The sequence below is a fragment of the Danio rerio genome, chromosome 19 (genome assembly GCF_052040795.2).
Source record: "Danio rerio strain M-AB ecotype USA chromosome 19, GRCz13ab, whole genome shotgun sequence".
Lineage (NCBI taxonomy): Eukaryota > Metazoa > Chordata > Actinopteri > Cypriniformes > Danionidae > Danio > Danio rerio.
This window is the reverse complement of record NC_141039.2, coordinates 21,965,001-22,202,999: the sequence shown is the minus strand read 5'-3', so window position 1 is coordinate 22,202,999 and position 237,999 is coordinate 21,965,001. Positions and strand designations below refer to the sequence as shown.

The 237,999-nt window shown below is 34.9% G+C and overlaps 6 protein-coding genes and 2 long non-coding RNA genes across 40 annotated transcripts; 4 read left to right on the top strand and 4 right to left on the bottom strand.

The window, feature by feature from the left end:
- The first annotated feature begins 232 nt into the window (after window positions 1-232).
- On the top strand, window positions 233-46,135 carry pals2b (protein associated with LIN7 2, MAGUK p55 family member b). Of its 20 annotated transcripts, XR_015945179.1 has the most exons (16): window positions 237-332; window positions 6,709-6,785; window positions 6,892-6,925; window positions 21,044-21,162; window positions 22,615-22,767; window positions 23,616-23,768; window positions 26,457-26,684; window positions 31,499-31,630; window positions 31,715-31,811; window positions 32,129-32,197; window positions 34,492-34,653; window positions 34,740-34,942; window positions 40,726-40,854; window positions 43,928-44,390; window positions 44,866-45,361; window positions 45,414-46,135. XR_015945179.1 is itself a non-coding variant. In XM_087294145.2 (14 exons), the coding sequence occupies exons 3-14, from the start codon at window positions 6,916-6,918 to the stop codon at window positions 44,102-44,104; spliced, it is 1,632 nt and encodes a 543-aa protein (XP_087150271.2). In that variant the 5' UTR covers window positions 237-332; window positions 6,709-6,785; window positions 6,892-6,915; the 3' UTR covers window positions 44,105-46,135.
- On the bottom strand, window positions 46,130-67,063 carry gsdmea (gasdermin Ea). Of its 8 annotated transcripts, none has more exons than XR_015516711.2 (12): window positions 66,916-67,063; window positions 65,399-65,615; window positions 63,125-63,317; window positions 59,873-60,035; window positions 59,663-59,783; window positions 57,525-57,653; window positions 57,257-57,384; window positions 50,878-51,196; window positions 50,722-50,795; window positions 50,038-50,615; window positions 46,313-46,676; window positions 46,130-46,248 (listed from the first exon to the last, which is right to left on the bottom strand). XR_015516711.2 is itself a non-coding variant. In XM_088651503.1 (10 exons), the coding sequence occupies exons 2-10, from the start codon at window positions 65,640-65,642 to the stop codon at window positions 50,391-50,393; spliced, it is 1,596 nt and encodes a 531-aa protein (XP_088507629.1). In that variant the 5' UTR covers window positions 65,643-66,050; window positions 66,306-67,063; the 3' UTR covers window positions 46,130-50,390. The 8 variants fall into 8 exon arrangements, 2 of the variants coding, with proteins under 2 accessions (XP_088507629.1, XP_087151789.2); XR_015516713.2 differs by having other exon boundaries at window positions 46,313-46,670; window positions 50,100-50,615; XR_015945358.1 differs by having other exon boundaries at window positions 46,313-50,615; window positions 50,878-56,261; window positions 56,324-57,384.
- A 5,202-nt stretch (window positions 67,064-72,265) lies between these two features.
- Window positions 72,266-177,262, bottom strand: osbpl3a (oxysterol binding protein-like 3a). 4 transcript variants are annotated; one of them, XM_087294366.2, is made up of 23 exons: window positions 176,585-176,733; window positions 176,439-176,504; window positions 159,136-159,264; window positions 155,693-155,809; window positions 155,534-155,587; window positions 153,107-153,220; window positions 152,896-153,024; window positions 150,645-150,738; window positions 150,409-150,512; window positions 150,010-150,093; window positions 149,765-149,915; window positions 146,542-146,627; window positions 146,336-146,467; window positions 142,293-142,386; window positions 141,969-142,213; window positions 138,590-138,727; window positions 138,441-138,504; window positions 138,279-138,357; window positions 138,038-138,188; window positions 135,213-135,357; window positions 133,362-133,488; window positions 133,134-133,256; window positions 131,849-133,036 (listed from the first exon to the last, which is right to left on the bottom strand). In XM_087294366.2, exons 3-23 carry the CDS (start codon window positions 159,247-159,249, stop codon window positions 132,940-132,942), a joined length of 2,442 nt encoding a protein of 813 aa, XP_087150492.2. In that variant the 5' UTR covers window positions 159,250-159,264; window positions 176,439-176,504; window positions 176,585-176,733; the 3' UTR covers window positions 131,849-132,939.
- On the top strand, window positions 87,420-104,631 carry LOC148679795 (protein PALS2-like). Its single transcript, XM_088651507.1, has 8 exons — window positions 87,420-87,646; window positions 92,355-92,486; window positions 92,571-92,667; window positions 92,982-93,050; window positions 95,335-95,496; window positions 95,583-95,785; window positions 100,977-101,105; window positions 104,163-104,631. The coding sequence occupies exons 1-8, from the start codon at window positions 87,434-87,436 to the stop codon at window positions 104,337-104,339; spliced, it is 1,182 nt and encodes a 393-aa protein (XP_088507633.1). The 5' UTR covers window positions 87,420-87,433; the 3' UTR covers window positions 104,340-104,631.
- LOC148679794 (gasdermin-E-like) lies at window positions 108,800-126,263 on the bottom strand. 3 transcript variants are annotated; one of them, XM_088651504.1, is made up of 10 exons: window positions 125,500-126,263; window positions 124,626-125,267; window positions 123,308-123,500; window positions 120,106-120,268; window positions 119,896-120,016; window positions 117,763-117,891; window positions 117,495-117,622; window positions 111,111-111,429; window positions 110,955-111,028; window positions 108,800-110,848 (listed from the first exon to the last, which is right to left on the bottom strand). In XM_088651504.1, exons 2-10 carry the CDS (start codon window positions 124,867-124,869, stop codon window positions 110,624-110,626), a joined length of 1,596 nt encoding a protein of 531 aa, XP_088507630.1. In that variant the 5' UTR covers window positions 124,870-125,267; window positions 125,500-126,263; the 3' UTR covers window positions 108,800-110,623. The 3 variants fall into 3 exon arrangements, with proteins under 3 accessions (XP_088507630.1, XP_088507631.1, XP_088507632.1); XM_088651505.1 differs by having other exon boundaries at window positions 124,626-124,842; window positions 126,116-126,263; XM_088651506.1 differs by having other exon boundaries at window positions 124,626-124,839; window positions 126,116-126,263.
- On the top strand, window positions 171,496-174,532 carry LOC148679793 (uncharacterized). The gene is made up of 3 exons (XR_015945360.1): window positions 171,496-172,304; window positions 172,690-173,134; window positions 173,629-174,532. It is a non-coding gene; the product is annotated as an uncharacterized LOC148679793 (long non-coding RNA).
- Window positions 176,859-192,541, top strand: LOC147832540 (uncharacterized). 2 transcript variants are annotated; one of them, XR_015516728.2, is made up of 4 exons: window positions 176,859-176,894; window positions 177,109-177,197; window positions 191,469-191,573; window positions 191,810-191,965. It is a non-coding gene; the product is annotated as an uncharacterized LOC147832540 (long non-coding RNA). The 2 variants fall into 2 exon arrangements; XR_015516727.2 differs by lacking the exons at window positions 176,859-176,894; window positions 177,109-177,197 and adding an exon at window positions 184,933-184,985 and having other exon boundaries at window positions 191,810-192,541.
- Window positions 185,956-188,926, bottom strand: npvf (neuropeptide VF precursor). The gene is given in 3 exon segments (NM_001082949.1): window positions 185,956-186,634; window positions 186,794-187,170; window positions 188,773-188,926. Coding segments are annotated over 3 exon segments (597 nt in total). The 5' UTR covers window positions 188,908-188,926; the 3' UTR covers window positions 185,956-186,549.
- Window positions 192,542-237,999: the final 45,458 nt, after the last annotated feature.

Genomic DNA, 237,999 nt, shown 5'->3' with positions numbered 1-237,999 from the left:
GAGAGATTTTAATCAATTGAGTAATGCTATTTTTAATATAACAAATAATGTGTTTATACAAAAAGATTAACGTTATGTGTTCGGATCTCACCCACACGCATCCCTCGACCTTCTCAGTCCATTGTTAAAAAGTATTAATCTGCCACGAGAGGGCGAGGCGTAAACCCAGCGCGCGTTCTGATTGGTCCTACCCACACCAACGTCACTCAAAAGGCGAGGCTTATCGTTTGATTGGCATTGTGTGTGTCCGAATAGTTAGCCACGGGACCCACGACTACCGAAAGCTTTGAATATCTGACCGGGACGACTGGAGCGGACTCGGGACAACCCAGGTGAGCGCAGAGATCGTATCATTTGCAAAGTGAGATTCGGAGCAAGTTATGTTTCATTGAAAAGTACAAATGTTGGTGCTGGGGAAGTCCACTTTTGGGTTGAAATGACTTTGCTTTCGGAAGTCCAGCCCCCAGCTGTCCATTTTTAGTGTGCGTGAATTGTATGTGCACGCGCAATGCGTGCGAGTGTTTGGATGGCACCAGGTTCGGTCACTGATGTAGGATCAGTGACTTATGAAAGAGTCTGTCCTCATCTGTCCAGTGTTGTTCGGGTGATACAGGTTAATGCTTGGGCTTTGAATGAATAACAAAAATGGCCGCGCTTGTGAAAATATTTTCAAAACACATTGTTTGCAAATACATATTATAGGTATTAATTTGCCAGTAATAGAGTTTAGTTCGCCTTGCTATGCTGATATTGATTTGATTCCAATGGTCGAACCGTGTTGAGCGTCTTTCGCTGCAGTTTTTATAAAGCGGAGCTTAAAACAAAATGTCCTTTGGAAATTTAAACATGATTAAAATGGCACATGTCGTGCAACTTGTTCATTAACAAGTCATAATCGAATACATCAGCGATTGTTTACTCAGTTTTGTCCGTGTATATGAAACAACTGTCGAAAGTGGATGTCCTTGCGCATTAATTCTTTCGGCCCCAAGAGTGTGTTTGTAAAGGCAGCTGACAGTTGAAAATTGTTATAGCCTACAGTGCAGTACATAAACATGCTGCAAACAATTAATTGCTTATGTATAGGGTCTGTTGAATACTATGGCTTAAAAATATCTCGTTTAGGTCTATTCCGTGTCCTCCCATTCGAACCCTGGACATCTGCCTGTGTAAACATTTCTTTAGGAGGTGACCGGGGAATCCCTTTACGTCATTACGCAAAATACTTGGGGTTCCGAAAGGGCGGGGCTTCAGTTACCTGCTTATTTGAGGACACTTTAGGTTGGAACTTTATTCATTTATATTAAATTGACCTGTTTAATAAAATACATATTTTCGAAGTAAATTATATTATTATCTCCATAAATTCCATTCACTGGACCCTGACAAATGATTGTTTGTAGCAGAATTGAGTGTTTTAACTTTTAATTTTTTTTATTTATTTTAAACACTCAAAGTCAGCAGTAAATTACAAATTTAATTGTACATCCACAAATGAATACATACCATTAAAAATCCTCCTAAACGTTTATATATATATATATATATATATATATATATATATATATATATATATATATATATATATATATATATATAGACCCAATATCAAATCTGTCAACAATTGCAAAAAACAAACAACAACAAAAAAATCTGACATTTGATTAAATGCTTAAAATTCTCTCTTTTTTTTTTTTTACTTCGATTTTAAGTTTTAGTTGATTTACCTTACACTATATGCCCTTACACGCTATATTTACCCCTAAACCAATGGAAAAAAATGAGGCCTAAATAACACAAATAAAAATGATAGAAGGTCATTTTTAATTGAATGATCTTTGACTAAACATGATGATGCCATGGTTATGAGAATTGTTATTGCTATTTCATTATTTGTTTTGCTGTAACACTTGGCACAATCAATGTAATCCTCTTATTTGCAGGGCACTTCATCATGCAAACTGACCTACATACTCATGCCAGTGTGTGTGCGCGTGTGAGTGTTTCGATGTGTGTTTGCAGGGCAATGTTCTGTGCTCTTTGTTGAAAGAGATGAGTGAGTGTGCGCTCCATCAAGTTCACTAATTATCAAGCATTTCTTGAGATGGTACCAGCGCAGACTGTGGGAATGGCCTGTTTCCAGTCCGTCTTTTTACAGAGACATTCATGATAGCTGGTGCATTCACAATTAAATTGATGCTTGTTTGATATAAATTTGGTTGTGCTTTATGATGTTTTTTGGATGCTCAGAATATTTCAGACACACTTTGACCTTAGTTTATGTTAACAAAATTGAAGAAATGCACAGAGATGCACTGAAGCTTGCAAAAATGCACAGTCCCTTGAGAATCCAACCTTAACATGTATGTTGGTCACACTATTTTTATCGGTCATGTAAAATTCATAGCACTCTCTCCAGCTTGAAGTGCAAGTGTCCACGAATGTTCTTTGTCTTCTCACTTGTCTAGGAGTCAAATTCTGACAAGAAATGATTTTTCACAGAGAGTATTGGAGTTTTTTTTCCTTAAAAAAAAATTCTATTTCAGTCATATTAGCCTACCGGTACTTCAGAGTTGCATGCTTGATTTAATTTGTTCTTTATATAACACACCATCAGGTAAATAAATATTCAGATTCTTTATTGTACGCTGATGATACTGTGCTTTTTATGTCTGGATCAAGCACAGACACAATTAACAGTAAATTTAATACAGATCTTCATCAGTTAATTCAATGTCTGCATAACAATCATTTGACTAATAACGTTAAGAAAACAGCATGTATGTACTTTTACTCACCTAGGTGAAAATGATCCATTTCCAATCCCATCACTTTCTCAAATCAACGACTTTCCATTGTATCTACATATTGATATTTGGAAATCATTCTGGACTCTTACCTTACTCATTGTGCCTATGTTTAAAATCTGAAACAAAAGCTATTTGTTTATGTGAAAATGAGGACAAATGTGTCTTTTTCTGTTTCAGAAACTTATCTTCATGCCATAATTTTGCTAAAAAATAGCTAGACTGTATAAAAGTGCTGATAAAATCCACAATAGACTTTTTGGATGGACAAATCATTGTTTTGCACTATCACTGGGGCCAGACCGAATCTGCAGATATTTTTTGCCATTTCTGCTGAGAATATTATAACAAAGATTTATGCAAAATGATTTTAGGAGTATCATAACTAAAAAAACTTAATATATAAAATAAAAAATGATCATGTTTTTTTTTTACTTTTATTTAATGTTTACAATGCAAATCCAATTAGAGAGTCATACACTCATATAATATATATTTATTATAAGACACAAAATTTTACTTTACAAATCATATTGTAAATAAATCACATGAACGTTTTAATATTACAATTATTATATCGCAATAATATTAGTGAAATGAATTTAAAAACTGAATAAATATAAATTTACACACATTTACACAAGTAAACACATAGACTCAACAATGGGCTAAAATCTTCAGAAATCTGCACATTTCACAGATTCTATGTGGGCCTAACTGTCACTCTCTAATGGATTATCATTTCAAAATTACATTATGAACACAGGGATTGTACTGTACTATCAAACTTTAAATAGTGCTGCTACCTCAACAGCCCTTTGTGCTTTGGTACTAAAACCTGCCAGGACTGATCGTTTCACCAGATCTGCCCCAAATTGATGTTTTCCGTTACCAGCTTTTAAAAACTGTTAAGGACAGAGATCTTTTTTTATGTATTCACAAAGCCTGGAATGAGATCCCATAACATCTAAAAACAATACCAACACAGAGACTTTAAAAAAAATCCCATGCTCATTATTTGATGGTCAACTATAACTGTAGCCACTAAGATAGTAGCCTGTCTCTCTTCATATTGTATGTCTGTTGATTGTTTGCATTGTTCTCATGTGTTGATGGATGAGATGTTAAGGGTGTCTGTATGTGTATATGTTCTGCACAGCAGGAACCTGCTGAAAAACAGCATTTATGCTGAGTCAGGCCTGACTATCTTTTTATCCTTTCCTGTTTAAAAAAAAATCAACTAAAAAAATAAATAATTAAAGTTTACTCACAAGGTTGCAGCTGGAAAGGCATCCGCTGCGTAAAACATATGCAGGATATGTTGGCGGTTCATTCCACTGTGGCAACCCCAGATTAATAACGGGACTAAGCAACAACGAAAATGAATAAATGAGTATAAAATGTTGCAAATTTCTTTCAGTATAGGCTAATATATATTAGCGTATACTCATCCTAAATATATAGTCTGGGTTTGAGCCCAAGTATTAGTTAATTTCACTTTTAAAATTGAGTTTTTTTGCCCAGCATTCTACATTCGATGTCAAGTGTAAAGTGAATTAATTCATTTTGCCAATTTTTTTGGGATATTTTGCGCCACTGCCTTGTCCAAGTGTAAAGTGAAAGATTTTAAAATAAATCACATACATTAAGATGTTAAGATATTGGTAAATATTTATACCCCCTAATTGTGCTGGTTAAGGACTTGGACTAACCTAGATACAGTGTTCAGCAAAAATGAGTACACCCCATTTTGTAAAAATGGATATTTGTATCCATTTCTCTGTGAATATATGCTAAGCTTATTGGTGCAATTAAACAAAACAAATTTATTACAAAGATGTATTTATTAAAATACTATTTTAATTACAACCTACAAGATTTTAAATAAATTTGCTTCTCTTGATTTTTACTCTTTTTTTTTTCTTTTTCTTTTTTTAAAATTGTATTTCATATTTTTCTGTAACATATAGATTTGGATGTACTAATTTTTAGATTGTTGTATGTATTTTGTTAGATATTTGGCTTCAGTACTTAATGATCTAACGTATGATTGTATACTCACAAAAATAATATTGTATAGCTTCCTATTAAAATATGTTGTGATTTGTGAGAGGTTTACTCGTATATGCAAAACACTGATTGTCAAATTCAAGGTTTTCATTATCCTTGCTTATTTACAATTAGTATGTCTGCTCCAAAGCTGAACCATTTTGAAGCATTTTATATCTAGGGGTGTAATAAAAATTCAGCAAATAATATCAAACATACATTTAATTTCAGCATACCAAACATGCGTTCTTCTATTCATTTATTAATCAGACCAAAAATAGAACATTATTTGGTAAATATTCATTATGTCCCTAAAGGTATGTTGTGATTTGAAATGGTTCACCTTTGGATATATATATATTATTTTATTTATATATATTATATATATAATTTATTTCAGCTAAGAGCTAACACAGAGTTCATCAAACTTGAACTTTATAAATGTTTGACTGCAGGTTAAACATAAAACGTGGTTAACTTTAATAAACAGATTATTGAGCTGTAGCTGTTAAAATCTAAAATACAATTTCAGTTCAATTAACAAACATGAAACAGACATAAAATGTAAAGGGGCCTTTATTTTGAAATCTCTGCACTTTACCATTGCTGTCTGCTTTTAAATCCAAACAAAAAATACAATATAAACATATAATATAAACAAGTAAATAGTGTCACAATCCAGTAAATAAAACATTTAACGCAACAAATGCATTCTAAATATGTACTGAAACTATGAGCTTGAAGAACATTGAAATGTGCATCGCTGATATTTATGTAATGAAATCATTGCCTATTGAAGATTAATAGATAATAGATTTACTTAATTTTCCCTCAGAAATGTACATAAACCTCTAAATTTACATACTAATATACAAATACAACACAGATTATTGTCTATTTATGTACGTATGTAAATGTGTGTAAAATATTTATAAATTTTTTTTATAAGTTGAGAAATATAATTGAGGAATGCACAAATGTTTGGATGATTTATATATTATTTGTACAATACTATTTGTCTTTTAGTGAATGTATGTGATTAATGGATCTTAAAGCTTCTGGCTTTGTTTACAAACAAGTGGATTTGAATTCTAAAGTTTAAAATCATTCAGAATAATTTAGCAGATTTTGTTATTATTATTATTGTCGTTTGTGTTGTTGTTATCATTATTAGTATTAGTAGTAGTAGTAGTAGTAGTAGTAGTACTTTTACAAAATTCTGTACAAAAATAGCAAATTTAGTCTCTTAGATTAAGTCTTAAACATACCACATAACCAATAAATAATCATAATTTCGATCACACTTTACAATAAGGTTGATTAGTTAATGTTAATTAATGCATTTACTAACATGAACAAACAATGAACAGTACATTTTCTACTGTATATGTTCATGTTAGTTAACGTTAGTTAATGGAAATACAGTTCATTGTTAGTTCATGTTAACTCATGATGCATTAACTAATGTTACATGGACTTGGATATTAATAATGCATTAGTAAATGTTCAATTATGATTAATAAATGCTGTACATGTGTTGTTCATGATTAGTTCACATTAGTAAATGCATTAACTAATGAACCTTATTGTAAAGTGTTACCATAATTTCTTCATAGAGAATAATTTAAAGATTTTGGTGTGCATGATGCTAAATCAAAGTGAATTTCCTGTAGTATAACACAACAATCCAACTAAATGCCTCTTGACCTCAAATGACAGTTCACACAATGACTCCGCTGTGTCAGGATCAGGGCTGTGACAGTCTCTGTCGCGACCCAAGAGGAGAGCTGTGTGTAAATGTGTGTGTGTTTGTGATGATGATTAATGTTAAATGGTCTTTCTCTCTCTAAAGATTCAACACTGGTCTGGAACAGTGGACGAGAAGTTTGTAGCAGCTCGTGGAGGGAACAGGAACAGCATCGGCCACAAGTGAGTTTGATGTGTAATTGTGGTTGAAAGAATGTGTGTGTTTATCATCCCAGTGTCACTTTAAGTATGAAGAACTTTGTTAGTGAATGTGACATTGTCTTCACAGCTGGAATCTCACTGATCGACAGCCATGATCACAGGTAGAGGACTGAGCGTACTTATCTGGCCTGCAACTTAATAGAGTAGAACAAGCTCTTATTTTTTAAGCCAGTAGTTAAACTGCTGTAAAATATCTTGGGGGTATTATGATATTATGCGATCTCTAAAAATATTTACTAGCCAGGTAACTAACAGCTCTTAGTAATATCATTGTGCCTGTTAAAGTCATATACAGCAGCAAAATCTCTGCATTTTTACACTGCAATGAGAGTATAGTTTCACCTATGACCTAGAAAACAGCAACCTTTCATTTTTCTGTCCTGGTAAACTACAGAATAGTGAAGATTTAAATAAGAAAGTTATCAATACTTTTTAGAACAAATTTTGGTGATTCAACAAATTTATTTCCTTGGCAAATTTCTTTATTTTTTGTTTAGTTCTTTTAAATTTGTAAACCATTAAGTTAACATGAGCATTTTGAGTTGGGACAACATGAAGAAATTGTGTTGGTCCAAGTACCTACTTAGGACAATTGTATTTCCCAGTATGCTTTCTGTGGGATTAAATTAAAAGAGGAAAATGTTGACAATAAAAGTATCTTAGGTGTTTATAGTTAACAGAAAGACTTGTTAAAGTTTGATCTTTACGTCAATTTGAAGATTTAGAAGATTTTCATGTAATGCTTTGAGTTTTGAGATTACCACCTTTTTTATCAAGCAATTTTAAAAATGCAGATAGCTGCTCTGCTCATGGAGCAGTAACTGTCCAAAAATGAGTTCTCAGTCTCAATCAACTGTATTTGTAATCTGCTTAAAAATGGCTCTTTTAGTTTATTTAGGATAATTTTATATAAAACTAAGAGACTTTGAAATATACAACAGATGATAGACATACATGATTTTATCAGTCTGTTGAGTTAAAGTTAAATAAAAGTATAAATATTCAAACTTTTATTTGATAAAATCATGTTGGACCAACTCAATTGCTTTTATTTGTGTAAATAGTTTTTTTTAGTTGGTGCTAAACAAGTTGGAAACAACTAACAGGGGTGGAAATCCTGCCCTCAATTAAATTGAGTTCATCCAATGAGTTATTTTTTGAGTGTAGATTTTCTTTAATGTATTCAATTCATGTACGCTGTTAAAAAAAATTGTAATTTTACGTTTTGATTTTGGGCAGCTGGGGTGCCAGAAAAAAGTAAAATAACAGCCGTAGAATATTGGACATTAAATTACAGAATTTTTTTTTTACAGTGTAGTTATTTTAGTACATATAAATAAAAGAAAAATGCTTAAGTAAAAAGCTTTTTAAAAATATTTGATTTCTGTAATGTTTACTCATAAACCCCCCGAATATGAGTACAAAATGCATTAATGTTGGTTACCATTACTTGTTGGTCAGATAAGTCATCACAGTCTTTCTCTAAAGATTACAATCTAGACATTTTCTGTTTGTATTGCTAACATTTACTAAATATACTTACATTTATTGGAAAATCAAAGACTTAATTTTAGTTTGAATTATGTTGGTCTGTTGGGACAAGGTAGGCTCAAAATGCTGCTTTATGGTATTTTGCTATTGGTTTACACAATGGTACTCCAGATTTACAAAGGCTCTTAGCATGTAAGCTAATACCTTACAAAGATAATGGGCTTTTGCTATGACTCCAGATTCTACCTGAAAGCCCATTATGATTTGCATTTTAATAGGCTGTCGCTGTTCATGGTTAATTTATTAACTCATTGTCTCTCGGTTTACTAAATTTGAAATTAATTTTTCATATTTATGTGTGAAATTAACCAACATTGCTTTAAAATTAAACAAAAAGTTCCCTGAGGTATCTTAAATAATGTTTTGAAGCTCTTTGGGGAAGGGGTTCATCAGAATAAACAGTAAAAATTAGTCCAAGGCAATAAAAATGTAGAAACAAATATTGAAAAGACTTTATTTACATGGCTTATGCTTAAAAACTACACAAATAGCTGCCTTATTATAGGGTCATGGTAATATTGCTATTTGTTGCTATAAATGACTAATGCTAAAACTGTAGATGGCAGTTAATTTAGCCTGTAAACTAACAGCCACTTTACTCTTTTAAATGCATCATTTATAGCACATGTGCAGTCAACATATGGACTCTTACTGGAAGTATCTCATGCCTCAGGCATTTTTCGTCACCTTTTTTATCCCCGCCTCTACAGTGAGTCATTTTCACACCTGATGAATGAACCTACCTTTTTAGCCTTGCTCCAACAAGCTCATAATGGATTCTCTAATCTACGCCGGTTGTATTGAGATTAAAATCCGGCCCAGATTTACAGAAGGGGCAGTGGGGGAGGAATAGAGGGGGTTGTGGGGGAGGGGTGGCTGGATTAGGGACAGATCGGATCCTCTTACGGCACAGCTGTGCAAGAGAGTGACTGGCATTGCTGGGTACTTCTATAAACTGAGCTCAGATTGGGCTATGCTGCTGTTAATCAGAGACAGTACTTATTTTAGGAGCAGCTGTTTGGATGAGCTAGAAGTATTAAAACTCTTCTGAATGTGCCGTTTTCCAAATCAGGACAGTCTATGCTGTATACATTTTGTGTATTGTGGACAGATTCATTAAACTGTTCATTTAATTTATTTAATATTATTAATACAAACATTTTGTATGAATTTCAATGTAAACTCTAAAAAGTAAACCTGCAAAGTAACAGAAAAAGTACTGTAGCTTATTACCAGGTTTTTTAACTGTAATTTACATGACTTACCTAGACAATACATCCCTTCAAACTATTAAAATGTAATTCAATTCAATTCCTCTTATTTCTTTAGCTCTTTTACAATGTAGATTGTGTCAAAGCAGCTTAACATAGAAGTTCTGAGATTGAACTCTGAGATTCAGTTTTCAGAATTGAAGTTCAGTTTAGTTCAAGTCCAAAAACTGAAGAGCAAATCCACTGATGCGCAGCTCCACGAACCTCATTACATTTAAAATTTGACAAAATTTACTTTTGTTAAGCTTGAGCGATTAAATTTCCACTCTCATATATATATATATATATATATATATATATATATATATATATATATATATATATATATATATATATATATATATATATATATTTATATATATATATATATATATATATTTATAAATAAATAAATATATATATATATATATATATATATATATATATATATATATATATATATATATATATATATATATATATGCTTTCATAAAACATATGGAGGAGACACTGTCATTTAACATGTTGACTACAGTTTTTAGGAACTTTAACTGAATGGTTTTAATAATTGTGGGACTTTTGTGGAACTTTTATTTTTATTTATTTATTTTATTGCAAGTCTCTACTAGCCCAGCTTCCAGCTAACTCTATCAAACCTCTTCAGCTGCTTCAGAACGCAGCAGCATGAGTGGTCTTCAATAAACCTAAAAGAGCACATGTCACTCCGCTACTCATCCATTTGCACTGGCTGCCAGTTGCTGCTCGCTTCAAATTCAAAGCTCTGATGTTTGCTTACAAAGCGACTTCTGCGCTCCTTATCTGCTCTCACTTCTGCAGATTTATCTGTCTTCTAGAAACTTCCGTGAATTAACATCGCCTCGTGGTTCCATCCCAAAGAGGGAAGAAATAACTTTCCCGAACTCCCGCTTTCAATCTGCCCAGTTGGTGGAATGAACTCCCTAACTGCATCAGAACGGCAGAGTCACTCGCTGTCTTCAAGAAACGACTAAAAACTCAATTATTAAGTCCCCACTTTCCTTCCTAATCTGCAATTGCCTCTCTGGCTCCACCGTTATATGTACTACAAAAAAATTACTGATGTTTTGCTTTTTACACTTTACATACCTAAACTTGCCTACAGCACTTATTTATTGTTGCTCTTATAGTTGTGTAAATTGCTTCCATGTCTTCATTTGTAAGTCGCTTTGGATAAAAGCGTCTGCTAAATGACTAAATGTAAATGTAAATTTGAAAACTGAATTTCTAGATTCAACTCCAAAAAGCATATAAATAAGAAAGCTAAATAAGCTAAATAAGAAAATAATTGTTATTAACAAAATAATACCATATATCTTAATCTGAAATCAATATATTTTGAAAAATTTGGAGTCAATGAAGTGGGTTTCTATTAGAGAATTTTTTTTAGGACAACAATATTTCCAGCAGAAAAGATATCCAAATATGCCATTTTAAATTTTAAAGAGATCTGTTTTTGAAACAAATGAAAACAGTAGAAGTCAATTATTCATTTAAATTATTTAGCCTGACATGTTTACTGCTCCAAAATATTTGTAATGTTTCTCAAAATAAAATATATTGTGCTTAAAGGAGAAAAAAGTGTTTGTTTTATACTCAGACATTTAAAAAGAATATATTTTAGAGCAGTAATCACAATACCGTGAAATCGTGATATTTTTTACCCAAGGTTATCATATCGGCAGAATCTTATACCGGCCCATACCTATTTAATAGTTACTCTTAATTTATTACAAAAATGTAAAATATTTCAGTGTAATTCATATTTGTATTATCAATATTAAAACAGTTATAGTACAGTTAATACATAGTTATTTAAAACTGTAGTAACATAGTATTATCTTTTTTGTATTTCAGACCAAATAACTTTGGTAAACATAAAAGACTTTTTAAAAAACATTTACAAATGTTTGATCAGTTATGTTCATACATTTGAGATATTGATAAAGATTAGAAAATGATTGCTAAAATAACCAGTTTGTTTGGAGTTTTTGTTTTAGTTTGAAAGTCATGAACTAAAGGTTATGGTGTGTCATCACTGTCAGGGTAAAACTAAGTGATCTGCTGTTACATTCAGAAAGCTAATGCATTCGAACCCAGTTGACTTTATCAGCACTTAAACAGAAGCCTCCTAGATGATTCAAATATAACACATTAAATGATCAATAAATGCATTCAAAGCTTTTTGTATTTGAAATGTGGGTGATCTGTGGTCTCTAACATGCAAACATGACTATTCAGTCAATATACTGTCCTACTATACGGACTTGGCTCATTGGAAATATTAGCTTTAAAATACACATATACATAAAATACGTTGCTCGTGGTTTCATTGTACATTGCTGGTGACAAAAAGGTGTTGTCTAAATTTTTGTACACGTCAACAAGAAGGTGGGGCTTGTTTTACAAATCACCTAGACCATTGAATGTCTCATCTTAACCCTCCCTCAAACCCAACCAATTGTGTTTTTAAAAGCAAATGTAAGAAAAAAGTGCACTTGAGAACACATAGTTTTACCATGATTTTTTTCATTGCTTTTATTTCTTTTGTGGTACAAATGGATTCAAACTTCAGCATAAAAAGTGAGCTATCGTGAGCTACTCTGGAAAAGTTGTTCATATAGAAACCGTACTTTACCAGTCAGTGGAAACGGGCCATTTGATACTTAAAAAAAATAATAATAAAAACTTAATTCTGATTGATAAAAGTATTTTGTTTTTACATTTATTTCACAAATATATATCACAAATAGTTTTGTGGTCCACGAAAGAAAGAAAGAAAGACACCAAATTGAGAAACCGTAACTGAAATTAAAAAACATTATAAACTATCCCTTTAAAAGCTATTCATAAAGAAAATCATATAATTACAAGTTTACTCGTGTATTTGGGGAAAGCCAAGCTAGAATTTACTTGCAGTACGTTTATAACCAGGACTAGGACAAAGAGCCCTAGACTTGCTGAAAAATCAGCGGGAGACATGTTCTATGAGGGTGGGTGTATCTTGCATTAGCCCCTGGTCCCAGAGCTTATATAAGGACACTTATGTAAGATCCACTGAGGGGTTTAACTGGGCGATGGGCTGTCTCTCATGTGAGGGGGCGGAGTCTGAAACCACAGGGGAGGATTGTGGGATTAGATGTTTGGAGCGAGCACTGTGTGTGTGTTTAAGTGAAGCGCTAGTAAGAGGATCTGTGTATGAATGTGTGTGTATGTGTCCACATCTGTGTTTGGCAGACGTCTGGATTGCTTTCTCTCCTCTCTTTGTGTGGATGTCTCTTGGCCTCTTTTTTTTGCTCTTCTGGCTTCTGCCAACTTTTCATAGTCATAGTAGTCTACGTTTTTATTTTTGTTTTCATTGGCAAGTCAACATTTGCGCAGTTCAGTAGAGCAGAGGTCAGATTTGAGAGCAGGAATGATTCTCACTGTGGATGAAACATTCTCAAATGGAGCAGGTTTGAACTCGGATGCCGGGGGCTTTGGAGAAACAGGGGAGGGGGTGTCCGAACTTGATGAGGGCGCAGATCCTTCTGGAGGTTAGACATCTTTGTGTTGTCTTTTTTATATTCTTTGTAATCATGGTGAAATATGAATGGAATGTCTTAGAGGTGGGGTGTGAAATATTTTGACCTAGCCAAAAAAAAAAAAAAAACGTGCTAGTTGCCAGGTTGTGAAAAAATGTGCGCATAAGTTTGTGGATAGCATGTAGCATCGAAATGTGTTGCATGACTATTTCATGTAATTATTTGTTGCATTAGAGGAAAGTTTTGCATTAGAGCATTTTTTGGAAAATTTTTGAAAAATGCAAGTTTCCCGTCAACAGAGAAACATTCATTTGTTGTTGTTTTTTTTTAAATAGTCTCATATTTAGATCCAGAATTTAGCATTGATACATAATACACAATTCTAAAAGAAACAACAATAACAAGAATAGTAAGTTTTGCTATCATAATTGCTAAGCATGCTCCGTTCGATTGGCCGGACATCGGTATCAACCGATCTTATGAACCGATTACAGGTGTTTGTTTTCGAGTTTACAAGCAGAGGTAGAGGCACGTGCACTCCTGTATATTATACATCAGCAGTGCTACAACATGCGAGGAGGTAAATGACGTATTTTGTGGCGTGAGCAATCACTGCGTTTGACTCACAGCAGCTAAATAAAATATATATAGATTATTGCTGTGACTTGTGCGAGTGATGATCTCTGTTCCAACCATTCATATTCAGTGTTTTGAGTTGTTGTGACATGAATGTTGACTTGGATATTTAATAATATAACTACTATAATATACTTATTGCAATAAACAGTATCCAGGGCATCCAGAAAGTATTGAAAGCGCTTCACTTTTTCCACATTTTTTTAAGTAACAGCCTTATTCCAAAACGGACTCAATTAATTTATTTCCTCAATTCCACACACAATACCCCATAATGACATTTTGGAAATTTTTTTCTTGAAATTTTTGCAAATTTAAAAAAAAATTAAAAACCTGAAAAAGATTGTACATACAGTTGAACTCAGAATTATTAGCCCCCTTTAAATTTTTTTCTTCTTTTTAAAATATTTTCCAAATGATGTTTAACAGAGCAAGGAAATTTTCACAGTACATCTGATAATACTTTTTCTTCTAAAGAAAGTCTTATTTGTTTTATTTGGCCAAGAATAAAAGCAGTTATAAATTTTTTAATCACCATTTTAGGGACAAAATTATTAGCCCCTTAAAGCTATATTTTTTCTCGATAATCTACAAAAAAAAACCACTGTTATACAAAAACTTGCCTAATTACCCTAACCTGTCTAGTTAACCTAATTAACCTAGTTAAGCCTTTAAATGTCACTTTAAGCTGTATAGAAGTGTCTTAAAAAATATCTAGTAAAATATTATTTACAGTCATCATGACAAAGATAAAATAAATCAGTTATTAGAAATGAGTTAAAACTATTATGTTTAGAAATGTGCAGAATTTTTTTCTCTCCGTTAAACAGAAATTGGGGAAAAAATAAACAAGCAGTCTAGTAATTCACGGGGGCTAATAATTCTGACTTCAACTGTATGTATTCACAGCCTTTGCTCAACACTTAGTTGATGCACCTTTGGCAGCAATTACAGTCTGAATTCTTTTTGAATATGATGCCACAAGCATGGGACACCTGTCTTTGGGAATTTTTACCCATTCCTCTTTGCAGTACCTCTCAAGCTCTACCAGGTTGGATGAGAAGTGATGCTTTACAGCCATATTCAGATCTCTCCCAAAATGTTCAATAGAATTTAAGTCTGGGCTTTGACTGAGCCACGCAAGGACATTAACCAAATGGCTGTGAAGCCACTCCATTGATATTTTGCCAGTGTGCTTTGGGTCATTGTCCTTTCTTTACAGTTTCTCCTCTCTCCACAAAAGAACGATGGAGCTTAAACAGAGTGACCATCGTATTATTGATCACATCCCTGACTAAGGCCCTTCTACCCCGATCACTCCACTTAGATGGCCAGCCAGCTCTAGGAAGAGTCCAGGTGGTTTCAAACATCTTCCACTTACAGTTGATAAAGGCCACTTTTAGAGCAGCAGAAAATTTTCTGTAACCTTCCCCAGCCTAGTGCCTTGAGACAATCCTGTGTCTGAGGTCTACAGACAATTCCTTTGTCTTCATGCTTGGTTTGTGTTTTGACATGCACTGTCGACCCCGGGACCTTATATAGACAGGTGTATGCCTTTTCAAATCATGTTTAATCAACTGAATTTAGTACAGGTGAACTCCAATTTAGCTGCTGAAACATCTCAAGAATGATCAGTGGAAACAGCATGTACCTGAGCTCAATGTAGAGCTTCATGACAAAGGCTGACAATACTGGTGTACATGTGATTTTTCAGGTTTTTTATTTGTAATAAATTTGCAACAATATCAAAAAAAACTTTTTACATGGTCATTATGGGGTATTGTGTGTAAAATTTAGATTAAATAAATGAATGTAATACATTTTAGAATAAGGCTGTAACATTTTTTTTAATACATTTTGAAACATTTACTTTTAGTAAAGAAGCAATATATTTATAGATGTGCATTTTAACATCTTATGTATCAAATATGCACTCCGAACTTCTTCAGTGAGACATGTTGAATTCTTCTTCCATGGTTTGTAATGTTTCTAAATTGCATTGTCAATAATTTTTCCTACCAATTTTGTCAGTTTATCTATTTTTTTCTGTAAAGCTCGTTCTGACCATGACATCTCCACACTAAATGGTTATAAGAGACATGTTTAAGAGATTATATGCAACATCCTTTATTTAATCTTATAGGTAAGGCGAGATCTTATCATACTTGAAGTGAAAATGTGCATTATAAAGCTTGAAATATCAGAATCGGTACTCAATATCGGCCGATCACCATGACAAGGAATCAGTAATCTGTACCGGCTGCAAAAATCCTGATCGGAGCATACCTAATAATTGCTTTATAATATATATTTTTATGAGCTATTCCTTAAAGGACCATAGAAATATATATTTTTAAATTTTGCCTCATTAGAGATGTTTTTTCTCTTTAACATCCATTAAATGTATGCAAAATTATTGTTACAGCACATAATAAGTGAAATAATTTGAAGTAAACAATATAATATTGTGATATATTTATTGGTGTATGTTTTACTATAAAAACAATTCTGTTGTTATTGTTATTAGTTTTGAAATTTAATACCAAATACTAAACAAAATTGTTTTAAAGAATTGTTTATGTGGTATGTAATACATTTAAAGAGTTTGCATTTTCTGAATTAATATTTCATAAATAGCATTTCAATTTTTATCTAAAAATTTGTTTATATTCTATTATTTGTTTTATTAGAAAACATGTTGTTTTGAAGCCAGCGTGTGTTACTCAGAAGCATTTTAGCTGCGACTGTTTGCTTGGAATGTACATTAAATTGAATCTTTGGGCGTGTAATCACAGTACATCCCCAAACTGCAATTTAACTGTCAAACAGAGTCCTAATGTCTCTAATTAGCTCTTTAAAACAAACCAAATGGAGATGCTGCTTGCAAAATTTGACAGATATGAAAGGGGGTTTTAACTAAACCGTGTGTGCTTGTGTGTTTGCAGACACATATGGTAAAATGAATTGGGTGTTCTCATTTTTTAGTGTATGCTGTCTTTCATTTTCTCCTCAATTGTTTATAGTGCTGTCAGTTCATCCATTATGTACTCTAGTATTCAGCCAAATAAGGGCCCCGGGGTGCATTTTGCTGAAATATTTGATATAGAATATAAACAGTAGCACAGTGTTAAAGCTTGCTGATGGTTGTTTCAGGACTACAGCAGTGTCTGACCTGAATTAAATGAGTGGAATTGAACAAGTGATCTGATGTTAAATATTGATCTGTTGGTCTCGACTGCTTCCTGATGAAGAGGAAATGTGCAAGCACACGTTCTCTCTGTGCTGTTCTACTGTCACAGATGGATTACACTACTGCAGGCTAAGACCTGTGTTGTCACATGATTCACTGAGTATTTGGGCTCAGACGTGTGTGTGTGTGTGTGTGTGTGTGTGTGTGTGTGTGTGTGTGTGTGTGTGTGTGTGTGTGTGTGTGTGTGTGTGTGTGTGTGTGTGTGTGTGTGTGTGTGTGTGTGTGTGTGTGTGTGTGTGTGTGTGTGTGGAAGGAGAATTGTCAATGACTGTGTTAGACAGTGTTGTTACCATCTGTGTGACTACACAAAGCTTTTGAAATGTTTTAAACAAATAAAAAATAAGTAGATAAATATTTATGTATGTTCAAAGGGCATCTATTTTACCCTCTTTACAATGCAAGATAAGCATTTGGTGTCCCCAGAATATGACTGTTATATGCCCATTCATAAATCCAGGTTTATTTCATGTATTTGTGGTGGAGTTTATTCAAACCTTTCTGAAGTAATGAGTCTCACACAAATGCCATTTGCAGCATACACACACACACACACACACACACACACACACACACACACACACACACACACACATATTAGCATTTACTGACGGCTGTGGTAATTATATTGGTTAAGAATTACATAGTAATTTATAAATTACAAACATGCTCTATTTTAAAAACATTTTAAACTCCTAAAACATTTATATAAATCACAGAGAGTTGTAACAAATATTTGAATCCTAGTTTATTTGAAAAAAATATTCTGTAGACTTGTATACGTGTTATTATAGAAACATGGCACCTGTCAATCAATTAGGTGGGTGGGGAAAACTTCACATCTACATCACATTGTGGCAGGCTTCAAAATTACTGAATTTGGGTCCTATTTTAATGTCAGGAAATTTTTAAAAAAGACACTAGTTGGGTTTATATCACTTCAACATGACAGTGGACACACTATACCTACAGTTTTGTTCAAACAGCTTGCAAAAGTTGATTTTCATCATAGGTGTTCTTAAAATAAATTTAATAATTAGATTTTTTCATTTCAAATATTTAATTATAAAAGTATCAGTTTTAAATTGAAAAAGTTTAATTTTGACCTACAATTCATATGACTAAAAAGTACTATTTTCTATTTTTGATGAAACGTTAATTTCCCAACTAAAGTTAAAACAATAGTACTGCTTCTGTTTTTTTTTTTTTTTTTTTTTTTTTTTTGATCCAGTAAACGCATCTGTTTTACCAATTCATCGCTTTAGGATTATAAGGTACTATCTTTCTTCTGATAGATTTTAAGATATTGAGCTTCAAAGATTTTTCATACCATATAGCAAACAATATGTGTGTTACAGTTCTCTTTTATACTTTATCATGACAGAGACCCTAAATGTACTCTAAATGCAAATTCTCGAAATTCTCTTACATTTGCAAGTTGAGGTAAAACAAACAAGGCAAATGCAAACAGAATTTTTTTATTCTGAAAAGTCATTTTCTGCTTCGAATTATACGGTTCTATCTAGCAGATCGTTAACTGAAGCTTTACTTTTCAAGAAATACAATTATAAAAATTGGTGTTGTATCAATATGTTGATGCTCGAGAAAGTTGCTTACTTATTTTTGCTGTCTATAAGATTTATTTAATGTTTTAGGATAAATATTTTTAATACAAAAAAAGTATGTAATTATTAGTCAATGAGACCCATTGCCTCTAAAATGATATCATAGGTAGAATATATTTTGAAAAGATGAATGCATCTGCTGCGGCAATCAGTTCTCTCTACAGTCACCTGAAAACTGCACAACTTTGGGTGAGCAACCCCATATTGGCCAAACTTCTTGTGCAGAGCTGCTGTCTAGGCACTGGAGGCTGAGGTATGCTGGAAGTCCATTGAGTTCAGGCTGGCCCACGAGATCAATGCAAAGATTTGTCTCTCACTAGGGTCTTTTAGGAATGAGTCTCATGCTCTTCACTCCTCCATGACTACCACAGCATCTGCTCAGGGTATGGCCTGGTCCAGGACTATGGAGACCTCTAGAAGTCCTCTATGATTGGCATCATCTCTTTGTATGTGTTGTCCTTGAGGTCCTCGATGGTTGGCATCATCTCTACACAGGTCTTAGATCACATCGATGGCACTGCACAATCTCGGGATGAGTATCCACAGGTGGATATAAACTCACCAGCCATTTTATTAGGTACACCTTACTAGTACCGGGTTAGACCCCCTTTTGCCTTCAGAACTGCCTTAATTCTTCATGGCATAGATTCAACAAGGTACTGGAAAAACTCCTCAGAGATTTTGTTTTATATTTACAGCATCAGCAGTAGCTCCAGATTTGTTCCACCACATCCTAAAGGTGCTCTATTGGATTGAGAGCCATTTGAGTACAGTGAACTCCTTGTCATGTTCAAGAAACCAGTTTGAGATGATTTACACTTAAACATGACATGGCGCATTATCCTGCTGGAAGTAGCCATCAGAAAATGAGTACACTGTGGTCATAAAGGAATAGACATGCTCAGCAACAGTACTCAGGTGGGCTGTGGCGTTGACACAATGTTCAATTGGTACTAATAGGCCAAAAGTTTGCCAGGAAAATATGCATAATATGAAATCGAGACTCATCAGTCCAGGCAACATTTTTTCCAATCTTCTATTGTCCAATTTTGGTTAGCCTGTGTGAATTGTTTCCTGTTCTTAGCTGACAGGAGTGGCACCCAGTGTGGTCTTCTGCTGCCCATCTGCCTCAAGGTTCGACGTGTTGTGCAATCAGAGATGCTCTTCTGCATACCTCGCTTGTTGTTGAGTGGTTATTTGAGTAAATGTTGCCTTTCTATCAGCTGGAACCAGTCTGGCCATTCTCCTCTGACCTCTGGCATCAACAGGGCATTTGTGCCCACAGAACTGCCGCTCACTAGATATTTTCTCTTTTTTGGACCATTCTCTGTAAACCATAGAGATGGTTGTGCATGAAAATCCAAGTAGATCAGCAGTTTCTGAAATACTCAGACCAGCCCATCTGGCACCAACAACCATGACACATTGAAAGTCAATTAAATCCCCTTTCTTCACCATTCTGATGCTCGGTTTGAACTGCAGCAGATCATCTTTACCATGTCTACATGACTAAATGCAGTAATGAGTTGCTGCTAAGTCATTGGCTAATTAGAAATTTGCGTTAACGAGCAATGGGACGGGTGTTCCTAGTAAAGTTGCCGGTGAGTGTATGTCTATGAGCTGAACAGTGTGATCTGTTTTAAGGCACGTCTCATGTTGCTTTCATAGCCTAGGTGGAATTAGCCAAAAGCTAACTGTGAGGTGAAATGATCTATATAGTACCAACACCAACACAAATGCCATAGCAGACCGAACACAGATTTGTATCAGACCGAATTACATTCAATGGTGTGAACTGAAAGAGGCAACTCACTGCTATGTGATAATATCTGTTGAACATAGTGTACAGTGCACTGTGTAACACCAGCTATTTAATTTGGTAGGTGTACGTGGTTTACAATGTGTCAGTGTATGTCAGTTTTGTCGGGTTAGTCAAAAAATCAGTTCAGCTGCACACTGGAAAGCGCGACAATAATTAATTTTACGCCACTGGTAACAGCCAATTTTACTTATCAATCACATGGGGAAGCCATGAGAGAAACTAGCATAGTGTTACTTTATAAGTGATAGTATTGTTAACTTCTGTGTAAACATACACACAACTGAATACTATAGTAGTTTACTTCTAGGAAATGACCTCAGCAGATCAAATGAACACTAAAGACAAAAGAATAGCTAAACATGTACAATAAGGAGATGGTAGTATTGTGGAAGGCGGTGTTGCATTTCAGCAATCCAATAATGTGATGCGAAGCTTACTTAATCCTGCAGGGTAATCTTTTGCATTTTTTACTCAGCATGTCGATGGAGTGTGTGTTGTGTCGTAACTTTTTTCTCTGTGTTTGTTCAGCTATGCAGCAGGTGTTGGATAACCTGGGCGAGTTGCCCTCCACCACCGGGGCTAAAGACATTGACCTCATCTTTCTCAAAGGCATCATGGAGAGTCCCATTGTCCGCTCGCTGGCCAAGGTAAAGCACAAACAGGTTTCACTCTTCCAGATTTAATTGCTAATGAGGTAAACACATGTCATTTGTGGGTGAGACCAGTGGTGTAATGTATCAAAAAACTCAAGGTTCGAATTACATTACGATTTTTGAGTCACAGATCATTTTTTGGATTCGCAAAAAAGGGGAGATAAATGTCATTTGCTTGCCATTTATACAAAACTATTACTGCAAAAACCATTGGTTTTACCAAACAGAACTTAGAACCTGTAATTTTAATAAAAACAAAAATCAAGAAAGAACTAGCTGAAAAAAAGGAAAATATTCATTACGAAAAATGTTCTTTGCTACTGTTGCTGATAATGCTAAATATAGAAATCTAACATCTTGTAGAACATATCATATTTATTTTCAATGAATGATTGAACAATTCACATATATAAAACTTCATGTTTCATTATAGGTAGATTATTTTTGAAAACCTATTCAGTGACATAATTTTAATGGTTGTTTGTCGCCACCTATTGCTTACACAATGTAATTGCTACAACAATCACCATGTTAAGTTCCTTCAAATGGTGATTTTAATCTTTACCATAAACATCAGTGTTTATATCTGAACTATAAACTGTTATCCCAGTACTTCTGTGTTATTTAATTGTTTGTAACTAACTGAAAAAGTGCAAAAACTGAATCTCTTTCGATCAAATGCAGATTTGAATACAGCACTTTGAAGGATTACTAAACAAATAAAAATCATTATCATCATTATTATTCATGTTGCCAGGGTTTGTATTGAGATCACAATCTTATAATGTTTAATTGTGCAGAATCTGCAAGTCACGTGTTGACCGGGATTCGTTACACCCCTATTTGAGACTGATTTAAAGGAATAGTTCCCCCAAAAGGAAAATTACCTCACTGTATTCTCTCTGTCATGTGTTTTTTTCAAAACCTTGCTTCTGTTAAACACAAAAAAAGTTATTCTGAAGGATGCCGGTTGATCGTACTTATTGACTACTTATTCACTTCCACGAACATGCTTCACTTGTTGATTCCAATGCTAATGAGGTGAACACATGTCATTTGTGACTGATTAAAGGAATAGTTCACCCAAAAGAACACAAATAAGTTATTCTAAAGGATGCCGGTTGATGGTGCTCACAGGATTTCAAAAACCATGGAAGTCAATGGGTTGTATCAACAAACATCCTTCAACACAAGAAAGAAACTTTTATTTGAAAGGTAAGTGAATGATTCCAGAGATGTCATTTTTGGGTGAACTATCACTTTAAGATTGAATTATATGAACAATTATTGGGTATTAAACTTGTGTCACTCACTATGGACACAAAGAAAGTCACGTAGTCTCTTTCATGTTATGCTGATTTGTGTTTAACTCAGAGAGGTGCTACTAGGCAGAATTATAAATCTGCCCTCATGTTTGCGCTGATGAAATGAGATGTTTGTGTTCAGGCTCATGAGCGTTTGGAGGATGTGAAGCTGGAAGCAGTGCAGGAGAATAACGTTGAGCTTGTGACTGACATTCTGGGTGACATCAGTGGTCTGAGTGTGCGAGATGACAGCGCTGCTGAGCTCTCCAAAATCCTGCAGGAGCCCCATTTTCAGGTGCAATGTTTTCTTGTACCCTTGTCTTGTCTCATCTTATCCCATTACATATTGTTTCATCCCATCTCATTTAATTTCATCTTGTCTCATCTCATCAATTGTCTTCTCATCTAGTTTCATCTGTATTCTTCTCATCTCATCTGATCTGATCTCGTCTCATGTCATCGTTCGTTTCATCTCATCCCCTCAATCTCCTCATTTGATCTCCAACTTTCTTTTCCTGTCTCATCTTGTACCTCTTCTTTTTTTATCTCATGTCAATATTTATCTCCTCGTTTCAATGCATTTGTATGTTGCTTTCTGGTCTCATTGCCATGAAGGTATTTCTTGGATGCTGACATGGCAATAACAATAAACAACCTTCAGGTTCTTCTCATCTCATATAGCTCCATTGAATCTCGCAGTAAATTCTTTACTTGTCTCATCTTGACTTTATCATGCCTTCTCTTGACACTTCTTATCTTGTATCCTCTAGTCTCATTTGATCTCATCTTATAAATTCTCATTCTTCTTGTTTAATCACACAACTTATCTTTCTCATTTTACTACGTCTTGTCTCATATTTTGTCTGTTTCTCTCATTTCATGTCCTTTCATATCTTCTCCTTTAGTCTCACTGTGAACGTCCTCATCTGGACTTGTCTGATAATGTCATTAGACGTTTTTCATTTTAACTCATACCACCTCATACCTTCTTTTTACATCCTCATACAGTCTTCTTGCCTTATTTTGAACTTTTGATCTACTCTCAACCTTCCATGATTGTGCCTTTTAAATTTTGTTGTATTTCATTCTTCAACACATTTTTGTTTCTACAGTATTTTATTCTCCTCATCTGCTTTTTTACAGTCTCTTTTGGAGGCCCATGACATGGTGGCGTCAAAATGCTATGAAGCCCCGGCCCCTCCTGAACTGACCAATGATGCGGCAGTAAACAATGCTCTAATGCAGGCTGATGCGGTCAGGATGATTGGGATTCGCAAGAAAGCTGGAGAACCTCTGGTGGGTTTGTGTCAGTCAATATCCAGTCTGAATATCCACGGATTTAAATGTGTTATTTGCCACAATGAGCCACGTTTTGATAAATAACCTGTTGTATTATCAAATAAGCTATGCATGAGATACAATGATAATTTTATGAACATATGATTCCACATTTATACAGTCACAGCAGAACATTTATGTAATAGGGGCCACTATGAAAAGAAAACACCACAGGTCATTTTGGCAGATTTTTAAAACAGTACATTGGCACTATTGTCTTTACTGTGTCATATAGCAACAACACCATAATTTATATAATTAAATAAAAAGTTATATTTAGTCTTGTGCAATCATTATATGTAGTCATATAAGAATGCAATAAAATAACTTATCATGTTGTACAGTATAGGTGTATGTTTCTGTTCATACTGTATGTAAAACATTTTTATGGATACAAACAGTTGAAGTCAGAATTATTAGCCCCCTGTTTATTTTTTTCCTCTATTTCTGTTTAAAGGTGAGCAGATTTTTTTCAACACATTTCTAAACATAATAGTTTTAATAACTCATTTCTAATAAATGATTTATTTGATCTTTGCCATGATGACAGTACATACTATTTTACTAGATATTTTTAAGACACTAGTATTGAGCTTGAAGTGATATTTAAAGGCTTAACTAGGTTAATTAGGTTAACTAGTCAGGTTAGGGTAATTAGGCAAATTATTATATAATGATGGTTTGGGCGAGGTAGTGGCGCAGTAGGTAATGCTGTCGCCTCACAGCAAGAAGGTCGCTGGGTCGCTGGTTAGAACCTCAGCTGAGGAGTTTGCATGTTCTCCATGCCTTCGTGTGGGTTTTCTCCGGGTGCTCCAGTTTCCCCCACAGTCCAAAGACATGCTGCAGGTGAATTGAAGAGGCTAAATTGTCCATAGTGTATGAGGGTGACAGGCCCAGACGACAGGAATGTGTAAAAAAAAGTCGTTATTATATGGACAAGTCTAAAATGGCTTGTTCCAAAGAGCCGACCCCGCAACCATACGGGACTAAGGCCAAAGAAGAAGAAGATTGCATAACGATGGTTTGTTCTGCAAATTGTTGAAACAATTATAGCTTAAAGCGGCTAATAATTTTGACCTTAAAATGGTGTTTTAAAAAAATGCTTTTATTCTAAAAATATTATCAGACATACTATGAAAATTTTCTTGCTTTGTTAAACATCGTTTGGGACATATATTGGGACGTATAAAAGAACAAAAAATTCAAAGGAGGGCTAATAATTCTGACTTCAATTGTATCTCAGAATACAAACTTGTTTTTGCTCTGTTTCTGTGTTTAAGTGTTTGTGTATGCAGCCAATTTTATCTTAAAACTTGTGGCCCATTTAGCTTAACCAATCCCTCTTACATAAAATTACCCTTTTTACCCCAAAATCATGATTTCTTATTAAATTAAATGTTTATATTTGAAAGACGAGATGTAATGATTCACTTGACTCTCAATGCGATACAATTCATGATATTAATCTCACGATACACGGGTTTATTATGATTTTTTTAACAAGTTTATTTGAGATAGATTTGCGGAGAATAAGTTAAACAAAATTAAGACACCCTTTTTTTTTCTCAAATGCAAAAAAACATTTGTTTGTTTTTTACTAATTAAAATATTTTGCATTGACTGAATTACAATTTTAAAACAAAATCCCAATAAAAAGTAAATAATACGAAATACTAAAAGAAGACTCTTTAATATAAACAAACTAAAACTTTGTGCTGCTAAATTACAAATGTAAAATTAATTTCAAACAAAAAATGAACAATACATGTTAAAGAAGGCTCTTTAATACAAACAAACTAAAACTGTGACTGTGCTGGGATTTGACATATTTATTACTGAAAATACTATGAAATATTCCTTGCTTGGTTAAACATAGTTTGGGAAAACATTTGAAAAGGTAAAAGCAAAGAAACAGGAGGGCTAATAATTTAACTGTACTGATTTAACTGTACAAGATCTAATGGTAATTTTATAAACACATGATTTCATATTTAAACAAAGTATAAGGTTTCTTTTCATGTGAAAAGTGCACTTGTTTTAAAATTATGGGAGTTGGAATACTTTCACAGTAAAACATTTAGGTGAAATGGGCCAATATAAAAACAAATATCACAGAACATTTTGGCAGATCTTTTACAGTAAATTGACATCATTGTCTTTTACATTTTTTTATGGATGCATATCTCTGAATATAAACATATTTTCGCTCAGTTTCTGTGTATAAGTGTTTGTGTGTGCAGCCCATTTTAACTTAAAATTGTGGCCCATTTTAGCTTAACCAGCCCTTTCTACACACAATGACCTTCTACACACAATGACAAAACATCATGATTAATAAATAAATTTAGTTTCTATTTGAAAGAGGATGCCAAAATATTGTTAATAATAAGCCTTTGGTTTGATTGTAAGTTTAATTATATATGCTTCTAAAATGTTTATTAGTGATAAATTAATTTTAATATGTCAGACTGACTTACCTTTCAAATTCTCTGACAAGTAACTTTATGACTGCCCAACTGCAAGTGTTGAAGTAGCTATGCAAGGTTGTTGTGATTGGCATTACTTAAACCTAAAGAGTTATGATGCTACAACCAGTTTTTTGGGCCATTTTTAATATTCTGCCCATATTTATTTGTCGTATCTCAGGGTGTGACCTTCCGAATGGACAAGGGTGACCTAGTGATTGCTCGCATCCTCCACGGAGGGCTGATTGACAGGCAGGGGCTTCTGCACGTGGGTGACATCATTAAGGAAGTGAACGGGAAGGACGTTGGCACTAATCCCACTGAGCTACAGGAGATGCTCAAAGAATGTAGTGGAGGAATAACACTCAAAATATTACCCAGTTACAGAGACGCTCCAGCACCACCACAGGTACGCATAAAATAATAACCATACATGCAACTGGTTGTAAGATTCTTTTAATGTTTGATAGAAGTCTTGTTTGCTCACCAATGTATTAGGTAAAATATGAATGAGTTATTAATGAGTATATCTGAGCAACTGTGACCCTGGACCACAAAACCAGTGTGAGCGTCACTTTAAGCTAAATATAGCTAAATATACAAGCTTTCCATAAATAATAATAATAATAATAATAATGACGATGATGATGATAATAATAATAATAATATTAATAATAACAATTGTAATAACAATGATGATGATGATGGTGATAATAATAATAATAATTATAATAATAATTATAATTATAATGATAAGAACAACAACAACAATAATAATAATAATAAAATAATAATGATATTAATAATATTGATGATGATGATGATAATAATAATAATAATAATAATAAGAACAATAATAATAATAATAATAATAAAATAATAATATTGATGATGATAATAATAATGTTGACAATAATAATAATAATGATGATGATGATGATGATGATGATGATGATGATAATAATAACAATAATAATAATAATAGTAATATTAACGTTGATGATAATAATAATAATAATAATGATGATGATGATGATGATAATAATAATAATAATCATGATGATGATGATAATAATAATAATTATAATAATAATAATAATAATGTTGATAATAATAATAATAATAATAATAATAATAATAATAATAATAATAATAATAATAATGTTGATAATAATTATAATGATAATAATAATAATATTAATAATAATGATGATGATGATGATAATAATAATGATGATGATGATGATGATGATGATGATGATAATGCAATTTTCTAAAACCCAAAGCGCTACAACAACAAAGAAATCAAACATGCAACAAAATACAAGGATTCAACACAGAAAAACAAAATATAAAACACATTAAGATTTGTTTATAGATAGGACAATATTTGGCCCAGATACATCTATACGAAATCAGCTATATATGGGCAAGGTAAATAAATAAATTGAAGAATAAATGGATGAATGAATGAATGAATGAATGAATGAATGAATGAAATAGTCTAAATGAAGTGCTTAGTAATGCACGTTGCTAATGAAAAATTTTGATATATTTACAGTAAATAAACAAAATAATTTTATGGAGCATGATCTTAACTTGGTATTCTACTGCTTTTCATAAAAGAAAATCTAGAATGACCAATAAAATGTATTTTTGAATGGGTCAAAAATAGATCAATATACAGTGCTCAGTATAGTTGACTATACCCCATTTAAAAGACCCACCCTCCACTGACAGATTTTGCCCCATACATGAGCTCATTTGTTCTATTTTGACTGCTATTCCATCATAAATTGTGACAATAACTCAGTGAAGAAGGCTTTAATTTGAGACCAAGTGGAATCCTCTGTTGGGTTATGAAAGTAAAGTCCTCTTTCACTACTGACCTACTGTATTGTTGTTAAAAAGAGAAAACATTTTACAAGTAACTTTTATTCCAAATCTTGGACCTTCTTTACAAAACAAAAAAGAATCAATAAAAAGGTGTGAAGCACCAATTGCAGCCTATATTAAATACTAATCTGGCTGTTGTTATCCATTCAATTTCAATGTAACTTTTTTTACAAGAGCAAAATCCCAAAAAATTGTGAAACTCTAAATTATTATTGCTTATTTGTTTATTCAAATAACCAAATTCTAACTGAGGAAAGTTGAATGTGCTGACCAGACTGTTATTTGCCTCATAAATTACAAATAAGCTACAGTTTTTAATAAAAAAAAATGTATGAAACCCATTTTTCTTTTAATGATAAATCATGTAATAAATTAGTATTTTAAAGTATGTTTTTTCTACATTTTGAAGGAAATGTTTTGGTACATCAAAATGTTTGGTTCTGGTGACCATCAGACAAGCTATTTAAACAAAAACAGTGCTTAAAATGTCATTAAACTGCAGTATTTAAACCTCTTAATTAAATAGAAAATGAGGTAAATAACCTCAAAAAGGTCCACATTTTGAGAAAAAAACAACCACCGATTTCACCAGACTGGCTACGAGGCGGACCTGGTATGGGTATGGTTCTTGTGGTCAGTTTAATGGCTCATTTCAAAATATCCACCCACCAAATTCCCTCCAAACCCACTTATTAAACACATTTATATTATATTTTAAATAGAACTGCATAGGGAGTGATCTACATTTTCATACCATTTATGCAGTTCATATATATATATATATTTAAGACATATTGTGTGCATGCCGAAGCATTAGACCTCGATATTCAGCTTGCATTTGGCCATTTGTGAAATCCCATGATGCTTTGTTGTAAAAAAAGATCCCTGAGAGCCATATTAATAACACTCCACATGCTATCTAGGGCAAGACATGCACACACGCAAAAATCTCATTACATGGCTCCTGGTGATTTCTCCGTATCTCACATCTCACCCTCTGTGCACATAATGTATTTAAGGGGCTTTAGAAAGGAATTCTGTTAATAGCATTAATATTTTTGTTATGATTTAATACGTAAAAACATGTGACACTGGGACCTAAAACAATACTTCTTGTCATCGTCCAAAAAAGCAATGGGTAAGTTTATGTAAATATTATATCATCCCCTCATCCTCGGTGCTTAAAATCCTGGAGATTTGCAATGGAAATTCAGTCAGTATGCTTAATATCTAGTCTAATTTGAGTTTATGTAAAGTTAAGGATATCTGAATCCAAACTGCCCTTACGAAAACAAAACAAAACCAAAAAAACATGATCCCAGATGGGATTTATTAGCAACCGCCCCCCCCCCAAAAGTAAATAAATATCTTCTTTTTTTCTTTGAATGAAGGAAACAGACTTTTAGCATCGGTCCCACTTTATATTAAGTGGCCTTAACTAATATGTACTTACACAGGAATTAATAGTTTGTTACAATGTACTTATTGTATAAATACATGTATTTACTGTGTACTTATGCTTGATTAAATACATGTATGTAATTACATCTGTAATTAACTTTTGTAATTACATTTGTAAATACACTGTTGACCATCCCTTACACCTTAACCCTCCCTTAAACCTACCCATGCCACCAAACCTGTCCATAACCCAACCTCTATCCCAACTCAAAAGCACCACAAGTGTTCTCAAATACATTATAAACACAGTAAGTACATTGTATTTATTTTTTGATGCAAGTACATAGTAGTTAAGGACACTTAATGTAAAGTGGGACCCATTTAAGTTTAAAAACTAATCCTAATGAGTACTGTGAACTTAATCCATTTAAGTGCACAAAGCAATTTGAGCACAGTAAAACCCAATAAATGAAGAGAACTCAAACCAACTGAGAACTGTAAAACCCAAAACCGTTTGAGGAAACCGATTGCTACAAACCATTTGAGTTAAAAAAAAACGAATCTGAGTTCTGTGAACTTACTCCATTTAAGTTGAAGTTATGAGGTATTTAATTAACTCATTACCTTCAACACTGAGTTCAAGCTCTTTTCAAATGAGTCAAATTAACTTTCAGTAAATTTTGAGTAAACTACATTCATTTCATTGGATAAACTTGACTGTTGGGTTTTACAGTGCATGAACCCTTAGTAGAAATGAATTATTTGTTCATTTTGTTTTTCTGTTTTTACCTACTGAAATGATGAAGTCCTCTTATTCTCTGTGTCAGTAAAAGAAGGAAATACATAAAGCATCAATTATGGATCATTTTATGTTGTACTAATGCTAAAAAATGTAAAACTGGAATACAGTATGTAATTGCATTACTAACATTAAAATTATGAAACTAAAATTATCAATTTGTTTCAAATTAAGTCACTTAAATGAAAACGATTAGAACTATTGTGTTAGCTCTGGGAATTACCAGCAACACTTTTCCAAGTGTTTGCTTTTTAATATACCTGGAATTTCTACTGAGCTGGGTAAAACTGCATTTGCTTATTGTGCACCTTGGGCATGGAATAAGTTGCAAAAAGACTTGAAACTAAATAAAATTGTGTCTTTCTGTAAATTTAAAAGCATCATAAAGAGAGCTGTATTGGAAGCATGCGATTTTTTTTTTTTTTTTTTTTTTTTTTTTGAGTGGACTGATGAAATGTTGTTATGTGGGGTTTATGTATTTTAAAATGTTTTACTGTCAGGGTGTCTGCGGAGTCTTAAAAACTATACAAAATTGATAAATCAATTTAGAGAAATTTAAGGCCCTTATAAAGTATTAAAAAGTCTTAAATGCTATTTACAAGATATTAAATTCGGTATTAGTATGCTAAAGTATACCTGAATTTAATCTTTGAATATTGGGATGCTGTGTAGTTCATGAAATAAAAAAAAATCCTGCTAGATTTGACGACACGCTGCTTTGTTTACTGCAGTAACCAGGGAAACACAGGTATTCCTGCTAGATTAACATTTTTATTCAGTATATATAGTTTTTATTTCTAGGATTTGTTTCTCGTAATCAGTATAGTAAAATACTGCAAGTTAAAATATCACCAATGTTACTGGTTGAAACCTGAAGTGGTGATGAGGTCTTAAAATGTATGCAAAGAGTTTTACAAAAGGTCTTAAAAGGTATTGAATTTTAATCTCTGCTTCCTGTATATACCCTTGAGACTTGCTGGTTAAATAATGGTAAAACTAAAATTAAAAATAGAAATTTTCTCATAAATGTGATTATTTGATAATTGGAGGTGTGCATTATTAGTGATCATATACTTATCATTGCTGTCTAGTGTTTGGTCTAATCTCACCTGTTTTATTTCTCCCAGGTGTATGTGAAGCCGCATTTTGACTACAATCCAGCCAGCGATAATCTAATTCCATGCAGAGAAGCAGGACTTGCTTTCAAACGGGGGGATATTCTGCAGATTGTCAACCGAGAAGATCCCAACTGGTGGCAGGTCTGATTATTGAGCATGGCTTTTACTGACTCATTTGTGTTGGGTTTGGTTTTATTTTACTAACTATATTCTTTTAACTGACAGGCATGTCATTTAGCAGAAGGAGGCACTGGGCTGATTCCCAGTCAGTTTCTAGAGGAAAAGAGGAAAGCATTTGTTCCTAGAGACCTGGATGGAGCAGGTAATGCTCGTCAACACACTGCGGTCACCAAAACAGAAAAGATTTTTGATATATGATATGCCATGTAATTTTATGATTTGCAGAATTAACAAGTTAATTGGTGAAAACTATGGTATTTATTTTTTGTGACGCACTATAGTTCATGTATGTATGTTTAAACCATAGATTCCATAAGCTTTTATTTGGCTTTAATAATTCACATGAACAGTGGCTACAAGTCTACAGAAAATACAACCATAGTACCATCTAGTGGACACATGTAGCATTACATTACACAAAAAACTTTTTGCTCACTCAACTTTTTTCTCTTTTTGTAGGAATCTTATGTGGAACAATGACTGGTAAAAAGAAGAAAAAGATGATGTACCTTACTGCCAAAAATGCAGGTGAGCAGATAGAAAACACTCTAATATTAAGTATTATTATTATTATTATTATTATTATGGTAATAGTAATAAAATAAATAATGACTGGAGTAATCATTTAATTTGAAGCTACATACAATAAGAAAGCAGTTGTTTCAACTTTTAATAAATATTTTTCTATTTATGTATTTATATTTCTGTTTAAGGGAGAAAAGGTTTTTCAACTCATTTCTAAACATAATCTTTTTAATAGCTCATTTCTAATAACTGATTTATTTTATCTTTGTCATGATGACAGTAAATATTATTTTACTAGATCTTCTTCAAGACGCTTCTTTACAGCTTAAAGTGACATTTAAAGGCTTAACTGGGTTAATTAGATTAACTAGGCAGGTTAAGGTAATTAGGCAAGTTATTGTATACTGATGGTTTGTTCTGTAGACTATCGGAAAAAAGTTAGCTTAAAACGGACTAATAATTTTTACCTTGAAATGGTTTTTAAAAAATTAAAAACTGCTTTTATTCTAGCCGAAATAAAACAAAGACTTTCTACAGAAGAAAAAATATTATCAGATATGCTCAGAGATACAATAATTCTAACTTTAACTGTATATGTACAGTGTGTGTATTTTTTAATTTTTTTGTATTTTATCATTAATTCTTTTATTCATTCATTTTCTTGTCGGCTTAGTCCCTTTATTAATCCTCGGTCGCCACAGCGGAATGAACCGCCAACTTATCCAGCAAGTTTTTACGCAGCAGATGCCCTTCCAGCCGCAACCCATCTCTGGGAAACATCCACACACACATTCACACATATCACTCATACACTACGGACAATTTAGCCTACCCAATTCACCTGTACCACATGTCTTTGGATTGTGGGAGAAACCCACGTGAAGGCAGGGAGAACATGCAAACTCCACACAGAAACGCCAACTGAGCCGAGGTTCAAACCAGCGACCCAGCGACCTTCTTGCTGTGAGGCGACAGCACTACCTACTGCACCACTGCCTCGCCCTATATTAATAACATTTAAAGTTTATTTGCTGTCATTTATAAGTTAAATTACAAGTTTGCCTTTGTTAAATTAAAAATAGGCTTTCATTTCCTTTTTCTTTTTAGTGCAATTTAAAAAAGCATAATATTTTTTCTTACTTTTAAACAGTGGTACATCATGATTTTTCACAGAAATAACATTCATAAAAATAAGAAATGTCACTTAGGCACCAAATTAGAATGAATAAGTGATAACTGATAGAAGCTCAGGTTTACCATCCTCACAGCAATAAAAAATACATTTTAAAATATATTACAAATAGAAAAAGAGTATTTTCAGATTGTAATAATATGTTACTATCAATGTTTTTGCTATATTATCAAATAAAATCAACTGTGGTGAGCTATTAGAGGACCTTTTTTGAAATTAAAAAATCTAAATGCCATGTTTTAGAGCATATAGAGAGAGTCTGTGTCTGTGAGTGCATAATATATACATAGTAGGATATTATTATTTTTTGTTTAATATATCTGGTTATCTGCAAGGTCTTAAAGTCTTAAAATGTCTTGTAGCTCAAAAGCTAAATTTTAGGCCTTAAAAAGTCTTAAATCTACTGAAATGTTGTTGTAGGTCTTTAATCTTTTTTAAACAGGTCTTAATATGTCTTGTTCATGTATAGCTACCCAATCTAGCCAATAACATACAATCACCAACAATCCCAATTTCAATAAAACTTTTATCCTTTTATTTAAAAATGGCATTTAATCACTGTCCTTACTGTAACTTTTGCTTAAAATTTCTCCATTTATTTACTGCTGAGGATTTTGACCTGACCTTTATTTTTTATTATTAAATTATTATTATTATTATTATTTTTATTATCATTATTATTATTATTATTATTATTATTATTATTATTATTGTAGACTGAAGTAATTGACAGCAATGTTTTGTTCTATTTTTGGTAAGGGTTATAGGGTTTGTAAATGAATATATTTGAAAATTAATTTTAAAAATTATTCAAACAAAATTCTTTTTCTTCTTAATATTGTGTTATTAAATTTATAAAATTTTAATTCAATTATGAGTGTGTATGGATGTTCCCCAGAACTAGATTGCAGCTGAAAGGACATTCGTTGTGTAAAACATATGCTGGATAAGTTAAAGGTTCATTCCGCTGTGGCGACCCCTGATTAATATAGGGTCTAAGCTGAAGGAAAATAAATAAATAAATGAATGAAGGAACGAATATGCACCCTTTAACCCATTCTAAATAAATCTATTGTGTCTGCTCTCGTATCTGGTTATACCGCAGAGTTTGACCGTCACGAGCTTCAGATTTATGAAGAGGTAGCTCGTATGCCACCGTTTCAGAGGAAAACCCTCATTCTGATTGGAGCGCAGGGAGTGGGCCGCCGCAGCCTGAAAAACAGACTAGTTGTACTGCATCCCACCCGCTTTGGCACCACTGTACCACGTGAGTAGCTCAAAATACACAAAGAAAATATAAAAAAACAGAGCAAAATAACCCTTAATCTTGTTTGTATTGTCTCAATATCTCAGACACATCTCGACGGCCGCGCAATGACGAGCGAGATGGTCAGTCGTACAGATTTGTGACCCGTCTTGAGATGGAAACTGACATCAAATTGGGACGGTACCTGGAACACGGAGAGTACGACGGAAACCTCTATGGTACTAAAATTGACTCCATCCATGAGGTGGTGAACACTGGACGCACATGTATCCTGGACGTCAACCCTCAGGTGAAAATCTCTTAAAATCAGACATTCAGCTGAGAAAATATTAGATAATATAATGAATAGTTCTTAGTAGGGTGACGCGGTGGCGCAGTAGGTAGTGCTGTCACCTCACAGCAAGAAGGTGATTCGAGACTTGGCTGGGTCAGTTGGTATTTCTGTGTGGAGTTAGTATGTTCTCCCCGCGTTCCCGTGGGTTTTCTCCGGGTGCTACGGTTTGCACCACAGACATACGGTACAGGTGAATTGGGTAGGCTAAATTGTCTGTAGTGTATGAGTGTGTGTGGATGTTTCCTAGAGATGGGTTGCAGCTGGAAGGGCAACTGCTGCGTAAAACATGTGCTGGATAAGTTGGTGGTTCATTCCGCAGTGGCGACCCCTGATTGATAAAGGTACTTAGCCAAAAAGAAAATGAATAAGTGAAGTTTATTCATAAACTAATTTCGAGAGGAGCACGTGATTATGATTGAACACGGCTGGTTCTGGATTAGCATGCATGATCCACCAATCAGGCCATTCCTAACCACTATAAAGAGCCAGGGTTTTCTCACTACAGTCATCTTCGATTTGAAGAATCCCCCCTTCCACCCCTACCTTTTCACCTTTCCCTCCATAGGGCAGCACGGTGGCCCAGTGACTAGCACTGTCGCCTCACAGCAAGAACGTCACCAGTTCTAGTCCTTCAACAGGCCGGTGGTCGTTTCTGTGTGTAGTTTGCATGTTCTACCCGTGCTTGCGTGGGTTTTCCCCGGGTCTTCCGGTTTCCTCCCACATTCCAAAAACATGCACAACAAGTAAATTGATAAATCTAAATTTGCAATTCAGGTAATCTTATAACGCAGCATATCTTGTAATAGCATTAAATTTTTAGTCATCAGCTCTTATCAAGGGGGAGTTGTCGAGATCTACCTGAGCTCAAGGCTCCCCTCTCTTCCTCCAAACGGGAGGGAGCCCAGGGCTCAAAAACCTTCGAGCTCAGGGCTCTCTCCCTGGACAGCATGCCAAACTTGCTTATAATCAATCATCAGCTAAGTGTGAACTCTTGAAATGAATGAGTTGTTAGTAGTTTCAGGTCTGAAAAACTTTTATTCATCGAGGATGCATTAAAGCACATGTGTCAAGGCAAGTTTTTGGAGGGCCGCAGCTCTGCACAGTTTAGTTTTAACCCCATTTAAACACACCAGATCAAACTAATAGAGTCCTTCGGGCTAGTTTAAAACATACAGGTAATGCAAAGTTCAGATTTTAGCCCAGATTTAGATTCGCCAGGTTTTGAGAAATCGCAGACAGTTATCGAATCACAGGCAAATCGGTGCTCGTTAACTTTAGTGACAATCACACAGTGTAAACTATCAAAGACACGATCTGAGAGAATCGCCAATGAGTTGCAGACTCCAATCAGATATTTTTCATGCTAAATATCTGGAGCTGTTGGTGATTCAAAATCATGCCATGCGAAATGTGTTCTGATTAAAAATGAAATCTGTGATTACCTACAGTCAATGAGAGAGCAGCATCCACTAGTATGGGTATCTGCAGGTCAGCAGGAGGCTAGGGAAGAAGTTAAGGGCTTCTTTTTTGTATGTTTGGACCCAAGAAATGAAGGAAAAATTGATGGAAATTTGACAGGAGCAGTGTGTTTGACGTGTCATCTGAGACATACCACAACCGGGTGGAAAAAAAGAAAAAAGTTTGATTGAAATTGCCTTTAAAGCCCAGGTGAGTAAAATAAGTATTTTCTACCCTACTAAATGCTTCTTTCTCATTATGTAGTTAATAACAGAGATATACTAGGCCTTCGTGACATTCCGTTGTTTCCATGTCACTTTTTGCGGTTGTGAGACATAGTTTGCAGACCGAGACAAAGTTGTCTTGGCGATTCTTCCTATGAGGTCATGCAGTATGAACCTCCTGTCGCCGATCAATCTTGCAGTGTAAACACAGCAGCATCGGAATGCTGCCCCAGATAGTCATGCAGTGTGAAAACATCTGTGACACGACTACTTTGAAAATCATGCAGTCTGAACTTGGCTTAAGTGTGTTGAAGCAGGGTTGGAACAAAACTGTGCAAAACTGCAGCCCTCGAGGACCTGGCTTTGACACCTGTGCTTTAAAGTGATAAAAAAGTGACAAAGACATTTACAGTTTTTCTAAGTGACTTTGGTGCATTTCTCACAACACTATTTGCATTTGCACAACAGTTAATGCTTTTCTTAAAACAATTAGTACAAACTGTAAAACCTAGCTAATATCCTGCAAAAGCCTGTCACTAGCTTAAAATGGAGAGCTCATTCCTAAAAAGCAAGTATTCATGTCAATGAAATGTCAGTGTGATCAAGACGAAAAGTCCTGACACTGTTTATGAACAAGATAGTGAAATGACTTTGTCATGTTTTCATCATGACGTTTTTTTCGAATGCAAAAAGTCCACTGAAAATGCTCAAAACAGCATTATATACTGTTTGCACAGATATTTGAAAACTACTGTAAAGTTAGACATACAAGACACAGAATATGTGTTTCACTTTTTTACTGCATTTGCTCTTTGCAATTCTAATTTATTCACAGTATTGTGCAAAAGAATAAATACACCCTTATTTACAACAAACATAAACTCCCTTTGGGAAGAACTGTGCACAACTGTAAACAATAATTCAGCACATATTGGAACTGAACCTACAACATACATAGGTCTGTAAATCATTCATCAAACTGTTCAATTTAGAAGACATTTTTAGGAAAAAAAGATTTATTTATATTTTATAAAATTTGCTAGACAGATTTTGACAACTGGTTCATCATTTTTGTATGTAATGACTCAAGTAATGAAATGAGGACTATTAGTTTTACATGGAATGATTATTCAGCATTCACAAGTTTAGTTAATTTTGACTGACATGACAGAAGCAAATGATAATGTTATGAAACAGCAGAGAGTTGCATGAAAGCATTTGATGCATGTCCAAAAGCATTTGCAATTTGTTGGAAAGAATGAGAAACTGCTACTATGATGTGCACAAATGACTAATTGTTTTGAGAAATGCATTAACTGTTGTGCAAATGTAAATAGTGTTGTGAGAAATGCACCAAAGCAACTGAGAAAAACAAACTGTAGCACATTATGAAAAGTTTTGTTTGCTACACAACTGAAAACGTGCTAGATATAATAGAGTTTTTCACTCAGAGGTGTAGTATTATAAAGTACTGGAATTTTTTCTAACTGGCGAATGACAAAATCTAGTGGGTTGTCTACTGTCATCTTTAAGGTGTGCGCCTTCATGTTTCAGGAGGTGTGGCTTTGGATGACAGGGGTGGGACTGTGTTTCAAAGATATCATACTAACTGGTTATCATTTTGGCAGATTTATGCAGCACAGCTGTTTGTAGCAATAAAAATAGCAATAAATGTTTGTTGAACACTGAAGGTGCTTAACATGAAATAGATGGATGGATGAATGGATGGATGTGGAAACAATGAAGAGAGAGAACACACTGTGCATTTTAGCTTAGCATTAGTATTGGCTTCTAGTTAGCCAATATTGTCTTAAATTGTGCAAATAACTTCATCTGTTATATGACAAGGTTTTGGCTTTGGATTGAATTCCCTCTTCATTTTGGAAAAAAACATTTATGTGTTGTGAAAAGTGGCAGTTTTGGACATAAGATAATCAAAACCAAAACCAAAAATACAACAAAGCACCTAATGTATCACCATAATAACAAAGGTTCTCTTTGGACTATTTAATGTTGATGCATCCAGCCCGTAAGATGTGTTTAATGCTTTTTGTGTATTATATGTCATGTAATGTTGTGTTATCCTACATAAAATGCATAAAACATGTTTTAACCATCACATGATAGAACTAGATAGCACTTGCACTCCAATACAGATATATTTAAAAAAACAGGAAGTGAGCACATGGTGGTGGAAACAGGTTTTTTACAGAGTGGGGAAACTATGATGTAGGCCACTTTATAGGCTGATCATGAATTAGCAATACACTGGTTTCCTCTTTTGTGCTTTCTTTGATAGTTACGATAACACATGACTGCTACTGTGATAGAGAGACACCTGTGTGCCACCTCACTCTGCACAAACTTGTTGTAGTACAAAATAAAAACGGCAAGTTCTAGTTTTTAAATTGTCAGTTTACTCAGATGTTGCCACAAATGTTTGTAATAATCCAAACTTATTCATATCATTTGCGGCATCTATTCGTCTGTTCGTTCATTCATTCATTCATTCATTCATTCATTCATTTATTCATTCATTTGTTCGTTCGTTCATTTATTTGTTCATTTATTCATCCATTCATTTATTCAGTCATTCACTTATTTATTCATTTAAACATTCATTTATTTATTAATTCATTTATTGTAACATTAGTTTATTTACTCATTTAATCATTCGTTAATTAACTCATTTATTCATTAATTCATTCATCCTTTTTATTCATTCATTCATTCCTTTATTAATTTACTTATTCATTTATTCAGTCATTTATTCTTTCATTCATGTATTCATTCATTCAGTCATTAATTTATTCTTTCATTCATTCATTCATTCATCCATTTATTAATTCATTTAATCATTCATTCATTATTTGGGTAATTCTTTTATTTGTTTAATAATTTACTCATTTATTCATTTATTAATTTATCCGTAATTGATTCATTCATTTAGTCATTCATCTATTTGTTCATTTATTTATTTATGTATTCATCTATTTATTTATTCATTCAGTCATTCATTTATTTATTAATTTAAAATTCATTTATTTATTGATTCATTTTAAGATTAGTTTATTAACTCATTCATTCATTCATTCATTCACCCATTCATTCATTTATTAATTAATTCATTCATTTGTTAATTTATTCTTTCATATATTCACATATTCATCCATTCATTCAATCATTAATCCATTCATTCATTCATTCATTCATTTTTTAAGCATTCATTCATTATATGGGTAATTTATTCGTTCATTTGATCAATTACTCATTCATTCATTTATTCATTCATCCAATTTTACATTCATTTATTTGTTCATTTATTCATTTAAACATTTATTTATTCATTCATTTATTTATTCATGTGAACATTCATTTGTTTATTTATTTTAACATTTCTCACTTACGTAAAACTTTTTATTGAGCATCAAATTAATCTCTCCACATTGTGGCTACCATTGAAGGTCAGAAGAGTATAACCAATTTTAACCGCTAATTGAGTAAATAAACACAACCTTTACATAAACACACCACAAACTAGGTCAGTTTATCAGTCAACATCACATGAACACTTAGGGACTCCACATGAGAAGCAGTGTTGAAGTTCTTCCATGAGTTCACAAAATGATAAATACAAAAATTTTGTTTGACATATTAAAGCCTTGTTTCCCAGTACTGTGTTGCAGCTCAAAAGGCATTCGCTGTGTAAAACATATGCTGCATAAGTTGGTGGTTCATTCCACTGTGGCGACCCCTTTGAATAAAGGGACTAACCCGAAGGAAAATGAATGTATAGTAAAGCCTTTCATTATGATCATGAGTTACCTTAAACACATTTACCTGTAAGTTTTAAACGAGCCTGAAGGACTCCATTAGTTTAATCAAGTGTGTTTAATGAGGGTTAAAGCTAAACTGCGCAGAGCTGTGGCCCTCCAGGTACTGAGTTTGGCACCTGTGCTATTGTGTGTAATGATCAAAATCCATTCTGTGCATGGAAATGCCTTTTTTTATTTGTGCTTCCTACAAGTCAACTCTTTGTACATGCTCTCTCCTCAGGCTCTGAAGCTGTTAAAAACAGCAGAGTTCATGCCGTATGTCGTGTTCATTGCAGCGCCAGAGTTCGACACGCTGAAGGATATGCACAAAGCTGTGGTGGATGCAGGACTGACCACCAAACAACTCGCAGTGAGTTATTCTGAAACTTCCTCCAGGTCTGCTGTTTTAAAGCTAAACTAGATCTTGAAATGATTTGCATTGGTGTTGGGTTATGGGTTAAAACCAGCCACACAACATATGCTATTTGTGGTGGCAGCACATCCTGATACCATTTCCTACTTGGTGAGATGTGTTACAAACCTGCTTCAACATTTATGCCTGCCGTGGTTTCTAATGAGTCACATACTACTAGGCTACTTCACTAGAATAACATGGTTTTAAACAACCTATGTATGACACAACATTTACTTTAAGGAGAAGAACCACCAAAATGTCTATATTGCAACAGAAACCAAACTGTTAAACATATTCTTGTTGAATGCCCCATTTCTAATGTTATCAGACAACAATATTTATCTGGAGACTTTAAAGGAAATATTTTTAAATGTGAAGCCATCTAAAATTGTACAAATTTTATCAAAAGGAAACCTTAAAAACTGTTTTAGATTTTTATCTTATATATTATCATTATTGTTATTTATGTATTTTACCTTGGACATTATTTATTGCTGTTGATTACTAATGTTAAAATATTTTTATAATTATAGAAAATTGGTATTTATAAAACGTGATAAACTTGATCTATTTTCTTTTTGCCATGACATAGCCATAGAAGCTGAAATGGCAATAAAATTAAAACTCTCTCTCTCTCTCTCTCTCTCTCTCTCTCTCTCTCTCTCTCTCTCTCTCTCTCTCTCTCTCTCTCTCTCTCTCTCTCCCTATGTATGACACAATGTAGCTTTTCCTTTTTGCTACTTTAATTTGCTGCTAAATTTAAAATCAAGTAACAACAATTTAATACATAAGTATGCTAATAGTTGACAATTAACCTGATATAGGAGTGTTGTGAGAACTTCAAAAACTCTTACCAAAAATAGAGGGGTGTGTGACTTCTTACATTTTTTAGTAAAGGCTACCATGTGCTTGATCTGAGAGAATTATTTTATTGCAGTGCTACATTTGTTGCAGTTTTGTACATTGACAAAGATAACAAACAAATAAAAAAAGTAAAAAGAGAATTAAAATGTACCCCTGGGGTATTCATAATTTTGGCCTTGATTGGATGTACAGGTCTATTACCATACACAATATTGTATGTGTAGATAAACAAACTTGCCAATTTAAATATAAATCAAATATGTTGTTAAACAAATGAGCGTATGTGTGTATAAATAGTGTTGACTGGCGTTCAAAACAGCCTATCATAATGGTCAGACCAATTATTTTGATTTAAGTTGTTTGGGTACTATGCCTTCTACAAACTATATTATTACATTAAACATACACTCACCGGCCACTTTATTAGGTTCACTCTACTAGTACCAGGTTGGACCCCCTTTTGCCTTCAGAACTGCCTTAATACGTCATGGCATCGATTGAACCAGGTACTCAAAATATTCCTCAGAGATTTTGGTCCATATTAACATGATAGCATCACACAGTTGCTGCAGATTTGTCAGCTGCACATCCATAATGCGAATCTCCCATTCCACCACATCCCAAAGATTCTCCATTTGATTGAGATCCGGTGACTGTGGAGGCCATTTGAGTAAAGTGAACTCATTTTCATGTCAAGGAAAGCAGTTTGAGATGATTTGAGATGACATGGTCAGCAACAATACTCAGATAGGTTGTGGCATTGAACCGATGCTCAATTGGTACGTATGGGCTCAAAGTGTGCTATGAAAATATCCTCCACACCATTACACCACCACCACAAGCCATTGATACAAGTCAGGATGAAGCCATGCTTTCATGTTGGTGATGCCAAGTTCTGACTCTACCCTCAGAATGGTGCAGCAGAAATCGAGACTTACAAGACCAGGAAACGTTTTTCCAATCTTCTATTGTCCAATTTTGGTGAGCCTATGTGAATTGTAGCCTCAGTTTCCTGTTCTTAGCTGGCAGGAGTGGCACCCAGTGTGGTCTTCTGCTGCCTTAGCCCATCTACCTCAAGGTTGGACGTGTTGTGCATTCAGAGATGCTCTCCTGCAAACCTCTTTTATAACGAGTGGATATTTGAGTTACTGTTGCCTTTCTATCAGCTTAAACCAGTCTGGCCATTCTCCTCTGACCTCTGGCATCAGCAAGGCATTCGCACACACAGAACTGCTGCTCACAGGACATTTTCTCTTTTTCAGACCATTCTCAGTAAATTCTATGAGATGATTGTGTGTGAAAATCCCAGTAGATCAGCAGTTTCTGAAATACTCAGACCAGGCCATCTGGCACCAACAATCATGCCACATTTAAAGTCGCTTAAATCACATTTCTTCCCCCTTCTGATGCTTGGTTTGAACTGCAACAGATCGTCTTGACCATATCTACATGCCTAAAGAGTCTCTGCCATGTGATTGACTGATAAGAAATGTGCTTTAAAAAACAGCTTGACAGATGTACCTAATAAATTGACCGTTGAGTGTATATTTAATTGAAAAGCAAGTTCACCCCAAAATAAAAATTCTGTCATCATCCATCCATCCATCCATCCATCCATCCATCCATCCGTCCTCCACTAGTGCCAAACCTGTTTGAGTTTCTTTTTTCCGAAGATATGATATACTGGGAAAAATACTTTTGTGTGCACATACTGCTTATTTGTAAGATAAACCAAAGTTTTTTTTTTTTTACTACGGATATGGCTTCTTTTAAGTGACTGAGTGTAGTTAAGTGACTAAACTTCAGTGAATGGAGCATTTGGTTCGATATTTTATTGGTCGAAGTCTTGCTCCGTGCAGATACAGTGGGCTTTATTTGAAGTGGATCAAAAGTTTTCCAAATTGTCCTAAGAATGAGTGTTGTTCAATAGTTTGTGCAAGGTGATGATCCACTTCAAACGTTGACTACTGTATATGTGCCCTAGTAAAGTCACATGCCACTTTAAATCCAAGCTTTGTATTACTATTACTTACTCAGAAAACATGGAGACAATTTTCTGAAAGTGACAAAATCCAATGTTTTATTTATAAAGATCCCACTGAATGTTTTTGTTCTGCATCAAAATCACCTGATGCAAGTAATAATTGAGTTCTGTCTGTGACAGGATGTGGACCTGAAGAAGACAGTGGATGAAAGCGCTCGTATCCTGCGGGCTTACAGACACTACTTTGACCTCATCATTGTCAATGACAACTTAGACTGTGCGTTCGAGAAGCTGCAGTCATCTGTGGAGGAACTGTGTACTGAACCACAGTGGGTTCCAGTGAGCTGGGTTTACTGAGGGCACCTTCAGAACATCACTATACGAGTGTGTGTGTGTGTGTGTGTGCGTGTGTGTGTGCGTGTGTGTGCGTGTGATTGATATCTAAGATGACTGATGTGAGCCAGAATGAAGATATGCATTTGGATTGACCAACAAAAAGAGCTTCTTCCCACAAAAGCACAGTTTGCCCCAACCTCTCTTTTTTGTGAACACGATGCAAGATGTTTTTCTACTTAAACTCAAAGGGAAGAGTACTTATTTATTTTAGTATTTGTATGTTTTTAATAAAACTTACTGTTTTGGAGTCCAAACGATGAGAACCTTGGCTATCCAGAAGCCACATTTTTTATTTATTATTGTAGTTGTTTTTTACACGTGTTCCTACTCTTTCGTTTTTGTAGTTCCTGAATGTACTGTGATGTTTTGATTTATACTCAAATGAAGGACTTACCTGACAAGAGTTTACCAGGCCAAGGGCTCATGTAGAACTTTCTAGATCCTCAAACCGTGAACCACAAAACTGTTTACACCCAGCAAGCACTTTTTGTTTTTAAAAGATGTCTAATAGACGTCTAAACACAGTCGCCTTTGCTAGAACAAGGCTAAACTTGGGCTGTCAATGAAAATCAAATAGAAATCTAATAATAGGCCAAAACTAGACCAGTCGTTAAATAAACAGACATGAATGACTACACATAAAAAGTCTGTCTAATCGGTCTATTTGACGACTGGTCTAGTTTTGGACTATTCATAGACGTCTATTCGATTTTTATTGACAGTCCAAGTTTAGCCAAGGTGTCTGCAATTAGATGTTTATTAGACCAAAGTCCCTTTAAGGCAAGTCATTTCACTCGGCGGCCATTTTTAAAGCACCTCTCGGTCAGTATCCTTGGGCATTCTGTTTGAATGGGGAAACGTCAAATTCTTTATAACTGCTTGTCAAGCTTACGAGTGAATTTCATATTGCAAATCACCAATAAAATAACACAACTGTCTCTTTAACTGTCGAACTGCCATATAGCGATCGATGATTGCCTCCTGTACTAGAAGGCGGGCTTTATTCGCCATATAGCGATCGATGATTGGCTCCTGTACTAGAAGGCAGGATTTATTCACCATTTAGCGATCGATGATTGGCTCATGTACTAGAAGGCAGGATTTATTCGCCATTTAGTGATCGATGATTGGCTCCTGTACTAGAAGGCAGGATTTATTCGCCATTTAGCGATCGATGATTGGCTCCTGTACTAGAAGGCAGGATTTATTCGCCATTTAGTGATCGATGATTGGCTCCTGTACTAGAAGGCAGGATTTATTCGCCATTTAGTGATCGATGATTGGCTCCTTTACTAGAAGACATGCTTTATTTACTATATAGTGATCAATGATTGGCTCATTAACTACAAGGCAGGCTTTATTCGCCATTTAGTGATCGATAATTGGCTCCTGTACTAGAAGGCGGGCTTTATTCACTATATAGTGATAGATGATTGACTACTGTACTAGGGCGGGCTTTATTCGCCATATAGCAATTGATGATTGGCTCCTGTACTAGAAGTCGGGCTTTATTTGTCATATTGACCATTACACTTTTCCCCATTCAAAAAGACATGTCTTGTGTATTCTATAGTCTTTGATTAAAGGTCTATTAAACACAAAATTGTTTGCTGGGCATGCATCCTGATCTCCTAACCATTTATTTGCTTGTTTTAATATCCAAGAGATCTCTCTCTCTTATGCAAAAGTCCATATCAGTGTGCGCAGATTGTTTTGTTTAAGGTGTTTTGTAACATGTCATTCGCCCATTTTTGTCTGATGTTCAACGTTGGGCCGAACATTGTGTCTGTATCTTCTGATCTTGATGTTGTCATCTTTAGAGTCTTTTAAGGACAGTCCTGTTGGTTTTTTAGTTGTTTTCTCGCTGTTTCTTCTTTACTGAACGCCTCTAAGATTGTGTCCCAGAATGTCATGACCTACTGCCAAATGTATTTTTGTCTCCATGTCAACAAAACCTCTACAACAAGGCAATAAACAGACAGACCATTGTTACATTCTTCCACTTCTCCTTTTAATAATAAATGTGCAAGAATCTAAACAGAAGCTCTTTATGTGCAGAAAAATACACAAGCACACATAATACTTTAAATTATAGTTTGTTTGCTCTAATAATAAAGCGTGATTCTATTTACATAATGTATAATCTGTAAAAAGTTTGCTATGAAATACAAAAGAAGTTTTGTCAAAACATCTGATAAACTATAGGATTTAATACTGCTATATCTCAGTAACTATGGAGGAAAAGTACAATACAATAAACTTTTGTTGTCACAAAGGTTTTAATTATAATTTTACTACATTTCTCTCAAAAAAATAAAACTAAAGATTTACAAGTTAAAAAGTACACAGTTATGTTCGTAAATATTAGGACATTGACACAATTATAACATTTTTGTTCTATACACCAACAAGATGGATTTGAAATGAAAGAAACAAGACTCAACTGCAGACTGTCAGCTTTAGTTTGAGGGTATTTACATCCAAATCAGGTAAATGCTGTAGAAATTACAACAGTTTGCATATGTGCCTCCCACTTGTTCAGGGTCCAAAAGTAATTGGACAATTGGCTTCTAAGCTGTGCCATGGCCAGGTGTGTGTTATTCCCTCCATATTTCAATTACAATGAGCATATAAAAGGTTCAGAGTTCAAGGGCTCTATTTTGACGGTCCAGGAGCAAAACGGAAAGGTTGCAAATACATTTAGGGCATGTCAGAATCCACTTTTGCTATTTTAAAGACGGGAAAATTTCGCTGTGGCGCATGGTCTAAAAGGGTTGAGTTTATTTTCTTAATGAGTTATAGGTGTGCTTTGAGAATAAACCAATCAGAGTCTCATCTCCCATTCCCTTTAAGAGTCAGTTGCGTCGCGCCATAAGTGCATTTGCTATTTACATGACGTAAAGTATGTGTAAAAACTGAGCATTTCACTTGCAAGAAAACAGTTAAACAGAGCATCTTTAGGGCGAGAATGAGAGATAAGGCATCTCATAATTCACTTTCGCTCTCGCGTATAGGGAAACCTTGTATGCACAGACATCAGTTAGCCTATAAATAATTAATTTAGTTTGTTAAGTGCAAAGATTTGTTTCAAAACTATTTCTAAATTCAGTTCTAATTTCCAGCAAACGAATAAATGAACAATAATAACGAAGTGAGGTCCAAATATATATCCAGTTATATCCAAACACTGTTGCTGTGCCCCATATGGTCTAAAACCTGCAGGTGGACAAATCTAAGCTTGTTTTTAATAGAACAAATATAAATATGGATATAATAAATAATACTGCTAATAATAATAATAACAACATTGTACAAAAGCAAATTGAATAAACTGAAAACGCCCCCCCCACCCCCGAGATGAAGAAGGATTGAAGGCAGTGGTTTTTAAATTTATGTAGGCTAGAAAATAATATGTTTTGTAATATTTTAATCCTTTATATTCATATCCTATTGTTACGTCCCTTCCCCTTTTTGGTCTAGGGTTGGGGAAGGAAAATAACAAAGAAAATTTAAATTTCGAATTTGAAAAAAAAAAGACCAAATTAATAAATTGTGTATAAATTAAATAAACAAATATTGAGGGAACACTTCAATCCTGCCTCAGAAATGTGAAACAACCACAAGAGTAAACTTAAATTATTTTATTATTTGGTTCTTAATCAATAAACAATAAAGGAAGAATAAATCTTCAGGAGAAGGATTAACCAAAACAACAAATAAAACAGGTCTAGCTCAGGAGGAGTACTAAATAACCTAATTTCAGGTAAAAGAAAAGAAATGAAACAACAAAGGCTTTCCTCAACTCCCTTACTATGAATAAACACAGTCAAACAATTACAAAAATAAAAAAAATGGCACCCTTTCCCTACAGCTTCAATTTTTTAAATCAAAAAGTCAGACAAAGAAACAATTACCTTTTTACATACCACAAACACAAAAGAATATATGTATTTAAATAACAACTAAGAAAACAGACACACTGTCTGTAAAATTCCACAACGCAAAAACAAACAAGTTTCCCAACACACAGAAGTCAATTTGAACTCAATAGCCCATTAAACTCCTTTTTATAACCAACCAGATTAACACCCACAACGTATGACCACAACAATCACGAGTCTGAAGCAGGGGAGAAATTAACCTCTCCGTGGTCTGAGACGCACTGCTCTTTTGTGGCAGCGCATTACTGCAGCACGCTCCAATGATGAGCACCACCTGGGCCCTATCAGCTCTACCTAGTGAGCAGGCAGAGACACACAGTGAAAGTAAAAGAGAAAACACACAACATAACCACTCCCAATGGGCAGTAAACACATAAATAAACAACAATAATAATAATAGATACATCCAAAGGATGTAACACCTATATATATCCTTATTATATCCTATATATATCCTGAATATTTTAATTATTTTTCAAATGTAAAGATATTAGCGTATTGCTCTACATCTTGTGTGTATTAAGCAGTGTGTAAGCAAAGCGCACTCTGCGCCAGACTTTAGACCACCTTTGTTTTGGTCTAAAGAACAGACTATTACAGTTTCTCCAAATAGCAACGCGCCAAAACACGCCTGCTTTTTTTAGAACAGAACGACTATGGGCGCACATATGAGCGCAAATGCATTTGCTATTTAAACAGCTTGGCGCAAAATGTCAAAACGATTCTTGCGCCGAACTGAAACTAGCAAATAACAATTGCGTCGCTCCTTGCGCCACATTGCGCCGGGTGTATGATAGGGCCCCAAGTGTGCTATTTGCATTTGGAATCTGCTAGTGTCAACTCTCAAGATGAGATCCAAAGAACTGTCACTATCAGTCAAGCAAGCCATCGTTAGACTGTAATAACATAACAAACTGATCAGAGAGATGGCAAAAACATTAGGCGTGGCCAAAACAACTGTTGAGGACATTCTTAAAAAGAAAGAACTCACCAGTGAGCTCAGCAACACCAAAAAAACCCCAGAGGACCACTGAAACAGCTGTGGTGGACGACCAAAGATTTTTTTCCCTGATGATGAAAACACCCTTCACAACAATTGGCCTGATCAAGAACACTCTCCAGAAGGTAGGTGAATGTCTGTCAAAGTCAACAATCTAGAGAAGACTATACCAGAGTAAATTCAGAGGGTTCACCACAAGATGTAAACCATTGGTGAGCCCAAAAACAGAAAGGCCAGATTAGAGTTCTAAAAAAGCCTTCACAGTGCTGGAACAACATTCTATGGACAGATAATATCAAGATCCACTTGTACCCGAGTGATGGGAAGAGAAGAGTATGGAGAAGGAAAGGAACTTCTCATGATCCTAAGCAGTGAAGCATGGTGGTGGTAGTGTCATGGCGTGGGCATGTATGGCTGTTAATGGAACTGGTTCTCTTGTATTTATTGATGTTGTGACTGCTGACAAAAGCAGCAGGATGAATTCTGAAGTGTTTCAGGCAATATTTTCTGCTCATGTTCAGCGAAATACTTCAGAACTCATTGGTCAGCGCTTGACAGTGCAGATGGAGAATGACCCAAAGCATACTGTAAAGCAACCAAAGAGTTTTTAAGGGAAAGAAGTGAAATGTTATGCCATGACCAAGTCAATCACCTGACCTGAATCTGATTAAGCATGCATTTCAATAGCTAAAGACAAAACTGAAGGAAAAATGCCCCAAGAACAACCAGGAACTAGAGACTGCTGCAATGGAGGCCTGGCAGAGCACCACCCGTTATAAAACCCAGCGTCTGGTGATGTATATAAGTTCCAGACTTCAGGCTGTAATTGAATCCAATGGATTTGCAACCAAGTATTAAAAAGTGAAAGTCTGATTTATGATTATTATTCTGTCCAATTACTTTTGGACCCTTAACAAGTGGGAGGCACATATGCAAACGGTTGTAATTCCTACAGCGTTCACCTGATTTGGATGTAAATACTCAAATTAGAGCTGACAATCTGCAGTTAAAGCACATGTTGTTCTTTTATTTCAAATCCATTGTGTTGACATATAGAGCCAAAAATTATAGAATTGTGTCAATGTCCAAATATTTCTGGACCTAATTGTATATGCTGGTGAAATAAAGTATATAAATTTCAGCATAAATATGATTAAAAATGTAGCTTGTTTAATATATCTCAGCTTTTGAATAACTTTTATGCATGTAGCTTTCAAACTGAATTATGTACTATATGCACTTCTTAGGTTATTAGGAAAACTCTGGAGCATCCCAATTTATGCCATCTGTAAAAGTACTGCCGCTCTCACACGGCACTAAGAGATGCAAGGCCATGAATGGCAATGCAGAGTACAAGAGGAAGGAATCCCACACTACATGTCACTTCTGAGGTCAGCGAGTCATTCTCTTTCTTTAGTAAAACATTGCAAGACTTAAAAAGTTCTTCCTTTCTGTGGAATTCATCCTCATTTTGCAGGGAAACAGGAACTGTGTTCTTGCAGAGTGGCATGATGGAAGTCAGATGAATGACCTAGGTGTACAGAAAATAATTCCAATCTTATAATAATTTTTCCCTTCATTCTCTGTGAGTCTGAAAAACAATTACAACAAACGTAAACAACGAGACTCATACTCACTAAATCCTGTAGACTGCTGAGATGTTCAGAAGTGCAGAAGGGTTCTAGCAATTTTAGTCCTGCATCTGTCAGTTCTGAATTGAAATACAAAGAGAATTAAGTAAATTAAGAGTTTATGTACATGAGAAAAATGTCTCTAAATGAACGCATACTAACCCTCAAGAGCGCAGAGCAGCATTTGCATGGCATACATAAGCTCCATACTTGGCTTGCTTGCTGCTTTTGAACATCCATTCTGATTGGATTTAGCAGAGTGACCACCATTCTGATCAGACGCCATGACAGGATGGCTGTGATTGGCTGTTGATTTCTGACATCCATTAGTAATGGACAATGATGTCGATGTGGGATGTTGATTATTTTCATGCGATTCCCACTTAAGTAAGTGCAAAAATTCACGAATAATCTGGCTCTGTTTTTCAGACAGCTCTTTGGTTAAGAAACATGGAGCTTCGTCACTGCTCAGGGTTTCGAGCTGAAAGACAAATGCAATGAGATCAGATACATTTATTAAAAGAAAAAATCATCTATAGATCTTTTTCTTCGTTGCTGCATGGAGGCCGCCCAAAGACTATAGAATACACAAGAGATGTCACACATAAACATTTGAATGGGGAAAAGTATAACTGTCAATATGGCGAATGAATCCCCACCTTCTAGTACAAGAGCCAATCAGCAATCTGATATATGGTTAAAAAAAAAAAAAGCCTGCCTTCTAGTACAGTTGCCAATCAGTAATTGATATAGAATGACAATTCTCCGGGGGAGGGGCTCGTACCAGATGTGAGTTTTTGCTGATTTTGTGTGATACAAATATTTAGAAATTAAACTAAGTAGACAGTTGTTGTTTAATTGTATTGGTTATTTGTAATATGAAATGTAATCGTAAACTTGGCAAGTAGTTTTGGAGAATTTGATGTTTCCCCATTCAAACAGAATGCCTGAGCATACTGCCAGAGAGACGTTTCAAAGATGGCGTGATGGAGTGAAATAACTTGCTTTAAAGGGACTTTGGGCCACCATAGTGACCAGCGTTTTTCGGTAGGGTGCTGAAATTTTCCATTTACAGCGTATACAACTGGTTAATCTTGATCAGAAAATGGTTGTCAATACCTCTTTGAGTGGAGTGTTTTTTGTGGTTCACAACGTTGATTTTGAAAAGTGTGTGTTAAAGCCGGTATACTTCAGATGCAATTCAAGCGCGAGAGAAAAACATTCTCCTAATTCAGTTTCCACTGTCGGATCAGATGCTGACATACAGCACCAGTGTCCCCGACCTGTCAGCTGTTATACTGTGCTCAGCAGCTCTTCTATGCACACAAACAGGCAATAGATCACTGCATTATAGAGCAAACCATATTACTGGCATGAAACTTTACAGGTATGTAACGAAGCCGTGTAATTTCCAAAAAATAAAAGTACAGTAATGATACTCTGCTGGCTGATTTGCATGTTGATTCTATTCGGGAGCCATTTATGTTTCATTTCGTTTTTTTTTTTGTAGCATGTAGTATTTACTACAGTATTAGTTTTTCTGTCATTTCAAAGTGCCACTTTATTTTCACTTTGTGCCAGTCTTTCAATCAATGTGTTAGTGAGACAGCACGTGTGTGTGTCAAACATTTTGGTCAATTAATGCTCCGTTTAAATGACACAAGATGCAATCTAATGGTAAGGGTAATGGCTTGGAAATGTTGCTTTTATTCCTATCCTGATAATGTCTGAGGTTCAGGCACACTCTCACAGTTCAAAACTAGATTAAAGACCTATCTTTTTTGTAAAGCATACACTCAGTGCATCACATAGCAGTAGGATGCATGAATGTGCTTCAAGCATCTTTTTATATATACACTATGAAAAACAACGCCGCTAATTATTCTCTTTATTCCCTATTTCCAACTGAGCATACTCATCCCGAGGCCCCCAGAGACTATGCAGCGCCACTGATGTGATCCAAGACCCTCAATATGGACTCTCAGTATTGAATATTAAACCACACTGAACTGAGCTAAGCTAAACTGAACTTAAACTCTGAAAAGTGAACTCAAACTCTTTCAATTTACAATAATATTCTATGTGTAGCTGCTTTGACACGATCTACAGTACATTGTAAAAGCGCTATACAAATGTGAACTGAATTGAATATAAGATCGTATTATTGAAATTATCAGTCCAGGAGGTGATCCACAGCAGTATTACTTCAAAGACGTTAAACGCAAGTAAAATAGATTAAGACTACAGTTTCAAAGCTGTTTGAATGTGACTCCTCATATGCATCAAGCTGTCGACCGGATATTCTAAGCACCCTTCTTACTAATGGGCAATTTTGCATTCCAGGAAAAATGTCTATACAATGGACTTTCTCTACTCTTGAAGTGTAAATGTGGCAGTAACTTGGAAAGTGCTGAATTGCTTCTTTGCACATTCTGAGGAACACAAGTTGAGCACATGCAAGCAAAACCAGCTGTTACCGAGTTTGAAGAAGAATCAAGCCTCATTTCTAGAATTGTGTAATGGGCAAGTGATAGGCAAGGAAAGTTTATTCATATAGCACATTTTATACACGATGGTAATTCAAAGTGCTTTCCATAAACAAGAATAAAAGAAACAAGTATAGGAAATAAAAATAACAAAGAATAAAAATAAAAACTGTGTTAAAAGGGTTTTAAAGGGCAACTATGATTGTAAGCTGTTTGGACAGAACTGTGTGTAGGTATAATGTGTTCACAATCATATTGGGGTGATATAAAGACAAGAAGTCTCCTTTTTTATTTACTGATGTTGAAATGGGATCCAAATCTTTCCCATTTTGAGGCCCACCACAACGTGATGTAGGAGTGTGGTTTCCCCGCCCACCAATTTGATTGACAGCCACATATAAACATGTCTCCATAGTAAAGCATATAATCATATCAACAATACAGGACGTGCGCAAAGTAACTAAGATTAAAATATCTGTTCAGCTTTTTGTGATCATCAACCATCATCAAATGTGATCAAGAATGAGTTTAAAACGTTTTTAAAACAATGTATGTTTGTAATGAGTAACAGTGATTCACCATAGCCGCATGTCAGTACAATTATAAAAGAAGATGCTTTAATCACAGATTGTGGACATTAAATCAGGTTTATTTTGCACATTAACATAATGGACATCCAAACAGCAGTGGATATTATTGCGTATCCTGACACAATTGCCGTGCAAAAAGAGTGCAAATTTAAACGTGCACGCTGTGTTGTGTGTGCAAGAAATTTGTAATGACATTGTGTGTCTCGTTGCAAAAAGGCTTGAATTAACTCCACAACAAATACATCAAATAATCATTGGGAAAGTTCTTACTGTAGTATTTCTCACAAACATTCCATGAGATCTGCTTCCTTCATGTCTGTCACTGTGCTGTTTATCTGACGCAGCCGGAAATTGAGGCAGACTCTGATACTGTGTTCATATCGGACGCGGTACGGATAAATCGCCATATTCGCGCATAAATAGAAGCATGAACATTTTGAGTATTCAATTCATTTGCGCATCAAATTCACTTCACAACAGACAGGACTTCGTGTCATGGGTGGGGCTTCTGTCTGCCCAGTGACTCTAGCTACGTTGCTAAAGGGCTAACATGAATTTTATTGAGAGAATAGCTGTGCTTTATGTGCTTTAGAAAGGCTGCAAAACAGCTTTGATTTGTTTGGAGCCGTGCCTGAGTCCCACAGATTCATTCTGAAATGCACCCAACTATGTAAGTTCATCAACTCCTGAAACTATACCTGCATGATGGAGGCTTTCAGTTGTGCACCAACTGAGCCAAGCCCAGTTTGATGAACTGTTGTCTGGTATCGGCAGAAGGATTTTCCCCTGGGATACCAACAACAGGCACTACGTTATAATCACTCCCCTACAAGAGAAAGCTCCTGATTGGTTAATGCAGCACGAATGTTCGCTGAAGTTCAGATTTTCTAACTCAAGTCAATCGCACAAAATACTCAACTCGAGCCGCTTCATTCGAGCGAATGTTGTCATTCGCACCGCCTCATTCGCGTGTATTGCGCCACAGGATGTCTATTTTTGTCTTTGCATTGGCTTAACATGTAAATCCCTTGCCCTTGGCGCTTCTTCTGTGTCTGGTGTGAATGCAGCATTATACACACGTGGGAACAGTAGGCGGGGAGAACTAGCATTAAAGGCACAGGCAAAAAAAAAAAAACAGCTACATTGTGTTCAGAGCAGAAAATTCTAATATTTTGAAAGAACAAATAATAATCTGATGTGTGTTTTGAGATGAAACTTTACAGACACACTCTGGAGACACAAAAGACTCAAATTAATTTTGTGCATATGCTAAATGACAATGGTTTTGTCTACCCACATGAATTCCTAAACTTTTGGTCTACATGGTCTGAAGATGATCTGAGTTTGGTGAAGATTGGACCAACGGTCTAGGAGGAGTTAAAAAAGAATGGTTTGAACAAAATCAAAATGGCAGACAGTATGGCAGATTATGACATAAATGGTATCTGTGTTGTTGGCATGACCCAAGAAATAATTTGATCCCAATTTCATCAAAAAAGTATACAGGGAAATTAGTTAGTAAGTTATTATCAAATTTGTATATTTCATTAATAATGGCTAATGAAGGTCTTATAACTCTTGACCCATATGTGGCGCTGTCACCAATTTTTTTTTATGTGTTGTCAGTGAGTGGCAACAGTGACAAACCTCAAATTTGGTGTCATTATCTTTAACTATCACAGAGATACAGCCTCAAATGTAGTTTGGCATTATACCATCACATGTGTTGGTGCAGGAAACAAAAATTGTTACACCTATCAACACAACACAACACAAAAAAAAGTCAAAATTGGTGCAAATCAGTCAGACGATGTAGAAGGAGTCCAAAAAAGTATGTTTTTGACTTAAGGCTGGATAGTGAACAGAAAGTTCAGTTAATTAAAGCATAATTGGTATCAATATTCTCATCACAACCAAATAAATGTATCAAGACAAATTTCATAACAACAGGCAGAATTAGTCAAAAGTTATTCGCATTTTTAGAAATATCGATACAACGTTTGACCAAAAGGTGGTGCTGTGATGAAACGTTTTGAGCACTTTCAAGGCACAGTACCAAACCAAGTATCAACTTTCATAACTAATCACCAATGTGTCCGTAAAATATAGCAATTTTTGACATTATTCAAAATAGCCAATGGCCAAAATGGCTGACCTGGGAAAATCATTCAACATCATGCTCTGCTGGATGTGAGAAGACTAATTTTATGAATTTTTGACAAAGGGTTGAGAAGTTATAAGTAAAAAAAAAGCAATTTTTTTGAATCTCTACACCACTAGGGGGAAGTGTGCTGAAACGCTGCAGCTCACTTCAGACCATGGTTGTGACACACACCAAGTAAATACGTCAATGGGTTACGGAGATAAAATCTGAAGCCAAATTTTGCAAGCTTTACATTAAATTTGTTTGCAAGTTAATCGAAAATCGTTTGTTTAATCAACTTGAATTCCAGAATTTTTTGTCAGCTGACTGTATTTTGCACTGTCATTTTACTTGCACTGTCTGTATTTTGTACTGTCTGGAGCCAGCACCTAAGCTTTTCACTCATCATAGCACACGTGCTGCTGATGATGTGACAATAAAAGCGATTTGATTTTGATTTTGTAGATCATGTGATTCAGTTTTGATGAAAATTGGATAAACGGATGAATTAGTTCAAAAGAGTTTTGCAAAAAATGTGAAGTAGCGAAAAATTGTCATGACGGAAAATGATGTCATAGGGTGTCATAGGGTGTCATAGGAAAGACTTTTGATTGTAGCCCATTCCTTTCGAAAGTGATAAAGATAAACACAAGTGAAGATTTTGATAAGTGGTGGCACTAGAGAGTCTGAGTGAGAAAGTCCAAATTTGTTGTAATTGAAGATCAGACTGTTCTCTATCAGTGTGCCAAAGTTTGCGCAAATGCCGCAAATGGTTCATAGGAATGCCATAGACACCCAGAGCAGAAGCAGAAGAATAATAAGAACCAGAGCCTTCTGTGCTTGGCCCCAATAAGTAGTCCTACCTACAGTACTTGTCCATTGCTATTGCACATGCTAGTTTGTAGCAAACATAATGCTCAATGCTGTTAAAAACATGTATTGCAATTTGTTTAACATCTCAACCGATGAATCGTATATTGTATATTTTAATTGACTTTCGACCTGGTCATATGAATTATTACCTATCTCTAGTCACAAATGAAGGGTGTTGTTATGCATAAAGCATTGTGAAGAAACACTGTATTCATTATAGAGTGCAGTCTCTAATACTTTTGTTTATATAATTTACTGTAAACTTGTGATCTATGTAATAAAAAAAATCACCCATTTATGCAATTTTACAATATCCCTGATAGCACTGATAGCTCCAAACAGACCTTCATATGTTGTCATCTTGAAATTATGTATGTTACGACATGACGGTAACTCAGTATTAGTACAGGATTTAGCAGACGTTCCTTTTTAAATACAGCATTACTCACTGTGTCCACCAAAGCTGACAAGATAGTTCGGTCCAGCATAATCTTCCTCAACAGGACCAAGATGGAGAAACGGAGTTCAACAGACAGGTCTGCCAGTGCACAAAAGCATGTCTGTACATCTGCAAGTGCTGCAAATAGACCACAAATTATTCTCATTAATTCAGAATATCTTAATAAAGACTAACTTGCAAAAGGGAAACAGAAAAAGTTGACTCCCACTTCTGCTTCCTCACACAATGATGCAAGACAAAGAAGAACTGAAACAAACCTTTCTTCTGGGTATGAAGTGGGAAACCTTCCTGCATCAGTGGAAACTGTCCATCCACTTCAGAGGGAACAGGAGAGGGAATCTCAGACGTCTCATCAGTGCCTAATCCTCTTGGGAAAAGGCACAACTCTAAACTCACACAAAATTCAAATAAAAAAAGATATGTTTTGTCATTATTTATTTATTTATTCATTTATTTATTTATTTATTTGTGTGATTGTTTCTTTTCAGTAAATGACGTTTAGTAAGAATAGCAAATGTTTTTATCTGCTGTGACAAAAAAATAGGGGTTACTTTTATTTTATCTCTTCTGAAGTTTAATCACTGGCATTGTGATTTTCTCTCTATTTTTAATTTATTTAAAGCAACTGTCATTTTATGCTGTAGATGAAAACATTTTTATTTAGAATTTAGAAAAACCATGTCATAAGTAGTTTGCGGAACAAAATTACATTTTACTCAAACACATAACTATAAACTGCAAATCCTGACAGTTTCATTTTTTATTGTAATCTTTCCCATTTCCACAAACAAATAAAGCAGCAAAAACAGTTTCAGCATTATAACTACAAATGTTAATATAAATAATATAAATAGAAAATATTGAGCGCCAATTTATTAGGGATGAAAATTTTGGCTGGAAACTGAAAATGCCATTTTCGACTAATATTATTTGGCGACAAAAATACAAGCCAAAAAACAAACAAACAAAAAAAAAAGAGGCTGCGCTTGAGTCAGTGCTTCAGTGTTCAGCACACAGGTTTCATTCTCCCTCCAGCCATTGTTACCTTGTGGTGTGAAGCAGCTTTCAACTATGCAGAAAGCACTGCGCTATAAAACCCATTAATTCCGATGGCTTTTTCATTCAAGCGCTGTTTGTTGCTGCTCTATCCGAAGTAAGAGCAATTAAACACACTAGCTATGTTTCCATCCAAAAATGCTGATTAAATTTTTGCGCAAAACAGGAATATCGCATAAAAGAAATGCAAATAAAGCAGAATTTCCATCCAACCAGTAAAAGAGAACAAAATCGTCACTTCCTGATTAACTGGTGGCAAATATGAACAGTATGATTTGCTGCGAGAATCTTCTCTTTATTTATTAAATGATTTACATTTCAGCAGACAAATACCGACACGTTATGAACATGTGGTGGCATTTGAAGCCCTGAGACGCAGAGTGCAAACGTTCTTGACAGTTCTGGAGGGAATTAGTGATATAATAAAACTAATACTCCAATGGTCAATGTCTTTTAGAATGACCAAAACAACATTTCAGATGTTTTACAATGTGCTCAGTCTGCTGGTTTGTCCTTTCACAGTCACCTATATATTTAGAATCACATGATATAACAAAATCACATTACTTTTTTATGCCCATACTGGAATTTGTTAGGTAAAAGTGTTTCCATTACAGTTTATGCGCATCTTTACTTATCAAATAAAAAGTTTATCTTACTCAATTATCCAGATAAAACATTATTATTATTTATTAATATAATTATTAATCATTATTTTTAAAATTCATGTGCATCTTGGTGATTCAATCAACCAATGTTTAGAATGCACAGAATGCACATAAAAATAGATGGAAGGAAACATAGCTACTGTCTGCAATTTTTCAAATGTGCAGTTAGTTAAAGCTCAATAATCCACTTTTTGGATATTCACTCAAGTACATGTATTACTATGTATGAACTGCACATGCTCACAGGTACAGCAAAGTCCACTCAAATACTGCACTGACAGACAGACGGTATTTTTTAGTATACTTGTTCCTGCTGCTTGCAATAGCGCTAATGTGCTGTTATGGAAACGCTAGTAAAGTGATGCCATTTAGTAAAATTTTTCTTTCTATAAAACTTGGCTTGTGTTTTTTTTATTATTAATAATTTTATTAGTAATTGAGAAATTTAATTGATTTTACAAAATGACTTTATATAATTTTATAAAATAATAAATAATTATAGCAAAACAGTTTTGGTTTTTCAGCCAAATGCTCTTCAAAGCATCTCTACAAATTAGCATAAACATACATTTTCAAAAATCTATAAAAACAAATTTAATATTAACTGATACATTATAATAAATAAAGTGAATTGTAGTGTTCTTCAACCACATGGAGGAAATGTTACTGACCGAAACAACCTTCTGTATCGATGCTTATTTCCATTACACTGTAGGCCAACACAGTGTCCGGTGGGATGTCTAATTTAGTTTCAGAACCATGGTGTTGTTTACCACTGCCTTCAATGGACATCTGAAACACCACAATAACACAAGGATATTTATTAATGCAATAATCGAATCCCATTCAGATGAAAAGAGCTGAGCACGTTTTTTGCAAACCTTATTCCAAAACACTGTAAACACAGTTTGGCATCCGCTTTTCTCCTCTTCGTTCCAAATTATTTTGCCGTTACAGGTGGTGAAGATTCGCTCTTTAAGGATGGCAAAGGTCTTGTTCTTATTTTTGGACTGCTTGATCAAAGAGTGTTTTAGGTCCAGTTTTCTGCAGGGGTCAAAAAGAATAAATGAAATTAAATGAAATTAAATGAAATTAAATGAAATTAAATGAAATGAAATGAAATTAAATTAAATTAAATTAAATTAAATTAAATTAAATTAAATTAAATTAAATTAAATTAAATTAAATTAAACTTCATATAAATATAAATTTATATGCAAATACAGTTAGGTTCATAAATATTTGGACATTGACACAATTCTAACATTTTTGGCTTTATACACTAAAACTATTAATTTACATCAAAATCAGGTGAACGCTGTAGAAATTACAACAGTTTGCATATGTGCCTCCCACTTGTGAGGGGTCCAAAAGTAATTGGACAATTGGCTTCTAAACTGTTCCGTGGCCAAGTGAGCCAATAAATGAGGTCCAGAGTTCATTTTAAGTGTACTACTTGCATTTGGAATTTGTTACTGTCAACCCAAAATGAGATCCACAGAAGTGTCACTATCAGTCAAGCAAGCCATCATTAGGCTGAAAAAACAAAACAATCCTACCAAAGAAATAACAAAAACATAGACGTGGCCAAAACAACTGTTTAAAACATTCTTAAAAAGAAAGAACGCACTGGTGAGCTCAGCAATACCAAAAGACCCAGAAGACCACTGAAACAACTGTGGTGGACGACAAAAGAATTATTTTCTTGGTGAATATAAACACCCTTGACAACAGTTGGCCAGATCACTCTCCAGGAGGTAGGTGAATGTTTGTCAAAATCAACAATCAAGAGATGACTTCACCAGAGTAAATTCAGAGGGTTCACCACAAGATGTAAACTATTGCTGAGCCCAAAAACAGGAAGGCCAGATTATATATCTAAAAAAGCCTTCACAGTACTAGAACAACATCCTATAGACAGATGAGATCAAGATCCACTTGTACCCGAGTGATTGAAGAGTATGGAGAAGAGGGAAGAGACGAGTATGGAGAAGGAAAGGAACTGCTCATGATCCTAAGCAGTGAAGCATGGTGGTGGTAGTGTCATGGCGTGGTCAAGTGTGGCTGTGAGTGGAACTGGTTCTCTTGTATTTATTGATGTTGTGACTGCTGAAAAAAGCAGCAGGATGAATTCTGAAGTGTTTCAGGCAATATTTTCTGCTCATATTAAGCCAAATACTTCACAGTGCAGATGGAGAATGACCCAAAGCATACTTCAAAAGCAACCAAAGAGTTTTTGAAGGGAAAGAAGTTAAATGTTATGTAATGACCAAGTCAATCACCTGATTTGAATCTGATTAAGTTTGCATTTCACTTACTAAAGACAAAACTTAAAGGAAAATGCCCCAAGAACAAGCAGAAACTGACGACAGTTGAGGATTTGCTACCACGTATTAAAAATTGAAAGTTTGATTTATGATTATTATTCTGTCCAATTAAATTTGGACACTTAAGTGGGAGGCAAATAATGCCAACTGTTGTAATTCCTAGAGCATTCACCTAATTTGCATGTAAATACCCTCAAAGTAAAGCTGACAGTCTTAAGTAAAAGCACATCTTGTTTGTTTTTATTTTAAATCCATTGTCCAAAAAGTTAGAATTGTGTCAATGTCTAAATATTTATGGACCACCTAACTGTATATACCTTGTTGATGCTCCAACCTACTCAAGTTTTATAACAGTTAAAGTTGAAAAATATATATATATTCAGGTAAATAGTTTTAAAATAATTTAGGGCTGCTATTTAACAGCTTATGGTGATAATACAGTCAAAAATTAAAGTAAATTTTGCGTACCCTCAGGTCATTTAAGGTGTAGATGCTTTTTTTTTTTTTTACATCAGTACAGCATTAAACCATTTAGCTGAAACTTTGGTGATTCTTAAAATGCATAAACTAGTACATGTGATGTACACTTTCATTAATGTGCTCAGCACTGTTTGCAAAAGCAGTAAAATAATGGTATACTATGTTTACTTTCTTTTACATTACTTTAAATGTATCATCAGGAGCCACAGCTACTCATTTTGGTTTGGCCTGTATGTTTTTTTTTTTGTTTGTTTTTTGTTTTTTATCAAAGCAATGTGTATATTATGAATCACCCAAGGACAACTAAACATATTTTTAATGTCACAAAAAAAAAGGAAAGCAATAGTTCACCCAAAACTGCTAATTTCCTCGCCACTCACACTTAGGGGTTTCTAAACTTACATGAATGTCTTTCTCCTGATGAACACAAGACAAGATATTCTGAAGAATGTTGGGCCAAAGCAGCCATTGACATTCATAGTAGAAAAAAATACTATGTTTTTTTTTTTTTTGCAACATTCTTCCTTTGTGTTCAAACAGAAACAACAGAATTTACCATTTTTGTGTGACTCGAGGGTGAGTAGAGTAACAAGAATTTTTTTCACTTTAAATTTCGTCATCATATACGCACCCTTGTGTTGTTCTAAATCTTTTTTATTATCTAAGAAGATATTTTTTGAAATAATAATAATAATTTGTTTTCTAATACCGTTTACAATAAATGGGCAGACATGGCAGACAAGCGTTACAATATTATATTTGTGCAAATACATTAGTTTAGTCAGTACTGAAGCCAAATCTGGAGCTCATCTAACACAATAACTTACAATAATGATTCAAAAATTAGTAGTGCAAATGTATATGTTAAGGAAAAATATTAAATACATTTTCCAAAAATAGCCAAAATCTAGAGAAACAAAACAATATATATAATTTTGTTGGAAAATTGTAGTTTGTACATTTTTTGCAATATTTTGCATGAATTTAAATGTATAAATTTTCCATTTCTAAAGATGTTGTGTGACTAAAATATTATTTTAATAAATATCTCTGTTTAATAAATCTGTTTTGTTCAAATAAAAATAAAAATAAAATAAAAAAATAAAATAAATAAAAATATCCATTTTCAAAATGGGTTGCACTCATTTATACTGAGGACTGTATATAAATTCATGAATTCAAATCATTTTTGGATGAACTTGGCCTTTAACAGATAACATAAGTTTAAAGTTTAAAATCTGAATAAAAAAATTATCTTTTGATTTTCTCATTAGTTGGCAATTAATGTTTATTATTGTGGGTTAACATATCATAGTGTTTTCTAACCTTCCTCTGGTGTCGTTCAGAAGTTTTGGAATATCCAAATATTCCTTCTGGAGTCTCCCAGGACTTAAATAAAGATTTGAGATGCTTCGTCCATTCAAATTTAAGGTAACATCAGGACCGCTCACATCTACAGATCCACCAAGTACATTTCTTTTTTTTTCCATGTACTTTCCAAACTCTTCCTTCTTATACTCTGATGTAAACAAAGGGAAAAAGAGAGAGATTCATTTCAGCATGGACATAAGCATGATAATATCATTTAGGCACAAAGTTGCCTCATTATGCTATTTTGAAAGGACTCCTACAGCATATTTACATTAAAAAAAAGAACATAACCATGAATTTTCTCATAATATACACCCCCTTTCCTGACTTTTTCAAACTAGAGGTGTGAAAACTGCTGAAACAGGGGGGTTTCATAGCCCTTTAAGGACACAATTTGTAAAGCAAAGCAACATTCTCAACTTGGGGTTTCGAGAAAAAAAATTGCCTATGGTTGATAAAAGATTCTTGTCTGAAAAGTCATAGGCTGTAAACTGCTGCAGAGAAATTGGTTAAAGAGCTTCGAAAAATAGGTTTATTCAAGGATAAATTAGTTTGAGTATTAAGTATAATAAGTTTAATGAGTATTATAAGTATTTTTATAGTATTATGTTGATTAAGATATATATCCAGGATGTATTTTGTGAGTGTAATGTTTTTAAGAAATAAATATATCTTAAAAGTAGTAAAGCAACAGGATTAGATAATATTCCAGCGCAGTTTCACAAAGACTCAGTTAAATGTATTACTAGTGTTATAAAGCTTTCAGTTTGATAAGGTAAGGTTTCTGATGAGCTAAAACAAGCACAAATTATTCTTCTTTTTAAGAAAGGTTGTATGTTTGATGTTTCTAATAATAGGCTGGTATCGATTTTGAGTGCATTGACAAAAGTGATGGAAAAGATTTTTCATTAGCAGATTGAAGACCATCTTTTTAAATATAATACATATTGTACCATTTCAATCTGGTTTTGGGAAAAATTCCTCTACTGAGTCAACAATTCTATACATAAAGAAAAAAAATGTTAAGGTTAAGGCAATGGGTTTTAGTAATAGGGATAGGGTTACACCAGCTGTTCGTAAGTTTTTTTTTAAAAAATAGAACATAAAGTCCACACTAGGGGCTCAGAACCTACTAGCTAATTTGTAACGAAATTCGTTCTCACTTCGGTTGCACCACATGATCTTAAGGCAAACCGTAGTTAGTAGGTCATAAACTCTATGTGAAGTCATGCATAGTCACATTGAATGGCATAATATCAAATAAAACGAACTTAAATCGTTAAACTGCTTTAAAATTCTGCAACTAATGTATCTATATGTAACTGTCCTATGAAAATTACATTAAAAAAATAATTTTTATAGTACATTAAATTACAGTCAGTCACTAATGGCAGACGACGCACATACCTGCACCACGAGCCGTAAATACTCATGTTCTCAAAACATTAAACTTGATTAACACAAAGCACTCCTTGAAAATAGTGAAACTCTTCTTTCACAACTGAAAAAAATGATGAGATTTAGGAGGAAAATAAGGCTGTGAGTAGAGGGGGATCATTTTTCATCGTCTTTTTTATTGTTATACATGGGGAAAGGCTACCATAAATATTAAATTAGAACATAGCATTACGTTTAAACTAAGTTCAGTGGTGCAACACTAAAATATTTAGTAGTGCGTAAATTGGGGGGGGGGGGGGGGGGGGGGGGGTTGGGGTGCTCCATGAAAGATTTGTTTTAGGACAAGTGTAGAGAACATTACAATAGTCCAAGTGTGAGGAGATAAAGGCATGGACAAACATCTCCATCTCTTCCTTTGAAACAATATTTCTGATTTTTGCAATGTTCATCAGATGGAGAACGCATGCACTTAAGATGGCTATTGAAACAGAGCTCTATTAATAATGAAGCCCAGATTTCTAATGTCACAACAACTTGAAGAAGACAAGCCCAACAAAAATGGTCAAATCATTGTGGCGATGCTAACAAAAATGAACAAAAACCAAACAATCAATGCAATATCTGATTGTCAGCACAAGTGACGTCTCTTAATCATAATCATACAAGAAAAGGGGTATTGATTTAATTTTTACTATACAAGGTCAAGCATGCATCCACATCCGTTGGAAATTAATGCAAAGTGGATTTACTTTCACATCACAGAGACAGCGTCTTCTCCACATAACCCAGACTACAGTGTTAGAGTGTGACTGCATGAAAAACGCACTTTACCTGGTTTAAGCTGTGTTTTTTTCTCCTTCAGCAGGTTATTGAGTGTAAATTCTGTTGGTCTGTATTTGATTCGCTGCCAAAACCAACGTTTCTTGCTTTTTAGTACCACTGCAAGCAGCTGGAGGTTTTTCGAGTCATTGAGGCTGGATGCTGGAATCAGAACACCTGAAGTATCTATGTGTCGGACAAACTTCTTTGTTGCTATTTCAAACATCTTCTGCACAACCACATAAAAAGACAGCATTATATCACAGTGGCAAATTGATCAACATCTTTATGTATTCACTTTTGCAAGCAGTGTTCTCAGTTATGTAGTGAATTGCTAAATCATTTTTTTCCACAGTGATTGCCAAATATGTTCATTTAGATTGACCATCCTCTATTTGATGTAACTGAACATTTATCATTAAATATGAAAATAAACACCATATTTCAGTACTGCCCGTGATACACCAAATTTAGGTTATTTTAACATAAACTGTGCATAAAAATATTTTGAAAGATGCCAAAAACATGACAGTACCAAAAGGGGAAATAAATAACAGATAATGAACAGCCGAACATGAAGCGCAAGGATTAGCTGGGATTAGCTGAGATTAGCAAAAAGTAAAACAAATCAAACCTAACAACGAATCAAGATGTCAGTGCAGAGCTAAAAAATGAAATTCAACGGTGTCTGTGTACCACCGATGGTGGTTTGTTAGTGTTACAAACCTGATTCATAATGCAAACAGAATACAATAACATAAATCCTTTAGGGGAGAAAATAGGGGAAAGTTTAAAAAGGGGGATTCCCGTCAATGTAACGTCCCTAACAACGACCTGGTAAACTTATAGTGAGTGACAGTTGTGTTTAATAAATAGCATTATTGAATGGTGAACAACAGATGTCAAACAACTGAAACACCTTATTTCAGGATTATCTCAAACTATATTGATATTCTGGCATATTTACCTATCTTCATGTCATTTCAAACACCTATAGTTTTTTCCACAACGCATAGTTTAAACAATAAAATAGCCTATCTATTTTTGAGCATTAAAGAGAAAGTTCACCCAAAATTATATTCACCCTTGACTAATTTCAATGCAGTTTGAGTTTTTTTTTCTCGTTCTGTTGAGCACAAAAGAAGATGTTTTGAAGTATGTTGGAAACAAGTAAGCATGATTTTCCCTACTCTGGATGTCGATGGTTTACCATTCATCAAAATATCTATAACAGAACAACAACTAGTTGGAAAAAGTCAAGGGTGAGTAAAAAATGACCAACTTTCTATTTTTGGATGAACTGTCCGTTTAAATTATAATTCACATATAATAACTTCAATAATTATGATTACAATAAATAAGACTGACATCTTCCCAGCTTTGCTTAACAATAACTGAAACAAAACGAGGATGATTAAATGAAAACAGAACTTTACTTCTGAGGTGCAATAAGAGTATATTGACGCAGATAAATGGACGATGTTTTCCAGAAGCACTAACAGTATGTGTACATAACGTTAGTAGCCTACCTTCTGCTTTTGGCCAGAAATTCTGTCTTCGGTGTCGCGCTGTAGAACCGCAGCCAAAATAAGAGAAACAGCGGTGGATTATGAAGAAACGCTTCAATATAGTCTTAACTACAGCTCCTCACAGTACCCCGCCTGTCACTAAAGTGCTAAAACGCAGCACGTTCACTCACACTTGAACGTCTACTTGATTCCTGAAAAAGTCCCCTTAACGTGACGTGAGTGTATAGCCTAGTCACTGAACTGACTGACAGGAGGAAGCGCTATACTCAACTTCGGGACATTCTAAAAGGTTAAACGTGAAAACGATTAACGTGGCTTAGTGTAATCACCAACAAGAGAAACCCACATTTCCGTCAAACGTTACTTGTAATTGACATTAACTGTAAAAAGAACAATTCCTAATTCCATAGACAAAGTAAACTATATATCACGTTAAGCGTTTCTCCTCCGCAGTCCATTAAACGTAAAAAGGCTTAACGTGGCTTATGTAGGCTACCTTAAAAACAAGTTTTTATCCCATTGAAGTCCAAGTTTAATGTGGTTTATTATTAGTTAAAAAACATTGACCGCTTGGTTAGCAGGTTTATGTTTTCGACAATGTAAGATAACTTAAAGAGATTGATCAGAGGAGATTTCATTTGTAGTCTGCATGGTGTAAATGAACAGCTTTGGTTATCATAATACTAACCTTTATTGTGCAGTATATGGCACAACGGAAGGGAAGTAAAACCTGCCCGCATTAAATACAACTGAACACAAGCATATGCTTTCACTATTGTAGTGCATGTGGTCGTCGTGTAGGGGAGTAACTTTTTTGTTGGTATTCTTGTGAGATGTGATAGACTGGACTTTCAAGCATAGTTTTCTCCTAACTAACCAACATATTTCTTATTTTATTTCACCCCTTTGGAGAGAAAAATAAATAAATAAATGCAATCAGGTATGTAATTTGAAAAAATAAGTAAATAAATAAATCAATGGGTGGGAGGATCATCTCATTTATTGTCATTTCTACCAAGTCAAGTAAATTTAATAAAACCTTCAAACTCCTCGGGTAATTATCATAATGAATACAGGCATTTGCGACATTTAAATGCATGTCATGCTCTCAATCTATAAACATGACAAAAGAATAAAAATAGACTAGTTTAAAAACTGATGCTTTTATCTGACAATTCTGACTTGCAAATTAGTTTTATTTACTGTTGTAAATACCATGATTTTTTGACCATATAGAAAGTGTACTGTATGTGTATAAAATAGTATTTATTACATTTAGTATTGTTAACACGTTGCAGAATACTGAGATGTGATGTACCGTATACTTTAGTTTTTACTATACAATGAATTGTGGTGAACTATGTTTGTAGAAAGCATAGTACAGTTATGGGTATCACTATAGGTGTTGTATTACCACAGCAGCTATAGAATTACCATAAACAATTAATTACTTTTATAGTTTTTCTAAAAGTAATAGTTACAAAGCCAGGTCCAGGACTTTGACTTCAAGCCTTCTCATGGTCCACAACAATATTCAAACAAATGCAGTCAATAATTTTCTTTATGTTTGTTGTGCAAACTTTGTAAATTATAAAATGAAAAACAGCATAAAGAGAAAAAATAAAAATTAATACATAAAAATTAAAGCTCTATTTACATCCAGGGTGAGAACCCATGTCATAATATAATTCCTTCCAGAATAATCTTAACTGACCATCTTCATTACATTTAAATGTCACACAGTACAATATGAATATGTATAACCATATGTACACACATTAGTAAATATTTATCTATCAGGCCAACATCTTCTATTTGTTTATAACAAAGTCAGGTCTTCTTACTAAAATATATTTAACCCATTTCCTCCATTTTCCCAGGAATATATCCTTCAAGTTGACAACAAAAGTGATTTTTTTTCCCATTGTGTAGATCTCAAGCATCTATCCAATTACATAGGGTTGGTCGCTTTTTTGCTGGCAGCCATGAGAGCATGCATAATTTATTGTCTGTTGTTACTGTATCTGGATCCACACAGCCAAAATATAACAATTTACTTTCTAGAGGTATATCTATTTCAAATATAAGTTCAAGAGCCTCTTGTATTTCTTTACAATATTCTAGAATATACATTTCCAAAATATATAATAATGGTTTGCTTTTTTTGCATCAGCAGTTACGGCAACGTTTTGGAGACTTGTTGGTATATTTGGCTGTTAGCACTGGTGTTTTGAAATATCTAATAATGTTTTTTCCAACAGTATTGTTTCCAGTTTAATGAACTTGTTGATTTCCATTGAAATTCCCATATATTTGTCCACTCTTCATCAGTAAAGGTTATTCCACTTTCTGTCTCTCATTTTTCTTTTAAGTAATTTAGGGAATGTGTTTTTATACTTCTCAGACTCTTATATATCAGTGAGGCTATTTTGTACTTTATACCTAATGTGTGTGTTTTTTTATTAGATCTATCAATGGATTCTGATTGTCTTTAATTTTTTTTATTCTCTGATCATAATAATTTTGCACCTGTAGATACCTATAAAAATCTTGATTTTCAAGTAGAAAATTCTCCTTTAATTGCTGAAAGCTTAAAATTTCTCCTTTTTTAACGATGGTACTAAAGGAGGAGATTCCCTTGTTTGCCCATAATTTAAATCTGTTACCTAATCTGTTTGGTGTAAAATCTGAATTATAAGCAATTCTTTTTTAAATTGTACAATATTTCAGCAAGCTTAATTCTTTTATCACTTATGTTCAGACATTTAAAGTTTTTGTTCCATAGGTCTTCTATTTGTTCTATATATATTTTTGTATGTTTTCTCTATTAATATGGCTTAAACAGGGGTATTTTTAAATATAAAGTTTTCTATATTTTTCTATGGGCATGATAGTGTGGGTCACACCAGTTTATTACAGTCCTAATTTGTGCTGCTATATAATAATCTTTTAGAGAGGGGACAGCCCATCCTCCTTTGTCTTTTGACACCTGCAGTGTTTTAAAGCAGTTATATGGCCGTTATAGGGTCGAAGTTCATTTTTGGGGATTCTGTGTCTTAAGTTAGATGAATAAATAAAAATTTAAATTATGTCCTATGCTATTTTAGTGAGTATATGTTTTTAATATTTTTAAGGGGATTATAATTATATGTGATTATTTCAGTTATTAAGTCAAAAAAATTTTTTAAACTTTTCAATGTGAACATCTAATTTAAACCAAAAAAATATTTCAAAATTACTAGTAATACAGCTGTGGAGAATCTTAAAATATATCATTTTATTTAGCTATAATTTGTCTTTGTTTTTTAAAACTTTATTTTACCAGCTTTGAGTGAGGGGAAAAGCCCAAATGAAGACTGCATGACTTTCAACCAAAATAACTCTGAGTAAGATCTTAGCTTAAGTGGGAATTTACATTCTTATGAGTAGGGAACCTGTGGTCAGGCTACCCACTTGAACAAACCTTTTTCTTTTTTTTAATTGTGTAAAGTGCGTTCTATTATTTAGCTTTTTTTGGTGAGGCTGGAACTCGGATTCATAATTTAGTTTAGAGAGTCAAACATGGAGTACATAGCAATGGCAATTTGTCAAGATAGCACCAATAACTTTCATAGTGTTTGTTCGTCTTTACGAAAGGTCCTCCACTACAAAAAAAATAAAATAAATCCCTGAATGAAAATGATCACTATTAAAAAGTCGTCCTAATGTTAAATAATCCCACCAACCATTCAGTAATAAACATGCTTCGAAACCTTTATTTTTCTTTATTTTGTTGAACACTAAAGAATATATTTTTTGAAAAAATGTGAAAACCAGTAACCACTGACTTTCATAGGAAGAACAAATACTATGAAACAAAGAGTCATTGGTTACGGGTTCCTAGCATTCTTCAAAATATCTTCTTGTGGGTTCAGCAGAAAAAATAAAGGCAAACTGGTTTGAAACAAATGAACTGTGAGTAAATGATGACAGAATTTAGATTTTTTTGATGAACTATATCTTAAAGAATTCTTCTCAGAAATGTTTTTTGTCAAGCATGTTAACAAATAGGGGGCGATGCAGTGGTGTAGTAGGTAGGGCTGTCGCCTCACAGCAAGAAGGTCGCTGGTTCAAGCCTCGGCTGGGTCAGTTAGCATTTCTGTGTGGAGTTTGCATGTTCTCCCTGTGGGTTTCCTCCGGGTGCTCCGGTTTCCCCCACAGTCCAAAGACATGCAGTACAGGTGAATTGGGTAGGCTAAATTGTTCACAGTGTACGTGTGAAAATGAGTGTGTATGGATGTTTCCCAGAGATGGGTTGCAGCTGGAAGGTCATCCGCTGTGTAAAACATATGCTGGATAAGTTGGCGGTTCATTCCGCTGTGGCGACCCCAGATTAATAAAGGGAGTAAGCCGAAAAGAAAATGAATGTTAACAAATACCCGCATTTTAGTCTATTAAACTAAAAAACATACAGTAATAACATGTCATTCGATTCAAACAATAAGTGACTATTCAAAAGCCTTCGTATAATTAAAAAAACAAGGAAACATTCTTTGAATTGTGCACATTATTTATTGCTCAAACCCAACATATGGTCAGTCGTATACTGATGTAACCTGTCCTTAATCTTCTGAAAGCAACAGTGCCCATCTGTGTAAAGTTCAAGTGTGTACCCAACTAAAGAAAGTAATGTTGTGTTTATCATATTTCAAAAAACACCACAACCAGAAACAGGACCGCAGTTATCAAGTGTAACAGGAACAGCACGTGAGCGCATATAGACTGTCGCTTTCCACATACATACACAAAAAATGTGCAATCTTTTTTTGATATGTTTGACAATTTCTTTTCATATATTATTACATTTTCTATTATCATCGTCCCTTTAAGGAAAAATAAATCTATTTTCAAATATATTCATGGATCCTATATTCCATAATTACGACTGAGTGAATTGTTGGAGTCAACAACTGAGTCAAAACTTTGGTGTTCAAACATTTATATACAAACTTACCTAATGTGAATGTCATATAAAATTCAGTCCAACATTGCACTCAAAATCAATTATTTTTTAACATGTATATAAATAAGGAATTATATTTTGCATAAACTCTATTTTAAGACCAAGATTCACTTTTATGACAATTATGCGCCTTAAATTCTCATTCCTGTAATAATTTGACTTTATAAAATATTTTGTGCTGATTAAATAAAATTGAAGGGCAGCACAACACACACTACCACATTGAAATTTAAATGCCTAATGCTTTTAACATGACAGAAATGAGATATTATTAATATTACTAATTATTAATATTTATATTATTTAGATTCAGTAAAGGCAATTTCTTTAACGTAATTTTTTTGATTATTGGATAGAAACAAGAATAACAGAAAGACTTTGAATGGAAACACTAATTACATCCAGGCACTTATGAAAGTTATTGGTCAGTGCATTTGCAAGGCAGTTTGTCAAGACATAAATGTGTTTCTAAAGATATTTTCTATATAATGCCATAAATGTTTACATTTAACAAAGATAAATACCAATACAAAAACATCAACATATGCACAGTACACATAAAGCCCACACTGTTAACAAGATTGCACTAGATAATATATACAAAAAAAGCATGGACTGTTGGTCACCAGAGTACAGGGAATTCTAATTTGCTGAATCCAGGATCCTTCCTGAGCTCCCAATATGTGCCATTGCTCACCCATGTGTCGTCTTTAGCACGCCTGATTGAATTAACAAAACTGCATTACAGACAGAAACTCGTGATGAAAACTTGAATGCAAAAACAACCACGTCTGTGTTCAAAACACAGTCACTTACTTGAAAAATCGGGGGGAGTGGGTCATGTTATTTTCTTGCAGGACTCTCCTCCTCTCTCTCTGAAGGACTTCAATTCTTTCTTTCTGTTCTTCTGCTCCGGCAACATCACCCTCTTCAAGTAATCTAATCAAAAGTGGGCCAATAAACAGCCGATGGCATGCAAAATTGGCTTTTAGAAGAGGTTACTTGGGGAAAACATACTTGAAATGGTTTGAAATGTGTGTGTACCTTTGGTCCGGCCTAAAACGGGTGTCTGTTGGGGGCAACAGTGGCTTTAAACCATCCTCCAATTCATTTAATTGAATTGCAAACTGGGTGAATCCATAGTACTGCTCATGGTTCTCAGGCATAGGATCTATATTGAGATACATGAACAAAAACAGTGCTGTATTAGCGCCCCCTGAGGTCAACATTCGCAAGTTAGGTATTGAATATGAGCAAGTGTTTTTAGCCACAGATGAACTTAAAGTTAAAAAGTGAATTTTCAGATTCACTAATTTCCTTTTACTGCATCAAAAGTATTGTTTAATAAAAATGTAGTCAGTTAAACAGACTTAAATTCATTATTTGTTCAAGAGTCACACAAGATGAAGTCATGTTTTTAAACTAATTTCGAGAGGGGAATGTAATATGATTGATCTCAACTGGTCTCTCATTCGTAGTCCGCATTATTCCAATCAGATTGATCAAGGCCTACAATAAATAGACTGATTTTACCCTACTTCCTTATCTTCATTTTGGAAGAATCCCCCTTTCCACCCCATCTCCTCCTGTTCCTTTTTTACTAGGTGGAGCTTTCGAGACCTACCTGATCTCCTACCCCCTTATATGCTAACACACCTGGCAGGATCCCTCCTGAGCTCACTTATTTCCAAGCTCAAGGTTCTTTCCCGGGACAGCATGCCAAACCTGCAAATTCTCTCCAAAAAAAAAAAAAAAAAAAAAAAAAAAACTGCCTAGAGTGCTATGGCAGGATCTACAAAGTCAAAAGTGTGCAAGTGCCGAATCTTCTGAAATACATCAGAGTACATTTTTTGATAATGCTTTAAATAAAACAGGCAAACAACTTTGTAATCTTAACTCTTTGATGCAAACAATTACATCAGTATGATTAGTCTAGGTTGGTCTCTAGAGCATCCGATGTCACTGGTGTAATTAGAAAGTTCAGTGCATCATTGGTCAACTGCTAAATTTAAACTATGGCTAAACAACAGCTAAACTAAGGCTAAATTGTTCCCTCACACCCAAAATAACACTTTTTGTAACTAATTCTTAGTGTGATAGGTTAACTCTCGCACTGGTTACGTACTGAGTGCTTCTTTTCCAAAAATTGCTTCTTCTGTTACACCATTTTTGAAACTTGAACCATGCCTAAACATGAGAGTCCAACGGTAAATAACTCTAAAGGTGTGCGTTAATGCCATTTCATTCATTTAAAGTTCTACTGAAAACATCATTTCGATCTTCAATGGCCTGATGGGAAATAACTACGTTTTCAGTTTTAGATGAACAATCCCTTTAACATTGGCCAGAGATGGGAGACGAGATAAACTAACAGACATACTGTTCTACAAGCAGCACAGAGAACACTAGCAATGACTGATCATTGATGTGCTATACATGGGCTTCATTCAGTTTACTTGTTGATTTTGTCCTATGTGTGGCTTATTGTTAAATTGAAAATAACTAAATGGTAAAACCTCACTGTTCCTGATGCATGGAACTGTTGATAAATATCCTAAAATACTGAATGGCAGTGCAAACCCTCTGTCTTCAGAAAAGTCCAGATGGTACTTTATTTTTTTAGATTTTCTTTACACTGCTTGACCACTACCAGTGGAGCTTCTTTGTTTACAGTGCTAACCAAGAAAATGCTGATGTTCTATAAGTGCCCAACACATGCAGAGATTGAATTTGCAATCAATTTGTATTTACTTTATTTAAAAAAAGATAAAATCAAATGAAATTGAAATAATTCACATATATATATATATATATATATATATATATATATATATATATATATATATATATATATATATATATATATATATATATATCATTTGAATTCTTCTACATATACATAACATTTGCTTAAAAAATGACAATCATAATCAGCCATAATGTTTAGACCATTTAAATACAGTTAAACAGTTACTGAAACTCACTTGCTCTCCAGATGCACGTTGCTGAAGGCGGTTTGCCCAGATACAAGGCCTCGTTCCACTTGCCAAACAAGGAGTGAATGATACGCCCCTCCAAATCAGTAACCAGACCCTCTACCTCATTAGCATTCAGACCCCCAGACCTTGACTGAATATAAAGATGGTATGAAAGTTAATCATCTGTTTAAAAACAGGATATATACACAAACCATTCATAAAATGAATGCAGAACATGTGGCAAGACAAACACAGACGCAAACACACACAAGTGGAATTAATTCCCCACAATAGTTCTCTATTTTAACTGAATTTGATGATATAATATTGATGCTTCAATCTAAACTACCTGTTTTTAATATGCGGTTTTCAAGTAATACCTGAATAAATCTTCACTAAATATTAGTACCATGCAGCCCAGTTAATTCACAGAACAAAAGGCAGGCTTAGTGCCATATTTCATTTGATTTTTTTAAGTGCAAAGACATAACACTGTAGGAGTTCAAGTGAGGCCATTAGAGAATACATTTTGGACCTGGCTAATTAATTGTACTATATTTTACATCTTACTTGACAAGGAAATTTAAAGTTAATATTATAAAATGAAGGCAATAAAATATATCAAATTATTATCAAATGATATTTTCCTGCTAATGTGTGTCAGTTAAAGAGGCATCCAAGTAAGAAAATCCACAAAAACTCTGACACCTTTTGCTTTTGTTGTAGATCATAACACACATAACTGTCATAACAATCATAAATGCATGCGATTATGCATGGATAACATGGAGACTAATGGTATCATATTCAAAAACTTGCATGTCAAATCCCATTTTTAAAAGTTAGAATGTTCAAAGAAAATCGAAAACATTTCTTCAGAAATCAAAGAAAACATTGTTGTATAAACATAAATATGAATAAAGGATAAAACGTTTTCAAACAAAATGAAAATTGAATTTTGAAAGTCCACTGAAACCATATTTGTTCAAGTTAAACAATATTTGGTAACACTCATAAATAAATCTAATTGAAACAAACATTTAAGAGGGCATTTTTTATGCTTTGAGGTACACAGGAAGACACTGCCACCTAGTGGTAGTTCCTGGCAACAGCCTTGTTTTGATAATTTGACTTCCATGGCGTTTCTCATTGACATATCTCATAACAGTTTCACACTGGAAGCACAAGCACAGCAAAAGGTTGTGTACTGATTAAACATTCTCATCCACTGTGTCACCTATTTCCGGTGTTCACCCCATAATCAGGCATGTGATTTGATTTAATGCTAGGCAAAATGCTCAGCTGTGATGCAACAATGTTCCTCTCTCACAATTTATTTCAATTTATAAATTATATTTTAAACAGAGAAAGTTGCATGTGAGTATGGAATACACCAGTGTACAGTACTTGTGAACACGCACCCTATACTGACACTTAGGAGAAAAACTTAATCATAATTGTTCTTTTATTTGAGCACAAATGTATTCTCGTGGATTTATAATACAGGATGATTTAAAAAGAATACCACATTTTTAAAAAAAAAATTGAAAACTCTACAAGGAAGATTTGTCATCAATTTAAGGAAGCTCTGAAGTTTCACACCGAGGAACTAAAAGAAGGATTAACTGTTATACCAGAGATGCTACAGAGAGTGTGGAACGAGTTCGAGTGGCAGGCTGAAGTCACTCGAGTGTCTGGAGGGGGTCATATTAAAGATCTATGAACTTGTTTTTTACTGAAAAAAGTTAAGTACACTTCACATTGATTAATTACCCAAGGTTCCATCATGTTTCTTTAATTGAATACAGATTTTCAAAGTTGTGGTATTCCTTTTGAATCCACCTGTATAAAAATACTGAAGACACATGGACAACTTTGACTAGAATTTTTTGGTACCTTCAAGACTGTCGTTTATGGAAGATCAGAGAGTTCTGATTTTACCACAAAAACCTTAATTTGTGTTCAGAAAATGAAAGGAGATCTCAGAGGTTTAGAACAATATGAGGATTAAGTACTTGTTAATAGAATTTTACTTTTTCACTACTAAAACTGTATGGACAAAATATCCTGGCAATAACGTTTTCATGCATTTTAGTATAATTAGTATTTTATTTGACTAAGAACACTGCCCCGGGGCTTTAATTCAGCATTAATTGTGCAGCACAAATATACACTGCCAATTCGACTCGGCCCTGTTACAAACTACTGCACCATCTTTGCATGCATTGTAAAGAATGTTGTCTGTTAACATGGATGGCACTATAAACATAAGGTGCTAAAATATCCAGTGGGAAACAGGTCTAATACATTACATACCTGGTCAAAAAAGTCACCACTCCCCGCCACTATAGTGCATATTATCTATATTTTTACTTATCTTGCTCCTCGAGACAATGCATTTTGAACAAATGCATTAGATTTACATTTCTGTAAATAATACCATCTTTTAAATGGAGTAGTTTTTCCTACTATGAGAGTCAATGATTACAGGATTTCAACATTCTTCAAAGTATCTTCATTTGCATTCAACAGAAAATATGAAACTCATGAAGGTAAGGCAGCACTAAATGGTGAGAGAATGTTTGTTTTTGTGTGTACTATCACTTTAACTGTTATATTTTAACAAAATTTAGTTTAAAAATATGGCTAAAGTTATTTTAACTTTATGTAGATTATAAAAAGATTGCATTAGTTGTACTAGTAAATTTTGTCCTTATGAAATCTTTTGAAACAGATATGTGAAATTAAGAAAATCGCGTCAATGTGGTATGACTTGGTTCTTTGAGTTTTGCATGTCCTAATGGTCTCACCTTAAGAAATGTGATTTTGCAATGACTGACATCTCCAGTAGTGTTCGAGTGTTTAATTGACATTTCCCCATAGTGCTCGATCCAGCGCTGACCACTCAGAATGTTATGAATGCATGAAGTGACCTTACTCCACTCATAACGATCCCCAAAACTGAGAATGAGCAAGTGATAGTGTGAGACAACACATGATGTAATGGAAGCGAAATGGGAAGCAGAGTAATTCAAAATAGAATGAACTTACCCTGGCAACTCTAAATGAGTGACTCCCATGGGAACAATCTCCATCGATTTTCCCCAAAACTTATTCTTCCAGCGCATATCTAATGAAGAAAAGCAGAAAAATGCACATCCAAATCCTGCTAAATGCTTAAAGATTTGCCACTGACAAAATGCGCATCACTTACCTTGCCAAAACGTGTAGCTTTTAGACTCGCAGTGGCAAGCAGACACAGGTGGATGGTGACTGACCTAAAGCACACAATGTAACAGTGCATGTAAGTGCATAGCCTTTTGTTTAGATATAGAATTTTTTATTTTTTTTTTATGTGCACTTACTTGTTCAGCAATGAAGCGGAAGCCCTTATCTGCCCGCATACACTCGAATGTTTCTCCCAATATAGGATTAAATGGTTTTCCTCCTGCTCTAGTGAACGAGCATGCATAGGCAGAAATAGCAAATGCTGCTATATAAACCTGCAAACCCACAAGAGGAGGATATATGGTTAAACATAGGACTGTATAGTGATGGTTAATAATCACAATTATTATTATAAGGCTCTCTGGAATTCTTGACTCTGATTGGCCAATCATGACATTCAAGGACTATCATTCTTAGATAACAAACGTAACACTAAAACCTGGGTTTAACCAGGTACTACAAATCATCTTGAATGTTACATCGCTGTTTTTTACCGTTTCACGCCATCTTGTGACTAAACAATAATATTAGTACTAAGTAGACGAATGTAGGCTGCCTTCTGTATTTTATTCTGTCTGCAAGCATTTGGTTTAATTAAAGATCTAGTAAACAGTTACAGTTCAGACCAATACTGTGTCTAATAATTAAATTTTGTGGAAAATAAAGCTGTGTGAGAGCATAAATTTGACTGGGTAACCAAATGTTTTGTTGTACTTCTATGTGCAATGACAAATAAAGTCTATTCTATTCAAATAGCTTGGATGTACATCCATTTGGTTGTTTGTGCAGAATAAAATCAGCCTTATACAACAGCAGCTGATAAGTATGTTAAGCTTTATTATTGAATTTATTTTGCAAAAACATTATCAAGATGGTTTTTAGCACAGAGGTTGTACAAAGGCTTTGCTTTAGCAAACACAACCCCAATTTATACAGTCAAGATTCTTGTTTGTAAATATATTTTGCAGTTAAGTACAGTTCAGTAAAATTAATGGCTTAAATAAATTTTCTAATCATTCACATTAAAGTGTACTTTCACACTGTTTTGTCTGTTAAACACATTAGTATATCTTTCAAAGAATGTTACAAACTACTATCAGTGGACTTTCACATTGAGAGAAAAAAAAAAACTACTATGTAAAATGTTATCACTCAAAGCAAAATTGTAAAATTTCTATGACTTTTACTGACTAAAAAGCTGCATTTCCACGACTAATTAGCACTAAGCAGACAAAAGAGAAAATAGATTTTAAACACTACAGCAAAGCAGACCTGGAAATGCCTTATTTAATTGAAGAGATGTTATATATGAAAAGTTATTCATTTTGATTTGATTATAACTATAACACAACAATAATTAATACTTTAAATGATTCTTTTACATCAATTAAAAACTTTAAATACTCAAGTACTATTTATATATACAAATCATAAAACATACCCTGACTTTCAATGTCTGGACTAGCCCTAAAAAATTCCATGCATTTCAAGAAACTCCATGACCTGTGGTCAATGTAAGTCAATGGCTACTGATGTTCAACAGTCTTCACAACATCATCTTTTGTGTTTACCAGAAAAAAATATCAACCCAGTTTGAAACTACTGGAAGGTAGTAAATGATGACAGAATTTTCAGTTTTGGATGAACTGTTTCTTTAAGCACTAAATCTGTTTTATATTTTACAAAAATTTCATTTAGTCTTTTACATAAGAAAGTCAGTCATGTTTGGAGGTATAGGTATCAACTTTTTTTTTTTTAAAGATGGGGGGCTATTATGGGTTTTTTATGATCCTACATGTACTATGTAACACAGCTCTAAGTGAAGTGAAATATCCAGCTAAAGTTTAAATCTGAAAGTGCATGTTTAAAACTATTGATTAATCTATAATAGAGTTGACAAGTAGTGGTCAGTGTGACATTGATACAGAACTCAAGCCCCGCCCATTTGTTGACCGCGCAGACCTGGGAATAATGAACCCTCCCATCCCTGCGCAAACACTGCGCAGAAAAAGAAGACATACACTGTAGCAGATCATGGTTGAATCATGTCAGGAAGAAGCTGTGCTCTGAAGTGTGAAGCCTCCTTTCCACTGCACACGACAAACGACCAGCAACAGACCGGAAGTCATTCATTTCCAATGGAGAGCAGTCCAGGAGCTGCGTTGAGTTCCGATCATCTCTGTATGCGGAAAATTCGGATCCGATTTGAGCTGCGGATCCGTTGAAATATTTGAACTCCTGCGACTAGACCGTATGCGACCTGCCGACCGGATATGATGTATTCCAGTGTTGTCCAAGCAGATCCGTGCGCGCGAGATGAGAAATAGTTTATTTGGTTATTTTTTGAATTATAAAAAGTCTATATGTAAAAAAAAAAAAAAAAAAAAAAAAAAACTTCTGTTTTTCATAAATGTAAGTAAGAAAGCAATAAAAATATATATTTTTTAATATCTCCACATTCCCTCCAATATTTTAGCGGTCTATGAGTTTCTAGTATTCATTCATCCATTAAACTATGTAAACACACAGAGAATAAAGGCTCTTGCTTTTGCCCTCCTTTTTTCCGGACACCGAATCAGCTTCCCTCCCCCAGGGTGCAGGACAACACTGAAAATACTGTGCGGCTGCCACAAGGGGGCGTATTCCGACAGTCGTGTCCAAATGTCGTGTGCAGTGGAAAGGCGACTTGAGGGAAAGTTATTTTCTTTACCCAAAGATGAGGCTGTGAAGAGTTAGTGGTTGAAGTTTATTTTTGCAAAAATACCTCAGCATTATAGCCCAAGCCTTGTGCTGTGTTCCAGTCAAGTGCTTCAGCAATCTACACGCTTTCAATGGGGGATTAATTTGCCGTTTGTTAAAGGAAGAATCAGAAAAGACTGTTGATGTATAGGACTTTGTCAGAGCTTGACAGGAACTTTACAGTACACAGTTCATGGATCAGTTTCTTCCTCCATTTTACAAGTGTAAGTAACTTAAGTGCGATTAAAATGATTTAATTGTGTTTTGTTACTCGTACTATATCTGGTTAACTCATTATATTGTCATTTCGCGTTTAAAACCAAGTTTTAAATTAGGCTGAGTTCATTTTGTTTACAGATTTAAATGTGTTTGTGTGCTCACGATTCACTGCCGTTTGTCGTTGGTATGGCCACCGTCAGCTGTTCCTATACACATGTGGTGGTCAAGTTTTAAAATAGATCAGCTTATGCCACTTTGTGGATTAACAGTGAATGTGTGTCATAGTTAAGAATAGGGCAATATGCTGGTGTTATACTGCATTGCACTCACACATACACTCTGCACTCTGACTGCTTCAACAATGTTGATAAGCCGTGGTGGGCATTTCTCTCTGTCTCACGCTGAACACCGCTGACCAATCGCAACAGACATTGCATTGCCAATGCATATTACTACTTATAAAATACATTTTGATATATCCATTGCAAAAACTTACATAAGTTTTGGCATTTAAAAGAAAATTTGAATACAGTGCATTGCTGGCCATTCCATTCCTACATATATACAGATGGATCTAAAGATTGATCTCACCATGCGCATATGTGGGTCGTGTGTGTTTGCAGCAGTGTCCAGCAGGTGGCAGTATTCAACTTCCTCACACAGTCTCTGCAGAGTGTTCATGGGTTCATTGAGTTGAACAGGCATGGCCACTTTTGACAGGTCTTTACCGATGTTACTGCGCAAGATACTCCACAGATTCACACTCTCGTTCATGCGTGCACTTGGTAAACGTGCTCGCCGCATCACTACGCTCTCATTGCCATTACCTGAAGACACTAAAACACACAACCGATTAATTAAAAAACAAAGCTTCAAACAGGTTAACTCAAAAGTGTGTGCTTCCCAGTTTCTCACCAAAAATCTCCCTCATGTTGCCATTCTCATTCCTTCAAAACTCTACTGATGTACTGTCGCTTACATCACTGACGTAAGAATCATCATCAGACACCTGGTCATGAATAAAAAAAATAAATAAATGTTCAAAATGGTCATGATGAAATTCACATTTACAGTGTACTGTGTATATATATATACACAGTGTACATATATATCGTTTAAAGACGATTTCCATACATTTTAAGACCTCATCGCCACTTTTTAGGTTTTAACCAGTAACACTGGGGGCACTTGAACTTGTATATTTACTAAATGTTTGTTGTAAAAAAATTTGAAAAAAAAAAGGAAAAAAAATTGGCCAAATTGCCCAATTACAACACCGATTTCTGTTTTAGAGAATTTTAGAGAAAATGCTTGAATGTTAGAATTTCAGAAAACAGAAAAAAATCTAATGAGTATATGACAAAAATGTTTTTTTTTTTTTGCCTTTAATCACAGGCTGAACCATCCGACTTAACTTAGAAGTAGAGGCAACTTTAGTCATGATTCACACCAAGGCTCAACCTACATTAGTGTGTGCAGTTAATGATTTAATATAGATTGGATAATTTAAAAATATTAAGTAAATCTACAGTTTTTAAATTGTTACACAAAAAAATACCCGCACAAAACTAAAACATGAGACATGCTGAATACAAACACTAATTCAATGTCTTCTGGCAGGTGGCACCTACAGCAAAACTTGAATAACAGTGCTTTGTGGGCTACCAGCTAAAAATCAAATCTAGCACGAGTTTATCATTTCATAATCTACACAGCGTTTCAATATTTGCTGATTAGATTTAAACTTTAGCATAGATTTAAACATTGTATAATCACCTTAAATTTCTGTAAATTGATTGATGAACTTTTAATACTTTACAAGACCTCATGGACACCCTGATTTAACCTATATATTTTTATTTTATTGTGCATTTTTAATGTGCATTTCATGCATTTTCTCAGTGTCCCATTATGATAGTTTAAAGTTTAAAGGTTCCTAAATTTGTTTTATGCTGAGTTCACACTACACGATTTTAGCACTGACTTTCACTCACCAACAAGTTGTGAAATCTCTGACAAATGTCTGAAATCTGAAGCAAATACACAAGCAGCAATCACGCAGTGTGAATAATCAAAGACGCAATCGAAGAAAATTGCAGACATGTCACAAAAGCCTGTGAAATATTTGGCATGCTAAAATATCTGGAGCGGTTGACGATTCAAAAACACACTGTATGAAATAAGTTGACCTATACAAAGGATCTAAACCCAAAGAGAAAGCGAGATACAGAGCATCAGAGAGTATGGGGAGGGGTTATAGACAACATAATCAGAGTAAACGATTACATTAAACAGTAACATTTGTCTCGCGACTGTCATCACTGGATAGCTTGCATCGGAATTTGTAGAGCTGCACTTCGGTGAATTCACTCTACAGTGTTTGAACTTACAACAGTGAAATTGAAACCACACTAAACTAAATTAAACTGAACTCTAACTCTGAAATCTGGACTTTACTAGAACCATGTTAAGCTGCTTTGACACAGTCTACATTGTGAAAAGTGCTATATAAATAAAAAATAAATTGAATTAAATCAACAAAGAAGAAAAATTTGCTTGACTAACCACAGCACATCACAAAATCGTTTTTTAACCTCCAATTTTTCCCTTTCGTTGCAAAATGCACATTCCTGTCCCCTGCATCTCCACAATCATCTCCTCTTACATAATCTTTTTTCTTTTTCACCCTTTCACAGAAAATCCACGCACAGGCCATGTGAATGGCAAATTATTTAAAACAGTTATTGCGGGGTACCATTTCCAGTCTTGCACGTGGTGTTATTTTCTTATCACTTTTCAAGAGTGTTTACAAGACATACCGAGTTGTTGGTGATTGGGTCTAGTGTTCCAATGTGTTCAAAAGTTCAAACCTTTTGTGAGTGACTAGTATATTACTTGCATCACGTTGGAAACTAGTAGTTTAACGTATAACAAATCTCACGGTTTGGATCATGCAATGGTTTTTGAGTCATGGCTCGGACCATTTTTCAGATCAGCAAAAAAAGGGAGGAGGTAAACGTTATTTGCTTTCTATTTACATAAAAATATTACTGGTTTTAACGAACAGAAGTTACAACCTGTAATTTTAATAAAAATAAAAATCAAAAAAAGAACCAGATGAAAATAAGGAAAATATTCAATACAAAAAAATGATCTTCGCTACTGTTGCTAATAATGCTAAATATAGAAATCTAACATCTTGTAGAACATATCACATTTATTTTTAATGAATGATTGAACAATTCACACATAAAACTTGTTTCATTATAGTTGGATCTTTTTTGAAAACCTATTCAGTGACATAATTTTGATGGTTGTTGCCACCAATTGGTTACACAATGTAATTGCTACAACATGCACCAGCATTAGGTTATATTAAACGGTGACTTTAATCTTTACCATAAACATTAGTGTTAATATATGAACTATAAACTGTTATCCCATGCAGCGCTTCAAAAGATGAATAAACATGCAAATCATTATCATTTATTATTTACGTTGCACAGGTTTGAATTGAGATCACAACCTTTTAATGTTTATTTGTGCATCTTTGAACTGAATGCATTAAAGGGCACATAGTTTACCCCTTTTTATGATTTAATATTAATATTATGGTTCTTCTGAGTGTGTCAGTTTAGATTCAGTTCAAAACACAGTTGAGATTTTTTTATTATAATGTGTTCAAAAGTGTCATGTTGGGGGTGTGTACACTGCTTGCTGTTTTAGGGGTGTGTTGATTCATATGAAAATTAGTTTAAAATTCCCGCCCCAACGTAACAATGGGGCGGAGTCAAGAGCTCCCCCGCTCTGTGTTTGGCAACAAACAGGCAAATAGAGAGAAGCAGCATGAGAGAATCAGAATTCAGCCATCCATGTACGCCTCGGACACAGACCAAGCAGAGTACACAATCATTTGTGTCTTTGTATAGTTTTACAGCCAACTGTGTGCAAGTTCCGAGCTTGTACACCTAGACTAAACTACACACACTGAATTAACTTTGACTGAGGCACCGGACTCCTACGTCAAGGTCGATCTAAAAAACGCTCCAATTGGTCCATCGCTTTTATCTTTTTTTAAATTGAAAAAAAAATAGACTGGCTGTGTTTATATCACCCCAATATGGCGGTCTGTACACTATACCTACACATATGTCTGTCCAAACAGCTTGAAAAGTAGATGTTTCACCATAGGTGCCTTTTAATGCAGGCTTAACAAACAGTGACAGAAAACACCTTTAATTAATAGCCTAAGAAAGCATTTAGGTATGTCCCACAACAACTTTTCCCATCATCGTTATATTTTACAGGGAAGCCAAAATGCTTTCATAAACGTGATTTGAATGACGCAAAAGGCAATAAATTACATAAATAATTTATGTAAATTTAATACGTAAATAAAATAATTTTATTTACAATAAAAATAACTTATCATGTAGTACAGTATAGGTGTATGTTTCTGTTCATACTGTATGCAAAACATTTTTATGGATACAAACAGTTGGCATTTCTGTGAGGAGTTTGCATGTTCTCCCTGCCTTCGTGTGGGTTTTCTCCGGGTGCTCCAGTTTCCCCCACAGTCTAAAGACATGCTGCAGGTGAATTGGGTAGGCTAAATTGTCCATAGTGTATGAGGGTGACAGGCCCAGACGACAGGAATGTGTAAAAAAAAGTCGTTATCATATGGACAAGTCTAAAATGGCTTGTTCCAAAGAGCCGACCCCGCAACCATACGGGACTAAGGCCAAAGAAGAAGAAGATTGCATAACGATGGTTTGTTCTGCAAATTGTTGAAACAATTATAGCTTAAAGGGGCTAATAATTTTGACCTTAAAATGGTGTTTTAAAAAAATGAAAAACTGCTTTTATTCTAAAAATATTATCAGACATACTATGAAAATTTTCTTGCTCTGTTAAACATCGTTTGGGACATATATTGGGACGTATAAAAGAACAAAAATTCAAAGGAGGGCTAATAATTCTGACTTCAATTGTATCTCAGAATACAAACTTGTTTTTGCTCTGTTTCTGTGTTTAAGTGTTTGTGTATGCAGCCAATTTTATCTTAAAACTTGTGGCCCATTTAGCTTAACCAATCCCTCCTACATAAAATTACCCTTTTTACCCCAAAATCATGATTTCTTATTAAATTAAATGTTTATATTGGAAAGACGAGATGTAATGATTCACTTGACTCTCGATGCGATACAATTCATGATATTAATCTCACGATACACGGGTTTATTATGATTTTTTAACAAATTTATTTGAGATGGATTTGCGGAGAATAGGTTAAACAAAATTAAGACACCCTTTCTTTTTTTTTCTCAAATGCAAAAAAACATTTGTTTGTTTTTTACTAATTAAAATATTTTGCAATGACTGAATTACAATTTTAAAACAAAATCCCATTAAAAAGTAAATAATACGAAATACTAAAAGAAGACTCTTTAATATAAACAAACTAAAACTTTGTGCCGCTAAATTACAAATGTAAAATTAATTTCAAACAAAAAATGAACAATACATGTTAAAGAAGGCTCTTTAATACAAACAAACTAAAACTGTGACTGTGCTGGGATTTGACATATTTATAACATTTGAAAAGGTAAGAGCAAAGAAACAGGAGGGCTAATAATTTAACTGTACTGATTTAACTGTACAAGATCTAATGGTAATTTTATAAACACATGATTTCATATTTAAACAAAGTATAAGGTTTCTTTTCATGTGAAAAGTGCACTTGTTTTAAAATTATGGGAGTTGGAATACATTCACAGCAAAACATTTAGGTGAAATGGGCCAATATAAAAACAAATATCACAGAACATTTTGGCAGATCTTTTACAGTAAATTGACATCATTGTCTTTTACATTTTTTTATGGATGCATATCTCTGAATATAAACATATTTTCGCTCAGTTTCTGTGTATAAGTGTTTGTGTGTGCAGCCCATTTTAACTTAAAATTGTGGCCCATTTTAGCTTAACCAGCCCTTTCTACACACAATGACAAAACATCATGATTAATAAATAAATTTAGTTTCTATTTGAAAGAGGATGCCAAAATATTGTTAATAATAAGCCTTTGGTTTGATTGTAAGTTTAATTATATATGCTTCTAAAATGTTTATTAGTGATAAATTAATTTTAATATGTCAGACTGACTTACCTTTCAAATTCTCTGACAAGTAACTTTATGACTGCCCAACTGCAAGTGTTGAAGTAGCTATGCAAGGTTGTTGTGATTGGCATTACTTAAACCTAAAGAGTTATGATGCTACAACCAGTTTTTTGGGCCATTTTTAATATTCTGCCTATTTTCATTTGTTGTATCTCAGGGTGTGACCTTCCGAATGGACAAGGGTGACCTAGTGATTGCTCGCATCCTCCACGGAGGGCTGATTGACAGGCAGGGGCTTCTGCACGTGGGTGACATCATTAAGGAAGTGAACGGGAAGGACGTTGGCACTAATCCCACTGAGCTACAGGAGATGCTCAAAGAATGTAGTGGAGGAATAACACTCAAAATATTACCCAGTTACAGAGACGCTCCAGCACCACCACAGGTACGCATAAAATAATAACCATACATGCAACTGGTTGTAAGATTCTTTTAATGTTTGATAGAAGTCTTGTTGGCTCACCAATGTATTAGGTAAAATATGAATGAGTTATTAATGAGTATATCTGAGCAACTGTGACCCTGGACCACAAAACCAGTGTGAGCGTCACTTTAAGCTAAATATAGCTAAATATATAAGCTTTCCATAAATAATAATAATAATAATAATAATAATAATAATAATAATGACGGTGATGATGATAATAATAATAATAATATTAATAATAACAATTGTAATAACAATGATGATGATGATGATGATAATAATAATAATAATTGTAATAATAATTATAATAATAATGATAAGAACAACAACAATAATAATAATAATAATAAAATAATAATGATATTAATAATATTGATGATGATGATGATGATGATGATGATGATAATAATAATAATAATAATAAGAAGAAGAAGAACAATAATAATAATAAAATAATAATATTGATGATGATGATGATGATAATAATAATGTTGATAATAATAATAATAATAATGATGATGATGATGATGATGATGATGATAATAATAATAACAATAATAATAATAATAATAATAATAATAATAATAATCATGATGATGATGATAATAATAATAATAATAATAATGTTGATAATAATAATAATAATAATAATAATAATAATAATAATAATGTCGATAATAATTATAATAATAATAATGATAATAATAATAATATTAATAATAATGATGATGATGATGATGATGATAATAATAATAATAATCATGATGATGATGATGATAATAATAATAATAATAATAATAATAATAATAATAATAATAATAATAATAATAATAATAATGTTGATAATAATAATAAATAATAATAATGTTGATAATAATGATAATAATAATAATATTAATAATAATGATGATGATGATGATGATGATGATGATGATGATGATGATAATGCAATTTTCTAAAACCCAAAGCGCTACAACAACAAAGAAATCAAACATGCAACAAAATACAAGGATTCAACACAGAAAAACAAAATATAAAACACATTAAGATTTGTTTATAGATAGGACAATATTTGGCCCAGATACATCTATACGAAATCAGCTACATATGGGCAAGGTAAATAAATAAATTGAAGAATAAATGGATGAATGAATGAATGAATGAATGAATGAATGAATGAATGAATGAATGAATAAATGAAATAGTCTAAATGAAGTGCTTAGTAATGCACATTGCTAATGAAAAATTTTGATATATTTACAGTAAATAAACAAAATAATTTTATGGAGCATGATCTTAACTTGGTATTCTACTGCTTTTCATAAAAGAAAATCTAGAATGACTAATAAAATGTATTTTTGAATGGGTCAGTATAGTTGACTACACCCCATTTAAAAGACCCACCCTCCACTGACAGATTTTGCCCCATACATGAGCTCATTTGTTCTATTTTGACTGCTATTCCATCATAAATTGTGACAATAACTTAGTGAAGAAGGCTTTAATTTGAGACCAAGTGGAATCCTCTGTTGGGTTATGAAAGTAAAGTCCTCTTTCACTACTGACCTACTGTATTGATGTTAAAAAGAGAAAACATTTTACAAGTAACTTTTATTCCAAATCTTGGACCTTCTTTACAAAACAAAAAAGAATCAATAAAAAGGTGTGAAGCACCAATTGCAGCCTATATTAAATACTAATCTGGCTGTTGTTATCCATTCAATTTCAATGTAACTTTTTTTACAATAGCAAAACCCCAAAAAAATTGTGAAGCTCTAAATTATTATTGCTTATTTGTTTATTCAAATAACCAAATTCTAACTGAGGAAAGTTGAATGTGCTGACCAGACTGTTATTTGCCTTATAAATTACAAATAAGCTACAGTTTTTAATAAAAAAAATGTATGAAACCCATTTTTCTTTTAATGATAAATCATGTAATAAATTAGTATTTTAAAGTATGTTTTTTCTTCATTTTGAAGGAAATGTTTTGGTACATCAAAAAGTTTGGATCTGATGACCATCAGACAAGCTATTTAAACAAAAACAGTGCTTAAAATGTCATTAAACTGCAGTATTTAAACCTCATAATTAAATAGAAAATGAGGTAAATAACCTCAAAAAGGTCCACATTTTGAGAAAAAAACAACCACCGATTTCACCAGACTGGCTACGAGGCGGACCTGGTATGGGTATGGTTCTTGTGGTCAGTATAATGGCTCATTTCAAAATATCCACCCACCAAATTCCCTCCAAACCCACTTATTAAACACATTTATATTATATTTTAAATAGAACTGCATAGGGAGTGATCTACATTTTCATACCATTTATGCAGTTCATATATATATATATATATATATATATATATATATATATAAATATATATATATATATATATATATATATATATATATATTTAAGACATATTGTGTGCATGCCGAAGCATTAGACCTCGATATTCAGCTTGCATTTGGCCATTTGTGAAATCCCATGATGCTTTGTTGTAAAAAAAGATCCCTGAGAGCCATATTAATAACACTCCACATGCTATCTAGGGCAAGACATGCACACACGCAAAAATCTCATTACATGGCTCCTGGTGATTTCTCCGTATCTCACATCTCACCCTCTGTGCACATAATGTATTTAAGGGGCTTTAGAAAGGAATTCTGTTAATAGCATTAATATTTTTGTTATGATTTAATACGTAAAAACATGGGACACTGGGACCTAAAACAATACTTCTTGTCATCGTCCAAAAAAGCAATGGGTAAGTTTATGTAAATATTATATCATCCCCTCATCCTCGGTGCTTAAAATCCTGGAGATTTGCAATGGAAATTCAGTCAGTATGCTTAATATCTAGTCTAATTTGAGTTTATGTAAAGTTAAGGATATCTGAATCCAAACTGCCCTTACGAAAACAAAACAAAACCAAAAAAACATGATCCCAGATGGGATTTATTAGCAACCGCCCCCCCAAAAGTAAATAAATATCTTCTTTTTTTCTTTGAATGAAGGAAACAGACTTTTAGCATCCATGTGATGCAGTCACACTAAACTCAATAATTTAAGGTACCCCAGTCCTTTGAGGAAACCGATTGCAATAAACCATTTAAGTTTAAAAACTAATCCTAATGAGTACTGTGAACTTAATCCATTTAAGTGCACAAAGCAATTTGAGCACAGTAAAACCCAATAAATGAAGAGAACTCAAACCAACTGAGAACTGTAAAACCCAAAACCGTTTGAGGAAACCGATTGCTACAAACCATTTGAGTTAAAAAAAAAAAACGAATCTGAGTTCTGTGAACTTACTCCATTTAAGTTGAAGTTATGAGGTATTTAATTAACTCATTACCTTCAACACTGAGTTCAAGCTCTTTTCAAATGAGTCAAATTAACTTTCAGTAAATTTTGAGTAAACTACATTCATTTCATTGGATAAACTTGACTGTTGGGTTTTACAGTGCATGAACCCTTAGTAGAAATGAATTATTTGTTCATTTTGTTTTTCTGTTTTTACCTACTGAAATGATGAAGTCCTCTTATTCTCTGTGTCAGTAAAAGAAGGAAATACATAAAGCATCAATTATGGATCATTTTATGTTGTACTAATGCTAAAAAATGTAAAACTGGAATACAGTATGTAATTGCATTACTAACATTAAAATTATGAAACTAAAATTATCAATTTGTTTCAAATTAAGTCACTTAAATGAAAACGATTAGAACTATTGTGTTAGCTCTGGGAATTACCAGCAACACTTTTCCAAGTGTTTGCTTTTTAATATACCTGGAATTTCTACTGAGCTGGGTAAAACTGCATTTGCTTATTGTGCACCTTGGGCATGGAATAAGTTGCAAAAAGACTTCAAACTAAATAAAATTGTGTCTTTCTGTAAATTTAAAAGCATCATAAAGAGAGCTGTATTGGAAGCATGCGATTGTTTTTTTTTTTTTTTTTTTTTTTTTTTTGAGTGGACTGAAATGTTGTTATGTGGGGTTTATGTATTTTAAGATGTTTTACTGTCAGGGTGTCTGCGGAGTCTTAAAAACTATACAAAAATGATAAATCAATTTAGAGAAATTTAAGGCCCTTATAAAGTATTAAAAAGTCTTAAATGCTATTTACAAGATATTAAATTCGGTATTAGTATGCTAAAGTATACCTGAATTTAATCTTTGAATATTGGGATGCTGTGTACTTCATGAAATAAAAAAAATCCTGCTAGATTTGACGACACACTGCTTTGTTTACTGCAGTAACCAGGGAAACACAGGTATTCCTGCTAGATTAACATTTTCATTCAGTATATATAGTTTTTATTTTAGGATTTGTTTCTCGCAATCAGTATTTAGTAAAATACTGCAAGTTAAAATATCACCAATGTTACTGGTTGAAACCTGAAGTGGTGATGAGGTCTTAAAATGTATGCAAAGAGTTTTACAAAAGGTCTTAAAAGGTATTGAATTTTAATCTCTGCTTCCTGTATATACCCTTGAGACTTGCTGGTTAAATAATGGTAAAACAAAAATTAAAAATAGAAATTTTCTCATAAATGTGATTATTTGATAATTGGAGGTGTGCATTATTAGTGATCATATACTTATCATTGCTGTCTAGTGTTTGGTCTAATCTCACCTGTTTTATTTCTCCCAGGTGTATGTGAAGCCGCATTTTGACTACAATCCAGCCAGCGATAATCTAATTCCATGCAGAGAAGCAGGACTTGCTTTCAAACGGGGGGATATTCTGCAGATTGTCAACCGCGAAGATCCCAACTGGTGGCAGGTCTGATAATTGAGCATGGCATTTACTGACTCATTTGTGTTGGGTTTGGTTTTATTTTACTAACTATATTCTTTTAACTGACAGGCATGTCATTTAGCAGAAGGAGGCACTGGGCTGATTCCCAGTCAGTTTCTAGAGGAAAAGAGGAAAGCATTTGTTCCTAGAGACCTGGATGGAGCAGGTAATGCTCGTCAACACACTGCGATCACCAAAACAGAAAAGATTTTTGATATATGATATGCCATGTAATTTTATGATTTGCAGAATTAACAAGTAAATTGGTGAAAACTATGGTATTTATTTTTTGTGACGCACTATAGTTCATGTATGTATGTTTAAACCATAGATTCCATAAGCTTTTATTTGGCTTTAATAATTCACATGAACAGTGGCTACAAGTCTACAGAAAATACAACCAAAGTACCATCTAGTGGACACATGTAGCATTACATTACACAAACTTTTTGCTCACTCAACTTTTTTCTCTTTTTGTAGGAATCTTATGTGGAACAATGACTGGTAAAAAGAAGAAAAAGATGATGTACCTTACTGCCAAAAATGCAGGTGAGCAGATAGAAAACACTCTAATATTAAGTATTATTATTATTATTATTATTATTATTATTATTATTATGGTAATAGTAATAAAATAATGACTGGAGTAATCATTTTAATTTGAAGCTACATACAATAAGAAAGCAGTTGTTTAAAATTTTAATAAATATTTTTCTATTTATGTATTTATATTTCTGTTTAAGGGAGAGAAGGTTTTTCAACTCATTTCTAAACATAATCTTTTTAATAGCTCATTTCTAACAACTGATTTATTTTATCTTTGTCATGATGACAGTAAATATTATTTTACTAGATCTTCTTCAAAACGATTCTTTACAGCTTAAAGTGACATTTAAAGGCTTAACTGGGTTAATTAGGTTAACTAGGCAGGTTAAGGTAATTAGGCAAGTTATTGTATACTGATGGTTTGTTCTGTAGACTATCGGAAAAAAGTTAGCTTAAACGGACTAATAATTTTTACCTTGAAATGGTTTTTAAAAAATTTAAAACTGCTTTTATTCTAGCCGAAATAAAACAAAGACTTTCTACAGAAGAAAAAATATTATCAGATATGCTCAGAGAAACAATAATTCTAACTTTAACTGTATATGTACAGTGTGTGTATTTTTTTTTTTTTTTGTATTTTATCATTAATTCTTTCATTCATTCATTTTCTTGTCGGCTTAGTCCCTTTATTAATCCTCGGTCGCCACAGCGGAATGAACCGCCAACTTATCCAGCAAGTTTTTACGCAGCGGATGCCCTTCCACCCGCAACCCATCTCTGGGAAACATCCACACACACATTCACACAATCACTCATACAGTACGGACAATTTAGCCTACCCAATTCACCTGTACCGCATGTCTTTGGATTGTGGGAGAAACCCACGTGAAGGCAGGGAGAACATGCAAACTCCACACAGAAACGCCAACTGAGCCGAGGTTCGAACCAGCGACCCAGCGACTTTCTTGCTGTGAGGCGACAGCACTACCTACTGCACCACTGCCTCGCCCTATATTAATAACATTTAAAGTTTATTTGCTGTCATTTATAAGTTAAACTACAAGTTTGCCTTTGTTAAATAAAAATAGGCTTTCATTTCCTTTTTCTTTTTAGTGCAATTTAAAAAAACATGATATTTTTTCTTACTTTTAAACAGTTGTACATCATGATTTTTCACAGAAATAACATTCATAAAACTAAGAAATGTCACTTAGGCACCAAATTAGAATGAATAAGTGATAACTGATAGAAGCTCATGTTTACCATCCTCACAGCAATAAAAAATATATTTTAAAATATATTACAAATAGAAAAAGAGTATTTTCAGATTGTAATAATATGTTACTATCAATGTTTTTGCTATATTATCAAATAAAATCAACTGTGGTGAGCTATTAGAGGACCTTTTTTTTAAATTAAAAAATCTAAATGCCATGTTTTAGAGCATATAGAGAGAGTCTGTGTCTGTGAGTGCATAATATATACATGGTAGGATATTATTATTTTTTTGTTTAATATATCTGGGTATCTGCAAGGTTTTAAAGTCTTAAAATGTCTTGTAGCTCAAAAGCTAAATTTTAGGCCTTAAAAAGTCTTAAATCTACTGAAATGTTGTTGTAGGTCTTTAATCTTTTTTAAACAGGTCTTAATATGTCTTGTTCATGTATAGCTACCCAATCTAGCCAATAACATACAATCACCAACAATCCCAATTTCAATAAAACTTTTATCCTTTTATTTAAAAATGGCATTTAATCACTGTCCTTACTGTAACTTTTGCTTAAAATTTCTCCATTTATTTACTGCTGAGGATTTTGACCTGACCTTTATTTTTTATTATTAAATTATTATTATTATCATTATTATTATTATTATTTTTTTTATTATTGTTATTGTAGACTGAAGTAATTGACAGCAATGTTTTGTTCTATTTTTGGTAAGGGTTATAGGGTTTGTAAATGAATATATTTGAAAATTAATTTTAAAAATTATTCAAACAAAATTTTTTTTCTTATTATTATTGTATTATTAAATTTATAAAATTTTAATTTAATTACGAGTGTGTATGGATGTTCCCCAGAACTAGATTGCAGCTGAAAGGACATTCGTTGTGTAAAACATATGCTGGATAAGTTAAAGGTTCATTCCGCTGTGGCGACCCCTGATTAATATAGGGTCTAAGCTGAAGGAAAATAAATAAATGAATGAATGAAGGAACGAATATGCACCCTTTAACCCATTCTAAATAAATCTATTGTGTCTGCTCTCGTATCTGGTTATACCGCAGAGTTTGACCGTCACGAGCTTCAGATTTATGAAGAGGTAGCTCGTATGCCACCGTTTCAGAGGAAAACCCTCATTCTGATTGGAGCGCAGGGAGTGGGCCGCCGCAGCCTGAAAAACAGACTAGTTGTACTGCATCCCACCCGCTTTGGCACCACTGTACCACGTGAGTAGCTCAAAATACACAAAGAAAATATCAAAAAACAGAGCAAAATAACCCTTAATCTTGTTTGTATTGTCTCAATATCTCAGACACATCTCGACGGCCGCGCAATGACGAGCGAGATGGTCAGTCGTACAGATTTGTGACCCGTCTTGAGATGGAAACTGACATCAAGTTGGGACGGTACCTGGAACACGGAGAGTATGACGGAAACCTCTATGGTACTAAAATTGACTCCATCCATGAGGTGGTGAACACTGGACGCACATGTATCCTGGACGTCAACCCTCAGGTGAAAATCTCTTAAAATCAGACATTCAGCTGAGAAAATATTAGATAATATAATGAATAGTTCTTAGTAGGGTGACACGGTGGCGCAGTAGGTAGTGCTGTCACCTCACAGCAAGAAGGTGATTCGAGACTCGGCTGGGTCAGTTGGTATTTCTGTGTGGAGTTAGTATGTTCTCCCCGCGTTCCTGTGGGTTTTCTCCGGGTGCTACGGTTTGCACCACAGACATACGGTACAGGTGAATTGGGTAGGCTAAATTGTCTGTAGTGTATGAGTGTGTGTGGATGTTTCCCAGAGATGGGTTGCAGCTGGAAGGGCAACTGCTGCGTAAAAGATGTGCTGGATAAGTTGGTGGTTCATTCCGCAGTGGCGACCCCTGATTGATAAAGGTACTTGGCCAAAAAGAAAATTAATAAATGAATGAGTTGTTGGTAGTTTCAGGTCTGAAAAACTTTTATTCATCGAGGATGCATTAAAGCACATGTGTCAAGGCAAGTTTTTGGAGGGCCGCAGCTCTGCACAGTTTAGTTTTAACCCCATTTAAACACACCAGATCAAACTAATAGAGTCCTTCGGGCTAGTTTAAAACATACAGGTAATGCAAAGTTCAGATTTTAGCCCAGATTTAGATTCGCCAGGTTTTGAGAAATCGCAGACAGTTATCGAATCACAGGCAAATCGGTGCTCGTTAACGTTAGTAGCAATCACACAGTGTAAACTATCAAAGACACGATCTGAGAGAATCGCCAATGAGTTGCAGACTCCAATCAGATATTTTTCATGCTAAATATCTGGAGCTGTTGGTGCCATGTAAAATGTGTTCTGATTAAAAATGAAATCTGTGATTACCTACAGTCAATGAGAGAGCAGCATCCACTAGTATGGGTATCTGCAGGTCAGCAGGAGGCTAGGGAAGAAGTTAAGGGCTTCTTTTTTGTATGTTTGGACCCAAGAAATGAAGGAAAAATTGGTGGAAATTTGACAGGAGCAGTGTGTTTGACGTGTCATCTGACGTGACATATCACAACCTGGTGGAAAAAAGAAAAAAGTTTGATTGAAATTGCCTTTAAAGCCCAGGTGAGTAAAATAAGTATTTTCTACCCTACTAAATGCTTCTTTCTCATTATGTAGTTAATAACAGAGATATACTAGGCCTTCGTGACATTCCGTTGTTTCCATGTCACTTTTTGCGGTTGTGAGACATAGTTTGCAGACCGAGACAAAGTTGTCTTGGCGATTCTTCCTATGAGGTCATGCAGTATGAACCTCCTGTCGCCGATCAATCTTGCAGTGTAAACACAGCAGCATCGGAATGCTGCCCCAGATAGTCATGCAGTGTGAAAACATCTGTGACACGACTACTTTGAAAATCATGCAGTCTGAACTTGGCTTAAGTGTGTTGAAGCAGGGTTGGAACTAAACTGTGCAAAACTGCAGCCCTCGAGGACCTGGCTTTGACACCTGTGCTTTAAAGTGATAAAAAGTGACAAAGACATTTACAGTTTTTCTAAGTGACTTTGGTGCATTTCTCACAACACTATTTGCAATTGCACAACAGTTAATGCTTTTCTTAAAACAATTAGTACAAACTGTAAAACCTAGCAAATATCCTGCAAAAGCCTGTCACTAGCTTAAAATGGAGAGCTCATTCCTAAAAAGCAAGTATTCATGTCAATGAAATGTCAGTGTGATCAAGACGAAAAGTCCTGACACTGTTTATGAACAAGATAGTCAAATGACTTTGTCATGTTTTCATCATGACGTTTTTTTCGAATGCAAAAAGTCCACTGAAAATGCTCAAAACAGCATTATATACTGTTTGCACAGATATTTAAAAACTACTGTAAAGTTAGACATACAAGACACAGAATATGTGTTTCACTTTTTTACTGCATTTGCTCTTTGCAATTCTAATTTATTCACAGTATTGTGCAAAAGAATAAATACACCCTTATTTACAACAAACATAAACTCCCTTTGGGAAGAACTGTGCACAACTGTAAACAATAATTCAGCACATATTGGAACTGAACCTACAACATACATAGGTCTGTAGATCATTCATCAAACTGTTCAATTTAGAAGACATTTTCAGGAAAAAAAGATTTATTTATATTTTATAAAATTTGCTAGACAGATTTTGACAACTGGTTCATCATTTTTGTATGTAATGACTCAAGTAATGAAATGAGGACTATTAGTTTTACATGGAATGATTATTCAGCATTCACAAGTTTAGTTAATTTTGACTGACATGACAGAAGCAAATGATAATGTTATGAAACAGCAGAGAGTTGCATGAAAGCATTTGATGCATGTCCAAAAGCATTTGCAATTTGTTGGAAAGAATGAGAAACTGCTACTATGATGTGCACAAATGACTAATTGTTTTGAGAAATGCATTAACTGTTGTGCAAATGTAAATAGTGTTGTGAGAAATGCACCAAAGCAACTGAGAAAAACAAAATGTAGCACATTATGAAAAGTTTTGTTTGCTACACAACTGAAAACGTGCTAGATATAATAGAGTTTTTCACTCAGAGGTGTAGTATTATAAAGTACTGGAATTTTTTCTAACTGGCGAATGACATAATCTAGTGGGTTGTCTACTGTCATCTTTAAGGTGTGCGCCTTCATGTTTCAGGAGGTGTGGCTTTGGATGACAGGGGTGGGACTGTGTTTCAAAGATATCATACTAACTGGTTATCATTTTGGCAGATTTATGCAGCACAGCTGTTTGTAGCAATAAAAATAGCAATAAATGTTTGTTGAACACTGAAGGTGCTTAACATGAAATAGATGGATGGATGAATGGATGGATAGATGTGGAAACAATGAAGAGAGAGAACACACTGTGCATTTTAGCTTAGCATTAGTATTGGCTTCTAGTTAGCCAATATTGTCTTAAATTGTGCAAATAACTTCATCTGTTATATGACAAGGTTTTGGCTTTGGATTGAATTCCCTCTTCATTTTGGAAAAAAACATTTATGTGTTGTGAAAAGTGGCAGTTTTGGACATAAGATAATCAAAACCAAAACCAAAAATACAACAAAGCACCTAATGTATCACCATAATAACAAAGGTTCTCTTTGGACTATTTAATGTTGATGCATCCAGCCCGTAAGATGTGTTTAATGCTTTTTGTGTATTATATGTCATGTAATGTTGTGTTATCCTACATAAAATGCATAAAACATGTTTTAACCATCACATGATAGAACTAGATAGCACTTGCACTCCAATACAGATATATTTAAAAAAACAGGAAGTGAGCACATGGTGGTGGAAACAGGTTTTTTACAGAGTGGGGAAACTATGATGTAGGCCACTTTATAGGCTGATCATGAATTAGCAATACACTGGTTTCCTCTTTTGTGCTTTCTTTGATAGTTACGATAACACATGACTGCTACTGTGATAGAGAGACACCTGTGTGCCACCTCACTCTGCACAAACTTGTTGTAGTACAAAATAAAAACGGCAAGTTCTAGTTTTTAAATTGTCAGTTTACTCAGATGTTGCCACAAATGTTTGTAATAATCCAAACTTATTCATATCATTTGCGGCATCTATTCGTCTGTTCGTTCATTCATTCATTCATTCATTCATTTATTCATTCATTTGTTCGTTCGTTCATTTATTTGTTCATTTATTCATCCATTCATTTATTCAGTCATTCACTTATTTATTCATTTAAACATTCATTTATTTATTAATTCATTTATTATAACATTAGTTTATTTACTCATTTAATCATTCGTTAATTAACTCATTTATTCATTAATTCATTCATCCTTTTTATTCATTCATTCATTCCTTTATTAATTTACTTATTCATTTATTCAGTCATTTATTCTTTCATTCATGTATTCATTCATTCAGTCATTAATTTATTCTTTCATTCATTCATTCATTCATTCATCCATTTATTAATTCATTTAATCATTCATTCATTATTTGGGTAATTCATTTATTTGTTTAATAATTTACTCATTTATTCATTTATTAATTTATCCGTAATTGATTCATTCATTTAGTCATTCATCTATTTGTTCATTTATTTATTTATGTATTCATCTATTTATTTATTCATTCAGTCATTCATTTATTTATTAATTTAAAATTCATTTATTTATTGATTCATTTTAAGATTAGTTTATTAACTCATTCATTCATTCACCCATTCATTCATTCATTCATTCATTCATTCATTCATACATTCATTTTTTCATTTATTCATTCATTTATTAATTAATTCATTCATTTGTTAATTTATTCTTTCATATATTCACATATTCATCCATTCATTCAATCATTAATCCATTCATTCATTCATTCATTCATTTTTTAAGCATTCATTCATTATATGGGTAATTTATTCGTTTATTTGATCAATTACTCATTCATTCATTTATTCATTCATCCAATTTTACATTCATTTATTTGTTCATTTATTCATTTAAACATTTATTTATTTATTCATTTATTTATTCATGTGAACATTCATTTGTTTATTTATTTATTTTAACATTTCTCACTTACGTAAAACTTTTTATTGAGCATCAAATTAATCTCTCCACATTGTGGCTACCATTGAAGGTCAGAAGAGTATAACCAATTTTAACCACTAATTGAGTAAATAAACACAACCTTTACATAAACACACCACAAACTAGGTCAGTTTATCAGTCAACATCACATGAACACTTAGGGACTCCACATGAGAAGCAGTGTTGAAGTTCTTCCATGAGTTCACAAAATGATAAATACAAAAATTTTGTTTGACATATTAAAGCCTTGTTTCCCAGTACTGTGTTGCAGCTCAAAAGGCATTCGCTGTGTAAAACATATGCTGCATAAGTTGGTGGTTCATTCCACTGTGGCGACCCCTTTGAATAAAGGGACTAACCCGAAGGAAAATGAATGTATAGTAAAGCCTTTCATTATGATCATGAGTTACCTTAAACACATTTACCTGTAAGTTTTAAACGAGCCTGAAGGACTCCATTAGTTTAATCAAGTGTGTTTAATGAGGGTTAAAGCTAAACTGCGCAGAGCTGTAGCCCTCCAGGTACTGAGTTTGGCACCTGTGCTATTGTGTGTAATGATCAAAATCCATTCTGTGCATGGAAATGCCTTTTTTTATTTGTGCTTCCTACAAGTCAACTCTTTGTACATGCTCTCTCCTCAGGCTCTGAAGCTGTTAAAAACAGCAGAGTTCATGCCGTATGTCGTGTTCATTGCAGCGCCAGAGTTCGACACGCTGAAGGATATGCACAAAGCTGTGGTGGATGCAGGACTGACCACCAAACAACTCGCAGTGAGTTATTCTGAAACTTCCTCCAGGTCTGCTGTTTTAAAGCTAAACTAGATCTTGAAATGATTTGCATTGGTGTTGGGTTATGGGTTAAAACCAGCCACACAACATATGCTATTTGTGGTGGCAGCACATCCTGATACCATTTCCTACTTGGTGAGATGTGTTACAAACCTGCTTCAACATTTATGCCTGCCGTGGTTTCTAATGAGTCACATACTACTAGGCTACTTCACTAGAATAACATGGTTTTAAACAACCTATGTATGACACAACATTTACTTTAAGGAGAAGAACCACCAAAATGTCTATATTGCAACAGAAACCAAACTGTTAAACATATTCTTGTTGAATGCCCCATTTCTAATGTTATCAGACAACAATATTTATCTGGAGACTTTAAAGGAAATATTTTTAAATGTGAAGCCATCTAAAATTGTACAAATTTTATCAAAAGGAAACCTTAAAAACTGTTTTAGATTTTTATCTTATATATTATCATTATTGTTATTTATGTATTTTACCTTGGACATTATTTATTGCTGTTGATTACTAATGTTAAAATATTTTTATAATTATAGAAAATTGGTATTTATAAAACGTGATAAACTTGATCTATTTTCTTTTTGCCATGACATAGCCATAGAAGCTGAAATGGCAATAAAATTAAAACTCTCTCTCTCTCTCTCTCTCTCTCTCTCTCTCTCTCTCTCTCTCTCTCTCTCTCTCTCTCTCTCTCCCTATGTATGACACAATGTAGCTTTTCCTTTTTGCTACTTTAATTTGCTGCTAAATTTAAAATCAAGTAACAACAATTTAATACATAAGTATGCTAATAGTTGACAATTAACCTGATATAGGAGTGTTGTGAGAACTTCAAAAACTCTTACCAAAAATAGAGGGGTGTGTGACTTCTTACATTTTTTAGTAAAGGCTACCATGTGCTTGATCTGAGAGAATTATTTTATTGCAGTGCTACATTTGTTGCAGTTTTGTACATTGACAAAGATAACAAACAAATAAAAAAAGTAAAAAGAGAATTAAAATGTACCCCTGGGGTATTCATAATTTTGGCCTTGATTGGATGTACAGGTCTATTACCATACACAATATTGTATGTGTAGATAAACAAACTTGCCAATTTAAATATAAATCAAATATGTTGTTAAACAAATGAGCGTATGTGTGTATAAATAGTGTTGACTGGCGTTCAAAACAGCCTATCATAATGGTCAGACCAATTATTTTGATTTAAGTTGTTTGGGTACTATGCCTTCTACAAACTATATTATTACATTAAACATACACTCACCGGCCACTTTATTAGGTTCACTCTACTAGTACCAGGTTGGACCCCCTTTTGCCTTCAGAACTGCCTTAATACGTCATGGCATCGATTGAACCAGGTACTCAAAATATTCCTCAGAGATTTTGGTCCATATTAACATGATAGCATCACACAGTTGCTGCAGATTTGTCAGCTGCACATCCATAATGCGAATCTCCCATTCCACCACATCCCAAAGATTCTCCATTTGATTGAGATCCGGTGACTGTGGAGGCCATTTGAGTAAAGTGAACTCATTTTCATGTCAAGGAAAGCTGTTTGAGATGATTTGAGATGACATGGTCAGCAACAATACTCAGATAGGTTGTGGCATTGAACCGATGCTCAATTGGTACGTATGGGCTCAAAGTGTGCTATGAAAATATCCTCCACACCATTACACCACCACCACAAGCCATTGATACAAGTCAGGATGAAGCCATGCTTTCATGTTGGTGATGCCAAGTTCTGACTCTACCCTCAGAATGGTGCAGCAGAAATCGAGACTTACAAGACCAGGAAACGTTTTTCCAATCTTCTATTGTCCAATTTTGGTGAGCCTATGTGAATTGTAGCCTCAGTTTCCTGTTCTTAGCTGGCAGGAGTGGCACCCAGTGTGGTCTTCTGCTGCCTTAGCCCATCTACCTCAAGGTTGGACGTGTTGTGCATTCAGAGATGCTCTCCTGCAAACCTCTTTTATAACGAGTGGATATTTGAGTTACTGTTGCCTTTCTATCAGCTTAAACCAGTCTGGCCATTCTCCTCTGACCTCTGGCATCAGCAAGGCATTCGCACACACAGAACTGCTGCTCACAGGACATTTTCTCTTTTTCAGACCATTCTCAGTAAATTCTATGAGATGATTGTGTGTGAAAATCCCAGTAGATCAGCAGTTTCTGAAATACTCAGACCAGCCCATCTGGCACCAACAATCATGCCACATTTAAAGTCGCTTAAATCACATTTCTTCCCCCTTCTGATGCTTGGTTTGAACTGCAACGGATCGTCTTGACCATATCTACATGCCTAAAGAGTCTCTGCCATGTGATTGACTGATAAGAAATGTGCTTTAAAAAACAGCTTGACAGATGTACCTAATAAATTGACCGTTGAGTGTATATTTAATTGAAAAGCAAGTTCACCCCAAAATAAAAATTCTGTCATCATCCATCCATCCATCCATCCATCCATCCATCCGTCCTCCACTAGTGCCAAACCTGTTTGAGTTTCTTTTTTCCGAAGATATGATATACTGGGAAAAATACTTTTGTGTGCACATACTGCTTATTTGTAAGATAAACCAAAGTTTTTTTTTTTTTACTACGGATATGGCTTCTTTTAAGTGACTGAGTGTAGTTAAGTGACTAAACTTCAGTGAATGGAGCATTTGGTTCGATATTTTATTGGTCGAAGTCTTGCTCCGTGCAGATACAGTGGGCTTTATTTGAAGTGGATCAAAAGTTTTCCAAATTGTCCTAAGAATGAGTGTTGTTCAATAGTTTGTGCAAGGTGATGATCCACTTCAAACGTTGACTACTGTATATGTGCCCTAGTAAAGTCACATGCCACTTTAAATCCAAGCTTTGTATTACTATTACTTACTCAGAAAACATGGAGACAATTTTCTGAAAGTGACAAAATCCAATGTTTTATTTATAAAGATCCCACTGAATGTTTTTGTTCTGCATCAAAATCACCTAATGCAAGTAATAATTGAGTTCTGTCTGTGACAGGATGTGGACCTGAAGAAGACAGTGGATGAAAGCGCTCGTATCCTGCGGGCTTACAGACACTACTTTGACCTCATCATTGTCAATGACAACTTAGACTGTGCGTTCGAGAAGCTGCAGTCATCTGTGGAGGAACTGTGTACTGAACCACAGTGGGTTCCAGTGAGCTGGGTTTACTGAGGGCACCTTCAGAACATCACTATACGAGTGTGTGTGTGTGTGTGTGCGTGTGTGTGTGCGTGTGTGTGCGTGTGATTGATATCTAAGATGACTGATGTGAGCCAGAATGAAGATATGCATTTGGATTGACCAACAAAAAGAGCTTCTTCCCACAAAAGCACAGTTTGCCCCAACCTCTCTTTTTTGTGAACACGATGCAAGATGTTTTTTCTACTTAAACTCAAAGGGAAGAGTACTTATTTATTTTAGTATTTGTATGTTTTTAATAAAACTTACTGTTTTGGAGTCCAAACGATGAGAACCTTGGCTATCCAGAAGCCACATTTTTTATTTATTATTGTAGTTGTTTTTTACACGTGTTCCTACTCTTTCGTTTTTGTAGTTCCTGAATGTACTGTGATGTTTTGATTTATACTCAAATGAAGGACTTACCTGACAAGAGTTTACCAGGCCAAGGGCTCATGTAGAACTTTCTAGATCCTCAAACCGTGAACCACAAAACTGTTTACACCCAGCAAGCACTTTTTGTTTTTAAAAGATGTCTAATAGACGTCTAAACACAGTCGCCTTTGCTAGAACAAGGCTAAACTTGGGCTGTCAATGAAAATCAAATAGAAATCTAATAATAGGCCAAAACTAGACCAGTCGTTAAATAAACAGACATGAATGACTACACATAAAAAGTCTGTCTAATCGGTCTATTTGACGACTGGTCTAGTTTTGGACTATTCATAGACGTCTATTCGATTTTTATTGACAGTCCAAGTTTAGCCAAGGTGTCTGCAATTAGATGTTTATTAGACCAAAGTCCCTTTAAGGCAAGTCATTTCACTCGGCGGCCATTTTTAAAGCACCTCTCGGTCAGTATCCTTGGGCATTCTGTTTGAATGGGGAAACGTCAAATTCTTTATAACTGCTTGTCAAGCTTACGAGTGAATTTCATATTGCAAATCACCAATAAAATAACACAACTGTCTCTTTAACTGTCGAACTGCCATATAGCGATCGATGATTGCCTCCTGTACTAGAAGGCGGGCTTTATTCGCCATATAGCGATCGATGATTGGCTCCTGTACTAGAAGGCAGGATTTATTCACCATTTAGCGATCGATGATTGGCTCATGTACTAGAAGGCAGGATTTATTCGCCATTTAGTGATCGATGATTGGCTCCTGTACTAGAAGGCAGGATTTATTCGCCATTTAGCGATCGATGATTGGCTCCTGTACTAGAAGGCAGGATTTATTCGCCATTTAGTGATCGATGATTGGCTCCTGTACTAGAAGGCAGGATTTATTCGCCATTTAGTGATCGATGATTGGCTCCTTTACTAGAAGACATGCTTTATTTACTATATAGTGATCAATGATTGGCTCATTAACTACAAGGCAGGCTTTATTCGCCATTTAGTGATCGATAATTGGCTCCTGTACTAGAAGGCGGGCTTTATTCACTATATAGTGATAGATGATTGACTACTGTACTAGGGCGGGCTTTATTCGCCATATAGCAATTGATGATTGGCTCCTGTACTAGAAGTCGGGCTTTATTTGTCATATTGACCATTACACTTTTCCCCATTCAAAAAGACATGTCTTGTGTATTCTATAGTCTATTATAGTCTATTAAACACAAAATTGTTTGCTGGGCATGCATCCTGATCTCCTAACCATTTATTTGCTTGTTTTAATATCCAAGAGATCTCTCTCTCTTATGCAAAAGTCCATATCAGTGTGCGCAGATTGTTTTGTTTAAGGTGTTTTGTAACATGTCATTCGCCCATTTTTGTCTGATGTTCAACGTTGGGCCGAACATTGTGTCTGTATCTTCTGATCTTGATGTTGTCATCTTTAGAGTCTTTTAAGGACAGTCCTGTTGGTTTTTTAGTTGTTTTCTCGCTGTTTCTTCTTTACTGAACGCCTCTAAGATTGTGTCCCAGAATGTCATGACCTACTGCCAAATGTATTTTTGTCTCCATGTCAACAAAACCTCTACAACAAGGCAATAAACAGACAGACCATTGTTACATTCTTCCACTTCTCCTTTTAATAATAAATGTGCAAGAATCTAAACAGAAGCTCTTTATGTGCAGAAAAATACACAAGCACACATAATACTTTAAATTATAGTTTGTTTGCTCTAATAATAAAGCGTGATTCTATTTACATAATGTATAATCTGTAAAAAGTTTGCTATGAAATACAAAAGAAGTTTTGTCAAAACATCTGATAAACTATAGGATTTAATACTGCTATATCTCAGTAACTATGGAGGAAAAGTACAATACAATAAACTTTTGTTGTCACAAAGGTTTTAATTATAATTTTACTACATTTCTCTCAAAAAAATAAAACTAAAGATTTACAAGTTAAAAAGTACACAGTTATGTTCGTAAATATTAGGACATTGACACAATTATAACATTTTTGTTCTATACACCAACAAGATGGATTTGAAATGAAAGAAACAAGACTCAACTGCAGACTGTCAGCTTTAGTTTGAGGGTATTTACATCCAAATCAGGTAAATGCTGTAGAAATTACAACAGTTTGCATATGTGCCTCCCACTTGTTCAGGGTCCAAAAGTAATTGGACAATTGGCTTCTAAGCTGTGCCATGGCCAGGTGTGTGTTATTCCCTCCATATTTCAATTACAATGAGCATATAAAAGGTTCAGAGTTCAAGGGCTCTATTTTGACGGTCCAGGAGCAAAACGGAAAGGTTGCAAATACATTTAGGGCATGTCAGAATCCACTTTTGCTATTTTAAAGACGGGAAAATTTCGCTGTGGCGCATGGTCTAAAAGGGTTGAGTTTATTTTCTTAATGAGTTATAGGTGTGCTTTGAGAATAAACCAATCAGAGTCTCATCTCCCATTCCCTTTAAGAGTCAGTTGCGTCGCGCCATAAGTGCATTTGCTATTTACATGACGTAAAGTATGTGTAAAAACTGAGCATTTCACTTGCAAGAAAACAGTTAAACAGAGCATCTTTAGGGCGAGAATGAGAGATAAGGCATCTCATAATTCACTTTCGCTCTCGCGTATAGGGAAACCTTGTATGCACAGACATCAGTTAGCCTATAAATAATTAATTTAGTTTGTTAAGTGCAAAGATTTGTTTCAAAACTATTTCTAAATTCAGTTCTAATTTCCAGCAAACGAATAAATGAACAATAATAACGAAGTGAGGTCCAAATATATATCCAGTTATATCCAAACACTGTTGCTGTGCCCCATATGGTCTAAAACCTGCAGGTGGACAAATCTAAGCTTGTTTTTAATAGAACAAATATAAATATGGATATAATAAATAATACTGCTAATAATAATAATAACAACATTGTACAAAAGCAAATTGAATAAACTGAAAACGCCCCCCCCCACCCCCGAGATGAAGAAGGATTGAAGGCAGTGGTTTTTAAATTTATGTAGGCTAGAAAATAATATGTTTTGTAATATTTTAATCCTTTATATTCATATCCTATTGTTACGTCCCTTCCCCTTTTTGGTCTAGGGTTGGGGAAGGAAAATAACAAAGAAAATTTAAATTTCGAATTTGAAAAAAAAAAGACCAAATTAATAAATTGTGTATAAATTAAATAAACAAATATTGAGGGAACACTTCAATCCTGCCTCAGAAATGTGAAACAACCACAAGAGTAAACTTAAATTATTTTATTATTTGGTTCTTAATCAATAAACAATAAAGGAAGAATAAATCTTCAGGAGAAGGATTAACCAAAACAACAAATAAAACAGGTCTAGCTCAGGAGGAGTACTAAATAACCTAATTTCAGGTAAAAGAAAAGAAATGAAACAACAAAGGCTTTCCTCAACTCCCTTACTATATGAATAAACACAGTCAAACAATTACAAAAATAAAAAAAATGGCACCCTTTCCCTACAGCTTCAATTTTTTAAATCAAAAAGTCAGACAAAGAAACAATTACCTTTTTACATACCACAAACACAAAAGAATATATGTATTTAAATAACAACTAAGAAAACAGACACACTGTCTGTAAAATTCCACAACGCAAAAACAAACAAGTTTCCCAACACACAGAAGTCAATTTGAACTCAATAGCCCATTAAACTCCTTTTTATAACCAACCAGATTAACACCCACAACGTATGACCACAACAATCACGAGTCTGAAGCAGGGGAGAAATTAACCTCTCCGTGGTCTGAGACGCACTGCTCTTTTGTGGCAGCGCATTACTGCAGCACGCTCCAATGATGAGCACCACCTGGGCCCAATCAGCTCTACCTAGTGAGCAGGCAGAGACACACAGTGAAAGTAAAAGAGAAAATACACAACATAACCACTCCCAATGGGCAGTAAACACATAAATAAACAACAATAATAATAATAGATACATCCAAAGGATGTAACACCTATATATATCCTTATTATATCCTATATATATCCTGAATATTTTAATTATTTTTCAAATGTAAAGATATTAGCGTATTGCTCTACATCTTGTGTGTATTAAGCAGTGTGTAAGCAAAGCGCACTCTGCGCCAGACTTTAGACCACCTTTGTTTTGGTCTAAAGAACAGACTATTACAGTTTCTCCAAATAGCAACGCGCCAAAACACGCCTGCTTTTTTTAGAACAGAACGACTATGGGCGCACATATGAGCGCAAATGCATTTGCTATTTAAACAGCTTGGCGCAAAATGTCAAAACGATTCTTGCGCCGAACTGAAACTAGCAAATAACAATTGCGTCGCTCCTTGCGCCACATTGCGCCGGGTGTATGATAGGGCCCCAAGTGTGCTATTTGCATTTGGAATCTGCTAGTGTCAACTCTCAAGATGAGATCCAAAGAACTGTCACTATCAGTCAAGCAAGCCATCGTTAGACTGTAATAACATAACAAACTGATCAGAGAGATGGCAAAAACATTAGGCGTGGCCAAAACAACTGTTGAGGACATTCTTAAAAAGAAAGAACTCACCAGTGAGCTCAGCAACACCAAAAAAACCCCAGAGGACCACTGAAACAGCTGTGGTGGACGACCAAAGATTTTTTTCCCTGATGATGAAAACACCCTTCACAACAATTGGCCTGATCAAGAACACTCTCCAGAAGGTAGGTGAATGTCTGTCAAAGTCAACAATCTAGAGAAGACTATACCAGAGTAAATTCAGAGGGTTCACCACAAGATGTAAACCATTGGTGAGCCCAAAAACAGAAAGGCCAGATTAGAGTTCTAAAAAAGCCTTCACAGTGCTGGAACAACATTCTATGGACAGATAATATCAAGATCCACTTGTACCCGAGTGATGGGAAGAGAAGAGTATGGAGAAGGAAAGGAACTTCTCATGATCCTAAGCAGTGAAGCATGGTGGTGGTAGTGTCATGGCGTGGGCATGTATGGCTGTTAATGGAACTGGTTCTCTTGTATTTATTGATGTTGTGACTGCTGACAAAAGCAGCAGGATGAATTCTGAAGTGTTTCAGGCAATATTTTCTGCTCATGTTCAGCGAAATACTTCAGAACTCATTGGTCAGCGCTTGACAGTGCAGATGGAGAATGACCCAAAGCATACTGTAAAGCAACCAAAGAGTTTTTAAGGGAAAGAAGTGAAATGTTATGCCATGACCAAGTCAATCACCTGACCTGAATCTGATTAAGCATGCATTTCAATAGCTAAAGACAAAACTGAAGTAAAAATGCCCCAAGAACAACCAGGAACTAGAGACTGCTGCAATGGAGGCCTGGCAGAGCACCACCCGTTATAAAACCCAGCGTCTGGTGATGTATATAAGTTCCAGACTTCAGGCTGTAATTGAATCCAATGGATTTGCAACCAAGTATTAAAAAGTGAAAGTCTGATTTATGATTATTATTCTGTCCAATTACTTTTGGACCCTTAACAAGTGGGAGGCACATATGCAAACGGTTGTAATTCCTACAGCGTTCACCTGATTTGGATGTAAATACTCAAATTAGAGCTGACAATCTGCAGTTAAAGCACATGTTGTTCTTTTATTTCAAATCCATTGTGTTGACATATAGAGCCAAAAATGATAGAATTGTGTCAATGTCCAAATATTTCTGGACCTAATTGTATATGCTGGTGAAATAAAGTATATAAATTTCAGCATAAATATGATTAAAAATGTAGCTTGTTTAATATATCTCAGCTTTTGAATAACTTTTATGCATGTAGCTTTCAAACTGAATTATGTACTATATGCACTTCTTAGGTTATTAGGAAAACTCTGGAGCATCCCAATTTATGCCATCTGTAAAAGTACTGCCGCTCTCACACGGCACTAAGAGATGCAAGGCCATGAATGGCAATGCAGAGTACAAGAGGAAGGAATCCCACACTACATGTCACTTCTGAGGTCAGCGAGTCATTCTCTTTCTTTAGAAAAACATTGCAAGACTTAAAAAGTTCTTCCTTTCTGTGGAATTCATCCTCATTTTGCAGGGAAACAGGAACTGTGTTCTTGCAGAGTGGCATGATGGAAGTCAGATGAATGACCTAGGTGTACAGAAAATAATTCCAATCTTATAATAATTTTTCCCTTCATTCTCTGTGAGTCTGAAAAACAATTACAACAAACGTAAACAACGAGACTCATACTCACTAAATCCTGTAGACTGCTGAGATGTTCAGAAGTGCAGAAGGGTTCTAGCAATTTTAGTCCTGCATCTGTCAGTTCTGAATTGAAATACAAAGAGAATTAAGTAAATTAAGAGTTTATGTACATGAGAAAAATGTCTCTAAATGAACGCATACTAACCCTCAAGAGCGCAGAGCAGCATTTGCATGGCATACATAAGCTCCATACTTGGCTTGCTTGCTGCTTTTGAACATCCATTCTGATTGGATTTAGCAGAGTGACCACCATTCTGATCAGACGCCATGACAGGATGGCTGTGATTGGCTGTTGATTTCTGACATCCATTAGTAATGGACAATGATGTCGATGTGGGATGTTGATTATTTTCATGCGATTCCCACTTAAGTAAGTGCAAAAATTCACGAATAATCTGGCTCTGTTTTTCAGACAGCTCTTTGGTTAAGAAACATGGAGCTTCGTCACTGCTCAGGGTTTCGAGCTGAAAGACAAATGCAATGAGATCAGATACATTTATTAAAAGAAAAAATCATCTATAGATCTTTTTCTTCGTTGCTGCATGGAGGCCGCCCAAAGACTATAGAATACACAAGAGATGTCACACATAAACATTTGAATGGGGAAAAGTATAACTGTCAATATGGCGAATGAATCCCCACCTTCTAGTACAAGAGCCAATCAGCAATCTGATATATGGTTAAAAAAAAAAAAAGCCTGCCTTCTAGTACAGTTGCCAATCAGTAATTGATATAGAATGACAATTCTCCGGGGGAGGGGCTCGTACCAGATGTGAGTTTTTGCTGATTTTGTGTGATACAAATATTTAGAAATTAAACTAATTAGACAGTTGTTGTTTAATTGTATTGGTTATTTGTAATATGAAATGTAATCGTAAACTTGGCAAGTAGTTTTGGAGAATTTGATGTTTCCCCATTCAAACAGAATGCCTGAGCATACTGCCAGAGAGACGTTTCAAAGATGGCGTGATGGAGTGAAATAACTTGCTTTAAAGGGACTTTGGGCCACCATAGTGACCAGCGTTTTTCGGTAGGGTGCTGAAATTTTCCATTTACAGCGTATACAACTGGTTAATCTTGATCAGAAAATGGTTGTCAATACCTCTTTGAGTGGAGTGTTTTTTGTGGTTCACAACGTTGATTTTGAAAAGTGTGTGTTAAGCCGGTATACTTCAGATGCAATTCAAGCGCGAGAGAAAAACATTCTCCTAATTCAGTTTCCACTGTCGGATCAGATGCTGACATACAGCACCAGTGTCCCCGACCTGTCAGCTGTTATACTGTGCTCAGCAGCTCTTCTATGCACACAAACAGGCAATAGATCACTGCATTATAGAGCAAACCATATTACTGGCATGAAACTTTACAGGTATGTAACGAAGCCGTGTAATTTCCAAAAAATAAAAGTACAGTAATGATACTCTGTTGGCTGATTTGCATGTTGATTCTATTCGGGAGCCATTTATGTTTCATTTAGTTTTTTTTTTTTGTAGCATGTAGTATTTACTACAGTATTAGTTTTTCTGTCATTTCAAAGTGCCACTTTATTTTCACTTTGTGCCAGTCTTTCAATCAATGTGTTAGTGAGACAGCACGTGTGTGTGTCAAACATTTTGGTCAATTAATGCTCCGTTTAAATGACACAAGATGCAATCTAATGGTAAGGGTAATGGCTTGGAAATGTTGCTTTTATTCCTATCCTGATAATGTCTGAGGTTCAGGCACACTCTCACAGTTCAAAACTAGATTAAAGACCTATCTTTTTTGTAAAGCATACACTCAGTGCATCACATAGCAGTAGGATGCATGAATGTGCTTCAAGCATCTTTTTATATATACACTATGAAAAACAACGCCGCTAATTATTCTCTTTATTCCCTATTTCCAACTGAGCATACTCATCCCGAGGCCCCCAGAGACTATGCAGCGCCACTGATGTGATCCAAGACCCTCAATATGGACTCTCAGTATTGAATATTAAACCACACTGAACTGAGCTAAGCTAAACTGAACTTAAACTCTGAAAAGTGAACTCAAACTCTTTCAATTTACAATAATATTCTATGTGTAGCTGCTTTGACACGATCTACAGTACATTGTAAAAGCGCTATACAAATGTGAACTGAATTGAATATAAGATCGTATTATTGAAATTATCAGTCCAGGAGGTGATCCACAGCAGTATTACTTCAAAGACGTTAAACGCAAGTAAAATAGATTAAGACTACAGTTTCAAAGCTGTTTGAATGTGACTCCTCATATGCATCAAGCTGTCGACCGGATATTCTAAGCACCCTTCTTACTAATGGGCAATTTTGCATTCCAGGAAAAATGTCTATACAATGGACTTTCTCTACTCTTGAAGTGTAAATGTGGCAGTAACTTGGAAAGTGCTGAATTGCTTCTTTGCACATTCTGAGGAACACAAGTTGAGCACATGCAAGCAAAACCAGCTGTTACCGAGTTTGAAGAAGAATCAAGCCTCATTTCTAGAATTGTGTAATGGGCAAGTGATAGGCAAGGAAAGTTTATTCATATAGCACATTTTATACACGATGGTAATTCAAAGTGCTTTCCATAAACAAGAATAAAAGAAACAAGTATAGGAAATAAAAATAACAAAGAATAAAAATAAAAACTGTGTTAAAAGGGTTTTAAAGGGCAACTATGATTGTAAGCTGTTTGGACAGAACTGTGTGTAGGTATAATGTGTTCACAATCATATTGGGGTGATATAAAGACAAGAAGTCTCCTTTTTTATTTACTGATGTTGAAATGGGATCCAAATCTTTCCCATTTTGAGGCCCACCACAACGTGATGTAGGAGTGTGGTTTCCCCGCCCACCAATTTGATTGACAGCCACATATAAACATGTCTCCATAGTAAAGCATATAATCATATCAACAATACAGGACGTGCGCAAAGTAACTAAGATTAAAATATCTGTTCAGCTTTTTGTGATCATCAACCATCATCAAATGTGATCAAGAATGAGTTTAAAACGTTTTTAAAACAATGTATGTTTGTAATGAGTAACAGTGATTCACCATAGCCGCATGTCAGTACAATTATAAAAGAAGATGCTTTAATCACAGATTGTGGACATTAAATCAGGTTTATTTTGCACATTAACATAATGGACATCCAAACAGCAGTGGATATTATTGCGTATCCTGACACAATTGCCGTGCAAAAAGAGTGCAAATTTAAACGTGCACGCTGTGTTGTGTGTGCAAGAAATTTGTAATGACATTGTGTGTCTCGTTGCAAAAAGGCTTGAATTAACTCCACAACAAATACATCAAATAATCATTGGGAAAGTTCTTACTGTAGTATTTCTCACAAACATTCCATGAGATCTGCTTCCTTCATGTCTGTCACTGTGCTGTTTATCTGACGCAGCCGGAAATTGAGGCAGACTCTGATACTGTGTTCATATCGGACGCGGTACGGATAAATCGCCATATTCGCGCATAAATAGAAGCATGAACATTTTGAGTATTCAATTCATTTGCGCATCAAATTCACTTCACAACAGACAGGACTTCGTGTCATGGGTGGGGCTTCTGTCTGCCCAGTGACTCTAGCTACGTTGCTAAAGGGCTAACATGAATTTTATTGAGAGAATAGCTGTGCTTTATGTGCTTTAGAAAGGCTGCAAAACAGCTTTGATTTGTTTGGAGCCGTGCCTGAGTCCCACAGATTCATTCTGAAATGCACCCAACTATGTAAGTTCATCAACTCCTGAAACTATACCTGCATGATGGAGGCTTTCAGTTGTGCACCAACTGAGCCAAGCCCAGTTTGATGAACTGTTGTCTGGTATCGGCAGAAGGATTTTCCCCTGGGATACCAACAACAGGCACTACGTTATAATCACTCCCCTACAAGAGAAAGCTCCTGATTGGTTAATGCAGCACGAATGTTCGCTGAAGTTCAGATTTTCTAACTCAAGTCAATCGCACAAAATACTCAACTCGAGCCGCTTCATTCGAGCGAATGTTGTCATTCGCACCGCCTCATTCGCGTGTATTGCGCCACAGGATGTCTATTTTTGTCTTTGCATTGGCTTAACATGTAAATCCCTTGCCCTTGGCGCTTCTTCTGTGTCTGGTGTGAATGCAGCATTATACACACGTGGGAACAGTAGGCGGGGAGAACTAGCATTAAAGGCACAGGCAAAAAAAAAAAAACAGCTACATTGTGTTCAGAGCAGAAAATTCTAATATTTTGAAAGAACAAATAATAATCTGATGTGTGTTTTGAGATGAAACTTTACAGACACACTCTGGAGACACAAAAGACTCAAATTAATTTTGTGCATATGCTAAATGACAATGGTTTTGTCTACCCACATGAATTCCTAAACTTTTGGTCTACATGGTCTGAAGATGATCTGAGTTTGGTGAAGATTGGACCAACGGTCTAGGAGGAGTTAAAAAAGAATGGTTTGAACAAAATCAAAATGGCAGACAGTATGGCAGATTATGACATAAATGGTATCTGTGTTGTTGGCATGACCCAAGAAATAATTTGATCCCAATTTCATCAAAAAAGTATACAGGGAAATTAGTTAGTAAGTTATTATCAAATTTGTATATTTCATTAATAATGGCTAATGAAGGTCTTATAACTCTTGACCCATATGTGGCGCTGTCACCAATTTTTTTTTATGTGTTGTCAGTGAGTGGCAACAGTGACAAACCTCAAATTTGGTGTCATTATCTTTAACTATCACAGAGATACAGCCTCAAATGTAGTTTGGCATTATACCATCACATGTGTTGGTGCAGGAAACAAAAATTGTTACACCTATCAACACAACTTCTATAATTTTTTGCCAGCATGGTGATGCTGAAGATTAAAAAAAAAAAAAAAAAAGTCAAAATTGGTGCAAATCAGTCAGACGATGTAGGAGGAGTCCAAAAAAGTATGTTTTTGACTTAAGGCTGGATAGTGAACAGAAAGTTCAGTTAATTAAAGCATAATTGGTATCAATATTCTCATCACAACCAAATAAATGTATCAAGACAAATTTCATAACAACAGGCAGAATTAGTCAAAAGTTATTCGCATTTTTAGAAATATAGAAATATTTAGAATACAAACCAAGTATCAACTTTCATAACTAATCACCAATGTGTCCGTAAAATATAGCAATTTTTGACATTATTCAAAATAGCCAATGGCCAAAATGGCTGACCTGGGAAAATTATTCAACATCATGCTCTGCTGGATGTGAGAAGACTAATTTTATGAATTTTTGACAAAGGGTTGAGAAGTTATAAGTAAAAAAAAGCAATTTTTTTGAATCTCTAAACCACTAGGGGGAAGTGCGCTGAAACGCTGCAGCTCACTTCAGACCATGGTTGTGACACACACCAAGTAAATACGTCAATGGGTTACGGAGATAAAATCTGAAGCCAAATTTTGCAAGCTTTACATTAAATTTGTTTGCAAGTTAATCGAAAATGGTTTGTTTAATCAACTTGAATTCCAGAATTTTTTGTCAGCTGACTGTATTTTGCACTGTCATTTTACTTGCACTGTCTGTATTTTGTACTGTCTGGAGCCAGCACCTAAGCTTTTCACTCATCATAGCACACGTGCTGCTGATGATGTGACAATAAAAGCGATTTGATTTTGATTTTGTAGATCATGTGATTCAGTTTTGATGAAAATTGGATAAACGGATGAATTAGTTCAAAAGAGTTTTGCAAAAAATGTGAAGTAGCGAAAAATTGTCATGATGGAAAATGATGTCATAGGGTGCGTTTGAATCGGCTTGAGACAAGGAATCAGAGGAAAGACTTTTGATTGTAGCCCATTCCTTTCGAAAGTGATAAAGATAAACACAAGTGAAGATTTTGATAAGTGGTGGCACTAGAGAGTCTGAGTGAGAAAGTCCAAATTTGTTGTAATTGAAGATCAGACTGTTCTCTATCAGTGTGCCAAAGTTTGCGCAAATGCCGCAAATGGTTCATAGGAATGCCATAGACACCCAGAGCAGAAGCAGAAGAATAATAAGAACCAGAGCCTTCTGTGCTTGGCCCCAATAAGTAGTCCTACCTACAGTACTTGTCCATTGCTATTGCACATGCTAGTTTGTAGCAAACATAATGCTCAATGCTGTTAAAAACATGTATTGCAATTTGTTTAACATTTTAACCGATGAATCGTATATTGTATATTTTAATTGACTTTCGACCTGATCATATGAATTATTACCTATCTCTAGTCACAAATGAAGGGTGTTGTTATGCATAAAGCATGGTGAAGAAACACTGTATTCATTATAGAGTGCAGTCTCTAATATTTTTGTTTATATAATTTACTGTAAACTTGTGATCTATGTAATAAAAATAATCACCCATTTATGCAATTTTACAATATCCCTGATAGCACTGATAGCTCCAAATAGACCTTCATATGTTGTCATCTTGAAATTATGTATGTTACGACATGACGGTAACTAAGTATTAGTACAGGATTTAGCAGACGTTCCTTTTTAAATACAGCATTACTCACTGTGTCCACCAAAGCTGACAAGATAGTTCGGTCCAGCATAATCTTCCTCAACAGGACCAAGATGGAGAAACGGAGTTCAACAGACAGGTCTGCCAGTGCACAAAAGCATGTCTGTACATCTGCAAGTGCTGCAAATAGACCACAAATTATTCTCATTAATTCAGAATATCTTAATAAAGACTAACTTGCAAAAGGGAAACAGAAAAAGTTGACTCCCACTTCTGCTTCCTCACACGATGATGCAAGACAAAGAAGAACTGAAACAAACCTTTCTTCTGGGTATGAAGTGGGAAACCTTCCTGCATCAGTGGAAACTGTCCATCCACTTCAGAGGGAACAGGAGAGGGAATCTCAGACGTCTCATCAGTGCCTAATCCTCTTGGGAAAAGGCACAACTCTAAACTCACACAAAATTCAAATAAAAAAAGATATGTTTTGTCATTATTTATTTATTTATTCATTTATTTATTTATTTATTTGTGTGATTGTTTCTTTTCAGTAAATGACGTTTAGTAAGAATAGCAAATGTTTTTATCTGCTGTGACAGAAAATTAGGGTTATTTTTATTTTATCTCTTCTGAAGTTTAATCACTGGCATTGTGATTTTCTCTCTATTTTTCATTTATTTAAAGCAACTGCCATTTTATGCTGTAAATGAAAACATTTTTATTTAGAATTTAGAAAAACCATGTCATAAGTAGTTTGCGGAACAAAATTACATTTTACTCAAACACATAACTATAAACTGCAAATCCTGACAGTTTCATTTTTTATTGTAATCTTTCCCATTTCCACAAACAAATAAAGCAGCAAAAACAGTTTCAGCATTATAACTACAAATGTTAATATAAATAATATAAATAGAAAATATTGAGCACCAATTTATTAGGGATGAAAATTTTGGCTGGAAACTGAAAATGCCATTTTCGACTAATATTATTTGGCGACAAAAATACAAGCCAAAAAACAAACAAACAAAAAAAAAAGAGGCTGCGCTTGAGTCAGTGCTTCAGTGTTCAGCACACAGGTTTCATTCTCCCTCCAGCCATTGTTACCTTGTGGTGTGAAGCAGCTTTCAACTATGCAGAAAGCACTGCGCTATAAAACCCATTAATTCCGATGGCTTTTTCATTCAAGCGCTGTTTGTTGCTGCTCTATCCGAAGTAAGAGCAATTAAACACACTAGCTATGTTTCCATCCAAAAATGCTAATTAAATTTTTTGCGCAAAACAGGAATATTGCATAAAAGAAATGCAAATAAAGCAGAATTTCCATCCAACCAGTAAAAGAGAACAAAATCGTCACTTCCTGATTAACTGGCGGCAAATATGAACAGTATGTTTTGCTGCGAGAATCTTCTCTTTATTTATTAAATGATTTACATTTCAGCAGACAAATACCGACAAGCTATGAACATGTGGTGGCATTTGAAGCCCTGAGACGCAGAGTGCAAACGTTCTTGACAGTTCTGGAGGGAATTAGTAATATAATAAAACTAATACTCCAATGGTCAATGTCTTTTAGAATGACCAAAACAACATTTCAGATGTTTTACAATGTGCTCAGTCTGCTGGTTTGTCCTTTCACAGTCACCTATATATTTAGAATCACATGATAAAACAAAATCACATTACTTTTTTATGCACATACTGGAATTTGTTAGGTAAAAGTGTTTCCATTACAGTTTATGCGCATCTTTACTTATCAAATAAAAAGTTTATCTTAATCAATTATCCAGATAAAACATTATTATTATTTATTAATATAATTATTAATCATTATTTTTAAAATTCATGTGCATCTTGGTGATTCTATCAACCAATGTTTTTATGCGCATCTCCAGAATGGATGGAAGGAAACATAGCTACTGTCTGCAATTTTTCAAATGTGCAGTTAGTTAAAGCTCAATAATCCACTTTTTGGATATTCACTCAAGTACATGTATTACTATGTATGAACTGCACATGCTCACAGGTACAGCAAAGTCCACTCAAATACTGCACTGACAGACAGACGGTATTTTTTAGTATACTTGTTCCTGCTGCTTGCAATAGTGCTAATGTGCTGTTATGGAAACGCTGGTAAAGTGATGCCATTTAGTAAAATTTTTCTTTCTATAAAACGTGGCTTGTGTTTTTTTTTTTTTATTAATAATTTTATTAGTAATTGAGAAATTTAATTGATTTTAAAAAATGAATTTATATAATTTTATAAAATAATAAATAATTATAGCAAAACAGTTTTGGTTTTTCAGCCAAATACTCTTCAAAGCATCTCTACAAATTAGCATAAACATACATTTTCAAAAATCTATAAAATCAAATTTTATATTAACTGATACATTATAATAAATAAAGTAAATTGTAGTGTTCTTCAACCACATGGAGGAAATGTTACTGACCGAAACAACCTTCTGTATCGATGCTTATTTCCATTACACTGTAGGCCAACACAGTGTCCGGTGGGATGTCTAATTTAGTTTCAGAACCATGGTGTTGTTTACCACTGCCTTCAATGGACATCTGAAACACCACAATAACACAAGGATATTTATTAATGCAATAATCGAATCCCATTCAGATGAAAAGAGCTGAGCACGTTTTTTGCAAACCTTATTCCAAAACACTGTAAACACAGTTTGGCATCCGCTTTTCTCCTCTTCGTTCCAAATAATTTTGCAGTTACAGGTGGTGAAGATTCGCTCTTTAAGGATGGCAAAGGTCTTGTTCTTATTTTTGGACTGCTTGATCAAAGAGTGTTTTAGGTCCAGTTTTCTGCAGGGGTCAAAAAGAATAATATTAAATTAAATTAAATTAAATTAAATTAAATTAAATTAAATTAAATTAAATTAAACTTCATATAAATATAAATTTATATGCAAATACAGTTAGGTTCATAAATACTTGGACATTGACACAATTCTAACATTTTTGGCTTTATACACTAAAACAATTGATTTACATCCAAAATCAGGTGAACGCTGTAGAAATTACAACAGTTTGCATATGTGCCTCCCACTTGTTAAGGGTCCAAAAGTAATTGGACAATTGGCTTCTAAATTGTTCCGTGGCCAAGTGAGCCAATAAATGAGGTCCAGTGTTCATTTTAAGTGTACTACTTGCATTTGGAATCTGTTACTGTCAACCCAAAATGAGATCCACAGAACTGTCACTATCAGTCAAGCAAGCCATTATTAGGCTGAAAAAACAAAACAATCCTACCAAAGAAATAACAAAAACATAAATGTGGCCAAAACAACTGTTTAAAACATTCTTAAAAAGAAAGAACGCACTGGTGAGCTCAGCAATACCAAAAGACCCAGAAGACCACTGAAACAACTGTGGTGGACGACAAAAGAATTATTTTCTTGGTGAATATAAACACCCTTGACAACAGTTGACCAGATTACTCTCCAGGAGGTAGGTGAATGTTTGTCAAAATCAACAATCAAGAGATAACTTCACCAGAGTAAATCCAGAGGGTTCACCACAAGATGTAAACTATTGGTGAGCCCAAAAACAGGAAGGCCAGATTATATATCTAAAAAAGCCTTCACAGTACTGGAACAACATCCTATAGACAGATGAGATCAAGATCCACTTGTACCCAAGTGATTGAAGAGTATGGAGATGAGGGAAGAGACGAGTATGGAGAAGGAAAGGAACTGCTCATGATCCTAAGCAGTGAAGCATGGTGGTGGTAGTGTCAAGGCGTGGTCATGTGTGGCTGTGAGTGGAACTGGCTCTCTTGTAGTTATTGATGTTGTGACTGCTGACAAAAGCAGCAGGATGAATTCTGAAGTGTTTGAGGCAATATTTTCTCATATTAAGCCAAATACTTCACAGTGCAGATGGAGAATGACCCAAAGCATACTTCAAAAGCAACCAAAGAGTTTTTGAAGGGAAAAAAGTTAAATGTTATGTAATGACCAAGTCAATCACCTGATTTGAATCTGATTAAGTTTGCATTTCACTTACTAAAGACAAAACTTAAAGGAAAATGCCCCAAGAACAAGCAGGAACTGACGACAGTTGAGGATTTGCTACCACGTATTAAAAAGTGAAAGTTTGATTTATGATTATTATTCTGTCCAAATAAATTTGGACACTTAACAAGTGGGAGACAAATAATGCCAACTGTTTCCTAGAGCATTCACCTAATTTGCATGTAAATACCCTCAAAATAAAGCTGACAGTCTTAAGTTAAAGCACATATTGTTTGTTTTTATTTTAAATCCATTGTCCAAAAAGTTAGAATTGTGTCAATGTCTAAATATTTATGGACCACCTAACTATATACCTTGTTGATGCTCCAACCTACTCAAGTTTTATAACAGTTTAAGTTGAAAAAAATATATATATTCAGGTAAATAGTTTTAAAATAATTTAGGGCTGCTATTTAACAGCTTATGGTGATAATAGAGTCAAAAATTAAAGTAAATTTTGCGTACCCTCAGGTCATTTAAGGTGTAGATGCTTTTTTTTTTTTTTTTACATCAGTACAGCACTAAACCATTTAGCTGAAACTTTGGTGATTCATAAAATGCATAAACCAGTACATGTGATGTATACTTTCATTAATGTGCTCAGCACTGTTTGCAAAAGCAGTGAAATAATGGTATAAATGTTTACTTTCTTTTACATTACTTTAAATGTATCATCAGGAGCCACAGCTACTCATTTTGGTTTGGCCTGTATGTTTTTTTTGTTTGTTTGTTTTTTGTTTTTATCAAAGCAATGTTTATATTATGAATCACCCAAGGACAACTAAACATATTTTTAATGTCACAAAAAAAAGCAAAGCAATAGTTCACCCAAAACTGCTAATTTCCTCGCCACTCACACTTGGGGGTTTCTAAACTTACATGAATGTCTTTCTCCTGATGAACACAAGACAAGATATTCTGAAGAATGTTGGGCCAAAGCAGCCATTGACATTCATAGTAGAAAAAAATACTGTTTTTTTTTTTTTTTTTTTGCAACATTCTTCCTTTGTGTTCAACAGAAACAACAGGATTTACAATTTTTGTGTGACCCGAGGGTGAGTAGAGTAACAAGAATTTTTTTCACTTTAAATTTCGTCATCATATACGCACCCTCGTGTTGTTCTAAATCTTTTTTATTATCTAAGAAGATATTTAAATAATAAATAATAATAATTTGTTTTCTAATACCGTTTACAATAAATGGGCAGACATGGCTCAGCATACACGAGTACACCCCAACAAATCCCTCATTTAAATGAATATTTTCTATAGGAAGCGTTACAATATTATATTTGTGCAAATACATTAGTTTAGTCAGTACTGAAGCCAAATCTGGAGCTCATCTAACACAATAACTTACAATAATGATTCAAAAATTAGTAGTGCAAATGTATATGAAAAATATTAAATACATTTTCCAAAAATAGCCAAAATCTAGAGAAACAAAACAATATATACAATTTTGTTGAAATATTTTGCATGAATTTAAATGTATAAATTTTTTGTGTTGTGCGACTAAAATATTATTTTAATAAATATCTCTGTTTAATAAATCTGTTTTGTTCAAATGTACCCATATATATTACCCATATTCAACAAGAAATGGATAAAAATATCCATTTTCAAAATGGGGTGCACTCATTTATACTGAGGACTGTATATAAATTCATGAATTCAAATAATTTTTGGATGAACTTGGCCTTTAACAGATACTGTAACATAAGTTTAAAGTTTAAAATCTGAATAAAAAAAATTATCTTTTGATTTTCTCATTAGTTGCCAATTAATGTTTATTATTGTGGGTTAACATATCATAGTGTTTTCTAACCTTCCTCTAGTGTCGTTCAGAAGTTTTGGAATATCCAAATATTCCTTCTGGAGTGTCCCAAGATATAAATTAAGTTTTGAGATGCTTCGTCCATTCAAATTTAAGGTAACATCAGGACCGCCCACATCTACAGATCCATCAAGTACATTTCCGATTGTTTCCATGTACTTTACAAACTCTTCCTTCTTATACTCTGATGTAAACAAAGGGAAAAAGAGAGAGATTCATTTCAGCATGGACAGAAGCATGATAATATCATTTAGGCATATTTTGCCCCGAACAAAGTTGCCTCATTATGCTATTTTGAAAGGACTCCTACAGCACATTTACATAAAAAAAAAGAACATAACCATGAATTTACTCATAATATACACCCCCTTTCCTGACTTATTCCAAACTAGAGGTGTGAAAACACTCTGCTGAAACAGGGTGGTTTCATAGCCCTTTAAGGACACAATTTGTAAAGCAAAGCAACATTCTCAACTTGGGGTTTCGAGAAAAAAAATTGCCTATGGTTGATGAAAGATTGTTGTCTGAAAAGTCACAGGCTGTTAACTGCTGCAGAGAAATTGGTTAAAGAGCTTCTAAAAATAGGTGTATTCAAGGATAAATTAGTTCGAGTATTAAGTATAATAAGTTTAATGAGTATTATAAGTATTATTATAGTGTTATGTTGATTAAGATATATATCCAGGATGTATTTTGTTTATTAAATCAAATGAGTGTAATGTTTTTAAGAAATAAATATATCTTAAAAGTAGTAAAGCAACAGGATTATATAATATTCCAGCGCAGTTTCACAAAGACTTAGTTAAATGCTCCATTGAAAGATTTGTTTTAGAACATTACAATAGTCCAAGTGTGAGGAGATAAAGGCATGGACAAATATCTCCATCTCTTCCTTTGAAACAATATTTCTGATTTTTGCAATGTTCATCAGATGGAGAACGCATGCACTTAAGATGGCTATTGAAACAGAGCTTTATCAATAATGAAGCCCAGATTTCTAATGTCACAACAACTTGAAGAAGACAAGCCCAACAAAAATTGTCAAATCATTGTGGCGATGCTAACAAAAATTAACAAAAACCAAACAATCAATACAATATCTGATTGTCAGCACAAGTGACGTCTCTTAATCATAATCATACAAGAAAAGGAGTATTGATTTAACTTTTACTATACAAGGTCAAGCATGCATCCACATCCGTTGGAAATTAATGCAAAGTGGATTTACTTTCACATCACAGAGACAGCGTCTTCTCCACATAACCCAGACGCAGTGTTAGAGTGTGACTGCATGAAAAACGCACTTTACCTGGTTTAAGCTGTGTTTTTTTCTCCTTCAGCAGGTTATTGAGTGTAAATTCTGTTGGTCTGTATTTGATTCGCTGCCAAAACCAACGTTTCTTGCTTTTTAGTACCACTGCAAGCAGCTGGAGGTTTTTTGAGTCATTGAGGCTGGATGCTGGAATCAGAACACCTGAAGGATCTATGTGTCGGACAAACTTCTTTGTTGCTATTTCAAACATCTTCTGCACAACCACATAAAAAGACAGCATTATATCACAGTGGCAAATTGATCAACATCTTTATGTATTCACTTTTGCAAGCAGTGTTCTCAGTTATGTAGTGAATTGCTAAATCTTTTTTTTCCACAGTGATTGCCAAATATGTTCATTTAGATTGACCATCCTCTATTTGATGTAACTGAACATTTATCATTAAATATGAAAATAAACACCATATTTCAGTACTGCCCGTGATACACCAAATTTAGGTTATTTTAACATAAACTGTGCATAAAAATATTTTGAAAGATGCCAAAAACATGACAGTACCAAAAGGGGAAATAAATAACAGATAATGAACAGCCGAACATGAAGCGCAAGGATTAGCTGAGATTAGCAAAAAGTAAAACAAATCAAACCTAACAACGAATCAAGATGTCAGTGAAGAGCTAAAAATAGAATTCAACGGCGTCTGTGTACCACCGGTCCGGATTCATAATGCAAACAGAATACAATAACATAAATCCTTTAGGGGAGAAAATAGGGGAAAGTTTAAAAAGGGGGATTCCCGTCAATGTAACGTCCCTAACAACGACCTGGTAAACTTATAGTGAGTGACAGTTGTGTTTAATAAATAGCATTATTGAATGGTGAACAACAGATGTCAAACAACTGAAACACCTTATTTCAGGATTATCTCAAACTATATTGATATTCTGGCATATTTACCTATCTTCATGTCATTTCAAACACCTATAATTTTTTCCACAACGCATAGTTTAAACAATAAAATAGCCTATCTATTTTTGAGCATTAAAGAGAAAGTTCACCCAAAAATTATATTCACCCTTGACTAATTTCAATGCAGTTTGAGTTTTTTTTTCTCGTTCTGTTGAGCACAAAAGAAGATGTTTTGAAGTAGCCTATGTTGGAAACAAGTAAGCATGATTTTCCCTACTCTGGATGTCGATGGTTTACCATTCATCAAAATATCTATAACAGAACAACAACTAGTTGGAAAAAGTCAAGGGTGAGTAAAAAATGACCAACTTTCTATTTTTGGATGAACTGTCCGTTTAAATTATAATTTACATATAATAACTACAATAATTATGATTACATAATATAAGACTGACATCTTCCCAGCTTTGCTTAACAATAACTGAAACAAAACGAGGATGATTAAATGAAAACAGAACTTTACTTCTGAGGTGCAATAAGAGTATATTGACGCAGATAAATGGACGATGTTTTCCAGAAGCACTAACAGTATGTTTACATAACGTTAGTAGCCTACCTTCTGCTTTTGGCCAGAAATTCTGTCTTCGGTGTCGCGCTGTAGAACCGCAGCCAAAATAAGAGAAACAGCGGTGGATTATGAAGAAACGCTTCAATATAGTCTTAACTACAGCTCCTCACAGTACCCCGCCTGTCACTAAAGTGCTAAAACGCAGCACGTTCACTCACACTTGAACGTCTACTTGATTCCTGAAAAAGTCCCCTTAACGTGACGTGAGGGTATAGCCTAGTCACTGAACTGACTGACAGGAGGAAGCGCTACTCAACTTCGGGACATTCTAAAAGGTTAAACGTGAAAACGATTAACGTGGCTTAGTGTAATCACCAACAAGAGAAACCCACATTTCCGTCAAACGTTACTTGTAATTGACATTAACTGTAAAAAGAACAATTCCTAATTCCATAGACAAAGTAAACAATATATCACGTTAAGCGTTTCTCCTCCGCAGTCCATTAAACTTAAAAAGGCTTAACGTGGCTTATGTAGGCTACCTTAAAAACAAGTTTTTATCCCATTGAAGTCCAAGTTTAATGTGGTTTATTATTAGTTAAAAAAACATTGACCGCTTGGTTAGCAGGTTTATGTTTTCGACAATGTAAGATAATTTAAAGAGATTGATCAGAGGTGATTTCATTTGTAGTCTGCATGTGTAAATGAACAGCTTTGGTTATCATAATACTAACCTTTATTGTGCAGTATATGGCACAGCGGAAGGGAAGTAAAACTGCCCGCAACTGAACACAAGCATATGCTTTCACTATTGTAGTGCATGTGGTCGTCGTGTAGGGGACTAACTTTTTTGTTGGTATTCTTGTGAGATGTGATAGACTGGACTTTCAAGCATCGTTTTCTCCTAACTAACCAACATATTTCTTATTTTATTTCACCCCTTTGGAGAGAAAAATAAATAAATAAATGCAATCAGGTATGTAATTTGAAAAAATAAGTAAATAAATAAATCAATGGGTGGGAGGATCATCTCATTTATTGTCATTTCTACCAAGTCAAGTAAATTTAATAAAACCTTCAAACTCCTCGGGTAATTATCATAATGAATACAGGCATTTGCGACATTTAAATGCATGTCATGCTCTCAATCTATAAACATGACAAAAGAATAAAAATAGACTAGTTTAAAAACTGATGCTTTTATCTGACAATTCTGACTTGCAAATTAGTTTTATTTACTGTTGTAAATACCATGATTTTTTGACCATATAGAAAGTGTACTGTATGTGTATAAAATAGTATTTATTATATTTAGTATTGTTAACACGTTGCAGAATACTGAGATGTGATGTACCGTATACTTTAGTTTTTACTATACAATGAATTGTGGTGAACTATGTTTGTAGAAAACATAGTACAGTTATGTGTATCACTATAGGTGTTGTATTACCACAGCAGCTATAGAATTACCATAAACAATTAATTACTTTTATAGTTTTTCTAAAAGTAATAGTTACAAAGCCAGGTCCAGGACTTTGACTTCAAGGCTTCTCATGGTCCACAACAATATTCAAACAAATGCAGTCAATAATTTTCTTTATGTTTGTTGTGCAAACTTTGTAAATTATAAAATGAAAAACAGCATAAAGAGAAAAATTAAAAATTAATACATAAAAATTAAAGCACATCCAGGGTGAGAACGCATGTCATAATATAATTCCTTCCAGAATAATCTTAACTGACCATCTTCATTACATTTAAATGTCACACAGTACAATATGAATATGTATAACCATATACATGTACACACATTAGTAAATATTTATCTACTGTATCAGGCCAACACCTTCTATTTGTTTATAACAAAGTCAGGTCTTCTTACTAAAATATATTTAACCCATTTCCTCCATTTTCCCAGGAATATATCCTTCAAGTTGACAACAAAAGTGATTTTTTTTCCCATTGTGTAGATCTCAAGCATCTATCCAATTACATAGGGTGGGTCGCTTTTTTGCTGGCAGCCATGAGAGCATGCATAATTTATTGTCTGTTGTTACTGTATCTGGATCCACACAGCCAAAATATAACAATTTACTTTCTAGAGGTATATCTATTTCAAATATAAGTTCAAGAGCCTCTTGTATTTCTTTACAATATTCTAGAATATACATTTCCAAAATATATAATAATGGTTTGCTTTTTTTGCATCAGCAGTTACGGCAACGTTTTGGAGACTTGTTGGTATATTTGGCTGTTAGCACTGGTGTTTTGAAATATCTAATAATGTTTTTTCCAACAGTATTGTTTCCAGTTTAATGAACTTGTTGATTTCCATTGAAATTCCCATATATTTGTCCACTCTTCATCAGTAAAGGTTATTCCACTTTCTGTCTCTCATTTTTCTTTTAAGTAATTTAGGGAATGTGTTTTTATACTTCTCAGACTCTTACATATCAGTGAGGCTATTTTGTACTTTATACCTGATGTGTGTGTTTTTTTATTAGATCTATCAATGGATTCTGATTGTCTTTAAGTTTTTTTTTATTCTCTGATCATAATAATTTTGCACCTGTAGATACCTATAAAAATCTTGATTTTCAAGTAGAAAATTCTCCTTTAATTGCTGAAAGCTTAAAATTTCTCCTTCTTTAACGATGGTACTAAAGGAGGAGATTCCCTTGTTTGCCCATAATTTAAATCTGTTACCTAAACTGTTTGGTGTAAAATCGGAATTATAAGCAATTCTTTTTTAAATTGTACAATATTTCAGCAAGCTTAATTCTTTTATCACTTATGTTCAGACATTTAAAGTAAGTTTTTGTTCCATAGGTCTTCTATTTGTTCTATATATTTTTGTATGTTTTCTCTATTAATATGGCTTGAACAGGGGTATTTTTAAATATAAAGTTTTCTATATTTTTCTATGGGCATGATAGTGTGGGTCACACCAGTTTATTACAGTCCTAATTTGTGCTGCTATATAATAATCTTTTAGAGAGGGGACAGCCCATCCTCCCTTGTCTTTTGACAACTGCAGTGTTTTAAAGCAGTTATATGGCCGTTATAGGGTCGAAGTTCATTTCTGGGGATTCTGTGTCTTTAGTTAGATGAATAAATAAAAATTTAAATTATGTCCTATGCTATTTTAGTGAGTATATGTTTTTAATATTTTTAAGGGGATTATAATTATATGTGATTATTTCAGTTATTAAGTCAAAAAAATTTTTTAAACTTTTCAATGTGAACATCTAATTTAAACCAAAAAAATATTTCAAAATTACTAGTAATACAGCTGTGGAGAATCTTAAAATATATCATTTTATTTAGCTATAATTTGTCTTTGTTTTTTAAAACTTTATTTTACCAGCTTTGAGTGAGGGGAAAAGCCCAAATGTAGACTGCATGACGTTCAACCAAAATAACTCTGAGTAAGATCTTAGCTTAAGTGGGAATTTACATTCTTATGAGTAGGGAACCTGTGGTCAGGCTACCCACTTGAACAAACCTTTTTCTTTTTTTTAAGTGTGTAAAGTGCGTTCTATTATTTTGCTTTTTTTGGTGAGGCTGGAACTCGGATTCATAATTTAGTTTAGAGAGTCAAACATGGAGTACATAGCAATGGCAATTTGTCAAGATAGCACCAATAACTTTCATAGTGTTTGTTCGTCTTTACAAAAGGTCCTCCATTACAAAAAATAAATAAATAAATCCCTGAATGAAAATGATCACTATTAAAAAGTCGTCCTAATGTTAAATAATCCCACCAACCATTCAGTAATAAACATGCTTCCAAACCTTTATTTTTCTTTATTTTGTTGAACACTAAAGAAGATATTTTTTGAAAAAATGTGAAAACCAGTAACCACTGACTTTCATAGGAAGAACAAATACTATGAAACAATGAGTCATTGGTTACGGGTTCCTAGCATTCTTCAAAATATCTTCTTGTGGGTTCAGCAGAAAAAATAAAGGCAAACTGGTTTGAAACAAATGAACTGTGAGTAAATGATGACAGAATTTAGATTTTTTTGATGAACTATATCTTAAAGAATTCTTCTCAGAAATGTTTTTTGTCAAGCATGTTAACAAATAGGGGGCGATGCAGTGGTGTAGTAGGTAGGGCTGTCGCCTCACAGCAAGAAGGTCGCTGGTTCAAGCCTCGGCTGGGTCAGTTAGCATTTCTGTGTGGAGTTTGCATGTTCTCCCTGTGGGTTTCCTCCGGGTGCTCCGGTTTCCCCCACAGTCCAAAGACATGCAGTACAGGTGAATTGGGTAGGCTAAATTGTTCACAGTGTACGTGTGAAAATGAGTGTGTATGGATGTTTCCCAGAGATGGGTTGCAGCTGGAAGGTCATCCGCTGTGTAAAACATATGCTGGATAAGTTGGCGGTTCATTCCGCTGTGGCGACCCCAGATTAATAAAGGGACTAATGCCTAGTTCACACTAAAGGATTTTAAGCCTGATTTGAGCCCGATTTGGAAGTTAACGAGCTCGCCGACAGATCGGGCTGTGATCGGGAAGAAATCTGCGGGTGCACGGCGCTCGCCGCTCTTTAAGTGTGAACTACTGAGCAACGCATCTATGAGGCTCGCTGACGCGTCGCCGACACCTCGCAGACGGAAATCCAACATTCAGCATGCTAAATATTCCAGAGCAGTCGGCCGACTCAACCCCACGTGTGGTCAGATGTAGTGACGAGCTGCAGCCAATGAGAGAGCATATCAGCATGAGCCGCGTGCCTGTGTGTTCAGGAGCTCAGCAGAAACATCTGTGATTGGTCAGAATGGGCATCAGTGCACTCGCTTCATTCTGCGTTAGCACAGACGTGAGAGGAGGATATATTAACAGTGGAACTAGAATTCTGTAATTAGAATTACCATACTGCTCATTCTGACGGTTCTTATATAAAACGCCATATTGTCACAACATATTTACATTCAAAGCTATTATTGAGATATTAAAATTAAGCTTTGAATGTCTGGCATCATATTTAATGACACCGTTACCCTAAAAATATAATCTTTTTTTTGTAATACAGCCTATAAATATGTAGTTAAGATACTAAAACACTTAAAGGTCTTGGCTTTCATTTTCACTTTCAAACAGGAGCTATTTCACAGCACATAATATGCTGTTTTTAAAGATATCTAAAGTAAATTGATGTTTTTGCCATCAGAAAGTTTTGTTTACGTTAGCAGGAAGTTGCTAGGCAAGAAAATGCACACATATTTAAAGTCACAGCGAAAAGTATCAGACATGCATGCAGTCATTTTGACCAATATGGTAATTTAAGGCAGAAATGCTCAGTTCTTTACTGTTATTTTGTCATAAAAAAAAAAATAACAATGTCTGAAAGAAATACACTAATAGTTAGAAAACGGCAGGGTGTTATAAATATGTTAGTTTTATTTCAAAGAGTTATAAAATTACAAAAATTAAAAACTCTCTGTGTATCTATCCACTGGAACCTGCAGATGAGTGATTAATCCGCTCATAAATCAGCTGATTTGACTATGTTTTTAAATGCTTCTCCAAAGCTTGAAACGCTGTCAGTGATGTCATCAGCACACAAGCAGCCGTAGTGTGAACGGCACAGCGATCTGCTGATGTTTAAAATCCTGTAGTGTGAACTAGGCTTTAGCCGAAAAGAAAATGAATGTTAACAAATACCCGCATTTTAGTCTATTAAACTAAAAAACATACAGTAATAACATGTCATTCGATTTAAACAATAAGTAACTATTCAAAAGCCTTCATATAATTAAAAAAACAAGGAAACATTCTTTGAATTGTGCACATTATTTATTGCTCAAACCCAACATATGGTCAGTCGTATACTGATGTAACCTGTCCTTAATCTTCTGAAAGCAACAGTGCCCATCTGTGTAAAGTTCAAGTGTGTACCCAACTAAAGAAAGTAATGTTGTGTTTATCATATTTCAAAAAACACCACACCCAGAAACAGGACCGCAGTTATCAAGTGTAACAGGAACAGCACGTGAGCGCATATAGACTGTCGCTCTTCCACATACATACACAAAAAAACAAATATGTGCACAAAATAAGCTATCTTTTTTTGATATGTTTGACAATTTCTTTTCATATATTATTACATTTTCTATTATCATCGTCCCTTTAAGGAAAAATAAATCTATTTTCAAATATATTCATGGATTCTATATTCCATAATTACGACTGAGTGAATTGTTGGAGTCAACAACTGAGTCAAAACTTTGGTGTTCAAACATTTATATACAAACTTACCTAATGTGAATGCCATTTAAAATTCAGTCCAACATTGCACTCAAAATCAATTATTTTTTAACATGTATATAAATAAGGAATTATATTTTGCATAAACTCTATTTTAAGACCAAGATTCACTTTTATGACAATTATGCGCCTTAAATTCTCATTCCTGTAATAATTTGACTTTATAAAATATTCTGTGCTGATTAAATAAAATTGAAGGGCAGCACAACACACACTACCACATTGAAATTTAAATGCCTAATGCTTTTAACATGACAGAAATGAGATATTATTAATATTACTAATTATTAATATTGATATTATTTAGATTCAGTAAAGGCAATTTCTTTAACGTAATTTTTTTGATTATTGGATAGAAACAAGAATAACAGAAAGACTTTGAATGGAAACACTAATTACATCCAGGCACTTATGAAAGTTATTGGTCAAGACATAAATGTGTTTCTAAAGATATTTTCTATATAATGCCATAAATGTTTACATTTAACAAAGATAAATACCAATACAAAAACATCAACATATGCACAGTACACATAAAGCCCACACTGTTAACAAGATTGCACTAGATAATATATACAAAAAAAGCATGGACTGTTGGTCACCAGAGTACAGGGAATTCTAATTTGCTGAATCCAGGATCCTTCCTGAGCTCCCAATATGTGCCATTGCTCACCCATGTGTCGTCTTTAGCACGCCTGATTGAATTAACAAAACTGCATTACAGACAGAAACTCGTGATGAAAACTTGAATGCAAAAACAACCACGTCTGTGTTCAAAACACAGTCACTTACTTGAAAAATCGGGGGGAGTGGGTCATGTTATTTTCTTGCAGGACTCTCCTCCTCTCTCTCTGAAGGACTTCAATTCTTTCTTTCTGTTCTTCTGCTCCGGCAACATCACCCTCTTCAAGTAATCTAATCAAAAGTGGGCCAATAAACAGCCGATGGCATGCAAAATTGGCTTTTAGAAGAGGTTACTTGGGGAAAACATACTTGAAATGGTTTGAAATGTGTGTGTACCTTTGGTCCGGCCTAAAACGGGTGTCTGTTGGGGGCAACAGAGGCTTTAAACCCTCCTCCAATTCATTTAATTGAATTGCAAACTGGGTGAATCCATAGTACTGCTCATGGTTCTCAGGCATAGGATCTATATTGAGATACATAAACAAAAACAGTGCTGTGTTAGCGCCCCCTGAGGTCAACATTCGCAAGTTAGGTATTGAATATGAGCAAGTGTTTTTAGCCACAGATGAACTTAAAGTTAAAAAGTGAATTTTCAGATTCACTAATTTCCTTTTACTGCATCAAAAGTATTGTTTAATAAAAATGTAGTCAGTTAAACAGACTTAAATTCATTATTTGTTCAAGAGTCACACAAGATGAAGTCAAGTTTTTAAACTAATTTCGAGAGGGAAATGTAATATGATTGATCTCAACTGGTCTCTCATTCGTAGTCCGCATTATTCCAATCAGATTGATCAAGGCCTACAATAAATAGACTGATTTTACCCTACTTCCTTATCTTCATTTTGGAAGAATCCCCCTTTCCACCCCATCTCCTCCTGTTCCTTTTTTACTAGGTGGAGCTTTCGAGACCTACCTGATCTCGTACCCCCTTATATGCTAACACACCTGGCAGGATCCCTCCTAAGCTCACTTATTTCCAAGCTCAAGGTTCTTTCCCAGGACAGCATGCCAAACCTGCAAATTCTCTCCAAAAAAAAAAAAGAAAACTGCCTAGAGTGCTATGGCAGGATCTACAAAGTCAAAAGTGTGCAAGTGCCGAATCTTCTGAAATACATCAGAGTACATTCTTTGATAATGCTTTAAATAAAAGAGGCAAACAACTTTGTAATCTTAACCCTTTGATGCAAACAATTACATCAGTATGATTAGTCTAGGTTGGTCGCTAGAGCATCCGATGTCACTGGTGTAATTAGAAAGTTCAGTGCATCATTGGTCAACTGCTAAATTTAAACTTTGGCTAAACAACAGCTAAACTAAGGCTAAATTGTTCCCTCACACCCAAAATAACACTTTTTGTAACTAATTCTTAGTGTGATAGGTTAACTCTCGCACTGGCTACGTACTGAGTGTTTCTTTTCCAAAAATTGCTTCTTCTGTTACACCATTTTTGAAACTTGAACCATGCCTAAACATGAGAGTCCAACGGTAAATAACTCTAAAGGTGTGCGTTAATGCCATTTCATTCATTTAAAGTTCTACTGAAAACACCATTTCGATCTTCAATGGCCTGATGGGAAATAACTACATTTTCAGTTTTAGATGAACAATCCCTTTAACATTGGCCAGAGACAGAGACTAACAGACATACTGTTCTACAAGCAGCACAGAGAACACTAGCAATGACTGATCATTGATGTGCCATACATGGGCTTCATTCAGTTTACTTGTTGATTTTGTCCTATGTGTGGCTTATTGTTAAATTGAAAATAACTAAATGGTAAAACCTCACTGTTACCGATGCATGGAACTGTTGATAAATATCCTAAAATACTGAATGGCAGTGCAAACCCTCTGTCTTCAGAAAAGTCCAGATGGTACTTTATTTTTTTTGGTTTTTTTTTACACTGCTTGACCACTACCAGTGCAGCTTCTTTGTTTACAGTGCTAACCAAGAAAATGCTGATGTTCTATAAGTGCCCAACACATGCAGAGATTGAATTTGCATTCAATTTGAATTTACTTTATTTAAAAAAAAAAGATAAAATCAAGTGAAATTAAAATAATTCATATATATATCATTTGAATTCTTCTACATATACATAACATTTGCTTAAAAAATGACAATCATAATCAGCCATAATGTTTAGACCATTTAAATACAGTTAAACAGTTACTGAAACTCACTTGCTCTCCAGATGCACGTTGCTGAAGGCGGTTTGCCCAGATATAAGGCCTCGTTCCACTTGCCAAACAAGGAGTGAATGATACGCCCCTCCAAATCAGTGACCAGACCCTCTACCTCATTAGCATTCAGACCCCCAGACCTTGACTGAATATAAAGATGGTATGAAAGTTAATCATCTGTTTAAAAACAGGATATATACACAAACCATTCATAAAATGAATGCAGAACATGTGGCAAGACAAACACAGACGCAAACACACACAAGTGGAATTAATTCCCCACAATAGTTCTCTATTTTAACTGAATTTGATGATATGATATTGATGCTTCAATCTAAACTACCTGTTTTTAATATGCGGTTTTCAAGTAATACCTGAATAAATCTTCACTAAATATTAGTACCATGCAGCCCAGTTAATTCACAGAACAAAAGGCAGGCTTAGTGCCATATTTCATTTGATTTTTTTAAGTGCAAAGACATAACACTGTAGGAGTTCAAGTGAGGCCATTAGAGAATAAATTTTGGACCTGGCTAATTAATTGTACTATATTTTACATCTTACTTGACAAGGAAATTTAAAGTTAATATTATAAAATGAAGGCAATAAAATATATCAAATTATTATCAAATGATATTTTCCTGCTAATGTGTGTCAGTTAAAGAGGCATCCAAGTAAGAAAATCCACAAAAACTCTGACACCTTTTGCTTTTGTTGTAGATCATAACACACATAACTGTCATAACAATCATAAATGCATGCGATTATGCATGGATAACATGGAGACTAATGGTATCATATTCAAAAACTTGCATGTCAAATCCCATTTTTAAAAGTTAGAATGTTCAAAGAAAATCGAAAACATTTCTTCAGAAATCAAAGAAAACATTATTGTATAAACATGTCCAAAAATATAAATATGAATAAAGGATAAAACGTTTTCAAACAAAATGAAAATTGAATTTTGAAAGTCCACTGAAACCATATTTGTTCAAGTTAAACAATATTTGGTAACACTCATAAATAAATCTAATTGAAACAAACACTTAAGAGGGCATTTTTTATGCTTTGAGGTACACAGGAAGACACTGCCACCTAGTGGTAGTTCCTGGCAACAGCCTTGTTTTGATAATTTGACTTCCATGGCGTTTCTCATTGACATATCTCAGAACCAGTTTCACACTGGAATCACAAGCACAGCAAAAGGTTGTGTACTGATTAAACATTCTCATCCACTGTGTCACCTATTTCCGGTGTTCACCCCATAATCAGGCATGTGATTTGATTTAATGCTAGGCAAAATGCTCAGCTGTGATGCAACAATGTTCCTCTCTCACAATTTATTTCAATTTATAAATTATATTTTAAACAGAGAAAGTTGCATGTGAGTATGGAATACACCAGTGTACAGTACTTGTGAACACGCACCCTATACTGACACTTAGGAGAAAAACTTAATCATAATTGTTCTTTTATTTGAGCACAAATGTATTCTCGTGGATTTATAATACAGGATGATTTAAAAAGAATACCACATTTTTTTAAAAAGATTGAAGACTCTACAAGGAAGATTTGTCATCAATTTAAGGAAGCTCAGAAGTTTCACACCGAGGAACTAAAAGAAGGATTAACTGTTATACCAAAGATGCTACAGAGAGTGTGAAACGAGTTCGAGTAGCAGGCTGAAGTCACTCGAGTGTCTGGAGGGGGTCATATTAAAGATCTATGAACTTGTTTTTTACTGAAAAAAGTTAAGTACACTTCACATTGATTAATTACCCAAGGTTCCATCATGTTTCTTTAATTGAATACAGATTTTCAAAGTTGTGGTATTCCTTTTGAATCCCCCTGTATAAAAATACTGAAGACACATGGACAACTTTGACTACAATTTTTTGGTACCTTCAAGACTGTCGTTTATGGAAAATCAGAGAGCTCTGATTTTACCACAAAAACCTCAAAAACCTTAATTTGTGTTCAGAAAATGAAAGGAGATCTCAGAGGTTTAGAACAATATGAGGATTAAGTACTTATTGATAGAATTTTTCTTTTTCACTACTAAAACTGTATGGGCAAAATATCCTGCCAATAACGTTTTCATGCATTTTAGTATATTTAGTATTTTATTTGACTAAGAACACTGCCCCGGGGCTTTAATTCAGCATTAATTGTGCAGCACAAATATACACTGCCAATTCGACTCGGCCCTGTTACAAACTACTGCACCATCTTTGCATGCATTGTAAAGAATGTTGTCTGTTAACATGGATGGCACTATAAACATAAGGTGCTAAAATATCCAGTGGGAAACAGGTCTAATACATTACATACCTGGTCAAAAAAGTCACCACTCCCCGCCACTATAGTGCATATTCTCTATATTTTTACTTATCTTGCTCCTCGAGACAATGCATTTTGAACAAATGCATTAGATTTACATTTCTGTAAATAATACCATCTTTTAAATGGAGTAGTTTTTCCTACTATGAGAGTCAATGGTTACAGGATTTCAACATTCTTCAAAGTATCTTCATTTGCATTCAACAGAAAATATGAAACTCATGAAGGTAAGGCAGCACTAAATGGTGAGAGAATGTTTGTTTTTGTGTGTACTATCACTTTAACTGTTATATTTTAACAAAATTTAGTTTAAAAATATGGCTAAAGTTATTTTAACTTTATGTAGTTTATAAAAAGATTGCATTAGTTGTACTAGTAAATTTTGTCCTTATGAAATCTTTTGAAACAGATATGTGAAATTGAGAAAATCGCGTCAATGTGGTATGACTTGGTTTTTTGAGTTTTGCATGTCCTAATGGTCTCACCTTAAGAAATGTGATTTTGCAATGACTGACATCTCCAGTAGTGTTCGAGTGTTTAATTGACATTTCCCCATAGTGCTCGATCCAGCGCTGACCACTCAGAATGTTATGAATGCATGAAGTGACCTTACTCCACTCATAACGATCCCCAAAACTGAGAATGAGCAAGTGATAGTGTGAGACAACACATGATGTAATGGAAGCGAAATGGGAAGCAGAGTAATTCAAAATAGAATGAACTTACCCTGGCAACTCTAAATGAGTGACTCCCATGGGAACGATCTCCATCGATTTGCCCCAAAACTTATTCTTCCAGCGCATATCTAATGAACAAAAGCAGAGAATGCTCATCACAATCCTGCTAAATGCTTAAAGATTTGCCACTGACAAAATGCGCATCACTTACCTTGCCAAAACGTGTAGCTTTTAGACTCGCAATGGCAAGCAGACACAGGTGGATGGTGACTGACCTAAAGCACACAATGTAACGGTGCATGTGAGTGCATATGCTTTTGTTTAGATATAGAATTTTTTATTTTTTTTATGTGCACTTACTTGTTCAGCAATGAAGCGGAAGCCCTTATCTGCCCGCATACACTCGAATGTTTCTCCCAATATAGGATTAAATGGTTTTCCTCCTGCTCTAGTGAACGAGCATGCATAGGCAGAAATAGCAAATGCTGCTATATAAACCTGCAAACCCACAAGAGGAGGATATATGGTTAAACATAGGACTGTATAGTGATGGTTAATAATCACAATTATTATTATAAGGCTCTCTGGAATTCTTGACTCTGATTGGCCAATCATGACATTCAAGGACTATCATTCTTAGATAACAAACGTAACACTAAAACCTGGGTTTAACCAGGTACTACAAATCATCTTGAATGTTACATCGCTGTTTTTTACCGTTTCACGCCATCTTGTGACTAAACAATAATATTAGTACTAAGTAGACGAATGTAGGCTGCCTTCTGTATTTTATTCTGTCTGCAAGCATTTGGTTTAATTAAAGATCTAGTAAACAGTTACAGTTCAGACCAATACTGTGTCTAATAATTAAATTTTGTGGAAAATAAAGCTGTGTGAGAGCATCAATTTGACTGGGTAACCAAATGTTTTGTTGTACTTCTATGTGCAATGACAAATAAAGTCTATTCTATTCAAATAGCTTGGATGTACATCCATTTGGTTGTTTGTGCAGAATAAAATCAGCCTTATACAACAGCAGCTGATAAGTATGCTAAGCTTTATTATTGAATTTATTTTGCAAAAACATTATCAAGATGGTTTTTAGCACAGAGGTTGTACAAAGGCTTTGCTTTAGCAAACACAACCCCAATTTATACAGTCAAGATTCTTGTTTGTAAATATATTTTGCAGTTAAGTACAGTACAGTAAAATTAATGGCTTAAATAAATTTTCTAATCATTCACATTAAAGTGTACTTTCACACTGTTTTGTCTGTTAAACACATTAGTATATCCTTCAAAGGATGTTACAAACTACTATCAGTGGACTTTCACATTGAGAGAAAAAAAAACTACTATGTAAAATTTTATCACTCAAAGAAAAATTGTAAAATTTCTATGACTTTTACTGACTAAAAAGCTGCATTTCCACGACTAATTAGCACTAAGCAGACAAAAGAGAAAATAGATTTTAAACACTACAGCAAAGCAGACCTGGAAATGCCTTATTTAATTCAAGAGATGTTATATATGAAAAGTTATTCATTTTGATTTGATTATAACTATAACACAACAATGATTAATACTTTAAATGATTCTTTTACATCAATTAAAAACTTTAAATACTCAAGTACTATTTATATATATAAATCATAAAACATACCCTGACTTTCAATGTCTGGACTAGCCCTAAAAAATTCCATGCATTTCAAGAAACTCCATGACCTGTGGTCAATGTAAGTCAATGGCTACTGATGTTCAACAGTCTTCACAACATCATCTTTTGTGTTTACCAGAAAAAAATATCAACCCAGTTTGAAACTACTGGAAGGTAGTAAATGATGACAGAATTTTCAGTTTTGGATGAACTGTTTCTTTAAGCACTAAATCTGTTTTATATTTTACAAAAATTTCATTTAGTCTTTTACATAAGAAATTCAGTCATGTTTGGAGGCATAGGTATCAACTTTTTTTTTTTTAAAGATGGGGGGCTATTATGGGTTTTTTATGATCCTACATGTACTATGTAACACAGCTCTAAGTGAAGTGAAATATCCAGCTAAAGTTTAAATCTGAAAGTGTTTAAAACTATTGATTAATCTATAATAGAGTTGACAAGTAGTGGTCAGTGTGACATTGATACAGAACTCAAGCCCCGCCCATTTGTTGACCGCGCAGACCCGGGAATAATGAACCCTCCCATCCCTGCGCAAACACTGCGCAGAAAAAGAAGACTGTAGCAGATCATGGTTGAATCATGTCAGGTGTGAAGTGTGAAGCCTCCTTTCCACTGCACACGACAAACGACCAGCAACAGACCGGAAGTCATTCATTTCCAATGGACAGCAGTCCAGGAGCTGCGTTGAGTTCCGATCATCTCCGTATGCGGAAAATTCGGATCCGATTTGAGCTGCGGATCCGTTGAAATATTTGAACTCCAGCGACTAGACCGTATGCGACCTGCCGACCGGATATGATGTATTCCAGTGTTGTCCAAGCAGATCCGTGCGCGCGAGATGAGAAATAGTTTATTTGGTTATTTTTTGAATTATAAAAAGTCTATATGTAAAAAAAAAAAAAAAAAAAAACTTCTGTTTTATAAATGTAAGTAAGAAAGCAATAAAAATATATTTTTTTAATATCTCCACATTCCCTCCAATATTTTAGCGGTCTATGAGTTTCTAGTATTCATTCATCCATTAAACTATGTAAACACACAGAGAATAAAGGCTCTTGCTTTTGCCCTCCTTTTTTCCGGACACCGAATCAGCTTCCCTCCCCCAGGGTGCAGGACAACACTGAAAATCCTGTGCGGCTGCCACAAGGGGGCGTATTCCGACAGTCGTGTCCAAATGTCGTGTGCAGTGGAAAGGCGGCTTGAGGGAAAGTTATTTTCTTTACCCAAAGATGAGGCTGTGAAGAGTTAGTGGTTGAAGTTTATTTTTGCAAAAATACCTCAGCATTATAGCCCAAGCCTTGTGCTGTGTTCCAGTCAAGTGCTTCAGCAATCTACACGCTTTCAATGGGGGATTAATTGGCCGTTTGTTAAAGGAAGAATCAGAAAAGACTGTTGATGTATAGGACTTTGTCAGAGCTTGACAGGAACTTTACAGTACACAGTTCATGGATCAGTTTCTTCCTCCATTTTACAAGTGTAAGTAACTTAAGTGCGATTAAAATGATTTAATTGTGTTTTGTTACTCGTACTATATCTGGTTAACTCATTATATTGTCATTTCGCGTTTAAAACCAAGTTTTAAATTAGGGTGAGTTCATTTTGTTTACAGATTTAAATGCGTTTGTGTGCTCACGATTCACTGCCGTTTGTCATTGGTATGGCCACCATCAGCTGTTCCTATACACATGTGGTGGTCAAGTTTCAAAATAGATCAGCTTATGCCACTTTGTGGATTAATAGTGAATGTGTGTCATAGTTAAGAATAGGGCAATATGCTGGTGTTATACTGCATTGCACTCACACATACACTCTGCACTCTGACTGCTTCAACAATGTTGATAAGCCGTGGTGGGCATTTCTCTCTGTCTCACGCTGAACACCGCTGACCAATCGCAACAGACATTGCATTGCCAATGCATATTACTACTTATAAAATACATTTTGATATATCCATTGCAAAAACTTACATAAGTTTTGGCATTTAAAAGAAAATTTGAATACAGTGCATTGCTGGCCATTCCATTCCTACATATATACAGATGGATCTAAAGATTGATCTCACCATGCGCATATGTGGGTCGTGTGTGTTTGCAGCAGTGTCCAGCAGGTGGCAGTATTCAACTTCCTCACACAGTCTCTGCAGAGTGTTCATGGGTTCATTGAGTTGAACAGGCATGGCCACTTTTGACAGGTCTTTACCGATGTTACTGCGCAAGATACTCCACAGATTCACACTCTCGTTCATGCGTGCACTTGGTAAACGTGCTCGCCGCATCACTACGCTCTCATTGCCATTACCTGAAGACACTAAAACACACAACCGATTAATTAAAAAACAAAGCTTCAAACAGGTTAACTCAAAAGTGTGTGCTTCCCAGTTTCTCACCAAAAATCTCCCTCATGTTGCCATTCTCATTCCTGCAAAACTCTACTGATGTACTGTCGCTTACATCACTGACGTAAGAATCATCATCAGACACCTGGTTATGAATAAAAAAATAAAATAAAATAAAAATGTTCAAAATGGTCATGATGAAATTCACGTTTACAGTGGTTCACATTTACAGTGTACTGTGTATGTATATATATATATATATATATATATATATATATATATATATATATATATATATATATATATATATATATATATATATATATATATATATATATGTATATATATATACATATATATAAACCTTTTTATACTTTTAAAGACGATTTCCATACATTTTAAGACCTCATCGCCACTTTTTAGGTTTTAACCAGTAACACTGGGGGCACTTAAACTTGTATATTTACTAAATGTTTGTTGTAAAAAAAATGGAAAAAAAAAAATTGGAAAAGAAATTGGCCAAATTGCCCAATTACAACACCGATTTCTGTTTTAGAGAATTTTAGAGAAAATGTTTGAATGTTAGAATTTCAGAAAACAGAAAAAAATCTAATGAGTATGTGACAAAAATGTTTGTTTTTTTTTGCCTTTAATCACAGGCTGAACCATCTGACTTAACTTAGAAGTAGAGGCAACTTTAGTCATGATTCACACCAAGGCTCAACCTACATTAGTGTGTGCAGTTAATGATTTAATATAGATTGGATAATTTAAAAATATTAAGTAAATCTACAGTTTTTAAATTGTTACACAAAAAAATACCCGCACAAAACTAAAACATGAGACATGCTGAATACAAACACTAATTCAATGTCTTCTGGCAGGTGGCACCTACAGCAAAACTTGAATAACAGTGCTTTGTGGGCTACCAGCTAAACATCAAATCTAGCACGAGTTTATCATTTCATAATCTACACAGCGTTTCAATATTTGCTGATTAGATTTAAACTTTAGCATAGATTTAAACATTGTATAATCACCTTAAATTTCTGTAAATTGATTGATGAACTTTTAATACTTTACAAGACCTCATGGACACCCTGATTTAACCTATATATTTTTATTTTATTGTGCATTTTTAATGTGCATTTCATGCATTTTCTCAGTGTCCCATTATGATAGTTTAAAGTTTAAAGGTTCCTAAATTTGTTTTATGCTGAGTTCACACTACACGATTTTAGCACTGACTTTCACTCACCAACAAGTTGTGAAATCTCTGACAAATGTCTGAAATCTGAAGCAAATACACAAGCAGCAATCACGCAGTGCGAATAATCAAAGACGCAATCGAAGAAAATTGCAGACATGTCACAAAAGCCTGTGAAATATTTGGCATGCTAAAATATCTGGAGCGGTTGACGATTCAAAAACACACTGTATGAAATAAGTTGACCTATACAAAGGATCTAAACCCAAAGAGAAAGCGAGATACAGAGCATCAGAGAGTATGGGGAAGGGTTATAGACAACATAATCAGAATAAACGATTACATTAAACAGTAACATTTGTCTCGCGACTGTCATCACTGGATAGCTTGGATCGGAATTTGTAGAGCTGCACTTCGGTGAATTCACTCTACAGTGTTTGAACTTACAACAGTGAAATTGAAACCACACTAAACTAAATTAAACTGAACTCTAACTCTGAAATCTGGACTTTACTAGAACCATGTTAAGCTGCTTTGACACAGTCTACATTGTGAAAAGTGCTATATAAATAAAAATAAATTGAATTAAATCAACAAAGAAGAAAAATTTGCTTGACTAACCACAGCACATCACAAAATCGTTTTTTAACCTCCAATTTTTCCCTTTCGTTGCAAAATGCACATTCCTGTCCCCTGCATCTCCACAATCATCTCCTCTTACATAATCTTTTTTCTTTTTCACCCTTTCACAGAAAATCCACGCACAGGCCATGTGAATGGCAAATTATTTAAAACAGTTATTGCGGGGTACCATTTCCAGTCTTGCACGTGGTGTTATTTTCTTATCACTTTTCAAGAGTGTTTACAAGACATACCGAGTTGTTGGTGATTGGGTCTAGTGTTCCAATGTGTTCAAAAGTTCAAACCTTTTGTGAGTGACTAGTATATTACTTGCATCACGTTGGAAACTAGTAGTTTAACGTATAACAAATCTCACGGTTTGGATCATGCAATGGTTTTTGAGTCATGGCTCGGACCATTTTTCAGATCAGCAAAAAAAGGGAGGAGGTAAACGTTATTTGCTTTCTATTTACATAAAAATATTACTGGTTTTAACGAACAGAAGTTACAACCTGTAATTTTAATAAAAATAAAAATCAAAAAAAGAACCAGATGAAAATAAGGAAAATATTCAATACAAAAAAATTATCTTCGCTACTGTTGCTAATAATGCTAAATATATAAATCTAACATCTTGTAGAACATATCACATTTATTTTTAATGAATGATTGAACAATTCACACATAAAACTTGTTTCATTATAGTTGGATCTTTTTTGAAAACCTATTCAGTGACATAATTTTGATGGTTGTTGCCACCAATTGGTTACACAATGTAATTGCTACAACATGCACCAGCATTAGGTTATATTAAACGGTGACTTTAATCTTTACCATAAACATTAGTGTTAATATATGAACTATAAACTGTTATCCCATGCAGCGCTTCAAAAGATGAATAAACATGCAAATCATTATCATTTATTATTTACGTTGCACAGGTTTGAATTGAGATCACAACCTTTTAATGTTTATTTGTGCATCTTTGAACTGAATGCATTAAAGGGCACATAGTTTACCCCTTTTTATGATTTAATATTAATATTATGGTTCTTCTGAGTGTGTCAGTTTAGATTCAGTTCAAAACACAGTTCAGATTTTTTTATTATAATGTGTTCAAAAGTGTCATGTTGGGGGTGTGTACACTGCCTGCTGTTTTAGGGGTGTGTTGATTCATATGAAAATTAGTTTAAAATTCCCGCCCCAACGTAACAATGGGGCGGAGTCAAGAGCTCCCCCGCTCTGTGTTTGGCAACAAACAGGCAAATAGAGAGAAGCAGCATGAGAGAATCAGAATTCAGCCATCCATGTACGCCTTGGACACATACCAAGCAGAGTACACAATCATTTGTGTCTTTGTATAGTTTTACAGCCAACTGTGTGCAAGTTCCGAGCTTGTACACCTAGACTAAACTACACACACTGAATTAACTTTGACTGAGGCACCGGACTCCTACGTCAAGGTCGATCTAAAAAACGCTCCAATTGGTCCATCGCTTTTATCTTTTTTAAATTGAAAAAAAAATAGACTGGCTGTGTTTATATCACCCCAATATGGCGGTCTGTACACTATACCTACACATATGTCTGTCCAAACAGCTTGAAAAGTAGATGTTTCACCATAGGTGCCTTTTAATGCAGGCTTAACAAACAGTGACAGAAAACACCTTTAATTAATAGCCTAAGAAAGCATTTAGGTATGTCCCACAACAACTTTTCCCATCATCGTTATATTTTACAGGGAAGCCAAAATGCTTTCATAAACGTGATTTGAATGACGCAAAAGGCAATCCCGCTGCGGTTGTTATAAATGGATAATCAATTTAGATTAACCTACGAATTAAAAAAAAAAAAGTTATTAATTTGCGGGTCACGTGCGTTCCGAACTCTGGGTTGTGATCCTAATGGACCACCGATCAACGGTGGGTGATCCATTACACTCCTATTGGAAACAAAACACTTAATATCATATCTGAATGTCAAGACTTGTATAAACAAAGACACAAACAGCAACAATGCCTTGGATTTTATATAAACCTGAGACTCATTTTTTAAGAACTTGCAGAGTTGATTTGCTTTTGCAGCTCAGAAAACATTTATCACTATTTAATTTTTGAAAATAAGCTGATCTTTTACATTCACAAACTAGTACTGTACATCACCCACTATATGAAAGACATAGTAGTATTTGTGAAGAGTATTATAAAATAACAGGGCCACTTTAAAATCTGAAAATCATTCAAAAAGTGATTTATGCCAAACTGACCTCATTATCAGATGAGCTGCCAGACAGCAGGTACTCTTTAGCATCAAAGAACTCTGACATGGATTCTGGGATTGACCCTCGGCTCTCACTAGACATTTGCTGCAGCAAAGGCCGTGACCCATCAAAGACATCCTGATTGGGCGAGAAGATAAAATGAGCTTTGTTGATAACAGCAAACGGATTACATAAATGTTTAGTCTGCATACCTTCTCACTGATAAAATCCAGTGTGTTCTTGACTCTGTCTCTCTCAGAGCAAAGTAAAGAGTACGCTGACCGAAGAGTGGAATGAACTAGCAGAAAAAAAGAAAATTCGTATAATTCAATTATATGATTTTTATCATATAAAACTGTCAGTAGCTGATAACAATACAAGTAATATTTTATGACTATCAGTACAAACTGTAAACAAAAGCAAAACTAAATATTGAACATTAAAATATTTTTAAAACAGTTATTAAAGCAATTAAGCCTAAACAGGGGTTTACAGTGGATTTATAACAGACAAGATTGCCTAAGCCCCTTAAGCTATAACAAATTAATTATACTGTAAATTTTGGGATCCTTGTTGCTTTTATAAAATGGTTATTCAATATACTGTACATAGTTTCACACAATAAAGCAAAGCAAATCAAATGCATTGATATTAATAAAAATATTATTCTTCTGCCAAGCAATAACGGCTTTACTGCTAATGGACTGAACAGTTCTCTTTTCTTAACCATTCCATGCAGTCACAACAGTTTTAGTGAACTACCTGTACATTAGCAGATTTTTCACTATAGTGTCGAACTGTTCTATATCAAGAATGGTTCCAGTTGCATTTCCATGTAAGCCTGGAATGGCACGGGATAATTACAAACTATTCTCGGCACAAATGGTTCTAGGCACCATTTGACAACAGTGCTGGACTTGTAAAGTGTGTCTGACGTCACCACTGTGTTGCCTGCTAGTTTCTCCATAGCTGATCACATTGAAGGTGCTTTTGTGTTCCAAAAATGTGAGGCGCATCGCACTGCCTTTTTTAGTTTACAAGAAAAAAAGGAGCGGGGTACATTTTTTACAGTATGTCGCTAGGCAATGACTGAATCACCTGGGTATTGTTCGAGTGTTGCTGTTGATATAATATAATTTTAATAATTATTAATTTTGTGGTATTCATGATTTGTGAAGTCATACAGCTCTAAGATAACCCAAAACAGCAACCACAAGTCTCTCCTCCGTCTTCAAAAGTTTCTGTTGTTGTCTAGATAACATAAACACTGCAGGCACTTCAACGGAAACCACGCCTCTGCTTTCATTTGATTAGAGAATGAAACAGACGCGACTGACGTACCATGTTGTTATGCTAAGAGTTGACTTTTTTTTTAACAGAGCGCACGGCGCACAAGGGCAAAAACGCAAGGTACACCAGGCGGTTAAAACGCAGGGCACGTAGGGTGCATAAACAGCACGCAGAAAAGCTTGAGGCCATTAGTAAACCTTTCAAAAAAGGTGTCTCTCATCTAGGGGTGCCAAAATTAATTGTTTATTCGGTGCACCGCGATGCAGACGCGGATAATTTGATATCGGTTTAGTAATAATCATAATCGGTTATTATGTACTGACGTCATCTATCTCCTATGTGCTCTGTCGCAAGGGAGGTGAACGCCGGTATTTACAACACTCAGGAGCCAACTCAGGGCCGGTCCGTGGCATAGGCAGAGAAGGAAAATGCCAAGGGCGCTGTACATCCAGGGGGGCGCCAGAAATGAGCGTGGTTAAGTTGGTTTTGTTTTCGATATTCCTGACACATTCAGTTATAGCTAAACGCATATTGCGAGTGCTTAAGTGTGTGTTTGTGTGCGTGTTTGTTTGTTTGTTTGGTGCTGTTTATGTTTGTGTTTGAGTTTGAATGAGAGACAGTGTGGTGCTGTGTGTCTGTGTTTATACAGACAGCATGTTATAGCCTCCCCCCCAAAATATAACACTGTGTATGGAAAGCATCGTCAATGCTCCGTGATGCACCGACCGAGATATCGAATTGAACCGAATCGATGGCATGATAATCGTAACCGAACCGAACTGTGAGACCACTGTTCACACCTCTACTCTCAACGCATAAAGCCCATTCTGTGTGATCGGTGGAAGTGAAAGTGTGTTATACATTTATTTATTTTTATTATTTATCAATAAAAATATCAGAAAAAAAATCTCATTAACTTGCATTACCAAGGCATCGACTGACGCATTAGTATTGCATTCCAAAGAGCCCGGTTATTAGTACCACTGTAGAAACAGAAACCATTTTCGTGCTGACTGGACCAGATCAGCACAGAATGGAACCGTTTAAACCGATAGTGGAAAAGCATTAAAACAAATTAATCTCAATGGTTTGAGATAACTTGAAACCAAAAATAATTCAGAAAACTGTAAGCTTGACAAAATTTACACAACTATGAATACTTTAATGGTCCACCCATAACCATGATCTCCAGTATAAAGGATTGAGTATATTGTCACAGTTTATGTAACCGCTATCCTCATTTACATCAATAAACTTTCAAAAGTTCACACTTAGCTAATGATAAATAATACAGCGTGTTTGCCATGCTGTCCCAGGAGAGAGCCCTGAGCTAAGAAGATCCTCAAGCTAGGCGCTCCCTCCCATGTGAAGGGTAAGAGAGGAGTTTGAGCTCAGGTATGTCTCGAGAAATCCCCTGGTTTAGTTATGGCTTATGACAGATAAGCATGACTATGAAGAGATAAACTGCTGACTGAAAGGCATAGATGGGATCTTGACTAAGAGCTCATCTATTGTGCCAATTTGGTTTAGTCAATGAACTTATGTTGCATGTCTTTGGACTGTGGGACGAAACCGGGGAACCCTGGGAAAACCCACGCGAGCACGGGGAGAACATGTAAACTCCCCACAGAAACGTTGACTGACCTATTAAAGAGTTTAACTGGTGACATTCTTGCTTTGAGGCAATAGTGCTAACAACTGAGCTGCTGTACCACCCTACCTAGGAAAAAGGAGTAGTAGGGGTGGAAGAGGGATTCTTCAAGACGAAGATAACTGAAGTACGAAACTCTATTTATTTATAATGTTTTAAGATTCATCCGATTAATAATTCATTTGTTGGCTAGTGTTGGACCAGCCGTGGTCAATCATAAGCACGTAATCCTCTAGAAATAAGTTTATAAATAAACTGCACATAGTGTCCTGACATGAACTTGTTAAAAGAAAATGTAAAAAAAATATATCTGGCGTCTGAAATTTATTTTTTTAGACTGTCCACTCTAGAGCAGCAATACTGATTCATTGAGGTCACAGGTGAAAGTTTGTTCAAATCAGCTTTAAATCAAATCAAAATCAAGGACCAGGGGAGATTTATTAATATAATATAATCATTTCTGACATGGTGCAAACGTGACTATTCAAACTAACCAGTGCCAGCAAGCCGACAGAACTCCTCCTGCATTCGAGAGGCTTCCGTGGGTGAGTCTGGACTCTCCAGGCATGAGTCTGGTGAAACGGGTTCTGAATATACCAAGTTAGGATGGGACACATGTAGACGAGAAGATGGAGCATCAGGATTCTGATGGAAAAACAGATATATCATTTAACTGCTTGAGAGAGAATCTGTGAGGATATCTGTATGTGTACAGGGGAGTTAGATGTTGTTATTATACCTGTAGAGCATTTTTATTTTCCTTGCTATAATTCTTTGATTTCCATTTTTTGTGTCCTCGTTTCTCTTTTTTGGAACCTTCGCTCTGTAGTCAAAGTTACAAGATTAAACCAAATGACAAATATTTGTATTACTTCCTTTTAAAAAAGAACATTAAATGAAATAAAACAAATTTAAGTTTGTTTTATTTCAACATTTCTCATTTTTATTTAAAATTGGAATCCTAAATTATCTCAAGCAAAAAATTATATAAAGATCAAACTTGAACAAAATGCACTTTTTTATTTTTAGAATTAAAAACTACAGTTCATATCTCAGTAGATTGATTAACCATCAGATTTAAACTAAACATTTTGACAAAAAATTATAAAAATACATACAACATGCAAATACTATTTACCTGCAGTAAGTTAATGGCAGGTGCTGAGAATGTTCGATGAAGAACCTCCATATTTTTCAGCAGCAGATTTAATTCCAGCAATGAAGATTCACACTCTGACAGATCTATCAAAAATGTTACGATTTCATTTTTTTACTTGAAATGTTACAATGATGTACTTTATCTAAGAAATAAGTAGCATTTGTGCCAAGAACAGAAGCACAGAATGATGCATCATTGCAGTTTTCTGCAACTACCTTTGTAGCATTTCTCCATATCTTGTGAGTTTTGGCGCCAGTTGTTCTTCAATAAGGCTGAAGGCTGCATGGAGATAAAAGAACGCTGGGGACACTGAAAAACAACGAGACAATGTGTTATTACAGAAAGCCTTTGTGTGATATTAGAAAAAAGACACACATATGATAAAAAGTAGGTGCCCAAGATATTTTAAAGTCTTTAATTCTCACCAAGGTTTGATTTATGTGATAATAATAAACATTTGAAAAATGTATATAAATTACTTCTTTGGTCTTGGTTGTCCTTTCAGAAAATATTCCATAATGTTGACTTGATGATCAAGAATCATTTCTTCTTATTACAATTTGAATTGTCAAAACAGTTTAGCAGCTTATTGTTTAAAAAAAATTTTTTTTAAATGAGTCTAACTGAAATAAAAGTATTAATTTCATTTTATAAAAAGACATACAGATCCCAAATATCCAAACGTTAGAGAGGGCGCTCGCTGCAGAGCCATTTGAGCAGAGCTGAGCTCCAGCGAGGGGGAGCATGAGCTCTCGCTCCTTCTCCTGTAAGCTGTTTTAATGCGTACACCAACCCCACCCCTAACCCTACCCCCAGTGACATCACTTGTAGAAGAAGTGCAAAAAAGGTGGAGCTCAAGCTCCCCCTCGCTGGAGCTCAGCTCGCCCAAATGGCTCTGCAGCGAGCACCACTTGAAACGTTAGTGTATCACCATTGTTAAAGGTGCAGGATGTAAGTTTGACACCCAGTGGTTGAACTAGGTATTACATTCCTGGATCAAAACAAACGCAAGCCAAGGTTGCCAGATTGAGAAAGCAGTCTGACAATTGAGCCCAAAGGCTGAGTTGTGAAGTTGTGTTCTAAATTAATGCAAAGACATGTGATTGAGGGAATATGTTCCATATTAAAAGGAGTTTTTGTTCTAACCAACTCTTTGAATTGATATATTAGAATCAGCTTCTATTTTTAGCAGCACAAACTGACATTGGTGCCGCTTACCTCAGGTAAACCTCATGTGCTTTATTTAGTGTTAAATGCTAATAGTGTGAGCTTGAATGCCATTTGACATGACATTTAATGCCATTCTACTGAAAGCGGCAGCAGAGTTCACCTCAGATCCTGAAAATAAAACAAACTGTTTGAAATTGAACTTTAGAGCTGTGACTCAAAACCAACACATTCAGCATGTAATTGAATGTAAGCACATTCAATGTACATTTAATAATGTTAAAGTGTTAATAATGTTTAATATGTATTAATTAGTTAGAAACTTTACCATTTCATGAGCAAGTGCATATTCTCTGCTTCTGAATGGCTGTATTTAAACGTCATGTTACGTGTCTTGTACAAACAGCCAAATTGCTTATCACTGCAAATCTTGTCACGTAGCATGTTGTTGGAACACGTGGTTCAATGTAACCTGCTCACCTAATGTCTACGCTTGTAATATTTATATTATTTGCTATGTGATAGCCATCTCATGTGGAACTCTAAATCTGAGTCTCATTTTGGAGTTTTCTACTGTCCACCGGAGGTCGCATTTCAGTCACGGGCGCATGCTTTAAGAGCCATTCTGAATGAGTGAATAAAATAAGCAGTTTTCTAACAAGTAGCTGAAATATAATTAGCTAAACTAGCAGTGGGTAGGTAAAAAGAACCAAAACAAAGACAGACGTTCTGGCATGGAAAAAAAGAAAAACAGAATATTGGACTTCAGCACTGTTTTTCAGATAAACAAGAATGTTCACTTTGCATGTTTCTGTAATATCTGCAAACATATTATGGTAATATGCATAATATAATATACATATAATATATATAATATTATTATATTATACTGTTTTTTTCTGTTAAGCGTGCACAATATGTATATTAGTTTTAATACTTTTTTTAAAAAGTGGTCATATTATTAACATTTTACTGCAACAAATTCTTAAAGTTTTCTACAAATGCAAACTATTGTACATAATTTTAAAATCTGTACACTTTATAATGATTTTATGCGTGATTTAACAAAACAATTAGATTACATTTTTTAAAAGTCATAAAGGTATAAAAGCAATATTAGCATCTATCATAACCTTAAAAAATTAACTAAATATCAGGTTCAAGCTGAATTTAGATCTTGTTATTATTGTGATTTTTATTACAGCTTTAGAGTCAAATATTCTGTTGATCGAGCAGAGAGTCTAAAGGCTGACATTTATATTCCACTGTGACTGATTACTGTATAAACAGAGTGAGTACTTGTCTGCTGGAGGCGGGGTCAGATTGCAGCTGTCTCTCGGGAGGCTCCATGGCAATCTCATTCTGACGGAAAATTCGATGATGCCGTAGTTGCATCACCCACAGATCAAACAGACTCCGAGTCTTTGCCTGTGAATGTCACAGTAAATGGAGCGTAATAAGAAAGTGCAATCTCAAAATAAGAACAGTTGTTTTGTGTATATGCCAATACCTTGAGGTGATAGATACTGTCCTCTGTGTCCAGGTCGATGCACATGGACTTTTTCTTCATGGCCATGACAGAAAGACCAACATCAATGCGGCCTCGTAACCTCCCCTTCTTTAGCTGAGGAATCAATCACATGGAAACAATTAAAACAACATCTCTGACAGGATTTAAGTAAGGTTACTCAGCATACGAGTGTGTAATATTCAATTTAATTCAAGTAAACTTCATTATCTATAGTACTTTTTACAATTATTATTGTTTCAAAGAGTCAGAAAAGTTAAGGTTATTAGTTTCCAGTGTTGGAGAAAGTTACTTTTAAAAGTAACGTATTACAATATTGAGTTACTCCCCAAAAAAGAAACTAGTTGCATTACTTTTTACTACTTGCGTTACTTTTTATGTTAAGTAATGTTATGTTATGTTAAGTAAGTTAAGTAATGTGTTACATTACTTTTGTGTTACTTTTCAATACTTTTGCTGAGGCTTAAACTCTTTCAGAACTCACAGGTGTTTTAAATTATTATTATTATTATTGTTTAACAGAGGAGCTCTGCAATAATAACACACTCTATAGCCTTTATTTACCTTAATTAAAAATACCAAAAATAATAATTTAATAAAAATATAATATTTTAGGATAATGTCATCTACTGAGCACTTTCTGACCCCAGAGCTATACATGCTGTATACACAAATTAAGGTTTGTTTAAAGGAATGTGTTTGCTACTTTTGTCTTATTAGTGAAGTAAAATCACTTTATGCATTCAAATCAATGAGAGTATAGCTGCATCCCAAATCGCATACGTATGCACTATTCTACGCCATTTTGTAGTATAAATAGTGTAAGTAGTGTGTTCACACTGAAAACTCTAAAAATAGTAAGAGCACTTAAATTACCCGGATGATTCACTCATTCAGCCGCTAAAATGAAGTGTGTAATGATGGACACTTTGCGCACTCAACGACTGCAGGTTTGCTTGCGTAGCGGAAGGGGCGGAGCTATCGGGCGCACATGTTGGATAACTTTATTTATTTTGGATGGTGAAAGCAAAATTCTCCTACGAGAGTGATTATAGTGCCTCCCAATGGTGAATTCAGTTATACTCATGGCAGGTATTATTTGATAATTCGGTCGTTTATTTGATACTGATTTGGCAACCATCAAACGTCATCAGGGAAACAGTTTGAATTTCCACTTAGTAAAAAAATATTAGTGTGCCATTTGGGACGACACTACATACATGTACTATGCTGTTGAGTGTTTAAGTGCATAAGTACATAGTGCATGAGTGCATAGTGTGCCATTTGGGACGCAGCTTATGTCTGTTGTAGTTAAGCATAAGGCCATCTTGGTTTCCATCTGTTCCTGAACTCTCTCAGAGTGTGCGATTCAATGCAACTATGTTCACTTTATTTCAGCAATTTATTTATTAAAAGCCAATTGATCAAACTAAAAAGTAACTTGCATAACATTTTTTAAAAAAGAAATTCAAATATAACTACTTCATTTTTTAATGTAATGAGTTACTTGTTACTTAAAAAAGTAATATTACGTAACTTGCATTACTTGTAATGAGTTACCCTTAATTCGCATGGGCCGATATAAGATTCTAACCGTATGATAAATCCAAGATAAAAATATCACGATTTCACAGTATTGTGGTTACTGCTCTAAAATATATTCTTTTTAAATGTCTGGGTATAAAAGAAACACTTTTTTTCTCCTTTGAACCCAATGGCTGCGTCCGAAATCACATAATTCTATACTATATAGTAGTATACAGTTGCTAAAAGCAATATACGAGCCAAGTAGTATGTCTAAATACATAGAATAACAGTATGCAAAAAGTAACCAGATGAGATTCTGAAGTGCGCATCCAATAAATGCTACGCTATTCCATGATGTACCGCCAGAAAATTAATGAATGGGAGTAAAGTGGGTAGGTCAAATGATAATGACATCCATAGTATGTCCAAGTTCCATTCATACTACTCGCATTCATAATGTATAGAATGTACATTTCTATCGATCGAGAAGTAAATTCAAATGCAGTACCTACTGAGTAGTAGGTGATTTGAGACACACTGATTTGTAAAATATTGTGAAACAGTAAATATGTCAGGCTGAATAATTTAAATGAATCATTGACTTCTGCTGTCTTATTAGTTTCAAAATCTCATTTAAAATGCCAATATTGGATATCTTTTCTGGAGGAGATACTGTTGTCTTAAAAAAAAAAGTAACAAAAAAAAAATCTTACATAAACGTAGAAACGGTATAACAGAAAATGTTGGCGGTATTAAAACCTTGACTTTCCAAACCATGGTATACCTTAAAAATGGTTATCGTGCCATGCCTAACTCCCAACACTGTTAGTTACTATAAAGTTATTAGTAAATATATGTGAATGACTAGGTTTTCACACTCACATCACTGCCAGTCTTGGCATATGTAAGGATCCCCCTTTCAAGCAGGAAATATCTCTGTTAAAAACAAGTGGACATGAAAAGAAATTGCCTTTAAGCACATTTAGGACACACACAATCATTTAAATATCATTGAGTTCAATGACAAAATCACATGATCACCTTATGCCAGCCCTTCATAGGCCACTTCCTCTTTTTTAACAGCAAACCTTCCTGCTTCTCGGGCTTTTGGATATCTCCTATCAATCCCTGCATATCCTCAACCACCTCCCAACTGCCCTAAAGAAGAATAAAAAAATAAAACGAGATAGGACAGAGATGTAAATTTGAATAAAAGGCTGTGTCAGAAAAACAACAACAACAACAACAACAACAACTTTCCTCTAGACATATGGGGCCTGTTTCAGTAAGGAGGTTCAAACAACTCGGAGTTTAAACTTGAACTCTGAGTTGATTTACCAAGAGATTAAAAACTCTGAGTTTTCGGTTTCAGAATAGCTGATCTGAGCTGGGTCAATCAACTTCGAGTAGACCAACTCAGAGTTAAGCGCGCACACCGTGACTATAAAAAGGCATTATCAATAGAGCGCAGACATTACGAGTGACCATGGCAACATCTTAAAAACAGAGATCACCGTTTCTTTCTCCGGCTGAACTTGATCTGCTCCGGCAAAGTTATAGCTAATATGAGCGTATATATTTAAAAAGAAGGAACCATCAGTGAAACAGAGACAGTTAGCCTGGGAAAACAGCTGCTCAAGTTAATGCGTAATTTTTAATTTTAAGTATTTAAACATTTAAGTATAATAAAATAAGTAATGTAATGTGTGACGTTTATACTTTTTTCTAAACTTTTATACACTTTTATCAGTTTTAATAGATTTAACAGCGCACGTGTTGTGTGTCTGCCTTTTTATTGATCAAGTGATAGAAGTTTATAACATTAAGAATGTAAGCAGTAATAAAATAATTTTTAGACAGAATAATAATCCCATTAATCTAGTAACAGTGCATGTCGAAGGTTAAGCTAATTATTTATGAAAAAAGGATAAGCCTTGTACGTGACTTTGTTCTGTGTGTGACAAAAATGTAGGCAATAGCTGTGTTTCCATCAAAATATAGGCCATTACATAAATTTGTGCAAAACTGGAATAACGCCTAAAAATAAAGCAGCGTTTTTATCCAAACAGTCGAAGAGAACACAATCGTCTCTTCCTGATTAACTTGCGCCAAATATCAACAGTAAAAACAGAATTACTGCGGTAGAAGAAGCTGCGTCAATGAATTTTTATTTAATTAATGTACTTGCGCCTCAGAATACAATTGACAAACAATGAACACGTGGGGGCGTTTGAAGCCAGACGCGGAGATCTTGACACCTTGCTTGACACACTCCAGACGCTCGGAGGTAATTAATAATATACACTAATACTGAAACAGTTAAGGCATTTTAGAATGACTAAAACAACATTTAAGATGTTCTGCAGTGTGCTCAGTCTGATGGTTTGTCCTTTCACACACATTTTCATCATCATCTCTAACAAACCTTTTTTTAATGTACATACTGTAATTTGTTAAGTGCACTTCGTAGTTTATGTACATCTTATCAAATAAAAGTTTAACCTACTCAGTTATGCACATCTTTAATTATGCGTATTTTCAAAAGTTATGTTAATCACGACATATCCATCAATCGTTTTTATGGGCATCTCGAAAATGAGCTCTAAAATAGGTGGGTGGAAACGTAAGGCTAATGCGAGAAATACCGCTTCATCTTTAAAAAAGGGGAGGAGACCGACAGAAACTCTGAGTTTAGGGAATAAAACCTGCCCCGGACCTGGTTAGATTCACAGAGTAAGTTACCACAGTAACTGACTCTGAGTTAAAGTTACCTTTCTTTCAGAAACAGGCTTGACTTACCCTGATTTCTTGAGTTTGACAAACCTGCCATTTTGAAACGGAAAACCCAGAGTTTCTCTCATTTCAGGGTTAAAATACTCTGAGTTTTCACTTAACCTCCTTTCTGAAACAGGCCCATGGAGACATTCAGTAATTCAATATACCTTGATAATGAACATCCACAATATTTATATCTTGGGCACATAAAAATAATGTCAAAAGTTATTTACATTTTTAGAATGTCTTTTTAGAATACTCAGATTGCTGCATTTCAGGGGTTCTCCAAATGCTTTAAGGCTTAATAAGCATTTTACTTTCAAAAATAAACAAGGAATTATAGCTTAATAACTAATAAAATAACTAATTAAAGATTCTGTAACTTTTTATAGGGGTGTTTTTGTTAACACTTGACAATATAGCTAAATTTGCACTACAACGAAAACTTTTATTAATCTTTAGAAACGTTTATTTCTTGGTTAATCTCTATTAATGTATTAAAGTCAAAAGTTATAATTATTTTATTAATCAGAGTTAATAAATAGCAAAATTGAGTTATCAACATGGTAATTGTAATAAATGTAGTTATTTCTTACTATTGACTCTAATGCATAAACCAACTTTGCAATTTGATTTGTTTAAAACACTTACTTTAAACATGTATACAAAATAAAGCAATACACTAAATGTTTTTGTGGTTAATTTAACTATAAACGCTACAACACAGTGGCGAAGTAGGTAGTGCTGTCGCCTCACAGCAAGAAGGTCGCTGGTTCGAGCCTCGACTGGGTCAGTTGGCATTTTGTGAGGAGTTTGCATGTTCTCCCTGCGTTCACGTGGGTTTCCTCCGGGTGCTCCGGTTTCCCCCACAGTGCAAAGACATGCGGTACAGGTGAATTGAGTAAGCTAAATTGTCCATAGTATATGAGTGTGAATGAGTGTGTGTGGATGTTTCCCAGAGATGGGTTGAGTCAGGATAAGTTGGCGGTTCGTTCTGCTGTGGCGACCCCACATTTCTGAAGGGACTAAGTTGAAGAGAAAATGAATAAATGAATAATTATTAAAATTAAACTTTTTTGCAGATTAGGTCAATATTTTGATAGTGCTGTATATCGGGATAAAAGCTTTAGCAATTCAACTGCAATAAGAAATTTGCTAACATATTTCCTCTCTATGCTGATTATTTGCTAGATAATCGCAAATAATGTCAGCACAACTTAAGTCAAAGTATGATCATATCCCCTGATATAACAAAAGCATATTATTTTATTCATTCATTCATTTTCTTGTCAGTTTAGTACCTTTATTAATTCAGGGTCGCCACAGCGGAATGAACCGCCAACTTATCCAGCACGTTTTTACGCAGCGGATGCCCTTCCAGCCACAACCCATCTCTGGGAAACATGCGCACACATACACACTCATTTACAGTCATACACTATGGACAATTTAGCCTACCCAATTCACTTGTACCGCATGTCTTTGGACTGTGGGGGAAACTGGAGCACCCGGAGGAAACCCACGCGAACACAGGGAGAACGTAAAAACTCCACACAGAAAGGCCAACTGACCCAGACGAGGCTCGAACCAGCTACCTTGCTGCGAGGCGTCAGCACTACCTACTGCGCCACTGCGTCGCCTATTAATTTCACGCTTGATGTTACAAAAAAATTAAATCATTAAAGTTCTTAGTCCTCCTCTAAACCTACTTGTCTTGCCTGTCTGTTGTCATCTGATGACGAGTTACTTTCTTTCCGTTGTTGAAATGGTGTGACAGGTGACGTCTTGGGAGACAGTGGTGACAATTGCTCATCTGAACTCATCTTGCAGTTGATTTACTGTGAAGACAAAAAAGGCAACCCTCAATACAAAATGACAGAACCCGATTTACATCAAGTGGCCTGCAGAGGGCAAAACACACAGACAATTATGAGATATGTCAAACAGAAAATAATAGCGAAGGCAGAAAAATGTATTAATCTGTACATATATATTAAGATAATAGGTATATTGACATTGAATGGTATGAATCATTTCATGATTCCATCTAAGTAAACTAAATAGTTGAAGAACGTTTAAAAAATGGCTTCCATAAACATGAAAATTTTTCTTTTTCCTTTTCTTCCGTTTACTATAAACTATTTGTTTTCCAACATTCTTCCTAAAATCTTCTTTTGTGTTAAACAAAATATTTTAAAAATGTATGTGAAAAAAACTCAAATTTTAACATTAATAATAGTCTGAATGGAAAAAAAAAATCTCATAAAGCCAAATTATTATATTTACACTAAAAACATAATATATTATAATAAAAGTCTTATAATAAGTATTGTAATACTTTTTATGTGGAAACAAAGTAACCAAAAATGTTAAGGAATAAAATTATAAAAAAAAAAAAAAAGTGTAAGCAGAAACTTACATAAGCCCCATGATGATTCAACCAATAGGAAAAGTAAATCTTAGACCGTTAAAATGGCATCCAGAAAAAAAAATTTTAGCAAATAAATGTAGCTTATCATCCATATACCAAATTTCATTTGGGAATTGTGCTGCTTTTTTTACAAATAACAAGTAACTGGATTTTTTAAATAGAAACACACAGATTCCTAAAAGGGCACCTTACCCCTTTTTCAAGATTTAAGAGAAGTCTTTTGTCTTTCCAGAAAGTGTCTGTAAAATTTTAGCTCAAAACAGATTATTTATTTTTATTATTATTATTATATTTATAATATTGGAATTTTCTCCCCTAAACACAGTGTAGATGTAGATGCTAGTTCTCCCCACCCCCCATTCCCACGCCTGTCAGAGCCGCACTATTCTTATAGAGAGAGCACACAATATTACTGCTGCCACCTGTTCTTATTATTAAATCAAACAACAAAAGGAGAAAATCCCTTACTGCTCTTGACTGGATGACTTTTGTAGCTACAGTTTTTTCATTACAGTGAAGATGCTTAAAGCACAGTTTAATTATAACAGATTTAATAACTAATAATAGATTAGATAGACTAATATATTTTTTTTTACCTTTGCTATGATGACAGTACATTATATTTTACTAGATCTTTTTTAAGATACTAGTATTCAGCTTAAAGTGCCATTCAAAGGCTTAATTAGTGTAATTAGGCAAGTCATTATTTAACACAGTAGTTTCTTCTGCAGACAATCAAAAATATATATATTGCTTAAATGGGCTAAGAATATTGAGCTATTAAAATAGATTTCAAAATATTTAAACTTGCTTTTATTCTAGCCTAAATATAACAAATAAGCCTTTCTCCAGAAGAAAAAATATTATAGGAAATACTGGATAATTCCTCAGTTACACATGTTTTGGGAAATATATATATATATATATATATATATATATATATATATATATATATATATATATATATATATATATATATATATATATATATATATATATATATAAAATAATTTAAAAAAATAAAAAATAAAAATCACAGAATTTTTCAATAATTGTGATTACAATTATGACCAAAATATTTGTGATTATGATTTTTCCCATAATCGAGCAGCCCTATATCATTATACGTGTTACTATGGTGACATGTAAATACGGGGCTGTCAATCAATTTGGTGGGCGGGAAACCACACCTCCTACGTAACGTTGCAGTGGGCCTCAAAACAGAAGGGATATGGATCCTATTTTAAAATAAAAAAAAAATAATAATAATAATTGTGTTTCTATCACTTCAATATGACCTACACACAGTTCTGTCCAAACAGCTTACAATAGATGATTTTCATCATAGGTGCCCTTTAATATTGCAAGGAAAACTTTTGGAAAATAATTATCATAATTGGCATCCTTGGCATCAAAAACTTAGATAAACAAAACTGAAGGAACAAATAACAATTATCGGGTTGTTTGTTGTATTTCATCTCTCTGGAGTCGAGAGAGAAAGAAAGTGTGTGTGCATTTCTATTTGTGTGTGTGTGTGTGTGTTTGGACCGCACTGTTTTGGCTACACAGGCACGTATGTTCTAAACCTGGGACACACTGTTCTTGTGCCCCTATCCTTTCTTCTTTCAGTGGACCATGCAATATGTTACAACTCGCATTGAAACACTCAGTTGAGTACAAACAAAAAGAGCTGCCGGTTTATTCTCTCAATTTTAACCCATTAAAAAGATATTTAGATACAATAACATGCAGATATGTGTGGGTTGCAAATGACACCAACTTCAGCATCTGCTGATCTGGATCTGTAGCAATTATTTATAACACCATAAGACCTTTTGCAATGGCAGGCATTTGAAAGTGTGTGGAAAACTTTCTGAAACAGGGGTTTGTTTGCATGGTGCAAACATTTGAAGTGTTGCTGTCACAACAGAGAAACAAACTTTCAATCAGAAACCAACCTTTTAAACTCTTGTGTGTGATATCTTTATGGAGGAGTTTCTAGATTTATAACAAGGTCAGATGATTCATCCACTCTGAATGTTTAACAGTATCTAAGGCATAGTTCACCCAAAATGAAAATTCTGTCATTATTTACCCTTTACTTTTTACTTGCCTACCAATCTACATAGTAACTTTCACTTCAGACTCACACACACTGTAACAAATGCTCCCAGGTCAATTTAAGTTCAGATGCTTGAAGAAGTTTAAAAAGACAGTGCTGAGACCTGTTGCACAAATCAAGTTGCAAACTCCAGGTTGCAGAGTAAGTTTCAGGATGACAACTCCAATGCAATGCAATCAGGATAAATGGTTTCATTATGGGTGATATAAACACTCTCTGTTAAATCAGGGTTAAACGCAGAGTTGGCAATTAACACTGGAGAGCGTGCACATAAAAATATGACACATGCAGTAAACAGCCAATCACACGGCACATGAGAGTCAGTCAGTTTTAGTAATTTCTTGCGAGAGTCAGCACAATTCACTTCACTGTTGAAGATGGAGAGATATCATTACCAAAAAATAATCAATTTAAACACAAGGTTGATGCAGTAAAAGTCTGATAAGGCAAGTTAAAGAAAACATTATTATAACAATGCAAATCAATCATTTATTTGAATTATTTTCATTTTAACAACCTCAAAAGACATTGATTAAAAATGTAAGTGAGTATAAATTTAAATATAAATGTTAAAGGCATTAGTAACATTAATTGACGATTCAAATGTATTTAAATATATATTTTAATTAATTACATTTGACATAATATAAACCAATTATTTTGAATAAAAAAGCAAAAAAGAAGCATGGGAAATAGGAGTGGCTTTATTGCATCGGATATAGGTCACAGCTGATTGATCCAGTTTGGGTCTGCATGTTTAGCGCAAGTTACCATGGTGACAAAACCTGATCAAAACCAAACCCCCTTCCAGAGCCCAAAAACTCAGTGTTAGTTCAAACTAAACATGAACTATCAACAGACCTCTAGGTGGTCATTTATCCAAATAGTTTTGATTTAAGACTTTGGCCCAGGTATTTCTTAGCGAACAAATCAACCTTTGCTCCACTTATCAGTAAAATAATCCAGTCACATGAAAGGTAGTTACACGAGTATACAGCAATATTCTAAAATAAGCTAACATGACAGAATGATGGTCTTAAAGGGATAGTTTACTTGCCAATCATGTTATTCCAGACCCTGAGACCTTCGTTTATCTTTGGAAAGCAAATCAAGTTATTTTACACGAAGAAGAAGAAACTTGAATAAAGTTATTAGTTTTTTATGTGAGCACAAAAGTATTCTCATGGTTTATTAATATTATGACTGAACCTCTAAAGGTCTCAAAAGTTTGGAAGGACATGTGGGTGAGTAATTAATAATAGAAAAATTACAATAGACTTTCTGCATTCAAGAGTGTTGTATGCAAGTGCAAAATGCATCATACATTCGTTACAAGGTTTGTGAGCAGTGTTTTCATGCAAGCACAATAAATCTGTGTTTCTGGAGGGTTCCATAATATTTAAATCAGCAAATCTAAAACTGTAGAATGAACAAAGTCCAAGGACTCCATTTTAACAATGTAGGCGCAAAGTCTATAGCAAATGGCACAAAAGCATTTAAAGTAAATCATGGTCTTATTTCGAATTCCCTTTAAGAGTCAGTTGCGTCATGCCATGGCGCATTTGCTATTTACATGGCAGACTTTGTAAGGGGGAAAAACTGAATGCTTTAATGAATGCGTGTGATTAAAGAAGGAGCCTCCTCCATTTGGCCTCTTTACTTTCTCTTTATTTTACACTTTACTTTCATGGATAAGGAAACGGTACGGACTCTACTGAAGACATCAATTACCCTACATATTTAATTTTATTTGTTAAGCGCAAAGATTTGTTTCAAAACTATTTCAAAATTAAGTTCTAATTTTCAGCAAACGGATAAATTATCAATAACACTGTTTCCTCTAGGATTTTTTCCAGCTGTGGTGGCAGGCCTTTTACACAAATCTACCAACTACCTATGGCTTTATTTCAATGACAAATAAAGAAATGTCATGAGTGCAGTATTAAAGATGGGATCGCATTTATGTAATACAAGCATGCAAATGTATTTACCTGTGCACCGATTTCCTTTGTTTGTGCACAAAACTTCTTGCGCCCCCTCAAATATACGCTGCTCAAGTGCAGATCTTCTTGTGTGCTCTCAAATAAACGCTGCTGAAGTGTGATTTAGTGTGTTTATGTAACAAATATGTCTCCAACATTTGTTAGATTTGCTAGGAACATTTATGAATGTCTCCAGTAGACCTACGGGGCGGCATTAATGCGTCTAAAAGAAAAGTGAAACGGCTATAAACTCCAGCAAGATTAAGTCATTGTACGCAGAACAATAGGTCTTTATCTATAAATAAAGTAAAATTATGGAAACTGTGTTCATTTTAACGGAAACCGACATCGCGTTTGCTAGCCTCACGCATCACGCACCTGTCAGTCAGTCAGTCAGTCAGCATGTCACCAGGGTTAAACAAATGATGCACAGCCCGACGATTACAGAAAACTTTGAGCTATAATGATTTACTTACCTTTTATTATGTTTTGGAGCGCTATTAAGAAACCACAACAACAAAAATGACAGAATATTTTGAATGATAAGCTGTAATGTAGCCATGGCGGTATGAATTTTGGTGTGGCGCCCCACCATAGAAGAATGAATAAAGCGGAAACCATGAATAATAACAAAGTGTGGTCAAAAAAATGGAGCTATACACGCGTTCTATTCTTATTCCCTATATGGTACTTCATACATCTCAGGTGGGCAAATCAAAACTTGTTTTTATTAAAACAAATATAAATATGCTTAAATAACTATAACAATATATGCTAAAATAAATATTACTTCTAACAATAATCACAACATGATACAAATGCAGATTGTCATGAATAAACTAAAAAACAACAACAAGGCTTGGAGGCAATGGTTTTCATATTTATGTAGAAAATACATGGTTTCCACTATATTCATACTTCCATGGCGGGGCGCCACGCCAAAATTGATCCCGTCATGGTTACATTATAGCTTTTCATTCACAACATTCAGTCCTGTTTTTTTATTTTTAATAGCGGGTAATAAATCGCACCAAAATGTATTAAAAGGTAAGTGAATTATAATAGCGAAACATTTTCTGTAACCGCAGTAGTGCAGTGCGTCATTTGCTTAACCCTTTAAGGTGCTGACTGACTGACTGGCTGACTGACAGATGCGTGAGGCCAGCAAACAGGACGTATAGCCATTTCACTATACTGTAGGACGCTCTGTAGGTTTATTGCAGACATTCATAAATATTTCTAGCAAATCTAATAAATGTTGGAGACATACTTGTTACATAAACGCACTAAAACGCACTTCAGCAGCGTTTATTTTAGAGCGCAGAAGCAAATCTGTGCTTAAGCAGCGTATATTTGAGGAGGCATGCAAGAAGTTTTGTGCACGAGCAGAGGAAATCGGCGTGCAAGCAAAGAGATTCGCATGCTGTAGGCCAGGGGTGTCAAACTCAGTTCCAAAAGGGCCGAAGCCCTGCACATTTTAGTTCCAACCCTGCTACAACACACTTACCTGTAGGTTTCAAACAAGCCTGAAGGACTCAATTAGTTTGATCAGGTGTGTTTAATTAGGGTTGGAACTAAACTGCGCAGAGCTGCGGCCCTTTTGGAACTGAGTTTGACACCAGTGCTGTAGGCTATTACATAAATGCGATCTCGACTTGTAATACTGCGCTCGTGACATTTGTCATTGAAATAACACCACAGGTAATTGGTAGATCGGTGTAAAAAAGGCCTGCCGCCACAGCTTGAGAAAATCCTAGAGGAAACACTGAAATAATCATTTTTGTAACATTTTAATCCTTTGATTTTTTTTTATATGTAAAGATGTTTGTGTATTGCTGTCCATCCTGTGTGTATTAGCATGTGTACACGTTTTGGACCAACATAGGCGCATAACTACTGCTCTGCGCTGGACTTTAGACCTTTAGACCTAGCTTTTAGTTGGTAAACCGCTTTGTCTATTTCAGTTCCTCAAATTAGCAACGCGCCAACAATTCGCCTTAATACACTTCCTTTTTAGCCTGGAACACCCATGAGTCCACAAAGTGACACAAATGTATTTGCTATTTAAATAACGTGAAGCACAACATGAAAATTAGGGTGGCGCTAGTCTGAAAATAGCAACAAATCGCGGCAAACACGTCTTATACCTTATTGCGCCTGGTGTATGATAGGGCCCTAAATGTGAAAACACAATCTGATATTTAATAAATACTATTTTATAATAATGCTAATATAAAACTAGTAGGCAAACACTACTTCTGAATGACCACAAACATCTACAAACACCCTTATTATACCTTCCACACTCAGCAACACATACATGCATGCATGTGTGTAATGTTTACATAATGTTAAATCTTTGTGCATGTATGTGGATGGGGAAAACACAGCACAACACCACAGACTACTAATGCTCTGGTCATTCTCATGATATGAGTCACCAGGGCAAATTTGTGGTGAATAGACAAAGTACACACACAAAAGGTCCTCTTGATATATGCGAGTCAAATTTGCCTTGGGATAAACATGTTGGTATGCCATACAAAGTAAGTTTCATAGAATTCAAAGGGGTCATTTGCTTGCTTCTTTTTAATTTATGCATGTTTGAAAAGTTGAGTATAAATACCAGTACTTTAGTGCAGGTTTTCTAATCTAAATGTTTGATTTTTGTTTAGTTCACAAAGCCAGACTTGTCTAAAGCTTGACTGAGGTATGTGGGCAAGCAAGCATGCACAACTTGTCTGAAGACATGCTGGTGTTTAGGGGAAAATGAATTCCTGTGGTTTTGCATCCTCCCATTTGTACACACTACAAAAACTCCTCCAGGAACTGCCTTGCTTTCTAGGTTGTGATTATAAAGTATACCTCAAGTTATTTACATAACTGCTAATTAGCCATAATGTGTTGAACATACAAGCGTACATTCATATTTTATACAAGTTGTTAATCTGACAAAAGTCAGATGTATTTGTACATTGAGCAATCATAAGCTTCCACTTATTGTCTGTTTTAGCCCTTCCATGGTGTCTGTCTTTGCTAATCAATGCAATGTCCAGAGAACCACAAATACCACTGACTACTCTTGCTCCAGCTTTGATACAAGTTTATTCATTCATTCATTTTCTTTTTTCGGCTTAGTCCCTTTATTAATCTGGGGACATAAAAACCCCCAAAAGTGAGCCATACTAAACAAAACCGCACCATACAATACAGTACAAACATCCTTTTAGTTCCACATTATATTTTGATATGTGCAGTGTATTGAAAGTCCTGTACCAAAACGCTTGGGTATGATTAAGCTAAAAACAAAATCAAAAAGACAATCGCATGACGTAAATACTACAATAGACATGATACAGACTAGATTGAGTATTATTATTTTATTATATTTTATTTTAAAAAATTGCAAAAAGTATAATAAAAGACGCTAATATTAAAAGAAAATTACATTTATTAGTATAACACAAATGATCTAATAATATTTAGTTTAAAATATTAGCTCTGATTAAAGGGAACTTGCACTTTTTATTGATATGCTTTTTAGTAATGATATGCTGTCTATCTTTTAAAATAAGTCCCTTTTTAGGGTTCAAGCTCTTTTACAAAGCCCGATTAAAGCACTTTCCAGGTGAATTTAATTTTTCACACACACACACACACACACACACACACACACACACACACACACACACACACACACACACGACAAAGTTTTTTGTCATGAAAACAGCTCAGCATAACTTTACAAAAATAAACAGATTGTCTTCATTATATGTAATAAAGTGTGAGCTGTTTGTAGTGTTTCTAATTAGGGCTGGGTGATAATTCAATAACGATAATTTTATCAATAAATATTTTTTCGATAAAGCGATAATGACAGTTGGATAAGTGCTTGATAATGTTTATGCATAACGCGTAATGCTGCACAGGCATCTTGCAGCATGTACTTCTGGATGCCGCACATAGTTAGTATTAGTTTACAGCCACACAGTGTCAGTTGCACTTGAAGGAGTAAAAAAAGCAAGATCCCAGTCACAGACATTGTTGACGAGAAATGTCACTAAACTTCAATAGACGAGAGCTAATTTGCTTTTTGCAATCTTACACAGAACAAAGCAACGTGCACTGCAAACTGTGCAGACAAATCGTGCCATCAAAACAGGCAACACCACAAGCTTGTTTCATCATTAAAAATAATGCCACCCGTCCACAACTACACAGCAAAGCCTCATGTCATCATTTTCGAAAACTGTGCCTTTCAAGAAAACCCCCTAAAAAGATATAGCTATATAACAGACCACACAATCTCAAGAAACAGCTGGAAACTACAGGCTGCATTATTTAAGGGCATTTGTTACAACATTACTTGATAGGATCTTTTTTTGTCAAGCTTATGTTTCCTTTTTAATATTAAGATATTTTCTTAGAAAGCTGAATGAGGTGGTCTCAGCTCGATTGAAACGAACTCTGGAGCGATCGATTGTAGTAAGAAAGCAAAACAATCTGAGCCCGGCTATATCACAGTGCATTATTGATATGTAATAGGCATATCCAGCTATAAGAAGAGAGAATTATGAGTAGGGTGAGATGTCATTCCTACCGGTAAATGTGCGTTTCATGTTAAATTCAAAGGTAAAAGCATGGTGATGTATTAACAAGAGCTGTTTATCCGTTAGGAACTGCATTCTTGCTAGAGTCTGAGAGAGTCTTACCTTTAATTTATATCCGGTGATGTTGTCTATGGGCGTCGCCTTTCAAAATTAACCACAGCTTTCCGCTTATAATGTTGCTCATTGCCATTAATTAAAATAAGGACGCATGACAGCTGAGCGGCACCAAATAAACCATGAAACTCTGACCAATGCAAGGAGACTTAACTCACACCTGACTAGTTTTAGCTATTTTGGTCTGTTTAGAAACTTTTCCGTGTGAAAGCGAACCGCACCAAGAACAAAGAGCAACATTGTAACAATTTTAATCCCTGTTTCGGAACCACCGAATCGATTCACAGGTGTGAAAGCACCCATAGACTCTCCAGCGTGTCGTGGGTCTTCCTTAAGGTCTCCTACTGGTAGAACATGCCTGGAACACCTCCCCAGGTAGGCGTACTGGAGGCATCTAAAACAAATGCCCGAGCCACCTCAGCTGACTTCTCTTGTGGATGAGTTCCTCCCTGGTGACAGAGCTGCTCACCTTCTCTATTAGGGTGCTCACTGCCACTCCCAAAATGACCTAAAGGTCAAGACCATAGGTGAGAGTAGTAACATAAACTGACCAGTAAATCGAGAGTTTTATCTTTCAAATCAGCTCCTTCTTTACCAGAGATACATCAACCGCATTACTGTTGCCGCTGCACCGATCCGGCTGTCAATCTAACGCTCCATCCTTCCCTCACTCGTAAACAAAACCCCAAGATACTTGAACTCCTACACCTGGGGTAAGGACTTTCTTCCAACCTGGAGATGGCAAACCATTTTTTTTTTTTTCGGTGGAGCACCATGGCCTTGGAGGTGCTATTTCTCATCACAGCCGCGTCACACATGCAACGTCACACCCCTCGTCTGAACTCACCATGGGTGAGATGGGAAAATGAAAGGACAGATGCTCAATCAAGACAATAATCTTTAAAATAATGACATATTAAATATGCAGCAAATATAATCACAGACGTTTGTGATACAACAACATTGGATCATTAAGCTCAGTTTCCACAGAGTGAAACATCATCCATCTGCACAACATTTGTGTAAGATGTGCACGAACAAAAAATATATACACTTTATATATTTTTCTTTGAAAAATTATCTTTTTGTTGCTCTTGAAATTTTGTTTGGTATAATTTATCTTAATTTTATTGTATTTTCTGCAGGTCAGTTTTCAACAAAATAAACAAGGAGAACAAAAAACAACTGAGGTGCTTTAAAACAAGTCCGCTATATGCTTCAGCACCAAAACAAACCATTAAGCTGTTTTCACAATTTCAATTTAACGTTTAATCAAGCAGTTTGAATGAGCCAGGACAGTCTTTACAAACTATTCGCAGCACTGATAATATTCTTAAATTACCTTGGAAGAATAAACTCGTCCGGAATGGGGAGGCTTCTCGCATGTCTCGCCATGATGCGCGATTTTTAAAATGAGTCTGCATAGGCCCATTTGTGCCAGTATGTTAGATAAAATACGGAAATAACAGAGATCTGCAATGTCAGGAAAGTGACACCATAAGGTAAGGTAAACTGCACACACTTGATTATAATGCATAAAGTCGTGGACGCATCTCACAGTGCAAAACATAATTTAACCTTAAAATGCCCATGCTTATTTAGTCATTGATAAGGTATATTGATTACAGGGTTATAAACAATCAATCAATTAATCGTTAGCATCTCTAAATAAAATATGTGAAAGAATATTTCACCCTAAATTCACCATTAAAAGGATAGTTCATCCAAAACTGAAAATTCTGTCACCATTAACCCACCTTTTACTTGTTCCAAACCTGTTTTGCTTTTTTCTGATGTTGAACAATAATAAACAATAGCTTGTAAAGTAATGTCTTTGGTTGTTGAAAACCTGAACAGTAAATGCTAAAAAGATAGTTCTTTTGTTTATTATTTTATTTTATTATTAGAGAGCTAAAACATTTTACAAGATGTGGTAAATCAGCTGCACAAAGGAACTGGCATGCTGAAGAACCTTTAAAATCAATATATAAAAAAATATGACTAGGGATGTAACGATTCACCCGACTCATGATTCGATACGATTCATGACACTAATCTTATGGTTTAGTCACCATTTGTAAACAAAATTATTTGAAACAAATTTAATGTGAAGAGCCCTTTCATTTTTTTTTAAATGCTGCACTGTTTTGCTAATTATATTTTGGAGAGGAAAGCCTTTCTTAAACCAGAGAAGAGTGCATGTAGAGGTTTCTCTCAAGGTTTTTTTAATTCTTCACTTTCGCCAATTGGTGAAGTTTTTTTCCTCGCCGCTGTCGCCACTGGCTTGCAAAGTTTGTTATCCCTAGAGCTGCACATCAATGGATTTGCTCCTCAAGAGTTTGGACTCTCAGTACTGAACATTAAACCACACTGAACTGAGTGAAACTGAGCTTAAACTCTGAAAACTGAACTGACACTGTTTCAGTTTACTATAATCTTCTATGTGAAGCTGCTTTGAGATAATCTACATTGTAAAAGCGCTATAGAAATAAAGGTAAATTTAATTGAATGTACAGAGGTGGTCAATTACCCCCTCTGCTCCAGAGGACTGGTCACTGGCATAAATAACTGATTCTAAAATTACTAATTATATAGTAGGATATAGAGACAGGAGTTGAACCTGATTATGAAGGAGAATAATTAATATTACTTGTATAAATAATTAGTATAAGTATCAGTGTGATACACTTAAGAAAAGAAATTTTTAAATACTCAATTATAATAAACAAATTATTAAAATATGCATAAACCAATTTGAAAAGGAGAGGGTAAATATAATTAAATACTTGAAAATTCTTGATTTTTTTTTTGTCATTTCGCCCAGCCCTATTTCTAAATTTTGGTTGCTATGTGCATATTTATAGAATGGTCCTGCACTTGATTCCATTATAGAATTTCCAACAAATGTGTTTCAGTAAATGTTTTGAGCAGCTGCAACAGGCTGAGCTCTCTTGAAACTTTTCATGTGTGACATTGAAAATGTCTTGTATGGTGAGTTTGAATAACCTATGATGTAAACATACAAGTTGCCCACGCAGTACAATCAGATTTAGCTGTAGGGCCAAACAAAAGAAAAAAAGTCAAACGGGAACTGACATTGTTCATACTGACTTTTTTTTTTTTGGTATATGAACAGAACGTGGGTTTAAGTATTGCATGCACAAAGACGCACAAAATATGATGTCTGTCCCTGTATAAAAGTCAATCATTAACACCACACACTGTTACATGGGTGGGGGTGTAGACTGACTGTAATGTGGGACTAAGGGCACAGAGGCATATCAAAGATACACTTATGACAAATACAAACTCATTACAGGCCAGATTAAAAAGTGTAAAGGTTGTTAGACTCACATGAACAGTTATTGTGGGAAAAAGTCAAACAGAAAAGTGCAGCTGACATCAGTGACTTTATAAATGAAAAGAAAAAACCTTAAGGTGTTTGTAATGAGCTTCAGTCACATGACTTATAAGCATGATCTTAAGGGGAAAATGAAAGTTAAGTACTGTATATTAACCATATTGGATATTACTACAAAACGTTTTGGAATAAGTTTGTGTCAGACCAAAAACAAACCCAAAAGGCAATGGTCACAAACTCAAATCCTGGAGGGCCGCAGCTCTGCTTAGTTTAGTTTCAACCACCTCCAACTCACCCCTGCTTAACAGTCTCTTATAGTCTTGAACCCCTTGATTATGAGTTGGTGTTCAAGACTACAAGAGTGATGACTTGATTAGTTGGATGAGCTGTGTTTGATTAGGGTTGGAGCAAACTGTGCAGAGCTGCAGCCCTCCAGGAATCGAGTTTGAGACCTATGCAACAAGGAGTCAATCTGACACTCAACCCTTTGAAAAGTCTTAAGTATTGTATTGTAATAAGATATAAAGCAATTTGTTCAAGCATAAAATTGGGCAAGAGTACATTTGGGGAAACCTATTAAAAAATTCACAAGCCACACAAGTCATTTCAAACTCATATAAAACCACCTAGCATATCTCAGCAGCATTATGAAAGTCCTAACCCTAGTGATCATAACAACACTGTAATGGGGAACAACATTTGAAGTTCTTCCTCATTGTCTAAATTAAGGTACTAAAAGCTAAATAAAATGGGAGGTGAAAAGCACAAAAAACTGTTTATCTGAATTTATGCTGCAACATCAAGTACAAAAGAAAGGGAGAAGGAATAGTTCACTAAAAAAAAAAAACCACTTTCATCTTTCACTGCCTATACTTGTTCCAAATCTGTATGCATTTCTTTCTTCTGATTAACACAAAAGAAGATTTTTAGAGCATATGTAACCAAACACTTATTGGACTTGTTGATTTCCCTAGTATTGTTTCTGCTTCTATGGAAGTCAAACGTCAAGTCAAGACAAGTCTTTTTCATTTTAACAGCAATTTTACAATGAAGATTATGTCAAAAGCAGCTTGTGTTAGAATGCTGGGGTAGTTCTAGTTAAATGACAACTGATTCAGTTTAATTTAATACAAATTTCACTGTTGAAGTTCGGTTCAGTTTAATTTATTCATTCATTCGTTCATTTTCTTGTCTCTTTATTAATCCGGGGTCGCCACAGCGGAATGAACCGCCAACTTATCCAGCTAGATTTTATGCAACGGATGCCCTTCCAGCCACAACCCAAATCTGGGAAACATCCACACACACACACACACACACACACTCATACACTACGGACAATTTAGCCTACCCAATTCACATGTACCGCATGTCTTTGGACTGTGGGGGGAAAACGGAGCAACCAGAAGAAACCCACGCGAACGCAGGGAGAACATGCAAACTCCACACAGAAACGGCAACTGAGCAAAGGCTCAAACCAGCGACCCAGCGGCCTTCTTGCTGTGAGGCGACAGCACTACAGACAGCACTGCTTATACCCAGTTTAAATCAGTAAAGTGTAATTCCAAAATTACTGTTGAAGGGTGCTTTTACACTTGGTTCAATTGCCTGGACCAAACCTAGGTCTGATTGCCCCCCTTGCCACCTTCTTAACTGGTTTGTGTTCACACTAGACAAGGGACAGTATTAAGCAGGTCGCACACCAGAAGCACTCGGCAACGCACAGCATCGCACCACGCTGCGCCATGCATGTCAGAATTTTAAACATAGATTTTTATCAGGTAGGGCTGGGCGATTTAGCAAAAAAAAAAAAATCTTAGTTTTTTTATAAAGTTTGACCGATTCATGATTTCGATCGTTTTTTTTGTTATTGTGTTAATAGTCTTATCAAAACATTACAACAACATGACTGAAGTAACATTCTCTTTAAAAGTAACTTGAAGAAAAGGACTGAACATGGAAACTGTAAAGCCTAATTTAACCCAATGTGTTGTGTTGTGGACGTATAGCAGGGGCAAATAAAAGCACCAGATGTGTGTCTAATATAAAATAATATATTTAATCTATTTTTCTTTTTTCCCCCCTTTTAAATACCAACCATTTGATGCGCTTTGCTCCACTCTCTGTATTATGCTGCCTGATCTGTCTGGTTTTCAACTAGGTCCGCGAAATGACGTCATGGGGGCGGGTACTTTCATTTTCACTGCTACAGTCCCTCACCTCTACTCGTGTTCAAACCAAAAGATGGGTGCGGTTTGGCTTTTACGTCCTTTATACATGTTGAAATCGAGTTTATCGACTTGTTTAGGGAATGTCTTGACAATCCACACAGACGTGCAACAAGTAAAATCCTACATGACTTCACACTTTAACAGGCAGTCAAGCAGGTCGCACACCAGAAGTGCCGCGCCGCAACATGACCGTTTAAACTATCACACACCAAACGCGCACATTCGCATGATATTTAACATGAAACTAATCTTATGGCGCTCTGTGGGCCGGCTGAAATATGAACTGCTTTGTGAATCGTGGCTGGGCGGCACCGGTGTGTGTATAGAACCTGTTTAGAGTTCTAAAATCCATGGCGCTGCGTGGCGCTGTGCGGCGGAGAGGCGCTTCTGGTGTGCTTCCTGCTTCATACAGAGAGTGAACCAAAGCGCATTGGTGCCATTATATTTGTATTAAATATATATATATATATATTTTTTTTTTTAAATCATGATTTCTTGATTTGATTCAAAATTAAATCGTCTTAAAACGTAAATTCGAATTAATCGAAAAAAATCTGAAAAATCGCCCAGTCCTACTATCAGGGTACACACACTGGCGCCGCAAGTCGGTGGCACCCAGCCACGACTCAGAACCCTGTTCATATTTCTGCCACGCCACAGAGCGCCATCTGATTAGTTTCATTTTAAATAGCATGCAAATGCGCATGTCTGGTGTGTGATACTTTAAACTGGCATGTGCGCGCCTTGTCGCGGCGCTGAGCAGTGCAGCGCCCTTTAGACATGGGCCGGTTTAAGATTCTGACGGTATGATAACCTTGGATAAAAATATCCCGGTTTCACGGTATTGTGATTACAGCTCTAAAATATATTCTTTTTTTAATGAATGGTATAAAACTAAAACATTTTTCCTTTTAAATATAATATATATATTATTTTGAGAAACATTTAAATTATTTTGGAACATTAATCATGTCAAGCTAAATGAATAATTGACTTCTGATGTCTTCATTTGTTTCAAAAAACGATTTTTTTAACTATTTAAAACAGCATCTTTGGATATTTTTTCTGCTAAGTCAAGGATTTAAAACCGTCAAAAATTTCCGCTGTACCATTCCTAAAGGTATGTGTAAGATTAAAACAATCTTACACATACCTTTAGGAATGGTACAGCGGAAATTTTTGACGGTTTTAAAACCTTGACTTTTCTAAACCACAGAAAACAATTATTGTCCCATGCCTGGACGGTATAAGATTCTGAGGATATAATAACCTTGGATAAAATTTCATTCTATCACAGTATTGTGATTACTGCTCTAAAATGTATTCTTATTATATTCCGAGTTAAAAACAACTTCAGTTAGCTTTCACTTTCCTTGTATAGGAAAAAATGCTGCTGTAGCTAGTCTCTTACTTTCTGCCTTCGGGACAAAAACTGAACAGAATGAAGGTCACTAATTTACATATTAAGGATTTTGCGAGAAACTTTGCCTTTTGTCAAAAAATTAAACCACTTTTATAGCAGATAGTAAAGGTGCTGACAATAAAAATAAAAAATAACGTAATTTGATGTTTTTAATTGTATCAAATAAGCAACAATAAACTACAAAAATCGAGGGTTAGGGAGTGTGTGAATTATGCAACACAACAACACACAATATTTGCAGTCGTGACGGACACTTGTACACGATGCGGGTCCCCTTGCTGTTGCCACAGCAACACAATGACTCTGACCAAACCAATCAGTCAAATAGTAAATTGACTTGCACAACTTCTTAAAACTTTTATAACAAACTGCAAAGTTGCCTAGGCCGAAAATGAACAAGAATAAATATTTTATTAAGGGTAAATTAAAACAAAACTGCGTAATAGGCTCACAGATGAGTCACTTAACCCATGGTGAGGACAGGAAATAGTTTTAAAGAGTTTCTAAGGCGACATTAAACTCAAAAGAAATAAACTTATCGGCTATGATCGGGATTTAAGACTGATATAACGTTAAACATACGGCTATATTCATTTATAAGACCGGATGTATATTAGTGGACATATTTTACGACACATGTGCCGAAATCATCGTAGTTATAATTCTTCTCTTACAAAAGCTCTTGTTTGATCATCCAAACATTTACATTATATTACTAGAAACGAAGTCAGTGCCTACCACAGTCGCCAGGTTCAGAGTGACAGCGTGGCGCGGCGGCTCTGTCGTCGTGTCACTGGCGGTCCACTTAAAAAAGACGCCTTATCAGCACATTTATACTTTGGACAAAGCGACTGTCGTCGGGTTCACCATCTCTCTTCTCCTACCTATCAGGTCTTAAGTAACTTCGCTTCTAGGAAGTGTATATCACATACGAAATGTTCGTGACGCACCGCTGTAATCCGAGAGAGAAGCGCAAGGTGGAAGAGAAACCATAGGTTTTATATTCACGACTTCCAGCTCAGGTTTGAACCTCGAACCGTGTTTTGAGTTCCGCGGTGAGGTGAGTAGTCGTAGGCGGGGCATCCGATGATTGATGTTTAGGAAACCAATGAAATTCCACCGCAGAGCCAATCAAGATATGGCATTTTAAAACAAAACAGAACAGAAACTATTATGTAATTCTGGTACACACAGGTAATCAGTTCATCTATCTATCTATCTATCTATCTATCTATCTATCTATCTATCTATCTATCTATCTATCTATCTATCTATCTATCTATCTATCTATCTATCTATCTATCTATCTATCTGTCTGTCTGTCTGTCTGTCTGTCTGTCTGTCTGTCTGTCTGTCTAATCTATATATCTATCCATCTCTAAATTAATTAAACTGAATCATTTACTAGCTTGGAATAATCACCTTATATCCATCTGAATTGTGAGGACTGCATTTGAAGAGGGAATCCCATCTACAGCATATCAGCACGATGCTATGGTATGATTAATTCATGTTAGACAAATGTGCTTCTTTGCATATTATCCCAGGGTTGCCTTAACAACGAAGGCTTTAGTTCATGCCAACACCCATCTACTAGAAAGGGAATCCTCCCTTCAATGGAATGTACCAAACCAGTCAACCTGATTCAGGTACAGTATGTTTTAAATAAGAACCACACAGACAAGACAAACAATCACACAACTCGAGCACATCACTGAAGTGTTATAGACGTCATGTTGTCAGCTCTGGGAAAACTCTGAGCGGTGAAACCAGTGTTTTCCCATGACGGTGGGCAAGTAGAGAATACGGAAAATATGACACATTGGTTTCACTGATATGTCATTTCCCCGTTTCTCTATGCTAATGATATGTTATTGTAGAAGTTTAAGCAACTTTAATTAAATAGGTCTAATTCAGAATATTAATTACATTTCCTACTGCAAATACATCCCTGCTTTGTTTTTATTAAGTGGTTGACACAAATGCACTGTTTCATTAAAAGTCATAACATAAAAGTTTCGTTTAAAAAGTAACGCTAAACACATAGGCTACAATTCATCAACAACTTAGTGATAGGCTAATTTGCATAGCAAATGTGTGGCATTTTATAAGATAGTTAAATAACATATAGGTAAAACAATACACACTGTAGGTATATACAAAATTAAAAACCTTAGGGTATACACATTTTATAAACATACAAAGCAGTCAATGAAAATTCTCATCCATTTCTTATTTTGAACATGTGACTTAAAGAGTGAACGGGTGTTAGTAACCCTGAACTATTACAAAGGAAACAGCGTACTCTGGTGGTCAAGTGGAGAATTGATAGATGCAGTAGTGAAAAGGGAGAGTTCACCCAAAATGAAAATTACCTCATTTACTATCCCTCATGTTTTTTTTTTACTTTTGTTGAACACAAATGAAGATATTTTAAAGAGTATTGGGATCCATCAACTTTCTATAGTAGGAAAAAATGGGTCCCAGCATTCTTCGAAATATCTTCTTTTGCATTCAACAGTGTGTTCAAACTCAAATAGGTCACTTGAACAAGTGAAGGGTAAATAAATGATGACAGAATTAAATTTTTTGGATGAACTGTCCTTACGGCATGGGATAGTAGACCCAAAAATAAAAACTGGTTTCATCTACTCACCCTCCATTTGTTCCAATTTGTATTATTGGAAACCAAAAGCTTCCATGGATGCCTGTGGCTACCTGTTTACAGCATTCTTCAACCAATTTTAGTTTAAGTTCAACATAAAAATGAAACTCTGAAATTTGGAATCACTTCAAGGTGAGTAAACAATGCTTTTAATCATATTTTTGAGCGCAAATCTCCAGTTTTGCACAAACAGCTTCATATATAATAAATAACTTGCTCAAACATTTCTTAGTTTATATCTCAAAAGTGAATATATGCATCATTCAGAATGACAAATCCCTTTTTCATTGTTGACAATTGATAACAATGTTATGCCATGTTGTCAATCTAACAGTGTACTCTGCTAGTTTTTCCTGATGATATTATGGCCAGGTTTTGATGACCTTGGAATTGGCTTATCAATTTTAACAAAATAAATAGTCACATAACTGTACAGTTTTACAGTATACAGTTTTACAGTACTGTACACATTATTGTATTAATATTACCAAAGTCCCTTTAAGGCAAGTCATTTCACTTGGCAGCCATCTTTGAAACGCCTCTCGGGCATGCTCGGGCATTCTGTCTGAATGGGGAATCATCAAACTCTCCAAAACTGCTTGCCAAGCTTACGATTGAATTTTGTAATAGGAATCACCAATAAGATTAAACGACTACTGTCTCTTTAGTTTCATTTCATTTAATTTTCATCTAAATCACACAACATCTGCAGAATCTCACTTCTGGTCTGAGCCCCTCCTCTGGAGTATCATAGAAGGCGGGATTTATTCACCATATAGCGATCGTTGATTGGCTCCTGTACTAGTAGACGGGGCTTGATTCCCTATATTGACTGTTACACTTTTCCACATTCAAAAGGATACGAGTGACATGTCTTGTGTATTCTAGAGTCTTTGGTATTACATACGTTATGTCTATGTTTATATGATTGTTGACACAGTTGTTCTCTAAACATATGTATTACAAAAAATTGTCCCCATATGCATCCTTGTTACTCTTTCTTGTTTCATTGTTATTCTTTTCTTTTTTTTTAAATACAGTTAAAATGTTGTGCCTTGTGTATATACATATGTGTTCATAAGATTTACCTTTGAGCTATTTCAGTAAACTGGTTGAATGTGATTATCTCACCCAGATAGCATATGAATATGAGCCACTTTAGGAAGTTATACAGCACTGGTGGTATTCCTTTGGCCCAGACAAAATGAATGTGAGCCTGAATGTGGCCCACCTGTACAATGGCAAAGGGTGCCAAATATTCAAATTCATACTCTGTTAAAATAGTTGGGTTAAAATACTCCAACATATAACTCAATTATAGGTTATTATAGCACCTTCCCAACTATGGGTTATTTAACCCAATGCATTGGGTTATATAATTTAACCCAATGTATTGGGTTATTTTGATTAAATGTATTTTTTCCATTCTGGTATTACTATTACTACTATTATTAGTACTATTCATTTTATAATTGTGACTGTGTAAATTAATAACATATAGTATTCAAAAATATTGAAAATGCTTTTTTTCCATTACATTTTAGTTTCAGACACATTTGGTAAAATAAATCAAGAATCACAAACAATGAAGAAACAGAACAAAGTACAGACAGGTATAAACTATGCAGGCAGAAAATCATGTGCTGATGAAGCAGGATATGGAGCTCTGTGTGCTGTAGAGACTGTCCAGCAGCTGCAGCAGGCTTCACTCAGTGTCCACAACATACAAAACAGTTTAACCACATCTAAACACTTCTAAAAGATAGTATTAGATGGTGAAACGGATATAAAATCTGGGTCTGGCTCACACATGTAAGTGCAAATGTGGTCCAGTTAGCTTAAGACATATGTGGGCCAGTTTGGCAAATATTCGGCACAGTAAACTCTGGCTAATGCACCCATTAGCCAATAGTGGCCCAGAGAAGATATGGCAAACGTGGCACAGTTATCTTAAAACATATATGGACCACATAGACTAAAGTTATCATCATAGAGATAAGTGTTTGCTTTAGTTGGGCTCATAGCCCTGAACCTCTTAATATAAATTTTCTTTTGGGCTGCTGTAACTTTTAAGAACTTTGCTTGAAAAGTTTATTCATTACAGCAAACAAGCCAAATTAAAAAAACTATAAAATTAAGTGAGGCACAAGCTGTGATGAAAGAATATAATTCACTGATGTTAACCAATGTTTAATTCATTATTAGAAGTAACTTAATAACATGCTTGCACATGCCACAGGTTTATGAATGTTTAAAAGCTAAAAAAAAAAATCTATGATTCAACTGCTGCTCACGGAGACATCAATAATCAGCGTATGAACCTCAACAATGGTGACAATTAACAAAATAAACAAAACACAAGCATCACAAAAAGGACATTAAAAGTGACAAAATCAACAACGTCAACATAAACAGCAAAATCAACAGCAAATAATGAAAACTGGAGCATCAGTAAGCTATAGAATATAGTCATACTGCAATGCATGCTGGGATTGTTGTACTTTGCCACACCCAGCATGTGTAAGGTGTACGCCAGATCTGAGCCAGAATAAAAGCAAATTTTGGCCCAGAAAAGGGTCAGTTATGGTTCATTGGGTTGAATTCTGGCTGATAAGTGATACTGCTATGGCTTAATTGTGGCCCAGATCTAGCAAACAGGAGCAGACCACCCAAGTGCCATCATTCCATGCGGTATATGGGCCGGATGTAAGTGTCTGGTGTGGGCCGAATTTGAGCCACATGAATTTTGCTAGCTGGGCACTCAGTTTCCTTTATTATTGAAATTTAGAAATGGATGAACCTGCAGTTCCTCAAATCAGGACACATTTACAAAATAAATGATGGAATACATTATCAAAATTTACCTGCAGAGGTAATCAATTCAGGGAACATTTCCAAAATATAAAAATGCGCCTTAATAGCTCATCCGAAACTAAACTAATGCAGTATACTAATGCATATAATTCCAACAGGGAACCAGTGCAATATACAGAAACTGTAATCAGTAAATATTATGGAATGTTGCCATTGATAAATTAGTAATAATCACAGTGTTTGAGAAACAAAAATGGTTTAAGTGAAGGATTTTTTCAAATTTTCTATCACATATACCCTTTCCTCCTTCCTACGGATGCAGGAAAGATCATAATGGTCACTGGAATGTACCTTTTAGGATTCTGTAAAAATCTGCCAAAAGTGTTTCTTCCTTCCAAATAATACCTGATCAAGCAAAGCAATGCACAAACATCCAAGTTAAAACCGAAAGCTCTCTTTATATGTGAATATACCTATTTGTATGACTGTAGACACTTTCTGTGTTTCTTTCACACACTCACCCTTCTCCATGTGGTTTTCTGTGTAGCTGTAACCCGGTGAACTCGACCAGTCATGCGACCAAAGAGCCCATATAGGTTTGGACCAACTTTGTGTTTGCCACAAATCTCAATAGTGTGACACTGAGAGCATTTCTGAACAAAAATCTTCTTTCCTTTTTCTAAGTCTCGTTCTCCCATTTTAATATAATTTAGGGAGCCGTAGAATGAAAAACTGAATATGCCCACAACAAACAAAGGAAAGATCAAACCATGAGCCTCAGTCACCCTTTTTTCCTCATTCACATGTAAATTAGTATGAGCTCCTGGTGAACAAAAGCCAATCCAAATAAAACACCTGTTTTATTTTATCTTTGCCACGATGAGAGTAAATAATAATTAACTAGATATTTTTCAAGACAGAGATTTTTCTATACTGCTTAAAGTGACATTTAAAGGCTTGACTAGGTTATTTGGGTTAACTAGGCAGGTTAGGCTAATTAGGCTAATTATTGTATACCAATGGTTTGTTCTGTAGAAGATTGAAAAAATGTAGCTTAAATAGGTTAATCATTTTGACCTTAAAATTGTTTTTTTTTTTTTAATTAAAAACTGCTTTTATTCTAGCCAAAATAAAACAATTATGACTTTCTCCAGAAGAAATCAGGTATACCGTAAAAATTTTATTGCTTTGTTAAACATTATTTGGGAAATATTTAAAAAAGAAAAAAATTCAAAGGGGGGCTAATAATTTCAATAGTACCTGGATGCAGCCTTTATGATGCAAGCTGAGATTGCATCACTCAGCGATGCAATGTCAGACACAATGCACTCAATGGAGTGAGTGACGTCACTGTGACTGGTAGGGTTAGAGGTGGGGTAAAGTGAGTGCATTAAAAAGCATTGGAGTCCTCGAGTCAGAGTTCCTCACACCTCCAATACACATCTCTGCCATTTGTTTCACAGTAACATGTGCCATTCAACATACACAGTTAATCTATTCATGATTTCCTTTTCATGTAACTCATGTTTGACAGTTTATAACCTCAGCTAAGTTGTAATGAACCCAACAATGACATTTAGGAATTTGAATGTAAGATCTATGTACTTTTTTGTCATGGCTTGAAGAGAAAACTGCATGTTAATACTTCTCTACCTTTGGATTGCTGTTGGTTGAGCTGGTTTTGTGGGTTGGTATTTCACTCATGTCTGACAATGCTTTGTTCAGGAAATAAAATGGATAGGTAACTTTTGACCAGTAAGAATGGCTTTAACTCAGCTTTTTCCACACACCGGTAGCTTCATACAGTAAAAAATGCAGTTTTCAATTTCATAGTGGTGCATATTGTTACAACTAAGATTTTCTGTACAGTATATTAGGATGCTTTAATCTACGACTTGCACATTTAAATGTAATTTAAGCAACTTTGCCTTCTTTAAGGCTTTGAGATTTTTTCTCTATATCATTGTTGATAATAACTTTTATAGATCCAGATTAATTTTGATGGATAATTGATTTAAACATGTCATCCTTCAACTGCTTTCTGTTTCTGATTATAGGCTCAGAATAGCAGTATAAGCTTCCAGCTTTACGATCTTAAGTTTTTACAGCTTGTCAGAATCAAAAACTTGTGAAAAATGGTTTGCAAATTTATTCAGCACCCCCCGAAGAGGCATAAGGTCTGTTTAACTGTATGTTTGTTTAACTGTATGTTTTGTTTGTTTACATCACGCTGTGTGAATATTATAGACGTGAGCTGCATTAACCAGAGCCATATAGAGCTCCAACTGGAGCATGAGAGAAGAACTTATTAATACTCATGACCCTTCCAAATAAGGTCAAAACAGAGCATTTATTCTGTAAAACATAGGGTTCTAAATGAGCTTGTAATTATGGAACATTCCAACAATTATGGAGCTTAACAATTTTTGCACTTACCTAAGCCAATTTCAGTGTACAACCCCAAATCAGAATAAGTTGGAACTAAAAAGTGGAAAAATTTATTAATTTCTAAATTTACTTTGATTTCTTTTTTCATTGCAGACAATACAACAAGCATCATTTAATGTGTTCCTCATGATTTTTATTTATTTATTTATTTTGGGACTAAGCCAAAAAGAAAATGAATGAATTAATACATTTATTTATTTATTTATTCAAAATAAACATTCCATTTTTGGTTTTTGCAACACATGTCAAGAAAAGTTGGAACAGGAAAGCATTTACTACTTTGTAATGTTGCTATTTCTTTTGCACTACACTTAAAATACAATTTCAAACTAAAGACACCAAGCGATGAAGTGTTTCTGGTGTATTTTCTCCCATTCTTACTGCAAACAAGTCTTAAGGTGGGCAACAGTATACAGGGTCTTCATTGTCACATTTTGAACTTAAATATGCACCACACATTCTCTATTGGAGGATTCTTGAAGGCCAGGACTGCAGACAGGCCAGTCTAGAAACAGTATCCTCTTCCTTCACAGCCAGGACCTTGTAATGTGTGCAGAATGGGAAAGGCAGCATACTTTGCTCCAAAATCTCTATGTACTTTTCAGCATTAATGGTGCCATCACAGAAGTGCAAGTTGCCTTTGCCCATGGCACTTGACTATGACAGACCCTGGCTTTCGAACTTTGCACACTGCGTCTATTTCTCCAAAAAAATACTTGAATTATTGATTGATTTGACCACAGTACACGTTTCCACTGTGTGATGGTCCATCCCAGATGCCTCAGAGCCTAGAGAAGTTGACAGCGCTTCTGGACACTGTAAACATAGGGTTTCCTTTTGGCACAGTACAGTTTTAACTGTGGCATTTGTGGATGTAACTATGTACTGTGGTACTTGACAATGGTTTGTCAAAGTAGTCAAAGAAGCCCTATGCGGTGATATCGCTTATAGATGAATGAGGATTCTTGATGCAGTGCCGCTTGAGGGATCAGAAATCATGGTAGTTTAGCTTAGGCTTGCACCTTTGTCCTTTATGCACCGAAATTTCTCTAGATTCCTTTATTTTTATTATCTTATGCTCTGTTGAAGGTGAAATATCCTATCTTTTTTGAGGAACTTTGTTTTTAAACATTTCAATAATTTTCTTATGTATTTGTTGGCAAACTGGCAATCCTCTGCCCATCTTTGCTCCTAAAGGACTAAACCTTCCATGAATGCTGCTTTTGTACCAAATCATAATTACAATCACCTGTTGACATAATCACATCAACCAATTTACCTGATCACTTGCCCTAAACTGATCCTGTCCCAACTTGAAAATGTGCTAAAACTCAAAAGAAAACAGGAGATAAGAACTGGTGAGTGTTTTCCACAAGTTTTATAATTAAATAATACAGTTTTAATAAACAATAAAAAAAATATTAATATTAATAATGGCATTATTATTGCAACATGGTGGCTTAGTGGTTAGTATTGTCGCCTCGAGTTGGCATTTCTCTTTGTGACGTCTGCATGTTTTCCCCGTGTTCGTGTGGGTTTCTTTTGGGTGCTCCGGTTTTTCCCCACTGTTCAAAGACATGCGCTATAGGTGAATTGGGTAAACAAAATTGGCTGTAAGCTTGTGTTAATGCGAAAGTGTATGCACTGTAAAATTTTTTTTTATAATTTTACGGTTTATAAAACGTAAAATAACAGCCGTTAAATTACAGAAATATACCATAAAATAACAGATATTCAATTACAGAAATTTACCAGAAATGTAAATTTAGGGAAATTTCTGTTATTATATATCCATTATTTAACATTCTGTAATGTAACTGTTATTCTACCTTTTTTTCAGCACCCCAGTTGCCGAACATAAACCGTAAAATTATGGGGTTTTTTTGTGTGTGTGGTTGTTTTTACTTTTATTATTATCCTATTTTTTTTCCTGTGGTTTAGTCCATTTTGAAAGTGGTATTCCATAGAGTAGAAAACACTAATCCCTGTGTCAATGTGAGAAGAGGGTCTGGTGTTTTGTTTTTGTTCCCTCACTGAACATTTTTGTTTTGTCAGTAGATGTGTTTTGTTTCACATTCTTATGAATTCTTATGTTATGAAAAAAGTTTTCTGCGTTACTATTAAATGCAATCAGTTGTCTTTTTAAAATGATTTTTTTGTTCTATTTTTTATGGTTTAGTCCACGTATGATCGGCTGGGCCTAATTCTTGTCAAAGCTGTCTCTTGGCTGTGTCTGGTTTTCTGCAGGGGTTTTGAAGACTTGCAGCTAAGATACTGCTGCTTACAGTTGTAAAGAAAACTCATTTTCGAACATATGTATTTGACTATGCCTAGGTATGCTCAAATTTCCTTTATTGGGTGCATTAAAGAGTGAAAAACCTGAGCACATTTTCTGATGTTGAGACGTTGATGAGATCTCTTATGAAGTTTTGGAGAAGACAGACTCAGACTTTTGGAGAAATTACTCAGAACATGTTGAGATTTTGATTAGATAGATCTCTTATGAAACGATAGAGACATATATGAGAGTACCAGATTCCTTTGCTTAGGAGAATGGACTGAGCACATTTTGAGACATTTATGAGATCTTATGAAACTTTGAATGATACAAATGTCAGAGCACCAGATTCCTTCATGATGGAAAAAAGTTAAAACATAGTGAAGACAACTTTAAGCGTATTAGAGTGTTTGTCACATGAGATAAAGGTGAGAAGCAGGAGATGCTAATATTTCCATTCGGTAATCTCATTTCTGTAGTATTTTGTATTATAATAACACATCCCACATAGAATGTTATTCATAATTTACTTTACTCAAACAATTTACAAGCAGGCAAGAACAGATGGAAATACATGAAGGGAAACGAAATAAATAAAAACCATCAACAAAACATCTCGACCCATTGCCGTTTTTGGGGCTTTGTTAGTCTAAAGCTGTGTAGTCTGTGTTTTTGACAGTTTCTTCTGAATCTTCTACTGTTTCAAACATGTAGTCGTGGACTTGAGTCCTGCAGAAAAAAAGCAAGAAGTATTAGAAAAGATAGACTATTAAAACAATAAAATAAAAAGTTAATTAAAAAACATTTTATTTAATTGATTATGATTTGTATCAAACAATATAAACATATGCAGTAAAATAAACCCATAAACTTTATCAGAATGTTTACCTTTCTTTTGGAAATGATGGTGATTCAGGTGTGCGCGTGTACAAAGCCAAAGCTCGTAAAGGATCTAAAGCAAAAATGTTCCTCCTGCCAAACCGCTGCGGGAGGGTGGCTGAGGGTCCGGTCCCCGACCGTGCACACATGGTACAGGAGCGGCCAAATCGCTGAGGGAGGTTGATGGTAGACTTGGGAGCTCGGTCTCCTGTGCCTGGCTGTGCATCTCGTCCAAAGCGAAGAGGGAGGTTTGCATGCAGGTGAGCTGGTTTTGGTATTATAGGATGAAGACGTAGGATGGTTGGAGAACTCGCACCACCACTGGTTGGGGCCACATTAAGAGTGAAGTCTTGAATCTCCAGACTGCGGGGAATCTCTTGAGCATTCTTTGAGATATAGAAAAGGATAATGGTCAACATTCTTAGTTGTTACAGATTTTGTTATCACTTTATTTTGATGGTCGCTTTAACACAACTAATTTTCAACAGATTAGAAGAGAATTAGGCTGTTGGTTTGGGGTAGAGTTAGAGTTAACTTGTTAGTGTAAGTTGACATGTACTTGCAAATTTTCTTATAGTCAAATAAATGTTGAAGGAGCAGTATCAGCAGATATGAAGCAGACAGTCTACTAATACTGAAATGAGAATTAATTGGCTTGTAGTTACAATGTAACTTTAGTCAACAAAATGTGCAAAAGGGACCAAAATAAAGTGTGACCCAGATTTTTTTTTCAATGTGCTGATATTACTTGCTGTTGATCAAAAAGTTGCACTTGTTTACATTACACACCGAAAATTGCTGTCTCAACTCAAATTTGAGTAAAATATAGACAAACATCAAAGTCTTAACCCAACAGGATTTGCCCATAATTTCAACAAATATGATTTTTTTATGAATGTATGATTTCATTTTTAGCATTTTCATTTATAAAATGTACTCAGACAGCAGTTTAGGTCTTAAAAAGTCCAAAAGACAGTCACCTTTTACAACAACAATAGTAAAATAGTTATAGACAATTTTAAGGGATGCAAACAACGACAATGGTCCTAATGTATTTCCTGTTTTACATTTTTAATTTTTATAGCTTCCGAAAATCCCAAGAGGTCCAGAAATTGATAAATAATGTTATGACACCTCTTTCAATGTTATATTATGATTGAATCGGCACTTGTTACAGTTATAAAACAGTTTCACGACAAGCAGGAAATGTTCTGACATCACCGAATTGAAATGGTCCGTACATTTTTCAGAACTTTTGACTGAATTTTCTGTCGCTTTATTATAGTTGTAATATGCATTCATTCATTCATTCATTTTCTTTTTGGCTTAGTCCCTTTATTAATCCGGGGCCACCACAGCGGAATGAACCGCCAACTTATCCAGCACATGCTCTACGCAGCGGATGCCCTTCCAGACGCAACCCAACTCTGGGAAATCCATACACACTCATACACTACCGACAATTTAGCCTACCCAGTTAACCTGTACTGCATGTCTTTGTCTTTGGACTGTGGGGAAAACCCATGCAAACGCAGAGAGAACATGCAAACTCGACACAGAAACACCAACTGAGCTGCAGCCGAGGCTCGAACCAGCGACCTTCAGTTAAATGGATAACTCACCAAAATTTTGTCATTTATTAGCCCCCCCATTCATCTTTCAAACTTGTTTGAGTTTAATTCTTATGTTGAACAAAAAATATATATACAGAATATTCTTAGAAACAGGAAGCCAATGACTTCTATAGCATTTGTTTTTCCAATTATGGATGTCAATAGCTACAGGTTTCCAGCATTTAAAAAAAATAAATTTTTGTATTTAACACAAAAATAACAACTCCAAGGTTTCAAACAACCTAAGGATGAGTAAATGACGAGCACATATTTATTTTGAGTAAACCTTTCCTTTGCATAATTAAACGTTTAGTTCTAGATTTAGTTTTATAAAGGATGAAATAAAGAAAGCCCTATAAGAAATAGAGCTCTTACCTCTGAAAACTGTCCCCATGTAAATCCATTAAGATCTCTTTCACCTGAAAGTGGCAATCTGAGAGCCGTAACTTCACTTAGCATGAAGCTGCTCAGGATGCCGAGGGCTAAAGAAAGAAGAGCGAAGTAGGACATCTTACAATCGGTCACTGAAGCCCGGGAACATCACAAGCTTTTTATACATTTGGGCACGTGCAAATCAACATAATCACAAAGACATTCCTTATAATGCACTCACAGCTTGGCATATTTAATATATTAACTCCACCAGCAGCATTAACCTTTATTCATTCGCTAATGACCTTCTTCAGTGTTTCATAGCAACCAATGGCGTCTTAGGCTTCTTAATGCACCAGAAAATGACAAGTCACTATGATTTAATACTTAAACCCCTCTTTTTAATACTTTAAAAGTTTAAGCCAGGATTAGGCCTCAGTTAAATGTATTTAATTGGATGATACAATAAAATAAAAACAACTTAATACAGAAAACATATTACTGCAAGGCAACTCAATAGATATATCACTATTTTCAGTTAATTAAGTCTGGGACTAGCCTTAAGCCCTGCCTGTGAAATGGGAGGTTATCGTGGTAGGTAGTGTTGAAAAATTGATATGTCTACATTAGTGAGCAAAAGACATGGGCCAGGATTCTGACGATATGATAACCTTGGATAAAAAAATATCATAGTATTGTGATACTGCTCTGAAATATATTCTTTTTAAATGTCTAAATAAACAAAAAGCTTTTTCCCCTTTGAAAACAATATATTTTATTTTAGGAAACATTTAAAATATTTTGGAACAGTAAACATGTCAGGCTAAATAATACATCCTTGTTTACATCCTTGCTACAACATACCGTTAACACTAGAAACTGTGCATGTAATAGGTCAATTTTAGCAAATCAAAATGCTTACAGGTTGTGGCTTACAATCCACAGCTTCTTTTAATATGGTTGGAGGAGTTTTAGCTGAGTCTAGCGCTGAACTAGGAGAGATTCTGGAAGCTCTCTTTTGTCAAATGCTAGCTATATCTTTTTTTTTTTTTTTTTCATTTTCTGGACCATAATTAAAATTAAATTGCAAACACTTCTCTCTTTGTGTCATGTACTTTGGAAGCCCAAATCCAGAAACAGAACAAGCTCTGTGGAAATGGTGGCGTTTAGACGGCATTTTAGCTTTTAGTACTATAACATTATAGTTGCTGCACGGGGTGTATGCGCATGGTGAATGCATGTAATCCGAAGTGTTTGTGATCTCACTAGCCCAGATTTATTTGTTTGTAGTCCCTAAATTTTGTTTGCTGTAGGCTTTGCTAAGCTAACTCTGTAAAAGCCAATGTCTCCCTTTGCATTGAACTTTGAGCATATTACATTCAGAGTTGTTGTTTATGTTCACACATTTACATTACACATGAACTAAAATTGAAAATATGATATCATAGTGGACCACCCATTTGAAGCTATATCTTTTTGTTTAGATCAAAAGAAAATTTAAATAATCAATTGACTTTCTTCAACAAGACAAATATGCTTTGTACCAGATTATTTAAAAGATTTTTCATGGACATAGAAAATATTGATTAAGGCAAATTATATATTTATCATTGCTCAGGTAATAAACTTTTGATGTGAACCATTACCATCAATTGATTAAATTGAATTAGATCAAAGAAAGCTTTTTTTTCACCCTGTTTTTCACAGTATGAATTTACAGGAGCCTTCAAAAATGGGCATAACTGCTGATCACAGTACGTGCAGATTGATATCAAAATGTTTTTATTGTCTTATTCTTATTAACATTTGCAAAATGTAAAACAATCCATAAAAACTGGATAGGTTAGATTACCTTTAAAAGTCCCAATGAATGTAAAGAGACAGGTTTTTCTGTTTGTTTTTGTACCATTTGGCATTATTTCTTAATATAGCTACTGGTGTTAAACTTGTAAAGCATCAATGATAAATTATTGTATTCAATTACCTTGTTTTTTCATCATGGTTTTATAAATTGAGCATAAGCCGGAAAAGGCTAACCAGTAATCCCTTGGAAATTTGCACATCTTCTATTCCATGTGTTTATACCGAACAAAAGGTTTGGACTTGCTCCAAATTAGCTGGAGATGCATTCAACACATAATAGTGCAAATCAATTCATTGTGCAGCCCACTGAGACCCCAATTACCACCGATGGAGTGAGAAAGAATGGTCTGATGTTTTCTCTAAAAGACGTATGACACATGAGCTTGAAAAGACGTTAACATGCCTGGATGAGGAATTGCAGACCACAGAATGACTGTGGTATTTTAATCTATCAAAAATATTTGCTAATTGCCATAACTGCCATGCATATGACATCAATGGTAGTGAGGGGAAGGTATTTTAATTTTGTCATCAGAACTGTCTGGAGAAGACCGACATTTTATACTTCATTTGCTAAAGGGTTATTCACCTAAAAATGTCAATATGTTATTAATTACTCACCTTCATGTCATTCCAATCTGTATTTCCATTCGAGTCAGCAGTGCAACAGACAAGTGTGGTGTTGCCTGTAGAAAATGTACAACCTGATCTAATGTGGAAGCAAACAAGTTTGCTTTTATAGTCTTTTGGTGCACAAAGGTGTTAATGGAGTTGCTTATAATTACAGTTGCCACTAAATTCACATGGAAGGTTTAAACAATGTTTTCTTTTTCTAGACTTTGAACGACCATTGACAATGCTGTTAATTAGCACTTCCGAGGTCAAATCCGAGGCCATGGTGCTCCACCGGATAAAGGTGGTTTGCCATCTCCAGCTTAGAGGTAAATCCTTACCCAGCTGAAGAAGTTACAACAACTGTATGCTAAGATACACATTGCACTAAAATTGCTAAGCTTCCTAGTCATTTAGTAGTACAGAAGCTACAAATGTTTTCAATGTTTAAATGAAAAATAAAAGGTAAATCAAAATATAAGTGGCAAGCCCTAACAGGAATCTGAGTCAAAATCCAACACATATCACATGTTTCAGGCCTGGACCTCTGTCTGCTTCTCCATAGAACTCGAGACTGGTGTGGTGGAGGTGATGCTGGTACTTGCGTCACCAGCTTCATTCTGTTCCCATGGCTCTTGATCCAACATCCTTTTTACACAGATTCTTACTGTGTTCAGCAGTGAACTGAAGAGCATCAAATACAATGGTGACCTTATTATTTATTGATATTCTCCACTTTGTCCTGTCCTCTCGTGCAATTGTCTTTCGTGGATGACCAGGCTTTTTTGGGGGACTTTGATGAGTTTGTGACATTATGAAGACAAAAAAATTGTAAAAATCCCAGATTTTCAATGACCAAAGTGCTATGGCAGAAAGGGTAATCTATTTGGCCTTCATCTGGACTACCTGTTGGTGTAGGGTTTCAGTCACTTTAGAATGACTCAGAATCTATAGCAAATCAGTGAAAAATGCTAAGTTATGCTGCCAGTTAAATAGAGTTTGTAAGATATTTAAGTACTACAGGTTGCCAGATTAACACAAATAACTGGGTGGTGTTGTCTAATTTTGATCTGTGTTTTTTTTTTTCTAATGTAAGTTTCACATAATGTGCCTCAGAATACATCAATCTTATGGAATATTAGAGGTCATTTATACAATCTGTAAAGGATTATGCAGTGAAAGCTCTCACTCCAGGTAAGGGGTTAACATGACAAATCTCAGACCATCTTTTTTAGTATTTGGCATTTTGTGCAAATAATATAGTCTACATTTTTATTTTCTAGAATACACATTTGTTAAAATAGCATGATCGAGTGATTGTTTTTTTTTTTTACATAAATTTCTTTTATTGTTTTTTTTTTACATGGAATATCAATTACAACATTCATTGTATAATTATATACACACATATATATATATATATATATATATATATATATATATATATATATATATATATATATATATATATATATATAAAATTATGAGCCCCCTTTTGATTTTTTTTTCTTTTTTAAATATTTCCCAAATGATGTTTAACAGCGCAAGGAAATTTTCACTGTATGTCTGATTGTTTCTTCTGGAGAAAGTCTTATTGTTTTATTTCGGCTAGAATAAAAGCAGTTTTTCATTTTTTAAAAACCATTTTTGGGACAAAATTATTAGCCTCTTTAAGCAATTTTTTTTTCGATAGTTTACAGAATAGACCATCGTTATACAATAACTTGCCTAATTACCCTAAACTGCCTAGTTAACCTTATTAACCTAGTTAAGCCTTTAAATGTCACTTTAAGCTGGATAGTAGTGTCTTGAAAAATATCAAGTAAAATATAATTTACTGTCATAATGGCAAAGAAAACAGAAATCAGTTATTAGAAATAGTTTTTAAAAACTATTATGCTTAGAAATGTGCTAAAACAATCCTCTCTCCATTAAACAGAAATTGGGTAAAAAAAAATAAACAGGGGCGCTAATAATTCTAAATTCAACTGTGTAACCGACTGGGTGGAGTGACAGAGGACAACATTAGGTAAGATCCAATGTGCAGGTTTATTCAATGTCAGGCAAGCAGTAGTCATCAGGTGCAAACGGGTATATAAAGGTATTCCAGAATCATAAACGTTTAAACAGGCAAAAAGTCGAAAGGCAGGCGGCTAAACAGGATAACAAGGGTACAAGGCTAGGATCAAGACACGGAGAAACAAGACAGGGAAACGCGTTGTAATGTCACAAAATGCAAACAAGACTCGGCAAACTGGAAGCGTGAATGAGTGGCTTATGAATGGAGTGATATCAGTCTGTGAACAAGGTCCAGCTGGTGATTGCAATCAGGATAGATGAATGAGCAGGCGTGCGTGATTGGGAGCAGTGCATGTATGAAAATGTAGTCCTGGGAAATGCGGAAATGTAGTCATGAGAGTTCATGTGAGAGCCAGCGATCCTCTGGGAAGCGATCGCTGGTTGTGTGACAAACTATGTGTGTGTGTGTGTGTGTATGTATATATATATAAAAGATAAATAATTCAAATTGAAAAGAAAGAAATATGTATTTGTGTATTATTGCTCTGTTAAAGAATCAAGAGAGTAGCCAGCAGATCATTTTAAAAGGAGCACCTAAACTTGTCTTTAGGTCTTTAAAGAACTAGTGATACACTTCTTCATCCATGCATCAAATGAGACATGTTTCCACATTACAGGATAAGACGTCTTGCTAGTAAAGTAGTAAAGACTAACGTTTTTCAGACCACTGTCACGTTATGCAGATCACAACAGGAACAAAAACGGGAGTAGAATCCAAGTGCAGTTTAATTTATGTATTGTGCAGTGACAGTGACAAAAATACAAAAATAAAAGTAACAAAGTAACAAAATAAACAAACCAGCAACTCAAACTGATTAAACTTGAACTAGACTTTAACAAGAATAACAGGATACAGACTGGAATCAGGAACAAAAATACTGACAAAGACAAACGACGAACAAACAAACAGAGGTGGAATGGTTGATTATATAGTCCAGGTAATCAAAGGGGAAACAGAGACAGCTGTGATTGCAATCAGTGTATATGAAAGACCGGGTGTATGCACGAAAGAATTTGTGGATATGTAGTTCTTTCACCACTGTAGTTCGCAGGGAGTTGCAGGCGAACTACAGTGGCATCTGGTGTTCATACACAGTCATGACAACCACTACTGAAAGGTTAGCATCTACTGGCAACCCAAAAATGGCCAGATATGTATCCAGATCAATGTTGAACGTATCTTTTGAAAGTTTAAATATTGTAGTTCAATAATCAAATCATTTAGGACAATCCAAAATGTGTGGAAGAGATCTGCTGGTGAATGCTTGCACTTATAACATGCATCGCTGACAGAAGGCTATATTTTAGCAAGTGTAGTAAACCCTTTGTAGAATTTTACGTTGCATTTATTGGATTAATATTGTGAGTGAGATTATAAATGACAGAAATGCAATATTTTGGGTGTGGTTCAAGCTTTTACAAGTCATCCAGCGGAGATTCACGAGGACAATTTGGAAAATAAGGGAATAGTTTTAGCACGAAGTGCTGTTTTTTTAGTGAATAATGTAATCATTGTTAGTAACATATGCTTTGTCAATATATTGATATGGTAGATTAATTAAAAGTCTTTTCAGTATTATTATTATTATTATTATTATTATTATTACTATTATTATTATTTATTCATTTATTTATTTATTTATTTTATTTTCGGCTTAGTCCCTTTATTAATCTGGGGTCGCCACAGTGGAAAAAACTACCAATTTATCCAGCACATGTTTTACGCAGCGGATGACCTTCCAGCTGAAACCCATCTCTGGGAAACATCCATACACACTCATTCAGACTCATACACTATGGACACTATTACTGAATTCACCTGTACCACATGTCTTTTGACTGTGGGGGAAACTGGAGCACTCGGAAGAAACCCACGCTAACGTACAGAGTATGTGCAAACTCCACACAGAAACGCCAACTGAGTCGTTGAGACCTTCTTGCTGTGAGGCGACAGCACTACCTACTGCGCCTCTCCTTTGCCTATTATTATTATTATTACTATTATTATTGTTATAATTATTATTTTAAACTAATCAAAGGATAGCACAATGTGATGTTATTCATAGATCCAGATCACAATGTAACATCTAATATTTTATCCATAATATTTTATACATGACTTAGACTTTTATTTTTTCACAGTCTTATTGACGTGATTAAAATCATTTTAACATATTACAAGAATTCACATTTTTGGTTTTGTATACGAAGATTGTGACTTAAATAAAATACTTAACGAAAAGAAAATTATAGAATTTTGTCATTTTTATTTTCATGTGCAAAACAACATTCTTTAGTATACATTTGTCTATTACTAGATGAACTTCACGATAAAAGAATAAATCACTACATCTGATAACCAGCAGAGGGCAGTGCGCCATTATAACATCAGTGAAGACAAAAAGATCCCTGAAAGCTTACAAATAGGATTGTGTTGATTGCAAGATAAATTTAGTCTTTCTTCTTCAAAAATGACACCTGTAATTTATTGTTTCCAGCCATTCCTTTGTAGTTTATTTTGAAATGTACTAGAAATGTCTGATTGAAAACATTTACCACAAACACAATTTTTTTAACACAAATTTTTATATTTTTCATTCTATAATTTTCTCCCAATTGAATAATCTACTCTCTATTATAAGCTTTGTTTATTCATACCTCTTAGAAACCCCCAGAGACTTTGATTATCACCTCACTTTACCATGCAACTGGTGAAATAACAGTGTGAATGTTTCATTTTGATATTCAGAGGATGTGGGCTAAAATGAGTATGCTTACAGTTTATTCAAAGACTTTAGTTAAGCTGGGCCATTGTCCTGCCGATCAAAGACCTGAGAAAACAAGCACCCCAGACACTCAGGCAAGAGCTATAGAGCACAACCAAAACCCCTTGCAGTCATCCAATCAGCTCTTTGCGAGGTCAGCATGTTTCTGCCAGTCAGCAACAAAGCGGAAGGCAATGATGAAGGATCAGGAAGCTTAGAAAATGGCCCTTAATGACAGAGCGGAGGGGTGTGTTTGCACATTAAGGTTTAGCTTGCTACTATTTATGTACAATTGCTTTATCTTACATTTGCATCAGTAGTTTTGATCTTCAGGCGCATTAAACATAAACCAGAACATTAAAAAATGTGTGAACAAGATGTAAAAAGAGAGATCAATAGTGTGGCTCTACCCACATAGGGTCTTGCACTTTAACCCCTAGACTCCTTTCTGTGCAGATTCCTTAAATGTGGTTGATGGCGGTGATGGGGTCGAGGCCTGGCGTGATGGCCAGTGAAAAGTGCAGTCAGTGTGGGAGGAGTGGGTGACATTTAACCCCTCTGCGAAACTGAACTATGACCTCTATGCTTTGTTAGAAAAGAAACGTCCCCTGTTATAAACGGACATAAATATACTGTTGTCAACATTTGACGTCTCATTTTAGCTACACCTTTCACATTATTCAATGATATATACAATAATAGTCTAGGGACAGATAACTCCTTTTTCCTTTGTTATATATACAGAGAGTTTTCTATAAATTAGCTGTAGTCTGTAACATTATTATTATTATTATTATTATTATTATTATTATTATTATTATAAAATATCTAATTTAGATAAATTTTCGGGCAAGTACATAACCAGTCAGCAGTGGTCGAAAAAGTACTGAAAAATCATACTCAAGTAAAAGTACCATTACTTGACTAAAAATGTCGTGCAAGTACAGTAAAAGAATTTGTTGAAATTACTCAAAATATGAGTAAAAGTAGACCTTTCAAGAGTACTCAAGAGTAGTGAGTAGTGATATTACGCTGTAAAAAGCTGATGCATTTACATGTAATTTGTGGATGTGTGTAAACTTGAAATTCTGTAGTGCATCTAGTTATTGTCCAGCAGGCACACAACATCATAAGACGTTAATATTAGGTAAGATATAGGTTGTGATGTGAGGTTACCAAACTTTAAGTCTAGCAAGCATCTAAGGGCAATGTTATTTTAATGTCCAATAACAATGTCAAATGACGTTGGTATTTGGTTGATTTTAGGTTGTATTAGAAAGTGACCAAAATCCAACGTCGGTCAACATCTTAAACCAACGTCATATTGATGTCAAAATACTGACATTTATTAGTCAGGTATGACAACCAAAAGCCAATGTCTGATAGACGTCAGGTAACATCAAGCTGTAACATGATTATAAGTTGATATTTGGTTGATTTTAGGTTGGATGTTGGACATTGACATAGGCCTGACATTGGGTTCTGACGTCAACCCGATTTTCATTTCCAAACAAAATCTAATGTCCCCACAACGTTGGGATACAATGTCAATCTGGTGTCATGTTGACGTCTTGTGCCTGCTATTTGGGTCATCATACAGTAAACATCTCATCAGTGACATGCATCTAAACAGTCTCTGTGTCGTTGTGTGTAAAGATTTTTGAACGTCTTGGACGCTTTTAATGCTTCCAAACATTCATTCATTCATTTTCTTTTCGGTTTAGTGGCTTTATTAATCTTGGGTCGCCACAGTGGAATGAACCGCCACCTTTTCCAGCATATGTTATGCAGCGGATGCCCTGTCATGAGTAAATAGTGAACCCAAATGCAAGTGAAAACGAAGAAGATTCATTTGATACTGGAATCAAACAGAGCTCAACAGCATGAATAAGGTTCGTGAATCTGCTAGCAGATGAGTGTTGCCAAAGATTAAAGGTGCAGTTCTCACTGGAATCAAACAAAGCTCAACAGCACGTAAATGCCTTTTCTGTTGCAACCCATTCATCACTGGTGAACACCCATACACTCTCATTCATACTCATACTATACGGACAATTTTGCATTTTCAATTCACCTATAGCGCCTATAGATATTCACCTATAATGTCTTTGGACTTGTGAGGGGAAACCTAAGTACCTGGAGGAAACCCACGTGAACACGGGGAGAACATGCAAACTCCACACAGAAAATGGCAACTGATCCAGCCAGGGTTCGAACCAGGGAATTTCTTGCTGTGAGGTGATCGTGCAACCCAATGCAACACTGTGACACCCTGCTTCCAAACAGTTTGCTGCAATTAGAAATCACCAATGTCTTGAGGTAGACCATTTTGATGCGATTGACCTTTTATCTGTGATTTGATTGGAAAGGAATCACACGACTGATTTTTCTAATCCTCAGAGACAATAAAAAATTAAGTAGTGAATGCAGATTGAAGAAAAGTAGAGTAAAAGTACCAATACTGTACTAAAAATGTAGGCCTACTCAAGGATATGGAATAATACACAAAAATGCTCAATTACTTGATAAAAAAAACCTCAATTACAGTAATTTGAGTTTTTATAGCTTGTTACTTTACACCACTGATAGTGTTCTAAACCAGTTGTAGAGAAATTGCAATGCACATATAAGGTGGGACACACCAAGCTGATGCCAAGGAACTAGCACAGATAAAAACTGTTTTCTTTCCTTGCACACCAATACAGCAGACTGAAAAGAGCATCTTGCTGCATCCAAATTCGCATACTCATACTACACTCTAAAAGTATACTTTTTTTGTGAAAGAAAAATATATACTTGAAGTGTGTAACAGAAGAGTATGCAAGCTTTGGGACATACTACTTACTCTTTAACAGATTGTTATGTTGCTTAGTTATGAGCCCTGTCAATCATCCACACATCATCCACATTTCTGTCATATTTAATTACCTACCTTTTAGAGAAGCAGCAGCAGGTTAATCTCCCATTCACAAGTTTTTCATGCAGAGAAATACAAAAACGCAATTTAAACATTTTCCCGTTGGCTAGATATTAATTAACAGTCATACAAACCTCTCTACTTGATGGTTGGACTCGCGCCCTCCATGTTTGCACTTTTCATATGTGTTTGTAGTTCTAATAAAATTCAGGTTGCTGCTAAATCGGATATGGTTGCAGCCAGAAGTTAACGAGAATTATTTATATTATTTTTTATATTTCCCATTAATTGTATTTTATTAACATATACCCCCATCCCAACCCTAAACCCAACTGTCACAGTAAAGTAAAACTGTAGTTGTACCAAGTAGTATTTATGCTATCTATTAAATTACCCAATACATTTTTTTAATTCCTACCCCCACCCCAAACCCTAAACTTAACCGTCACAGTACTGTAAAAATATTAATTATTGTTCTACAGTGTCATAAAAATTGCTGCTGTATTGATGGTGCTGCTATATTGAAAAATTTTACCAGAAATAGGGGAATCTTTGGCATACTCTTTTCAACATACTACAATTTGGGACATACCGATTCTATTTTTAAATACTATTTAGGATGCATGGTATGGGATTCGTGACATAGTGTTTTTTTGGAGCCTGCTTGAGAGGGTGTGTTTGTCCACACCCGTAGGTGGCAGCATTATGTTTTATCATTCCACAAAGGGATCCTGGAAAATGATGTGCACATATATGAAGCATAAACTGTCAGGATATGGGGGTGGATGGAGAGGAGGCGAGGACCCAAATGCAGGAAATGAAGGATTTTATTGAAAAAATAAAACAAAACTCAAATCTCCCCATGTGGGGAAAAACACGACATTATATTATATACTAAACTAGACTTGGTCTAGAGCTAGGCAAGACAAAATACTCTAAACCACTGTTGTAGAACCGGAATCAGCTGACCTCATACAACAGGGAAAGGAAACAATCAACAACGGACCAGCACAGAACAGAGCACACTAGGAGAATAAATAGGAAAGACAAACCAATTAACAGACAGGCAGACAGGTGAAAATAATAATTACAAACAGGATAACAAGGTGGGTGGGACAAGACAATAGACGGGAGAGCGCATGACAGAGACGAGACAAGCCATGCGCTCACATAAAACAGGACAAGAACATGCAGCCAATGAGAGAACTCATTAACCGCATGTTCATGACAAGACAAGCACAACACTGAAGCACACGACAAAAGCACGTGACCACAATGTAAACACCAAGCCACGTGCTTTGACAACAGACTCAAGACACGAGCACACGATGAATGAAAACACTCACCCTGCGCTCACACACGCAGCGTGCATGCTTCATCTCAGCGCCGGCCAAAACCGAAACCAACAAGACTGACAGACGCTGGGAATGAAACACCACGCTGCAGACAGACGAAAACACAAACACGAGTACAAGAGTACGCGCGCACACAGAGACAGAAACAGGACCAGACATGGGTAGTGTCCGAGCTCTGCCACCAAAACAAGAATTTACAAGACCAGAGTGGCAGAACCCTGACATAAACAAAGCAGTGGTTAGTACTTCTTAGTCATCACAGAGGGATTCTCTTGTGCAAAAATGTCTGAAAATCTAATACATTTATTCATTTTCTTTCTAGTTTAGTCTCTTTATTAATCAGGGGTCACCACAGCAGAATAAACCACCAACTTATCCAGCATATGTTTTACGCAGCGGATGTCCCCCCAGACACAACCCAACACTGGAAAACATCCATACACTCCTGCATGTACACACATACTCTATGGAAATTTAGCTTATTCAGTTCACCTGAACTGCATGTCTTTGACTGTGGCGGAAACCCGAGCTCCCGGAAGAAACCTACGCGAAAGAACATGCAAATTCCACACAAAAATGCCAACAGCTGGGGCACGAACCAGTGGCAATCAGGCGATTATGCTAACCACTGCACCACCGTGACCCCCTACACTGTCATAAATAAAATATACGCAAGCTGTCATTGGGTACCTTTTCAAAAGGTACTCATATTAAAAGGGTCCATTTTGGAATCTCAAGAATATATATTAGTTCCTAAAAGTATTTTAATATTAATAATTTTGTATTTTTAGGTATTAATATGTACCCTTTAGGTATTAATAAGGACCTTTTAGCTACAAATTTGGACCTTTTAAAAAGGTACCACCCCAGTGACAGCTTGCGCACCTGTATTTCTAAGAGTGTATGATAAGAACCGTTTTGAAACACTGGAAAAGTGCAATGTAATTAGCTGGCCTGTTTGGGTTGAGTCACTTTTTTGTTCTTGTGCTCTAATTTGAATGCTGAATAATATCTTTCACTGATGGCAATGAGATTCTATATGCTGGTTGGGCTTTGATTTAAAGCTGGCTGTGTAATCAGCTGTAAATCTCCAGCAGCAGTTTTCAGATGGATCAATGTTTACTACACAAAGCCATAGTTCACTGGCAAGCTATGCAAAAGATCACAGGAGATTTCATAGGTGTGATCCTAAAATCTATGATATCGTTCTGCAATTTGACAGCTGTTGCATTGCTTATCAGTGAACTATTTCTCAGATTTAAAAGCTTGTGAAAATATCACATTTAATAACATGTTTTACTTTTAACTCACCCCATAACTTCAGTTAAGTATTTAAAAATAAATCATTCTGTGAGATGATTCCATAACTAATCATTACTCAGGTTGAATCAGTAAAAGCAGCAGATCCTCTCCTCTGTTTGATTCTCAGATCATGCCTGTTCTTCATATGGTATTTGCAGGTTCTGTGTTAGTAATCACGGAAGCACGTTTCCATGAACTTGCATGAGAAGCACAGCTTTTGAGGTTGATTTTAATTTCATTTCAAATAATCTAATCTAGGTAGTGAAGTGGGTAGCGCTGTCGCCTCACAGCAAGGTCCCTGGTTTAAGCAGTGGTGGAAAGAGTACCGAAAAATCATCCTCAAGTAAAAGTACCATTACTTGCTTAAAAATGTAGTGTAAGTAAAGTAAAAGTATCTGTTGTAAATATTACTCAAAGTATGAGTAAAAAGTAGTCAAGAGTAGTGAGTAGTGAGTATTACGCTGTGAAAAGCTGATGCATTTACATGTAATTTGTGAATGTGTGTAATATTCTGTGGTGCATCTAGTTATTGCCCAGCAGGTACACAATATCATAAGATTTTATTTTTTGGTTAGATTTAGGTTGTGATGTCAAGTGACCAAAATCCAACGTTTTTTACCAACGTCATATTGATGTCGAATACTGACATTTTTTCGTCAGGTATGGCAACCAAAAGGCAACCAAAATCCAACCCGTGATAGACATTGTGGTAACTTCAACACAACGTCAAGCTGTAACATCATTAGACGTTGATATTTGGTTGGTTTTAGGTTCGACATTGGCCTGACGTTAAGTTTTGACGTCAACATGATTTTGGGGTACATTGTACCCTCATGAAAATAGGGTACAATGTCAATTTGACGTCATGTTGACGTCTTATGCTGGCTGGCTGTCATCATACAGCAAACATCTGTCATCTTCTCTTCAGTGACATCCATCTAAACAGTCTCTGGGTCAATGGGTGTAAAGATCTTCTTGGACACTTTTAGTGCTTCCAAACAGTTTGTTGCATTTATAAAGTGCCCATGTCTTGAGGTAGTTCAATATGATGCGATTTACCTTCTATGTGCAATCTGAATGGACAGGAATCACAGGACTGAACTTTCTAATCCCCTTAGACAAGAAAAAATAAAGTAGTGACTGCAGGTTCAAGGAAAGTAGTGGAGTAAAAGTACAGATACAGCACTAAAAATGTACTCAAGGGGGAGTAAAGATACACTTTTTTAAAACTACTCACTAAATTACAATTCCTGAGAAAAAATACTCAATTACAGTAATTTGAGTATTTGTAATTAAGTTACTTTACACCATGGGGTTTAAGCCTCGGCTGGGTCAGTTGGCATTTCTGTGTGGAGTTTGCATGTTCTCCCCGTGTTCACGTGGGTTTCCTCTGGGTGCTCTGGTGTCCCCCACAAGTCCAAAGACATGCGCCAAAGGTGAATTGGGTAAACTAAAACTGTCCATATAGTGTATGTGTGTGAATGGGATTTTATAGGTGTTTCCCAGTGATAGGATGCTGCTGGAAGGGCATCCGCTATATAAAACATATGCTGGATAAGTTAGCAGTTCGTTCTGCTTTGGCAACCCCAGATTGATAAAGGGACTAAGCCGCAAAGAAAATGAATGATTGAATGAATGATCAAATCTAATAAAAAGTGACAGACTTGTTATTTACTCGTTCGAATGATATTTACCTATAAAATTCTTATTTGGGTCATAATTATTTTTAAATCATTTAATCAGTGCTGAGAGCTCGATTGGATGCACAGATGCAGACCTGTCTGTAAGATGTTTTTGATACATTTTAGGCACAGAAGGTCAGCCTCTCATCTTGGAGCAGCATCCATCTATGATTAACACCAATCCTGTTCTATATAGGGTAAGATTAAATTCCTTTACATTTATCTAATTTTGCTAGTGGCAATAACTTTAAGGTTAGCTCATATGCTGGCAAATGTCGGTACTGTCTATCTTGTTACCCAAGGCAGAGGTGATAAAATAGCTTTATACAAACTTAAATACATTGTTTCTTAGACATACTTTAGAACAAATGAATATAGTAATGGTTATTTTTTTATATTAGTCTGGATGCATTTTTTACCACTCTGGAATGGCTGTGCAGTCCTTTACTTACTGTATGATGTCAGTTTGATGTGAAACATTTCCATCCACACCCCAAGAACTTTTAGCTTAAGAGAATGCAAAACTAAAGACCCCACCCCCTACTCAGTATTGAGTTTAAGATGGAAATATGTCATTATATTGAAATAAATGTTTGCAGCAATTTATAGTTAACAGACTTTAAGTTGTCTTGTTTGGGTTTAGGAAATAGAATTTTAAAAATCCATCGCCATTTTCTCAGCGTATCTGGAATCAGATTAAAAAATTCTCCAGGGACATAATTTTAACATTTTTTGCAGCATAAATGAAACCAAATCAAAACACTTTTCAATGTTTCTCTACTATGCTGAAAACCTTAAAAAGTCCTTGTCCCAATAATCAACTGCAATTGGTTCATCTGTATCCGATGTAAGGGTCAGGGAAATGTGCACATAACTGCAACTACAGGTTTTAAACAGAGATGGCGACAAAAAGGCAAAACTTCAAGCACAGATTCAACTATGTTTTATTTTGGGAAAAATATGATTAAAAGGCTATGAGGACAAAGCAGAAAGGATAAGGTAGGGCCATTCAAGTCTACCAAGTTGCTTGATTAAAGCACAGCACATGTCAAACAAACACATAGTCGAGGATAAGCAGCACACAAACAACCCAGACGAGTCATACACATGCTGCCCTTTCCACCAGACTGTATAAAAACAGTGAGAGACAGGTGGTGAGAGAAGCTTGACAACAGAGATGCAAACTAACCATGAACTCGAGCTGTAATTAAAACTCATGCTGACTGATGGCAGACAGAGAGAAGTTGTGAAAAACATCACACAGCCTAAATTTGAAAATGATCTTCAATTGTGCAAAATTGCTTTAAGAGTTGTTTTATTTTAAACACTCTCCTTCGGCTTAGACCCTGATTTATCAAGGGTTGCCTCTGTGAAATGACCTACCAATTACTTTGTGAACTCCCAGTGATGGGAAACACCCATACACTCATTTACACACACACACACACACACACACACACACACACACACACACACGTATTTGTTTTTGTGAAAACTGGGGACATTACATAGGTTTCCATTCATTTTATACTGTCCAAACCGTATATTATATTGCCCTCACCCCACCCCACCCCTAAACCCAACCATCACAGGAGACTGTGTGCAGCTTCACTCTCTGATTAAACTCATTCTGTGGGATTTATAAGCATTTTGAGAAATAAGGATGTCACCAATGTCCTCATATTTCACCTCCTTTTTGTAATACCCGTGTCATACCCATGTCATTATACAGATTTGTGTTATGATATGTCACAAAACACGTACACACACACACACACACACACACACACACACACACACACACTACCCAATTTTAGTTCATCCAATACACTTAACATGTTTTTGGACAGTGAACCAGAACACCTGGAGGAAACCCATGCGAACATGCATGGAGAGAACATGCACATTTCAAACTGAAATGCCACCTGACCCCGCTGTAACTTGAACCAGCAGCCTTCTTGCTGAGGTGACATTGCTAATCAATATGCATTTTCATGTTTTAATATTGAAATGTAAACAAATTGGTAAGATTTTCAATTTATTTTTATTGTTAACTTGGTATGTTTCAGTTTTTTATTGTGTAAGTAGGGGCGAAGCAGTGGTGCAGTGGGTAGCCCTGTAGCCTCAAAGGAAAAAGGTTGATGGTTCGAACCTCAGCTGGATCAGTTGGCATTTCTGTGCGGAGTTTGCATGTTCTCCCCATGTTTGCATGGATTTCCTCCATGTACTTCATTTTCCCCCACAAGTACAAAGACATGCACTATACGGGAATTGGGTAAGCTAAATTGGCAGCAGTGTATGTGTGTGAATGGGAGAGTATGGGTGTTTCCCAGTGACGGGTTGCAGCTGGAGGGGCATCCGCTGTGTAAAACATGCGCTGGATAAGGTAAAAAAAAAAAAAAAAACTAAGCCAATAAACTGAACACATATTCTAAACCTCAAAATATATAAAATATTTTAATTTAGACCATGTGTTTGCAGAAAATGACAAAAGGTAAAAAAAAAACTAGGGTAGGGATAGGGTAATTAGTCAAGGGATAATTTTTAAGATGGTTTGTTCTGTAGACTATAGAAAAAAAATTGAGGGGCTTAAAGGGGCTAATAATTTTGACCTTAAAATAGTTTTTTTTTAAATGAAAACTGCTTTTATTCTAGCTGAAATTAAACAAATAAGACTTTCTCCAGAAGAAAAAATACTATCAGACATTTGATTATATTTTGAAAATTATGATTTCAACTGTAAATGTTTCATGTGCCTTTGCATAAGTGTGTTAGGAAAAAAACAGCTAAATCTTTCCTAATCTTTCTCCCACACACCCATAATTTTAAAAGTATGTTCACCCTCAAGTCTCTCTTTGATTTCTATCTCCAACAGTAAGCCTCCGCTGTTATTATTACATTTTGTTCTTGACAGCCAGACTTTCCATCGTCAATCCTACATGCTTACCAGGACCAGACCCCTAAATCAAATCCCATGGATCCCTACACTCATGTGTTTGCTTGGGCTGTGCAGTCAACTGTCTATGGCATTTTCCCACTGTGTAGTGATAACATCAAGGTGTTGAAAAGCACAATCTCAACTGTTGGCACCTGCCAAATGCTTGAATGAAAACCGCTTGGCTACTGTGTTGAAAATGATTGGAACCGAGTGAGGAAAAGGACCTAATTAAAAACTGGCACAGACAAAAACACTAATGCCAACTGACACTTTAAAGCGGCTCAGACAAATAAAAATCAGCGAAAGGAAAGCCTTGCTTGAATGAAATTTTGTGGATGAGTGAAACAATTTCAACATAAGTAAGCAATGGCTGTATGTAAGAGAATAAAACCTGAAATGTCTGCTTAATTTAAGTTATTTGAAGCTATAAATTAGATATTACAATGTTACTAATTGCTTGCTGTTAATATAAAAGCTGCTTCTCAGTCTACAACATGCTAAATGATATTAACATTTAATTCCACTAAAGATGTTCAGACTGTCAATCATTCTGGCAGATTAGCACATCTGGAGCTGACAAAATAGATAAAGGCTCAGTAGAATGATCTTATGAATGGTTTAAATGTGAGCATTATTATCATTAATCACAACCGGATCACTTGCCATGTAACCTAAAATAAAAGAGCGACACTTTTAACATAAAGGAATAATGTGGTTGTGAAAGAAGTGTTAAAACTTTGGATCAAAGTTTAACTATATGATTTATGAATTAGGATTGAATAATGAAACATTTTTGAAGCATTTAATCTAAGCTAATGTTTCAAGGTTGACTTTTACAAATAGGTTTCTGATGATACATTTCAAAACTTCAGCTTGTGTTAATTAACATTAGTTCATGTAAGAAAAAAAGATGAGGATGTCTTAAAGAAAAAAACAATACGATAATATTCCAGAATAGAAGTAAAAAAAGTGGAGGCAGCACTTCGAACTCAGCGGAGTTGGAATGAATCCTGATCATCCTCCGTTTAAACATTTTACATTACAGTTTATTACAATGGTTATGACAGTTTTTTTTTTAATACACTTAAACATTTTTCTAAACTCTTAACACAATTAGCACAACATCCGTCTTTGTGATCATATGTTCTAAAAGAGGTCTCTTTGGGCTAATTTTGTGTGGAAAATGAACAGCAAGAGAATTCTTCCCATGCCTTACCAGAGACGATATCAGGTGTGATGTAGATGAGAACATGTGGCAAAATGCAGAAGATTACAAAATGCATGCATTTACTTAACCCAACAAAACAAAAATGTAGAGAGGCTGTAAATATAAGGGCAGACCTGACACATAAAATAATGCAAACTCTGTCATTTCAGCTGATGACAGTGTTTTTTGTCATTGTGCTATGATTGACTAAATGTCCCTGTTGGAGGAGCACATGTGTTACTGTTTTGAATAATAAATTGATTTTGAAACATGTTTGCTGTTTTTTGTTGGACATGGTGTGTTGTGTTAGTTTATTATTGTATTTTGAAAAGTAGTTTTGGGGTTTAATTTACAATGTGTGATTTTGAGCATGGTGGCGCAGTGGGTAGCATGTTCGCCTCACAGCAAGAAGGACGCTGGGTTGCTGGTTCGCTGGTTCAATCCTCGGCTCAGTTGGCGTTTCTGTGTGGAGTTTGCATGCTCTCCCTGCGTTCGCGTGGGTTTCCTCCGGGTACTCCGGTTTCCCCCACAGTCCAAAGACATGCGGTACAGGTGAATTGGGTAGGCTAAATTGTTCGTAGTCTATGAGTGTGTGTGTGTATGTGTGGATGTTTCCCAGAGATGGGTGAAAGGGCATCCGCTGTGTGAAAACTTGCTGGATAAGTTGCCGGTTCATTCCGCTATGGCAACCCCAGATTAATAAAGGAATTAAGCCGACAAGAAAATGAATGAATGTTTTTAAACAAAAAATTAACCGTTTTGCCAATAGTGTTTTAGGTGTGTTGGTTTGTTAAGAGTTTTGGAAACTTGCTAAATATATATTGAAAAAAAACCTGTCATAGCCATTGTAAAAAACTGCAAGTGTTATATGTGAAAGAACAAGGGGAACTATTACAGTTTTTTCCAACTGCTTAAACACAAAATCTTTTCATGTCAAATGATTTCTTAAACCTGTCACTTAAAGTGTAAAACTACACCCCAAATCTACAAATCTAGAAGTTATTTCTCAGCCTTGAAATCGGTTTTCACAGTTAACAGTTTTTCAAAACACTACACAAAACTCTAAGAAATTTTTCTTAGCCTAGCTCTGTAAAGTGTGTGATGGCCCTAGCCTCGCATGATGCTTCTCCAAGAAATGTTTATAATAGTGAAAATATAAAACATAGTATTGAATTGTAGATGTAAGCCTATAAAAGAGCAAAGAGCTTTAGATTTAAAACAACAGTGTTTACATGCTATATCCAAAAGGGTTACATTATGAAAGATCTGTTTGCCATTTGATGCAAATGCTTCATTCTAATGTATTAATGGCATTTTGAATGCAGAATTACATTTTGAAGAAGATGTGAATCATTTTTTGTGCAGTTTTGAGAATTGTGTGTAGAGTTTTAAAAAAAAAAGTAACACTGTTTAGAAATCGTGTGTAAGCAGGTGGAAAAAAATTAAATAACGAAATATAACAGTTTTTTCCAACTGCTTACACACAAAATCTTTTCTTAACACACAATTTCTGAAACATCTCACTCAAAATGCAAAACTACACAACAAATCTCCAAAACCAGAAGCTATTTCTCATCCTTGAAGTCTTTTCTTTTGTTTTTGTTTGCATAAAAAACTTTTTTCAAAACTCAACACACAATTATACACAAAACTGTAAAGAGAAGCCACTTGCTTTCCTTTTCCAAACACAACCTACACTTAGCCACCGGATTACACACACTCCTCACGTGCAAACATTAATTTCATAACTGATCATTGCTTTAGTATAGGTCAACGGTGATTTGACACCGAGCTTTAGTGGTCCAAAAAAACTGCTTTGCCACCCATCCACATTTTGTGGTTATATGTCTACCGCATATTCACTTTTTCTAAATCCTAAATTCCTAATAAAAAATACAGAAATTATTTTGAGCCCAGTGCTGTAAAATGTATGATGGCAAACTTATGGATGCTCCAAAGCTTTACATTTTAAAGGAAATGTGAGTTATTTAGCAATTGGTGAGTGCAGTTTTGAGAATTGTGTGTAGAGTTTTGAAAAAAGGGGACACTGTTTAAAAAATGTGTGTAAGCAGTTGGAAAAACTAATATATTAATAATGTTTTTTGTTTGTTGTTGCTTGTAAATTAGCAGAAATTCCAGACAGCAAATATAAACTGTTGACAAGATTTTAATGATTTGATGTTTGTTGTATCAAGTCCCAAAAAAATCTATGAAAAAAACATTTTTTTTTAAATAACTATATTAACCTATAAAGACTTAAGAGTTTTAAGGAATCAAAACTTAAATTAAACTGTGTAATTGTAATTGTAATATTATCTCTTGACGATGATTTTTATACTAACATAAAGTTTTTTTTTCCTTTTCTTTAAAAATAATATTATTAATTAGTCATGCAACATGTTTTATTTTTGTTATTTTAACTTAAAAATGGGTAACCATGTTTCAAGTCAATCGAATGTAACTTGAAATTACTTGTAAAGTTAATTTGATTTAACTTTAAACGTTTACGTTGTTGCGTTAGTTTAAAATAGCTATAACTAAATTTATTCCAGAAAAATAATTAATTTTTAAAAACTAAAGTAACTATAACTAATGCACTGTATAAATTTTTCATTAACAGCATATTCCCTTTTAAATGCCCCAGCTCTTAAAATGGATTGCTGTCAATGGTTTTATCTTGATAAAACTAGGGAAGTTCAATGATATTATTCTTCTGAGCCATTAGTTTTTTTATAGTTTTTGGTGTGGCTACTCTTTTAAATTTAGCATGAACTATATTTAACATTGCAGTTCTTCTCCTTAGAGCAAACCGACAGTCAAAATCCACTGCCATCCCAGGAGGAAAATGTCTCATGTGATGAGAACTGTTGTAGCTACATCATTTATTTACCTTTATTCAAAAGAAACAAATAAGAAATCAGAAAGAACATGTTCACAAAGGAACATGTACACAGAACATTTACTGCACAGGAGAATCACATAACAACACACTGGGGACTGAGAAGTGTGTGTGTGTGTGTGTGTGTGTGTGTGTGTGTGTGTGTGTGTGTGTGTGTGTGTGTGTGTGTGTGTGTGTGTGTGTGTTTTAAGTGGGTATGAGAGAAATAAGTGCGAGACAGATAGAGAGAGTGAAAGGGAGAAAGAACGAGAGGGATTTAGTTGCTGACAGGTATGACTGATGATATGTTGGGTCTACAGGCTGAAACTGTAGATGGTATCAAGGAAAGCCGAGATTAAATCAGCTGGAACACACACTTACACACACACACACACACACATTTTCCATTTACCGTCTTTGACTGCTTCACTTTACTGTTGACTGTATCTCATAAAAAATCAAATGTGCAAGACACCAAAGACTTGCGGATTTACATTCAGGTAGCAGCTGTGGAAGTGTTCATTAATAAAGTGTCATTTCTATACCTACATGACCACTGCACAGGCACACGCATGCGTTTTCCCAACAGACTCGTTACAATTCTCACGCTTTCTACTAATTGGTCATTTTGAACACTGATGTCATTGTGCAAAGAACGAGGTCACAATGATTGGTCTCTAAGAGAGGGCAAGAGAGACAGACAGGAAGAGAGATAGAGAGAGAAACAAAGAGACAGAGGGCAGGGAATGAAAGAACCAGGCAGATGTAAAAAAAAAAAAATGAATTAGGAGACTGAAGATTATGAGACTGTCATACTTCAAATATAATGATTATTAAAACATAAGTCATACTTTTAATAGTTCACTTCAGGTTACTTGATGTCAAGTTTTAGACATTATTAATTGGACACCAGGCAATTGATATATGTGATCTTTTAATAAGTGCTGTTATAAAACAAAAACAAAAAAATATAAATATAATAACATTTGTAAAATGTATAAAAAATTGTATAATTTGTTAAAATATAAATAAATTTTTTTTTTCTTTGGCTGAATGAAGTTTACTTTTAGGCTACACATAAATGAAGGAACAATTGCCCATAATTCTAATGAATTCATGTTTTCTGTAACGTTTCAAAAGATACACACGCCAGCCACTTTATCAGGTACACCTGTCGAACTGCTTGTTAAAGCAAATTTCTAATCAGCCAATCACATGGCAGCAACTCAATGCATTTAGCCATGTAGACATGGTCAAGACAATCTGCTGCAGTTTAAACTGAACATTAGAATGGGAAAGACAGGTGGTTGACTTTGATTGACTTTGAATATGGCATGGTTGTTGGTGCCAGACTGTCACCGACTCAGTCCCAGTCATTTTCCCTCGCTGGCCAGCAGAGGTCACCATCCCCAGACTTTTAACCATTACGTCATCCACTTACACTGATAGCCTACACACCTGAAGCGCATCCAGTTAATCACCCACGCTCACGCTTATAAGCAGCACACACACACTCAGTCTTTGCGAAGTCTTGTACTGCCCTGGCTAACACTATTTAGCGTTTCTCTACACTGCCTGCTTTCCCGTTGCTTACTTTGCCTTGTTCTCCGACCTCGTCCTGCCAGCCGCCTGCCTTGTACCTCAGCCTGATTACCGACTCTGATTCTAGCCGCCTGCCTTGAACTCTAGCCTGGACACTGACATTGATATTCGCCGCCTGCCTCTGACCCATGCCTGAACATTCATACCGTGGTAACCTGCCGTTGATCCTTCAACGTAACACTATTGTGTTTGATGTGAGTTCGCACATGCATTACATCTGTGTGCTTGTGTTTATTAAACTGTGTTTAATAAATTTATTGCAAATGGATTCCTCTGTGTCTGTCCCTTTGTTACAGAAGACTTCACCAAACATGGATCCCGCAGCCCTACAGGTCCTTTCCACCGTCTCACAACACAAGCCCAGGTCCTAGTGACTCATCAGCAACAGCTTGCACATCTCACTCAACTAACGGAGGAACTTGTAAGTACCCTGCGTAATTTGAATGTTGCGACCCCAGCGCAACCCACCGCCAACTACTCTACCAGTCCACCTCAGGCAACCTTTACTCCTCACTCTACCAGTCTCCGCCTGGCTTTTCCTGACAAGTTGTACGGTAATTCTTCTAAATGTAAAGGTTTCCTGCTCCAATGCAAGCTGTTTGTCGCACAACAACCCCATATGTTTGCAGATGAGAAAAGTAAAATAGCCTTTGTGTGCTCGTTGCTCTCTGGAAAAGCGCTGGATCGGGCTACTGCAGTCTGGCTAGAGAACACCCCCACGTTTAAAGAGTTTCTCCAGCGTTTCTGTGTGGTGTTCGATCATCCAGCAGGAGGTCGAAATGCAGGTGAAGAACTACTTTCCATTCAGCAAAATAAGCAACCAGCGGCTGAATTCGCTCTTCACTTTCGCACATTGGCTGCACAAACTGGCTGGGCTGACGATCCACTCAAGACCCTGTACCGTAAAGCCCTGAACCCCGAATTACAAACCGAACTGGCATGTAGAGATGATGGTAAATCACTTGATCAACTCTCCATCAGGTTGGACAATTTGCTCCGCACTAGAAAGCCATCCTCATGTGTGCTCCCCAGTACCAGTCCAGAAACCGCTCCAGCTCCCCCAGCTCCCGCTGAACCCATGCAGTTAAGTCGTGCTCAATTATCCCCTGAAGAACGCGAAAGACGTCTGAAGAATAACCTCTGCCTGTATTGCGGACTTGGTGGTCATACGAAGATTAAATGTCCCAATAAGCCCCTCTCCAAGACCTTGCCGGTGAGTGCAACCTCTATTCTCACTATTAATAATAACGCTCTTATTGTCCCCATCTCTGTTTGCATTGAGAAAGCCACAATACACACTATGGCGTTGGTTGACTCAGGAGCAGCTGGTAATTTTATGGATGAGACATTCGCTCGTAGAAACGCTATCCCACTAACCTCTTGTGATTTCCCCCTTAGCAATCACGGCAGTAGACGGACGCACCCTAGGGGATGGAAATATAACGTCCCGAACCACTCCTCTGTCAGTTCAAACAGGCTCACTCCACAAGGAAGTCATGGAGTTTTTGATCACCAAATCTCCTCAACATCCCATCATCCTTGGATGGCCGTGGCTTCAAACTCATAACCCCCTCATCTCCTGGAAAACTGGTGAGATCTCTAAATGGAGTGAATCCTGTCTAAAAAATTGTCTATGTTCTGTCACCCCTGTTCAGCTCAACTCCATTGCTACCAACCTTGAAAACCCTGAAAATCCCCTGATTCCTGATGAATACAAAGACTTGTATGAAGCTTTCAGCAAGAAAAAAGCCACATCTCCCACCTCACCGTGAGTATCACTGTTGCATTGACCTGTTACCTGGTACCACGCCCCCTCGTGGGAGAATCTTTCCCTTGTCTCAAGTAGAAACTGAAGCGATGAATGCGTACATTAAGGAGGAATTGGAGAAAGGATTCATCCGGCCGTCTACGTCACCCGCATCCGCTGGTTTCTTCTTTGTGGAGAAAAAGTATGGAAGCGCCCCTGCATTGACTATAGAGGTTTGAATGAAATTAATGTGAAGTACCGTTACCCATTACCCCTGGTCCCTGCTGCTCTAGAACAATTACGCTCTGCCAAATACTTCACAAAACTTGATCTTCGCAGTGCATACAATCTCATAGGTATCAAGCCGGCTGACGAGTGGAAGTCATGTGTACCTAATAAAGTGTCTGGTGAGTGTATATATCACATAAAGGGTACATATAAGTCCCTTAAAAGCACATTAGCACCTGCACTCTTAGGAATAGCTTTTAACAATAACAATAGCAAAACACTTTTGGGGCTAAGTAGAACTTAGTGTAGAGCTTAGTGTTCTATATGACTTTTCACTGTCTCTCCATTCCACCAGAGCTTGTCTGTGGTGGGCACACTGCCACCGCTGTCCTGTGGATGACATCGCATCATCCAAGTGGATGCTGTCACTGGTGGTGGAGATTCCACCCTCATGATTGAGAAGTGCTTTGGGTTTATGGCTATACATGATAAATGCGCTATATATAAACTTGCATTGCATTACATTTAATTTTTTTTTTACTTTTATAAATATCAGCATTTAATTTAGTAATAAAAGTGCTTGTTATTAATACATTGTATTTTATTTAATAATATATACTTCAATTATTATATCTATTATTATTATGTTTAGTCTTCATCTTGCAAGCTCTGTTAAGGTTTAAATGAATAAAAAAAAATTTTTATTCATTCTTTGGAGTCTTTGGTTGGTCCCAGTGACTATCATCAACTGATAAGAGCTGGTTACGCGTGTTTTATTACAATAAAAATTGAAAAACAAAACATAAACAAACTGTAAATTCACACAAAAAAAGCATTCCAGAATTTAAAAAAAAAGATTCTCCAGGACAATATGGTACACAATAAGTGTACCTTGGTAACGCCCCAGTAAAAGCTTTGGTACCTGTATTTCAGCAAACTCCACTAAAGGTGGACACATTATTTATAGTTCATACATTCTTTTGAATTGAACCCAAAATCTTGCAAATGCCATGCTCAACAACAGGAATCTGTTAAATTTGTGACAGAAACATCAAAAGATTGACAAAAAAAGTCTTAAATTTTTATATCCTATTTCTGTGATTTTATTACCTGAGCTCTTTTCATAAAGCACATTTTGTGATGTAATGTGATGTCTCAGCATTAGTTTTTCTTAAGTTCTTATTTCCCGGAAGTCTGCGGTTGGTCCTGAGTACCTGAAAGCCATGCACACAGAAAAACACAAAAGCACACATCCGCATTATCTACTCATATCAGTCTCTCTGGCATCACGCTTGATTCTCGCTCTCTTCCTCTTGGGTTCTCTGTCTTAGCACATGATGAAAGACGGACTGACGCAAATGAAAGAAAGCAGGAGTCGTTTTCCTCCTTTCAACAAATCATCTGTTAGAGCTGTCGGAGTGGAAACATTCACGCTTCATCGACCACTGCTCTCTCTCTCTCTCTCTCTCTTCACAATCACATACAATAACACAGTGGAGAAGGCTGAGCTTGTGTACTGATCTAGGATGCTGTTGTTTTTTTTATTATTATTTTGTCAATGCTAGGCCCACACAAAAGCTGTACTTGCAGAAATCAGCAGATTTCCACTTACTCAGCCCATCATTAAGTCTATTTATTTGCTTATGTAATTGTGTGTAAACATATACTGTATTTATTGAGTTTGTACAGTAATATCAGTAATGTTACGGAATAAAATGCAAACATTTAGATGATGTTGATATACAATACTGATGGGGTCGAATTTCTGTCTTCAAATCCATCCCAGAAAGGATCAAGTTTTATCCTTTTGACATTACTTTATTCATATGAGTATTTAAATCAATATTTAAACTTTTAAATGATTTTGACTACTGAATAAAGTTAAACATGACCTAATTTCGAAATATATTTAGCATGTGTTCACTTGGAGTGTCTTTGGTCACTATCTTTGTCTGTCAAAACTATTTTCAGGGGCTTCCAAATCAGGTCAGAAGTCTTGAGTGGATTCTGAACCTCTTGAGTGGACCTGGACTCTAAGAGAATTAGTTCCAATCTTATTTGCAATGTGTTTATTATATCTATAGTAATATTTTAAGAGTTTAATCTTTTAATTAGTTAATTACTTTGTGTGTAAGCTGCCAGTTTGGATCTAGATTATCCCAGTTTTTAACCAGTTTTGATAAGATGAGAGTACACTTAGCCTAGGGTAAAAAAAAAACAAATTGTACTTTGTGTGTGTGTGTGTGTGTGTGTGTGTGTGTGTGTGTGTGTGTGTGTGTGTGTGTGTGTGTGTGTGTGTGTGTGTGTGTTTTCTATTCATTTTTGGATCATTTCACAGGTCTGGGGTCAGCTGAATTGGCTGTCAGATGTTTATATGCTTGAGATATTGAGATATTGTACACACGAACATGAAATCTCTTTAGTCTATCTGTGTTTTAATCAGGTTAAAACACCTATATATATGACGCAGTTAATGATGTTTAGTAAGTTTATAATTGTTGATGTTTTTGATATTGTAAGCAGAGCAGCCTAAGAACTCATTGAGAGTGTTGAAGCTGTCATCCACTGATAAAAGTCATTGATCTTCAGTAAACTTTTTATAATTAAATCTCTGACTCCAGCTCTTCTTCATTTGACAGACTGGTAATTTTTGGGATCAAACTGTAAAAAATCCCTAAAATATAATTAATAAAGTAATATTTTCTGTCTTTTAGTCAATGTTATTCATTCATTCATTCATTCATTCATTCATTCATTCACTCATTTTCTTTTTGGCTTAGTCCCTTTATTAATCATATTTTACGCAGCAGATGCCCTTCCAACTGCAACCCATCACTGGAAAACACTCATACACACTAATATACACACATACACTAAGGACAATTTAGCTCACCCAATTCACCTAGAGCGCATGTTTTTGGACTTGTGCAGGAAAGCGGAGCACCTGGAGGAAATCCACCCGAACACAGGGATAACATATTTCACACTGAAATGCCAACTGACCCCGCCGGGGCTCAAACCAGTGACCTTCTTGCTGTGAGGGGATTGTGCTACCATCTGCGCCACCGTACTTCCTAGTCAATGTTATATTATATTATTTATTATATGAGAAACTTATTTTGTTTACCAAACAAGTGATTTTAGTTGGATTTATACTGAAACCTTTAAAGGGGTGGTCCACTACGACATCATATTTTAAACTTTATTTATGTGTAATGTAGTTGTGTGAACATAAACAACATCTCTGAATGTAATACGCTCAAAGTTCAATGCAAAGAGAGACATTGGCTTTTCCAGAGTTAGCTTAGTAAAGCCTACATCAAACTAAGTTCGGGGACTGCAAAAAAATAAAACTGGGTCAGTGAGATCACAAACGCTTCAGGTTACATTTTATTTTTGATAAAACATTATAAAACGCTTTATACTTACACATGCTTTATCCGAATACATGTGAAAGACACTTGTCAGATTTTATCACAGCACATTATGTTAGCTGACCAATCAGAGCCCCTTGAGGGCAGCCACTTCGAAGGAACTAGGAAATATCAGTTGTTTTCATTTTAGCTGAGTATCTAATCAAAGTAAGATATATAAAAATTTGATTTTTACAAATGAAGCATGAGCACACACTGCTTTGCATCTTATAGATACAACCAACCCTTAAAAATACACTCTGGACCACCTCTTTAAATAAAAATGGGACGTTATTATTTTTTAAAAAGTTTTTAGGCACTATACTTTTAAAATCATTCCACATCAGTCAATCTGCAGGGTTTTTTATTACAAAATGTCAATAAATGTCTGTAGATTCTGTCTGACCCTATAGTCATTACTTTCATTTCCATAAGTGTTATGGGTAGCCATTTACAGAAGAGAAGACTTCTGGGAAACAGACAAACCACAACAAGGTATTGCTATTTCTCAATGTCACTGTCACAATGGCAGTATGTGTGTGTGTGTGTGTGTGTGTGTGTGTGTGTGTGTGTGTGTGTGTGTGTGTGTGTGTGTGTGTGTGTGTGTGTGTGTGTGTGAGAGAGAGAGAGTCTATGGGCAAGAGGGCATGAGGGAAAACTGCTGTCAGAAGCCTAAAACCCTACAGTCTCATTTTAACCAGGGCCAGCTGACATGTACCAGGTTGCCTGTGACTGCTCATTTCCTTCCGTACTTTGAATGCGAGCATACATACTCACCCTCATCTGAGCAAGAGTGGCAACTTTCCCTCAGAAACACTGCAGGAGGCTTGCGAGTGAAATCAGTCAGAGTTGTTGCTAATTGAGTCCACCGACAAGACATAGCAGAATAAAACCTTCACCTGGGAACCATCAAACCTAAACTGAGTGGTTTGAAACTAATGGCTTCCAGACTCTCAGTGTGTGTGAAGAGTAATTGAAATGGTCACATAAGCCTTTATTCTGTCAGGCATTTCTTTGGCAGCCCCTCTAAAGGACCCCAGTCGCCACACGGCCCTCGTTGCCAATAAAAACTTTATATGAGCGCAAATCCCTTCTTTTCTTCTTGAAGCAGGAAAGAAAGAAAATTAAAAACAAGATGCAAACTGAAGAGGTATGGACATGAAATGAGCTGTAGAGCGAAGGAAAGCACAGCGTGATGTCATGGCTCATTTTGCCACCGCTCTCAGTCACCGAAGCCCAGGAGCTGCGGTTTGATCTTCATCATCTTCATTCATTTTTTATTTCCATATTGATGACAAAAACCGCTTACTGTGAAATTGAAGTGCGAAAATGTATGATCGGCACACAAACGTTCAGCCGTCTGTGTGTGTGCGTACCTGCGCGGGTGGCGGCGAGTGTTGGATGGAGATTGTATGAGCCAGCGGGAAGCCTTTTGGGTAATTTAAACATTCTACAAGCCTAAAATGGCCTGTCAGAAAATTACAGGGAGGGGTGTTGGTTTGAAGTCAAGCACGAGAAAAAGTGTTCTGCTTCTTTTCAACAGCTACAGGTGTGTGTTTTAGTTTGGTGACTTTTTCAGTGTAATTAGGGTATTCAAGATTAAAATTTAATCCCCACTCCAAAATATTGGATCTCATAATTTTTATTTTATTTTTTTTTAATGTGTGTGGTCAGGCATACTGCTGCCTGTGATGTGCAAGATTGATTCCAATGATGAGAGGGAAGAAGAAATCAGCATGGTTTACTATTTAAAAGATATGCATGCTGTCAGGGGCTGTTTTTGAATCAGTGTGTGTCTCAGGCAGTGAATCAGCGTACATGTATCTTATATTTTCTTCCTGTCAAATAAATTAGGCTTCTCAAATGAGAGAAATGAGGCTTAGCATTGCAGTCATAGTAACCAGGGCCTACTGTTGTTGCCGAGGTAATGTGATGTGCCACATGTGCCAAATGGATGATGTTGATAAATGCTGCGGATTTGGAATAGGAAAAGCTTGGGAAATGTTCAAATCAAAGAGATTGAGGCTTTCTCAGGGTTTCTGGAGAAAGACTGCAAATGATTGCGGTTCGCTTGAGGTTGCACGTCAGTTTTCGTGCTGACCGAGATTACGTCTAAATCTTGTTCTGTTGGTTTTTCATGGGTGAAAAAGTTGATCATATCTTGGTTTTCGGCTCAAACATCTGTTGTTCTTTGTATAAACAGCATGGTTATGCTTCTGCGTGGTTTGTGTATTTATGAGTTGTGTAAATGTAACCCAGCCCTCAACAGTTTAGACTTGATCAGATATTTTCTGTGTGTGTATTCCTGTACTTGATTTGGAATATGCATGTGTTTGAGTGTGTGTGTGTGTGTGTGTGTGTGTGTGTGTGTGTGTGTGTGTGTGTGTGTGTGTGTGTGTGTGTGTGTGTGTGTGTGTGTGTGTGTGTGTGTGTGCGCGTGTATTCCCATCTCTGATTGCTGTTTGTTTTATTTGGTTTTCTCCTTTAATCAGTGCTGAGGCCCCTGCAGTGAGAGGAAGGAAAACCTATCAGACAAGCCCAGTCTCCTAAGAAAAAACAAAGTTACTTTTCTAAATGTGAGGCATAAGCATTACTAACTTTTTTTTTGGTAAATTTAGTAACACTTTAATGTCATCTGTTGAATTATAGATCTATATTATATATACATACTTTCCCCCCCAAAAAATGTAAGGTCTTTAAGATTATTTAATGTTTTTTAGATTCTCACCAAGACATTTAATTGACTAAAATAATTTCAATTGAAAATATCTGTCTCTTCTTAATATGTAATAATTTGATATTTAAGCAATTCCAATGTTATGGATGTAACATTTGCAGTAAAAATCTAAACCATAAACTCACAACTATATGTTAACATTATATATTTAATGTTTATATTTGCCAAAAAATTAAACACAGAGTTGTGGGAGCAGAAAACTGTCAATCTGTAAACATGTTTTAGATTTTAAACCAGGAAAATAAACATATGTTATGGATATGACCAAAAAAGTATGCAGGTTTACAATATACTTGTCATTGTAGGAATTCTGTGAATTAAACAGCACAACCCAGAAGAAACGATGCTAATCAAAAGGATAAGAGTCAGATCTCTATAGAATAAACATTATTGATTTTTTTGTATTTTTGCATTTATGAAGAAAAAGCTTTGTTATGGATGTGACATCTCTCTGTTATGGGTGTGACAGATGTGAAATCGGCACTTGTGTGACTTTGGTAAATCAAATATAATAGTTTGAAAACATTGACAGAGACATTTTTGAGTATTTTAAAAGTACTGTCAAATACAAGCCTACACTAAACATCTAGAAAGGATTTTGCTATTTTGGTGAAAAGTAAAATTTTTTTCATGACAAAGTTGACATTTGCATGGAATTACTCATTTGATCATTTATTATATTACATTACATTACATTACATTACATTACATTACATTATATATAAATTATTATCATTATCTAAAAAAAAAAAAAAAAAACCTTTAGAATAACTGATTAGGTGCCCAAGAAATATTTACATATAGATGTAACATATAGCTTTAAATCTTAAATTCTGTGATATATACTAAGAATTGCAAGAGAAAAGTCATCATCATCATTATAGAGTAATTAGTAACCTATAATTTGTTATTTCAATTTTAAAAATAAAATGGCACTATGGCTACATTGAAGTCCAATTTTTTTTTTGCTCTTCACTCACTAACTCATTGCCTCACATCCTTGGACAGGCCCGTAGCAGGGGGGGTTTGGCTGGTTCGAAAGACCCACCCTCTTCTGACAAAGTCCAGAATTTGGCCCCTATAAGAACTCATTTGTCCCATTTTTGACAGTATACCATCATAAATTGTAAAAATAATCAGTAGAGGAAGGATTTAAGAAGAATAACCAAATAATTGCCAATAAAAAAAGGCTTGAGCTGTCCAGTTTGTTATTTGCATATAAGCTATTCATTCATTCATTTATTTTCGGCTTAGTCCCTTTATTACTCCGGGGTCGCTACAGCGGAATAAATCGCCAATTTATTCAGCACCTTTTATCCAGCGGATGCCCTTACAGCTGCAACCCATCTCTGGGAAACATCCTTACACACTCATTCACACTCATACACTACGGACAGTTTAGCCTACTCAATTCACCTGAACTGCATGCCTTTGGACTGTGGGGGAAACCGGAGCACCTGGAAGAAACCCACGCGAATGCAGGGAGAACATGCAAACTCCACACAGAAACAGCAACTGACCCAGCCGAGGCTCGAACTAGTGACCTTCTTTCTGTGAGGCTACAATACTACCTACTGTGCCACTGCATCGCCCACATGTAGGCTACAGTTTTTAATTTAAAGCAAATTTTAACAGATTGCCTTTTTTATAAATTTTTTATGAAGGATGATAATAAATGAGCATTTAAAAATTAAGTTTTTTTATATTTCTAAAACTCTAATCGCATTACATTATACATGAAATATATAATGCATACAGTTTAAATGCACATTTGTAAACACACATACATTTTTGTAAACAAAAACAAAAAATAGTATGATAAGCATTGCAAATAAGCAAAGTGTGGTAATGATAACCGTCTGACAAACTAATCCAGCAAAAATTAGTGCTTAAAATGTCACTAAAATGCAGTATTTGAACCTCATAATTTGAGACGAATAACAACAAAAAGCTACACTTTTTGAACCACTGCTTTTAATAGGCTGGCCACGGACCTGCTGGGTGTACATCATTGATTACATTACCGTGTCCACTACTGGTGAATCGTCTGAATGAGATTAAATGGAATGCCCTAAACCCACTTGAGAACTACACTGTTGTGACCTCAAAATTGCATTGCATTCTGGAAAATATAGGTTCTGAAGCGGACATATGAAGCTGACTCACACCATCTGTCAAAATCGAGGGATCAAGGGTATGTCTTTGATAACCTTCCCTTGTTCACTTGATAAAGTGAATCACACTTTAAAATGGCAGGGTAGGGGGGGTTCCCCTGACGGAAAAACGGAGGAGAAATTCACAAGTGTGCGTCTGAACATGGAGTGGAATGCAGCCATATGACTTCCTATTGCAAAAAGCACGTCTCATCACTTCCCATACTTTTTATTCAAATGTAGGCAGTTTTTTTTTTTTTTGTATCTGGTTTCTCTGTTCTTGGGATTGTAATTATTCTTTAAAAAACTAAACCTAGAATGAATCATTTCCAATCTTTCTAAAAGGAATGGCATGATCAATTTAAACTTATGTGTACTTTTTAGCATTCTTAACCCTATCAATTGGGGCAATATTGCCAACACAACACAAATCAAGACAAAGCCTCCAGCATGTTTCACTGAAGCCTGCGAGTGCTCATTTTTCCACTCTTCAACAAAGCACATAACAAAGCAACATTTCTTAAAACATTCTAAATCTTCCATGTCCAAATTCATGAACAAGCATATTCTGTTGAATTGACCTGTTAAATCATGTCTAAATCACAGTGAACAGTTAACTTGTGAATTGGAATCATCATCTGAGTCTCCAGAATGATCCTCTGATTAAAATGATTCAGTTAGAGCAAATCTCCAATTAATGAATCAATGATGTAAATGATTCAGTCAGAGCAAGTTGCATCCCAAATTACACAGTATGCACTTATACACTATGCACTCGATCACTTAAGTCTACACTTAAGTTTACATCACAATTTTGGTATGCAATCCTAATCTAATCATGACAAACTATATGTCATCAGAAATGTCCAAGGCTTCTGAATATATGTTGAACATATGTTCTGAATATACCACTGTTTAACATATAGTATAAATAGTATTAGGTAAAAACACATTTACAGTCACCCTACAACCTACGGGGGCATTTACTTTACATTTTTAAACCAGAATATTGCAGTATAAACATAAACCAATCATGAAACTATATATCGGCATCACAGTGGTGCAGTTGGGTAGCACAATCGCTTCACAGCAAGAAGGTCACTAGTTTGAGTCTTGGCTGGGTAATTTGGCTTTTTTTTTTTTTTTTGTATGTTTTTGAGTTTGCATGTTCTCCCCATGATCGCATGGGTTTCCCCTCACAAGTCCAAAGACATGTGGAATAGGTGAATTGGGTAAGCTAAATTGTCTGTAGTGAAGGTATGTTTATGGATGTTTCCCAGTGATAAGTTGCAGCTGGAAGGGCACCCACTGCAGGCAGTTCATTCTGCTGACCCCAGATTAATAAAGGGACCAAAAAGAAAATGATTGACTGAATGAATGAATCAATTAAATACCATTCAAATACATTAGAGTGTATAATGTCTTATTCTATAACTGATTTTTGATAGATGTTACTGAGCAACAGTTATTTCTTAATGTGCAACAAGCATACTCATCAGAGTTGTAAATCATTACTTTGCTACAACAGTCCATGTGTGCAATATTTTAGCTTTTGGCGTTTTTTAGAGGCTAAACTCAAATCAAGTACCACCACACTTCACATACTACTTTAGAATTTTATTTATACTTTACAAATAGTGTAAAAGCATAAAAAAATATGCTTCATAATTCTCAAAATATAGGGGGCACTCTAGTATGGCCACCAATGGAAACTGGATATCACCTAGCTGGTGGTCATGTCTTGAAAAGCACCCAAAGAAAATCTTACTGAAAGCTCATTTTTTGAGATATCCATTTCAAATTTGTAATCTAATTCTGTTAAATGTAGGTTAAAACATGTTTTGGAAAAAACATATTTTATATAATATAATGAATATACATATATTGTTAATTATTTACATAAAAATAAAGGACACATAACTCTAGTTTTTTATATATTTCACTTTAGCATAAATCTGACATATGTCTTTTTAAAAATGAAACCAAGCTTAAATCTGTACACTAAAGCGTTGACGATTGGCAATCATTTGATTTGAACATGTCATTTTCATGTCTATGTTCAACAAGTGGGGGCAGCAGTTAAGGGGTTAAACCATGTTTAAAAGTTTGCAGATTAGTGGAGTAACTGACCAAACATGTCAAGATTACAACCTCATTTACTATCAAGAGGCAGCATAATTGCTCTCTCCATTTCCGCCATATTCCTCTGCTCAAGCCAACCTCTGATCATTGAGTGCATTCCACGTTTCTTTTTATCATTTTGGCAAGTAGATCATGCAGCTATTTAAAGTTCACAAAAAAGTATTGATACGTGATATTCTGAAATGTGCATCTAATAGACACTTTACTATACCAGATAGTACAGGTTGAATGGGAGTGAAGCAACGCAACTGACACAGCTAGGTCATGTGATAATGAGAAATGGCAGACCTATCATATCAGAATTCCATGCATCCAGAACATACTTTCTAAATGTTCAAATTCAAATTAAATACCTATACAAGAAGTTGGTAATTTCAAATGAAGCTCCAGTCTCCAGTTTAGGATTCACCAGTGTCTTTTTTCTTTTTTTAAACTGCTTTTTAAAACTGTCGATTGGGTTTAGGCAAGTGAGTGGACGGGTCAATCTCTGCTTTTGAAAACACTTTCGGTTGGGTTTAGAGAAGGAGGAGGGTGGGTTGGTCACTCAGTCTGTCAACCAGTCATTTAGTCAATCAGTCAGTTGAAAGCGGTCTCTGGTGGATTTACTTCAGAACAGCGGACGTGAATGGCACTCGCAAGAGAAGTTTGAGGTAGCCTCTGCTTTATTCGCGAAAACAAAAACTGCCAAAAAACATACCTCCTGGGATGTATTTGGCACTTTCCAGAAATGTATATAGTACTACGTTTTCAGAGTCTGGGTTGTATTTTTTGAGTACTTGAGTTCTATGTTTTGTATGTATGTATGTATGTATGTATGTATGTATGTATGTGTGTATGTATGTATATATATATATATATATAAAATCCAAGCTCTTCGTGACTCTTTCTGCTTCTTAATAATTGTTCCCACCTGCATGATCAAGATACAGACTGAGGGCAAAGAAGGTGAGTGGTTGAAATCACTCCTCTTGTCACATCATATGAAATTCCTCATGACTCCCACTTTCTCCAGCTGCTCCATGATAATCAGGAAATATTTTTGAGCAGCTTTCGTGCCCTCGTGGTCAATGCTTCACTGAGTGCATCAGAAGGTCAAATCGCTCATCAGCTCACTAGTTTTCCTGTGCTCCATATACAGTGTGTGTCTGTGTTTGATTAGATTACTGATGTCTGTGATTCAGTGCTACAAGAACTGCCTGTTTGTTGGCCTTATCTTATTCAACATCTTGCTTCATCGGTGTGTGTGTGTGTGTGTCTGAGGGGGTTGGAGTTATTTAACTGTATTCTGGGAACTTAATTAGTCTCAGCTAAATCTGTCATGCAAAAAAGTAAAATGATTAATGAAGTTTAGAATGTTTTATTTTAAAAGTAGGTTTATTATTAAAAGTACATCAGGACTAGGCAAACACTGATTCTAAAATCTGAAAGTAAAAATTAAATCTAATTGGTCACATCTGACAGAAATGAATGACAGAAAATTGATCAAGTGAAACCAAATTAGGTCATTCTTTTTCAGAGATTGTCTCTATTGGGCTTACCTGTACTCTGCTTTGCCCAGCAATCACATCATCAGCCAGGGGGTTGTAGTGCTCAACAGCGGTCCTCCTCAGCAGGCAGCCTTTGTGCCTAATAAACTGGCCTTATTTTGCATGCACCTCTGGTGTATTGTCTGTCCATTCATCTCACAAGTCTCATACATCAGTAGTCTTTTCTGATCCTTCCTAAAGCAAACCAATGAATCGCCCATTTTAAGCGTGTTGATTGCTGAAGCACTCCTTTCCCTCATACTTCCAATAATATCCAGAATCCATGATCGAGAATCGTGCCATGAAAGATGATGAGAAAATGGAAAGTCAGGAAATACAGCTGAAAGAGGCCAAACACATAGCTGAAGACTCCGACCGCAAATATAAAGAGGTCAGACGTCTGTTTTATACACTTTACTGATACTTTCTGATTCAGATGTCTTTACAGGTGTGTATATGTGTTTACAGGTTGCTCGTAAGCTGGTGATTCTGGAGGGTGAACTGGAAAGAGCAAAAGAAAGAGCTGAGATCGCAGAACTGTCAGTACACATTATCTTTTGATAACGGAAAACAATGTTAAAAACAAGCTTGAAATCATTATTTCAGCAATACCCAGTAAACTTCAGAAATTTAAGTTAGGGTATTCTAGAGGGGTGGGTTTTTTTTAGAAAACAAGTAACACTTGTTACTGGCACACTTATTTTTTTATCTTAAAGTGCCGTGTGTGTGTGTGTGTGTGTGTGTGTGTGTGTGTGTGTGTGTGTGTGTGTGTGTGTGTGTGTGTGTGTGTGTGTGTGTGTGTGTGTGTGTGTGTGTGTGTGTGTGTGTGTGTGTGAGTGTGTGTGTGTGTGTGTGTGTGTGTGTGTCTGTGTGTGTGTCTGTGTGTGTGTCTGTGTGTGTGTGTTTAAAGTTGTGCTCAGGATGTGGAACCAGTACATCTGTGGTTTCTTATCAGTTTTTAAGATTATCACTCAAACACGAATTTAACATAATTAAGCTAATTAACCTTGTTTAAAGACCATTAGAGCAATTTAGTGTGCAGAAGATTGTAGAGTCAGTAAGTCATCATTCAGCGACACATTTGTTTGATGTTTTACACCTTTCTTTCTTTCTTGATATAAAATGTGTGTTTAGGTATGTTCTTATGAGATATGAGACATTACGCTAACATGGACAACCCGATGTGATTTTAAATGGGTCAAATTTGTGAAGTTCTATTGATCTCTTCATCAAGTAAAATTTATATACTGTAGAAAACATATTAAAGGAGAGAAAGGTTTCTGTTATAATGTTCCAGACTACCTTTATGTAAACAAAACAGAGTAAAAGCTGACCGAGCTGTTCGAGTCTTTGCAAAGATTTTTCTACATTATTCACGTGTCATTTTTAAAAAAAATACATGTAACTAAACTAATTTCAAATTAAGTTATTATAGGACATATTAAAAATATATTAGATGCACAAATTTAATTGACTAATGGTTGACAAGTTTTTCAACATATGTCTATGTTTACTATTGGTGGTAATAGAGCAAAGACTCAACATGCTAATGTTTAAGTTAATCTCATGAATGATTAGTTCATCTGTTGTTCTTTCTGTTTTCATGAATGTTTCTATTGGGACCTGAGATTAAACACCTGCAAATTTGGAGAAAATATCTGGAGTTATAAATTTGTAGTTAGTAAAAGTGGCCCCACCTACTCCAAAACCATGATGTCCTGTTGCAACAAAGCACAAATTCCTTATTCTGATCCATGTATTTCAATGAAACAAAGTGTGTTATTTCTTATGAAAATTGTTAAATACACACTATAACTTGCATCTCAGACAAAATTTCACTCGCTTCCCTTCAAAGACGGTGCAAAGAAAATGACGGTTTCTCACGCTGATGTCCCTGCATGTTGACGTGACGTGCGCGTGCTATCTTTCACGTCCGCGTTCCCAACCCAGCACTGTTGGGTTATAGATCAAGATCGATTTTCAACCTAAATTGGGTTCAATCAACCAAATTTTGTTACCCAGCAGTCTCAACCCAGCATTTGGGTTAAAAAAAAAAAAAAACAGCATTTTTTAGAGTGTATCATGGTGGGCATATGGCTTATTTTCACATCCCAATGTTGACAGGTATGTATTAGTCCTGTCACAATACTGACATTTATTCATCAGGTATGGCAACCAAAATCCAACATCTGATGGACGTCATAGTGGTAATGCCCACACAACGTCAAGCTGTAACATCATTAGACGTTGAGATTTGGTTGGTTTTAAAGTTGTACATTGGACATTGACATTGTCCTGATGTTGGGTTCTGACATCAACCCGGTTTTCATTTCTAAACAAAATGTAATGTCCCCTTGATGTTGGGGTACACAATCAATTTGACATAATGTTGACATCCCATGCCTGCTGTGCAAAAAAGGTACCAAGAATTTGTAGCTTTAAGGTACAAATGTGAACCCATTAGGTACAAACGTGTTCCTTAAAGTGTTAAAGCTTTTTTGCCTTTATTTTTTAGTATGTATATACTACACAGAAAAAATGATTTCTGCTAGATTGTTGTAAACAATTTGTATGAGCTGAATTTAAACAAAGAAATTAAATGTAGTAATGTTCAACTTTATTAGTTTGTTTAAATATAGCCCAAATAAATAGTGTACTACCATTCACCTTAAAAAAATCTAAATCCAAGAAATCATCATAATATTTTTTTTTCAGTGTACCATCCCTCAGTGTTTGAAGACAAACTTTAAGGTATAGGTTGCCCAAAAATAAAAGTCCCTATAACTCCCTATTTACTCAAAATATGAGTTCAAAATATGAGTTTATTTTTCTTCATTAAACAAATTTGTTTTTTGAAAAAGGTTGTGTGCAGTATGGCGCAGTAGGTAGTGCTGTCGCCTCACAGCAAGAAGGTCGCTAGTTCGAACCTCGGCTCAGTTGGCATTTCTGTGTGGAGTTTGCATGCTCTCCCTGCCTTCGCGTGGGTTTCCTCCGGGTGCTCCGGTTTCCCCCACAGTCCAAAGACATGCAGTACAGGATTGGGTAAAGGCTAAACTGTCCGTAGTGTATGAGCGTGTGTGAATGTGTGGATGTTTCCCAGAGATGGGTTGCGGCTGGAAGGGCATCCACAGCGTAAAAACTTGCTGGATAAGTTGGCGGTTCATTCTGCTGTGGTGACCCCGGATTATTAAGGGACTAAGCCAACAAGAAAATGAATGAATGAATGAATGTAAAAGGTTAAAACCTTTTAAAACAAATACTAAAGTACTAAATAAAATACTTAATTATTCAGCTATTTTAAAAGTGTTCAATTGTAGAAATAAACTCAGCAGGTTTATGACAAGTGAATGATAAGTAAATGGGGACAGGATTGTGAATTGGGTGAACTATACCTTTACTGTTTGCTCTGTCTGATCACTTTTACAGCAGAATATTGATCTTTGAAACTTTTTAAAAGAGCACATTCTAGTAAAATCTAAGCTGTTTTAGACATTCACAGTTGATTTTTCCTTGTCCCAAATTCTAAATAAAGTTTTATGCAGAATGTTCCCTGTGCCAGAGTAAACATATATTTCATCCATAGATGAATCCTCGTGCAGGCACATATGCACAAAGAGACTATAAGCACTTCAAACTGGAATTGACGCTATGTGCTACACAGTCTGTGAGCTTTGGACTGACTGATGTTATTGTATTAAACCACTCAGCTGTCTATTAGCCTCTCACCCTGGCGGTGGGTCAACTGTCTCGCATTCAGCTCTCGCTGTTGCTCTAATATTTTTATCAAAGTGACTATTATGTTCTCTAGTATATCTCTGTCATCAGCTGAAATTACCAATGTTTTTCTTTGAGTAATACGCAATCAAATTTTATTTGAATCTTTTTTGTGTGGGTGTTATCGTGGAGTCAGACGTATTTATGTTTCCATGCACATTTCTGCCAAAGTAAAGACAGTAGTATTCCTTTTTTTATTACTTCGCTTTTAATAGAAATTCAGAAATAAGCAGTTCCCTCTATCTTTCTTAAATATCTCAAAACTGTGCAATAAAATGCAGCCCTATATTGAAAATAGCACTGTAAAAAACGAAACACTATCATATAGTCATATTTTGATTTCTCCAGTGCGTGACTTTGAACATTTTGTTGACGTTGAGTTTTGGTTTCTGTGTTAAATTAATCTGAGGTTTTCTTATTTTTCAACATTGGTACAAAAGAATAAGTCATACAAATTGTCACGCAAGAGGTCAGTGCTTTGTTTTTGTTTAAAAATAGGGTAAATGAAATAGTGGAAGGTTCCAGACACTGATTGGTGGTTTAGATTAGACAGTTTAGTTGATGTAAATTGTAAGCTTGCTGTTGCAGGAATAGCAGTATAAAACCACTGATGGATGATGTTTAGTTTGTTTTTGTTTTCTTACACTCGAATACACCTTTAAAAATGTGATGTTGTAAAGTTTAAGAGTGCATCTTTTTACAAAAGAAATGTAGCATCAAAATGCATTTGTGCCATTTTTATCATACCAAATAGGTTCTTTCTAAATTCATTTAAAGGCTTAACTAGGTTAATTAGGTACTAAGCAGGATGGGGTGATTAGGCAAGTTATTGTATAACCATGGTTTGTTAGACTATCTACTAGCTTAAGGAGTCAATAATTGTGATCTTAATTTTTTTTTTTTATTAAAAACTGCTTTTACTCTGAATTACAACCAGTAGGACTTTCTCCAGAAGAAAAAATATTATCAGACATGCTGCGAAAATTTTCTTGCTCTGTTAAGCATAATTTGAGAAATATAAAAAAAATTTGATTTCAACTGTAGGTGGTTTTCTCAATATTAAAATTTCTTTGCACCCTTAGATTCCAAACAGTTGTATCTTCTAATCCAAACAAATTATATTGATGTAAAGCATATTTATTTGGCTTTCGGATAATGCATAAACCTCTTTTGTTTTTGTTTTTTATTTTTGAAATTTTGAAATTTTTTACATCTTTATCTATCCTCACCCAGCCTGCAATAATTTAAAATATAGTTAAACAGTATTACAATTTAAATGGCAAAAACTTTACAATTTAATGTATTTCAAAATGTTATTTATTATTGTAAATGAAAACTTAAGTTTTGCAGCAAAACTGTCGTTTTTGGGTTAATTAACCTTGACAAATCATATAAAATTTCAAAAATATATATATTAAAATCACATAAATAAATAATTATATATATATATATATATATATATATATATATATATATATATATATATATATATATAATTATTTTAAAAAAAAAAAAAATATATATATATATATATATATATATATATATATATATATATATATATATATATATATAAATACATATACATATACACACACACATATATATATATATTTTTTTTTTTCCAAGTAATGAACATTTTGTGAGTGCATCTATTTACAAAAGAATTGCAGCATTTAACTGCTTTTGTGGCATTTTTATCATATCAAATAGGTTCTTTTTAAATTCATACTTTTTAATGTGTTTGTAGCGTATTTCCTGTCTTTCTGTTGAGTTTGTTCATATCAAAATTGATTTACTGATTTACTCATTCAAAGCTTTGACTGAAGGTAAAAAAGTCACTGTTTTGATACAAAGGTAAAAGGAGGTTTGGTGTCAGGAAACTAGATTCGTAAACAAACCTGACTGCTCAAAGCTCTTAGTGCTTGAAACCCTAAACTCCTCTCACGCCATCCACACACAAATGTCCATCAACACTCATGCACACACACATGCACACACACACACACACACACACACACATTGGGTTTTCATGTTTTATGTAGACATCCTATATATGTAATCTATTGGAATCTGACCCTACAATGCCAAAAATGACTGTTGTTGCTTTAGTTTTGTGGATATTTTGGTCCCCACAACATGGTGAATACCCCCACAAACTCACAAACTCTGTCTTTTTTATTTAAATTTAGAATCTTTAAATTATTTTTTGTTTGTTTTATTATCATGATCAAACTAGTTTGTTTTAACGTCCTGGTCAAACTTGTTGTTTGTTTATTCTTTGCACTAATTATCTGAAAATTTGCACAATTAATCTTAAATAAATTATGTTTTTGGGGTCCCTCGACACATTTCCATTTTGATCTGTGCTATTTGACGATATTTTTCTACTTGCATTTGTTTTTTTAACTTGTAGAGAGTTTGAGCTTACTTGGCCACCAGATACTGTATTAGAATCATCTATGAGATCAATGATCTATTAAAGAGGTGGTCTCATTAAAGACATTCAAGTATATATAGTGTTTGCTTTATCTGATTGTATTTTTTTTTTACTGATTATGTAAAAGATGTCTGCAATGTATTATTTATTTTGTTTATGTCTTTTGAAAATCTTGTTCTCCGTCCTGAAGTAAAGATTAAATAACAAAAGTTACACTATAAAACCCAACAGACATCTTTATCAAATGAAATGAGTGTAGTTAACTCAAAATTTACTGAAAGTTAATTTGACTCATTTGAAAAGAGTTTTGAACTCAGTGTTGAAGGTAATTAGTTATTGAAGTAATGAAGTAAATACCTTATTGCTTCCATTTAAATGGAGTAAGTTCACAGTACTTGTATAGATTAGTTATTTAACTCAAATGATTCATTGCAATCGGTTTTCTTAAACAGTTTGAGTTGCTTTAACTTATTGGGCTTTACAGTACTCAGTTGGTTTGAGTTCTCTTCTTTTATTGGATTTTACTGTGATCAAATTACTTCATTTACTTAAATGGATCAAGTTCACAGTACTCATTAGAATTAGTTTTTGAAATTAAATGGTTTGCTGCAGTTAGTTTTCTCAAATGGTTTAAGTTACCTTAACGCTTTGGGTTTTATAGTGTATGCTTAAAGTGATAAAAGCATTGCTATAGTAGAGATGAATGGAACAGGCATTGGAATCATCAAGTTTGCCAAAAGATTGAGGAAGATGGAAAGATTAAACTGCTTGATAAGAGGTAAGACTCTCAGTCAGTCAGTCAGTCAGCAAGCCTGAAACAGAGCAGGTATGGCGAGCCTCACTGGTGTCACTCAGTCGTCAATCTGATCTGAGTGTCAGGCAAACCGCAGGGGCCCTTGTCACCCGGCGGAACATGTCTTTCAACCACACAGCAGCTGCTGCCATATCATGACAAGAACTGGAACACAGCCCAGCTGCCCTGACCCAGTTTTTCCTTTTGCCACTTCCACACACACACACACACACACACACTACACACTTCCCAAACAATCCAGAACAATAACAAAGCAAAAATATCCAACAGACATACCTACAATCTTATGTCAACATCCACATACATACCCATGGAAAACCAGTGCACTTCCTTTCTTTTTATACATTATTATTTATATTACTTAATTTAATTTATTTAATGCATTATTACTGAGAGCTTTTAATTCAGGATACCAGATTTTCTAAGGATTTATTGCCATTTTAAATGCATTTCAATAAAATGGAAAGGTTTGTAGCATTTACTGTCACTTTTGTATGCACCCACGCTGAATAAGATTGACCTAGGATCACAAAGGTATCTTAGGTATATATAAAGGCCTTAGGTATACATTTTTGGTTAGAATTATTGATTTTCTTCTATACCAAAAAATATTTAAGTAAAGGCCTTTTTCGATGAAGATATTTTGTCAGTTTCCTACTGTAAATTTTGCAAAACAATTTTAACAATTAACAATGTGCATTACTAAGAACTTCATTAATCAAAATGTACAGTTGAAGTCAGAATTATTAAATGCCCCGAATTATTAGACCCCGTTTATTTTTTCCCAATTTCTGTCCAACGGAGAGAAGATTTTTCCAACCCATTTCCAAACATAATAGTTTTTAATAACTCAATTCTAAAAACTGATTTATTTTATCTTTGCCATGATGACAGTAAATAATATTTGACTAGATATTTTTCAAGACACTTCTATACAGCTTAAAGTGACATTTACAGGCTTAACTAGGTTAATTAGGTTAACTAGGCAGGTTAGGGTAGTTAGGCAAGTTATTGTATAATGATGATTTGTTTTGTAGACTATCTGAAAAAAATAGATTAAGCAGCCAATAATTGTGACCATAAAATTAAAAAATAAATAAATAAAAACTGCTTTTATACTAGCCAAATTACAACAAATAGGACTTTCTCAAGAAAAAAAAAATATATTTACAACATACTGTGAAAATTTTCTTGCTCTGTTAAACATCATTTGGGATTTTTTTTTTTTAATTAAAAAATTCAAAGTGGGTTGAACAATTCTGATTTCAACTGTGATTTTCTCAATATTAAAATTTCTTTGCACCCTTAGATTCTAAACAGTTGGATCTTCTAATCCTAACAAATCATATATTGATAGAAAGCATATTTATTGGCCTTTTCCGATAATGCATAAACCTTTTTTTTTTTTTTTTTTTATTACATCTATGACTATGGTCCATGGTCAGAGATGGGCTTTAAGTAAAATGTTCTAATGTGCTGATTTTGTGCCAAAGAAACATTGAATTTAATAACAAATGTTAAAACAATACAGCTTCTTATTTTGATTTATGAACTATCTAAATATTTTGTAATGTATTTACTGCCACTTTTGGTCCATTTTATTCACCCATGCTGATAATAAAAACCCTAAAACTCTCTCAATTAATATTTGTTTTTAACTGACAGAAAATATGCATTAATTGTTCATAAATGCATAGATTTGTTTTATGTATTTGTGAACATTTCTATATTTGTAGCATTACAAACGTCTGTACTGTTACTTTTGGTCCATTTTTCATAAAAATACTTCAAATAGCATATTATTTATATCAGCTATATTTCTTTTCTATTTACTGCATCTACATCCTCACATACTGAGAACTTTAAAACACAATTGTGTAAACAAAGCAAACTTGGATTTTGCGAAAATGGAACCCATTAATCCACTTTACAACGACAACAGAGAGATCATGGCTGTATTGTCAAAGCATAAGAGTCTTTTTAACTAAAGTGTAGGGAGGATATAGGTCTTTGTTTGGTAAATATTTGGACTATACATTACAAATATATATGGAAAAAAATATGTATTAGTTAGATTAAGGCAAGACACTTTAGTTAAAGAGGGTCCAAATTTTAAATTAAATTAAATTAAATTAAATTAAATTAAATTAAATTAAATTAAATTAAATTAAATTAAATTAAATTAAATTAAATTAAATTAAATTAAATTAAATTAAATTAAATTTTATTATCATAAACAATTGTATCTGTAAAAATCTTTAGAATACAAATAAAGCTAAAGTCGGCTGTATGTGCTGTATGAGATTAATGACTCACTACAAAAAAACTCATTTTGATAAATCTGCCACTAAAAGTATTGTAATTGCAATTTACAGACACAAAGTGTGACTAAATGAACAGTTGCAGTTGAATTGTGATTGTTTTCTTTTCACTGAAATGAAAAAACACTCAATGAAAATTCAAAAATCCCCAAATTTAAACATGTGCATGAAATAAAATGTGCTTTTGCCTTTAGTCTCACCTTAAAAAGAGGTCAGATGGATCTATAAAAGAGTCCTAGCTGGAGTCTGGGTGGCTGGAGTGCATGTGTGTGTGTGGGAATGGGAACCAGAGGCCCCCTCTCCAGCTGCTGTCCTCACTTTTCTTTTCTCTCTTTATTTGCCTCCTCTCTTTTGTGCTGCTTCCTTTTCTTTTCATCCTTCTTATAGGCGCTGATTTTGCAGACTTGTAGTCTTTGAAAAGCTGCTCTCAATGAACCTCAGAGCAGGAAAAAGAAGAGAAAGATTGAGATGTTAAGGTTCAGGTTTTCTGGTGACTACTTGCCTAGAGGTTTTAAACTTTTAAATTACAATTAATTAAAACTTATAGAGTGCACTCAGAATTTCTTTCATCATTAAAAACTTTCATGAAAAAAAGATTTAATATCCTTCACTCCAGCCAAAAAAACAACAACTACAAATGCCCCAGTGTGACAATTGACAATATTTAAACATAGTGCAAGGATTTTAAACTTTTTAAATGACAGCTTGTTTACAAGTTCTAGTTTTTAAAATGTTTATATAAAACTATTTATATTTTTACAAAATATTATAAATAGTTATGTAATTATCTATTTACAAATTAATCACAAAACATTTAATAGAAAAGACTAAAATGTCCATAACAAAGTGCAAAGGTTAAATCAATATACATTACATTACATTACATCACATTAAAAGCTGTTTCATTTTACATTGAGCAGGTTGTTTTAATGGGATGGACTTACTGAAACCACATGACCAGCTAAACAGATTAATGAACATCAAACATTACTTCAATGGTTATAGTAATTAAAACATTGTGTTTGGTCCTATGCTATATTTATACATCTAAGACAGTGTAACTTTAACTTAAAATTACTCAATGAACTATAAAAACCAGAGATGTCACTAAACATGCTCATCAAGTTAAATGTACACAAAGCTGCATTTATTTCGAATAAATAATACGTTTGGATTATGGTTTGCTTTTGACTATGCACCTTCTATTAAATGTATAACTTATGAGGTTTTTTTTTCTTCTAACATGTCTTTTATGCTCATCAAGGTGCATTTTTTTCCTGTGATGGAAAAGTAATTTTTTAGCAGACATTGTTTTAGTATTTTTAGTCACATGATACTTAAATTAACATATGAATGCCATTTAAAATGCTGATTTGCTGTTCAAAAGCATGTTTGTTTACAATTACCGCTACCATTATACTGCTGTTTTTTGTTCTTGTTTTGTTTTGCTCAAGCATTATACATTTTTCAGGATTTTTTCATAAACACATAAACATGCATTTAAACTGGATTTTATTTCTAAAATTACAAATATATTTTGTTACTGACACTCTTCAATTTAATTTGACTATGCTAAATAAAACTATTCATTTCTTAAGTGTAATTTAAATTAAGATTTTGAAGACTCTTTGGTCTAATAAAATCGTTGTCAGTTTTATGTATATCCACACACATTATGTTTTCTTTTTCGCTTTGGCACTGGGTTTAAATGGCTGTGGGTTTCTTTGCTTAGGTTCAACTGTAAAATGAGCATAAAGTGATTTCTCAGCATCTGGATATTCTCATGCAGCTACTTGCTGATGGCTTGAGTACGTATTTTCATGGACCTTGTTAAAATATAAGTCACATGTGCTTGTCAGGGCATTCAGAAACAATAGAGCTGACACGACTGCTATAGGACCGGATGATATTCGAGAATGCTGGAATATTGTGTGTGTGTCTGACGATTTCAGTGTTTTAAGAAAAACATTAGCATATTACAAATTCCACCCCCAACGATAAAACATCTGTCAGTCATTACTGGTCCTTCCCCCTCAGCCCAAGGCAAGGGCTGGAGAAACAACTTTTGACCTCTGACCCAAAGCATAGAGCTCCACTTAACGGTGCCCCTTATTTCCACACATAGACATTCTGTCTCTTTGTCTTCATCTGCTACTTGAACACAAAATAACTGTTTTACTTCAAACCCAATGACAGATTTACATTTATGTTTTTGTTTTTTTTTTGCCTTAAATTATAAATTTTCAATTGATCCAAACCAAATAGTGAATATTACAAAACATTTTCATTCAGGATTTAGGGTTAATTGAGACACTGATGTATATATATATATACTGTTGAAGTAAGAATTATAAGCCCCCTTTTGATTTTTTTTTTATGTTTAACAGAGCAAGGAAATTTTCAGTGAGTCTGATAATATTTTTTCTTCTAGAGAGAGTCTTATTTGTTTTATTTCAGATAGAATAAAAGCAGTTTTAAACTTTTAAATAAACATTTTAAGGTCAAAATTATTAGCCCCTTTATGCTATATTTTTTTTCTGTATAGTCTACACAACAAACTATCGTTATACAATAACTAGTCTAATTACCCTAACCTGCCTAGTTAACCTAATTAACCTAGTTAAACCTTTAAATGTCACTTTAAGCTGTATAGAAGTATCTTGAAAAATCTATAGTCAAATATTATTTACTGTCATCATGGCAAAGATAGAATAAATCAGTTATTAGAAATGAAT

Excerpts from the sequence above, each read along its gene's own strand:
- pals2b (XM_087294144.2), top strand. The coding sequence starts at position 13,077 with ATGATTCTCACTGTGGATGAAACATTCTCAAATGGAGCAGGTTTGAAC. Across the intron at positions 21,163-22,614 it reads TTGTCCGCTCGCTGGCCAAG|GCTCATGAGCGTTTGGAGGA; the intron begins GTAAAGCACAAA and ends GTTTGTGTTCAG. Across the intron at positions 22,768-23,615 it reads TGCAGGAGCCCCATTTTCAG|TCTCTTTTGGAGGCCCATGA; the intron begins GTGCAATGTTTT and ends GCTTTTTTACAG.
- gsdmea (XM_088651503.1), bottom strand. The coding sequence starts at position 65,642 with ATGCTGTCTTTTTATGTGGTTGTGCAGAAGATGTTTGAAATAGCAACA. Across the intron at positions 60,036-63,124 it reads CTGAACGACACCAGAGGAAG|AAAACTGGACCTAAAACACT; the intron begins GTTAGAAAACAC and ends TGACCCCTGCAG. Across the intron at positions 50,616-50,721 it reads TCAGCAGTCTACAGGATTTA|GTCATTCATCTGACTTCCAT; the intron begins GTGAGTATGAGT and ends CTGTACACCTAG.
- LOC148679795 (XM_088651507.1), top strand. The coding sequence starts at position 87,434 with ATGGACAAGGGTGACCTAGTGATTGCTCGCATCCTCCACGGAGGGCTG. Across the intron at positions 87,647-92,354 it reads ACGCTCCAGCACCACCACAG|GTGTATGTGAAGCCGCATTT; the intron begins GTACGCATAAAA and ends TATTTCTCCCAG. Across the intron at positions 92,668-92,981 it reads TAGAGACCTGGATGGAGCAG|GAATCTTATGTGGAACAATG; the intron begins GTAATGCTCGTC and ends CTCTTTTTGTAG.
- LOC148679794 (XM_088651504.1), bottom strand. The coding sequence starts at position 124,869 with ATGCTGTCTTTTTATGTGGTTGTGCAGAAGATGTTTGAAATAGCAACA. Across the intron at positions 120,269-123,307 it reads CTGAACGACACTAGAGGAAG|AAAACTGGACCTAAAACACT; the intron begins GTTAGAAAACAC and ends TGACCCCTGCAG. Across the intron at positions 111,430-117,494 it reads TGTCAGCTTTGGTGGACACA|CTCGAAACCCTGAGCAGTGA; the intron begins GTGAGTAATGCT and ends TTTGTCTTTCAG.
- osbpl3a (XM_087294367.2), bottom strand. The coding sequence starts at position 159,249 with ATGAGTTCAGATGAGCAATTGTCACCACTGTCTCCCAAGACGTCACCT. Across the intron at positions 155,810-159,135 it reads ACAACAGACAGGCAAGACAA|GGCAGTTGGGAGGTGGTTGA; the intron begins GTAGGTTTAGAG and ends ATTCTTCTTTAG. Across the intron at positions 138,728-141,968 it reads ACGACCCACATATGCGCATG|GTTTATATAGCAGCATTTGC; the intron begins GTGAGATCAATC and ends GTGGGTTTGCAG.